Source organism: Eschrichtius robustus, chromosome 2 (genome assembly GCF_028021215.1).
Source record: "Eschrichtius robustus isolate mEscRob2 chromosome 2, mEscRob2.pri, whole genome shotgun sequence".
Classification (NCBI taxonomy): Eukaryota; Metazoa; Chordata; class Mammalia; order Artiodactyla; family Eschrichtiidae; genus Eschrichtius; species Eschrichtius robustus.
Window position 1 is genome coordinate 162,269,682 of NC_090825.1, and position 285,470 is coordinate 162,555,151.

General features: G+C 48.0%; 4 protein-coding genes and 1 pseudogene across 4 annotated transcripts; 2 read left to right on the forward strand and 3 right to left on the reverse strand.

Moving 5' to 3' along the window:
* Positions 1-24,916: 24,916 nt before the first annotated feature.
* Positions 24,917-25,946, reverse strand: LOC137758680 (ATP synthase subunit beta, mitochondrial pseudogene; annotated as a pseudogene).
* A 16,141-nt stretch (positions 25,947-42,087) lies between these two features.
* Positions 42,088-190,090, forward strand: OBSCN (obscurin, cytoskeletal calmodulin and titin-interacting RhoGEF). The gene is made up of 81 exons (XM_068534674.1): positions 42,088-43,072; positions 44,228-44,497; positions 44,746-45,006; positions 45,764-46,072; positions 46,542-46,808; positions 47,357-47,652; positions 48,288-48,564; positions 49,261-49,460; positions 63,329-63,404; positions 69,853-70,128; positions 73,763-74,038; positions 77,672-77,947; positions 81,581-81,856; positions 85,493-85,768; positions 89,358-89,633; positions 104,486-104,761; positions 108,316-108,591; positions 109,921-110,205; positions 110,364-110,630; positions 110,792-111,061; positions 112,011-112,277; positions 112,582-112,848; positions 113,054-113,166; positions 113,281-113,434; positions 113,878-113,982; positions 114,762-115,028; positions 115,268-115,537; positions 115,659-115,925; positions 116,016-116,282; positions 116,390-116,656; positions 117,733-118,005; positions 118,725-118,991; positions 119,200-119,466; positions 121,014-121,286; positions 121,722-121,988; positions 122,957-123,223; positions 123,337-123,600; positions 124,519-124,782; positions 128,873-129,136; positions 132,369-132,632; positions 134,354-134,617; positions 135,757-136,020; positions 136,342-136,605; positions 137,313-137,579; positions 137,793-138,059; positions 138,162-138,434; positions 139,062-139,334; positions 139,656-139,852; positions 140,026-140,101; positions 146,345-146,617; positions 147,502-147,777; positions 148,103-148,390; positions 148,523-148,798; positions 149,395-149,768; positions 150,297-151,155; positions 151,954-152,232; positions 166,351-166,429; positions 166,653-166,777; positions 166,933-167,130; positions 167,785-167,817; positions 167,964-168,062; positions 168,225-168,443; positions 168,850-168,922; positions 169,223-169,290; positions 170,621-170,737; positions 170,892-171,031; positions 171,414-171,614; positions 171,740-171,822; positions 172,101-172,274; positions 173,050-173,206; positions 173,545-173,661; positions 173,745-173,909; positions 174,015-174,173; positions 174,327-174,504; positions 175,090-175,203; positions 180,581-180,748; positions 181,232-181,334; positions 181,687-181,816; positions 182,545-182,653; positions 185,765-185,807; positions 188,965-190,090. The coding sequence occupies exons 1-81, from the start codon at positions 42,088-42,090 to the stop codon at positions 190,088-190,090; spliced, it is 19,833 nt and encodes a 6,610-aa protein (XP_068390775.1).
* An 87-nt stretch (positions 190,091-190,177) lies between these two features.
* Positions 190,178-205,869, forward strand: LOC137759003 (obscurin-like). Its single transcript, XM_068534933.1, has 29 exons — positions 190,178-190,195; positions 190,772-191,065; positions 191,945-191,996; positions 192,096-192,293; positions 193,099-193,195; positions 193,523-193,644; positions 194,186-194,298; positions 194,455-194,623; positions 194,795-194,861; positions 195,305-195,505; positions 196,247-196,307; positions 196,818-196,895; positions 197,258-197,430; positions 197,524-197,550; positions 198,256-198,408; positions 198,498-198,543; positions 198,678-198,755; positions 199,079-201,113; positions 201,728-201,808; positions 202,119-202,229; positions 202,404-202,571; positions 203,322-203,444; positions 203,619-203,789; positions 204,044-204,128; positions 204,384-204,623; positions 204,866-205,089; positions 205,230-205,305; positions 205,442-205,591; positions 205,692-205,869. The coding sequence occupies exons 1-29, from the start codon at positions 190,178-190,180 to the stop codon at positions 205,867-205,869; spliced, it is 5,589 nt and encodes a 1,862-aa protein (XP_068391034.1).
* A 26,341-nt stretch (positions 205,870-232,210) lies between these two features.
* Positions 232,211-235,628, reverse strand: LOC137759004 (olfactory receptor class A-like protein 1). Its single transcript, XM_068534934.1, is given in 4 exon segments — positions 232,211-232,285; positions 232,288-232,324; positions 232,601-232,802; positions 235,526-235,628. Coding segments are annotated over 4 exon segments (417 nt in total).
* Positions 235,629-268,568: 32,940 nt separating this feature from the next.
* RNF187 (ring finger protein 187) lies at positions 268,569-272,423 on the reverse strand. Its single transcript, XM_068534935.1, has 5 exons — positions 272,307-272,423; positions 271,379-272,092; positions 269,932-270,024; positions 269,500-269,721; positions 268,569-268,900 (listed from the first exon to the last, which is right to left on the reverse strand). The coding sequence occupies exons 1-5, from the start codon at positions 272,421-272,423 to the stop codon at positions 268,898-268,900; spliced, it is 1,149 nt and encodes a 382-aa protein (XP_068391036.1). The 3' UTR covers positions 268,569-268,897.
* Between the last annotated feature and the right edge of the window lie 13,047 nt (positions 272,424-285,470).

Consider the following 285,470-nt stretch of genomic DNA (forward strand, 5'->3'; position numbering starts at 1 on the left):
TTGTTTATGGTTTCCTTTGCTGTGCAAAAGCGTTTAAGTTTCATTAGGTCCCATTTGTTTATTTTTGTTTTTATTTCCCTTTCTCTAGGAGGTGGATCAAAAAGGATCTTGCTGTGATTTATCTCATGGAGTGTTTTGCCTATGTTTTCCTCTAAGAGTTTTATAGTGTCTGGCCTTCCATTTAGGTCTTTAATCCATTTTGAGTTTATTTTTGTGTATGGTGTTAGGGAGTGTTCTAATTTCACTCATTTACATGTAGCTGTCCAGTTTTCCCAGCACCACTTCCTGAAGAGGCTGTCTTTTCTCCATTGTATATTCTTGCCTGCTTTATCAACAATAAGGTGTGCATGGTTTATCTCTGGGCTTTCTATCCTGGTCCATTGATCTATATTTCTCTTTTTGTGCCAGTACCATACTGTCTTGATTACTTTGTAGTTTTGTAGTATAGTCTGAAGTCAGGGAGCCTGATTCCTCCAGCTCTGTTTTTCTTTCTCAAGATTGTTTTGGCTATTTGGAGTCTTTTGTGCTCCATACAAATTGTGAAAATTTTTGTTCTAGTTCTGTGAAAAATGCCATTGGTAGTTTGATAGGGATTGCATTGAATCTGTAGATTGCTTTGCGTAGTATAGTCATTTTCACAATGTTGATTCTTCCAATCCAAGAACATGGTATATCTCTCCATCTATTGGTATCATCTTTCATTTCTGTCAGCAGTGTCTTATAGTTTTCTGCATACAGGTCTTTTGTCTCCTTAGGTAGGTTTATTCCTAGGTATTTTATTCTTTTTGTTGCAATGGTAAATGGGACTGTTTCCTTAATTTCTCTTTCAGATCTTTCATCATTAGTATATATGAATGCAAGGGATTTCTGTGCATTAATTTTGTATCCTGCTACTTTACCAAAGTCATTGATTAGCTCTAGTAGTTTTCTGGTAGCATCTTTAGGATTCTCTATGTATTGTATCATGTCATCTGCAAACAGTGACAGCTTTACTTCTTCTTTTCCGATTTGGATTCCTTTTATTTCTCTTTCTTCTCTGATTGCTGTGGCTAAAACTTCCAAAACTATGTTGAATAATAGTGGTGAGAGTGGGAAACCTTGTCTTGTTCCTGATCTTAGTGGAAGTGGTTTCAGTTTTTCACCATTGAGAATGATGTTGGCTGTGGCTTTGTCATATATGGCCTTTATTACGTTGAGGTAAGTTCCCTTTATGCCTACTTTATGGAGGGCTTTTATCATAAATCGGTGTTGAATTTTGTCAAAAGCTTTTTCTGCATCTATTAATATGATCATATGGTTTTTATTCTTCAATTTGTTAATATGGTGTATCACATTGATTGATTTGCGTATGTTGAAGAATCCTTGCATTCCTGGGATAAACCCCACTTGCTCATGGTGTATGATCCTTTTAATTTGCTGTTGGATTCTGTTTGCTAGTATTTTGTTGAGGATTTTTGCATCTGTGTTCATCAGTGATATTGGCTTGTAATTTTCTCCCTTTGTGACATCTTTGTCTGGTTTTGGTATCAGGGTGATGGTGGCCTCATAGAATGAGTTTGGGAGTGTTCCTCCCTCTGCTATGTTTTGGAAGAGCTTGAGAAGGATAGGTGTTAGCTCATCTCTAAATGTTTGATAGAATTTGCCTGTGAAGCCATCTGGTCCTGAGCTTTTATTTGTTGGAAGATTTTTAATCACAGTCTCAATTTCAGTGCTTGTGATTGGTCTGTTCATATTTTCTATTTCTTCCTGGTTCAATCTCAGAAGGTTGTGCTTTTCTAAGAATTTATCCATTTCTTCCAGGTTGTCCATTTTATTGGCATATAGTTGCTTGTAGTAATCTCTCATGATCCTTTGTATTTCTGCAGTGTCAGTGGTTACTTCTCCTTTTTCATTTCTAATTCTATTGATCTGAGTCTTCTCCCTTTTTTTCTTGATGAGTCTGGCTAATGGTTTATCAATTTTGTTTATCTTCTCAAAGAACCAGCTTTTAGTTTTATTGATCTTTGCTATCGTTTCCTTCATTTCTTTTTCATTTATTTCTGATCTGATCTTTATGATTGCTTTCCTTCTGCTAACGTTGGGGTTTTTTTGTTCTCCTTTCTGTAATTGCTTTAGGTGTAAGGTTAGGTTGTTTATTTGAGATGTTTCTTGCTTCTTGAGGTAGGATTGTATTGCTATAAACTTCCCTCTTAGAACCGCTTTTGCTACATCCCATAGGTTTTGGGTCGTCATGTTTTTGTCATTTGTTTCTATGTATTTTTTGATTTCCTCTTTTATTTCTTCAGTGATCTCTTGGTTATTTAGTAGCATATTGTTTAGCCTCCATGTGTTTGTATTTTTTACAGTTTTTTTCCCCTGTAATTGATATCTAGTCTCATAGCGTTGTGGTTGGAAAAGATACTTGATACAATTTCCATTTTCTTAAATTTAACAAGGCTTGATTTGCGATGCAAGATATGATCTATCCTGGAGAATGTTCCATGAGCGCTTGAGAAGAAAGTGTATTCTGTTGTTTTTGGATGGAATGTCCTATAAGTATCAATTAAGTCCATCTTGTTTAATGTGTCATGTAAAACTTGTGGTTCCTTATTTATTTTCAGTTTGGATGATCTGTCCATTGGTGAAAGTGGGGTGTTAAAGTCCCATGATATGATTGTGTTACTGTTGATTTCCTCTTTTATGGCTATTAGCCTTTGCCTTATGTATTGAGGTGCTCCTATGTTGAGTGCATAAATATTTACAATTGTTATATCCTCTTCTTGGATTGATCCCTTGATCATTTTGTAGTGTCCTTCTTTGTGTCTTGCAATAGTCTTTATTTTAGAGTCTATTTTGTCTGATATGAGAATTGCTACTGCAACTTTCTTTTGATTTCCATTTGCATGGAATATCTTTTCCCATCCCCTCACTTTCAGTCTGTTTGTGTCTTTAGGTCTGAAGTGGGTCTCTTGTAGACAACATATATACAGGTCTTGTTTTTGTATCCATTCAGCCAACCTATGTCTTTTGGTTGGAGCATTGAATCCATTTACATTTAAGGTAATTATCGATTTTATGTATGTTCCTGTTACCATTTTCTTAATTGTTTTGAGTTTGTTTTTGTAGGTCTTTTCCTTCTCATGTATTTCCTGCCTAAAGAAGTTCCTTTAGCATTTGTTGTAAAGCTGGATTGGTGGTGCTGAATTCTTTTAACTTTTGCTTGTCTGTAAAGGTTTTAACTTCTCTATCAAATCTGAATGAGATCCTTGCTGTGTAGAGTAATCTTGGTTGTAGGTTTTTCCCTTTCATTACTTTAAATGTGTCCTGCCACTCCCTTCTGGCTTGCAGAGTTTCTGCTGAAAGATCAGCTGTTAACCTGATGGGGATTCTCTTGTATGTTATTTGTTGCTTTTCCCTTGCTGCTTTTAATGTTTTTTCTTTGTATTTAATTTTTGATAGTTTGATTAATATGTGTCTTGGCGTGTTTCTCCTTCAATTTATCCTGTATGGGACTCTCTGCACTTCCTGGACCTGATTAACTATTTCCTTTCCCATTTTAGGGAAGTTTTCAACTCTCATCTTTTCAAATATTTTCTCTAACCTTTTCTTTTTCTCTTTTTTTTCTGGGACCCCTACAATTCGAATGTTGGTACGTTTAATATTGTCTCAGAGGTCTTTGAGACTCTCCTCAATTCTTTTCATCCTTTTTTCTTTATTCTGCTCTGCGGTAGTTATTTCAAGTATTTTATCTTCAGGTCACTTATCCGTTGTTCTGCTTCAGTTATTCTGCTATTGATTCCTTCTAGAGAATTTTTAATTTCATTTTTGTTGTTGTTCATCATTGTTTGTTTGCTCTTTAGTTCTTGTAGCTCCTTCATCTGCTGTGTATTTCTCTGTCTTCTCATTTTGCTTAACTTGCTGTGTTCGGGGTCTCCGTTTCGCAGGCTGCAGGTTCGTAGTTCCCTTTGTTTTTGGTGTCTGCTCCCAGTGGGTAAGATTGTTTCAGTGGCTTGTGTAGGCTTCCTGGTGGAGGGGACTGGTGCCTGTGTTCCGGTTGGTGGGGCTGGATATTGTCTTTCTGTTGGGCAGGGCCGCATCCAGTGGTGTGTTTCGGGGTGTCTGTGAACTTAGTATGATTTTAGGCAGCCTCTCTGCTAATGGGTGGGGTTGTGACCCTGTCTTGCCAGTTGTTTGGCATGGGGCATCCAGCACTGGAGTTTGCTGGCCGTTGTGGGGAGCTGGGTCTTATCATTGAGACGGAGATCTCTGGGAGAGCTCTCGCTGATTGATATTATGTGGGGCCAGGAGGTCTCTGATGGTCCAAAGTCCTGAACTCAGCTCTCCCACCTCAGAGGCTCTGGCCTGACTCCCAGCTGGAGCACCAAGACCCTGTCAGCCACACGGCTCAGAGAAAAGGGAAAAAGAAAGAAAGAAAAATAAATAAATAAAATTATTAAAATAATAAAAAAAAGAGAGCAACCAAACCAGTAAACAAATCCACCAATGATAACAAGTGCTAAAAACTGAACTAAGATAAACATAAAAATCAGAAACAAATCAGTTGCAGACAGCAAACCCCAAGTCTACAGTTGCTCCCAAAATCCACCGCCTCAATTTTGGGATGATTTGTTGTCTATTCAGGTATTCCACAGATGCAGGGTACAGCAAGTTGATTGTGGGGATTTAATCTGCTGCTCCTCAGGCTGCATGGAGAAATTTCCCTTTCTCTTCTTTGTTCACACAGCTCCTGGGGTTCAACTTTGGTTTTGGCCCCACCTCTGCGTGTAGTTCTCCCTCAGGCATCTGTTCCCTGCCCAGACAGGAGGCGGTTAAAGCAGCCGCTGATTAGGGCGCTCTTGCATATTCAGGCCGGGAGGAGGGAGGGGTACAGTAGCTATAATCGGAATGTGGGGCGAGCCTGTGGTGGCAGAGGCCGGTGTGGCATTGCAACAGCCTGAGGCGTGCTGTGTGTTCTTCCGGGGAAGTTGACCCTGGCATTGGTGGCCTTCACAGGCTCCTGGTGTGTGTGTGTGTGTGTGTGTGTGTGTGTGGATAGTGACCTGTGCTTGCACACAGGATTCTTGGTGGCTGCAGCAGCAGCATTAACGTTTCATGCCTGTCTCCTGGGTCCAAGCAGCATTAGTGTTTCATGCCTGTCTCTGGGGTCCACAGCTCACACATGTCTCTGTGGTCCATGGCTCACACCCATCTCTGGAGCTCATTTAGGCAGTGCTCTGCCTTCTGTGGGCAGATGGGGAAGGAACCCCTTCTCCTTTCACACTCTGAAACAATGGTTTCTTGCCTCTTAGGCAGGTCCAGCCTTTATCCTGGACTCCCTTCTGTCTAGCTGTGGTGCACTAGCCTCCTTCAGGCTGTGTTCACACAGCCAACCCCAGTCCTCTCCCTGGGATCTGACCTCCGAAGCCCGAGCCTCAGCTCCCAGCCCCCACTCACCCCGGCAGGTGAGCAGACAAGTCTCTCAGGCTGGTGAGTGCTGGTCGGCACTGATCCTGTGGGAATCTCTCTGCCTTGCCTTCTGCACCCCTGTTGCTGCACTCTCCTCTGAGGCTCTGAAGCTTCCCCCGTGCCCACCCCCCGTCTCCGCCAGTGAAGGGGCGTCCTAGTGTGTGGAAACATTTCCTCCCTCATAGCTCCCTCCCAGAGGTGCATGTCCCATCCCTATTCTTTTGTCTCTGTTTTTTTGTTTTTCTTTTGCCCTACCCAGGTACATGGGGATTTTCATGCCTTTTGGGAAGTCTGAGGTTTTCTGACAGCGTTCAGTAGGTGTTCTGTAGGAGTTGTCCCACGTGTAGATGTATTTTTTTTTTAAACATCTTTATTGAAGTAAAATTGCCTTACAATGGTGTGTTAGCTTCTGCTTTATAACAAAGTGAATCAGTTATACATATACAATATGTTCCCATTTCTCTTCCCTCTTGCATCTCCCTCCCTCCCACCCTCCCCATCCCACCCCTCTAGGTGGTCACAAAGCACAGAGCTGATCTCCCTGTGCTATGCGGCTGCTTCCCACTAGTTATCTATTTTACATTTGGTAGTGTATATATGTCCATGACACTCTCTTACCCTGTCACAATGTAGATGTATTTTTGATATATTTGTGGGGAGGAAGGTGATCTCTACATCTTACTCTTCTTTTTTTTTTATTTTTATAATTTTTTAAATTAATTAATTAATTAATTTATGGCTGTGTTGGGTCTTCGTTTCTGTGCCAGGGCTTTCTCTAGTTGCGGCAAGTGGGGGCCACTCTTCATTGCGGTGCACGGGCCTCTCATCATCGTGGCCTCTCTTGTTGCGGAGCACAGGCTCCAGAAGCGCAGGCTCAGTAATTGTGGCTCACGGGCCTAGTTGCTCCGCGGCATGTGGGATCCTCCCAGACCAGGGCTCGAACCCGTGTCCCCTGCATTGTCAGGCAGACCCTCAACCACTGCGCCATCAGGGAAGCCCCACATCTTACTCTTCTGCCATCTTGAAGGTCCCTCCCTGTGTTTTCGTTTTCATTTGTCTCCAGGTATTTTTTTTATTTCATCTTTGATTTATTCAGTGATCCATTGGTTGTTTAGTAGCATATTGTTTAGCCTCCACATTTTTTTGTTTGTTTGTTTTGCAGTTTTTTTAATAGCTGATTTTTAGTCTCATGGCACTGTGGTCAGAAAAGATGTTTGATATGATTTTAGTGATCTTAAGTTTACTGAGACTTTTTTGTGGCCTAGCATGTGATCTATCCTGGAGAATGTTTCTTTTGCACTTGAAGAGAAGGTATATTCTGCTGCCTTTGGATGGAATGTTCTAGATATGTCTATTGAGTTCATCTGGTCTAAAGTGTCACTTAAGGCTAGTGTTTCCTTATTGATTTTCTGTCTGGATAATCTGTCCATTTATGTAAGTTGGGTGTTATAGTCCCTTAATATTTTTGTGTTACTGTCAATTTCTCCCTTTATGTTTGTTAATATTTGCTTTATGTCTAGTTGCTCCTATGTTGGGTGCATATATATTTATAATTATTATATTTTCTTGGATTGATCCCTTGATCATTCTGTAATGTCCTTCTTTGTCTCCTGTTACAGTCTTTGTTTTAAAGTCTATTTTGTCTGATATAAGTATTACTATCTTGGCTTTCTTTTGATTTTGATTTGCATGGAATACCTTTTTCCATTCCTTCACTTTCATTCTGTGTGTATCTTTAGCTGTGAAGTGAGTCTCTTATAAGCAGCATATATATGAGTCTTATTTTTCTATCCAATCAGCCACCCTGTGACTTTTGATTGAAGCATTTAGTCCATTTACATTTAAAGTAATTAGGTATGTACTTATTACCATTTTGTTAATTTTTTGGGAAGGTTGTTTTTGTAGTTCTTTTTGTTCCTTCCTTCTTTTGTTCTCTTCCCTTGGATTTGATAACTATCTTTAGTGTTATATTTGGATTCCTTTCTCTTTTGTGTGTGTATCGACCATGAGGTTTATATACAGCAATCTAAAGACCCTGCATTTTTACTGCCCTCTCCCACAATTACTGTTTTTGACATCATATTTTATACCTCTTTGTTTTGTGTGTCCCATAACTACTTATTGTGGGTATAGATGACTTTACTACTTTTGTCTTTTAACCTTCATACTAGTTTTATACATTTTTTTTTCCATGCTGCACAGCTTGTAGGATCTTAGTTCCCTGACCAGGGATTGAACCTGGGCCCTTGGCAGTGAGAGCACAGAGTCCTAACCACTGGACCACCAGGGAATTCCAATATATGTGGTTGATTTTGTTACTTTATATTTGCTTTTACCAATGAGTTTTTCCTTTCACAATTCTCATGTTTCTAGTTGTGGCCTTTTCTTTTTTATTTAGAGAAGTCCCTTTAGCATTTTTTGTAAAACTGGTTTGTTGATGCTGAACTCTTTTAGCTTTTGCTCATCTGTAAAACTTCTGATCTCTGTATCAAATGTGAATGAAAGCCTTGCCTGGTAGAGTATTCTTGGTTGTAGGTTTTCCCCTTTCATCACTTTAAATATATTGGGCTACTCCCTTCTGGCCTGCAGAGTTTCTGCTGAAAAGTCAACTAATAGCCTGGAGTTTCCTTATACATAACTTGTTGCTTTTTCCGTGCTGCTTTTAATAGTCTCTCTTTATCTTTAACTTTTGCCGTTTTAATTACAGTGTGTCTTGGTGTACTTCTCTTTGGGTTGATACTGTTTGGGACTGTTTGTGCTTCCTGGACCTGGATGTCTGTTTCCTTTTCCAGGTTAGGGAAGTTTTCAGCTATTGTCTTCAAATATGTTCTCTGCTCTTTTCTCTCTCTTCTTCTGTGACCCCTATAAGGCAAATGTTTAGTATGCTTGATGTTGTCTCAGAGGTCTCTCAAACTGTCCTCATTTCTTTTTATTGTTTTTTCTCTTCAGCTTTAGTGATTTCCACCACTCATCTTCCAGCTCTCTTGTCTGTTCCTCTGTATCATTTAATCTACTGTTGATTCCTTCTAGTATATTTTTCATTTCAGTTATTGTTTTCTTCATCTCTGTTTGGTCCTTTATATTTTGTAACTCTTTGTTAAAAACTTCTAACCTCTCACTCTTTTCATCCATTCTTCTCCCGAGTTCTTTGATCATTTTTGTGATCATTACCTTGAACTCTTTTTTGGGTAGATTGCCTATCTCCACTTCACTTAGTTCTTATTCTGGGATTTTATCTTGGTCCTTCATATGGAACATGTTCCTTTGTTGCCTCATTTTGCCTAATTTGCTGTTTTTATTTCGATGTATCTGGTAGGTTGGTTATGTTTCCTGACCTTGGATACATGGCCCTTTGTAGGAGACATCGTATGCAACCCAGCAGTGCACTCCCCTCTGGTCACCAGAGCTATATTCTCTAGGAGTGCCCCTTCATGGGTCCTTCCGTTGTGGCAGGCCCTTGTGTGTGGGTGGTCTGGTAAGTGTGGCTGGCCCCCAGTCTGGTTGGTTGCCAGGCTCTGCCTGTGAGGAGGCTGCTGGCTGCTGGTTGGCAGAGCCTGGTCTCCAGGCAGCTGGATGAGGAACCCCAGAGGGTTCTGAGGCTAGTGCTGGCTCACTGGTAGGTACAGCTGGGTTCTGGGGTGGGTGGTTTTGGGGTCAGGTTTCCTGGATCTAGTATTGGCCTGCCAGTGTGTGGGGCTGTTTCTTGACTTGGCTGGCTGCAGTCTCTGGAATGTCCTAAAGCTGGTGCTGACCTGTTGGTGCATGCAGTTGGATCCTGGGTGGCTGGCTTAGGAGTCCAGGGTATCTTAGAGCTGGTCTTTGCCTGCTGGTGGGTGGAGCTGGGGCTTGAGGGTTCCTGGGGTTGGTGCCTGCCCATTGGTGGACAAAGCTGGGTCCTGATGCTAGTGCCAACCCACTGGAGGGCAGAGCTGGGTCCTGGGGTCTCTGGCTGCGGGGAGCTGGTGGTTTTGGAGCTTGTGTTGTCCTGCTAGTGGGCTGGGCTGGTTCCTGACACAGCTGGCTATGGGGTCCATGGTGTCCTGAAGCTTAAGTCGGCCTGCTTGTGGGTGGAACCAAATCCTTGGGCAGCTTGCTGATGGATCCAGTGTGTACTAGAGCTGGTATTGGCCTGCTGGTGGGTGAGGGCAGAGCCCACGGGCTCCTGGGGCTAGTTACAGCCTGTTGGTGGGTAGGCTGGGTCCTGCCACGGCAGGCTGTGGGGCTGGTGTCTGCGCACTGGTGTGTGAGACTGGTCCTTGGGCTAGTGCCATCCCTCTGGTGGGTGAAGCTGGAGCCCAGGTGTTCTGGGACTAGTGCCAACTCACTGGTGGGTGGAGCTAGGTCCCAGGGTTTCTGGCTGCAGGGCCTTAGGGGTCCTGGAGTTAGTGGGCGGGACTTGGGCCCAAGGGGTCCTGGGGCTGGTGTCTACCCACTCGTCAGTGGAGCTGGGTCCTGTGGTCTCTGACTGGGGGGCCCTTGGAGTCCCGGGGCTATTGCCTTTGCAGTGGCGTGTGGGGTTGGGTAGTGGACCCTGTGGTGGGCAGGGTTGTGTCCCAGGGTAGCTGTGGGTTCAGGGGTCTTAAGACCACCTGCCTGCTAGTGGATGGTGCTATATTCCTGCCCAGCTAGTTGCTTGGCCTGAGGCATCCCAGCATTGGTGCTGACCCCCTGGTGGATGGGGCTGGATCCTGGTGCTAATGAGTTAGAGGGAGGACTCCAAGATGGCACTTGCCAGCACCAGTGTCCTTGTGGTAGAAGGAGCTCCCCAAAATGGGTGCCTCCATTATCTGTGTCCCCAGGTGAGCTCCAGTTGCCTTCTGCCTCTCCAGGAGACTTTCCAAGATCAGCAGGTGAGGTGACCCAGGCTCCTTTCAAATTACTGCTTCTGCCTTGGGTCCCGGAGCATTTGAGATTTTTTTTTGTTGTTTGTTGTTTGTTTTTGTTTTTTTGCTGCACCACACGGCTTGCAGGATCTTAGTTTCCAGACCAGGGATTGAACCTGTGCCCTTGGCAGTGAAAGTGTGGAGTCCTAACCCCTGGACCTCCAGGGGATTCTCTGTTTATTTTGTTTTGTTTTGTTTGTTTGTTTGTTTGTTTGTTTTTGGCTGTGTTGGATCGTCATTGTTGTATGCAGGCTTTCTCTAGTTGCAGAGAGCGGGGGCTACTCTTCATTGCGGTGCATGGGCTTCTCGTTGCAGTGGCTTCTCTTGTTGCGGAGCACGGGCTCTAGGTGCGTGGGCCTCAGTAGTTGTAGCATGCGGGCTCAGTAGTTGTGGCTTGCAGGCTCTAGAGCGCAGGCTCAGTAGTTGTGGCACATGGGCTTAGTTGCTCTGCGGCATGTGGGATCTTCCCAGACCAGGGCTCGAACCCATGTCCCCTGCATTGGCAGGCGGATTCTAAACCACTTGCCACCAGGGAAGTCCACATGTGAGATTTTATGTTCTTCCTTTAAGAGTGGAGTCTCTATTTCCCACAGCCCTCTGGGTCTCCTGAAAGTAAGCCCAGCTGGTTTTGCTTTTTTTTTTTTGGCTCCATTAGGTCTTCCTTGCTGCATGTGGACTTTCTCTAGTTGTGGTGAGTGGGGTCTACTCTTTGTTGCGGTGCACAGGCTTCTCATTGTGGTGGCTTCTCTTGTTGCAGAGCACGGGCTCCAGGCACGTGGGCCTCAGTAGTTGCAGCACATGGGCTCAGTAGTTGTGACTTGTGGGCTCTACAGCACGTGGGCTACAGTAGTTGCGGCACATGGGCTCAATAGTTGCGGCACGCGGGCTCTAGAGTGCAGGCTCAGTAGTTGTGGTGCCCAGGCTTAGTTGCTCTGGGGCATGTGAGATCTTCCTGGACCAGGGATTGAACCCATGTCCCCTGCACTGGCAGGCAGATTCTTAACCACTGTGCCACTAGGAAAGTCCCTATTTTTTTTAAATTTATTTTTTATTTTTTTGGCCACACCACGTGGCTTGCGGGATCTTAGTTCCCAGACCAAGGATTGAAACCGTGCCCCCTGCAGTGGAAGCATGGAGCCCTAACCACTGGACCACCAGGGAATTCCCAATACTTGTAGATTTTTAAAATGTAGGTAAGGGTACAAATACAGCAAGCATCAAACCTTGTAATTCATCCAGGCTCTGTCCAATGGCAGAGATCAAGTGATGCAAATTCAGATCTAGTGCCATCATTGAAATATAATCATTATGGGGAGAATCAAGTCAGATGCAAATGCCGAGTTCTGAGAGAGAGAGAGAGAGGGAGGGAGGGAGGGAGGGAGGGAGGGAGAGAGCGAAAGAACGCACAAGCATAGTTGAACTAAGCAGACTGCAGGTCACAGCATTCTGGAAAGGGAGTGTGTATGTGTGTGTGTGTGTGTGTGTGTGTGTGTGTGTGTGTGTGTGTTGTGGGAAGGGGCACAAAGCAGGGCTAAGATACTGGAGAATTCAGACAGCCAACAGATCAGCATCAGGCTGCATTTGTCTTCAGGGAACAAATCTGCAGATCTGCAGCTCTTCTGCAAACCGTTATAGTTTCTAGACTTAAGTTAGCTTTAGTTAATTTAAGATTTTGGCTGATCTCTATTTTGCTGGGGTTCTGATAGGAATTGCGTTAGACTTACAGAGCATTTTGGGGAGAACTAACCTGTTCTGTGAAGCAGGGTGATAGTCTTGGCCCCAAAAGTTCTGTGTGGCCATGGTTGGCCTGTCCACCCACCCCACGGTGGATCTTCTGTTCTCAGAGCTCCTGTCCTTAAAGTGCTAATAAAGTGCTTTAAAGGTCTCATCAGGGAATCTTTGCCAACAATGCCCTCTGGTCACAGTTTTACTGACTTTCAGTAAGAAGATGACACCACATGGGCCAGCCTGGCAGTAGCTGTGGCCAGGTGTGGTCCACAGTTCCTGGGATGTCCCTGCATCCTGATCACATGTCCCTGGTGAGGTCTTGCCCCCATGCCCCTGCTTGCCAAGTTGGTGTGGAACACATAGCTCCACTGTGCCCACCCTCATGGGCCCTGAGGGTGCTTGCTCGGGCAGTGGGTGGAGCTTTGGTCTGTTCTTGGTGCTTAGGCTGTCAGCTGCCCCTCTGTGGGTCCCCCCTGCCCTTGGGGCCTTTGGGGAGCAGCCCAAGTATGTGTACACCAGTTGTCATGGAACAGACTACCTGGGAGGAGGGTAGGGGCTCTGCTAGGAACGCACTGCCTGGGAGGGGGAGGCCCCATAGGCACCACCAGACTGGAGGTCACCAAAAAGTAACTGGTGGACATGGCCAAGGGGTCCAAGCAGCTTGGACCCCACTGTTCCCTATCCCCCTCCATATCAGAAGTCGTGTTTCTTCATCAGCTGCTTCTGGTGTTTACTTTGCCCTGATGCAACCTGGGTGTGGGGTAAGGGACCAGGAGAGAGTGAACTGCATTAATCCATGGGGATGAGAGTGGGGCCAGTGCAGGCGGGTACTTGGGAATGGAGGCTTGCCTGGGGAGCAGGGGGTGGGCCCTGGGGTGGCAGGGGTGGGATTTTGGAGGCAGGAGAGGACACTTAGGATAGGAGGGGATGGGCGGAGTGGGCGTTGGGGGGGGATGGGGGCAGGAGAGGAGGGGCAGGGGCAGGGGCAGGGGCAGGGTTCAGTGGTGTTTTCCAGTCCCTGGAACAGTCGGAGAGTGAACCCAGTTGTGAGTCAGCTCTCAAGTAGGTAGGATCCCTTCAGGAGACATCCTCGGCTGACCTGGCTGAGTGGGCGAAGGTGGGGATGGGGACGTGGTGGTAGGGGGACGACAGTGGGAGAGGGAGCCTGGAAAAGCAGGAAGAAGTTGTTCTAGGAATCAATGAAAAATGGCAATTCAGTTTTTTAAAAAAAACTTTTACGTAAAAATTGTGGTAAAAAATATATAACGTAACAATTAACATTTAAACCATTTTTAAGTGTAGATTCCAGTGTCAACCACATTTACATTGTTGTGTAAACTTCACCGCCATCCATCTGCAGAACTTTTTCATCTTCCCAAACTGAAACCTGTCCATGTTAAACAATAACTCTATTCCCCCCAGCCTGTGGTACCTACCCTTCTACTTTCTGTCTCCATGAATTTGACTCCTCTAAGTCACTCATGTAAGTGGAATCATTCAGTATTTGTCCTTTTGTAACTGGCTTATTTGACTTAGCATAATGTCTTCATGGTTCATCCATGCTGTAGCACGTGTCAGAATTTCCTTCCTTTTTAAGGCTCAATAACATTCCGTTGTATGGATGGACCACAATTTGTTTATCCATTCATCCATGGATGGACATGTGGGTTGCTTCCAACTTTTGGCTATTGTGAATAATGCTACTATGAACACAGGTGTGTAAATATGGGAATTCAGGTTTCAACACAATCCTAGACAGCATTCCATGTGACCTTCATCACCTCCACAGGAGAGGTGGAAATGATCAGCCTAGAGTGGGCCTGACCCCCCAGGTGGGGACACATAGCCAGGCTCTGGGTCTATGATCTTACCACTGTGGGGAGTTTAGGGAGAGTGCTTAGAAACTGTAATTAGAGAAAGACAATATATGTTTATTTTTTATTTTTTTATTTTTTATTTTGGCTGCGTTGGGTTGTAGTTGTGATATGCAGGGTCTTGGTATCTTTGGTTGCGGCACGTGGGCTCTTTGTTGCATTGCGCAGGCTTCTCTCTAGTTGTGGCGTGCAGGTTTCTTTTCTCTCTCTAGTTGTGGTGTGTGGGCTCCAGAGTGCGTGGGCTCTGTAGTTGCGGCATGTGGGCTCTCTAGTTGAGGTGCGCGAGCTCAGTAGTTGTGGAGCATGGGCTTAGTTGCCCCACGGCACGTGGGCTCTTAGTTCCCTGACCAGGGATCGAACCCGTGTTCCCCTGCATTGGAAGGCAGATTGTTTACCACTGGACCACCAGGGAGGTCCCGACAATATATGATTTTGTTCCTGCAGCCCATCACAAGTGCTGTGCTGGAGTGCATGCAGGAAATTTTGGGTCCATAGGGTAGGTTCATCCTACCACAAGGGAGTTCTGGGTTGGGGGCTGACGGATCAGAATCAGTGTTTCTTCAGTTTGATTTAATACTCCAATTGGAAATGGTATTGTGCATCCTCTGCTAGTCAACCACCATTGTTTCTTTTCTGTACAGTGTCTCAATCCTTTGTTCATTGTCTCTGGGGGCGTTTATCTTCTCCTAGTTTTTATAAGAGTTATGTGTGAATTTTGAATACTAGTTCATCATCAGTTGTATGCCTTGCAGATATTTTCTCTCAGTTTGGGACTCGTCTCTAACCTTTTTCTTTTTTCCCCTCTAATTTGTAACATGAACACATGAAAATGTAAAACACATTGGTGAAAGTACGTATATAGTCATATTTAGGGTACACTAATGCTGTAATGTGTTGTATTAACAACTCTAGAATAAAGGTTAAAGGACAGAAATGTTAAAAACAGATGTAGCTATAACAATTTGTTAATGGATACACAATATTAAAAAAAGTAAATTGTGACACCAAGAAAAAAAATGTGGTGTGGGGAGTAAAGGGTAGAGCTTTTGTATGTGGATGAAATTGTGTTGTTATCAGCTTAAAATAGACCGTTATATCTAAAAGATGTTTTATATAAGCTTCGTTGTAACCACAAAGCAAAACCTACAGTTGATTCACAAAAGATAAATAAAAAGGAGTCTAAGCATACTACTATAGAAAATCAATTCACAAAAGAAGATAGTAAGATGGGAAGAAAGGAACAAGGAAACTACAAACAGCCAGAAAACAATTAAGATGGCATCAGTAAGTCCTTACCTATCAATACAAACTTTAAATGTAAATAGATTAAATTCTCTAATCAAAAGGCATAGAGTGGCTGAATGAATATAAAAGAGACCCAACTATATGCTGCCTATAAGACACTCACTTTAGATGTAAAGACACACACACACACACAGACTGAAAGTGAAGGGGTCAGGAAAGATACTCCATGGAAACCAAATGAGAGCAGGTAGCTATACTTATATCAGATAATACAGACTTTAAACCAAAATGGTAATGAGACAAAGATGGTCATTTTATAATGATAATGTGGTCAATTCATCAAGAATATATACAATCATAAATATATACACACCCAACATCAGAGCACCTAAATATATTAAGCAAATCCTAACAGATCTGAAGGGAGAAATGGACAACATTACAATAATTGTATAATAATAATAATAATAATAATAATAATAATAATAACAACAACACTTTCAACAATGGATAGATCATTCAGACAGAAAATTAACAAGGAAACATTGGATTTGAACCTTAGGACAAATGAACCTAATAGACATATACAGAACATTCTCACTTTTTAAATGTCTTTTTAGGATAGAAGCTTTAAATTTTAACACAGTTAACTTTTCTCAATTTTTTTTTAGGGTGCATGCTTTTCGTACCTTGCTTTAAAAATTCCCACCACTCTGAGGTCATGAAGTTGCTGTCCTATACCAGATTCTAAAACTTCTGCTGTTGTACTTTTCACACTTAGGTTTTAATCTACCTGGCATTGATGTTGATGTGTGGTGTGAGGTGGAGGTTAACTTTAATATTTTCCTGTTTATGTAACCAGTGGTCCCAACCCTGCTCACCAAACAATCCATCTTTTCCCACTGACCCACAGTGTGCTTGGTAACCCCCACAGGTCTACCCATGTGGGTCTGTCTCTGGGTTTTTCATTCTGCTCCACATGTTCTAGTGTTCTATCTGTCCATCCCTGTGCTAGTACCATGTTGTCTTAATTACTGCATCTTGAGGTTAATTCTTAGAACTTATATGTCTCTATAGCAAGCCAAGACCTTGAGATAGCATCTTGGCTATTTTTTTTTTAATTAAGGTATAATTGACATACAACATTATATTAGTTTCGGGTGTACAATATAATGATTCAATATTTTTATATATTGTGAAATGATTACTACAACAATCTAGTTAACATCCATCACCATATATAGTTACAGATTTTTTCTTGTAATGAGAACTTTCAAGATCTACTTCCTTAGCAACTTTTTTTAAGCAGATAATTCTATTTATTTATTAAAATTTTTAAAAATTAATTAATTAATTAATTAATGTTTGGCTGCATTGGGTCTTCTTTGCTGTGTGCGGGCTTTCTCTAGTTGCAGTGAGCGGGGGCTACTCTTCGTTGCAGTGCGTGGGCTTCTCATTGTGGTGGCTTCTCTTGTTGCGGAGCACGGGCTCCAGGCATGTGGGCTCAGTAGTTGTGGCTTGTGAGCTCTAGAGCACAGGCTCAGTAGTTGTGGCTCATGGGCTTAGTTGTTCTGTGGCATGTGGGATCTTCCCGGACCAGGGCTCGAACCTGTGTCCCCTGCATTGGCAGGCAGATTCTTAACCACTGTGCCACCAGGGAAGCCCCTCCTTAGCAACTTTTAAATATGTAATACAGTATTATTAACTATAGTCACATGGTGTACATTATAGCCCCATGACTTACTTATTTTATAACTGGATGTTTGTACCCTTTGACTCCCTTCACCTATTTCACCCCCCCACCCCACCTCTGGCAACTCCCAATCTGTTCTCTGTATCTATGAGCTTGTTGTTTTTTTAAAAAATTAGATTCCACATATAAGTGAGATCATGCAGTATTTGTCTTTCTCTGCCTGACTTATCTCACTTAACATAATGCTCTCAGGGTCTATCCATGTTGTTGCAAACAGTAAAATTTCTTTCTTTTTTATGGCTGAATAATATTCCATTGTATATAAATACCACATTTTCTTTATCCATTCATCAGTTGATGGACACTTAGGTTGTTTGCATACCTTGGCTATTGTGAATAATGCTGCAGTGAACATGAGGGTGCATTATATATATTTGAGTTAGAGTTTTCATTTTCTTTAGATAAATACCCAGAAGTGGAATTGCTGGATCGTATATATAGTAGTTCTATTTTTAATTTTTTTGAGGAATCTCTATGCTGTTTTCCACAGCAGCTGCACAGATTTACATTCTCACCAACATCGCACAAGGATTCTGTTTTCACCACATCTTTGCCAATACTTGTTATTTCTTGTCTTTTTGATAATTGCCATTCTAACAGGTGAGAGGTGATATCTCACTGTAGTTTTGATTTGTATTTCCCTAATGATTAGTGATGTTGAGCATCTTTTCATGTGTTTTTTTGGTCATCTCTCTGTCTTCTTTGGAAAAATATCTATTTAGATCCTCTGCCCACCTTTAAATTGGATTGTTTGTTTTTGCCATTGAGTTGTATGAGTTCTTTATATATTTTGGATATTAACCCCTTATCAGATATATGATTTGAAAATATTTTCTCCCAATCAGTAGATTGCCTTTTCATTTTGTTGATGGTTTCCTTTGCTGTGCAGAAGCTTTTTAGTTCAATGTCGTCCCATTTGTCTATTCTTGCTTTTGTTGCCTTTGCTTTTGGTGTCAAATCCAAAAAATCATTGCTAAATCCAGTGTCAAGGAGCTTACTGCCTATGTCTTATTCTAAGAGTTTCAGGTCTTATATTTATGTCTTTAATCCATTTTGAGTTAATTTCTGTGTATGGTGTAAGACAGTGGTCCAGTTTTATTCTTTTGCATGTGGCTGTCCAGTTTTCCCAACACCATTTACTAAAGAGACTGTCCTTTCCGCATATATATTCTCAGCTCCTTTGTCATAAATTAATTATTCCTGGGCTCTCTACACAGCTCCATTGATCTATGTGTCTGTTTTTATGCCTTTATCCTACTGTGTTTTTTTTTTAAGTTTTTTTTTTCCCTTTCACCTGAATTCCTCTCCCCCTATTGATTTTTTTATTTTATTTTATAATTTTTTTTTTATGGCTGTGTTGGGTCTTCGTTTCCGTGCGAGGGCTTTCTCTAGTTGTGGCAAGCGGGGGCCACTCTTCATCGCGGTGCGCGGGCCTCTCACCATCGCGGCCCCTCTTGTTGCGGAGCACAGGCTCCAGACGCACAGGCTCAGTAATTGTGGCCCATGGGCCCAGTTGCTCCGCGGCATGTGGGATCCTCCCAGAGCAGGGCTCGAACCCGTGTCCCCTGCATCGGCAGGCAGACCCTCAACCACTGCGCCACCAGGGAAGCCCTATCCTACTGTTTTGATTGCTACAGCTTTTACTATAGTTTGAAATCAGGGAGTGTGATGCCTCCAGCTTTGATCTTCTTTCTCAAAGATTGCTTTGGCTATTTGGTGTCTTTCAGGTTCCATACGAATTTTAGGATTGTTTGTTCTGTTTCTGTGAAAAACTCCATTAGATTTTTTAAAAAATAGGGATTGCATTGAATCTATAGATTGCTTTGGGTATGGATATTTTAATAATATTATTTTTTCCAACCCGTGAGCATGGACTATCTTTCCATTTATTTGTGTCTTCTTCAACTTTTTTTTCATCAGTGTGTTATTGTTTTCAGTGTACAGGTCTTTCACTTTGTTGGTTAAATTTATTTCCAGGTATTTTTTTCTTTTTGGTTCAATTGTACATGGAATTGTGTTCTTAATTTCTCTTTCAGATAGTTTGTTATTAGTATATAGAAATGCAACAAATTTCTGTATGTTGATTTTGCATCCTGCAACTTTACTAGCATCTTGGCTATTCTTGGCGCTTAGATTATTCATGTGAATTTTAGAGTCAGATTGTTTACAATCTGTTCACACACACTTGTGCACACACACACACAATAGCAGTTTGCTCAACATTGCATTAAATTTGTAGGTCAAGTTGGGGAAACTGCCATCTTAGTGTTATTGAATTTTCAAATCCATGAACATCATGTATCTCTCCATTTGTTTAGGCCTACTTTGATGTCTTTTACAACAGTTGTATAATTTTCCTAAAGTTCTTATATATCTTTCGTTAAATTTATTCACGTGTTGTTAAAAATAATTTTGATACTGTTGCAAATGGTATCCTTGTGAAACTGCATTTATGTAAATTTTTGTTCACAGATGTATAGAAATAAATTTGCAAATGAGTCTTTTCTGTAAGTGATTTGGGGCTTTTTCTGTAGACAATCATATAATCTGAGGTGAACGAGAATTTTGTTTCTTTCTTGCAATCCCTACACCTCTACCTTTTTCCATGTCTTTCTATGATGGATTGAGTTGGGTAGAGATGTGGTACCACACCCCATTTTTGATCTTAAGAGAGATGCCATTGTGATTTTATCACTTGGTCTGATTGTTGCTGAGATTTTTTGGTAGATATCCCTTTTCAGGTTAAGATAGTTCTTATAACTGGAAGTCCTAGTTTGCTAAGTTTTTAAAAAAATCATGACTGGTTGTTAAAGTTTATTGATTTTTGGGGGGATATGAATTGAAATGATGATTGTGTTTTCTAGGAATTTATCCATAACATCTAAGTTTTCAAATTGTTGTAATAACATTGTTCATAATATTATACTGCTTTAAAAAATAATCTATAATAAAGTATAGTTGATATGTAATAAACTGCATCCATTTAAAATACACAGTCCAATGAGTTTTGGAAAATATCCTATTTTTTTTAAAAATCATGCTGTTCATTAAAAAAAATCTTATAACTGAACATTTGTACATTTTAACCAATATCTCCCCTTTTCCTCCATCCTCACAACACCTACCAACCATCATTCTATTCTCTGTTACTATGAGCTCAACTTAAAAAAAATTTTTTTTAAGATTCCACATATAAGTGATACCATACAGTATTTGTCTTTCTCTTTCTGACTTATTTCACATATCATGATGCCCTCCAGCTTCATTCATTTTGTCACAAATGGCGGGATTTCCTTCTTTCTTTTTGGCTGAATAGTATTTCACTGTATATGCATACCAAATTTATTTATCCATTCATCAGTCGGTAGACTCTTGGGTAATTTCCATGTCCTGACTATTGTGAATAATGCTGCAATGAACATGGAGGTGCAGATATCTCTTTGAGATGTCGATTTTGTTTTCTTTGGATAAATACCCAGTAGCGGAAGTGCTGGATCATATGGTAGTTCTATTTTTAATTTTTGAGGGTCCACCCTACTGTTTTCTACAGTGCTGCACCAATTTACATTCTGATCAACAGTGCACAAGGGTTCCCTTTTCTCCACATCCTCACCAACATTTGTTATCTCTTGTAGTTGGATGGTAGCCATTCTAACAGGTGTGAGGTGATATCTCGTGGTTTTGATTCATATTTTTGTGATGATTAGTGATGCTGAGCATCTTTTCATGTGTCTGTTGGCCATCTGTATGTCTTCTTTGGAAACATGCCTTCAGGTCCTTTGCCAGTTTTTAATCAGATTGTTTGTGGTTTTTTGCTATTGAGTTGTGAATTCATTATATATTTTGGATATTAACCCCTTATCAGATATATGGTTTATAAATATTTTCTCCCATTCTGTAGGTTGTCTTTTCAATTTATTGATTGTTTCCTTTGCTATACAGCAGTTTCTAGTTTGATATAGTCCCACTTGTTTGTTTTTGCTTTTGTTGTTTGTGCTTTAGGTGTCACTCAAAAAATCATTGCTAAGACCAAGGAGAAATTTTCCTATGCTTTCTTCTAGGAGTTTTATGGTTTCAGGTCTTATATTTATGCCTTTAATCCATTTTGAGGTAATTATTGTGTATGATGTAAGATAGTGGTTCATTTTCATTCTTTTGCATGTGGATGTCCAGTTTTCCCAACCACATTTATTGAAGAAACTGTCCTTTCTCTATTGTGTGTTCTTGATTTGATGCTCTTGTCAAAGATTGGTTGACTGCAGATGTGAGAGTTTACTTCTGGGCTCTTGATTCTGTTCCACTGGTCTTTTTTTAAAATGCCAGTACCATTGCTGTTTCAATTACTATAGCTTTGTAATACAGTTTGAATCTTCTTATCTTTTCAATCTGTGCAGTGTTTGTAATTCTGCCATCGTTTCATTCCTAATGTAGGCTATTTGTGCCATCTCCTTTTCTTGGTCAGTCTTGACAAAGGTTTGTCAAGGAAGCAACATGTAGTTTTATTTATCCTCTCTGGTTTCTCTTTACTCTTTATTCATTAATTTCTGTTCTTATCATTATTCTTTCATTCCTTATATGTTCTCTGTGTTGGTTTGATGATTCTTTTCCTAGCTTCTGAAATTAGATGATTAACTTTTAGATTTTGGCCTTTCTTTTCTTCTACTCTAAGCTGTTAAGGCTGTTTCTTTCTCAACAGTATCCCACTGGTTTGACAGGCCATGTTTTTGATACATTTTGGTTCTAAATATTTAAAAATTTCCATTGCAATTTTTTTAGCCCTTGAGTTATTTAGAGGTGATATCTAAATGAATGGAGCTTGTCTTTGTTTTGTTGTTGCTGAATTTTAACATTCTGGTCAGAGGACATCAACTATGTTATGCCTTTCCTTTGAAGTTTATGGCTGCCTGCTGAATTGAACCTTTTCAAATGACCTCTGAACTTCAGTTACTATTTTCCCACAAAGCCAATTTTGTTTGCTGGTAATATAGCTGCATCAGTTTTCTTTTGGGTAATATTTGCCTTTTCTGTATTTTTCTGTTCTTTTTCTTTGAACTTTTTAATATCCTTATGTTTTAGGTGTGTTTCTAATGAAAAGCATTATTTAGATTTTTCTTGTTGTTATTCATCCCCCAAATCTTTTCTGTTTGGCCAGAATACGTATATGCATGTGTGCATGTATACACACACATATGTACGTTAACTCTGGGTCTATTTCTACACTCGCACCCACAGCCATTAGTTTATGAACTGTGAGTCTTGAACTCTGTTGCTCAAAATCATTGTGCTCTTTCTTGTTTAGTGCTGTTGCTTTAGACTTATGTCCTGCACCAATCAGGGATTCCCTGGGAGCTTTTCAGCCTCAGAATTATTTTAACTCCTAAAAACTTTCCCACAGACCTCAAAGAGCTTTAGTTCCTGTGTGATAAATCTATTGATATCAAAACTGAGAAAATTTTAAATGTTTATTAATTCATTTAAAATAATAATAAGCCCATTATATGTTAATATAAATAACATATTTTTAATGGAAAACCCCTGTATTTTCTAAAACCAACAAAAAACAAAATGTAGAGACAAGAGTGGCATTTATTAGTGTGCAAATCTCTCTAATACCCAGCTTCATACAGGACAGCTGAATTCTCTGCTCTGGGGTCCTGCAGCCTTGGGACAATGTCACACTGGTGAGAGAGCGAGAGTGAAAGAGGCAACATGGAAACTGTCCGTACTGCTAGGTGTCTTGAAAGGGTTTCAGGGACCCACAGGTTGGTGGGACCACACTTTGAGAACCACGGCACTATAATATTTCTACTCTGATCAGCTTTTTATATTTGAGCTCTGATTAAGACTTCATTGAAAGAAACAACTCTGAAGGCAGGTTGAAAAGTGCAGGGTGAAGGGGAATGCCTGAACCCCAGGCCTGGCACTCACTACTGCAATGAGGCTACTTCTGCCATCAGCCCAGATGGACCAGCCTTGTGGCCTTCACCTTGGCCTTCCTGGTGACCCTCACCATAGCCATCAGTTGGCTTTCACCTTGATCTTCACCATAGCCCTTGCCTTGGCCCTCATTGTGGCCCTCACTATGGCCCTTACCTTGACCCTTACCATGACCCTCACTGTGGCCCTCACCTTGGCCTGGCCATGACTCTTACCCTAACCCTCACCCCAGCCCTGCTCAGGCTCGGCCTCCTGCACAGCACACTTGGGGGGCTGCTGCTTCTCCTGTTGTTACAGGTTTTCTTTGTTCTCATGAGCCAGGCTGCATGCTGTCCACACTGCTCAGAGTTGGGACACAGAACACCAATTTAGGCAGCTCTGGGTCTTCTCCCGGCTTTGGCCCTCTTAGCATCTCTTCCTGACTGAGTTCTCCAGGATTCTGCTGTTCAGGCCCCCTCTCCTTGTCACGCTTGGTTCCCTCTGCCCAGGGCTGCATCTCCTGGAAGATCTCCCTTGTGGAGTTCCATGAGCAAAGCCCATTGGCTTTGTTTTCCTCTTTTAAAACTTACCTTATTGTTATTTTTTAACTGCAAATGGGATGTGTGCCTGTTGAATACAATTTAATGGCACAGAAGCACATAGAGTGAAAAGCCTGTGTCCTCCCTTCCACCCTCCTGAAAGTCACCATAATCAGCCATCTGTGCTCACTTTCAGACAATTCTGTGCACTTACAGACATAGATTTATTTGTATGTTTGTGCCCACATACAGTGTTTTGTGTTGTACTTTTCCAAGCTTAAATGGAATTGTGTCCTCTATGTTCCGCAACTCACATTTCTGCACTGGGTACATGTGTTGTGAAGGCTAATTTCATGTGTCAACTTGAGTAGGCCACAGGGAGCCCAAACATTTGGCCCAACATGATTCTGGGAGTGTCTGTGAGGGTGTTTCTGGATGAGGTTAACCTTGAATTGGTGGACTGTATAAAGCAAATGGCCCTCCCCAGAGTGGGTGGGCCTCATCCAATCATTTGAAGGCCTGAATAGAACAAACAGGTGGAGGAAGAGGCAACTCTTCTTGTCTGACTATTTGAGCTGGACATCAGTCTTCTGTCCTTGGACTTGGACTGGAATATTGGCTCCCGTGGGTCTCCAGTTTGCCAACTCAGATGCATATATGTGTGCGTGTTGGTTTTGTCTCTCTAGAGAACCCTGATACTGGTGTCTTCCCATGTCAGTGGGTGAGGACCTCTTGCATTCTTTCTATGACTGCATCCTGCATTCGCCAGGTATGTCCTGCAATTTATTTGATTCTCCCCCCTGGCAATTGAGTTTGTTGACAATATTTTGCTGCCATGTACCACCTTGGACATCCTTGTATCTGTATTGTAGTGCACATGTGTAAGAATTCCTGCAAATCACATATGTGGCAGGCATCCTTTCTGAAGTTTGTTTTTGGTATCTTCTTTTGGGCAGCCATCATGAATTTTATTTTATTGTTATTATTTTGGCCACGCTGCACGGCTTGCAGGATCTTATAAGGTTCCCTGATCAGGGAATGAACCCAGGCCACTGCACTGAAAGTGTGGAGTCCTAACCACTAGACTGCCAGGGAATTCCCCATCATGAATTTGAATGTAGTCAAAACAATTATTTTCCTTTTAGGATGTCTGTTGTCTTATGTTTTGTTCAAGAAATTTTTGCATATATATGTTCTCAATTTTCTTCTAAAAATTTTGTGTTTTTTTTTTTTTGGCTGCACCACATGGCTTGCGGGATCTTAACACCCTGACCAGGGATCAAACCCAGGCCCCAGCAGTGAAAGCGCCAAGTCTTAACCACTGGACCGCCAAGGAATTCTCACGTGTTGGTTTTTTTTTTTTTTTTTGAAGGATGTACATTTTATTGTAAACCTTAAATACTCCTCAGACAGAACACAATGTCTTCAGTCTCGGCTCTCACGTGGCTTACAGAGGAAACTGTGATTTTTGGATTAGGGGCAAGGAGAGGGACAGCACGGAGGATGAGTACTTAGTTTGCCAAAAGGACCCCCTCACGAGTGCTCCTCAGCCAGCTTATCAGCTTTTGCCACAGCTCCTTCAATGGGTCCCACCATATAGAAGGCCTGTTCTGGGAGATGGTCATATTCACCTGCCAAAATCTTCTGGAATCCTTTGATGGCCTTCTTCAGGGGTACCAGCTTCCCCATATGACCGGTAAAGACCTCAGCCACCTGGAATGGCTGAGACAAGAAACGCTGTATTTTCCATGCACGGGACACAGTTAACTTGTCTTCCGCAGAAAGTTCATCCATACCCAGGATGGCAATGATGTCCTGGAGGGATTTGTAGTCCTGTAGGATCTTTTGCACCCCACAGGCAGCATCATAATGCTCATTGCCAACAATGTTAGGATCCATGATGTGAGAGGTGGAGTCCAGAGGATCCACAGCTAGATATCTGCCCAGTTCAGCAATAGCACGGGACAGCACAGTGGTAGTATCCAAATGGGCAAAGGTAGTGGCAGGGGCAGGGTCAGTCAAGTCATCAGCAGACACGTAGATAGCCCGTAGAGAGGGGATAGATCCCTTTTTGGTGGTGGTGATTCTTTCCTACATGGTACCCATGTCAGTGGCCAGGGTAGGCTGATAACCCACTGCAGAAGGGATTCTGCCTAATAAAGCAGACACCTCTGAGCCAGCCTGGGTGAAGCAAAAGATGTTATCAATAAACAGCAATACATCTTGACCTTCTTGGTCTCTGAAGTATTCAGCTACAGTCAGACCGGTCAGAGCTACCCGGGCCCGAGCACCAGGCGGTTCATTCATTTGACCATACACCAGCCCGACCTTGCAGGTAGCATCTTTTAAGTTGATAACACCAGACTCAGTCATTTCATGGTATAAATCATTGCCCTCATGGGTCCTCTTACCAACACCAGCAAATACAGAGTAACCACCATGGGCTTTTGCAACATTGTTGATTAACTCCATGATCAGTACTGTCTTGCCAACTCCAGCACCACCAAAGAGCCCAATTTTGCCACCCTGGGCATAGGGAGGCAGCAGATCCACAACCTTCATACCAGTAGCAAGAATTTCCTGCTCAGCACTCATCTCCATGAATTCAGGAGCCTCAGCATGAACAGCAGCAAATTGTTTGGTTTCAACGGGACCTCTCTCATCAATAGGTTCTCCAATGATGTTGGGCTTCCCTGGTGGCGCAGTGGTTGAGAATCTGCCTGCCAACGCAGGGGACAGGGGTTCGAGCCCTGGTCTGGGAAGATCCCACATGCCGCAGAGCAACTGGGCTCGTGAGCCACAATTACTGAGCCTGCGCGTCTGGAGCCTGTGCTCCGCAACAAGAGAGGCCGCGATAGTGAGGCCCGCGCACCGCGATGAAGAGTGGCCCCCGCTTGCCACAACTAGAGAAAGCACTCGCAGAGAAACGAAGACCCAACACAGCCATAAATAAATAAATTAAAAACAAAAACAAAAAACATTTTCATCACCTCAAAAGGAAACTCTATACCCATTAAGCAGTCACTCCCCATTGTCCTCCCTCAGACCCTGGTAACCACTAATCCACTTTCTGTCTCTGGATTTGCCTGTTCTGAACATTTCATATGAAGGAATCATATAGTATATGGCCTTTTGTGTCTGCCTTCTCTAACTGAGCATAATGTTTTCAAAATTAATCCACATTGTACATGTTTCAGTATTTTATTCCTTTTTATGACTGAATAGTATTCAATTGTAAGGATAGAGCACATTTTGTTTATCCATTCATCAGTTAATCAGTTAATGGACATTTGGGTTTTTTCCACTTTTTGGCTATTGTGAATAGTTGCTGTGAAAGTTTTTGTGTCGACATGCTTCAGTTTTCTTGAGTACATACCTAGGAATGGAATTAAAGGGTCATATGGTAATTCCATGTTTAATCCACTTGAATTTTGTGTATGACACTATATTAGTTTCCTAGGGCTGCTGTAATAAATTACCACAAATTGGGTGGCTTTAAAACATCAGAAATTTATTCTCCTAGAGAAGTACAAAATCAAAGTGTCAGTGGGTCAAGCTCCCTCCAGAGGCTCTAGGGAAGGATGCTTTCTGCCTCTTTCAGCTCCTGGTGCCCCAGGAGGTCTGGACTTGTGACTGTATCACTACAATCTCTGCCTTTGTCTTCACAAGGGCTTCTTCCTTTGTGTTCCTACATCATCTTCCCTCAGTGCATGTTTGCCTCTGTGTCTACATTTCCCCTTATAAGGATACTAGTTATTGGGTTGGGGCCCATCCTAATGACCTCTTGATTTGATTGCATCTGCAAAGACTCTACCTCTAAATAGCTCCCACGCACAGATTCTGGGGGTAAGGACTTTGACATATCTTTCTCTGGGGATACCATTCATCCCATGATAGGTGCAAAGTAGTGATCTCGCTTTCATTTTTTTCAGAGGAGAGCTGGTTGTCTAGAAAAATCTTCCCAGTCCTCTGTAGGGACATCTCAGTGTCTGAATGTGTGCAGGCCAGTTTCCAGGCTCTCTATTCTTCTCTTTTCTTCTATTCTATTCTTGAGCCACTGTCTTGTCTTGATTACTACAGCTTCCTAATTGAGCTCTCACATCCAAGAGTCAGTGGTTAGAAAAATAGGGTCTGTTTCTTGCTTGGACAGCTTTCTCTGTTCTTGTGACCCTTTTATATGTGTTAACCTTGGCTCTGGCCATTGAAGGTCCAACAGTGACCACATGGAGGCCCTGGAACAGCTTTGTGGTATGCCCTAGAAATGACTTTGTCCAGAGCATGTCCAGCACAGCCCTGGACCGAGATGACAAGGATGTTATATGAACTGATGCCCAGAATGTAATGCCCAGGAGAAAATAAGTTGGAGTCTTGAAGCTCTTTGGAAAGGCCAAAGATATGGGGGTTGAGCTGAAGAAACTGAGTGACTTTGTAGCAAAGCCATGGCTGTGAAAAGGTCCAGTTTCTAACCATGATAAAAGGGCAAGATTGCCAAGTTAAGTCACCCAGTTAATTGTGGCCCTTAATTTCTACTCTAGGAATTTGTGCAGCCCTAATATTAGCATTTGCAGGGAGGGAAGGCAGCTGTTGGGGGCAGGAGGCAGTTCCATGGTGACTCCCAAGCCCCATGGGCTCTAATTTTAAACCATGAGACAGGGAGGGAGGGCTCACAACTGTACTGCTGACACCAGTACAAGGGCACCCAGAAGTTCATTTTCCTTGGACACGTCAGAAAGATCTTCCACAAGCCTTTTCAAAGGTTTGGCAAATACTTTTGGGCCAAAAAAATGTTTTTCATATACATTCCCTGACATTTATTTTAGTGGATACAGGATATATTATTAAAATCCTTGTATCACTTTAAATTGTTTAAATTCTTTTTTTAATAAATAAATAAATTTATTTATTTATATTTATTTATTTATTGGCTGCGTTGGGTCTCTGTTGCTGCACATGGGCTTTCTGTAGTTGCAGCGAGCGGGGGCTACTCTTCATTGCAGTGCGCGGGCTTCTCATCGTGGTGGCTTCTCTTGTTGCGGAGCATGGGCTTTAGGCACGTGGGCTTCAGTAGTTGTGGCGCGCGGGCTCTAGAGCACAGGCTTAGTAGTTGTGGTGCATGGGCTTAGTTGCTCCTCAGCATGTGGGATCTTCCTGGACCAGGTCTTGAACCCCTGTCCCCTGCATTGGCAGGCGGGTTTAACCACTGCGCCACCAGGGAAGTCCCTAAATTTTTAAAATTCTTATATCAGTGTTGCTTCCTGAAACTCTCAAAGTACAGGATCATTTTTGGACTTTCACCCAAGTTAGTCATCACAACTGAATTCCTCTTGAACACTGTGAAAAAACTGCCTGGACTGATGAGAGAATTTCTAGAATTTAACCAATAGCATTACAATTCCCCCAGCAGGTGGCCTAAAGCGTTGCTCAGGATTTGAAATCAATTTTAATGGTAGTTACTAATTTGAATAATAGTAACATAATTTCAAGCATGTTGTATTTACTTTAATGTTCTGATTTGGCGTTTTTTAAGATCCTGTTTTGTTTGATACGCTGTTTTGGCGGCAGAGAATGATTTACCCAGGAAGTCCGCTCTTTGCTACCTATCTCCACTGCCTTGTAGCAGTCATGGTTTCCGATGAGAAATAAGCTGTAAATCATATTGGGCTTCTCTTGTATGTGGTGAGTTGTTTTTATTGTGCATATATTAGTGCACTTAATGGTGTCCCACATTTCTCTAAGATTGTCTATTTTTCTTCATTCTTTATTCTCCCTGTTTTTTGGATTGCATAATCTCGATCAGCCTCTATCTTCAAGTTCATGTATTCTTTCTTTTGCCATTGACATCTACCATTGGACCCCTCTAGTGTGTGTTTCATTTTATAATTTCTATCTTTTTACTGCTGTTCTCTATTTAATGAGACATCATCATGAAACCTTCCTTTACTTCTTTCAGCATGGCTTCCTTAAGTTCTTTGAACAGTTATGATAGCTGCTGTGAAACTTTGTTTGTTAAGTACAACATCTGGTCCCTCTCACAGTTTCTGTTGTCTGTTTTTCTTTTCCTGCGTATGGGTCACTTTGCTGTTCTTTGCATGTCTCATAATTTTTTCGTTGAAAGCCAGATGTTTTAGGTAATATATTTTGGTAACTCTGGATACTGATTCCCCTACTTTTTCTCTGGGCTTGTTTTTGCAGTTGTTTGCATATTTATTTGCTTAGTGATACAGCTAGCCTCTTTTAGTGAGTCTATTTCCCCGGCAGTGTGAAGCCTTTGGTGTCACTCCTCAGAGGGTGCAATTTAAGCATAAGCAAAGTCACCCTGGGATGCAGGGATTTTCAGAGGGCTCTCTGACTATCTCTTTCCTGATCCCTCCATTAAGCTGTTTCAGTTGATATCACACCCAGCTGTTGGGCTCCACTAATTGTTGGCTGACTGGTCTGCTGTTTTCAACAATGCCCATAAACTGCTGCACAGTCTTCTGGCTAGTGTTCAGTTTTAAGGCCAGTCTCTGAGGTTTGTTCTTACCCCAGGAGGTTCTTCTTAGCTGTCTCTTTCCATGGTTCTCTCTGGTGAACTGGCTTGGTTTAGCTTTTTGCTCTTAATTAAGAGGAGCTACTGTTTTCAAGAGCACCCTGAGGCTTGAGCATTCCTGCACTCTGTTTCAAATGAGGTCAGTTCCTTTGTGGAAAGCTTTGGAGCCCTCTGTGAACTGCCTTTCCCCTGGGAAGAATCTCTGAGCCAATGCTCTGGTCAGCGGCAGCCTCTGGTCTTCTTGATATGCTTCTCCTGGTGTGGAACCTCTGCTCTATGCGTGATCTGGGGTAGGGATAATCAGGACCCCCATATGTTCAGTCTACCATGCCTCCATTCAGTGAGTAGGCACTGCATAGAGGAAGGGTGCCCCCAAACTCTCAGCCACACTCACCAGGAATTTAGCTGCTTCAGCTTTGGAGCTGGAGGGAATGAGAAATGCTGGTGGCCTGCCCTCTTGGTAAGATACCATACCCCCTGATCAGGAGCTGAAGGGAGAGGGACCCCCATCTTCTTGGCCATACCCACCCCAGGTGGAGTTCTGTCAAGCAGAGCTGGGGGGCATTTGGGTAAATCACCTCAGACTCTTATCATTCTTACCAAGTTTTAGTAGATTTTCTTGAATCAACATCTCTTCTTTTGCTGTGTGTGCTGAGGACAATTTTCTGAGATTATAATTTTTTTTATTATTATTATTAGTGTTCACCAGTTATACGTGTTTTGCTGTGGAGTGGGTATGCAGAGCTCCTCATGCTGCTAGCCCAGAAGTGGACCCTCTCAACCTTGTTTCTGAACTAAGCCTGATGCCTGTGGTTTTCAACCCTGAAGGTGTTGGAAGAGGCTTAAAACCCCTGCCATCTGACGATTGGATTGTTTTGCATTGATGTGAATATCATGGGGTAAGAAATGGGAGATGACAAAGGAGCCTTCTCTCTATGAAGCCCCACAAGGCTTTGTAGACTTGTTTTGGAGAAATACCAGCCTCATTCCAACATTGGATGGACATTCAACATAGCTGTGGATGCCGATGCACCTCCCAGCATTATTTGCAAAAATATGTGATTGTTCTTTAGTCTTGGTTACAAAATCTTTTAAAGGGCACAAGAAGAATTCTTCCAGAGACATGAGGTCCCAGGGAGAGGTAGAGCCTTTTCGCACTAGGTAATTTCTGCAGGTGACTAATATTTTGCAAGCAAAATAGCTATTTATTTCAAATGCTCAACATTTACAATATTCCACTGTATGATAGCATTTTATCAGATGTTAACAGAATCAAAGCTTGAAATACTAACTTGAATTTTTAAATGGATATAAAGGATGGCTGTGGGTGTGCAAGTAACATGATCAATACGTGTAACTTTATGGTATTATTTTTTCACATGTGTTAAATAAGTGTATCCTCAGTAAAGTTTTCTTGTTACTGTTACAATGCCCCTTAAGATTTTAGAAGTAGATGGATCCAGGGGTGTTTTCCAACAACTACAACCCATTCTCCCATTCTCAGTGGATACGAGCTGGGTGTCCAACAATTTGACTCAATTCTGACACTAACTACCTGGAGATAGCATCAGACCCCACAGGTTAAGGGCTCAGTCCCACAAGGCCACCCCCATTTCAGATGCCAATCACAAGTCCAGAGCCACCCACACTTCTGACCTACTGGCTATACATCAGGGTTCCCATGACCCCCTTCTCAGGTTCAGTCATTTGCTAGAATGGTTCACAGAACTCAGGAAACACTATGTATTTTTACTGGTTTATTATATAATAAAGGAGATCAAAGGAGGTGTGATCAATTATTAACTCCATTTCCAGCCTCTCTTTCTTCTCTGGAGAATGGGGGTGGAGTGGGGTTGAAGATTTCAAGCTTCTAATCATGGCTTGATTTTTCTGGTGACCAGCCTCCATCCAGGAACCATCCAGGAGCCCACCAAGAGTCACCTCATTAGAACAAAAGACACTCCTATCACCTGGGAAATTCCAAGGGATATAGGAGCTCAGTGTCAGGACCTGGGGACAAAGACCAGATATATATTTCTCATTATGCCACAGACCCTGAACTGTTTTAGCTACCCAGCTGCCCAGTACCTGACCGTGAGCTCTCTGACGAGGCTTGGTGTTGTGCGGACTTGGTTCTCAGTAAGATTCAGCAATTGCCTCTGAGTCTACCAAATTAAAGTTGCTTAATCCATTAAGAATCTTTTTATGAAATTCTTTGTCATGAGGATGTGAAAACTACAATTTTGAGCATGCAGGTGTGGCCTTTCCAATAACTGCTTCTGTAGTTGGTGTCTTATTTCGGGTTGTTATAGCCAAATACCATAGACTGGGTGGCTTATAAACAACAGGCATATATTTCTCACAGTTCTGGAGGCTGGAAGTCTGAGATCAAAGTCCTGGCAGTTTTGGTGTCTCGTGAGAGCTTGCTTCCTGGTCTATAGGCGGCCAACCTCTTACTATGTCCTCCTGTGGTGGAAGGGGCAAGGGAGCTCTCTGGGGTCTCTTTCATAAGGACACTAATCGCATTCCTGAGGGCTCCACCCTCATGACCTAATCACCTCCCAAAAACCTCACCTCCTAATATCAACACACTGGGGGTTAGATTTCAGCATATGAATTTTGGGGGGACACAAACGTTTAGTCTGTGGCAGCTGGTTTAGCTCCCAGTGTCATGCTGTGCTGCCCCTAATTGATGGAACAACATTTAGTCTAAAACCAGCCCCCTCTGAGAGTCCATTAGGTCTGCACTGTGGGCTCAGAGCTCTCTCAGATTCCTTCTGGAATAAAGGGATCTCTAAATTTGTTCCTGCCTGGGTTGCCAATGAAGAAAGGCACCAAATTGCTTGTCCCAAACACACATCTGTTTGAATGGGAGTGGGCACAGCTGACTCCCCATATGGGAGGGCCAGCCTTCAGGGTGAGACTGAAGGTCAGGCCCCCCTGCAGGTGAAGGTCCATTTCTCCACTCATGAGGCCACCAGACTATCTTAGGAGGGAGGCTGAGGCTGTGACTTTGCTTTCTTTGGGTTTGGCTCAGGTAGGATTTTAAAATTAAGCCAACACTTTTCCTGCACACTTGTGATATGCTAGAGATAAACATATAAGACTGCATTCAGAAAATACGCGTGATTTTAAAAGGCCTTTGCCAATGCCTTCAGCTAAGACAGTATATAACTGGTGTTGAGAGATGTGTGTGCATTGCCTTGGTGGGGCAGAAGAGCTTATAGCCTGCACCTGAGAAGCAGATGCAAAATCAAGGTGCATTTCCTTAAGGAGGGTCTGTCCTGGGGCATTAGGGTTCCCAGCGTCTCTGCCTTCGAGTGTCTGTTCCACATCTGTCCCTGTCTTTCCTTTCATATAAAAGCTTTGCAGAATTCTGACCACAGAATAACCCCTGCATTATGTCATTTTTCTTCTAAACCTCGGCCAGAAGTACCCAGATGTAGACCGGATGTAAGCATTTGAATGATGTGGCCTCTGTTTTGCCTGATGGGCATGGAGCCTTCATTGTTACAAACACCTGCAATTCAATCTTATAGTGACAGAAGTGAGCTTGTATTTCATTTGGTAATTTTCCAAACAATTTACTTTGTTTGAGAAAGTAGCATTTCCTTTAGATTTCTCAATTCTGGCATTAAGCAGCCTAAGTTTGTAATGGATGATTTTTTTAAAAAAAAGTGGCGTCCAAAAATAAAAATGAGGAGGCTCCAAGCTTCGGTCTTGAAATGGAAACAAAAAGGATAACCCAGTTTTGAACTATGTTTAGGAGAATGAGAGGATTGGAATCAGAGATCTTTTCCACTGTAATAACATCTTATTGTTGTTGTATGAACGTTACAAAGTAGTAGTCTGATGTGTATTACTACAGAGAGGAGCAGACCAGGGCAACATACGGAAAAAGACAGAGATCTTCTTATCTTTATGGTGCAAATTAACACACATTAATAACATTGTGAATAAGGTTCTATTTTCAAAAACTGAATTAGGTTGTTTACATAAGGGAAATGATTTTAGTTTTTGAGGTATCTATTGTCGATACTTTACTATATATCTATCAAGACTTTACTATCAATCTATCATGTCTGGTGTCTATTGCCAATACTTTACTGGGGGCAGAATCAACTTTATTTGCTCCAAATAGATTTTATTTTGATCCTGAAATATTACTGGAGAAAGTTTACTTTGAAGTGGGATATCTGTGTTAAGGCTAGTTGAAATGAAAGCTGGTGTTTCCATTAAAACATTGCAGTGTCACTTTACAGAAAGCTTTATTTAGAATCTGCATTTCCCACCCCCTGGGACAGCTGGACTTGTCTCTTGCGTGGTCTTGGTGGAGTGTCCACTCTGCTCCACTCTTGAGTCACCTTTGTGGCGGGGCTGTCAGTAAGGGGAGGGTGAGGAGACCTGCACCCCAGGGAACTCCCACAGCCACTCAGTTTCCTGGAACTCATTTTTGTCTTTCACTTCTTTTTTTTTTTTTTTTTCTTTTTTTTTGCCACACTGCGCAGCATGTGGGGTCTTAGTTCCCCGACCAGGGATCGAACCCTGCCCCCTGATGTGGAAGTGCAGAGTCTTAACCACTAGACTGCCAGGGAAGTCCTGTCTTTCACTTCTTTTTCTTGCAAAGGAATACATGCTTGGTGTTCAAATTTTAAATAATATACAAGTACGTCAAGTTAAAACTCCCCCACTTCTAATGATAACCACAGTTATCAATTTACCAAGAGTTTTCTGGATGTTTTTCTCAGTTCTTTTGTGGTTTCTGACCTTGGAACATGGGTGATGGTGGGCTCCGTTCCTGCCCTGGGCACGTATTTACACTCTGGTGATTCTCGAGGCTTCTCCACTAAAAGCCAGTCTTACCTACACCGAGCATGATGTCAAGCACGATCCATTTTATTGTTTTCTCTGCTGTCAGTTCTCCTAACATCTTGGAAAGCTCTCAATCACTGAGACAACCTTTTGTGGCTGTTGCTGAGGAAATCAGGTGCTTCATCTTCCAAATAACTGTGGTCTCTTGTGTAGCATTTTCTTGAAACCAAGTTTGGGCCTCACCATTTCTTGCACTGCACACTGTGCAATTTTGCGATAACCTCCTTTCAGTAGCACTTGTCTTGTCTCTTGGGTTTTGTAGCCGCCTTGCCGTGAGCCTGGCCCCTGGGCAGTTGGGGTCCTTGGACTGGAGAAAGCAGTCCCCTATCTTGGGGCTCACTGCGGTCCTGGCAGGGACGCTAAGCTCAGGCCTGGAGGTGACTGGCACACATCCTGGAACGAGGTCCCCAGGTGGGGACCAGGACAATTCCAGCCTTGGCATGGGGTGTGCACTCAGATCCAAAAGGAGACAGTCCACCATGTGGATGGGAAGACAAATGGGGTGCTGATAAGCCCCTCACCCCTTTGGTCTCTCTCCTCTGGATGTGAGTGCCCCTGGAGCTCTGGCCTTGCCTCTCACAGTGCCAGCTCTCCTCGTCCCCGGGGGCCCGCAGACGCCTTCTCCCAGAGGCCTGTCCAGTCCAGTACGCCCAGAGCCAGCTCCCTCTTCTTGGTGCCCCCCACTTCCACCTGATGAGCGAGGCCATCACCTGTGCAGAGCCAGGCCCGGTCGCTAGCCTCTCCTGCTGCCGGTCTGCACAGCCGGTGGTCAGCAGTCAGCCCAGGATATCCCTTGGGTTCCTCTCTTCCTCCTGGCCCCTCAACCCCGGGCCCCTTTCTAGTCCTGCCATGGGGAGGACATCCTGGGGCTGTTTCCGGGGTCTGCACTTCTGAGCTCAGGGTCCCAAAGGTCCTGTGGGCAGACGAAGGCCCCGGGAGGTCTCTGCAGGTCCTGCGATCCTCACCTAGGCTGTCCTGCCTGGCAGGGTCTCCCTCCCTTGTGTTTCTGGCACATTCTTCTCCCCTGCTTAGCTCTGGCCTCAGCTCCTCTCTGACCCTCCACCTGCCCCTCCTCCCCCTCCCTCAGCTTCCAGCAGTAGGTTTAGCCTCTTGTGGCCAAGGGGAGGTGGTGGGCACACCAGGAACCAACAGAGGCTCAGGGAAATGCGAGCTCCTGACTTTGGATTGTTTTTTTCTTTTCATTTGATTACTTAATTTATTTACTGACATTATGTTTTTTAGAGTTAGCCCAGTGGATACAATTCCAGTTCATTTTTTAAACTGATGTGTAGCACACATTGCCCAATGACACAATCATTTCTTTATCCATTATAATATAGGTGGGCATTTAGGTTCTTTCCAAAGTTTCTCCACTAAAAGCAATAGTATGATTTAAAAACCCTTATCTACCTACATACGTGCAGAATTTTCACCTGGTCATCTCTCTTCAAACTTTTTGCTTTTGCATCCCCACCCCCAGCCCCCCGCCAAGGAATTTTTAACCATTTACACATTTTTTCAAAACCAAACTCCAGACTTTATTTGGATTTCATCAGCTTTCCCATTAATGTCCCCTTTTTGTTCCAGGATGTTATGCAGGCTGTGGTGATACACTGAGTTGTTACGTCTCTCTGGTCTTACAGGCTGTTTGTCATTTATTCTCAGGAGAAACTTGGTTAATAAGCACTGTCACTGTATAAACATAAGCAAATCATTCTAACTTCTCTGAGCCTCAGGTCTCTGCAGTAAAATTTTAAAACACCATTTTGGGGAAGATCCAATAAACTCTTGATATGAAACACTGCAAAGTGTTATTGTGTGTTTGTTTTCCATATGGGAGTTTGCATTTCCTTCATCTGTGTTATTCACAAGGTGGTCAAGCATTTAAAACATTCAGAAGGGAAATAAAACCCTCTTTCTCCCCAGAATATACAACTTCATCTTCACAGTTGCACTGGAACCACAGACTTCTGACATGATCACACAGGACTTGTACATGATAACATTTGAGACACCCTGGGGGACCCACTTGGTTTTGCATTTACTCTACTCATGGGAATGTTAGCACAAGGGTCTCAGGCCAGGTAGAGAAGATAGATAGGGCCCAGGACCCTTGAAGCCTGTGGTCCCCCAGATTGACAGGTGGGTGACTCATAGTCCAAGATGACCTGGTGGGTGATGTTATCCACTCTCCCTGCCAAGGATGATGAGGGTGGACGATGCAGTTTCCATGGGGTGCAGCAAGTATGTGGATTGTTGAAAAACACATCGGTTGGGCACTAGGCACCTTCTCTGCAGAGATGGAGAACACCCAGGAGAGCTGACATCTTTCAAGTGCACAGTGACGTGTGGGTCCATTGGCTGTAGCTGGTGACCTGGGATCTGTCTGCAAGCAGAGTGGAGTCGGGCTGGTCCTAAGAGCAGCTGAGGCATGGAGGTGGATTACAGGTCAGGGAGGGAGGACAGAAGAGGAGGGTGAGCTGTGGAGGACCACAGGCAGGGAGGGGGATGGAAGGGGATGATGAATGGGGTTAGATGAAGTTATGGGGTTGGCCCCCATGGTGGGATTATTGCCCTTATGAGAAGAGGAAGAGACATCAGAGCTCACTCTCTCTGCCAAGTTGGGACACAGAGAGAATGTGCCATCTGTTTACCTGAAAGAAATTCTGTTAGCCAACATGGAACCTGCCAATACCTTCATGTCGAACTTGCAGCCCCTAGAACTCTAAAATAAATGTCCGTGTTTAAGTCCCCCAGTCTGTGGTCTTTGTTTTGGTGGCCTGAGCTGACTGAGACTTTGGGTAGCTCAGGTACTGGTCTGTGCTCAGAGCCTGGGTTTTCCCACAGGATACAGGTCTGGGTGTAGAGGGCATAGATGGGGTGAGGACGTGGCTCAGCCCCCAGGCTGCGGGTACCGGGCTGGAACATAATGCCCTGGTGCTGGCTCAGGAGCGGGGGATGATGGTGGGCAGAGAGCAGCTCCCCCACCGCCTAACCCTGGTGGGTCAGCCTCTTCCCAAGGGACTCCAACCAGCCCCAGGACTCCAACCAGATGGCCTTCTCTGGCTCCCCATTAGGTCCCTGTTAAGCGAAGCCCACCTTCTCTCCTCGGTGGGCCCAGCATCCCATTCACCCTTGTCCCCACGCCGGAGTCATGGGGATGGGGGGCAGCCATCCTGGGGCATGAAGCATCATGTGCTACCCACAACACCTGCCCCTGTCCTGCCTGCCCACCCCTTGGGGCTGGGTCCCTAGTCCCTGGGAAGTGAAGGTCTCAGGATGGGGTGTCAGGGACCCTCACTCCCATGTAAAGATGCCATGGACACCCAGGCAGGCCAGGTGCTGCCAGGAGTGACCAGGGATAAAGAACCCACCCCAGTCGCGTGTTTGGTTAGGGTGGAGGGGCGCCGACCCTTGGGCACCTGTGCTGGGCTCCTAGCTGCTTGCCTCTACCACGAGGCTGCAGGACTCTCAGGTGACTGGTCATCTTGGGGTGGTTCTGTTCCCCTCTGGGGGATGGTCCTGGGTGCCCCTGGGGGTGGTAATGGATCCCCCATTCTCCTTCCCTCCCTGCACTCCAGGATGCTGGTCTGAGCAGGGGTCCTCACGAGTTGGGGCCCCTGCCCCACCCCCACCATTACTGGAACACACAGGCCTCCTCCCCCAGCCGCCCCAAGCCTCTGCCCTTTGCCTCCCTGGGGCCAGGGGTGAAACCAAATCTGGGGCAGTGACACCCAGGCTATTTTGGAGCTGGGCTGGGCGGGCTGGCAGTGGTGGGGGCGGGGTGGGGGCGGGCCCAGTCTCCTTCAGCTGATAGCACCCGCCTGTCCTTTTGTCCCTGTCCAGTTTGAGGACCGGCAGGAGTGAGGGCTGCTGGGCGGGAGCTTTGTCGGTCCTGGGCCCTCGGAGGGAGGTGAGACCCAGCAGCCCCTGCCCCAGCATCTGAGCGCCTCGCCTGGGTGCTGCCCAGTGCCCCTGGTAGAGACAGGTGAGGAGGCAGAGAGCAGACGGGGTGGGGGGCCATCCAGTGCCCCTGAGGACGGCTCTGCTGAAGGTCACGGCTCCGGGGGATGGAGGGACCTGGGGTAGGGTTTCAGCCAGGCGGTGCTGCCCCTGGGGTTGGGGCCATGGATTCCAGCCCCTGCCCCATTGGTGAGCTGAGCCAGACCCTCATGTGGGGAGGGAGCAGCTGGGGGAGGAGGGGGGCGTCAGAAGCACCCACTTCCTCCTTTGCCCAGTGTCCTGAGGGTCTGGCTGGCCCTGCCCCCAGCTCTGTTGAGATGGATGCCCGCTGACAGCTGGGGCTATTTTGGGCCTGTTGGCTCAGCGGAGGGGACAGCCAGAGGGCCAGTGACACCTGACTCCAGGAAAGAATTTCCCCTGGGGTTCAGGAAGCTGGAAGGCCCAGGGGTCTCAGGGGAAGGTACAGTCTGCGGGAGCTGCCCTTTGAAGTCTTTTCTGGAAGGGTGTGGGGGCCACAGGGTTGGGGGCAAGCTGGGGGGACAGGGCTTCTGGGAGGGGGCCGCCCAAGGTTCTGCTGTGAGGCTGTGAGCCACTTCTCACTCTGGACTCATCTGGAAAATGGCCCAAGACCCACAAGGACCCCAAATTCTGGAAAAGCAAGTGTGGAGGGGCTGTGGGTGTGGCATGGGTCAGCCACAAGGCTCCCTGGCAGGCTTGCAAGGGGGGAGGGTCCTGGCCTCAGAGTGAAGGTCCTGCCAGTGCCAAGGTGGGGACTCCAAGGGGCTAGGGAGCCCGAGCGGGGTCCACAGGGAACTGCCTTCCCAGGTGGGCATCTGTGAGAGGAAGGGGCTTCCTTGAGAAGCTGGGGTTGAGGTCCTGGCCCAGTCTCTCCTCCTGAAACTCCTGTTCTGCCCTTGTGGCTGCAGCTCCAGTAACCCCAGACCCCAACATGGCAGGGGGAGGAGGAGGACACTGCAGGTGACCCTGTGCCCAGAGGGGCCTTGGGTGGTCGCCGCCCCACACTCAGCTTGGATGAAGGCGGCTCCAGAGTCCTGGGGCATACCTTGGGGTGCCTTGGCCCTGCTGCCCAGTGGGGGTGCCTGCCTGGTATGGGTGTCAAGGGGTGTCTTGTCTGGGTGAGCCCCCTTAGACCTCCATGGGTCTGCCGCAATGAAGGTGGGGCATATAGGCCCTAGACAGGGAACGCATCCCCGGTGGCTTTAGAGGTTCTAGGGGTCTGTGCCCACCCTTCTGCACCTGCTGAGAGCTGGCCCCCCCTAAGCGTGTGCAGAGATGAGACCTCCCTCCCCATCCCTGTCCTCCTGGCCCCCAGAGGCTGCCAGCTGTGGAACTGGCTCCCTGCCCCCTGCACATACTCGCTTATGAGCTCAGAGCAGTTGTCTCCCACAGCTGCTCTGGGTGTGGCAGGGGGAGGATGCCATGTCCTTCCTTGGGGAACCCACAGAGCTACTGTGTAATTCAGGAGGCGGTGGTGTGCTGGGAAGAGCCCAGAACTCAGGGCCCTGGGGAACTGGTGTCAAAGTAATCTTTCCACAGAGGGACACTGAGGCCCAGGGGGGTGTCCATGGAGGCAGGTGGCCACCTGCCCAGGTCCTTCCCAGGCCAAGAGCCCAGCCAGACCATGGGGGAGCTGGGGGCGGGGCAGAGGTGCTGACTGCACAGTGAGTCAGCAGGATGGTCCCAGCTCACCTCCTTGAGGGGGATTAAGGAGATTAGGTCCTAAATCACAGGATGGGGAGCTGGGGGGCCTGGGGACATTGCCCCGTTTGTCCCATGGTGGGCAGCCCATGCTGATGGCCAGCCCATGCTGATGGCCCGGCTCCTGGGGTGAAGAGAGTCAAGTCACTTGGGGACAGCCCAGGGCCCAGTGGGGTCCATTTGTGCTGGTTCTCTTTACAGAAGCCCCTGTGTAGGCAAGGCCCAGTTTCACCTCACCCACCTGTGCTGGGGGCCAGCGGTGCCCAACCTGGAGTGGGCAGAGGCCAGAGTCAGCCTGGGGCCTTTGGCATTGATGGTGCCAGCCCCATACCTGCAAGGGGTCCAGTCGGCAGAGCCACAGCCAGTGGAGCCTCAGCTAAGATCTGCAGAGTGACTACGTTACCTGCAGGAACCCCATTTGGGCCTGGCTAGCCAGCCTGCCCATTCCCAGCCTGGAACTCCTTGGGTCTTCCTGGGGGATTCTCCGATTGTCCTCCACAGACACACCATTGACTGACTGCCCCTGACCCTCCCCATTCCAATTCCCGGGGGAAGGAGGCAGGCACTCAGGGCGAGGGGGCATGGGCAGCCCTGTGTGCTGGAGGGGCCCCCACCCCCCAAGCTGCAGGAGTTCCATTTTTTGCTCATTGATGAGCACACCCCCTCAGGGGTCCAGGGGAGGTGGGGGGGAGCCCAGGAGAGGTGAGATGTGACCCGGCCCAGGACAGCTTCAGGAGGGACAGGCCCTGTGTACAGGGCTCTCTGTTGTGGAATGCCCAGTGAGGAGGGCTAGGCAGTTGTGCACACAGCCTGCAGTGGAGCCCAAACGCTTGGGTGGGGGAAGTCACTGAGGTGGGAAGATGGGGAGCAAAGGGGGCATGCCAAGAAGAGGGCTCGGACGAGAGTCTGCTGGGGTGAAGAACCTGTGACCTCTGGTGTGCCTTAGAGAGAGGGGACAGGCTAGTAGTGGGCACTTACGGTGAGCTTCCACAGCCAGGCCCTGTCAGAGTGCAGAGAGTGGCCTCTCTGTGACTGGGGGAGACTAGGTAGGTTGGAGTTTCAGACTCTAGGAAGCAACAGTGTGTGTGGAGGGGACAGGACACCTGCTGGCAGTTGGAGTGGCCCAGGAGGGACAGGGAAGGAAGGTCTTTGTGATGAGGTACAGCGTGGCAGATGCCGCACAGGGAGGAGGGCAAGCTTGGTGCTGGTGTGGTGTTTTGGGACAGGTGCTCAGCTGGACCTTGAGTTGGGGCAGCAGGCCTGGCGCTGGGACGAGAGGGAGGAGACGCTCCTGCCAATGAAAAAGAGTCCATTTGGGGGGTGGGGGTGGGGCCAGACCCCAAATGCCCAGAAAGAGGCAAGTCGGCACTTCTGGACCACCATACCATCTGGTGATGCCACCTGCAGGGATGGGGTGTGTTGGGGGAGACGGCACCCGGATGGGGAAGAGGGGCCATGTGGAGGGCTTTACCCTGGATTAAGCTGGATTTTCCAGGACGGGTGAAGTGGCCACGTGGGGAAAAGGAGGGGGGCTCTGAGCACAGCAGGGTCTCATCCCCACTCTGCCCTTCCCCCTCACCCCACTCGCAGGTTCCCCCGCCTCCCCCCCACCCCCACCCCCATGGATCACTCCTCGTTCAGCGGTGCACCTCGCTTCCTAACCCGGCCCAAGGCCTTCGTGGTGTCGGTGGGCAAAGATGCCACGCTGAGCTGCCAGATCGTGGGCAACCCCACGCCGCAGGTCAGCTGGGAGAAGGACCTGCAGCAGGTGGAGGCAGGCACTCGCTTCCGCCTGGCCCAGGACGGCGACCTGTACCGCCTCACCATCTTGGACCTGGCGCTGGGCGACAGCGGGCAGTATGTATGCCGTGCGCGCAACGCCATCGGCGAAGCCTTCGCGGCGGTCGGCCTGCAGGTGGACGCCGAGGCAGCGTGCGCCGAGCAGGCACCCCATTTTCTGCTGCGGCCCACATCCATCCGCGTGCGCGAGGGAGCCGAGGCCACCTTCCGCTGCCGCGTGCGCGGTTCGCCGCCGATGTCTGTGAGCTGGGACAAGGATGGGCGGCGCCTGGGCGCGCTGCAAGCTCCCCGAGTGCGCGTGGAGGCGAGCGGCGAGGCGAGCGCGCTGCGCATCCTGGCCGCGCAGCCGTGCGACAGCGGCACGTACACGGTGCACGCGGAAAACCCGCTGGGCGCCGCTAGCGCCGCCGCCGGGCTTTTGGTGGACACGGAAGCAGACACAGCCGGCCAGCCCGGGGCCTCCACAGCCATGCTCCTGGCGCACCTGCAGCTGCGGCGCGAGGCCATGCGCACCGAGGGCGCCCTGGCCTCGCCGCCCAGCGCCAGCACGCGCACCTGCACGGTGACTGAGGGCAAGCACGCGCGCCTCAGCTGCTTCGTGATGGGTGTGCCCAAGCCTGAGATAGTGTGGAAGAAGGATGGGCAGCTGGTGGCCGAGGGCCGGCGACATGTGGTGTACGAGGACGCGCAGGAGAACTTCGTGCTCAAGATCCTCTTCTGCAAGCAGTCAGACTGTGGCCTCTATACTTGCACGGCGTCCAACCTCGTGGGCCAGACCTACAGCTCCGTGCTAGTCGTCGTGCGAGGTGAGCTCCTGGCGCCGGGCGCAAGGTCACTGTGCGCAGTGAGCACAGGCAGAGGCTCCTCCCCAGGCCTCCTGTCTTTTCCTTCCAACGGCGGCTGCTGCTGCCATCTCCCCACCCTGTGCCTGTCTGGTAGAGGAATCCGTGGTTGGAGGTCTTGGCAGCTCTCTCTGTTCTGTTCCATTGTCTTTGTGAGAGTAACACGAGTATACAACAAAGTGCTTTGTCACTAACACCCCCTCCCTCTGGGAGATGGTCAGGGTGCCCAGTGGCTGAGCCTGCTCTCTCCAGGCTGAGGGTGACCCAGGCTCTCCACCCCTCCTACAGGATGCTAAGGGGGTCTCCCTGGCAGAGCTGGAAGTAGGGCAGGAGCAAGGACAAACCTTGTGCTGTCAGAGGCCTCAGGCTGGGGCTGCACCAGGGTGCAGCTTGAAGGTGGTTCTGGGTCAGTTTGCAGGCTCATGTTCAGGTCTGGGGGCTCCCCCAGGGCACCGGGGCAGCTGTAGGCAACACCATCAGAATTTGCTGGAGGGCCGTTTACTCTTGTTTCCTAAGACCAGCCTCTTGAAGTGGTTGGAGTCCCACCTCCACTTTTTACCAGCTGTAGGATCTCCAGCAGGGCGCTCAACCTTCGTGTGCGTGCCTCAGTTTCCTCGTTTTTCGCACGGAAGTGCGCTCCTAGAGTTGAGCAATTTCGCAGGCCAGTACTTGTCCAGTGGCCTCACTGCTGTGTGAACCCAACCCATCCTGCCTGTCCAGGACCAGCTTAGAGGCCTGCTCAATGGGGCTGCTTGCTGTGGCTTCACCTGCCTCATTTCTCCTTTTCTCTTCCAGACTTCTCCTTATATTTTTTTGGGGGGGGCTCTTTCCTTTAAGTTCTGTTCCCTCTTCTTTGTCCTCCCTCCTTTTCTATACCCCTACCTCCCTCTGTCCCCTCCTTACAGCTCCTCTGCCCTCCCACCCACCACCCTCTGCCCCCAAAGCCCCTCCAACCCCTGTCCTGGCTCCCTGCCCCCACCCCAGCCTTACACCTCCCTTACCCTGCCCCCCTCCTTCCCCTCACCCTCCTCCTCGCCCCCTGACCGCCCCCTCCATCACCCCTCCTGTCTGCCCCTCTTCCCTCTCCTCGCCCCACTCACCTGAGCTCTTTTTCCGCAGAGCCCATGGTGCCCTTCAGAAAGCGGCTGCAGGACCTGGAGGTGCCAGAGAAAGCGTCGGCCACGTTCCAGTGTGAGGTGCCGCTGCCGCCCATGGAGTCTGCGTGGTATAAGGAGGAGACGCGGCTGTGGGCCAATGCCAAGTACCTCATCGAGGAGGCAGGCGCTGAGCGCCGACTGACTGTGCTCAATGTCACCTCCGATGACGATGCCGTGTACATCTGCGAGACGGCGGAGGGCAGTCGCACGGTGGCCGAGCTGGCGGTGCGAGGTGGGTGGGCAGGGGGCCCAGAGACTGGGCAAGGTCCGGGTCTCACAGGAGCTGGGCAAGTGGCGTAGGTAGTGGCCGGGTGGGGTGGGCAGGACCCTGGCACGAGGGGTGCGTCAGGGAGGGGTGGGGTGGGCACTTGGGGGACAGGGGCGGGAAGGAGGTAGGGGTGGGACAGGCCTACAGGGGTCTCTCTGACCAGCTGCAGCCCTTACCCCTCCCTTTCCCCACTGCTCCTCTGCCCACTCCAGGCAACCTCCTTCGAAAGCTCCCGAGGAAGACAGCTGGGCGAGTGGGAGACACGGCCATGTTCTGTGTGGAGCTGGCCAAGCCAGAGGGCCCCATCCACTGGCTGTGGAACCAGCAGGAGGTGGTGGCCGGGGGCCGAGTGGCCATTACTGCCGAAGGCACGTGCCACACACTGACCATCTCCCAGTGCAGCCTGGACGATGCGGGTGAGGTGGCCTTTGTGGCTGGGGACTGCCGGACGTCCACCCAGTTCTGCGTGTCAGGTAAGGGCCTAGGGAGTACCTGTCAGACAGAGGGTGCCTCTTCCCTGCCCACAGTCCACTGGGCCCTGCTCTGAGTTGTCGCCTGTTGCAGGGAGTGCCGTGCGGGGCAGGGGATGCCTAGGTTATAGCTCTGGTTCTCTGGGGCTCATGGCTTGTTTGACACCCGCCTCCACTATGGTCACACTAGGCGTCTGCAAAGTAGGAGTCCTGGTGGCCCTCGACCCTGTGAACCAGATTAGAAAGTGCAGGTTGTTCTAGAAGCACAGCGTGTAGGGGGTGACATTGCGGGTGTGTCCTCTTTCTGTGGCCTTTGGTGTTGAGATTGGCTCCCCCAGGGTCAGCCCTTTGCTGGGGACAGGGGCCCTGCACGTGGGTCTCAGCACCCTTGGAAGGGTCATTGTGCCTTGCCTCAACCATCATCCAGCCCAAGATCCCAATGCATAGATGGGGTCAAGGCTGAGGACTGGAAAGAGTTCCTTTCCAGGCCACGTGGACAGCTCAGGGTGGCCCCTGAGGCCCGGGCACTCTTTCCACTGCAAACAGAGAAATGGCCACAGAGCTGAGACTGGGGTTATGGGCTCACAGTGTCCTCTTGGGCTGGCAGTCCCCTTGGGCTGAGACCATTTCAGACCACCAGGGCAGTGCCCCTGGGAAGGGCTGGGAATTCTGTGACAACCCCTTTATCCTACTGTGACCTTGGATCCAGGGCTTGGGGAGGGGGCTCTCAGTTGGTGACATGGGCCCGTGCTCTGCTCAGCCCCCAGAAGGCCGCCCCTGCATGCTCCTGAGGCCCCTGTGGTGAAGGCCAGGACAGAGAGCTCCGTGACCCTTGGCTGGTCCCCACCACCCCATGGGGACCGTCCTGTTGCTATCGATGGCTACCTTGTGGAGAAGAAGAGAATGGGCACCCACCCCTGGAGCCGGTGCCATGAAGACAAGTGGGTGGCCACGCCTGAGCTGACTGTGGCTGGCGTGGCCGAGGAGGGGGAATTCCAGTTCAGGGTGTCAGCTGTGAACAGATTTGGCCAGAGCCCCTACCTCGAGTTCCCGGGAACTGTACACCTGGGTAAGTGTGGAAGGTTCTGTTCTCCCCGGCACCCTGGTGACAACCTGTGGGGCCATCTGCCCCTGAGTCACCCAAACCCAGAGTGTGGCCCAGCCTTGGAGAGGCCAGAGTGACTCATGGGTCCTCTTTACGGTAGGGGGGTGGGCCCAGGGTCCTGACGCTATTGAAGACTTTTTTGTAGGAAGGCCAGGGGACCCCAAGACAGGACTCGAGCCCTGCAGGAACCTATCTGTATCCACCAGCCCTGGGGCACTGGGCTACACAGCTGCCCCACCACACTGGGTTTGTGGGATCTGAAGGGGATCTCGGGTGGCTGTAACTTGTCCTCACTCCACCCTGCGTCTGACTTTCGCTCGTGGTCTCCATGTGCTTGTTCAGTGGACTTCCTAGAGCAGGGGTTATTTGGGCCCAGGCATTGGGGGAGAGGAGGGCAGGGGCCCAGCTCCTTCCTGAAGCCCCCATCCCACAGCCCCCCAGCTGGCTGTGAAAACACCTCTGAAGGCGGTAGAGGCAGTGGAAGGCGGCGAGGTGACCTTCTCTGTGGACCTCACTATGGCCTCAGCAGGGGAGTGGTTCCTGGACGGGCAGGCCCTGAAGGCCAGCAGCGTGTATGTGATACACTGTGACGGCACCCGGCACACTCTCACCATTCGCTTGGTGCCTGTCAGCCTGCACGGGGCCGAGCTCAAGTTTGTGGCCAATGGTATCGAGAGCAGCATCCGCATGGAGGTCCGAGGTAGGGGGACCCCGTCCCATGACCCTGGGGCCCCTCTGAGCCCCGTTTCCTCTGGGAGTGGGGGTGGGATGGGGTCCCTGGGGTCTCAGGGCTCGGGAGATCTGTCGTTGCTCCTAGGGCAGGCGGGCTGCTGGATGCAGTGGGGCCAGGCGGTGGGGTGTGCAGGGTCACCGGGTGTGAGTGGAAGAGGGGCTAAAGTGTCCCCGATGGCGCCAAGCTTCAATTCTCTGTGTGTCCCCCCTTCCCTTCCCCTTCTCCCCTCCTCCCTCTTTGTTGATTCCTTCTCCTACGCCACTTCTTGTCCTGTCTCTGCCTTTCTTGCCTCTCTGACTCCCTTCCACCATATCTGGCTCTTCCCCCTCTGTTGACTCTGCCTCGTTCCACTTCCCCCGTCCCCTTCCCCCTATCCACACTCTGCTGTCTACACCCCGCTCTGTCCACTCCTTCATCCCACTTCCCTCCCCCCACCCCCTTCCTCCGATCGCTCTCCCTCTGTCCACTTCCCCCTTCACCCACACCCACTTTGTCCACCTGTCTGTGACTTCCAGTGGCCCCAGGGCTGACGACCAAGTGTCCGGCAGCAGCAGTGGCAGCACGGGAGGTGCTGGCCCGGCTGCACGAGGAGGCCCAGCTCCTGGCCGAGTTATCGGACCAGGCTGCAGCTGTGACGTGGCTCAAGGACGGACACGCACTGTCTCCAGGCCCCAAGTATGAGGTGCAGGCGTCAGCCGGGCAGCGGGCACTGCTAGTGCGGGACGTGAAGCAAGAAGACGCAGGCCTGTATGAGTGTGTCAGCCACGGGGACCGCATCGCCTACCAACTATTGGTGCAAGGTGACACCAGTGTGTGTGTGTTCATGTCCTCCCTGGGCCGCCGCTGTAGCCAGGGCCGCGCATTCTGTCCTCCAGCTCTGGATAGGCTCTGGGGCACCTGGGTAGCAGGAGCTGCTGTTCTCTGTTCCCGTGGGGAGGGTGGGGGATCAGGGGCTCTGCCGACCCCCTGAGGAGGGTGGGGAGTCAGATAGGCTCAGGTGACCCTGTGGGGAGGGCAGGGGTGTGTGTGGGGTGCTCAGCCCACCCTATGGAGACAGTGAGGGGATGGGATGGAGTCAGGTGACCATGTGGGGAGGGCAGGAGTCTGGGCAGCTCTGCTGACCTTGTGAGGAGGGTAGGGGGTCAGGGCAGGCTCAGGTGACCCCTGAGGGTAGGGTGGGGAACCAGGGACCCTGCCAACCCCGTTGGGAGGGTGGGGGTCAGGGACTCTGCTCAGTAGGGGAGGAGCTTCCTATGAGTGGGTGGCACTTGGGTGGTTGAAAGTCAGCAGCTGAGGCTGGCCCTGTCTCTGAAGGGGCCTAGGTTTGGGCGAGGGCCAGTGTCTCCCATGATCCTGAAGCCCCGAGCACCTTCATCTGCTAGCTGCCTGGGCACGTGTGTGGTTAGGGCTCTGTCGGACCCCTGACCTGCCCATGTGCCCTTGTAGGCCTCACATCTTTTTTTGCACAAGGACACGGCTGGTGGCTGTGTGGATGCCGTGGCCTGGGGCTCAGCCCACTTTGAATACGAAACCTCAGAGGCCCACGTGTGTGTACACTGGTACAAGGATGGCGTGGAGCTCGGTCACTCCTGCCAGCGCTTCTCACAGGAGGACATGGGCACACGGCACCGGCTGGTGGCTACCTCAGTCACCGTGCAGGATGAGGACACCTACTTGTGCCAAGTGGGCAAGGACACTGTGGACTTCTGGTCGTGTGTCTGTGGTTAGTGCACTGCCTCCCAGGTTTGGTGTGTGGGGAGCAGGTCTGGCTGCATCCAGCTGTGCAGCACTTGCAAGGCCAAGCTGTCTCTCCCTTCATTTCTTCTGAGAATACTTGGGGGTAGGGGCAGTTACTTCTGAATTTGGGTGAAGAAACTACCCACGAAACTAATATATATATGGGTGAAGAATGCAGGCTTGGAAAATAAAAGATAAGAAGGAAATTTAAAGCCCTTGTCCTCTTTTTAAAGATGGGGAAATGAGGCAGAGCAGACCTAGAAAGTGCTGTAAGTGTCCTTGGAAGGTTAGATTTGGATCTTGGTGAATCTGAGGCCCTGGCTCTTTCTAGAAGCCATTGAGGTCTCTTGGCAGATTCTCCAAGTCCAGTTCTGCCCCATCTTGGCCCTCAGAAGGGTCTCTGCCATGCCGCCCAAGCCTCCTTCCATCTGAGCACAGGCACTGGGGCCGGGCTGCCCATCATGGAGCTCTGAGGCTGCTTCCCATCACACCCAGGAGGGGTTGGGGTACCTGGACCACCTGTGCCCATGGAGGGTTCCACGTACAGCACCTGATCACAAAGGATCCTCGTGGGAGGGATCCGAGGCTGCCTGGGGTCTAGAGCAAAGCTCTGTCATGGCTCCAGGACTTGGGAAACCTCACCTTGGCAGAGCCTCTGCTGTGTATCCCTCCCTGTCACCAGAGCCCTCAGAGATGTTTGCCAAGGAGCAGCCAGCACTCGGGGAGGTACAGACCGAGGTGGGGGCCCGTGCCACACTGAGCTGTGAGGTGGCCCAGGCCCAGATGGAGGTGACATGGTACAAGGATGGGAAGAAGCTGAGTGTGAGCTCAAAAGTGTGCATGGAGGCCAAGGGCTGCACCCGGCAGCTGGTGGTGCAGCAGGTGGGGAATAGGGACGCAGGGGAGCACAGCTGTGAGGCCAGGGGCAGAAGGTCTCCTTCCGCCTGGGTATCACAGGTCAGTTGATGAAGCAGACATTTGACCATTTCACAGGAACAGGCCTGTTTTCAGTGTGGGTGACGGCAGTGCTCAGCTGACTCATCAGGCCCGTATCAAATAACCCCAGAACTTAGTGACCCAATGGAACGATCTGTGGGCAGGAATTCAAGCAGTGCTCAGCATCGGTGGCTCATCTCTGCTCCACATGGTGTTGACTGGGACACTAGCATCCAGTCTGGCCTCATTTGTGTGTCTGATGTCCCAGTCAGGGGGCTGGCTGTGATGGCAGGCCTCTCTCTTCTAGTGATGTTGTCTGGGCTCATTCCTGTCTGGGACCATGCTGTTCTCTCCTCTGGGCCTATGCTCTCCATGTGACGTCTCATTCTCAAGGCCTCTTTCTCCATGTGGGTAGCCTGAGCTCCTTCATATTCTGGCTGGGTTCCCTTTAGGGATTAGGAGATGCTACAGGGTTTGTTAAGGTTTGTTTTCACCAGTCCCAGAATATTACATTCTGTGTGTTTTATTGCACAAAGCCAGACATAAGGCCAGCCTAGTTCCAAGGAGTTGGAGAAGTAGACCTCACTGTTGATGAGGAGTCCCCTGGTTAATTGGGGACAGTTTCTAACAATCTACCACAAGGACACAGGCTCTATCTGTCTAGATCTTTGCTTTCTTGAGCATAAGATAAAGATCTTTCTAATGCTTATTGCCTCATGGTCACAAGATGGCTTCCATAGTTCCAGCCATAATGTTCAAGGTGGGAAAAACATGTAAGGATTGTGTGTGTGTTCGTTTTTTTCCTTTTCACTGCTCTGCAGTAAATTATCACAAACTCAGTGGCTTAAAATAATGCCCATCTGTTAGTTCACAGTTCTATAGATTAGAATTCAAGATGTGGATTCTGGATTCTCTTATCAGGGTCTCAAGGGCTGGAATCCATGTGCCATCTGGCTGAGTTCTCTCAGGGCCCTTTTCCAAGCTCATCCAAGTTGTTGGCAGAATTCATTTCCTTGTGGTTCTGGGTCTAAGGCTATTTCCTGGCTGGCTGGCAGCCAGGGGCTGCTCTTAGGTCCTTTGCCACATGGCCCCTCATGTCCATTCACTCTTTTTTTTTTTTAAACATCTTTATTGGAGTATAATTGCTTTACAACGGTGTGTTAGTTTCTGCTTTACAGCAAAGTGAATCAGTTATACATATACATATGTTCCCATATCTCTTCCCTCTTGCGTCTCCCTCCCTCCCACCCTCCCTATCCCACCCCTCTAGGTGGTCACAAACCACCGAGCTGATCTCCCTGTGCTATGCGGCTGCTTCCCACTAGCTATCTATTTTACGTTTGGTAGTGTACATATGTCCATGCCACTCTCTCACCCTGTCACGTCTTACCCTTCCCCTTCCCCATATCCTCAAGTCCATTCTCTAGTAGGTCTGTGTCTTTATTCCCGTCTTGCCACTAGGTTCTTCATGACCTTTTTTTTTTTTTTCCCTTAGATTCCATATATATGTGTTAGCATACTGTATTTGTTTTTCTCTTTCTGACTTACTTCACTCTGTATGACAGACTCTAACTCCATCCACCTCATTACAAATAACTCAATTTCGTTCCTTTTTATGGCTGAGTAATATTCCATTGTATATATGTGCCACATCTTCTTTATCCATTCATCCGATGATGGACACTTAGGTTGCTTCCATGTCCTGGCTATTGTAAATAGAGCTGCAATGAACATTGTGGTACATGACTCTTTTTGAATTATGGTTTTCTCAGGGTATATGCCCAGTAGTGGGATTGCTGGGTCATATGGTAGTTCTATTTTTAGTTTTTTAAGGAACCTCCATACTGTTCTCCATAGTGGCTGTATCAATTGACATTCCCACCAACAGTGCAAGAGTGTTCCCTTTTCTCCACACCCTCTCCAGCATTTATTGTTTCTAGATTTTTTGATGATGGCCATTCTGACCGGTGTGAGATGATATCTCATTGTAGTTTCGATTTGCATTTCTCTAATGATTAGTGACGTTGAGCATTCTTTCATGTGTTTGTTGGCAATCTGTATATCTTCTTTGGAGAAATGTCTATGTAGGTCTTCTGCCCATTTTTGGATTGGGTTGTTTGTTTTTATGTTATTGAGCTGCATGAGCTGCTTGTAAATTTTGAAGATTAATCCTTTGTCATTTGCTTCATTTGCAAATATTTTCTCCCATTCTGAGGGCTGTCTTTTGGTCTTGTTTATGGTTTCCTTTGCTGTGCAAAAACTTTTAAGTTTCATTAGGTCCCATTTGTTTATTTGTGTTTTTATTTCCATTTCTCTAGGAGCTGGGTCAAAAAGGATCTTGCTGTGATGTATGTCATAGAGTGTTCTGCCTATGTTTTCCTCTAAGAGTTTGATAGTGTCTGGCCTTACATTTAGGTCTTTAATCCATTTTGAGTTTATTTTTGTGTATGGTGTTAGGGAGTGTTCTAATTTCATTCTTTTACATGTAGTTGTCCAGTTTTCCCAGCACCACTTATTGAAGAGGCTTTTCTCCACTGTATATGCTTGCCTCCTTTATCAAAGATAAGGTGACCATATGTGCGTGGGTTTATCTCTGGGCTTTCTATCCTGTTCCATTGATCTATGTTTCTGGTTTTGTGCCAGTACCAAACTGTCTTGATTACTGTAGCTTTGTAATATAGTCTGAAGTCAGGGAGCCTGATTCCTCCAGCTCCATTTTTCGTTCTCAAGATTGTTTTGGCTATTCGGGGTCTTTTGTGTTTCCAGACAAATTGTGAAATTTTTTGTTCTAGTTCTGTGAAAAATGCCAGTGGCAGTTTGATAGGGATTGCATTGAATCTGTAGATTGCTTTGGGTAATAGAGTCATTTTCACAATGCTGATTCTTCCAATCCAAGAACATGGTATATCTCTCCACCTATGTGTATCATCTTTAATTTCTTTCATCAGTGTCTTATAATTTTCTGCATACAGGTCTTTGTCTCCTTAGGTAGGTTTATTCCTAGATATTTTGTTCTTTTTGTTACAACGGTAAACGTGAGTGTTTTCTTAATTTCACTTTCAGATTTTTCATCATTAGTGTATAGGAATGCAAGAGATTTCTATGCATTAATTTTGTATCCTGCTACTTTACCAAAGTCATTGATCAGGTCTAGTAGTTTTCTGGTAGCATCTTTAGGATTCTCTATGTATAGTATCATGTCATCTGCAAACAGTGACAGCTTTACTTCTTCTTTTCCGATTTGGATTCCTTTTATTTCTTTGTCTTCTCTGATTGCTGTGGCTAACACTTCCAAAACTATGTTGAATAATAGTGGTGAGAGTGGGAAACCTTGTCTTGTTCCTGATCTTAGTGGAAATGGTTTCAGTTTTTCACCATTGAGGACAATGTTGGCTGTGGGTTTGTCATATATGGCCTTTATTATGTTGAGGAAAGTTCCCTCTATGCCTACTTTCTGCAGGGCTTTTATCATAAATGGGTGTTGAATTTTGCTGAAAGCTTTCTCTGCATCTATTGAGATGATCGTATGGTTTTTCTCCTTCAATTTGTTAATATGGTGTATTACGTTGATTGATTTGCATATATTGAAGAATCCTTGCATTCCTGGGATAAACCCCACTTGATCATGGTGTATGATCCTTTTAATGCACTGTTGGATTCTGTTTGCTAGTATTTTGTTGAGGATTTTTGCATCTATGTTCATCAGTGATATTGGCCTGTAGTTTTCTTTCTTTGTGACGTCTTTGTCTGGTTTTGGTATCAGGGTGATGGTGGCCTCGTAGAATGAGTTGTGGAGTCTTCCTCCCTCTGCAATATTTTGGAGGAGTTTGAGAAGGATAGGTGTTAGCTCTTCTCTAAATGTCTGATAGAATTCGCCTGTGAAGCCATCTGGTCCTGGGCTTTTGTTTGTTGGAAGATTTTTATCCACAGTTTCAATTTCAGTGCCTGTGATTCGTCTGTTTATATTTTCTATTTCTTCCTGGTTCAGTCTCGGCAGGTTGTGCATTTCTAAGAATTTGTCCATTTCTTCCAGGTTGTCCATTTTATTGGCATAGAGTTGCTTGTAGTAATCTCTCATGATCGTTTGTATTTCTGCATTGTCAGTGTTACTTCTCCTTTTTCATTTCTAATTCTATTGATTTGAGTCTTCTCCCTTTTTCTCTTGATGAGTCTGGCTAATGGTTTATCAATTTTCCATTCACTCTTATGCTTCAAATCTCTTTGGCCAGGAAGAACCCCCTCCCTTCTAAGGTCTCACCTGATTAGGTCAGGCCCAACCAGGATAATCTCCTTGTTAATGAACTCATAGTCAACTAATCTGGGACCTACATTCCTTCTGCAGAATCCCTTCACAGCAGTGCCTGGATTAGTGTTTGGTGGAATAGCTTGGAGAAGGTGCATGCATACTGTGGTGCAGGGATCTTGGGGCAGTCCTACCTAGCACAGGATGTCACCTGCTCTTTCTTCTATTCAGAGAACAGATGCTCTCTGAAGAGCCCACAGCCGATTTTCCCTATGCCTCCCAGTACTGTGTGGGTCCAATGGCCATGCCTTGCTCAGGCACCCGGGAAAGTGAGTGCCTAATCTTCCAGCTTCAGCAGTGGGACACTGAGGGTGGTAGAGGTGGGCGTGTGGTGGTGTGGCTGGCCTGGTTCTGCTGAGGGATCTGTCCTGTGGCACTGGCCCATGCCCACAGCAGGGTGGCTGTGCCCTGGTTTTGGACACTGACTTCGAGGCAGGCTGTGGAGGGATCAGAGTGGACAGGGTCAGACCTCACTCCTGCCTCTTAGGAGACAGGTGACCTTAGGCAAGTCGTCAGTGTCATGTCCCCCTGAAGTCTGTCTGGAAACTCAGAATGTGGCCTTAACTGGAAATGGGGTCCTTGCAGACAACATCAAGGAAAGGATCACAAAATGAGATTACCCTGGATTAAGGTGGGCCCTGACTCCAATGACAGGTGTCCTGTGAGAGAAAGAAGAGGGATATTCGTGATACAGATACACGGGGACATGGCCAATGACAATGGAGGCAGAGATTGGGGTGATGCAGTCACAAACCCAGGGATGCCTGGAACCACCAGATTATAGCCATCCTGGTGGATGTCAGGTAGTATCTTACTGTGGTTTTGATTTGTATTTCCCTGATGACTAATGATGTTGAGCATCTTTTCATATGTATTTGGCCATTTGTATATCTTCTTTGGAGAAATGTCTATTCAGATCCTTTGCTTGTTTTTTAATTATTTATCTTTTTATTACTCAGTTGAAAGAGTTCTTCATATATTCTGCATAGTATAGCCTTATACTATATATAATATAGTGTAGCCTTATCAGATATATGATTTGCAAATAGTTTCTTCCATTCACTTTCTTAATTGTGCCCTTTGATGCACAAAAGTTTTAAAATTGTGATGAAATCTAGTTTATCTTCTTTGGTTGCTTGTGTGTTAGGTGTCACATCTAAGAAATCGTTTCCCAATCCAAGGTCAAATAGATTGACACCTATGTTTTCTTCTAAGAGTTTTCCAGTTTTAGCCCTTGTATTTAGGTCTTTGATCCATTTTATGACAATTTTTGTGTATGGTGTGAGTTAGGGGTCCAACTTCATCCTTTCCATTGGATGTCCAGTTGTCCCAGCACCATTTGTTGAAAAGAATTTTTCCCCATTGAATTTTCTTGGCATCCTTGTTGAAAGTCAATTAACCATTAATTAAGTATTTACTTCTGGACTCTCAATTTTATTCCATTGATATATATGTCTACCACAGTCTTGATTATTGTAGCTTTGTGGTGTGTTTTGAAATTGGGAAGTGTGAATTCTTTAACTTTTTTTTCAACATTGATTTGGTTATTTGATGTCCCTTGCATTTCCACATGAATTTTAGGATCATCTTTTTAAGTTTTGCAAAAAAGACAGCTGGTATTTTGATTGGGATTGCATCAAAATGTATAGGTCAATTTGGGGAATATTGCCATCTTTTTATTTTATTTTAAAAATTTATTTATTTATTTATTTTTGGCTGCGTTGGGTTTTTGTTGCTGCACGTGGGCTTTCTCTAGTTGTGGCGAGCAGGGGCTACCCTTCGTTGGGGTGCGCGGGCTTCTCATTGCGGTGGCTTCTCTTGTTGCGGAGCACGGGCTCTAGGCATGCGGGCTTCAGTAGTTGTGGTGCATGGGCTTAGTTGCTCCGTGCATGTGGGATCTTCCCGGACCAGGGATTGAACCCATGTCCCCTGAATTGGCAGGCAGATTCTTAACCACTGCACCACCAGGGAAGTCCCCAAATGACTGGTATCAGATTTCTTTTTTAATTTTATTTTTTTGGCCACGCTGTGTGGCATGCGGGATCTTAGTTCCCTGACCAGGGATCGCACCTGAGCCCCTGTAGTGGAAGCGCAGAGTCTTAACCACTGGACCACCAGGGAAGTCCCCTTTGCCATCTTAACAGTGTTAGTCTCCTAATCCACAATATGAGATGACTTTCTATTTATTTTGGTCTTTTAAATTTCTTTCAGTTATGTTTTATAGTTTTTAGTGTGCAGGAATTGTGCTTATTTTGTTAAGTTTGCTGCTAAGTATTTTATTCTTTTTGATGCTACTGTAAATGGAATTGTTTTCTTAGTTTCATTTTTAAATTGTTCATTCCTAATGTATGGAAATAGAATTGATTTTTGTATATTGGTCTAGTATCTTGCAGCTTCTCTGAATTCATTTATTCACTCTATTAGTTCTTTTGTGGATGCCTTAGGATTTTCTATATACAAGTCATGTCATCTGCAGGTAGTTTTACTTCATTTCCAGTCTGGATGCCTCTCATTTTGTTTTTGATTACTGATTAAATCTCTTTACTTGTTATAGGTCTATTCAGATTTTTTCCCATTTATTCTTGTGTTAGTTTTGATAGTTTATGTGTTTCTAGGGATTTCTCCATTTCATCTAGGTTATCTAGTTGGTGTGCAGTTGTTCATAGTATTCTCTTATAATCCTTTTTATTTTTGTAAGGTCTTTATTGATGTCCCCAGTTTTTTATCCTGATTTTAATAATTTGAGTCTTCTATCTTTTTTTCTTAGTCAGTCTAGCTAATATTTTGTCAATTTTGTTGATCTTTTCAAAGAACCACCTTTTGGTTTCCTTGATTCTTTCTATTGCTTTTGTATTCTCCATTTCACGTATCTATGCTCTAATCTTTATTTTCTTCATTCTTCTAAGTTTGGGTTTAACTTAATCTTTTTCTTGTTTCTTAAGGTATGAAGTTGGGTTATTGATTTGTGATCTTCTTTTTAAGATAGGCCTATAGCTTATAGCTATGGATGGCAGGAAACTGAACACTGCTTTCACTGCACCTCATAAGTTTTGGTATGCTGTGTTTTCATCTTCATTTATCTCAAAATATTTTCTAATTTTCCTTGTAATTCTCCTTTGAGTGTGTTGTTTAATTTTGACATACTTGTGAATTTTCCAGTTTTCTTTCTAGTATTGCTGTCTAGTTTCATTCCATCATAGTCAAAAAGATTCTTTGTATGCTTTCAGTCTTTTTAGATTTATTGAGACTTGTTTTATGGCCTAACATGTGGTCTGTGTTAGAGGATGTTCCATATGTGCTTGAGTAAAATGTGTCTTCTGTTGCTGTTGGGTGGAGTGTCCTCTGTAAGTCAGTTAGGTCTAGTTTCTTGTATAGTGTTATTCATGTCCTATTTCCTTATTGATCTGTCTGGTTGTTCTATCCATTATTGAAAGTAGGGTACTGAAGTCTCTGACTATTCTTGGAGAACTGTCTATTTCTCCCTTTAATCTTTTAGTTTTTGTTTCATATATTTTGGAGCTCTCCTGTTAGTTGTGCTTATGTTTATAGTTGTGATATCTTCTTGATGAATTGACCCTTTTTATCAATATATAACATCCTTAATCTATATCTGTATATATTAAATATAATGTCTTATAATGTTTTTTTCCTTTTGTTTGACATTAGTATAGCCACCTCAGGTCTCTATTGATTGCTATTTGTATGGAGTATCTTTTCACTTTCAACCTATTTGTATCTTTGGATCTAAAGTGAATCTCCTGTAGACAGCATTTAAAAAATTCATTTTGTATTAAGTTAATTCTTATAAGGAAGTGTTTCCTTCTGCTATTTTACTCTTTGTTTCTTATATGTCATATCTTTTTGCCATTATTTTCTCCATTATTGTCATTTATGATTAATTTATTTTTTCTAGTGTACCATTTTTGTTACTTTCTCATTTCTTTATGTATATGTACATTCATTTTTTTCTTAGTGATTACCCTGGGGATTGTCATTAACATCTAACTTTGTAATAATCAAGTTTGAAATTATATCATCTTAGTTTCAATAGAAAAACTCTGCTTCTTTACAGGTTGTGCCCCAAGCTGAATGTTGTTAATGTCACAAGTTATGTCTTTATACATAGTGTGTCCGTTAACTTTACAGTTTTATAATTATTGTTTATGCATTTGTATTTTAAGTCATATAAGAAATAAAAGGAATTATCTAAGCACCAGAAGAATGATCCAATATAAATGAGAGTTGGAACTTACAAACAAGAGCAAGATTAGAAGATCAGAAGTTCCACCCAGAAACTTCAGATGATAGAAAAACAATCTGAAAGAGTATGTCAAATAAGTCTACTTAAAATGATTAAAGAGATGTATGGAAGACTAGAAAATGTAAGAAAAAGTGAAATACTAGGAAAAAGAACAGGCAGATTTAAAGAACCAAATGAAACTTCTTAATAAGAAACACAACTTTTGTAATAACAATTCAGTGGAGGGATAAACAGCAAATTAGACATAGCTGAAGATAGAATTATTGAATTGGAAGATAGATCTAAGAAAATTACTCAGGATGAATCACAAAGAGGTAAAAAATAAGACATAATGACAGACATAGAGAAGAGAAGTAGAAGGCCACACATATGTCTAAAAGGACTTCTAGGAGAGACTAGAGATAATGAGGAAGATGAAATAATGAAAGAAATAATGTGGAGAAATTTTAGAAATGGTAAAAGACATGAATCCTAAACTTCAAGATTCATAAGAAATAATGGGAATTGTAAAAAAAAAAAAGTCACAGCTAGTGAATTCCAGAAGGCCAAAAACCAAGAGGACATCTTAACCTCCAAAGGGAAAAAAGATTAATGGGATGATAGTTATTCTTCCTGTAGATTTTTCAACAGCAATGAAGAGCACAGAAAAGATGGTATAGTCTCCAAAGCACTGAGGGAAAATAACTGTTGATCTAGAATTCTGTATCCAGCTAAACTATCATTCAAAAGTTAAGGTGAAGTACAGACATTTTCAGAGAGTAAATGGAGAGAATTTATCATTCATAAAATCTCACTGAAAGAATTACCAATGAATATACTTTATAAAGAAGAAAATCAAGTCTAGAGTAGTAGAATGGATTCTAGAGCAGCGGTCCCCAACCTTTTTTGCACCAGGGACCAGTTCTGTGGAAGACAATTTTTCCATGGACCAGGGAGGGGGGATGGTTCAAGCGGTAATGCGAGCTATGGGGGGGATGGTTCAGGCGTTAATGCAAGCGATGGGGGGATGGTTCAGGTGGTAATGCAAGTGATGGGGAACAATGGGGAGCAGTGGGGAGCAGCAGATGATGCTTTGCTTGCTCACCCACTGCTCACCTCCTGCTGTGAGGCCCAGCTCCTAACGGGCTGTGGACTGGTACTGGTTTGTGACCCAGGGGTTGGGGACCCCTGTTCTAGAGGAATGTGATGTCAAGCAAACACAGTAAGTTAATAAAAAGCAGCATCTGATTCCCAAAGCCAAGGATTTGATTACACCAATGGTGATTGGCCTGCTAGAAGTTGTAGACTGCATTAACATATTAGTGTTCCTGTGACTCAGGGATATTGCCTGTTCTTGGTGACATGGTATAAGAAATTCTCCCTGAAAATACCAATGCTGTGATATGCCAGCCACAAATTATGCTTCTCTTTGTTAGGGTAATTATGAGATCACAGGTGCTAAGTAGATGCCAGAGCTTGAATTGTAACATATACCAACGTGAAAATTATTGAACTGAGAGCCTTCAGATTCTGAGAACTAACCTGTTCCCTGCTTTGTACATCTTCTGAAGTTCTCTGTGTTGAGAAAGCTAGGAATAGGACCGGCTTGTGGCCAAGGCATCATGGTTTTGAGATCCAGAAGGTGGGCCCTCATCCAGTTCTAGAAACTTGATTGTCTCTGTGTCTTCCTCCCTGTCCCCAGAGGCCACACTGATATTTGCCAAGGAGCATCCAGCATGCAGGGAAGTGCAGGCTGAGGTGGGGGCCAGCACCATGCTAAGCTGTGAGGTAGTCCAGTCCCAGACAGAGGTGATATGGTTCAAGGAGGGAAAGAAACTGAGTTCAAGCTCAAAAGTGTGTGTGGAGGCCAAGGAAGGGCTGCACCCCGAGGCTGGTGGCACAGCAGGTAGGCAAAGTAGATGCTGGAGGTGTACAGCTGAGAGGCCAGGGGCTGGAAGGTCTCCTTCCACCTCGACATCACAGGTGGGTTCCTTGAGGCCCTTCTTATGTTCCTCAGGTTAATTATTAGGGAGTGGGGGTGTGTGGTCATGCCCCCTAGAAGTGTGTTTGGTCACAAAACTTACCACGTAGCAGCTAGCGGGTATTAATTACATGCCAAGGGCCAGATTTTATGAAGTGCTTCTTGTCTTTTTACTTGTATAAACTTCACAACCACCTCGGGAAGAGGAATTCTGATTATTCCCATTTTAAGATAAGGCACAAGGAAATTCCATAACTTGCCAAAGTTCACATAGCCAGAGAATTACAGAGCCAGGATTTAGGCCCAATATTCTGAGGGCTGTTTCCTCTGGTTATCAAATTACAGTTTAACAATCCTGTGCCCATATTAAAAAATTTTTTTAAAGAGACTATTCTACTGTCTTCCAGATTCCATGTATTATTTTGGAATATCAACTGTCAGATATATTATGTTCCCTCAAAGGTCAAAAATTTTTTTCTTTTCCTGTTGTTTTTAAGGTATTGTTTTTGATTTTGATTTTCAGCAGTTTACATTGATGAACCTAGGTGTGATTTTCTTTGTATTCATCCTGGTTAGGGTTGCAGAGCATTTTGAGTCTGTGGATTTTTGTCTTTCCTCAACCATAGAGTGTGGTTTCTCACATGTCTCATATGTATCTCTCTTTCTCTCTACCTCTTAATTCTTTTTCTCTCTCTGCTTTAGTCTGGATATTTTCTTTAGATCTGTCTTCCAATCCACTAATTTTCTATTCTTCTATATCTAATCTGTTGTCAAACCCATTTATACTGTGTTTACTTTCAGTTATTGTATTTTCCAGTTTCATAATTTCCATTTGTTTAATTTCTTATAGATTCTAGACTCTGTAGTAAAATTTTTGTATTTGATATATTTTCTTTTCTTTCATACTAAAGAAATATTATCATGGTTATATCCTGGTCTGATCATCTGATATTGCTTTATTTTGGATTTCTATTCACTCTTGTCCTTGGCATGCCAGTGAATTTTCAGTTGACTGTCAGACATTGTTTGAGAAAACTTTTTGAATATGGATGATGTTATCTTACTTCAGACAGAGGATCAGTATTTCCTTTGCTAAGGAGGGAGAGAACAACTAAGAACTTTAGTCTATTCAAGGACTGCACTGACTCAAGGCTGCATTGCAGTTTTGATCAGGGTCATCTATCTCTGGTTTGCCCCCAGTCTTGGGAATAGTCCTCCAAGGATTTCTACAGAGACTTGGGGTATGGATGGGGGTCTCTTTTCAGGCAGACACTCAACTTTAATCTTTGTCTCTCTGGTAATGCAAGGTGCTAAAAAGTCTGCTATAGTTTTCAGAGGTTTTCTGCTTGGCTTCGTAGTCTCCTGGGCCATGCAGTTGTGGAGCTCATCAAACATCTTGAGGGGAATGTTGTTGAGTGTGGGGCTCAATTCTACAAGATCTCTTTTCCCTGGAGGCTTGGCTCCTCAATCTCTAACTTTATCTCTCTGCTCACACAAGGTGTACATAGCATGACCAGTTTTCCTGTTTCGTAGTAGCAGCCCTATGCCTTTTAGTGTCATGCTGTACTAAGGAGCAGCAGTGTCCAGAGGAGAAAATCAGTGTGGCCCAGTGTGGTTCCAAAAGTGCAGTTCCCTTTTACTTTCCTCACTCACTTCACATCTATCCTTCTAGGAGAGCCCTGGCCCTAGCTCTCATCTCTGTTAGAATGACTCCCCTCAGCTTTCATCAAAGCTGCCTCCCTTTTATCATTTAGCACTTCACCTAAGCATTACTCCTTAGCAAGATTTTCTCTGACCACCAAATCTAAGTCACCAGTCAGTCCCTTCTCTCTAGCATATCACTCTGTCTTATTTCATCACAGCATTCACCGTAGCATTACATCATTGTCATGTTTGTATGTTTGTTTGTTTTTCCTCAGTAGAAGGTAAGATCTGTAAGAACAGAGACTGTGTTACTCACGTTTCCAGCTATGGTGTAGCATTCCCAGCTACCACCATAGTGCCTGCAGATAATGGGCCCTCCATTGACATTAGTTGCATCAGTGATTGAATGAATGAATGACTGCATCTACAGCATGGACTCTCTGAGATCCTATATGTATTTATTTGAGTTTAATGGAACATATACAATTATTAAAATTGATGATATCAGCCATTGGTAAGGATGTGGAGAACTGGAACTCCAACACACTGCTGGTGCGAGTGTAAGTTGGTACAAAAATTTTGGAAAACTGGAAATATCTGCTAAAGCCAAAAACAGATGTTCCTATGTTCCAACAGTTCTGGTGCCCTAAAAGATATGTGAAAGAATGTTCATAGCAACTTTACACATCATATCTCCAAATTGAAAACAACCCAAATGAACCACAAGAGAAAAAGGAAAAATAAATTGTGGTGCTCACTCATACAACAGAATCCTGTATATCAGTATGAAAGAACTGACTGCTGCTACATGTATAATGTGGATAGATCTTACAGACATTATGTTGAGTGAAAGAAAAGAGACCCAAAGAACACATAATGTATAATTCCATTCATGTGAAATCAAAGAACAGACAAAAGTAACTGATGGAGGTCGAGGTCAGAATAGTGCTTACTTTTGGGGAGTTGTCAGTAGTGAAAGGGGGGCTGTAAATGTTCTGTTTGTTGATGTGTTTTGATCACATGGCGATAGGTACACCTAAATTTCATTGAGCTGTATGAATGAATTAGTGCACTTTACATGCGAGTTATACCTAGAAGAATGTAGAATAGTTTGTGGAGGACATACCATATGCTTGGGTCTGGGGATACAAGTGCACACAACCCAAGCTGCCTGCCAGAGGTGACTGTCACATGGGAAAGACAATGAACTAGCTGTGACAGATGCTAGAATAACTTTGGCCACTTTCCTCCAGCCTTAGGAATTGACCTTGAGTCAGAACAAAAATGTATACTTGAGGTATATGTTTGTAAACACAACTCTACACCTTCTTGGGCACATGGCATCACTGGCTCCAAGGAGAAAATTTACTGAACTCTCAAGTTTTGGTCTCACAGGCTGGTACCAGTTTTGTGTCTCTGACACTGTGTGTCCCTTTCTGTGCCCAGAGTCCTCTGCGGTGTTTATCAAGGGGCAGCCAGCACATAAAGAGGTGCAGGCTGTGGTGGGGGCCAGCACCACATTGAGCTGCGAGGTGGCCCAGGCTCAGACGGAGGTGACGTGGTACAAGAACAGGAAGAAGCTGAATTCGAGCTCAAAAGTGCGTGTGGAGGCCAAGGGCTGCACCCAGAGGCTGGTGATGCAGCAGGTGGACAAGGCAGACGCCGGGGAGTACAGCTGCGAGGCCAGGGGCCAGAAGGTCTCCTTCCACCTGGATGTCACAGGTCAGTCCTTGGAGGTAGTAACTTAGCCTTGTGTGGAGGTGATGGCACTGGCTTGCATCCCCTGACAGACCCGATGATCTTCCCACTAGACTTCATCTCTTTTAGCCTTCCATCTTCCCACCTCCCATTTTCATACCCATGGCTGGACCAAGGGAGGCTGGATGGGCAGGCTGTGAACAGAAGGGATAATGGTGTTCCTATAAACCTTGAGTGGTGTTTCCACACAGTAATGCACAGTCTTCAGTTCCCAGCATCTGCCCAGAACCTTCCGGGTATTCCTTGGCATCTGGGACTCTGGTTCTGTCTTGCACTTGGAGTCTGAGGTAGACTAGATGTCTTTTAACTGTGGGTATGTGAATTTGCTCCTCCTGGATGTCCTGACAGCTCCTAGATGCCATCACCTAGCAACGCATGTGGGTTCACACTAGGGAGAGATGTTTGAATTTCATTAAGCCAGGACAAGGGGAAATTTCTGCCACACAGTCATACTTGGATTTATCTCAAGACTGAACTATGGATTATCAAAGTTTTAGGTGTTCTGAACACTCTTTCTTCCTTGCACATGGATATAGAAGTTATCTGTGCATCTACATGTAACAAAATCTAGATCCATTTTTCTTGCAATATGTGTGCAAAGTAAACAGAGACCAGAGGGTTGGTCGATATGTGCCTGAGATATGCACAAGTGAGGTCTGGAATTCTCTTTTCAAAGCAAATACTGATTTCCTTTTGTTTTCTGTTAGAACATTCTATGTCATAATTCCCCATGGAGTCTGATTTATAGATTTAGACTTGGAGAGGAATAGTAGCTTCTCCTATACCAACATGTATGTATCTTTTAAGAACGGTATTTTAGAAGAATATGACAATATTTTTTCATGGCAATAAATGTGAAAGTTTTGACAAATTGATCAGATTCTTAGAAAATTATATAAAAAGTGACACAAGAAACATTCAACAATTCAAGTAGTTCTATAATCTTTTAAATAATTGGAACCATAATGATAAATCTTCTCATAGAGAAAGATCTAAACCCAGTAGTTCCACTGGTAAATTATATGAAATACTTTGGAAAGAAAATCCATGTTCATGGATATTCTTCTAGAGAATAGAAAAAGGAGATAAACAGTCTCTGATTTGTTTCATGTAGATAGCATAACATTGATACCAATATCTGACAAAAAAAATTGTAAGAATTAAAATTACAGACCAACCTATTATAGATATCAAGGCCAATATCTGAAACAAAATACTATCAAAATAAATTTAACAATATATTAAGAGGAAAAGTGGTAATACACTGTGATAAAAGTCATAGTCCAGAAATGCAAGGTTGTTCAAACACTAGAAACATTAGCAAAGCAATCTGTTCATGACATGCAGAATAAAGTATTTGGTAAGATTTGGCATTATAAATACAGAAGAAAAGTTTAATAAAGTTGGCATCAATTCATGACATAAAATTCTTAACGAATTATAAATAAAACAGTTCTTAATCTGATAAATGACGCTGCAGACAAACCAGCTAATTGCACACAAAAAAGTGAAAGTTTGAAAGTTTGTCTGTGAGATAGGGAACCAGACAAGGAAACCAACTGTTACTGCTTTTAACCAACATTGTACAGCAGAGATAGGAGGAAAAGAAAGTAAAAGACATAAACGTGTGAAGAAACAAAAGTTGAATTCATGGATAATATGATTAATCCAAAGGATAAATTATGAGACTTAATAAGATAGTTGAGAATGATTACCATGTAAAAAAATCAATATGAAGAAAACACGTCTACATCTACATTGTAGCAACAAACATCTGGAAAATGAAATTTTTAAAAGAGTTACAATAGCATCAAAAGAATCATTTTCTAATTCCAAGTCTAATAAAGGGTGTTGAGAGGCTCTGTGTGCGTGGGGGAATTATTAAAAATGTTTTGAGAGACAGTCAAGAAGTTCTAAATAGTTGGGTAGAAATCCAGGGAAGAATAAAAAATGTTCAATACCAATTAAAATCCAAACAAATGTTTGTTTAGTGGGGATTTTGAAAATTCAGAAGTAAATTGCTAAGATCATATACAGTCAACACACTCTTGAAGAAGAGCAAAAAGTGAGTTATTTGCTATACCAATATCAAGATTGTTATAAAGCTACAGTAATGAATACAATAGTGTCTCGTTGCAAGGAGAGATACACAGACCAAAGGACCAGAATAGTGATCTTCGACACAAATCTGAACATGAATGGATGCCCACATTCCCCTGCTCCTTTTTTTAAAAAAATGTGGAATCATGCAAGGAGTAGAGACAACATGGTTTTAATAAATGGTACTTAAACCATTTAACCATATAGAAAAACGATTAGGCCAGTAACCATATCCCACACGGTCAACTCATGTTGGTTTAAACACCACAGAATAGAAGGGAAAATCATAAAACTCTTAGATGATAACATAGATGGTTTTAATTACCTCAGATTAAAGAATGATTTCTTTCTTTTTTTTAATAAATAATTTAAAAAAATTTTATCATTAGTGTATAGGAATGCAAGAGATTTCTGTGCATTAATTTTGTATCCTGCTACTTTACCAAATTCATTGATTAGCTCTAGTAGTTTTCTGGTAGCATCTTTAGGATTCTCTATGTGTAGTATCATGTCATCTGCAAACAGTGACAGCTTTACTTCTTCTTTTCCGATTTGGATTCCTTTTATTTCTTTTTCTTCTCTGATTGCTGTGGCTAACACTTCCAAAACTATGTTGAATAATAGTGGTGAGAGTGGGAAACCTTGTCTTGTTCCTGATCTTAGTGGAAATGGTTTCAGTTTTTCACCATTGAGGATGATGTTGGCTGTGGGTTTGTCATATATGGCCTTTATTATGTTGAGGTAAGTTCCCTCTATGCCTACTTTCTGCAGGGCTTTTATCATAAATGGGTGTTGAATTTTGTCAAAAGCTTTCTCTGCATCTATTGAGATGATCATATGGTTTTTCTCCTTCAATTTGTTAATATGGTGTATCACGTTGATTGATTTGTGTATATTGAAGAATCCTTGGTATTGGCACAAAAACAGAAATATAGATCAATGGAACAGGATAGAAAGCCCAGAGATAAACCCACACGCATATGGTCACCTTATCTTTGATAAAGGAGGCAAGCATATACAGTGGAGAAAAGACAGCCTCTTCAATAAGTGGTGCTGGGAAAACTGGACAACTACATGTAAAAGAATGAAATTAGAACACTCCCTAACACCATACACAAAAATAAACTCAAAATGGATTAAAGACCTAAATGTAAGGCCAGACACTATCAAACTCTTAGAGGAAAACATAGGCAGAACACTCTATGACATAAATCAGAGCAAGATCCTTTTTGACCCAGCTCCTAGAGAAATGGAAATAAAAACAAAAATAAACAAATGGGACCTAATGAAACCTAAAAGCTTTTGCACAGCAAAGGGAACCATAAACAAGACCAAAAGACAACCCTCAGAATGGGAGAAAATATTTGCAAATGAAGCAAATGACAAAGGTTAATCTCCAAGATTTACAAGCAGCTCATGCAGCTCAATAGCAAAAAAACAAACAACCCAATCCAAAAATGGGCAGAAGACCTACATAGACATTTCTCCAAAGAAGATATACAGATTGCCAACAAACACATGAAAGAATGCTCAACATCACTAATTATTAGAGAAATGCAAATCAAAACTACATTGAGGTATCACCTCACACCGGTCAGAATGGCCATCATCAGAAAATCTGCAAACAATAAATGCTGGAGAGGGTGTGGAGAAAAGGGAACACTCTTGCACTGTTGGTGGGAATGTCAATTGATACAGCCACTATGGAGAACAGTATGGAGGTTCCTTAAAAAACTAAAAATAGAACTACCATACGACCCAGCAATCCCACTACTGGGCATATACCCTGAGAAAACCATAATTCAAAAAGAGTCATGTACCAAAATGTTCATTGCAGCTCTATTTATAACAGCCAGGACATGGAAGCAACCTAAGTGTCCATCATCGGATGAAAGGATAAAGAAGATGTAGCACATATATACAATGGAATATTACTCAGCCATAAAAAGAAACGAAATTGAGTTATTTGTAATGAGGTGGATGGAGTTAGAGTCTGTCATACAGAGTGAAGTAAGTCAGAAAGAGAAAAACAAATACAGTATGCTAACACATATATATGGAACCTAAGGGAAAAAAAAAAGGTCATGAAGAACCTAGTGGTAAGACGGGAATAAAGACACAGACCTACTAGAGAATGGACTTGAGGATATGGGGGGGGGGAAGGGTAAGCTGTGACAAAGTGAGATAGTAGCATGGACATATGTACACTACCAAACATAAAATAGATAGCTAATGGGAAGCAACCGCATAGCACAGGGAGATCAGCTCGGTGCTTTGTGACCACCTAGAGGGGTGGGATAGGGAGGGTGGGAGGGAGGGAGACGCAAGAGGGAAGAGATATGGGAACATATGTATATGTATAACTGATTCACTTTGTTATAAAGCAGAAACTAACCATTGTAAAGCAATTATACTCCAAGAAAGATGTTAAAAAATTTATTTATTTATTTTTTTTTGGGTTCGCTGCTCCACGCGGGCTCTCTCTAGTTGCGGTGAGCTGGGGCTACTCTTCACTGTGGTGTGCGGGCTTCTCACTGCGGTGGCTTCTCTTGTTGTTTAGCATGAGCTCTAGGTGCGTAGGCTCAGTAGTTATGGCTCACAGGCTCTAGAGAGCAGGCTCAGCAGTTGTGGCGCACGGGCTTAGTTACTCTGTGGCATGTGGCATCTTCCTGGACCAGGGCTCGAACCTGTGTCCCCTGCATTGGCAGGCAGATTCTTAACCACTACACCACCAGGGAAGTCCCAAAGAATGACTTCTTAAAATACAATTGCACTAATCGTAATGAAAAAAATTTGACTACCTTAACACTAAATATGTATTGATAGATTCATCAGAAGATAGCATAAAGTACTGAAAAGGCAAACCACACAGATGTGGAAGACATTTAGAACATACACACTTGTCAGTGCTTAGCATTCGTATGTATAAAAACGTCCTTAAAGTGAACATACAAATGGCAGACAATGCTATTGAAAATAGGGCAAAAACGTTGAACAGTGACACCACAGAAGAGCAAACACTGATGACCAAAAACATCAGAAATGGGTCTTTACTTTGAATCATCAGAAAAAATGCAAAAGACTGCGACAGGAGGTACATTTCACTCCCACCACACTGCCAACAGTGAGAGTAGGTGAGGGTAGAACTTCAGCAAAACTCATTCACTGCAGATGAGAACATGCCCTGCACATTCCTGTGGGAAAAGACTCTGGCCTCATCTAAGAAGTATGAGGAATGAACCCATAATGACCCCACAATTTCTGTCCTAGAAGAACTGTGCAAAGAGGAGGTTTATCAGAGTATCCCCATCAGATGCTGGCACCACTTAACAATACAAAAAAATTAAATTGTACTAGCAATTCCCACAACACAGAAAAGTGAACTCATGGTGGGGTAGAAACCCAGTGTAAAGGTAAAAACAAAAAAAACCCACCGATGATACTGTGGTTTCTTTAAAGACTGAGGTAAGGAAACATTTCTAAATAGAACACAAATGCTCTAAACTGAAAGGGCTGAAATGGACATCAGTGACAATATTGAAGGGAAAAACTTTGATTCATCAGAGGACTCGATCACACACTGAAAGTGCGAGTCCCACAGTTGGGAATAACATTGAAAGCTAGCAATCTGTCTTTCTCTAGTAGTTCAGTGCATAAAGAGTGCCTAGAATGAATAGAGAGAAGAGAGAGCCTACTATTGGTGAGTGGGCAAAAATTTGAATAGTGTCACCAGGAAGAACAAAAGAGCAATGGGGACCCCAGTCATAAGGGAAAAGGTGCTCAGCTTCTTTATTCCTGAGACAATGGAAAAGAAAGCCACGGGGAGGTGCCAGCACTCCCTCCAGCTTGTCACAAGTTGACCATACCAAGTGTAGGCCAGGGCACCGAGCCTCAGTGATTTGCCTGGACTGCAGGTGTAAAGCTCCCTGCTTAGGCGTATGGAGAAGACTGTGGCCCAATCTGGGAAGGTTTGGGAACACTAGGGTGTGACCCTGCAGATGCCATGAGCAGGGGAGAAGTCTTTTCCGAAAGCGCACCCTCCCCCCCCACTCCCCCACCCCCCGGACCAGCTCACACGGACCCGGGTGAGAATGCATCACTTGTATTACTTGTCGCTGAGAAAGGCAGGGGGACTTCTGCAGGACACACGGCTGGTGCAGAGCCTGGAGAAGCCTCCAGCTTGGCCCTCGCCCCACCTCCACACTCCTCGCACCCGCCTGGCCCACGGCTCCCCACTCAGGTCTCCTTTGCCCAGGGCTGCCTTCCTGACTGAGATGGTGTCCTTGACCCGTGTATCCCTCCCTGTCCCCAGAGCCCAAGGTGGTGTTTGCCAAGGAGCAGCCGGCACGCAGTGAAGTGCAGGCCGTGGCGGGGGCCAGTGCCACGCTGAGCTGCGAGGTGGCCCAGGCCCAGACGGAGGTGACGTGGTACAAGGACGGAAAGAAGCTGAGTTCGAGCTCGAAAGTGCGTGTGGAGGCCACGGGCCGAGGGCGGCGGCTGGTTGTGCAGCAGGCGGGCAAGGCAGATGCCGGGGAGTACAGCTGCGAGGCCGGGGGCCAGAGCGTCTCCTTCCACCTGGATGTCACAGGTCAGTCCTGGAGGAGGATACTAAGCTAGCCTATTTGGAGGTGACGAGGGGACTGTCTTGCGGCCTCCACAGACTGGTGTTCACTCTCCTGTAGCCTCCCAGTCTTCCACGTCCCACGTTTATAGCCATTTTTGCCTGTGGGATGTTGGATGGAGAGGGTGGGCGTGGAAGGAAGAGGGGCTATTTGTGTCCAGCTGTTTCCATGTGGTAAGGCTCAGTCACAGTGTCTTAGCACCTGCCCAGAGCCTTCCTGTTGTTCCTGGTATCGGGACCCTGGCTCTCCCTGAGGCGTGGGGTCTGACGTAGGCCTGGGGATATGTGACTTTCCTCCCATGGTACGTCTTTCCTGACATCTACCTCATGGCTCCTGCCAGGTCTCAGTTTGCCAGATGGGGTTTCAATTTCATTGATGGCAGATTAGTTGAGATATTGGCCACACAGTCCTGCTTGGAATTTTCTTAGGAGTGAACTTTGGATGGTCAGATTTGAGGTGTCTGGGATGCCGTTCCTTCAATTTCCTGGATAAGGAAGCTCCGGTTGCCTGTAGGTAGCAGAAGATAGGCCCAAGTTTTGTTGTCACCATCTTTCAAAGGGAGATGGAAAGGAGGATTGGAACAGAGTCACCTGTGCTATTTAGGGTGATCTTCTTAAAGGCAATAGGATTTTGCCTTTGTCTTCAAACAGTTTGGATGCTGCAGGTCACTATTCCCTGTGGCATCAAATTGATGAATTTAGGAACGGAAAGGAAAAAGTCACTTGTGCCCCGTCAGTCTGCTTTGCTAATGAGCAGTTAGTGTAGTAGCAGCAGACTCTTACTGGCAAAGCAGTCTTTATTTCGTTGCATTTTCCTAAAGCTTAGTGAGTGTTTCTGCCTCGTGGCTGGAACATAAGTCAGTCTAAGAAATCAGGTTACTCGTCTTCTGTGGAGAGAGCCTTAACGCTGAGTAGGGGTGGGCTCCCATTCCACATTGACTCCTAGGTGCCAACCCATGACTGTTTGAGACCGTGCGAGCATAGGATGATTCATGGGTGTGTATAGATACCCCAGATCCCACCAGATATTTCTGTAAAATGTGGCTTTCGGAGAATATTCGAGAGTGTTCTAAGATAAAAGCTTTGAAAAGTTGTGAAGTTTGACTAAATCCTGGGCAACTGTATGAAAACTGACAGAAGAAGATATAGAAAACTCAAAGAGTTGTATGACTTGTCAATCAGTAGGACCAGTAATGAAAAATCTTCACAGGAACTACCTTGTAGTTCTCTGGTACAGTCTACAAAATATGCTGGAAAACAGTTATTCTATGCTTGTGGAGATGGTCTTAGAGATAGAAAAAGGTGGTACACTCCATAAGTCTCTTTAAGTTCAGAACATAACATCGGTGCATACCAGAATCGCAGAAGAAAGGCAGGAATTATGAATGACATTCCAGACGTATGTATTGCGAATGTCACACCCAAAATCATGAATGAAATGTTAGCAACAGGAATTCAGCCGTGCCTCCACGGGGTGGAGACCAGTGATGAGAGTCGTAGTCCAGGACTGCACGTTGTGTTCAAGGTTGGCAAAGTCTATAGATATAAAGCTTGGCATTAAGAGATTGAATGCAAAAGGATGTGGCCCTCTGAAGGACTAGAGAATCAAATGGTAGATGCAACTTGATCGTCCGAAATGCAGGCAAAAAGTGTGATAAAACTGAGCACCAGTTCCTGCCACATAATTCTTATCATAGTGTACAAAAGTATTCTTTTAGTAACGTTATAATAAAATTCCTCCAACAACAACAACAGCAACAACAACAGCAGCATCCCACTGAATGTGTCCCTGGAAATCTTTGATGTGAGGGAGAATACTGTACAGCGGGCCACTATCACTAGTGAGTGGAGTGAGGAGGAGCATAAAATCCCTGGCAAAGGGTTTAGAAAAACTCAAGGTAGAATTTGCTGTTGATGTGATTATCAACTCAGACAATCCGATGGATAAATTATTAGGCTGTGTACGATTGTTGAGTAAGATTAGGGTGGAAGAGAATCAACATGCAGAAGACATTTCCACAGCTAAGTCCTGGCGAGAAACGCTTGGAAAGTGAACCTTTTGTGAAAGAGTTAAAATGGCACAATTGTATCATGTTTCTAATTCCAGGTCTGATAAAAGTTGCTATGAGACTATGTGGGGAAATTATTACACATTCTTGAGAGAGAGTCAGAGGTTTCAATCGATGGACAGTAATCTGAGGAGAAAAATCAAAGATGTTGATTAACAATGAAAATCGAACGAAATTTGTGTTTTGGGTGGTCGGATGGTAGAATAGCAGGCAGATTCCAAAGGCAAGGTACAGCCAATATGCTATTTGCTTGAAGAAGCACGGTGGGAGCACTTCCTGTGAGCCGTTGCCAAGAATTATCGTGAGGCTATATAGTTTTCAAGATAAGGGGATCCCAGTGCGGCTATATTTACCGCATCAGAGGAACGTAGTAGTGAGGTCAGAAATAGCTCCTTGCAGCAATGGTTTCCTGCACCACCACGGACAAATCCCCCCTCCTGCCCCCCTCCCAGCCCCCTCCCCTCCGCCACAATTTCATCTGTTACTGTGCTGTCTCTTCGAGAAGTCGAGGAGGGATGTTGTCTTCATAAATAGTGCTTGGACCACTTACCCATAGGGAAAAATTAGAGTGTACTGACAATTCACACCACACACAAAAGTACACTCGTGGTGGGTTAGAAACCTCAGTGTTAAAAGGTACAAACCAAAAAAGAGTCTGGCGATACCGTGGTTTCTTTAAAGACCGAAGGTAAAGGAAGATTTCTTAAATGGAACACAAATGCTCCAAACTGAAAGGGCTGAAATGTTCATTGGTGACACTCTTGAAGGTAAAAACTTTGATTCATCGGAGCACTCAATCACAAAGTGAAAGTGCGAGTCCCTCAGTTGGGAATAACCTTGAAAGCTAGCAATCTGTCCTTCTGTAGTATTTCAATGCCTAAAGAGTGCCTAGAGATGAATGGAGAGAAGAGAGAGCCTACTATTGGTGAGTGGGAAAAATTTGCATAGTGTCACTAGGAAGAACAAAAGAGCAATGGGGACCGCAGTCTAGGGGAAAAGGTGCTCAGCTTCTTTATTCCTCAGACAATGGTAAAGAAAGCCACGGGGAGGTGCCAGCACTCCCTCCAGCCTGTCACAAGTTGACCATACCAAGTGTAGGCCAGGGCACCGAGCCTCAGTGATTTGCCTGGACTGCAGGTGCAAAGTTCCCTGCTTAGGCGTATGGAGAAGACTGTGGCCCAATCTGGGAAGGTTTGGGAACACTAGGGTGTGACCCTGCAGATGCCATGAGCAGGGGAGAAGGCTCTTCCAAAAGCGCACCCTCCCCCAACCCCCCACTCCCCGGACCAGCTCACGCGGACCCGGGTGAGAATGCATCACTTGTGTTACTTGTCGCTGAGAAAGGCAGGGGGACGTCTGCAGGGCACACGCCTGGTGCAGAGCCTGGAGAAATTTCCAGCTTGGCCCCCACCTCACCTCCGCACCCTTCGCACCCACCTGGCCCTCGGCTCCCCACTCAAGTCTCCTTTGCCCGGGGCTGCCTTCCTGACTGAGATGGTGTCCTTGACCCGTGTATCCCTCCCTGTCCCCAGAGCCCAAGGTGGTGTTTGCCAAGGAGCAGCCGGCACGCAGTGAAGTGCAGGCCGTGGCGGGGGCCAGTGCCACGCTGAGCTGCGAGGTGGCCCAGGCCCAGACGGAGGTGACGTGGTACAAGGACGGAAAGAAGCTGAGTTCGAGCTCGAAAGTGCGTGTGGAGGCCACGGGCCGAGGGCGGCGGCTGGTTGTGCAGCAGGCGGGCAAGGCAGATGCCGGGGAGTACAGCTGCGAGGCCGGGGGCCAGAGCGTCTCCTTCCACCTGGATGTCACAGGTCAGTCCTGGAGGAGGATACTAAGCTAGCCTATTTGGAGGTGACGAGGGGACTGTCTTGCGGCCTCCACAGACTGGTGTTCACTCTCCTGTAGCCTCCCAGTCTTCCACGTCCCACGTTTATAGCCATTTTTGCCTGTGGGATGTTGGATGGAGAGGGTGGGCGTGGAAGGAAGAGGGGCTATTTGTGTCCAGCTGTTTCCATGTGGTAAGGCTCAGTCACAGTGTCTTAGCACCTGCCCAGAGCCTTCCTGTTGTTCCTGGTATCGGGACCCTGGCTCTCCCTGAGGCGTGGGGTCTGACGTAGGCCTGGGGATATGTGACTTTCCTCCCATGGTACGTCTTTCCTGACATCTACCTCATGGCTCCTGCCAGGTCTCAGTTTGCCAGATGGGGTTTCAATTTCATTGATGGCAGATTAGTTGAGATACTGGCCACACAGTCCTGCTTGGAATTTTCTTAGGAGTGAACTTTGGATGGTCAGATTTGAGGTGTCTGGGATGCCGTTCCTTCAATTTCCTGGATAAGGAAGCTCCGGTTGCCTGTAGGTAGCAGAAGATAGGCCCAAGTTTTGTTGTCACCATCTTTCAAAGGGAGATGGAAAGGAGGATTGGAACAGAGTCACCTGTGCTATTTAGGGTGATCTTCTTAAAGGCAATAGGATTTTGCCTTTGTCTTCAAACAGTTTAGATGCTGCAGGTCACTATTCCCTGTGGCATCAAATTGATGAATTTAGGAACAGAAAGGAAAAAGTCACTTGTGCCCCGTCAGTCTGCTTTGCTAATGAGCAGTTAGTGTAGTAGCAGCAGACTCTTACTGGCAAAGCAGTCTGTATTTCGTTGCATTTTCCTAAAGCTTAGTGAGTGTCTCTGCCTCGTGCCTGGAACATAAGGCAGTCTAAGAAATCAGGTTACTCGTCTTCTATGGAGAGAGCCTTAATGCTGAGTAGGGGTGGGCTCCCATTCCACATTGACTCCTAGGTGCCAACCCATGACTGTTTGAGACCATGCGAGCATAGGATGATTCATGGGTGCGTATAGATATCCCAGATCCCACCAGGCATTTCTGTAAAATGTGGCTTTCGGAGAATATTGGAGAGTGTTCTAAGATAAAAGCTTTGAAAAGTTGTGAAGTTTGACTAAATCCTGGCCAACTGTATGAAAACTGACAGAAGAAGATATAGAAAACTCAAAGAGTTGTATGACTTGTCAATCAGTAGGACTAATAATGAAAAATCTTTCCAGGAACTACCTTGTAGTTCCCTGGTACAGTCTACAAAATATACTGGAAAACTGTTATTCCATGTTGTGGAGATGGTCTTAGAGATAGAAAAAGGTGGTACACTCCATAAGTCTCTTTAAGTTAAGAACATAACATCGATGCATATCAGAATTGCAGAAGAAAGGCAGGATGGATGAATGACATTCCAGACGTATGTATTGCGAATGTCACAGCCAAAATCATGAATGAAATGTCAGCAACAGGATTTCAGCCGTGCCTCCACGGGGTGGAGACCAGTGATGAGAGTCGTAGTCCAGGACTGCACGTTGTGTTCAAGGTTGGCAAAGTCAATAGTTATAAAGCTTGGCATTAAGAGATTGAATGCAAAAGGATGTGGCCCTCTGAAGGAGTAGAGAATCAAATGGTAGATGCAACTTGATCGTCCGAAATGCAGGCAAAAAGTGTGATAAAACTGAGCACCAGTTCCTGCCACATAATTCTTATCATAGTGTACAAAAGTATTCTTTTAGTAACGTTATAATAAAATTCCTCCAACAACAACAACAGCAACAACAACAGCAGCATCCCACTGAATGTGTCCCTGGAAATCTTTGATGTGAGGGAGAATACTGTACAGCGGGCCACTATCACTAGTGAGTGGAGTGAGGAGGAGCATAAAATCCCTGGCAAAGGGTTTAGAAAAACTCAAGGTAGAATTTGCTGTTGATGTGATTATCAACTCAGACAATCCGATGGATAAATTATTAGGCTGTGTACGATTGTTGAGTAAGATTAGGGTGGAAGAGAATCAACATGCAGAAGACATTTCCACAGCTAAGTCCTGGCGAGAAACGCTTGGAAAGTGAACCTTTTGTGAAAGAGTTAAAATGGCACAATTGTATCATGTTTCTAATTCCAGGTCTGATAAAAGTTGCTATGAGACTATGTGGGGAAATTATTACACATTCTTGAGAGAGAGTCAGAGGTTTCAATCGATGGACAGTAATCTGAGGAGAAAAATCAAAGATGTTGATTAACAATGAAAATCGAACGAAATTTGTGTTTTGGGTGGTCGGATGGTAGAATAGCAGGCAGATTCCAAAGGCAAGGTACAGCCAATATGCTATTTGCTTGAAGAAGCACGGTGGGAGCACTTCCTGTGAGCCGTTGCCAAGAATTATCGTGAGGCTATATAGTTTTCAAGATAAGGGGATCCCAGTGCGGCTATATTTACCGCATCAGAGGAACGTAGTAGTGAGGTCAGAAATAGCTCCTTGCAGCAATGGTTTCCTGCACCACCACGGACAAATCCCCCCTCCTGCCCCCCTCCCAGCCCCCTCCCCTCCGCCACAATTTCATCTGTTACTGTGCTGTCTCTTCGAGAAGTCGAGGAGGGATGTTGTCTTCATAAATAGTGCTTGGACCACTTACCCATAGGGAAAAATTAGAGTGTACTGACAATTCACACCACACACAAAAGTACACTCGTGGTGGGTTAGAAACCTCAGTGTTAAAAGGTACAAACCAAAAAAGAGTCTGGCGATACCGTGGTTTCTTTAAAGACCGAAGGTAAAGGAAGATTTCTTAAATGGAACACAAATGCTCCAAACTGAAAGGGCTGAAATGTTCATTGGTGACACTCTTGAAGGTAAAAACTTTGATTCATCGGAGCACTCAATCACAAAGTGAAAGTGCGAGTCCCTCAGTTGGGAATAACCTTGAAAGCTAGCAATCTGTCCTTCTGTAGTATTTCAATGCCTAAAGAGTGCCTAGAGATGAATGGAGAGAAGAGAGAGCCTACTATTGGTGAGTGGGAAAAATTTGCATAGTGTCACTAGGAAGAACAAAAGAGCAATGGGGACCGCAGTCTAGGGGAAAAGGTGCTCAGCTTCTTTATTCCTCAGACAATGGTAAAGAAAGCCACGGGGAGGTGCCAGCACTCCCTCCAGCCTGTCACAAGTTGACCATACCAAGTGTAGGCCAGGGCACCGAGCCTCAGTGATTTGCCTGGACTGCAGGTGCAAAGTTCCCTGCTTAGGCGTATGGAGAAGACTGTGGCCCAATCTGGGAAGGTTTGGGAACACTAGGGTGTGACCCTGCAGATGCCATGAGCAGGGGAGAAGGCTCTTCCAAAAGCGCACCCTCCCCCAACCCCCCACTCCCCGGACCAGCTCACGCGGACCCGGGTGAGAATGCATCACTTGTGTTACTTGTCGCTGAGAAAGGCAGGGGGACGTCTGCAGGGCACACGCCTGGTGCAGAGCCTGGAGAAATTTCCAGCTTGGCCCCCGCCTCACCTCCGCACCCTTCGCACCCACCTGGCCCTCGGCTCCCCACTCAAGTCTCCTTTGCCCGGGGCTGCCTTCCTGACTGAGATGGTGTCCTTGACCCGTGTATCCCTCCCTGTCCCCAGAGCCCAAGGTGGTGTTTGCCAAGGAGCAGCCGGCACGCAGTGAAGTGCAGGCCGTGGCGGGGGCCAGTGCCACGCTGAGCTGCGAGGTGGCCCAGGCCCAGACGGAGGTGACGTGGTACAAGGACGGAAAGAAGCTGAGTTCGAGCTCGAAAGTGCACGTGGAGGCCACGGGCCGAGGGCGGCGGCTGGTGGTGCAGCAGGCGGGCAAGGCAGACGCCGGGGAGTACAGCTGCGAGGCCGGGGGCCAGAGCGTCTCCTTCCACCTGGATGTCACAGGTCAGTCCTGGAGGAGGATACTAAGCTAGCCTATTTGGAGGTGACGAGGGGACTGTCTTGCGGCCTCCACAGACTGGTGTTCACTCTCCTGTAGCCTCCCAGTCTTCCACGTCCCACGTTTATAGCCATTTTTGCCTGTGGGAGGTTGGATGGAGAGGGTGGGCGTGGAAGGAAGAGGGGCCATTTGTGTCCAGCTGTTTCCATGTGGTAAGGCTCAGTCACAGTGTCTTAGTACCTGCCCAGAGCCTTCCTGTTGTTCCTGGTATCGGGACCCTGGCTCTCCCTGATGCGTGGGGTCTGAGGTAGGCCTGGGGACATGTGACTTTCCTCCCATGGTACGTCTTTCCTGACATCTACCACATGGCTCCTGCCGGGTCTCAGTTTGCCAGATGGGGTTTCAATTTCATTGATGGCGGATTAGTTGAGATATTGGCCACACAGTCCTGCTTGGAATTTTCTTAGGAGTGAACCTTGGATGATCAGATTGGAGGTGTCTGGGATGCCGTTCCTTCAATTTCCTGGATAAGGAAGCTCCGGTTGCCTGTAGGTAGCAGAAGATAGGCCCAAGTTTTGTTGTCACCATCTTTCAAAGGGAGATGGAAAGGAGGATTGGAACAGAGTCACCTGTGCTATTTAGGGTGATCTTCTTAAAGGCAATAGGATTTTGCCTTTGTCTTCAAACAGTTTAGATGCTGCAGGTCACTATTCCCTGTGGCATCAAATTGATGAATTTAGGAACAGAAAGGAAAAAGTCACTTGTGCCCCGTCAGTCTGCTTTGCTAATGAGCAGTTAGTGTAGTAGCAGCAGACTCTTACTGGCAAAGCAGTCTGTATTTCGTTGCATTTTCCTAAAGCTTAGTGAGTGTCTCTGCCTCGTGCCTGGAACATAAGGCAGTCTAAGAAATCAGGTTACTCGTCTTCTATGGAGAGAGCCTTAATGCTGAGTAGGGGTGGGCTCCCATTCCACATTGACTCCTAGGTGCCAACCCATGACTGTTTGAGACCATGCGAGCATAGGATGATTCATGGGTGCGTATAGATATCCCAGATCCCACCAGGCATTTCTGTAAAATGTGGCTTTCGGAGAATATTGGAGAGTGTTCTAAGATAAAAGCTTTGAAAAGTTGTGAAGTTTGACTAAATCCTGGCCAACTGTATGAAAACTGACAGAAGAAGATATAGAAAACTCAAAGAGTTGTATGACTTGTCAATCAGTAGGACTAATAATGAAAAATCTTTCCAGGAACTACCTTGTAGTTCCCTGGTACAGTCTACAAAATATACTGGAAAACTGTTATTCCATGTTGTGGAGATGGTCTTAGAGATAGAAAAAGGTGGTACACTCCATAAGTCTCTTTAAGTTAAGAACATAACATCGATGCATATCAGAATTGCAGAAGAAAGGCAGGATGGATGAATGACATTCCAGACGTATGTATTGCGAATGTCACAGCCAAAATCATGAATGAAATGTCAGCAACAGGATTTCAGCCGTGCCTCCACGGGGTGGAGACCAGTGATGAGAGTCGTAGTCCAGGACTGCACGTTGTGTTCAAGGTTGGCAAAGTCAATAGTTATAAAGCTTGGCATTAAGAGATTGAATGCAAAAGGATGTGGCCCTCTGAAGGAGTAGAGAATCAAATGGTAGATGCAACTTGATCGTCCGAAATGCAGGCAAAAAGTGTGATAAAACTGAGCACCAGTTCCTGCCACATAATTCTTATCATAGTGTACAAAAGTATTCTTTTAGTAACGTTATAATAAAATTCCTCCAACAACAACAACAGCAACAACAACAGCAGCATCCCACTGAATGTGTCCCTGGAAATCTTTGATGTGAGGGAGAATACTGTACAGCGGGCCACTATCACTAGTGAGTGGAGTGAGGAGGAGCATAAAATCCCTGGCAAAGGGTTTAGAAAAACTCAAGGTAGAATTTGCTGTTGATGTGATTATCAACTCAGACAATCCGATGGATAAATTATTAGGCTGTGTACGATTGTTGAGTAAGATTAGGGTGGAAGAGAATCAACATGCAGAAGACATTTCCACAGCTAAGTCCTGGCGAGAAACGCTTGGAAAGTGAACCTTTTGTGAAAGAGTTAAAATGGCACAATTGTATCATGTTTCTAATTCCAGGTCTGATAAAAGTTGCTATGAGACTATGTGGGGAAATTATTACACATTCTTGAGAGAGAGTCAGAGGTTTCAATCGATGGACAGTAATCTGAGGAGAAAAATCAAAGATGTTGATTAACAATGAAAATCGAACGAAATTTGTGTTTTGGGTGGTCGGATGGTAGAATAGCAGGCAGATTCCAAAGGCAAGGTACAGCCAATATGCTATTTGCTTGAAGAAGCACGGTGGGAGCACTTCCTGTGAGCCGTTGCCAAGAATTATCGTGAGGCTATATAGTTTTCAAGATAAGGGGATCCCAGTGCGGCTATATTTACCGCATCAGAGGAACGTAGTAGTGAGGTCAGAAATAGCTCCTTGCAGCAATGGTTTCCTGCACCACCACGGACAAATCCCCCCTCCTGCCCCCCTCCCAGCCCCCTCCCCTCCGCCACAATTTCATCTGTTACTGTGCTGTCTCTTCGAGAAGTCGAGGAGGGATGTTGTCTTCATAAATAGTGCTTGGACCACTTACCCATAGGGAAAAATTAGAGTGTACTGACAATTCACACCACACACAAAAGTACACTCGTGGTGGGTTAGAAACCTCAGTGTTAAAAGGTACAAACCAAAAAAGAGTCTGGCGATACCGTGGTTTCTTTAAAGACCGAAGGTAAAGGAAGATTTCTTAAATGGAACACAAATGCTCCAAACTGAAAGGGCTGAAATGTTCATTGGTGACACTCTTGAAGGTAAAAACTTTGATTCATCGGAGCACTCAATCACAAAGTGAAAGTGCGAGTCCCTCAGTTGGGAATAACCTTGAAAGCTAGCAATCTGTCCTTCTGTAGTATTTCAATGCCTAAAGAGTGCCTAGAGATGAATGGAGAGAAGAGAGAGCCTACTATTGGTGAGTGGGAAAAATTTGCATAGTGTCACTAGGAAGAACAAAAGAGCAATGGGGACCGCAGTCTAGGGGAAAAGGTGCTCAGCTTCTTTATTCCTCAGACAATGGTAAAGAAAGCCACGGGGAGGTGCCAGCACTCCCTCCAGCCTGTCACAAGTTGACCATACCAAGTGTAGGCCAGGGCACCGAGCCTCAGTGATTTGCCTGGACTGCAGGTGCAAAGTTCCCTGCTTAGGCGTATGGAGAAGACTGTGGCCCAATCTGGGAAGGTTTGGGAACACTAGGGTGTGACCCTGCAGATGCCATGAGCAGGGGAGAAGGCTCTTCCAAAAGCGCACCCTCCCCCAACCCCCCACTCCCCGGACCAGCTCACGCGGACCCGGGTGAGAATGCATCACTTGTGTTACTTGTCGCTGAGAAAGGCAGGGGGACGTCTGCAGGGCACACGCCTGGTGCAGAGCCTGGAGAAATTTCCAGCTTGGCCCCCGCCTCACCTCCGCACCCTTCGCACCCACCTGGCCCTCGGCTCCCCACTCAAGTCTCCTTTGCCCGGGGCTGCCTTCCTGACTGAGATGGTGTCCTTGACCCGTGTATCCCTCCCTGTCCCCAGAGCCCAAGGTGGTGTTTGCCAAGGAGCAGCCGGCACGCAGTGAAGTGCAGGCCGTGGCGGGGGCCAGTGCCACGCTGAGCTGCGAGGTGGCCCAGGCCCAGACGGAGGTGACGTGGTACAAGGACGGAAAGAAGCTGAGTTCGAGCTCGAAAGTGCACGTGGAGGCCACGGGCCGAGGGCGGCGGCTGGTGGTGCAGCAGGCGGGCAAGGCAGACGCCGGGGAGTACAGCTGCGAGGCCGGGGGCCAGAGCGTCTCCTTCCACCTGGATGTCACAGGTCAGTCCTGGAGGAGGATACTAAGCTAGCCTATTTGGAGGTGACGAGGGGACTGTCTTGCGGCCTCCACAGACTGGTGTTCACTCTCCTGTAGCCTCCCAGTCTTCCACGTCCCACGTTTATAGCCATTTTTGCCTGTGGGAGGTTGGATGGAGAGGGTGGGCGTGGAAGGAAGAGGGGCCATTTGTGTCCAGCTGTTTCCATGTGGTAAGGCTCAGTCACAGTGTCTTAGTACCTGCCCAGAGCCTTCCTGTTGTTCCTGGTATCGGGACCCTGGCTCTCCCTGATGCGTGGGGTCTGAGGTAGGCCTGGGGACATGTGACTTTCCTCCCATGGTACGTCTTTCCTGACATCTACCACATGGCTCCTGCCGGGTCTCAGTTTGCCAGATGGGGTTTCAATTTCATTGATGGCGGATTAGTTGAGATATTGGCCACACAGTCCTGCTTGGAATTTTCTTAGGAGTGAACCTTGGATGATCAGATTGGAGGTGTCTGGGATGCCGTTCCTTCAATTTCCTGGATAAGGAAGCTCCGGTTGCCTGTAGGTAGCAGAAGATAGGCCCAAGTTTTGTTGTCACCATCTTTCAAAGGGAGATGGAAAGGAGGATTGGAACAGAGTCACCTGTGCTATTTAGGGTGATCTTCTTAAAGGCAATAGGATTTTGCCTTTGTCTTCAAACAGTTTGGATGCTGCAGGTCACTATTCCCTGTGGCATCAAATTGATGAATTTAGGAACGGAAAGGAAAAAGTCACTTGTGCCCCGTCAGTCTGCTTTGCTAATGAGCAGTTAGTGTAGTAGCAGCAGACTCTTACTGGCAAAGCAGTCTTTATTTCGTTGCATTTTCCTAAAGCTTAGTGAGTGTTTCTGCCTCGTGGCTGGAACATAAGTCAGTCTAAGAAATCAGGTTACTCGTCTTCTGTGGAGAGAGCCTTAACGCTGAGTAGGGGTGGGCTCCCATTCCACATTGACTCCTAGGTGCCAACCCATGACTGTTTGAGACCGTGCGAGCATAGGATGATTCATGGGTGTGTATAGATACCCCAGATCCCACCAGATATTTCTGTAAAATGTGGCTTTCGGAGAATATTCGAGAGTGTTCTAAGATAAAAGCTTTGAAAAGTTGTGAAGTTTGACTAAATCCTGGGCAACTGTATGAAAACTGACAGAAGAAGATATAGAAAACTCAAAGAGTTGTATGACTTGTCAATCAGTAGGACCAGTAATGAAAAATCTTCACAGGAACTACCTTGTAGTTCTCTGGTACAGTCTACAAAATATGCTGGAAAACAGTTATTCTATGCTTGTGGAGATGGTCTTAGAGATAGAAAAAGGTGGTACACTCCATAAGTCTCTTTAAGTTCAGAACATAACATCGGTGCATACCAGAATCGCAGAAGAAAGGCAGGATGGATGAATGACATTCCAGACGTATGTATTGCGAATGTCACAGCCAAAATCATGAATGAAATGTTAGCAACAGGAATTCAGCCGTGCCTCCACGGGGTGGAGACCAGTGATGAGAGTCGTAGTCCAGGACTGCACGTTGTGTTCAAGGTTGGCAAAGTCTATAGATATAAAGCTTGGCATTAAGAGATTGAATGCAAAAGGATGTGGCCCTCTGAAGGAGTAGAGAATCAAATGGTAGATGCAACTTGATCGTCCGAAATGCAGGCAAAAAGTGTGATAAAACTGAGCACCAGTTCCTGCCACATAATTCTTATCATAGTGTACAAAAGTATTCTTTTAGTAACGTTATAATAAAATTCCTCCAACAACAACAACAGCAACAACAACAGCAGCATCCCACTGAATGTGTCCCTGGAAATCTTTGATGTGAGGGAGAATACTGTACAGCGGGCCACTATCACTAGTGAGTGGAGTGAGGAGGAGCATAAAATCCCTGGCAAAGGGTTTAGAAAAACTCAAGGTAGAATTTGCTGTTGATGTGATTATCAACTCAGACAATCCGATGGATAAATTATTAGGCTGTGTACGATTGTTGAGTAAGATTAGGGTGGAAGAGAATCAACATGCAGAAGACATTTCCACAGCTAAGTCCTGGCGAGAAACGCTTGGAAAGTGAACCTTTTGTGAAAGAGTTAAAATGGCACAATTGTATCATGTTTCTAATTCCAGGTCTGATAAAAGTTGCTATGAGACTATGTGGGGAAATTATTACACATTCTTGAGAGAGAGTCAGAGGTTTCAATCGATGGACAGTAATCTGAGGAGAAAAATCAAAGATGTTGATTAACAATGAAAATCGAACGAAATTTGTGTTTTGGGTGGTCGGATGGTAGAATAGCAGGCAGATTCCAAAGGCAAGGTACAGCCAATATGCTATTTGCTTGAAGAAGCACGGTGGGAGCACTTCCTGTGAGCCGTTGCCAAGAATTATCGTGAGGCTATATAGTTTTCAAGATAAGGGGATCCCAGTGCGGCTATATTTACCGCATCAGAGGAACGTAGTAGTGAGGTCAGAAATAGCTCCTTGCAGCAATGGTTTCCTGCACCACCACGGACAAATCCCCCCTCCTGCCCCCCTCCCAGCCCCCTCCCCTCCGCCACAATTTCATCTGTTACTGTGCTGTCTCTTCGAGAAGTCGAGGAGGGATGTTGTGTTCATAAATAGTGCTTGGACCACTTACCCATAGGGAAAAATTAGAGTGTACTGACAATTCACACCACACACAAAAGTACACTCGTGGTGGGATAGAAACCTCAGTGTTAAAAGGTACAAACCAAAAAAGAGTCTGGCGATACCGTGGTTTCTTTAAAGACCGAAGGTAAAGGAAGATTTCTTAAATGGAACACAAATGCTCCAAACTGAAAGGGCTGAAATGGACATTGGTGACACTCTTGAAGGTAAAAACTTTGATTCATCGGAGCACTCAATCACAAAGTGAAAGTGCGAGTCCCTCAGTTGGGAATAACCTTGAAAGCTAGCAATCTGTCCTTCTGTAGTATTTCAATGCCTAAAGAGTGCCTAGAGATGAATGGAGAGAAGAGAGAGCCTACTATTGGTGAGTGGGAAAAATTTGCATAGTGTCACTAGGAAGAACAAAAGAATAATGGGGACCGCAGTCATAGGGGAAAAGGTGCTCAGCTTCTTTATTCCTCAGACAATGGAAACGAAAGCCACAGGGAGGTGCCAGCACTCCCTCCAGCTTGTCACAAGTTGACCATACCAAGTGTAGGCCAGGGCACCGAGCCTCAGTGATTTGCCTGGACTGCAGGTGCAAAGTTCCCTGCTTAGGCGTATGGAGAAGACTGTGGCCCCATCTGCGAAGGTTTGGGAACACTAGGGTGTGACCCTGCAGATGCCATGAGCAGGGGAGAAGTCTCTTCCAAAAGCGCACCCTCCCCCAACCCCCCCACCTCCCGGACTAGCTCACGTGGATCCGGGTGAGAATGCATCACTTGTGTTACTTGTCGCTGAGAAAGGCAGGGGGACTTCTGCAGGGCACACGCCTGGTGCAGAGTCTGGAGAAATTTCCAGCTTGGCCCCCGCCTCACCTCCGCACCCTTCGCACCCGCCTGGCCCTCGGCTCCCCACTCAAGTCTCCTTTGCCCGGGGCTGCCTTCTTGGCTGAGATGGTGTCCTTGACCCGTGTATCCCTCCCTGTCCCCAGAGCCCAAGGTGGTGTTTGCCAAGGAGCAGCCGGCACGCAGTGAAGTGCAGGCCGTGGCGGGGGCCAGTGCCACGCTGAGCTGCGAGGTGGCCCAGGCCCAGACGGAGGTGACGTGGTACAAGGACGGAAAGAAGCTGAGTTCGAGCTCGAAAGTGCGTGTGGAGGCCACGGGCCGAGGGCGGCGGCTGGTGGTGCAGCAGGCGGGCAAGGCAGACGCCGGGGAGTACAGCTGCGAGGCCGGGGGCCAGAGCGTCTCCTTCCACCTGGATGTCACAGGTCAGTCCTGGAGGAGGATACTAAGCTAGTCTATTTGGAGGTGACGAGGGGACTGTCTTGCGGCCTCCACAGACTGGTGTTCACTCTCCTGTAGCTTCCCAGTCTTCCACGTCCCACGTTTATAGCCGTTTTTGCCTGGGGGAGGTTGGATGGAGAGGGTGGACGTGGAAGGAAGAGGGGCCATTTGTGTCCAGCTATTTCCATGTGGTAAGGCTCAGTCACAGTGTCTTAGCAACTGCTCAGAGCCTTCCTGTTGTTCCTTGTATAGGGACCCTGGCTCTCCCTGATGCGTGGGGTCTGAGGTAGGCCTGGGGATATGTGACTTTCCTCCCATGGTATGTCTTTCCTGACATCTACCTCATGGCTCCTGCCGGGTCTCAGTTTGCCTGATGGGGTTTCAATTTCATTGATCGCGGATTAGTTGAGATATTGGCCACACAGGCTTGCTTGGAATTTTCTTAGGAGTGAACATTGCATGACCAGATTGGAGGTGTCTGGGATGCCGTTCCTTCAATTTCCTGGATAAGGAAGCTCCGGTTTCCTGTAGGTAGCAGAAGATAGGCCCACGTTTGGTTGTCACGATGTTGCAAAGGGAGAAGGAAAGGAGGATTGGAACAGAGTTACCTGTGCCATTTAGGGTGATCTTCTTAAAGGCAATAGGATGTTGCCTTTGTCTTCAAACAGTTTGGATGCTGCAGGTCACTATTCCCTGTGGCATCAAATTGATGAATATAGGAACCAAAAGGAAAAAGTCACTTCTGCCCCGTCAGTCTGCTTTGCTAATGAGCAGTTAGTGTAGTAGCAGCAGACTCTTACTGGCAAAGCAGTCTTTATTTCGTTGCATTTTCCTAAAGCTTAGTGAGTGTTTCTGCCTCGTGGCTGGAACATAACGCAGTCTAAGAAATCAGGTTACTCGTCTTCTGTGGAGAGAGCCTTAATGCTGAGTAGGGGTGGGCTCCCATTCCACATTGACTCCTAGGTGCCAACCCATGACTGTTTGAGACCGTGCGAGCATAGGATGATTCATGGGTGTGTACAGATATCCCAGATCCCACCAGGTATTTCTGTAAAATGTGGCTTTCGGAGAATGTTCGAGAGTGTTCTAAGATAAAAGCTTTGAAAAGTTGTGAAGTTTGACTAAATCCTGGGCAACTGTATGAAAACTGACAGAAGAAGATATAGAAAACTCAAAGAGTTGTATGACTTGTAAATCAGTAGGACCAGTAATGAAAAATCTTCCCAGGAACTACCTTGTAGTTTTCTGGTACAGTCTACAAAATATCCTGGAAAACTGTTATTCCATGCTTGTGGAGATGGTCTTAGAGATAGAAAAATGTGGTACACTCCATAAGTCTCTTTAAGTTCAGAACATAACATCGGTGCATATCAGAATCACAGAAGAAAGGCAGGAAGGATGAATGACATTCCAGACGTATGTATTGCAAATGTCACAGCCAAAATCATAAATGAAATGTCAGCAACAGGAATTCAGCCGTGCCTCCACGGGGTGGAGACCAGTGATGAGAGTCGTAGTCCAGGATTGCACGTTGTGTTCAAGGTTGGCAAAGTCAATAGATATAAAGCTTGGCATTAAGAGATTGAATGCAGAAGGATGTGGCCCTCTGAACGACTAGAGAATCAAATGGTAGATGCAACTTGATCGTCCGAAATGCAGGCAAAAAGTGTGATAAAACTGAGCACCAGTTCCTGCCACATAATTCTTATCATAGTGTACAAAAGTATTCTTTTAGTAACGTTATAATAAAATTCCTCCAACAACAACAACAGCAACAACAACAGCAGCATCCCACTGAATGTGTCCCTGGAAATCTTTGATGTGAGGGAGAATACTGTACAGCGGGCCACTATCACTAGTGAGTGGAGTGAGGAGGAGCATAAAATCCCTGGCAAAGGGTTTAGAAAAACTCAAGGTAGAATTTGCTGTTGATGTGATTATCAACTCAGACAATCCGATGGATAAATTATTAGGCTGTGTACGATTGTTGAGTAAGACTAGGGTGGAAGAGAATCAACATGCAGAAGACATTTCCACAGCTAAGTCCTGGCGAGAAACGCTTGGAAAGTGAACCTTTTGTGAAAGAGTTAAAATGGCACAATTGTATCATGTTTCTAATTCCAGGTCTGATAAAAGTTGCTATGAGACTATGTGGGGAAATTATTACACATTCTTGAGAGAGAGTCAGAGGTTTCAATCGATGGACAGTAATCTGAGGAGAAAAATCAAAGATGTTGATTAACAATGAAAATTGAACGAAATTTGTGTTTTGGGTGGTCGGATGGTAGAATAGCAGGCAGATTGCAAAGGCAAGGTACAGCTAATATGCTATTTGCTTGAAGAAGCACGGTGGGAGCACTTCTTGTGAGCCGTTGTCAAGTATTATCGTGAGCCTATATAGTTTTCAAGATAAGGGGATCCCAGTGCGGCTATATTTACCGCATCACAGGAATGTTGTAGTGAGGTCAGAAAGAGCTCCTTGCAGCAATGGTTTCCTGCACCACCTCGGAAAATCCCCCCTCCTGCCCCCCTCCCAGCCCCCTCCCCTCCACCACAATTTCATCTGTTACTGTGCTGTCTCTTCGAGAAGTCGAGAAGGGATGTTGTCTTCATAAATAGTGCTTGGACCACTTACCCATAGGGAAAAATTAAAGTGTACTGACAATTCACACCACACACAAAAGTATACTCGTGATGGGTTAGAAACCTCAGTGTTAAAAGGTACAAACCAAAAAAGAGTCCGGCGATACCGTGGTTTCTTTAAAGACCGAAGGTAAAGGAAGTTTTCTTAAATGGAACACAAATGCTCCAGACTCAGAGCGCTGAAATGGACATCGGTGACACTATTGACGGGAAAATCTTTGATTCATGGGATGCCTCGATCTCACAGTGAAAGTGCGAGTCCCACAGTTGGGAATAACCTTGAAAGCTAGCAATCTGTCCTTTAGTATTTTAATGCATAAAGATTGCCTAGAGCTGAATGGAGAGAAGAGAGCCTACTTTTGGTGAGTGGGCAAAAATGTGAATAGTGTCACCAGGAAGAACAAAAGAGCAATGGGGACCCCCGTCGTAAGGGAAAAGGTGCTCAGCTTCTTTATTCCTCAGACAATGGGAAAGAAAGCCACGGGGAAGTGCCAGCCCACCCCCCTGATTTGCACAAGTTGACCATACTAGGTGTAGTCCAGGGCACCGATCCTCAGTGATTTCCATGGACTGCAGGTGCAAAGTTCCCTGCTTAGGCATATGGAGAAGACTGTGGCCCCATCTGGGAAGGTTTGGGAACACTTGTGTGTGACCCCGCAGATGCCATGAGCAGGGGAGAAGTCTCTTCCAAAAGCGGACCCGGGGGAGAATGCATCACTTGTGTTACTTGTCACTGAGAAAAGCAGGGGGACTTCTGCAGGGCACATGGCTGGTTTAGAGCCTGGAGAAGTTTCCAGCTTGGCCCCCGCCTCGCCTCCGCACCCCTCACACCCGCCTGGCCCTCGGCTCCCCACTCAGGTCTCCTTTGCCCGGGGCTGCCTTCCTGACTGAGATGGTGTCCTTGACCCGTGTATCCCTCCCTGTCCCCAGAGCCCAAGGTGGTGTTTGCCAAGGAGCAGCCGGCACGCAGTGAAGTGCAGGCCGTGGCGGGGGCCAGTGCCACGCTGAGCTGCGAGGTGGCCCAGGCCCAGACGGAGGTGACGTGGTACAAGGATGGAAAGAAGCTGAGTTCGAGCTCGAAAGTGCGTGTGGAGGCCACGGGCCGAGGGCGGCGGCTGGTGGTGCAGCAGGCGGGCAAGGCAGATGCCGGGGAGTACAGCTGCGAGGCCGGGGGCCAGAGCGTCTCCTTCCACCTGGATGTCACAGGTCAGTCCTGGAGGAGGATACTAAGCTAGCCTATTTGGAGGTGATGAGAGGACTGTCTTGCGGCCTCCACAGACTGGTGTTCACTCTCCTGTAGCCTCCCAGTCTTCCACGTCCCACGTTTATAGCCATTTTTGCCCGGGGGAGGTTGGATGGCGAGGGTGGGCGTGGAAGGAAGAGGGGCCATTTGTGTCCAGCTGTTTCCATGTGGTTCGGCCTCGTCACCGTGTCTTAACACCTGCCCAGAGCCTTCCTGTTTTTCCTGGTGTTGGGACCCTGGCATCCCTGGTGCGTGGCGTCTCAGGTCGATCTGTGGATATATGACTTTCCTCCCATCGTATATCTTTCCTGACACCTACCACATGCCCTCATCTGTCAGCTCATGCCGGGTCTCGGTTTGTCAGATGAGGTGTCAACTTCCTTGTTCCCGGATTCGTGGAGATACTGGTCACACCGTCCCGCTTGGAATTATCTTAAGAATGAACCTTTGACGATCAGATTTCAGGTTCCTGGGATGCCCTTCCTTCCTTTTCCTGGATAGGGAAGCTCCGGTTGCCTTTAGGTAGCAAAAGATAAGCCCAAGTTTTGTTATCACTACCTTGCAAAGGGAGAAAGAAAGGAGGAATGGTATAGAGTCACCTGTGCTATCTAGGGTGATCTTCTTAAATGCAATAGGATTTTGTCTTTGTCTTCAAACTGTTTGGATGCTGCGGGTCAGTATTCTCCATTGCCTTATTTTGATGAATTTAGGAATGGAAAGGAAAAAGTTGCTTCTGCCCCGTGAAACTGCTTTGCTAATGAGGAGTTAGTGTACTAGCAGCAGCCTCTGCCGGGCAAAACAGTCTTTATTTTGTTGTATTTTCCTAAAGGTTAGTGAGTATCTTTGCCTCGTGTCTGGAAGAATGAGCAGTCTAAGAAATCAGGTTTCTCATCTTGTGTGAAGAGAGCCTTAATGCTGAGTTGGGATGGGCTGCTATCCCACATTGAGTACTAGGTGCCAACCCATTAGTGTTTGAGACCGTGCGAGCATAGGATGATTTATGGGTGTGTATAGATACTGTAGATCCCACTGGGCATTTCTGTAAAATGTGGCATTTGGAGAATATTAGAGAGTGTTCTAAAATAAAAGCTCTCAAAAGTTGTGAAGTTTGACTAAATCCTGGCCAGCTGTATGGAAACTGACAGAAGAAGATACAGAAAACTCAAAGAGTTGTATGACTTGTCAATCAGTAGGAAAAATAGTGAAAATTTTTCTCAAGAACTATCTCATAGTTCTCTGGTACACTCTACAAAATGTCCTGAAAAACTATTATTCCATGCTTGTGGAGATGGTCTTAGAGACAGAAGGAGGAGATGCACTCCATAACTTTTTTTATGCACAGAATATAACATAGATACCAGAACCACACAAGAAAGGCAGGAAGAATGAGTGAAATTCCAGATGTATCTATTGTGATTATCAAAACCCAAATCATAAATTAAATGTTAGTAAAAGGAATTCAGTCATGTATGTAGGGGGTAGAGATCAGTTATGAAAGTCATATTGCAGGATTGCACCTTGGGTTGAATGTTGGCAACGTTAATAGATACAAGGCTTGACATTAACAGACTGAATGCAAAAAATGTGATCATCTCAGTGAGCACAGAATCAAATGGTTGATTAAATTTAAACGTCCGATATTGAGGCAAAAATTTGGTAAAATGGACCATCAGTTCCTTCCATAATATTCTTAGCAAACTGTATAAAAGTGTTCTTTTTTTAATATTATAAAATACATATACAATAGCAGCAACAGCAACATCCCTGTTAATGGGTATCTGGAAACCCTGATGTGAGTGACAGTACACGTAGGCCACTCTAACCACTGAGTCAAGTATGAAGGATCATAAAATCACTGGCAAAAGTTTTCATGAATCTAAAGTTGGAATATGCTGATGATGTGATTATCAATTCAGAGAACCCCAGAAATAATTTTTAGACTGTGTACGATTCTTGAGTAGGATTAGTGTTTAAAGAAGTCAATATGCAGAAAACATTTCTACATCTAAGTTCATGGAAACATGGATTGTTGGGTGTATCCTGGAGGGAGAGAGGCAGTTCTTTTATATCACGGGTTGTTTTCCATGTAATAATCCTTAGTCACATTTTCCTAGCTTGTTCAGACTCCATTGGTGGTCTTTGGTGTCTGTTACTCTGGGTCTACCTGTTGCATAGGGCTGAGGTAGATGAGATATCTGTCCCCTGGGGTTTTTGTGGCAGGTCATCTATATCTTTAGCAAGAACACTTGAGGGTTCCTGTTAGTAAGAGATGTTTCAATTCATTGAAGCAGAATAAGGTAAAATGTTGGCCACACAATAATACTTGGAATTATTTCATGGCTGAATTTTGTGTTATAAAGTTTTAGGTGTCCTGGGACAGCAATTTCACATTGATAAGTAAGCTCTCTGAACACAGATGTAGCAAAATATAGATCCATATTTTTTTTTAAACATCTTTATTGAAGTATAATTGCCTGACAATGGTGTGTTAGCTTCTGCTTTATAACAAAGTGAATCAGTTATACACATACAATATGTTCCCATATCTCTTCCCTCTTGCATCTCCCTCCCTCCCACCCTCCCCATCCCATCCCTCTAGGTGGTCACAAAGCACCGAGCTGATCTCCCTGTGCTATGCGGCTGCTTCCCACTAGCTATCTATTTTACATTTGGTAGTGTATATATGTCCATGACACTCTCTCACCCTGTCACATCTCACCCCACCCCCTCCCCATATCCTCAAGTCCATTCTCTAGTAGGTCTGTGTCTTTATTCCCGTCTTGCCACTAGGTTCTTCATGGCCTTTTTTTTTTTTCCTTAGATTCCGTATATATGTGTTAGCATACTGTATTTGTTTTTCTCCTTCTGACTTACTTCACTCTGTATGACAGACTGTAACTCCATCCACCTCATTACAAATACCTCCATTTCATTTCTTTTTATGGCTGAGTAATATTCCATTGTATATATGTGCCACATCTTCTTTATCCATTCATCTGTCGATGGACATTTAGGTTGCTTCCATGTCCTGGCTATTGTAAATAGAGCTGCAATGAACATTTTGGTACATGACTCTTTTTGAACTATGGTTTTCTCAGGGTATATGCCCAGTAGTGGGATTGCTGGGTCGTATGGTAGTTCTATTTGTAGTTTTTTAAGGAACCTCCATACTGTTCTCCATAGTGGCTGTATCAATTGACATTCCCACCAACAGTGCAAGAGTGTTCCCTTTCCTCCACACCCTCTCCAGCATTTATTGTTTCTAGATTTTTTGATGATGGCCATTTTGACCGGTGTGAGATGATATCTCATTGTAGTTTTGATTTGCATTTCTCTAATGATTAATGATGTTGAGCATTCTTTCATGTGTCTGTTGGCAATCTGTATATCTTCTTTGGAGAAATGTCTATTTAGGTCTTCTGCCCATTTTTGGATTGGGTTGTTCGTTTTTTTGTTATTGAGCTGCATGAGCTGCTTGTAAATCTTGGAGATTAATCCTTTGTCAGTTGCTTCATTTGCAAATATTTTCTCCCATTCTGAGGGCTGTCTTTTGGTCTTGTTTATGGTTTCCTTTGCTGTGCAAAAGCTTTTAAGTTTCATTAGGTCCCATTTGTTTATTTGTGTTCTTATTTCCATTTCTCTGGGAGCTGGGTCAAAAAGAATCTTGCTGTGATGTATGTCATAGAGTGTTCTGCCTATGTTTTCCTCTAAGAGTTTGATAGTGTCTGGCCTTACACTTAGGTCTTTAATCCATTTTGAGTTTATTTTTGTGCATGGTGTCAGGGAGTGTTCTAATTTCATACTTTTACATGTATCTGTCCAATTTTCCCAGCACCACTTATTGAAGAGGCTGTCTTTTCTCCACTGTATATGCTTGCCTCCTTTATCAAAGATAAGGTGACCATATGTGCGTGGGTTTATCTCTGGGCTTTCTATCCTGTTCCATTGATCTGTATTTCTGTTTTTTTGCCAGTACCAAACTGTCTTGATTACTGTAGCTTTGTAATATAGTCTGAAGTCAGGGAGCTTGATTCCCCCAGCTCCATTTTTCGTTCTCAAGATTGCTTTGGCTATTCGGGGTCTTTTGTGTTTCCATACAAATTGTGAAATTTTTTGTTTTAGTTCTGTGAAAAATGCCAGTGGTAGTTTGATAGGGATTGCATTGAATCTGTAGATTGCTTTGGGTAGTAGAGTCATTTTCACAATGTTGATTCTTCCAATCCAGGAACATGGTATATCTCTCCATCTATTTGTATCATCTTTAATTTCTTTCATCAGTGTCTTATAATTTTCTGCATACAGGTCTTTTGTCTCCTTAGGTAGGTTTATTCCTAGATATTTTATTCTTTTTGTTGCAATGGTAAACGGGAGTGTTTTCTTAATTTCACTTTCAGATTTTTCGTCATTAGTGTATAGAAATGCAAGAGATTTCTGTGCATTAATTTTGTATCCTGCTACTTTACCAAATTCATTGATTAGCTCTAGGAGTTTTCTGGTAGCATCTTTAGGATTCTCTATGTATAGTATCATGTCATCTGCAAACAGTGACAGCTTTACTTCTTCTTTTCCGATTTGGATTCCTTTTATTTCTTTGTCTTCTCTGATTGCTGTGGCTAACACTTCCAAAACTATGTTAAATAATAGTGGTGAGAGTGGACAACCTTGTCTTGTTCCTGATCTTAGTGGAAATGGTTTCAGTTTTTCACCATTGAGGACAATGTTGGCCGTGGGTTTGTCATATATGGCCTTTATTATGTTGAGGAAAGTTCCCTCTATGCCTACTTTCTGCAGGGCTTTTATCATAAATGGGTGTTGAATTTTGTCGAAAGCTTTCTCTGCATCTATTGAGATGATCATATGGTTTTTCTCCTTCAATTTGTTAATATGGTGTATTACGTTGATTGATTTGCATATATTGAAGAATCCTTGCATTCCTGGGATAAACCCCACTTGATCATGGTGTATGATCCTTTTAATGTGCTGTTGGATACTGTTTGCTAGTATTTTGTTGAGGATTTTTGCATCTATGTTCATCAGTGATATTGGCCTGTAGTTTTCTTTCTTTGTGACATCTTTGTCTGGTTTTGGTATCAGGGTGATGGTGGCCTCGTAGAATGAGTTGGGGAGTGTTCCTCCCTCTGCAATATTTTGGAAGAGTTTGAGAAGGATAGGTGTTAGCTCTTCTCTAAATGTTTGATAGAATTCACCTGTGAAGCCATCTGGTCCTGGGCTTTTGTTTGTTGGAAGGTTTTTAATCACAGTTTCAATTTCAGTGCTTGTGATTGGTCTGTTCATATTTTCTATTTCTTCCTGGTTCAGTCTCGGCAGTTTGTGCATTTCTAAGAATCTGTCCATTTCTTCCAGGTTGTCCATTTTATTGGCGTAGAGTTGCTTGTAGTAATCTCTCATGATCTTTTTTATTTCTGCAGTGTCAGTTGTTACTTCTCCTTTTTCATTTCTAATTGTATTGATTTGAGTCTTCTCCCTTTTTCTCTTGATGAGTCTGGCTAATGGTTTATCAATTTTGTTTATCTTCTCAAAGAACCAGCTTTTAGTTTCATTGATTTTTGCTATTGTTTCCTTCATTTCTTTTTCATTTATTTCTGACCTGATCTTTATGATTTCTTTCCTTCTGCTAGCTTTGGGTTTTTTTTGTTCTTCTTTCTCTAATTGCTTTAGGTGCAAGGTTAGGTTGCTTATTCGAGATGTTTCTTGTTTCTTGAGGTAGGCTTGTATTGCCATAAACTTCCCTCTTAGCACTGCTTTTGCTGCGTCCCATAGGTTTTGGGTCGTCGTATCTCCATTGTCATTTGTTTCTAGGTATTTTTTGATTTCCCCTTTGATTTCTTCAGTGATCACTTCGTTATTAAGCAGTGTATTGTGTAGCCTCCATGTGTTTGTATTTTTTACGGATCTTTTCCTGTAATTGATATCTAGTCTCATAGCGTTGTGGTCGGAAAAGATACTTGATACGATTTCAATTTTCTTAAATTTACCAAGGCTTGATTTGTGACCCAAGATATGATCTATCCTGGAGAATGTTCCATGAGCACTTGAGAAAAATGTGTATTCTGTTGTCTTTGGGTGCAATGTCCTATAAATATCAATTAAGTCCATCTTGTTTAATGTATCATTTAAAGCTTGTGTTTCCTTATTTATTTTCATTTTGGATGATCTGTCCATTGGTGAAAGTGGGGTGTTAAAATCCCCTACTATGATTGTGTTGCTGTCGATTTCCCCTTTTATGGCTGTTAGTATTTGCCTTATGTATTGAGGTGCTCCTATGTTGGGTGCATAAATATTTACAATTGTTATACCTTCCTCTTGGATCGATCCCTTGATCATTATATAGTGTCCTTCTTTGTCTCTTATAATATTCTTTATTTTAAAGTCTATTTTGTCTGATATGAGAATTGCTACTCCAGCTTTCTTTTGATTTCCATTTGCATGGAATATCTTTTTCCATCCCCTCACTTTCAGTCTGTATGTGTCTCTAGGTCTGAAGTGGGTCTCTTGTAGACAGCATATATATGGGTCTTGTTTTTGTATCCATTCAGCCAGTCTGTGTCTTTTGGTGGGAGCATTTAATCTATTTACTTCAAGGTAATTATCGATATGTATGTTCCTATTCCCATTTTCTTAAATGTTTTGGGTTTGTTATTGTAGGTGTTTTCCTTCTCTTGTGTTTCTTGCCTAGAGAAGTTCCTTTAGCATTTGTTGTAAAGCTGGTTTGGTGGTGCTGAACTCTCTCAGCTTTTGCTTGTCTGTAAAGGTTTTAATTTCTCCATCACATCTGAATGAGATCCTTGCTGGATAGAGTAATCTTGGTTGTAGGTTTTTCTCCTTCATCACTTTAAGTATATCCTGCCACTCCCTTCTGGCTTGCAGAGTTTCTGCTGAAAGATCAGATGTTAACCTTAGGGGGATTCCCTTGTGTGTTATTTGTTGTTTTTCCCTTGCTGCTTTTAATATGTTTTCTTTATATTTAATTTTTGACAGTTTGATTAATATGTGTCTTGGCGTGTTTCTCCTTGGGTTATCCTGTATGGGACTCTCTGTGCTTCCTGGACTTGATTAACTATTTCCTTTCCCATATTAGGGAAGTTTTCAACTATAATCTCTTCAAATATTTTCTCAGTCCCTTTCTTTTTCTCTTCTTCTTCTGGGACCCCTATAATTCGAATGTTGGTGCATTTAATGTTGTCCCAGAGGTCTCTGAGACTGTCCTCAGTTCTTTTCATTCTTTTTTCTTTATCCTGCTCTGCAGTAGTTATTTCCACCATTTTATCTTCCAGGTCACTTATCCTTTCTTCTGCCTCAGTTATTCTGCTATTGATCCCATCTAGAGTATTTTTAATTTCATTTATTGTGTTTTTCATCGTCGCTTGGTTCCTCTTTAGTTCTTCTACATCCTTGTTAAATGTTTCTTGCATTTTGTCTATTCTATTTCCAAGATTTTGGATCATCCTTACTATTATTATTCTGAATTCTTTTTCAGGTAGACTACCTATTTCCTCTTCATTTGTTAGGTCTGGTGTGTTTTGACCCTGCTCCTTCATCTGCTGTGTGTTTTTCTGTCGTCTCATTTTGCTTATCTTACTGTGTTTGGCGTCTCCTTTTCACAGGCTGCAGGTTCGTAGTTCCCGTTGTTTTTGGTATCTGTCCCCGGTGGGTAAGGTTGGTTCAGTGGGTTGTGTAGGCTTCCTGGTGGAGGGGACTATTGCCTGTGTTCTGGTGGATGAGGTTGGATCTTGTCTTTCTGGTGGGCACGTCCACGTCTGGTGGTGTGTTTTGGGGTGTCTATGGCCTTATGATTTTAGGCAGCCTCTCTGCTAATGGATGGGGCTGTGTTCCTGTCTTGCTAGTTGTTTGGCATAGGGTGTCCAGCACTGTAGCTTGCTGGTCGTTGAATGAAGCTGGGTCTTGATGTTGAGATGGAGATCTCTGAGAGATTTTTGCCATTTGGTATTACGTGGAGCTGGTAGGTCTCTTGTGGACCAGTGTCCTGAAGTTGGCTCTCCCACCTCAGAGGCACAGCCCTGATGCCTGGCTGGAGCACCAAGAGCCTTTCATCCACACAGCTCAGAATATAGGGGAGAAAAAAATAGAAAAAAAGAAAGAAAGAGGATAAAATAAAATAAAATAAAGCTATTATAATAAAAAATAAGAAAAAAATTATTAAGAGTAAATGTATTCAGGAAAAAAATTTTTTTAATTTTTAAAAATAGATTTATTAATTTTTTATAGTAAAAAATAAGAAAAAAATTATTAAGAAAAAAATTTGTTAAGAAAAAAATTTTAATTTTTAAAATAAAAAATATGAAAAAACTTATTAAAAAATTTTTTAATTTCTAAAAATAGAAAATACGGAAAAAATTATTAAGAAAACATATATTAGGAAAAAAAATTTTTCTAAGTAAAAAAAAAAACGGACGGACCTAACCCTAGGACTAATGGTGAAAGCAAAGCTATACAGACAAAGTCTCACCCAGAAGCATACACATATACACTCACAAAAAAAGGAAAAGGGGAAAAATTAATATATCCTGCTCCTAAAGTCCACCTCTTGAATTTGGGATGATTCGTTGTCTATTCAGGTATTCAACAGATGCAGGCACATCAAGTTGTTTGTGGAGCTTTAATCCGCTGCTTCTGAGGCTGCTGGGAGAGATTTCCCTTTCTCTTCTTTGTTAGTACAGCTCCCAGGGTTCAGCTTTGGATTTGGACCCGCCTCTGCATGTACGTCGCCTGAGGGCATCCGTTCCCCACCCAGACAGAACGGGGTTAAAGTAGCAGCTGCTTCGGAGGCTCCGGCTCAGTCAGCCCGCGGGGAGGGAGCGGTATGGAGGAGGCGGGGCGAGTCTGCGGCGGCAGAGGCCGGCGTGATGTTGCGGCAGCCTGAGGCGCGCCGTGCATTCTCCCGGGGAAGTTGTCCCCGGATCACGGGAGCCTGGCAGTGGTGAGCTGCACCGGCTCCCGGGAGGGGCGGTGTGGAGAGTGACCTGTGCTCGCACACAGGCTTCTTGTTGGCAGTAACAGCAGCCTTAGCGTCTCCTACCAGTCTCTGGGGTCCGCGCTGTTAGCCGTGGCTCGCGCCCGCCTCTGGACTTCGTCTACTAGGCGCTCTGAATCCCCTCTCCTTGCGCGCCGCGAAACAAAGAGGCAAGAAAAAGTCTCTTGCCTCTTCGGCGGCTGCAGACCTCCTCTCGGGCTCCCTCCCAGCTAGCCGCGGCGCGCCAACCCCTTCAGGCTGTGTTCACGCCGCCAGCCCCAGTCCTCTCCCTGCGATCCGACCGAAGCCCGCGCCTCGGCTCCCAGCCCCCGCCCGCCCCAGCGGGTGAGCAGACAAGCCTCTCGGGCTGGTGAGCGCTGCTCGGCGCCGAGCCTCTGTGTGGGAATCTCTCCATTTTTCCCTCTGCGCCCCTGTTGCTGTGGGATCCGTGCTGATAGCCGCGGCTCGCGCCCGTCTCTGGAGCTCGTTTAGGCTGCGCTCTGAATCCCCTCTCCTTGCGCGCCGCGAAACAAAGAGGCAAGAAAAAGTCTCTTGCCTCTTCAGCAGCTGCAGACTTTTTCCCGGACTCCCTCCCAGCTAGCACCGAAGCCCGAGCCTCAGCTCCCAGCCCCCGCCCGCCCCGGCGGCTGAGCAGACAAGCCTCTCGGGCTGGTGAGTGCTGGTCGGCACCGATCCTCCGTGCGGGAGTCTCTCCGCTTTGCCCTCCGCACCCCTGTGGCTGCGCTCTCCTCCGTGGCTCCGAAGCTTCCCCCCTCTGCCACCCGCAGTCTCTGCCCGCGAAGGGGCTTCCTAGTGCCTGGAAACCTTTCCTCCTTCACGGCTCCCTCCCACTGGCGCAGGTCCCGTCCCTATTCTTTTGTCTCTGTTATTTCTTTTTTCTTTTACCCTACCCAAGTACGTGGGGAGTTTCTTGCCTTTTGGGAGGTCTGACGTCTTCTGCCAGCGTTCAGTGGGTGTTCTGTAGGAGCAGTTCCACGTGTGGATGTATTTCTACTGTATCTGTGGGAAGGAAGGTGATCTCCGCGTCTTACTCTTCTGCCATCTTGCCCCTACCTAGATCCATATTTTGTTGCAAGGTGTGTACAAAATTCACAAAGAACAGAGGATTACAAATTGATCAATTCCTAGAAAACTATGACAAAACTCACACAATGGAAAATAGACAAGTTGTACAGCTGATAATCTTTTTTTTTTTTAACATCTTTACTGGAGTATAATTGCTTTACAATGGTGTGTTAGTTTCTGATTCATAACAAAGTGAATCCACTATACATATACATATATCCCCATATCTCCTCCCTCTTGCGTCTCCCTCCCACCCTCCCTATCCCACCCCTCTAGGTGGTCACAGAGCACCGAGCTGATCTCCCTGTGCTATGCGGCTGCTTCCCACTATTTTACATCTGGTAAAGTATATATGACCATGCCACTCTCTCACTTCGTCCCAGCTTACCCTTCCCCCTCCCCATGTCCTCAAGTCCATTCTCTATGTCTGCGTCTTTATTCCTGTCCTGCCCCTAGATTCTTCAGAACCATTTTTTTCTTTTTTTAGATTCCATATATATGTGTTAGCATATGGTATTTGTTTTTCTCTTTCTGACTACTTCACTCTGTATGACAGACTCCAGGTCCATCCACCTCACTACAAATAACTCAATTTCGTTTCTTTTTATGGCTGAGGAATATTCCATTGTATATATGTGCCACATCTTCTTTATCCATTCATCTGTCAATGGACACTTAGGTTGTTTCCATGTCCTGGCTATTGTAAAGAGAGCTGCAATGAACATTGTAGTACATGACTCTTTTTGAATTATGGTTTTCTCAGAGTTTATACCCAGTAGTGGGATTGCTGGGTCATATGGTAGTTCTATTTTTAGTTTTTTAAGGGACCTCCATACTGTTCTCCATAGTGGCTGTATCAATTGACATTCCCACCAACAGTGCAAGAGGGTTCTCTTTTCTCCACACCCTCTCCAGCATTCATTGTTTGTAGATTTTTTGATGATGGCCATTCTGACTGGTTTGAGGTGATACCACATTGTAGTTTTGATTTGCATTTCTCTAATGATTAGTGATGTTGAGCATTCTTTCATGTGTTTGTTGGCAATCTGTATATCTTCTTTGGATAAATGTCCATTTAGGTCTTCTGCCCATGTTTGGATTGGGTTGTTTGTTTTTTTGACATTGAGCTGCATGAGCTGCTTGTAAATTTTGGAGATTAATCCTTTGTCAGTTGCTTCATTTGCAAATATTTTCTCCGAATCTGAGGGTTGTGTTTTCGTCTTGTTTATGGTTTCCTTTGCTCTGCAAAAGCTTCTAAGTTTCATTAGGTCCCATTTGTTTATTTTTGTTTTTATTTCCATTTCTCTAGGAGGTGGGTCGAAAAGGATCTTGTTGTGATTTATGTTATAGAGTGTTCTGCCTCTGTTTTCCTCTAAGAGTTTGATAGTGTCTGGCCTTACATTTAGGTCTTTAATCCACTTTGAGTTTATTTTTGTGTATGGTGTTAGGGAGTGTTCTAATTTCATTCTTTTACATGTAGTTGTCCAGTTTTCCCAACACCACTTATTGAAGAGGCTGTCTTTTCTCCATCATATATTCTTGCCTCCTTTATTAAAGATAAGGTGACCCTATGTGTGTGGGTTTATCTCTGTGCTTTCTATCCTGTTCCATTGATCTATATTTCTGTTTTTGTGTCAGTACCATACTGTCTTGATTACTGTAGCTTTGTTGTATAGTCTGAAGTCTGGGAGCCTGATTCCTCCAACTCCGTTTTTCTTTCTCAAGATTGTTTTGGCTATTCGGGGTCCTTTATGTTTCTATACAAATTGTGAAATTTTTTGTTCTACTTCTGTGAAAAATTCCATTGGTAGTTTGATAGGGATTGCATTGAATCTGTAGATTGCTTTGGGTAGTATAGTCATTTTCTCAATGTTGAATCTTCCAGTCCAAGAACATGGTCTATCTCTCCATCTGTTTGTATTACCTTTAATTTCTGTCATCAGTGTCTTATAGTTTTCTGCATAGAGGTCTTTTGTCTCCTTAGGTAGGTTTATTCCTAGATATTTTATTCTTTTTGTTGCAATGGTAAATGCGAGTCTTTCCTTAATTTCTCTTTCAGATTTTTCATCATTAGTGTATAGGAATGCAAGAGATTTCTGTGCATTAATTTTGTATCCTGCTACTTTACCAAAGTCATTGATCAGGTCTAGTAGTTTTCTGGTAGCATCTTTAGGATTCTCTATGTATAGTATCATGTCATCTGCAAACAGTGACAGCTTTACTTCTTCTTTTCTGATTTGGATTCCTTTTATTTCTTTGTCTTCTCTGATTGCTGTGGCTAACACTTCCAAAACTATGTTGAATAATAGTGGTGAGAGTGGGCAACCTTGTCTTGTCTCTGATCTTAGAGGAAATGGTTTCAGTTTTTAACCATTGAGAACGATGTTGGCTGTGGGTTTGTCATATATGGCCTTTATTATGTTGAGGTAAGTTCCCTCTATGCCTACTTTCTGGAGGGTTTTTTATTATAAATGGGTGTTGAATTTTGTCAAAAGCTTTATCTGCCAGCCGATAGTGTTTTAAATAAATGGAATCATAATAAATAATCTCACAGCAGAAATCTAAGCCCACTCACTCTACTGTTAAATTGTGCTGAGTATTCTGGAATGCAGTTATTCCATGTTCATACAGATTCTTCTGTAGTATTGAAATATGGAATACACTCTCTAATTCATTTTATGTGTAGAACATATCATTGATACCAAAATCTGACAAGGTAAATATGAAGAAGTAACACAGTTTAATCTATTGATGATATCAAGGCTAATATCTTCAACAAAATAGTAGCAAACTGAATTCAACAGGTTATCAAGAGGAAAATACACTCTGAGAACAGTCGTATTGCAGGAGTGCAAGGTTTATCTAACGCAAGGAACAGTAGAAAATTTATAGAAAGATTGACATCAAGAAAATAAAAGAAAAATGATACTACTTCCCCAATAAATGGAGATTAAAAATACTCAATGAAATATAACATCATATATCCAGGAGAAATACTTGATAAAATTTAGCATCAATTCCTGCCATAAAATTCTTACCAAAGTATAAATAAAATGTTCTCCTTTCATTTAATAATTGGTAGTATAGAGAAAACTAGCTAACATCACACATAAAGTGAAACCTTGAAAGCATTGCCTTTGAAGTAGGGAACAAGACAAGGAAACCAATTTTCACCACTGTAATGCTACATTTATAGCACAGTAAGGAGGGAAATTGGAACACACAGATGATATGATTATCAGTTTAGAGAATCTAGAAACATTAATTACTACACTTAGTAAGAGAGTTGGGAAACATTACCGCATACAAAAATAATATACAGAAAACAGTTCTATATCTATATACCAGAAACAAGAAACTAGAAAATGAAATTTTCAAAGAGTTACAATAACATTAGATGGGTCGTTTTACCAGTTCCAAGTCTAAGAAAGGATCTTGAGACACTTTGTGGGAGAAATGATTAGATATTATAGAGAGGCAGGCAAAAAGATACAAATAAATGGATATGAATCTATGGGAGACCTAGAAGTGTTCAATTCCCATTAAACCCCAAATAATAGTTCTTTTGGGTGTGAGAATATTGACAAGTTGATTGCAAAAGCCAGTCAAAGAACAGAATGAGGACATTTGCTCTCACCTAAATCAAGACTTTTATTTTACGTTACAGCAGTTTGGGCAAGTGGGTCTCAGTGCAGAGGTAGATAGATAGCCCAAGGGAATGGAATGGTGAGTTCGCGCTGAGGTGGAGAGAAAGGAGGGTCTTTTCATAAATGGTACTAAGACCATTAACTATATGGAAAAATAAAATAACACTGGAATCTACCTCCTAGCACATAAAGAACCAACTCCAGGCAGGTTAGAGACCTCAGTGTGAAAGGTAAAACAAGCTTTTATCAGATAATAGAGGTTATTTAATGACCTCAGGATAATGAAGGATTTTTAAACAGAACATAAATGCAGAAACCACAAAGGACAAATTGATATCAAATTGATATATTTGCCTGTAACAGACTTGATTAAATAACTTAATTTCACCAGAAACATCATAAAGGAATGACAAGGTAGAGCACAAAAATGAGGAGGATAGGTAAACACACATAAGCATCAACACTCTCTAACATTTATTTATATAAAGAGCTCCTAAATGAATATGGAAAAGACAGACAATGCTAATTTTGAAAATTGTGGAAAACTTGAACAGTGACACCACAGAAGAGTAAACCACAGAATGACCAAAAAATTCATAAAGATTCTTCACTTTGTGAATCATCAGGACCATGCAATAGACAGCCACAGATGGTGTAACTTCACTCCCACCAGGTTGCCAACAGTTGACAATACTGAGAGTAGGCCAGAGGGTGAAGCCTCAGGAACTCTCATTCACTGCAGATGAGAACATGCCCTGCACAATTGTATGGGAAAGACTCTGGCCTCATCTAGGAAGGCTGAGGAATGCATGACTCTACGGTTCCTCTCCTAGAGGATTTGTGCAGGGGAGAAGTCTTTCCCAGCTTCTCACTGGAACAGCCTACATAGATCAGGAGAATGTAGAAATAAATTGTGTCACTTGTTGCTGAGAAGGTGGTGGAGCTTCTCTGGGTCACACAGCTGGTGCAAAGCCTGGAGAAGTTTCCTGTCTTCCTGCCTTCCTGCCTTCGTCTTTAGTCGTTCTTTCCACAGTGCTGCATCTTGACTTAGATGGTATCTTTGACCCTATGCATCCCTCCCTTCCCCCAGAGCCCATGGTGGTGTTTGCCAAGGAGCAGCCAACACGCAGTGAAGTGCAGGCCATGGCGGGGGCCAGTGCCACGCTGAGTTGCGAGGTGGCCCAGGCCCAGACGGAGGTGATGTGGTACAAGGATGGGAAGAAGCTGAGTGCGAGCTCGAAAGTGCACATGGAGGCCAAGGGCTGCACCCGGCATCTGGTGGTGCAGCAGGCAGGGAAGGTGGATGCTGGAGAGTACAGCTGTGAAGCCAGGGGCCAGAGGGTTTCCTTCCACCTGGATGTCACAGGTCAGTTATTTGGTAGGGATGCTAAATTAGCCCTTTTTGGAGATGATGTGACTGGCTTATAGCCGTGACAGACCCAGTGGTCTTTCCATCACATTTAATCTCTTTACATCTCCCATCTCCCACCTCCCACTTTCATGCTTGTGCCTGATCCCAGGGACACTGGATGGGAAGGGTGGGTATGGAAGGAAGAGGGGCCCCTCTTGTGCACCATGAGTGGTGTTTTCATGTTGTAATGTTCCAGGTGATCTTTGGTGTCCAGGACCCTGGCTCCATCTCACCCTTGGGGTCTCAAGTAGACCAGATGTCTCTCACCTCAGGATATGTGAATGTACTTTTGGATGTTCTAGCAGCATCCAGATTCCCTCACCCAGCACCATATGAGGATTCACCCTAATCAGAGACATTTGTATTTCTTTGAATCTGATAAGGGGAAGTTTCAGGCACATAATCATACTTGGCATTACCTCAAGTCTGAATTTTGGATCAGCAAAGTTTTAGTTGTTTTGGGACACTCTTCCTTCCTTGCACATGGTTGTAGAAGTTATGTATGTACCCAAATGTTGGAAAATATAGGTTCCTATTCTGTTGCAATGTCTGTGCAAAGTAAACCAAGAGAAGAGGGTTGGTAGATATATGCCTTTGATATGCACCTCTGAGATATGGCACATTCATCTGAAAGCAAATTTTGGTTTCCTTTTGTCTTTCAATTAGTATATTCTGTGTCAGTATTTCCTTTGGAGTTTGATGTATAAATTTAGAAATGGAGAGTAGTAAGGAGCTTTTCTTACACCAGCATGCTTTGTTAAAGATGAGGTATGGTAGTAGCAGCCACTGACTGGTAAAGCGGTATTTATTTCATATCATTTCCTAATGACTCTTGTGTGTGTCTATACCTTCTGGGCTGCTTCACAGAGATGTCTGCAAACTAACTTTAGTTTCCTTTTGTTAAGAGAGGTTAACCTCAAATAGAGATGGGCTGTGGTCCGGCATTGACTCCTAAGTGCCACCACATAACAGTTTGATATCGTATTAGTATATAATGATTCATAGGTGTATATAGATACCAAGAAACCCACTATGAATCATTTGACATTATTATAATAAAACACGATATTATTTCACACAAGTAAATTTGAAAGTTTTGAAATAGTGGCCAATTCTTAGAAAACTATACCAAAACTTACACAAGAAGAAATTAACAACTTGAACAGTCTAATAACCTTTTAACTAAATGGAAACATAATAAAAGAATCTTCTCATAGAACAAGATTAAGCTCAGTGGCTCCACTGGCAATTTATATAAAATATTCTGGAAAGAAATTATTCCACATTCTTCAAGATTCTTTAAGAGAATGGAAAAGGGATATACATATATATATGTATATATGGAGATATACATATATATGGATATATATGGATATGTGTGTATATATATATATATGCTCTTTAACTCATTTTATGTAGCTAGCATATAGCATCGATACCAAAAGCTGACAAAGAAAGTATAAAGAATTGAAATTACAGGCCAATCTTTTATGGATGTCAATATCAAAATCCTATACAAAATATTGGCAAAGTGAGTGGAGCAATACATGAAGAGCACAATACACTCAGATCTTAATCCAGGAATGCAAGGGTGGTTCAACATCAGAACATCAGAAAAATCAATACAATCCATAACATTAAGAAGCTAAAAGAGAAAAAGCATGTTTTTACCTAAAAGAATGCAGAATAAAAGTGCTTGATAAATTTTTTACATCATATTCAGAATAAGAGTTTTATGAAATGTAGTAGCATATATTTGTATTAATAAACTAGTAATAAAAGGATAGTTTCTTAATTTGATACAGGGTGCTAAAGAAAACAACAGCAAACATCACACTTATAGGGAAACCTTGAAAGCTTTTCTTTTTAATTGGAGCATTTCAAGTGGCTCCACTATCACAACTTGTGTCCAACATTGTACAGCCTATAAGGAGGAATATAAAGCAATAAAATTTAGATAAAGCAAAAGTGGACTTCACAGATGATAAGATTATTAATGCAGAAGGTAGAAAAGGAAGAATTTTTAGAGTTAGTAAGAAAGTTAAGGAAGATTGCCACATACAAAATACACAGAAAACACTTCTATGTTGATGTACTAGCAACAAAGAGTCAGAAAAGGATATTTTAAGACAATTATAATAGCATCAAAAGTATCATGCTTCTAATTCCATGTCTAATAAAATATGTTTAAGGCTTCTGAGGAGGATATTATTAAATACTTTAGGGAGACAGTGCTAAATGAATGGTGGGATATGCATGGAAGGCACAAAGATGTCCATTCCTAATCAAAACCCAAAGAAAAGTTCTTTTGTGGGTGTGTCAAAATTGACTAGTTGATTCCAAGAGTCAAGTGGAACCGAAGCACTCATAAAGTGAGAGCATTTCATCTGCAAGATACCAAACTTATTATAAAGCTACGGTAGTGAAGACAACTGGGTTTCAATGCAGGGATAAATACACAGAACAAAGGAACAGAATAGTGAGCTCTGAAACAGCCCCGCACATAACCAGACTCCCCCATCCCTTTTCTGTTTTTTAACTCTGTAGTGCTAGTGTGTGGTATAGAGAAAGGATGGTCTTTTCATAAACTGTGCTAATACCATGTAACTGTATACATATATCTCTATTTTTATATCTATTCCTCTATAATAAAAATGGACGTCTCCCTCACAGCACACACAAACACCAACTCCAGGTGGGTTAGAGACTCCAATGTGAAAGATAAAGCAAGCTCTTAGCAGCTAATATAGATTATTTAATGAACTGAGGGTAATAAAAGGTTTCTTAAATAGGATATAAATGCATTAATCACAAGGGACAAATTGACATACTTGCCTGTATTAAAACTAAGAACTTTATATCAACAGAAGACACATAAAAGATGAAAAAACAAGTGACAAAGATGGAGAAGTTATTTACACACCCATAATTCTCAAAGTTCTAACATAAATGTATAAAGACCTCCTGAAAATGAATAAGGAAAAGACAGACAATCTACTGCTAACTGGGCAAAAGCCTTGCAATGACACTACAGAAGGGCAAACACCAAAAGCCAAAAAGATCAGAAATGGTGCTCCACTTTGTAAATCATCAGGACCATGCAAAAGAGAGCTCAGGAAGTACAACTACCAGATTGCCAACAGTTGACAACAGCATGGAGCCTCAGGAACTCTCCTGCGCTGTGGGTGGGAACGTTCTCTGCTCAATCATGTGGGAAAGACTCCGCATCCTCTAGGAAGGTTGAGGTGTGCATGCCTCCTGATCCCACAGTTCCTTTCCTAGAGGAATATGTGCATGGAAGAAATCTTTCACAAAGTCCCCACTTGGAACAACATGCACAGATCAGTGGTAGAATGTATAGATAAATTGTGGGTACTTGTTGCACAACTAGCACAGAGCCTGGAGAAGTTTCCAGTCCCCCTTCCCATCTGTCCAGGCCTTCTTTCCCTAGTGCTGCCTTCCTGACTGAGATGGTGTTTTTGCCTCTGTGCATCCCTCCCTGTCCCCAGAGCCTATGGTGGTGTTTGCCAAGGAGCGGCCGGCACACAGTGAAGTGCAGGCCGTGGCGGGGGCCAGTGCCACGCTGAGCTGCGAGGTGGCCCAGGCCCAGACGGAGGTGACGTGGTACAAGGACGGAAAGAAGCTGAGTTCGAGCTCAAAAGTGCGTGTGGAGGCCAAGGGCTGCACCCGGAGGCTGGTGGTGCAGCAGGCGGGCAAGGCAGACGCCGGGGAGTACAGCTGCGAGGCCGGGGGCCAGAAGGTCTCCTTCCACCTGGATGTCACAGGTGGGTGCCAGGGTTGGGTGTAGAGGCTGAGCACCTGACAAATTGGGGGAAATTAGCACATCTCCAGCAGGGTGGGGGGACATGTGTGTGTTGGGCCTGTGCTGGGTTCTCCTCTGATGCAGTCAGCCCCAGGGCTCTGTCCACTGGGAAGGTCCTTGAGTTGCGGGATGCTTGCCACAGCCCCTAGTCCAGGACACTTTTGGCATCTGCTTCCCCAGGTTCCTGCATCTCTCCATCACATCCCCACCTCTCCCAGCATGAAACCTGCCACAGGCTTTCTCAGTCGTCTGCAGGCTGCTAAGGCCTGTAGTCTGCTGAAATGGCCATTCTTTGTCTGTCGTTGGCAAGGGGCACTATTCCCATATTAATTCTTCCTGGGCAGCTGTGGAGCCCAGTCCTGCTCTGAGGAGCTTCTGGCCTTGGATGCCCCTGCCCCCATTGGGTCTGGAGTCCGTGTCTCTGGCCTTGGGGCCCTGACCGTCCAGCTGCATTGAGGTCAGCCCATTGTGTCGGCCTCTGCTCAGATGCCCATCCTGTCCTGGGCCTGAGCCAAGCTGGTTTGTTGCCTGCTCCCGTCCCTCCTGCCCCTCCTGGCTGCTGATGACATCACTGGGTTTCAGTGTTCTGAGGTGGGTGACACTGTCCCTGTCCCCAGCTGTGGCCCGTGCCCCCAATCCAGCAGCCAGTGTGGTCCTTCCAGGTGCTCCCCTGGGTCAGCCCTCACAGGGACGCTCTTGGGTCCCCTCCCAGGGCCTTCCCCTTCCCCCTTCTCTGCCTTGGCTTTGCCCCCATGCTTGGCTGCTGGAGGCTCTCAGGCTGTTTCATCCCTCTCAGTCTTTGCCTGGTCTCTCCACTCCGCATGAGGGTTCTTCTACGGAGACCGTCCTCCTCCGCCTCCCTTCCTGGCTCTGCTCCCCACTGCTTTTCTGGGATTTTGGCCCAGCCCCCAGGCTGTGTCAGGGTCACTGTGTGCCCTACTTTCCCTGCATTAGCTGCTCATGGGGCCCATCTTCCCTTGGGGATGGGGGCAGGGATCCTAGACTCTCAGCTCTTGGTGGGACAGAGCTTGTGGCCCCAGGTGGTCCCTCCTGGCTGCCCTGCACTGCCCCTGTGAGCCTGGATGGTGCCTGGCAGGCAGAGTGTGGCCCTGTTGCATTCACTGTCTGGCTTGCTCAGCAGAGAGGCAGCAGTGGAGAGCTGGACAGCCCGGGCAGTTTCATTCCAAGTCTTCTCCCACCATGTGGCCTGGAGGCGGGACGGGACCCAGGCCAGGGATGCGAGAGTCTCCCCTCTAATGCTTGTTGGTCACCCCCCGCCCCCGCCCTCCAGAGCCGGAACTTGAGCCCCCTACCCTGGAGAGACCCAGACGCAGGGAACCTCTGGTGGTCAGGGAACACGAGGACATCGTCCTGACAGCCACGCTGGCCACACCCACTGTGGCCGCGGTGACGTGGCTCAAGGACGGTGTGGAGATTCGCAGCAGCAAGCGGCACGAGATGGCCAGCCTGGGGGACACCCACACCCTGACTGTGCGTGGCGCGCAGACCCTGGACAGTGCCGTCTACAGCTGCCGCCTGGGCGCAGAGGAGCAGGACTTCCCGGTGCAGGTGGAAGGTGAGTGGGGTCACGGGGAGGTCCTCTGGGAACCCCTTGTTTGCAGCATCCTGGAGTGGAGACTGGGTGAGGCTCAGGGCGCACGACCAGGCAGCTCAGAGCTGGTCCTATGGCCCGAGCCCCACCAGGCTGACGTCCCCTCCCCTCCCCTCCCCCAGAGGTGGCTGCCAAGTTCTGCCGTCCCCTGGAGCCCGTGAGCGGGGAGCTGGGCGGCACAGTGAAGCTGGTCTGCGAGCTGAGCCCGGCGCAGGCCCAGGTGGTGTGGCGCCGCGGGAGCACGCAACTCCGGGCCGGCAAACGCTTCCAGATGGCGGCTGCGGGGCTTCAGCGCTCGCTCACTGTGTCGGGCCTGCGGGCAGAGGATGCGGGGGAGTACGTGTGCGAGAGCCGCGATGACCACACCAGCGCCATGCTCACCGTGAGCGGTATGCGGATGCCGGGCGCAGGGGCTGGGACGCCCAGGTGGGTGGGTGGCTTGGCGGAGCATTCCGGGGCTGCTTCCCGAAGAGGTGTCGTTCCGCGGCGTCTGCTAGGTGGGGGCCCCTGCCCCTCCTGCCCGCCTCTCAAGTGGAGCTCTTACCCGCAGTGCCCCGCGTGGTCAAGTTCACGTCTGGGCTGAGCGCGGTGGTCGCGGAGGAGGGCTGCGAGGCCACCTTCCAGTGCATGGTGACTCCCAGCGACGTGGTGGTGACGTGGTTCCGGGATGGCGTCAAGCTACAGTCCAGCGAGAAGTTTCTCATATCGCAGAAGGGTGCCAGCCACAGCCTGACTATCTTGGGCCTGGTCCTGGAGGATGCCGGCCAGATCACCGCGGAGGCTGAGGGCATCAAGACCGTGGCTGCCCTCCGGGTCCGAGGTGCGTGTGTGGGGCAGCAGGAAGGGTGCACCGGCTCCTCGCAGCAGGCGTCTCCTAATGGGCTGGTCCCAAGGTAGCATCCTGGTGCTGGCCTGTATCCAGCTCATCTGGCTGACTTCAGAGGACACAGGGTTTGTCAGCTGCAGAGAGAAGAGTAGGGTCGGACCGAGGGGCCAGGCACCTGCTCTAAAGGGGAGATGGTAAACTCCTGTAGTGCACACCTGGTCGGGGAGTGGGTGGAGGCTCAGACACTCCAGGGAGTCTTCCTAGAGGAGACGATCCTTGCTGAGCCCAAAGGATGGCAAGGTGGGAGAGACTGGAGTTGGCAGCCAGTGCAAGCAGATGCAGATGATGGGGGTGTGCTTTGCTCGCTGAAGCCAGATTGCATGGGGGAGGGCCAGAACGTTACCTGAGGGTAAGTGGGAGCCAGGCCATCTCAGGTTCTTGAGTAAGGGAGTAATGCGGGCAGATGCACTTCTGGGGAGATCATGGCACAGCCCGAGACTGGGAGATTCACTCTAGCATTTCTCTTCCTTAATGTGACGCATCCAGGGCCTAGTTAAAGCAGAGACTGTGGTGCAGCCGGTCTGGGAGCTCAGAGTCTGCCTGTCTCAATGGCTCCCTGTGTCCTGATGCTCCTGGTCACCGGCCACACTTAGGAGTTCCAGGTTCTGGTGGGGGATGGCAGGAGTTGTTCAGAGCAGGGGAGCAGGAGGTGGGAGGGGGACTGGGAAAGGAGAAGCCCCCCCTGAAGTGTGGTTTCCTTCCATAAAATTGTGCCTGTGCATGTGTGCAGCTGGGCCCTGAGTATGGCCAAGGCCTTGCCTAGCTTGGAGTCGGAATGTGGTGGAGGGCAGCTCTGCTGGCTGGGGGTTGGGGCAGGGTCCCTCTGCCTTGCTTTCCTGAGAGTGGCAGTGGCTGTAATGACCTCCCTCTCCTGTGACTCCAGAGGCCCCAGTGTTGTTCAAAAAAAAGCTGGAGCCACAGACTGTGGAGGAGCGGAGCTCGGTGACCATGGAGGTGGAGCTGACGCGGCCATGGCCGGAGGTCAAGTGGACACGCAACGCCGCAGCCCTGGTGACAGGCGAGAATGTGGAGATCCACGCCGAGGGCTCAAGTCACCGCTTGGTTCTCCGCAGTGTGGGTTTCGCTGACCGTGGTTTCTATGGCTGCGAGACAGCGGATGATAAGACGCAGGCCAAGCTGACTGTGGAAAGTGAGCAGCTTAGGGGGCTTGGCCTGGGGGTTGGGCATCGAGGAGTGGGGGAGGCTAGGGAATCTCCCCCTGGGGGCAGGGCCCTGGAAAAGGGGGAAAAGGGAAAGAGAGAGGAAGGGGCGGACCTCCACTTGCAGGGGCTGGGGAGGTGGGGAAGGGAGTAAAGGAGGGGGCAGGCATCCACCTGGAGGGGCAGACCTCCCCTTCCAGAGCACCTTGAGGCTCCCTGGGGAAGTGATGGGGGCTGGACCGAGGGCCAGGGTCTTGCTGCAGTGGCTCATCCTTCCCCTTGTTTGTCCCATAGTGCGCCAGGTCCGGCTTGTGCAGGGCCTGCAGACAGTGGAGGCGCAGGAGCAGGGCACAGCCACAATGGAAGTAGAGCTGTCCCATGCTGATGTGGAGGGCAGCTGGACTCGAGATGGCCTTCGGCTCCAGCCGGGACCCACGTGCCAGCTGGTGGTGCACGGCCCCACCCATACCCTTACGCTGTCTGGGCTGCAGAGGCAGGACAGTGGCCTGGTTTCCTTCAGGGCGGAGGGCGTGCACACATCTGCGCGGCTGGTGGTCACTGGTAGGTGGACATAGGTGGGGCGGGACTTACTCCAGAGCACCTGCCCCTGTCCCCAGGGTGGCCCAGGGAGGCAGCTTTGGGCAGGGATATGGAATCCTGGAGGAGGGAGGCTCATTCCTTTAACCAGCTGAGTGATTCCAACCAGCTCAGGCCCTGTCCCCGCCCAGAGGCCCTGCTTCTCACCACTCCCCTCCTGCCTTCCCAGAGCTGCCTGTGAAGTTCAGCCGCCCTCTGCAGGATGTGGTGGCCACGGAAAAGGACAAGGTGGTCCTGGACTGTGAGCTCTCACGCCCCAATGTGGATGTGCGCTGGTTGAAGGTGCCTGGGAACTTGGACTCCTCTGCCCCCTCTCACCTCTCACCATGGGTGGGCGGGAGTGGGACCACCCTGCTGGGCAGTTCCAGCACTTGACCCGGCCTCATTCCTCCACAGGATGGTGTGCAGCTGCAGGTGAGCAAGACAGTGGGCATGGTGGCCCAGGGGGCCTGCAGGAGTCTCATCATTTACCGATGTGAGCTCGGGGACCAGGGCGTGTATGTGTGTGACGCCCACGATGCTCAGAGCTCGGCCTCCCTGACGGTGCAAGGTGAGGGCTGGGCGGGTGGGTGCAGGAACCTCCTGGCCCCCCACTGCGTCACCCAGCAGGTGCTTGGCCCTCTGGCTCTGCTCTTGTCCCACCCATCCTGCACTCCCTCAGCAAGCTGGGGTCGGGGGTAGCGGTCAGATAGCTCTGCGTGTCAGGATGTAGCAGGGCCTGCTTCTTGCCCCAGGCCGAAATGTCCAGATCGTGAGGCCTCTGGAGGATGTGGAAGTGATGGAGAGAGAGGGTGCCACCTTCTCCTGCGAGGTGTCCCACGATGAGGTGCCTGCCCAGTGGTTCCGGGAGGGCAGCAAGCTTCGGCCCAGTGACAATGTGCGGATCCGCCAGGAAGGTGAGACGAGGACAGTGGGTGGGCTTCAGCAGGGCTCCTCCTCCTTCCCGCCCCCCGGCCACCCCTCCCTTTAGTGCTGAGTGGCCTTTGTTCCCAGGAAGGACATACACTCTCATCTATCGGAGGGTCCTGGTGGAAGATGCAGGGGAAATCAAATTTGTAGCACAATGTGCAGAATCACGAGCCCAGCTCCGAGTAAAAGGTAATGGCGGCTCAGGGCAGGGCATGGGCTGGACAGCGTGTGTGTGAACAAGCACGTGTACTGAGTCTTACAGGGCTGAAAGGCCAGCTCTCCCTGTCCTGGGGTCCCTCCTGGAATGAGGACAGCAGTGATCCAGGAGGAGGGAAAGTGGGTATTCCCTCCTTGGCAGGAAGAAAGTGGTCTAGGGGAGGCAGCCTTGGGGTCTCCTTCTTTGTTTAAAATGGAGGTACCAATGAATTCTCCTTCCTGGGACTGCAGCAAGTGCTGGAGAGAAAAGGTGTGAGGCCCTGGCAGGAAGTAAGCACACAAGGCTTTACCTGGTGGCCTTGATGGCAGTCAAAGTGGCTGCGGGGCATGAGGGAGAAAGGGTCTAGAAACAGGTAGGGGGCAGGGGTGTGGGGCGTTTGGATGCATAAGGTGAGGGCAGGGTGCAAGGGATTCGGGGGTGTGCCGGATGAGGGTGAGGCTGTGTGGCGAGAGGACGGGCGGGGTGGGGGAGCGGGGCAGGCATGCACATGATGAGGCCCACTGGATGATAGCAAGTGTGGGTGTGTGCCCACTGTCCTTGTGGTCAGATGTGAGCAGCAAGTCCCAGACTAGCCCGAGGGCAACACTCAGCCTAGCTATCTGCTGGCACTGGTGGGTGGGCCGGCATAGGCCGTTTAGCCTGAGCATGACGTCCCAGTCCGGCTGCTTGGGAGATGCACAGCCAGAGCACCCAGCCCTGGGTGTTCGGGATCACTGTGCACCTGCCCTGACCCTGCTGGGTGTACCCACAGAGCTGCCAGTATCCATCCTACGCCCGCTGCGGGACAAGATCGCGATGGAGAAGCACCGCGGTGTGCTCGAGTGCCAGATGTCGAGGGCCAGTGCCCAGGTGCGGTGGTTCAAGGGCAGCGTGGAACTGCAGCCCGGGGCCAAGTATGAGATGGTCAGTGACGGCCTCTACCGCCAGCTGGTCATCAACGCCGTCCAGCCTGAGGACGAGGACACTTATACCTGTGATGCTGGCGACGTTAAGACCAGTGCCCAATTCTTTGTGGAAGGTTCGGGCAGGGCTGGGTGGGCAGCTGTTCCTTTTTTCCCCCAGGGGAGGTGTTACAGCCTGTGGCACTTAGAGGTGGCCAGGTCTGAGAAGGACCTGACTGGGTGCATTGGGTCACCCCAGGGAGGAAGTGAGCATGCCTGAGAGGGTTTGTTCCCAGGAAGTAACACCAACCCCGCAGGAGGGGTGGCTGGTGACCCTCCCTTGGGACTGCCCCAGTGACTGGCCGCTCGCCCACAGAGCAATCCATCACTATCGTGCGGGGCCTGCAGGATGTGACGGTGATGGAGCCCGCCCCTGCCTGGTTCGAGTGTGAGACCTCCATCCCCTCGGTGCGGCCGCCTAAGTGGCTCCTGGGGGAGACGGTGCTGCAGGCAGGGGCTGACGTGGGCATGGAACAGGAGGGCACAGTGCACCGGCTGACGCTGCGGCGTACCTGCTCCACCATGACGGGGCCGGTGCACTTCACCATCGGCAAATCACGCTCCACCGCCTGCCTGGTCGTCTCAGGTGAAAGTGCGCTGCCTGGCGGGTTGGCGGAGGATGGAGAGGAGGCAGGGCAAGGGCAGGTGTTATGGCCTTGTGGTCTGGCCCACTTTACGCAGTGCTTCCCTCTTTCCTTCCTCCACAGACATTCCCATGGTGCTCACGCGGCCACTAGAGCCCAAGATGGGGCGTGAGCTGCAGTCGGTAGTCCTGTCCTGTGACTTCAAGCCACCCCCCAAGACCGTGCAGTGGTACAAGGAGGAGACACCCCTGGTGCCATCTGACAAGTTCAAGATGGGGCTGGAGGGCCACATGGCAGAGCTGCGCATCCTGCGGCTCACGCCCGCGGATGCTGGTGTCTACCGGTGCCAGGCCGGCAGTGCCCAGAGCAGCGCTGAGGTTACTGTGGAAGGTACAGAGCGAGGGGGCACGGGGCCACCAGAGGGTCTCAGGGGAGGCGGTGATGGCGGCCATGCTGAGCTGCCTGGTGTGCTCCTGGCAGTGCGGGAGGTGACGGTGACGCAGCCGCTGCAGGACTTGGAGGTCACGGAGGAGGGCTGTGCCTGCTTCTCCTGCGAGCTGTCCCACGAGGACGAGGAGGTGGAGTGGTCGCTCAATGGGACGCCACTGTGTAACGACAGCCTCCACAAGATTACCCATGAGGGCCGCCGCCACACGCTGGTGCTGAAGCAGGTCCAACGGACTGACACGGGCACTGTATGTGCCTCCTCGCCCAAGGTTATGGCCTCGGCCCGCCTGGAGGTCAAAGGTGAGGTGTCCTTGTGGGGTCTCTGGGGACCCCTGGGATGTGCACCTGGCACCCCGAGGGCCAGAGGTGGCAGCTCGTTCCCTCAGTCGCCCACACCTTCCCTGCAGGGAAGCCGGTGGTGTTCCTGAAGGCGTTGGACGACGTGTCCGTGGAGGAGTGGGGCACGCTGACCTTGCGGTGCGAGGTCTCTGACCACCAGGCTCGTGTGGTGTGGCGAAAGGACGGCATGGAGTTGGGCCCCAGCGACAAGTATGACTTCCTGTACACAGCGGGCACTCGGGGACTCGTGGTGCACAACCTGAGCAGGGACGATGCTGGCCTGTACACCTGCGACGTGGGCACTGATGAGACCCGTGCCCATGTCACCGTGCACGGTGCGTGCTGCAGCTGGCTCTAGATGGCGGGGCCAGGGCACGGGGGGCCGTGGCTCTGGGCATGGGGGTGCCTCCGCCTGGGGGGCCCACCCACCCTCCGAGACCAGGGGCTGCTCTGCTGAGCCTGGAGAGGTCAGGGCAGGCTCCTGAAGGAGCGGGCTTGACAGGGTCATAGGAGGCCCAGGTGCAGGCAGGCGGGCCAGGGATGATGGGCAACAGAGCAAAGCTTGGGAGACTAGACTGGCCCTGCTTGATAGAGTCCTGAGGTGTAAAGGATTCTACAGAGGCTGGAAACATTCACTCTGCACCAGGGGATGTATACGGGCAGGCACAGGGGCCACAGAGGAGCGGTCAGGAGAGCCTCCTGGAGTGGGCGAGTGGGAGAGCCCAAGATGTCAGGCAGGGGGTGCCCCAGTAGGGCTCCCAGGCCATGGCACAGCCTGGTGAAGGTGGCTGTGGGCAGGCCACATGCTTTTCACATGCTCCTCCCAATCTGGGCCTGGTTCCCCAACTATAGGGTGAATGCCTGACATCCTGTGTGCACCACTGTCCTGGCTCCACCCCCGTAGTCCTGCTGTCTCTTGTGTGCATGGCAGGCCTGCTGCCCTGTGATCCCGTGGCTGGTCCCTGATGGTCTGGCCAGTGTTTGATGAGACAGGAATGGGACAGGAAAGGGAGGGCGGTGTGGTGAGTTTGTCCTAGAGCTGGATTGCCTCTTCATTTTGGGTGCCTGTTCTTCTTCTGGAGCATATAAGCTGGTGACAGCTGTGTGTGGTGCTTATTCTCTCCACATTGTTCCATAGCAAATGTGAAGGCGGCCGCCCTGGTCATAACGCATAGCTATCAGCCATCCAAACACCAAGGTGTGGACAGCTGGAGGCCAAGAGGACATTTGCTGAGAGGGGCAGCAGGCCCTCTGGGAGTGGGGTTGGGGAGGGTGGGTATGCAGGTTCTCTGGCTGGTCTTGCCCCTCCTGGGGTGTGGACCGGGGCTGCTACAGGCTTGACGGTGCCTGTCTCAAGGGGCAGGCTTCCGTGGGCCTGGCTGGAATGACGGCTGTCTCCTCTGGCCCACAGACCTGCACGTGGGCATCACCAAGAGGCTGAAGACAGTGGAGGTGATGGAGGGCGAGAGCTGCAGCTTTGAGTGCGTCCTGTCCCATGAGAACACTGGCGATGTTGCTGTATGGATGGTTGGTGGGAAAACGGTGGGCAGCTCTGGCCGCTTCCGGGCCACACGCCAGGGCCGCAAGTATATGCTGGCTGTCCGAGATGCTCTGCCAAGTGACGCTGGGGACGTGGTCTTCTCTGTGCGGGACCTCACCTCCAAGGCCTCGCTCATCATCAGAGGTGGGTGATGGTGGCAGTGGGAACTGACTGGCTGGGACAGGTCGGGGGTCTGTCTCCAGGGGCTGGTTTGGGAGCTGCTGCGCCTGGGCCCTCCCGAGGCAGCCTGGAGCAGGGGCCTTGGGCTTGGAAGCTGGAAGGGGGTGCATCTGGGGACTGTCTCCCCAGCCCCTGGTTGGCACCTGGAGGCATCTGTCAGAGTACTGGGGGGTTCTGGTCATCCAGGGGGCTTACTTTCTAGAATGAGGTTCTGGAGCCTTTGGGCAGGAGCGGGGTTTCTGATCTTCAGTCCGTGATTCGACTGCTGTGGTAGCTCCCAGGGTGCATGACTCATGAAGCCAGTGAAATTGCCATTGGCATTTCTGAGCTCCTACTTCCAGCATGAGTACTTGGTGCCAGTGGGTGAAGCTCAGCCCATAGTCAGCGCTGGCCCATGGCCATGCTTTGAGTCACAGGACTCTGAACAGTGCTGAGAACATAAGATTCTGTGGTCTAATATTTCTCCCTCCCGGGGTCGTTCCCTGGTATTCCAGGGCTCTGAGGCCCCTGGGTCTGAGGTTCCAGAGTCGGAAGTTTTGGAGCTGTAGGTTCTGTGGTCTCAGCCTTCAGAACCTGAAGGTTCCTGAATGCCTGCCCTGCCCTCACCCCAGGCATGGCTAGGGCTGTGGCCGTGGGTAGAGCTGTGGCCATGCCTCTTGGGCCACCATCTCTGTTCTTTTCAGAGAGGCCAGTTGACATTGTGAAGCCACTGGAAGACCAGCGGGCCGTGCTGGGTGAGGATGTGGTGTTGAGGTGTGAGCTGTCACGGGAGGGGACCCCAGTGTGCTGGCTGAAGGACGGGAAAGCCATTCGCAAGAGTAAGAAGTATGAGCTTCTCGTCGAAGGCACTCGAGCCATGCTGGTCATCCACGCAGCCTCACTCAAAGATTCTGGCGAGTACACGTGTGAGACGGAGTCTTCCAAAAGCACAGCCAGCCTCCGAGTGGAAGGTAACCCCCATGAGAGACCCTGGGACAGCCCCTGTGGCTTCTCTTCCCAGGCAGGAACAGAGGGGCGCCCAGCAGGGAAGGGACTCGCTCAGGTCCCTGAGGTTCTGTGGGTGGGCCAGGAGAACCACCTGTGATGGGAGTGATTTCCTGTCCTGAGGGCCTACATGGGGTCTGCATAGGCCTCTCCCTCCCATCCATTCACCCCCAGAAAAGCCAAACCAGTTCACGGAGGAGCTGGCTGACCTGCAGGTGGAGGAGAAGGGCACAGCTGTGTTCGCCTGCAAGACGGAGCGCCTCGCGGCCTCAGTGACCTGGCGCAAGGGCCTCACAGAGCTGCAAGCCTCGGAGAAGCATGCTCCCAGCCAGGAGGGCCTGACCTTGCGGCTCACCATCAGCGCCCTGGAGAAGGCGGACAGTGACACTTACACCTGTGACATCGGCCAGGCCCAGTCCCAGGCTCGGCTCCTGGTGAAAGGTTAGGCCCAGTCACCGTGCTGTTGCTTTCATTTGCACACTGTATTTCAAGGCCCATGGTGTGCTCAGCTGTAAGCTTTGTTTAAAGTAGACTTGAAGATGGGCAGAGATCAGAGCTCTGCCTGGCCCTAGACAAACCCAGCCTTGGTTTCCCCCTCTCCAAGGGGAGTTGTCCTGGGTGGTCTTGTCGCTGGCCCTCCCAGCTGGGCCTTGTATAAATGACTCGGCAGCCCTCATTTATTTGTGCATTCATTTGCTGGATGAATGTTTCTGGAGCCCTTCCAGCGTGTGCCCCTGCATGAGCTCTGCACATACTTACATGCAGATGTACTGCCTCTGCTCCTGTGGAAGAAGACTCGCTCGGGGAAGTTTTCAGGTTTGAGCAGCAGTTTTCACCTGGCAGGCAGGGTGAGGGTTATCATTCTCCCACTTCACAGATGGGGAAACTGGGCCTTTACTCGGGGTTGTTGGCTGGTTCAGGGTTGTAGGACAAGTAGGCATCAGGGCAGGGTTGAGCCCAGCCCTCCAGATCCCAGGGCCGGTGTCCAGGGTGAAGTCAGCTGGAGGTCCTTCCTGGGGTCTCTCCACAGAAAAAAACCCAAAAGAATAACAAAGAAGCCTCACTCTTGACTTTTTTCTCTTTTTCAGTGAAATACAGTGAATCCACTGAGCTCAGTGGAAACATTTTGTTAGTGCAGTAGAAGCACCACTATCTAATAAAGTATTGGGTTGGCCAAAAAGTTCGTTCAGGTTTGTCCGTAAGATGCTATGAAAAACCCGAACGAACTTTTTGGCCAACCCAATAGATGTTCATACTTTAAAAAAGTCAGAGTGTCCCATAATAACAACATATGGTCTTTAAAAAAATTTAAAACACACAGACTTGTACCAGTCTAATAGTGTCAGCCAGAGCCTTTTCTTTGTGTATCAGTTCACGAATCAGAATTCCTTATCTCTTTTTGTGTACATTGCCCTCATGATGTGCCATCTATGCTTTCCGGTGTGCAATAGCTTCAAGACACCTGTGAATACAGAAGGAATCTGGAGGCCAATCTATCTCTATATTTATGACTTCTTCCTAAGCTTTCACCATACCTAAGACAACAGCAAAAAATTTTTTTCTAGCGATTCACGTTATCAGTCCTCCAATGCATTCGATTTAAATGTTATCATAGGCATGCGTCTTTTTTCACACTCGTTTCTTCTGGTAATACAAAATTTAATTGCGTTAAGTGATTTCTGTGACAGGCATAACTGGCCTAGACAGGTTAGGGAGCACAGCTTGATGGAGGGGCCTTGCTGTGGGTCACCTTGTGTGCTCTGCAGAAGGACCCCAGAGGTGGATTGGGGCTCACTGGTGGACCTAAAACAAATACTTTTGGACAGTTCAGCTCCGACCCACTTACTGTTTTATGTTTTGTCATTCGGAGCCCGTTAGAGTCATTTGCTCGATCCCTGCTGTGCGCCCACCCCAGGTCTTGGGGAGCACCCTGTTTCCCTTGGCAGCCGGCCAGAGGGTCCCTGACATGCCCGTTTGTGTCCCTGCAGGCCAGAAAGTGCTCATCACGGAGGACCTGGAGGACCTGGAGGTGCAGGAGGGCTCCTCGGCCACCTTCTGCTGCCGTATCTCCCCTGCCGACTACAAGCCCGTCCACTGGTTCTTGGACAAAACCCCGCTGTCTGCCAATGAACTCAATGAGATCGAGGTCCAGCCGGGTGGCTACCATGTGCTTACCCTGCGGCAGCTGGCCCTCAAGGACTCAGGCACCATCCATTTTGAGGCAGGCGACCAGCGGACCTCAGCTGCCTTGCAGGTCACAGGTAGGCTGCATGCCCAGTGCCCAGTGCCGTGGTGGGGGCCAGTCTGTGTGACTAAGCATGCAACCTCAAGACAGTGGCTTGGCCACACGCTGGGTGAGGCCCTGGGGCTTACAGAGAAGGCACCATGGACTTCCCATGGGCTGGGGCCTTGGATCCCAGGGAGCGGGGCTTGGGAGGCTGAGTGGCGCTATTTCAAGATGCGTTGTTGCACATGGTATGCAGAGGTGAACGCAAGGTCAGTGTAGGGGCTGGGCCCACCCCTCTGGTGTGTGGAGCCACACAGAGCCTGTCCTGTTCCCCCAGCAGCCCTGTCTGCAGCCCAGACTGAGGGGGGCAGGTGGGCACTGACCAGGAGTGTTGCCTGGTCTGCAGTGAGACCTGGGGCTTTTCCTGCAGGAGCCCCCAAGTGTCTTATGCATCCCTCTCTGTCTTCAGAGAAGCCAAGTGTTTTCTCCCAGGAGCTCACAGATGCCACAGTCATGGAGGGGGAAGATCTGACCCTGGTCTGTGAGACTGCTGCTTTAGACAGCCCTGTGTGCTGGACCAAGGATGGGAAGGCCCTGCGGCCGTCGGCTCGGTGCCGTCTGAGCTATGAGGGCCGCCGAGCCCAACTGGTCGTCACTGACACCACCCTTCAGGACGGTGGGCACTACAAGTGTGAGGCTGGGGGTGCCTGGAGCAGCTCCATTGTCAGGGTCCATGGTGAGCCCCTGGAGGGGGGTGCTGGGCAGCCTCCAGCCGCACTCTGGGCACCCCTGTTTCTTGTCTTGCTAGGGGCAAGGGGGACTCCGGGACTCTATCTGACCCTCTCTATCTCTGCCCTCTATGTGTGTGTGTGGGTGGGTGGGGGGGCTGTTCTGAGGCTCCGTCTGTCCACCTGTGTCTTTCCAGCAGTTCATCCATCTCGCTCTGCTCCCTACTGCCCATCTCTGGGTCTCTGATGCTCCTGATAGCATCCCTCACCCTCTCTTGGTCTTCTGACCAGCAATCTCTTTTTTACTTCATTCCTGACTTTGTTTTGTGTTCTGACGTCACCGTGTCTCCCTTCTCCTGGCTTGGCTCATCTCCATCTGTCTCAGTCAGCTCGGGTCCGGGTAACAAATACCACAGACTGAGTAGCATAAAAAAACATGTCTCCCGGTTTATTGTCTCCCAGTTCTGGAGACTAGAAGTCTGAGATCAAGGTGTTGGCAGGCCTGGCTTCTCCTGAGGCCTTTCTCCTTGGCGTGTAGATAGCTGTCTTCTCCCTGTGTCTTCACAGTCATCCCTCTGTGTGTGTCTGTGTCGTAATCTCCTTTTCTTGTAAGGACACCAATACTGTGGGATTAAGACCCACCCTAGTGACATAATTTTACCTCAGTCTTCTCTTTAAAGACCCCCATCTCCAAATACGGCCCCATTCTGGGTCCTGAGGGTTAGGGCTCCAACAGATGAATTTGGGGGACACAATGTAGCCCATAACACTCCACCCTTCTCTGTTTCCTGCTGTTTGGCTCACCGTCCTGGAGAGGCAGAGGTCTTGAGGTCACCGTCACTAGCCCCCAGTGTAGACAGTGAGGTGGGCCTGCCTGCACCCTGCAACTGCTGCTCTCAGCCATGCTTGACCGCAGGGGAGACCCCTGTAGGAGGCAGCAGGGTGAGGGCTGAGCTGAGCTCATGCCTGTCCACAGCTCAGCCAGTGCGGTTCCGAGAGGGGCTGAAGGACGTGGAGGTGCCGGAGGGTGGTGCTGCCACACTACACTGCATGCTGTCATCGGTGGCCCTGCCCGTGGAGTGGCGGCGTGGAGATGAGGTTGTGCAGCCTGGAGACAAGTACAGCCTGCGGCAGGAGGGTACCATGCTGGAACTGCTCATCCGGGACCTGCAGCCTCAGGACAGCGGGCAGTACTCCTGCTGCTTCGGGGACCAGATGACATCGGCCAGGCTCACCGTACAGGGTAAGTATACTTACCCACTCTGCCCATGCGACCCTACGCGGTTCCATACAGCCCCTTTCATCCTTTGTGGGGGGATGAAGATGATGTCTTGTGTCCATCGGACCTTGTTGCAGCCCTACCTGCTGAGTTCATAGGAAGACTGAGAAGCAAGGAGGCCACGGAAGGGACCACAGCCACGCTGCACTGTGAGCTGAGCAAGGCAGCCCCTGTGGAGTGGAGGAAGGGGCCTGAGACCCTCAGAGCTGGAGACAGAGTGAGCCTGAGGCAGGACGGAGCCGTGTGTGAGCTGGAGATCCGTGGCTTGACCGTGGAGGATGCTGGGGAGTACTCGTGTGTGTGCGGGCAGGAGAGGACATCAGCCACGCTCACCGTCAGGGGTAAAGACCACATGTGATCACGTGGACTGGCATTTGGTGGCTGCATCACCTCTCTGCTCTCAGTTTCCTTTTCTACTCTGCTGTCTCACTATCCTGTTCCTGTTCCTTCCATAATTCTTTTGTTGTCCCTGTCATGGTCCCTGTCTGCTGTGTGGCACATGTACAGGTTGGACCTTTAAATGTCACAGTCCACAGTGTGTATTGGGCACACCCAGCAGGTGGTCCGTGTCCAGTTAGGTTTTGTATCTTCTATGAACTATCCACGTCCTGTTTCTTCTGCGTGTTCAGAGAGTGTGATAGTGTTTGTGTGTTTCTGACCATCTCCAGGCCTGCCTGCCAAGTTCACAAAGGGTCTGAGGAAGGAAGAGGCCATGGAAGGGACCACGGCCACGCTGCGCTGTGAACTGAGCAAGGCAGCCCCTGTGGAGTGGAGGAAGGGGCCCGAGACCCTCAGAGCCGGGGACAGAGTGAGCCTGAGGCAGGACGGAGCCGTGTGTGAGCTGGAGATCCGTGGCCTGGTTGTGGCAGATGCCGGGGAGTACTCATGCGTGTGTGGGCAGGAGAAAACCTCAGCCGTGCTCACTGTCAGGGGTAAAGACCCATGTGGCCAAGCAGAGCTGTGTTTTGGTGTCTAATTATTGATTTCATGGCATCCCCCTGCACTCATCTCACCTACCCTCCTCATCTCAGTGCCACCCTCTTCCCATAACTCCATGGAGTTCCTTCCCCATTCTGGGCTGTTGTGTGAACCATGAGAAACGAGCATTTGAGCTATTTCCTACCCCTTGTGTCCTTGTGTCACTGCAGGTTCTGTCTTATTATCCTGTAGAAGTCTGTGTCCTTTCCTCTGTCCTGTCATGTCCTGCCTTTGAAGTTCTCCCGTGACTCTGATGTCTGTGTCTGTCTGATCATCCTTAGCTCTGCCTGCTGAGTTCATAAGAAGACTGAGAAGCAAGGAGGCCATGGAAGGGACCACGGCCACACTGCACTGCGAGCTGAGCAAGGCAGCCCCTGTGGAGTGGAGGAAGGGGCCTGAGACCCTCAGAGCTGGAGACAGAGTGAGCCTGAGACAGGATGGAGCCGTGTGTGAGCTGGAGATCCGTGGCCTGGTTGTGGCAGATGCTGGGGAGTACTCGTGTGTGTGCGGGCAGGAGAGGACATCAGCCACGCTCACTGTCAGAGGTAAAGACTGTGTGGCCACGTGGAGCAGTGGCTTCGTGTCTGAGGGCTTGATCACATCCTTGAGCTCTGCCCTGTCTGTGTACAGTCTTTCGCTTCTGTGTGCATCTCCTGCATTCCTGCAGCACGAGTCTCCCAGCACCTGCTTCTGTGAGGCCCATCTCAGATAAAGAGCAGAGAATATGGTCCTCCCTGCCCTCAGGGGCTCATGCCTGAGGGAGAGAAGGAGGGCACCCACACAGTACAAGAGTGGAAGTATGGTCCTCTTGAGGGGGCATGCCAAGAGAGAAGCTAGGAAGTAGATCAAAGCGTGGCCCTCGAGGGTGGGATGTCGAACGGGGTGTCAAGAGATGGAAGCTGGGACATGCATGCTGGGCCATGGGAGAGCCGTGATGGGAGGTCCTAGGTTCTGCTGTCCAGCGTCTGGTGGTTAGGAGAGGTGAGGCTGGGTGTAGGGATAAGGTGGAGGTGAGGTGGGTATGGAGGTGAGGTGGAGTTTGAAGTGGAGAGTGAGGTGGAGGTGAGGTGGATGTGGAGGGTAAGGTGGAGGTGAGGTGGGTATGGAGGTGAGGTGGAGTTTGAACTGGAGGGTGAGGTGGAGGTGAGGTGGGTGTGGAGGTGAGGTGGGTGTGGAGGTTAGGTGGAGGTGAGGTGGAGGTGAGGTGGATGTGGAGGGTGAGGTGGAGGTGAGGTGGATGTGGAGGGTGAGGTGGAGGTGAGGTGGGTGTGGAGGGTGAGGTGGAGGTAAGGTGGGTGTGGACAGTGCTTGACTGTGGAAGGAGAGGAAAGAGGGGCAGGAAGAGCTACATTGAGGAGCAGAGCCAGAGTCAGGAAGGGCAGGTGGACACCCATGCTGACGTTTGGGTCCCTGTCTGGCATCTGTGGCAGGTAAGCTGGCTTTAGGCAACTGCCACAGAAGGGGGTCCATCAGGCGTGGCGTGGCGACCTGTGGCTGGGACACGGGATGAGAGGCCACAGTTTGAGGGTGGGGCACAGTCAACTAGAGCAGGAGGGCTGGCCCATGGGTTTAGGGGCCAATAGGGCCACTTCCTTTGTGGGGTGGATGACGGCCAGCTGGGTGGGTATCCTTGAAGCGGGGTAGGGGGAGTCCCCTTGCATCAGAGCAGCCCACTGTGGGCATTTTGCCTGGTGTCCCCTCGGGGCCCCCCTTCCAGCCGGTGCTTGTGTGGCCAGCATGGTGTCTGTGGCCCATTCCTTGTCTGCAAGCTCCAGAGTCCATCAGTCTATGTATCCGTCTGACCTTCCCCAGCCCTGACCAGCCAATTCACAAAAGTTATGAAACGTGAGCAGGCCATGGGAGGGGCCGTGTCCACATTCATGCTGTGCTGTGAGCTGAGCAAGGCAGCCCCATGCAGTGGTGGAAGGGGCCTGAGACCCTCAGAGATGAGGACTCAGGACGGGGCTTGGCTGTGGTGTGGCTCATGGCCTGGCGATAGGTCAGCTCCCTGTGCCGGGGGTCCAGGTCCTCAGGGGCCTGCCCTAGTGAGGGCCTGCTCACTTCCTGCGGGGGTAGCAGATGGGACAGAGGATGAGGCCACCCACCATGTCCCGAGAGGGTCCTGTGAGCAGCATTGATGAAGGGGCACGGGGGCATCTCAGCGCAGAAGGAAGGACAGCTCTGCAGGTGCACAGGGGCCTCACATCCTGGGCCCTGTTGGGCCAGGCTCACAAGACAAGGTGGACAGTGAAGAGGATTCTGGAGGCTGGGCAGGGCCGTCATGTGCGCAGATACTCAGATCTCTGGGGAGAGGCCAGGCCACCATGCCACCTTGAACTTCATGAATGGAGTGCAGCGTCTCCAGCGCAGAGACACTGGGCACTCACACTGTTCAGACCCACCAGGAGACCACAGGGGATGTGGGCCTGGAGGCCTATCTCACAGTCTAGAGCAACTTGCGCTGCACGAGGCACCACCAGTGGCCGAGGAGCGGAGGACCCAAGTTGACCAGCTGCAAGCAGCCCAAGAGAGCTGCTTTTAAGAGTATGCAGGTCCCAAGGACACCTACTCCAGGACGACAGGCCAGGAGGAGGGTGACTTCGGCTTCCCTTCTAGCTGTGGTGTTCCTAGCTCTGTCAGTCCTGTTCATGCCCAGTCATGCCGGGGCTCTGGCCCCAGCAGCAGCAGGAGTTGACTAGGGGGGAGTGCTGGTGCAAACTCGTGGGAAAGTTTAGGTAGCTCTCTTTGTGTCTCCGTCCCCAGCTATATCCCTCAAGATCATAAAATTGCTAAGGAATGAGGCCTGGAGGGGGCCACAGCCATGGTGTGGTGTAAGCTGGGCAGCCTGGCATGTAGAGTGGGGGAAGGGATCTGGGCCCTTGAATCTGGCATCAGATACACTCTGAGGCAGGATGGGCCATGGAAGATGCTGAGAGGACATCCCTTCTGATTACTGTCCTTTTCCATCCATCCTGTGGGCACTGTGGCCATTTCTATGTGTCTGTCCATGTCATGAGGTCCTCACTGAGGATTCCATTTCCTTGCTGGTTTGTATCTAGATGGGCTCAGCCTAGTCTGTCCTCTGCCCCCACGCACTGCCACCTACCCATGTGTCTGTGGGTCCAAGCTTTTATTCCTTATTTGCTCCAAAGTGTGAGTGTTTTATTGTCAAGTGTCCACATCCGGATCCCCCCCAAATTCTCCAGAGAGTCTGATGTTTTCTGTGTCACTCTGACCCTGCCCAGCCCTGCCCACCAAGTTCACAAAGGGTCTGAGGAAGGAGGAGGTCACAGAAGGGACCACGGCCACACTGCGCTGCGAGCTGAGCAAGATGGCCCCCGTGGAGTGGAGGAAGGGGCCCGAGATCCTCAGAGCCGGGGACAGAGTGAGCCTGAGGCAGGACGGGGCCGTGTGTGAGCTGGAGATCCGTGGCCTGGCTGTGGCAGACACTGGGGAGTACTTCTGCATGTGTGGGCAGGAGAGGACCTCAGCCACGCTCACTGTCAGGGGTAAAGACCACGTGAGACCAAATAGACTTGTTTCCATGTCACCAACTACCCTGTTGGATCCTGTGGCTTTCTGTATCTTTTCAACTGGATTCCCCCAGCTGTCTCATGGCTCCTGTTTTCTTGTCCAGTAGATGTCATGTCCAGTGCTTTGTGTTCTCTGTTCCCTCTGGGGCATTTGCCTCCATCACCATCTGTGCATTTGTTCACTTGTTCATACTGTGCTCTCTTGCACTTTGTGTGGTTTTTGTGGTGTCCTGGACATAGAGTCCCCTGAGAGAGTCTGATGTCCTCAGTGACTTCTTAGCTTTCCTCAGCCCTGCCTGCCAAGTTCACAAAGGGTCTGAGGAATGAAGAGGCCACAGAAGAGACCATGGACATACTGTGCCGTGAGCTGAGCAAGATGGCCCCTGTGGATTGGAGGAAGGGACCCGAGACCCTCTGAGATGGAAATAGAGGGAGCCTGAGGCAGGGTGGGGCCGTGTGTGAGCTGGAGATCATGGCCTGGCTATGATGGATACTGGGGAGTACTCGTGTGTGTGTGGGCAGGAGAGGACCTTGGCCGTGCTCACTGTCAGGGGTAAAGATCACGTGTGATCAATCAGAGCCATGTTTTAGTGTCCAGTTATTGACTTCATTGCATCCATCTGCATTCATTCCACGTTCTCTCCCTGTCTCGGTGCCACCCTTTTTCCATAAAGCAGTGGAATCCCTTCCACCTTCCTGGGCTGTTGTATGAACCAGAAGAAACCAGCAATTAAGCCACTTCCCACCCCTCGTGTCACCACTGGTACTGTCCTGTTGTCCTGTTGTCCTGTTGTGCTGTTGGAGTCTTGTGTCTTTTCCTCCATCCTGTCACGTTCTGACCCCAAACTTCTGCAGAGAATCCGACGGTCTCCATGTCATTCTGACCCTTCTCAGCCCTGCCTCCTAGGTTAATACAAAGTATTAGGCCTGAGGAGTCCACAGAAGGGGCTGGGCTGAGGGAAGCCACCAACCGCAGTGTGTCCTCGGCACACCCAGCACATGGCCCATGTGTGCTTGGGTTTTGTGTTTCCTCTGTGTTGTTCGCATCCTGCCTTTTGTGTGTGCTCACAGAGTGTGACTGTGTGTGTGTCTTTCTGATCAGCCTTGCCTGCCAAGTTCACAAAGGGTCTGAAGAATGAAGAAGCCATGGAAGGGGCTACAGCCACCCTGAGGTGTGAGCTGAGCAAGGCGGCCCCTGTGGAGTGGAGGAAGGGGCCCGAGACCCTCAAACCTGGGGACAGAGTGAGCCTGAAGCAGGACGGGGCCAAGTGTGAGCTGCAGATACATGGCCTGGTTGTGGCGGACGCCGGGGAGTACTCGTGTGTGTGCGGACAGGAGAGGACTTCTGCCACACTGGGCATCAGGGGTAAAGACTGCATGTGGCCACCTGAATGACTTCTCTCTGCCACCCGTTCTGTGCTCTCCCAATGTCACTGTCATCTCAGGGTTACAGTCACCGTCTGTCTGATCCATCTCACAAAACGCACTGGCCAGCCCTGTCTAGACCCTGTGGGTACAGACCCAAGGGGCGGGTGGTGTGAGGACACCCCCAAGGAGGCATCGTGGTCCAGGAGAGCTGCTCTGGGCCACTGGCATGTGGCTGGGGCTGTGGGTACGCATGGGCTCTCGACCTCAGGTGTGGAGTGGGGTCATTCATGTTAGTGACGGATGTGCACAGGAAGACTGAGGTGCAGCATTGAGGGGCTCAGGGAGCAGGTGGCCAGACAGGCCAGGCCCTCCTGTGTGTGGTAACAGCATTTGATTGACCTTGGAGATTGTGTGGAGCCTCTGAAGAGCTCTGTCTCAAAGCTTGGGCTGTATAACAAATACCACATATAGGTGACTTACAACACACATTTATTGTTTCACAGTCCTGGAGGCTGGAAGTCCAAGATCAAGGTGTCTACAGGGTTGGTTTCTTTTGAGGCTTCTCTGCTTGGCTTGTAGACAGCTGTATTCTCCCTTTGTCCTCACCTGGGCATCCTCTGTGTGTTCCTGTGTTCCAATCTCCTCTTCTTGTAAGGACACTTATAAGTCAGATTGAATTAGTGACCGCCCCCGCCCGTGACCCCATTCTATCCTTAATTACCTCTATAAAGACCTTATTTCCAAATAAATTCACATTCTGAGTTCTTGGGGGTTAAGACTTCAACATATGAATTTGAGGGGAGACATGATTCAGTCCATAATACTCTGTCATCTTGTCCCCCAAAATGCATGTTCTTTTCACATGCAGAGTACATTTACCCCATCCCCCAAACCCAAAAGTTTTAACCCATTCCAGTGTCAAGCTAAGTCCAAAATCTAATCTAAATCTCATCTAAATCAAGTATGTGTGAGACTAGAGTTACGATTCATCCTGAGGCAAAATTCCTCTCCAGCTGTGAACCTGTGAAATCAGACAAGTTACACGTTTCCAAAATACTTCAGTGGAACAAGCGTGGGATAGATATTCCCATTGAAAAAGAGAGAAATAGGAAAGAAGAAAGAGGCCACTGGTTTCACAGAAACCCAGCATCTCGTAGGACAGATTCTGTTAGATTTTAAGGCTGGAGAATGATCCTCTGTCTCAATGCTCTGTCTTCTGGGCCCACCAGAGTGGTGACCTCACCCCCTTGGCCCTGGACAGAGGTGGCGTGGCCCTCTGGGACCATGGATGCAGTGGCATCCCTGCTGACCTCTGAATTGCCATTGGGGTTATTCTTCCCAACTTTGAAGGATAGCACATGTTCCCAGCTGGATAGCTGTATTGACCCATCCTATAGAAATCCCAGCTTCCATCATTTTGTCCCTTCTGTGTCTGATTAAGTCATGGCTGGCAGTGTTTCTGCTGATATAAAATTCTCAAAAGCCTTGTTGGTCTCCTTTACAATTCACAGGAGTCCAAGCTTTCAGACAAGAGCCTTCCACACAGCCTTCCTGGATAATTCCATCTCTAGTCCTGGCTTTGCTGAGGTGGCTGATTGGATCCAGGACTCACACTCATAATCTCTTTACTGAATGATTTTCCAGCCACACCCTTGGTATTCTCTCTAGAACAGGCATTCTCATTTTTTTGCAATTTCAGTGGGCTGAAAAATTTCTAAATCCTCAACTTTTGATTTCCCCTTGCTTAAATACTTCCTTCTTTGACATAACTCAGTTTTCTCTCACATTTTACCATAAGCAACAAGGAGCAATCAGTCTGTGTCTTCAGTGCTTGGCTTACAAGTCGCCTCAGCTAAATATCCAAGTTCACTTGTAAGTTCTACCTTCCACAAAACTCTGGGACATGTTTCAGCCAAATTCTTTGCTGCTTTATTAAAGGATTGCCTTTCTTCCAGTTTCCAATAACACATTTCTCATTTCCATCTGAGACCTCACCAGAAGCACCTTTAGCATCCATATTTCTACCCATAATCTCTTCAAGGCAACCTAGATTTATCTAACATGCACCTCAGAACTCTTCCAGTTGTGACCCATCACCCAGTTCCAAAGCCACTTCCATAATTTTAGGTATTTGTTACAGTAGCGACCCACTCCTGGTACCAAAATCTGAATGGCTTAACAACATAACAGTGGCTTTAAACATCAGAAAATTTTTTCCTCCCAGTCCTAGGAGTTGGAAGTCTGAGATCAAGGTGTGGGCAGGGCTGGTTTCCCTCGAGACCTCTCTCCTTGGCTTGTAGATGGCCATCTTCTCTCCATGTCCTCACATGGTCATCCCTCTGTGTATGTATCTGTGTCCTAATATCCTCTCCTTACAAGGACACCAGTCATGTTGGGTTAGGTTCCACCCCAGTGACTTCCTTTTTCCTTGGTCACCTCTTTAAAGACCACATCCCCCAATACATCTCCATTCTGTGGTCCTGGGGGTTAGGGCTCCAACATATGATTTCTGAGGGACATGATTCAGCCCACAGCAGGTTGTAACCAGGGTGGGCTCTGGTCAACTATAACTTGTGAAGCTCACACTCTTCCTGGAGTTGGGATGGAGGAGAAGACTGCAGGTTGGAGGGCTTGGGGCGTGGTTAGAAGGCCACAGCTAGAATCCATTAGGGTCTAGGAGATCTGAGCCAGGAGAGTGCAAGTCCAGTGGAGTAAGGAAAGGAGCGTGCGAGGTGGATGAGGTGGGGCCTGGTGTGGGCAGGGAAGGCATGCAGTGAGCCCAGATGTGGGCAGTGCTGAATCGACACTCTACCTGGGGTGGGGAGCACAACTGAGGGATGTCAGTGGGGCTCTTGATGTCATGACTGGAAGGTGCCTTCTGGAGGTTCTCCCAGGAGAGATGTACATTGCATTGTTGCATGTGTGAGTTGTGAGCTGGAGGAGCCTGGTTTGTACTCTGGGTGCAGACGAGGTCAGCGCTTAGACAGTATGAACGGGTATAGGTAGGACAGATGCGCGCTGAGAAGACAAGAGGCCTGGATGGGACCAGTCCCCTGCCACCCTGCACCTCACTGGGCAAGATGCAAGATGATCACACTGTCACATATGCGTTGGTCTGCCTCTTCACATGTCCTCCACCCTGGCTGCTTCTGTTATCATCCTGAATGTTCTGGTCATACGCCCAGTCCTTTTGAGGGGTTGATGATTTCTGTCCATCTAACCCTCTGCAGCCCTGCCTGCTCGGTTCATCCAAGATCTGAAGACCAAGGAGGCCACAGAAGGGGCCACAGCCACACTGCACTGTGAGCTGAGCAAGGAAGCCCCTGTGGAGTGGAGGAAGGGGCCCGAGACCCTCAGAGCCAGGGACAGAGTGAGGCTGAGGCAGGACGGAGCCATGTGTGAGCTGGAGATCCGTGGCCTGGTTGTGGCAGATGCCGGGGAGTACTCATGCGTGTGTGGGCAGGAGAAAACCTCAGCCGTGCTCACCGTCAAGGGTAAAGACCTATGTGGCCAAGCAGAGCTGTGTTTTGGTGTCCAATTATTGACTTCCTGGTTTCTGCCTGCACTCATCCCATCCACCCTCCTTGTCTCAGTGTCATCCTCTTCTTATAACTCCATGGAATTCCTTCCTCCTTCCTGGGCTGTTGTGTGAACCATGAGAAACCAGCTCTGAGCTACTCCCCACCCCTCATGTCACTGCAGGTTCTGTCCTGTTATCCTGTTGGAGTCTGTTTTTTCCTCTGTCCTGTCATGTCTCCAAAGTTCTCCTGAGACTCTGATGTTCTGTGTTCGTCTGACCCTGCCCAGCCCTACCTGCTGAGTTCATAGGAAGACTGAGAAGCAAGGAGGCCACAGAAGGCACCACGGCCACGCTGCACTGTGAGCTGAGCAAGGAAGCCCCTGTGGAGTGGAGGAAGGGGCCTGAGACCCTCAGAGCCGGGGACAGAGTGAGCCTGAGGCAGGACGGAGCCGTGTGTGAGCTGGAGATCCGTGGCCTGACCGTGGAGGATGCTGGGGAGTACTCGTGTGTGTGCGGACAGGAGAGGACATCAGCCACGCTCACCGTCAGGGGTAAAGACCACATGTAACCACGTGGACTGGCATTTGGTGGCTGCATCACCTCTCTGCTCTCAGTTTCCTTTTCTACTCTGCTGTCTCACTATCCTGTTCCTGTCCTTCCATAATTCTTTTGTTGTCCCTGTCATGGTCCCTGTCTGTTGTGTGGCACATGTACAGGTTGGACCTTTAAATGTCACAGTCCACAGTGTGTACTGGGCACACCCAGCAGGTGGTCGGTGTCCAGTTGGGTTTTGTGTCCTCTCTGTACTGTGCACGTCCTGATTCTTCTGTGTGTTCGGAGAGTGTGATAGTGTTTGTGTGTTTCTGACCATCTCCAGGCCTGCCTGCCAAGTTCACAAAGGGTCTGAGGAAGGAAGAGGCCATGGAAGGGACCACGGCCACGCTGCGCTGTGAACTGAGCAAGGCAGCCCCTGTGGAGTGGAGGAAGGGGCCCGAGGCCCTCAGAGCCGGGGACAGAGTGAGCCTGAGGCAGGATGGGGCCGTGTGTGAGCTGGAGATCCGTGACCTAGTTGTGGCAGATGCCGGGGAGTACTCTTGTGTGTGTGGTCTGGAGAAAACCTCATCCACACTCACTGTCACGGGTAAAGGCCCATGTGGCGAAGCAGAGCTGTGTTTTGGTGTCCAATTATTGACTTCATGGCATCCCCCTGCACTTATCCCCCCTACCCTCCTTGTTTCAGTGACACCCTCTTCCCATAACTCCACGGAATTCCTTCCTCCTTCTGCGCTATTGTGTGAACCATGAGCAACCAGCATCTGAGCTACTTTCCACCCCTCGTGTCACTGCACGTTCTGTCCTGTTTCCTGTTAGTGTCTGTGTCTTTTACTCCATCCAGGCATGTGCTGTCCCCCAATAATCTCCAGCGAATCTGATGTTCCCCACACCGTCCAACCCTCTCCAGCCTTGCCCAGCAGATTCGTACAAACGTGTGGCCTGAGGAGTCTGTGGAAGGTGTCACAGCACACATTGAATGGACTGGGCTGAGGGAAGCCTCAGTGCACAGCGTGTGCTTGGCACACCCAGCACATTGCCCGTGTCCAGTTGTGTTTTATGTCTTCTCTGTGATGTCCATGTCCTGTCTAATCTGTGCCTTTAGAGAGCGTTATAGTGTTTGTGTCTTTCTGACTTTCCCAGCCCTTCCCACCAAGTTCACAAAGGGTCTGAGGAAGGAGGAGGCCACAGAAGGGGCCACGGCCACGCTGCAGTGTGAGCTGAGCAAGGCAGCCCCTGTGGAGTGGAGGAAGGGGCCTGAGACCCTCAGAGCTGGAGACAGAGTGAGCCTGAGGCAGGACGGAGCCGTGTGTGAGCTGGAGATCCATGACCTGACTGGGGAGGATGCCGGGGAGTACTCGTGTGTGTGCGGGCAGGAGAGGACATCAGCCACGCTCACCGTCAGGGGTAAAGACCACATGTGACCACGTGGACTGGCATTTGGTGGCTGCATCACCTCTCTGCTCTCAGTTTCCTTTTCTACTCTGCTGTCTCACTATCCTTTTCCTTCCATAATTCTTTTGTTGTCCCTGTCATGTTCCCTGTCTGCTGTGTGGCACATGTACGGGTTGGACCTTTAAATGTCACAGTCCACAGTGTGTACTGGGCACACCCAGCAGGTGGTCGGTGTCCATTTGGGTTTTGTGTCCTCTCTGTACTGTGCACGTCCTGATTCTTCTGTGTGTTCGGAGAGTGTGATAGTGTTTGTGTGTTTCTGACCATCGCCAGGCCTGCCTGCCAAGTTCACAAAGGGTGTGAAGAAGGAAGAGGCCACGGAAGGGGCCACGGTCACGCTGTGCTGTGAGCTGAACAAGGCAGCCCCTGTGGAGTGGAGGAAGGGGCCCGAGACCCTCAGAGCCGGGGACAGAGTGAGCCTGAGGCAGGATGGGGCCGTGTGTGAGCTGGAGATCCGTGACCTAGTTGTGGCAGATGCCGGGGAGTACTCTTGTGTGTGTGGTCTGGAGAAAACCTCATCCACACTCACTGTCACGGGTAAAGACCCATGTGGCGAAGCAGAGCTGTGTTTTGGTGTCCAATTGTTGACTTCATGGCATCCCCCTGCACTTATCCCCCCTACCCTCCTCGTTTCAGTGACACCCTCTTCCCATAACTCCACGGAATTCCTTCCTCCTTCTGCGCTATTGTGTGAACCATGAGCAACCAGCATCTGAGCTACTTTCCACCCCTCGTGTCACTGCACGTTCTGTCCTGTTTCCTGTTAGTGTCTGTGTCTTTTACTCCATCCAGGCATGTGCTGTCCCCCAATAATCTCCAGCGAATCTGATGTTCCCCACACCGTCCAACCCTCTCCAGCCTTGCCCAGCAGATTCGTACAAACGTGCGGCCTGAGGAGTCTGTGGAAGGTGTCACAGCACACATTGAATGGACTGGGCTGAGGGAAGCCCCAGTGCACAGCGTGTGCTTGGCACACCCAGCACATTGCCCGTGTCCAGTTGTGTTTTGTGTCTTCTCTGTGATGTCCATGTCCTGTCTAATCTGTGCCTTTAGAGAGCGTTATAGTGTTTATGTCTTTCTGACTTTCCCAGCCCTTCCCACCAAGTTCACAAAGGGTCTGAGGAAGGAGGAGGCCATAGAAGGGACCACGGCCACACTGCACTGCGAGCTGAGCAAGGCAGCCCCTGTGGAGTGGAGGAAGGGGCCTGAGACCCTCAGAGCTGGAGACAGAGTGAGCCTGAGGCAGGACGGAGCCGTGTGTGAGCTGGAGATCCATGACCTGACTGGGGAGGATGCCGGGGAGTACTCGTGTGTGTGCGGGCAGGAGAGGACATCAGCCACGCTCACCGTCAGGGGTAAAGACCACATGTGACCACGTGGACTGGCATTTGGTGGCTGCATCACCTCTCTGCTCTCAGTTTCCTTTTCTACTCTGCTGTCTCACTATCCTTTTCCTTCCATAATTCTTTTGTTGTCCCTGTCATGTTCCCTGTCTGCTGTGTGGCACATGTACGGGTTGGACCTTTAAATGTCACAGTCCACAGTGTGTACTGGGCACACCCAGCAGGTGGTCGGTGTCCAGTTGGGTTTTGTGTCCTCTCTGTACTGTGCACATCCTGATTCTTCTGTGTGTTCGGAGAGTGTGATAGTGTTTGTGTGTTTCTGACCATCGCCAGGCCTGCCTGCCAAGTTCACAAAGGGTCTGAGGAAGGAGGAGGCCACAGAAGGGGCCACGGCCACGCTGCACTGCGTGCTGAGCAAGACAGCCCCTGTGGAGTGGAGGAAGGGGCCCGAGACCCTCAGAGCTGGAGACAGAGTGAGCCTGAGGCAGGACGGAGCCGTGTGTGAGCTGGAGATCCATGACCTGACTGAGGAGGATGCCGGGGAGTACTCGTGTGTGTGCGGGCAGGAGAGGACATCTGCCACGCTGACCATTAGGGGTAAAGATGGCCCTGTGGACTTACTTGGGAGCCTGTACTTGTGCCCTTGTTTCTTGTGCCCACACTGGCTCCCCATGAATGCTTGCCTCCTCTGTGCTGTGTGCAGTTTCTTTATGTCACCCTTGTGCTCCCCAGTTAGGGCTCTGTTCGGTGTCCTTGTGTCTGCGTACTGATCTCCAGCCAAATGACCTCACAAAACTTACCCTCACCGTAGGGATAGAACTCCCACCTTATTCCCTTCCCTCCACCCGTCATAATGCAGTCAACTTTCTCCTTATACTCCAAAGCCTCTAGTCAGGATCTGACGGTCATGGCCCCGCCCTAGGGGTCCAAGGAGATCCCCTGCCCCCACCTTGATGACCTGGAGGGATACAGGCCTGTCTGTCGGCTTTCTGGGTAGAGGTCAGCATGAGAATAGCCTGGGTCAGATCCAGAGCTCCTCTCATAGCCGCCAGTTCAGTCCCTCCTTCCCCTTAGAGTGGACCCAGGCCCATGACTCCACTTCTACCCCCAGCCTCCAGGAGCCCGTGGCATTGGGTCCTTTGCGCAGGTCAGGCAGCTGGGGTGAAGACATGGGCCACACCTGGCCTAGGCCCTGGGTGGGTCTCCCTGGGTTTTGGGGTGCCAGTCTGCTGGCTGGGTGTCTGGGCACCAGCCTTGGGGCTGACCTTCTCTCTCCCCTCCACCCCCTGACCCCCACCCCACAGCCCCACAGGTGGTGTTCAGGAAGCCACTGCAGAGCCTGCAGGCTGAGGAGGGCACCTCAGCCAGCTTGCGGTGTGAGCTGTCTGAGCCTAGCGCTGCTGTGGTCTGGAGTAAGGGTGGCCTGGAGCTGCAGGCTGACGAGCGCTGGGAGCCACAGCAGCAGGGCCACATGGCAGAGCTGGTGCTTCGGGACTTGCGCCGGGAGGACACTGGAGAATACACCTGCACCTGTGGCTCCCAGGCCACCAGCGCCACCCTCACCGTCACAGGTGGGCCCCGAGGCCAGCCCCACGTACTGTGGGGGATTGTCAGGGCCGCACCTCCACCCTGGAGGTGACATGGGCTCCTGTGTGCAACGCGGGGCAGACCTGGCCTGAAGCTCTTCACCCCGCTACCCCTCCACCTTAGTTGCACGCCTTTGGGCCCCCCTGCCCCCATAGCTGCTCCTGCACCTGCCCTCACATTCTCCCTCACCCCTGTAGTTGCACCCGTGAGGTTCCTTCGGGAGCTGCAGGCCCAGGAGGTAGACGAGGGCGCAACGGCACACCTGCGCTGTGAGCTGAGCCGGGCAGGCGCCAGCGTGGAGTGGCGCAAGGGCTCCCTGCAGCTCTTCCCCTGTGCCAAGTATCAGATGGTGCTGGAGGGCACAGCCGCTGAGCTGCTGGTGCACGGTGCTGAGCAGGAGGATGCCGGCCACTACACCTGCGACACAGGCCACGCACAGAGCACTGCCAGCCTCTCTGTCCGCGGTGAGCTTCCCGGGACCCCTGCCCTCCCCGGGCCCCTCAGCCCCCATGGAGCTGGCAGGCGCCTTGAGTAGCAGCCCTAAGAGCCCCTCCCTGACCCTCCAGCCCCTAGGCCCACATTTAAGACGGAGCTGCAGAGTGCAGAGCAGGAGGCGGGTGGTGTGGCCCAGCTGTGCTGCCAGCTGAATGACTCAGAGCCTGGGGCCCCCGTGCTGTGGCTCAAGGAGGGTGTGGAACTGCAAGGGAGTCCGAAGTATGAGATGCGATGCAAGGGGGCCACGTGTGAGCTACTGATCCACGGACTTGAGGCCAAGGACGCGGGCGAGTACGCCTGCATGGTGGGCAGCCAGAAAACCTTGGCCTCCCTCAAAGTCAAAGGTGAGCCCTCCCTGCCACACCCACTCCCCACATAGCTGCCCTGGGGGCACACCTGGCCCACCCCGGTACCCCCTCTCGCCGGGTGCTGTTCTGGGGTGGCTCTAAGACCCCTGGAGTTACAAGCGTTCTCTGCACCACTCTGGTGCTGGTGCCCCTAGAAAAGAGCGTCGACGGTGAGGAAACCGTAGCCCCTGAACACTGCCCTGCCTCCCGCCCCTGCCAGCAGGTGGGGCAGCCTGGTCTGGGCCACCCTCTGTGAGCTCCTGCCTGTCTGTTCTGAAGGTCTTGCCCCCCTGATGTCCCAGCCAGGGCAGGGCTGGCCACAGTGGCGGGGGGGGAAGGAACAAAAGCAGCCCACCATCCCACAATCCCTTGCCCGCTTCCTCCAAACAGAGGTGCCCCCAGCCCCAGCTCTGTCCCCAGTAGCTCAGTGTCATGGTAGGGAGCTGTGTTTGTGAGCAAACTGGGTGATGAATCTCACGGGGGGCAGATAGAGGCTGTGTGGCAGGAGAAGAGCATGAGAGTGCCTGGGAGGGCTTCCTGGAGGTGAGTTGGGGCGGGGGGCATGGGATCTTGGCCCAGGTTCTCTGACCTGGCTGGTAAAGGCCCCCTTTGCCCACACTCCAGAGCCTGAGGTGACCATCGTGCGGGGCCTGGTTGACACCGAGGTGCAAGCCGACGGGGAAGCAGAGTTCAGCTGTGAAGTGTCACGGGCTGAGGCCGTGGATGTGGAGTGGCGCCTCCAGGGCCTGCCACTGCAGAGCAATGAGGTGACCGAAGTGGCCGTGCGGGGTGGCCGCACCCATACACTGCGGCTGAAGAGCGTGACTCCCGAGGATGCGGGCATTGTCTCCTTCCACGTGGGCCTCCACACATCCTCTGCCCAACTCACCGTCACAGGTAGCAGGAACTGGGCCTCACTGCTCACTGCACTTGGGGCCAGGACATCCTGGTCCTCCTTGGGCCAGGCCCTGTCAAGGGACAGTGATAGATGACAAGGTTTCCTGCCTTTGAGGGTGGGGAACTGGTGGTGAACGAATGATTCTGGGGTGACCCAAGATGTTGGGGTAGAGTGGTGCCCAGTGTGCTTGTCTTCCGGGATTGGGGCAGGGGTGCTGGGGGCAGACCCTGGAGACTGGGAGGTGCTCCTGACGGTGGGGGAGGGGCATCCCAGATACAGAGGCTGATGCCATGCTTCTACCCCTCCCCCAACCCATGCAGCCCCTGAGGTGACCATCCTGGAGCCCCTGCAGGATGTGCAACTCAGCGAGGGCCAGGACGCCCACTTCCAGTGCCGACTGTCAAGGGCCTTGGGCCAGGAGGCCCGCTGGGCCCTGGGAGGGGTGCCCCTGCAGACCAACGAGATGAACGACATCACAGTGGAGCATGGCACACTCCACTTGCTCACCCTGCACAAGGTGGCGTTCCCCAGACCTGCCTGTACCCCGCAATGTGTCCAGGGGCCTTCCCACCCCCCAGGGGTGGGAGAGAGGGAAGGTTTCAACTCCAGTGGAATTGGGCTGGGGACTTGCAAAGTAGAGATGGTTGACATGGCACTGCCGGGCTGATGCCCCCATCTCTGCTTCCACAGGTGACCTCTGAAGATGCCGGAACCATCAGTTTCCAAGTGGGCTCATGTCGCTCAGAGGCCCAGCTGAAGGTCACAGGTGGGCAGCCCTCTCCTATACCCAGCCTTCCTGCTTGTAGGTGCCCATGTTTCCCTACTCAAGGAACTGTTGGCAGGTGGTAAGGCCAGAAACCTGAGCCTTCCAGCAGTGATCTTGCTGTGGGGTGGCAGTTTTCCACTCTTGACCACTAAAGCCACTGGAAGTGGGCTAGTGAAGATCAGCCTGAGAAATTCTGGTGTGTGTTGGGTCCTTGTGTGGGATCAGTGCTGTGTGTAGGAGGGAGATGGGGAGTCTGGCTGCTGGGGACTTGGGCCCTGAGATGGAAGCAGGGCCTTCTGGACTTGTACCCTCCATATAGCTACTCCTTGTGATGCAGGTTTGTGTGCTCTTGTCCACATTTACACACACCTGCATACCTGACAGGCTCCCAGATGTTGATACAATAGCACACCTGTGACACGTGAGTGGTTTGGGGCATAGTGTACCTGGGCCCAGACATGCAAGTAGGATTTAAGGACCTTCGACTTGTTATACCTTGTCCCCAGAGTTAGTCACCTCTGGATACCTGGCCATGAGAGACCCTCCCTTGCTGTCCTACTCCTGGTTCTCATACTGGTCCCATCCATCTACCATCCACTGGCCATCAACCAATCCACCATTTACCCATCCATCTATGCGTGCATGCATCCATCCACCCCTCTATTCCATCCATCCATCGATCCATCCGTCCACCCATTTATCCAGCATCCATCCATTCATCGTCTATCCATCCATCCACCCACCATTATCTACCATCAATACATATATCCATTCACCATCTATCCATCATTAATTCATCCATCTATCCATCCATCCATCCATCCATCTGTCCACCATCTACCCATTCATCCACATATCCATCCGTTTATCCATCTACCATCCAGCCATCCAGCCAGCCATCATTTATCCATTATCTGTCCATCCATCCACCATCCATTCACCCATCCATCCACTCATCCATCCACTATCTGTCCATCATATATTTACTATCTACCTCGAGAGGGGCCATTTGCAGCTCTGCCCTCAGGGAGTCCCCAATCTGCTGGGGGAGTTGTACATGGAGACAGTGTGTCCTGAGTCCCAGGTGTCCCCACCCCGAGTCTTCATGTGGTCTGTGGGGCTGGGAAAGTCTCCAGAGTGCAATGCCCTCAAGTTGAATGATGGGAAGGGGCAGTATCCTGTGTGTCCTGAGCAGAGTCAGGCCAGGAAGGGCCTCATGTATTCATCAGAGTGGGTGTCTGTGAGAGGCAGCATGGAGCTGGGTTGGGTCTTGCAGATCCCACTGAGGGAAGTGCCTTGGCCCCTCTCAACCCAGTGTCCCCAGTTGGGGCGAACTGGCTCATGTACAGACCGCAGCTGTGGCTTCAGGCAGAGAGCCACGAGCATGAGCTTGTGCAGATGGGTGGTTGGTGGGATACGGGCAAGCTTGGGAACTGTGCCGAAGATGGGAATGGGGAGCTGGTGGAGCAGGTTGAGGATACAGTTAGATGTGCACTCTTGGGAGGACATGGAGGGGCTGGTGTGGGCCTGGGACTGGAGAGTTGATGGTGCATGCCTAGGAGGGACGTGGAGGGCTTCTGAGGGAGAGCCTGGCTGGGGCAGGTGTGCAGACACAGAGCAGGCATCTGGGAAACCCCCTGGGCTCACGCCCTGCTGTGTGACAGGTCAGGGGGAAATTGCCATTTTGCATTAGGGCCCCAGAATCTTAGGGCCAAAAGGACCTTAGGGGACATCTGGACAAATGGCCCTCTGGGGATGGGAGAAGCATCTGCTTCCACACCCCCAGGAAGGAAGGCTCACTTCCTGAGCAGACCCCCTCCCTCTCAGAGAGGTGGACCCCATGACCTCTCTTCTCTATCCCACACCGAACCCCATAAAGATGGCAGCCATGGGACTTGGGGCTTGTTAATTCTGCCTTCTGAAAAGGGTGAGATGCAGGTCATTGGTCTCCTTTGATGAAACCGAACATGTTCTGAAGGGGGCTGTGAGGTGCAGGGGGGCTGAGCTGGCCCTCCACAGGCTCACTATGGGTGGTCTCCATGTCTCATTCTGTGAGCAGGGGGTGCCAGCTGGCCTGGATAAATTTCTAGACCCCAGCCCCAGGCTGCCTCCAGCATGGTGGACCTCAGGGTGGCCCCACAGACCCAGGGCACCCCCAGCTCCCCTCCTTTCATCCTCTTGCACAGAGGCAGCACCGTGCCTGGTACGTGGCTTACAGAACGTGGACGTCTTTGCGGGGGAGGTGGCCACGTTCTCCTGTGAGGTGTCCCGTGCGGGTGGGCCGGAGGCCCACTGGTGGCTGGATGGGACCCTGCTGCAGGACGGCCCCCAGAGTGCCATCTCCGTGCATGATGGGACCTTCCACTCCCTCACGCTCTCAGGCCTGGGGGTCGCTGACTCGGGCACCATCACCTTCCGGGCAGGGCCCCTGGTCTCCAGGGCCAAGTTGTTGGTCAAAGGTACCAGCCGATGGAACCCTGCCCTATGCTGGAGCTTCTGCCCCTGCTGCCCCTGCACGCTTCCTGCGGGCTCCCAGGGTGGGGGTTCAGGGACTGGCCCCCAACACACAGACTGGGCATCTCTCCGTGTGTACCATGAGTGGGCACTGTGGGCAGGCTGCAGTCCCACCTGGGGGATGAGAAAGAAGGCCGGACTCAGCAGTGAAACTGGAGTTTCATTCCCACCTGCTTATAGGGCCCTGGGCACAGTTGCCCACCTGGCCACCACTCTGCAGTTGCCCCTCCTTCAGTCACACGCCCAGAGAGCAGCCTGGAGGTGAAGGCAGCTTTCCCAGCCCCGGGTATGGCCTGCACTGTCCTTGCTTGTAGCTGCTTCCCGTGCTGTTGGCTTGGTCAGGGTCTTGCACCCTTCTGGGAAAGAGCTAGTCCTTGGGGAGGGTAGTGGGCTTCCACGGAACCCCCTCAGCCCACTCCCAGTGGGGGCATTGGGCACTTCTGGCACAGCAGCCCAGTGTGGCTTCGACTGGCATATTTGTCAACTGGCCTCCTCTGTGCTCTTGCAGAATAAATGTGGACATTTGCCCAGGTCAGAGGGGCAAACCGTTTGTTGATAAGATTTCAGCAGATGGAAATAGGATGGGAGCCCTGAGGGGGCGGGCGACAAGGCCCCTGGAGAAGGGATAAGTTGGGCTCGGGGTGCCAAGTGCCCATCGGAGCTGTGGAGCCCGAATGGGCCCAAGGGCTTTCAGGAGTGGTTGTTGTGTCCTACTGGGGCAACATGCGCCCTGGGCTAGAGGAAGTGAGGGCTCAGGGGAAACAGTGGCTAGGAGAGGCCCAGTGGACGGAGACTGAGCTAACAGTCTGCTGTGGGCGGGGGTGTATGGTGGCAAGGTTTGCCCCACGTGGAGGGCCCTGGGTCACCGGGGTGGGTCCCCCTTCTACCACAGCCCTGCTTTTGCTTGCCTCTGAGTCGCTGATGCTGACTGCAGAGGGTGGGTGGGCCTCAGTCACACTGCTCCAGCTGACGTGTGCCTGGCCTGTCGGCCGACAGATCCCACAGTGGAAGTGGTCAGTGCCATGCAAGACCTGGCAGTGGAGGAGGGTGGCCCGGCTGAACTCCTCTGCCAGTACTCACGGCCCGTGCAGGCCACGTGGAAGATGGACGAGCAGGAGGTGTGCGCTGATGGGCGCCGTGTCATCATAGAGCAGGACTGGACCGTGGCCAGGCTGTCCTTCAGGCCGGCCTTGCCCTGCGACAGCGGCATCTATACTTGTGAGGCCGCGGGTACCCGCGTGGTGGCCCTGCTGCAAGTGCAAGGTGAGGCTGTCTGGCGGGCAGCCCCAGGCCCAGCACAGCTATGGTGCTGCTCACGTAGAGCCATAATGGTGAAATGACAGGCAGTGACAGCGTGCTAGAAAGACGGGATCCCAGTAAGCAGATCCTAGGCTCTGAGCCTACCCACCCAGACCCCTTCTCCTCCCAAAGCAGCCTGTCAGGACAGCACAGATAGAAAACACAAGGGCAGAGGCTGCTTGAAGAATCTGTATCCAGAACACCCGGTCAGGGAGGGGTGGAGGTAGAGGCAGGCAGGGAGGCAGCCTGCATGCAAGCAGGTGTGTGGGCAGGCCTGGGGCCTGTGTGGCCATAGACGGGGCTGTGTCCTAGAGCAGAGGAGGGCCACTGGGCTGAGCTCCACGAATACTGAGTTCAGACCCCAGCTCTGCCCCTTCCCGGGCTGGTCACTCAGAGGACGCTCTGAGCCCCATTTCCCTATCTGCAGCACAGTCAGGATACCCTATGGGGGGCCAAGGAGGGGAGACAATGGGCTGCAGGTCTGCAGGGGCGGAGGTGCCATTTGGCTGAAGCTACTTTCTATTTGGGAAAACCTGAAATGTTCCCAGTGGTGAGTGAGCTGGCAGTTGTCAGGCAGTTGTCAGGAGGCCATCCAAGCTGGGAAGAGCAGGTGGGACCTGGTCTGGGCCACTGGCCGCCTGAGGTCGCTCACACCCCATTCACACACTAGTTCAATAACTTAAGTTTTTAAACGCTTTTTTTTTTTGGCCCCTGGGGGCACAGCAGTGAACAGACAAAACTCTCTCCCTTCAGGGGTGACATTCCTGTGGGAGCTGAAGGAAAATGTGAGAAGAGCTGTGGGGAGGGGCTGCAGTGTGAACCTGGGCCTGAAGGAGGCAGCGGGGGTGGGGGCTTGTGGACATCTGGGGCAGAGCCTTCAGGCCTCAGGCAGGGAGTAGAGAACAAAATGCAGAGAAGCAGGAGATGGCAGGAGGGAGACCTCAGGGGCTCACTGCTGCTTTAATATCTGGGATTTTATAGAAATAAAGCAGCCTTGATCCTTGCATAGGAGCTAAGGAGGGTGAACTCCAGCGCTGATTGCAGGCCCAGCCTTCTCCCTGCCCCCGACCCATCTCATTGCGGCCAAGAGCAGCTGCAGCCCTGATGGGGCTGGTCGCAGCCATCCAAGCACAGTGGAGATGTGGGATGCACTCCTAGGTCCCCGTTGGTTCTGTCAGTTCTGACCTGGGGAGGAAAGGAGCCAGGGTTATGGGGGGAGTCTGGTCTGTGATGTGAGCATACCAGGGCCAGGAGGGTGGCAAGGAGAAGGATGTGGATGGGCCCCGTGGGTCCTCTGCTCTGAGATGCCCTCCCCTCTTAACTCCTCGGGGACCCCTGTCCAGAGTGGACACCCCTGCCTGAGGGGTGTGTGGACTCTGTGGATGAGCTAGGAGGGAGCATCAGGGCTTTGTGTGGGTTCCATTCGGGGTGCATAGCCCAGACAGCAGTTGGGGCTGTGGGCCTGGAGCTTTGGCCAAGCTGCCACCCCCTCAGTGACCGCAGTGGCTCCTTGCTGTCGTGTGGGTCAAGGCCAGACCTCCCCAGCATCCTGTACAGCCTTGGGTGATGTGGTGCTCCTTTCCTGCCTGACTTCACCCCTGCCTATTGCCCCCCCACCTTGTTTTACGTCCTTCACCCCACTGGCCTGGCTCCCTGTTGCCCCCCGCACGAATCCCTCTTCAGTCCCATCATGGTGTCCCCTCTTACTTCTTCCCTTGCCTGGACACCTCCCCTACCCATCCTCAGAGGTCCACCTCATTCAGGAAGCCCCCGTGGACTTTGAAGCCCACTGGATCACCTTGGGTCCAGGTGGCCTGTCATGGGAATTGGCTCTTGGATGTGGCAAGCCTTTGGGGACCAGGCATTGAGCTGGATCTGGGGTCTGGCATGCCCAGTCCTGACGTCATGGCTTCCATGAAAAATGCATAGCTGCTTATTACTGACCCCTGGGCTGTATGTACAAGAGAATTAGGTCAGGCTGAAAATGAGGGCAGAGGTCTGTCTGGTCTGAGTGAGTGAGGGGAGCAGCCCAACAGGTCTGCCAGCCTGGCTGGGGGAGGAAAGGAATGGAACACTTTTCCAGAGCCCCATGCTGCAGCAAAGCTGAGAGGCGTAAACCTCCATCTGGGTTTGAGCCCAGCTGTGGCCGCCAGTGAATTTTCAGTCTGTGAACGAACATTCGTGAGGCTTCTTACATGTGACGTGGGGAGGACCCTCCTTCCCAGCCGCAGGTCTGGTGATGGCATGGGGATGGGCAGGGCCCATCCTCAGGAGGTCCCTGTGTGGCTCCTTCAGGTGGACACCCAGATGCCCTCCACCTGGCTGCATTCTCTTAGGCCCTTTGTCCTGAGGGGGGCTCTTCCACGTGACTCTTGGGGGTGCTGGGCAGGAGAAGCCCTGAGAACACCCTGAGCCACCTTCTTTCTGCAGCCAAGAACACTGTGGTGAGAGGCCTGGAAAACGTGGAGGCGCCTGAGGGCGGTGAGGCGCTGTTCGAGTGCCTCTTGTCGTGGCCGGAGGTGGCCGCCCACACCTGGCTGCTGGATGACGAGCCGGTGCGCACCTCTGAGAACGCCGAGGTGGTTTACTTTGAGGACGGCCTGCGGCACCTGCTGCTGCTCAGAAACCTGCGGCCTCAAGACAGCTGCCGGGTGACCTTCCTGGCGGGGGACATGGTGACATCTGCGTTCCTCACAGTCCGAGGTTAGAGTTGTGGGGTCAGGAGGGTGGGCTGGGTCCAAGGGGGGAGGGTGGTTCTCTGCGATCCCTCCCACCAGATACCACGACGCAGGGGTAGGGGGGCGGTTCTGGGGCCACGGGGAGGGGGGGCGTAGTCCTCTGTAACCCCTCCCACTGATAGCCCACTGCAAGAGTGTGGGAGGGTGGGGATGTAGGGGGGCGGTCAGTCGCTGAGACCCCTCCCACGGGATCACCCACTGCAGGGACGCTGGGGTGGAGCTGGGACCACAGGGTGTGTGTGAGTCTCTCAGACCCATCCTACCAAATACCACACGCTGCAGGGGGCGGGGGTGGGTGGGCTAGGGCCACTGTGTGGGAACTTGGGACTCTTCAACCTCTCCCACCAGATACCGGATACCTCACTGCTTGGGTGCAGGGGGAGGGGCTGAGGCCAGGGATGCAGGAGGCATGAGCCTCTTGGAACCCTCCCACGAGATATCACACTGTGGGGTGCGAGGGGGGTGGGGTCCTAGGAGGGGGCATAGGTTACCAAGACCCCTCTCACTGGATATTTGGCTATGGGTAGTAGACCAGGGCTGGGGCAGCAGTGGGGCGTGGGGCTCGGAGACCCCTCCCACTGGGTACCCAGCTGCTTGGTCAGGGGTGGAGTGCGGGGTCGGGGTGGGGGAAGCTGGGGCCTCTGGGAAGGGCATCGATTTCTGAGACTTGCCCACAGGAGCATGGGGTGGTAGCCTTGGGGACGTTGATCTCTGAGGCCGCTCCCACCTGAGGCTGGTGCCCTCCTCTTCTCAGGGGCTACGGGAGGGGGTGGCATGGGTGTCTCCGAGCTCCCCCCGCCCCAGGCCGCCCCTTGGCCCCTGAGCTCACACTCCCACCCCGCCCTGCAGGCTGGCGCTTGGAGGTCTTGGAGGCACCCCGGGACACGGCCGTGCTGGCCGGGGGGCGGGCCAGCTTCAGCTGCACGCTCAGCGAGACAGTGCCGGTGGGTGAGGCGACCTGGTACATAAATGGAGCCTCGGTGCAGCCTGACGACGCAGACTGGACAGTCACCGCTGAAGGCAGCCAGCACACCCTGCTGCTGCACCGGGCCCAGCTGCACCACGCCGGCGAGGTCACCTTCGCCGCCTGTGATGCAGTGGCCTCTGCGAGGCTCACTGTGCTGGGTGGGTGGCTTGGGTCTGCCTGCTGCAGCTCGGGTCCAGGGCTCTCGGGGAGACAGGTCGGGGGGCAGGAGGTTTCAGCTTCAGAGGCTGCTGGGGCTCTCCGTGGCCCCCCACGCTGGGTGGCCTCTAGGCACACAGTCTTCCTGTGACTCAAATGCACCGTCCTCGCCCCCGCAGAAAGGCTGGGCTGTGGGGCACAGCTGCTCACAGGACTCTGAGGGGTGGACCACACTATGCCCCACCAGCAGACCCCAGGGTGGGCAGGGCTGCAGGTGCCGACTGCCAGCCTCTGCACTGACCCTGTGCCTCCTGCCCGCCCCCACAGGCCTCCCCGACCCCCCAGAGGACGCCGAGGTGGTGGGGCGCACTGGCAGCTCCGTGACACTGTCTTGGGTGGCTCCCACGAGTGACGGCGGAGGCGGTCTCTGTGGCTATCGGGTAGAGATGAAGGCAGCGGCCACAGGAGAGTGGCAGCTGTGCCATGAGCTGGTGCCCGGGCCCAAGTGCCTGGTGGATGGCCTGGCCCCCGGGGAGACCTACCGCTTCCGTGTGGCGGCAGTGGGCGCGGCAGGCGCTGGGGAGCCTGTGTACCTGCCCCAGACAGTGAGGCTTGGTGAGTTGCTGCCTTAGTCCTGGTTTATGAGGGTAGGGGTCCAGCCTGGAGCCCTCAAGGCCTCTCTAAGCTGGGGGTCTCTGCCCGCGTCCTTACTGATGCGCCCCTCCTGTTCCTGATCACTCTTCCCAGCAGAGCCCCAGGAGCCCACGCCTGCACCCCCTGCCCCTGAGAGCCGGCAGGTGGCAGCTGGGGAGGACTTGTGTCTGGAGTGTGAGGTGGCCGAGGCTGGTGAGGTCATCTGGCTGAAGGGAACAGAGCGCATCCAGCCCAGTGGGCGCTTCCAGCTTCTCTGCCAGGGTCAGCGGCAGACGCTGTTGATTCGGGACTTCTCAGCGGAGGACCAGGGCGAGTATCGCTGCGCCCCTGCACGGGATCCGGTCTCTGTGGCAGCTGCTGCCTTCCAGGGTATGTCTCCCAGGGCCCAGCGTGCACGGGGGAGGGAGGAGCCCTGGGATATGGAGTGGGCCAGCCCTCTTGCTCACTGGTTCTCTCTCGGGGAACTGCAGGAGGTCATCTTGAGGACACTGCCTCACACCAGGAAAGACTGAGGCCCGGGGTGGGGAGATGCCCAGATCGGTATGGCTCAGCCTCCTGTCAGAACCCATATCATTGGCATCTGAGGTCACATCGCTCTCGGAGTGGGATCCTGGCCAATGCAGCCCTTGGTGCCCACTGCTGGTTCTTTAAACCCTTGGATCCCTGTTCTCTGAGCCGCCTGCACTCTGAGCTCCCCTGCACCTGCACTGACCCTGGCCTGGTGCTCCCTGTGGTCATCCCCTCCTGTGCAGGAGGAAGACTGAGGTCTGGCTTGATCAGGGGATGCTGAGGCCTAGAGAGGGCCATTCAGAGCCTCTAAAACCTTGTACACATTGTGCATCAGAACTCTTGGGGGCCCAGGCAGGCAGCAGAGGCCTATAAGGGGAACCGTGGTCAGTAGCTAAGGCCGGCCTGGGGTTATGGCTCTGTCCCTGCCTGACTGACCAGTTTCCTGCCCTCCTCAGTGGTGCTGACCCCAGAATCTGGGGATGAGGTCCCCACACAGCCCAGCCTGCCCCCTGAGGCGGCCCAGGAAGGCGACCTGCATCTCCTGTGGGAGGCCCTGGCCCAGAAGCGCCGCATGAGCCGAGAGCCTACGCTGGACTCCATCAGCGAGCTGCCCGAGGAGGATGGACGCCCGCAGCGCCTGCGGCAGGAGGTGGAGGAGGTGGCTCCTGACCTCTCTGAGGACTCTTCCACGGCTGACGAGCTGACACGCACTGGCGAGGCTGACCTCTCACACACCAGCTCTGACGATGAGTCCCGTGCGGGCACTCCTTCCCTGGTTACCTACCTCAAGAAGGCTGGGAGGGCCAGTGCCTCACCACTGGCCAGCAAGGTGAGTCTCCAGCTTGACCTACAAGGAGAGGCCTGGGTCTCTTAGATCTTTGCCACTCTGTCATTCATCCACACGTCATCTATCCACTGTTGTCCGTCGGTCCATCCACCATCTGTTTATCCATTCTTCCACCCACCCACCATCTGCCCATCTGTTGGTCATCCATCTACCTATCCATCAACCAGCCACCTACCCATCCATCCATCCATCCACCTGGCTGTTAAAACTTCTTTTCTGAAGAGCTGGAACCTATCTCTCCTTGGTATTTCTCACAACTCTGTCCTGCTCTGGGGAAAGCAGTTTTAGGGAGGGTGGGCTTGCTTTTTGGAAGCAACAGAAGCCATCAGGCATTCGGCCTCAGTGAAGGTAGTGCAGTTGACAGCAGGTAGCAGGCAGCAGGCATGCTGGAGCAAGACGTGCAGCTGGGGCAGGAGACCTGGGCTCTGCTTCCCCCTGCCCTGTGTGTGTCCCTACACAATCCTTTCCCTGTCCCGGGCCTCAGGTGCCCCACCTTATCTGTGCACACAGGTTGACGCCCCAGCAGCCCCTTCTGGGAAGCAGCAAAAGCAGCAGGAGAAGCCAGCCTCAGTACCCCCACCACCAGGAGACCTGAGCGTTGGGGACTTGGGTGACCTATCCATGGACAAGGCAGCAGTGAAGATCCAGGCTGCCTTCAAGGGTTATAAGGTCCGGAAGGAGATTCAGCAGCAGGAGGGGCCTGTGTTCTGCCGCACGTTTGGGGACACCGTGGCACAGGTGGGAGATGTCCTGCATCTGGAGTGTGTAGTGTCCAGCAAGACAGATGTGCGTGCCTGCTGGCTGAAGGACGGTGTGGAGCTGACTGATGGCCGGCACCACCACATTGACCAGCTTGGGGATGGCACCTGCTCTCTGCTGGTCACTAGCCTGGGCCGGGCCGACGCTGGCCACTATACCTGTCAGGTGAGCAACAGGTTTGGCCGTGTGGCCCACAGTGCCTGTGTGGCGGTCAGTGGGACGGAGAGTGAGACCGAGAGTTCCTCCGGGAGTGAGCTGGATGACACCCTCCGCCGGGCCGCCCAGCGGCTGTACCGCCTCTTCCGCACGAAGGGCCCGGCAGAGGTTTCAGATGAGGAGATCTTCAGTGCTGACAAGGGCAAGGCGGAGCCCGAGGAGCCTGGGGACAGGCAGACATACCGCGAAGATGAACAGTCCATCTGCATCCGCTTCGAGGCGCTTGCCGAGGCCCGCCGGGCAGCCACCTGCTTCCAGGACATGTTTGGCACGCTGGACAACAGAGTGGACATCAGCCTGTCAGAGCAGGGGCTGCATGGGGTGGAGATGCGCATTGGCAAGGTGGCCCCCACCCCTGCAGCGCCTCCGGAGCCAGTACTGGCCGCAGAGGCAGGTGAGTCTGCAAGCTGCCTGGGTCAAGGGTGAGGGGAGAGGAAGAGCGAAGGCAGCAGCGGTGACCAGGGTCAGCTGAAAACTCAAGGAGGTTTAGCTCAAGGGGCTTTAGCTTCTGGCTGTTCGCAGATGCAGCCCACTGAGCTGGGAGGAGCCCTGACTTTGGGGTTAGACAGAGCTCAATTTAAATCCCAGCTCTGCCTGCTACTGGTTAGCCTCTTGGAACCTCAGAGTTCTGTTCTGTGAAATGGATTCGGGAATACTGACATCCTAGAGTTTAGGGTTATTTTTTCCCCCATGAGGGTTTCAGATATAATCTGTATAAAAGGTGGGGTTCCACATAGTCCAGCCTGAACCCCATTTCCCACTCCAGCAACTAAAGTTAATTAAAAAGTCATTTCACTGTTTACTTGCATCTCCCTAGGAACAACAAAGGGAGTATCATTAATAACCCACAGCATCATTCCTCCTCTTTAATTCTGAGCTACTAGCTTGCTTCCAATCCCAGACAACCGACCTTGGTCTTCCCTTTACTTCCGCTTCCTCCCCATTTCCTGTCTGCTATCTCTCTGGCCTCATGGTAGCTTGGGAACCAGGCTAACAAAGAGAGGATTCTTCTAGAGCATGGGGAGGAGGGAAGAGCTCAGTTGGCAGAGACAGAGTTCTGTTTCGCCGCCCATTCTGTGAGCACTCATGTGAATGGGTGCCGTGCAGATCACGCACATTGAACCGCTGGCAGCTGGGGCAACCTGGGGGAGCCTGAGGGTAACGTGTCGTATGCCCTGCCCATTCCTCCCAGCCCCGGTGTTCCTGACTGAGCTGCAGAATCAGGAGGTGCTGGATGGGTACCCCGTGAGCTTTGACTGTGTGGTGACAGGCCAGCCCGTGCCCAGTGTGCGCTGGTTCAAGGACGGGAGGGTGCTGGAGGAGGATGACCACTACATGATCAGTGAGGACCAGCAGGGCGGCCACCAGCTCATCATCACAGCTGTGGTGCCAGCAGACATGGGTGTCTACCGCTGCCTGGCTGAGAACAGCGTGGGTGTGTCCTCTACCAAAGCGGAGCTCCGCGTGGACCGTGAGTGCTCGGTCAGATTTGATGGTTCAGGGTGGGATCCTGGCTGGGCGAGGCAGTGCTGGAGACCATTGGCCTCAGGCCAGGCAGGATCTGGGGCTGGAATGTCTTGTGGAGGATAGAGTGTTCTCTTGGAGCCCCCTTGAGAGGTGGCTGGGCTGGGGAGGTACCTGGAAAGGTTTGGAGGTACCCCATGGGCACAGTGGGTGGTTAACGGCACTGTGGCACAATAAGAAATATATATTTGGTCTTTGTCCCTGATTCCTGGCGGGCCCTAGACAGCTTCAGTACAAATATATCCATCTGATTTTTGACAAAAATGCAAAAGCAATTAAATGGAGTAAGGATAGAATTTCAGATTCAAGGATGGAATTTCAGATGATGCTGGAGTAATTTGAACACTCGTAGGCAAAAATATGAACTTTGACCTTATGTGAAAATTAGCTCAAAATGGATTAAATACTTAAATGTAAAATATGAAGCTGGAGCTGAAGCTGAAGCTTTTTTAGAAAAAAGTAGGAGGAGATCCTCAGGACCTAGGGCTAGGAAAAGACTGCTTAGACTTGACCCATAAAAGGAAAAATTGGTAAACTGGACCTCCTCAGAGTTAAAACCTTTTGCTCTGAGAAAGACCAGGTGTTGAGGATGAAAAGCTATGGGCTGGGAGAAAATACCTGCAAATCACATATCTTATAAAGGACTAAAAAATATGTAAAGGAAAGCTCAAAATTGAACGATAAAAATTTTTTAAAAATCCACTTAGAATAGGGGCAAAAGACCTTTCCATACATTTCAAGAGAGAGGACATACAGACGGCAAAGAAGCACCTGGAAGATGTGCCTGTTTTTATTTCCATTTCCCTCATGGGATCTCTCATGCATTGCTGGTGAGAGTGTAACGTGGTGCAGCCACTCTGAAAAACAGTTTGCAGTTGCTCACAAAACTATGTAGTTACTGTATGATCTAACAATTGCCTTTTTTGGTATTTATCCCAGAGAAATAAAAACTCAAATTCATAATAAAACCTGTGCCCAAATACTCATAGCAGCCTTATTCCCAATAGCCAAAAACTGGTAATGACCCAACTGTTAAACTGTGGTATGGCTATTCTATGGAATACTACTTGGCAAAGAAAAGGAACAAATTATTAACATGTGCAACAATTCTTATAAAATTTCATTTTATTGCATAAAGTTAAACAAACACACATATACTCAATGGAGTTCGTGTGAAACTTGTGAAATCTGAACAAGATCGAGGGATCATAGCAATGTCACCTTTTATAGCTATGAGACAAGTTAACATCGCTGGAAACTGGGTGAAGAGTAAATGGGATCTCTGTATTATCTCTTAGAACAGCATGAGAGTCTATAATTCTCTCAACAGAAAGGAAAATAAAACTATTAAATATAACAACAAGTCTATTATCTTAAATAAGATGATATTTTCTATATTTACCTAAGTATTTCCATTTCCAAGCTCTTTATTTTGCTATGTAGGTCTAGATTTCTATCTCGTAACACTTTCTTTCTGCCTGAAGGACATATTTTAGCAATTTTTGTAGTGTGGGTATATCTGAAAAATGTCTTTATTTTGCTTTTCTTTAGGATATTTTTTCTAGGACAGTTTTTTCTTTCCATACTTTAAAGATGTTGCGCCACCATCTATTAGCTTGCATTCTTTCCAATGAGAAATATGATGTCGTTCTTATCTTTGTTTCTCTGTACGTAACTTATCTTTTCTATTGGGATTTAAACGTTTTTAGATATTTGCACACCATAAAATTCACCATTTAAAAATGTATAATTCAGTGGTTTTTAATATATTCACAAGGTTATGCTACCATCTAATTCCAGAACATTTTCATCATCCCAGAAGGAAGCCCCGTACCTATTGACTGTCACTCCCCATTCCCCCTCCCCCAGCCCCTGGCAACCACTAATCTGTTTTCTGTCTGTGTGGGTTTGCCTATTCTGAACTTTCCATGTAAATGGAATTATACAGTATGTGGCTTTTTATGTCTGGTTTCTATTACTGAGCTTGTTTCCAAGGTCTATCCATGTAATAAATATCAGTGCTCCATTCCTTTTCATGGCTGAAAAATATTTCACTGTATATGGACGATTTATCCATTCATTGGATGACGTTTATCCATTGGTTTATGGCTACTATGAGTAATGCTGCTATGAACATTCATGTGCAAGTTTTTGTGTGGACATACGTTTTCATTTCTCTTGGATCTATACCTAGGAGTGGAATTGCTGGGTCAGATGGTAAACTCTATGTTTAACTTTTAGAAGAACCGACAAACTCTTTTACACAGCAGCTGCGCCATTTTACATTTCTGCCAGCAGTGTACAAAGGTTCCAATTTCCCTACATCTTTGCCATCACTTGTTTTTGTTCATCTTTTCAATTATAGTCGTCCTAATGGATGTGAAGTGGTATCTCATTGTGGTTTTGATTTGCGTTTCCCTACTGACTAATGATATTGAGCATCTTTTCATGTTCTTATTGGCCATTTGTGTATCTTTTTTTGGAGAAATCCTTTGTCCATTTTAAAATTAGATTATTTGTTTTTTAAATTTTGAGTTGTAAGAGGTTTTTGTATATTCTGAGTACGATTGATAGATCCTTATCAGGTATATGATTTTCTTTTTCTTTTCTTTTTTTTTTGTAACAGATCTTTATTGGAGTACAGTTGCTTCACAATACTGTGTTAGTTTATGTTTTACAACAAAGTGAATCAGCCATATGCATACATGTATCCCCATAACCCCTCCCTCTTGAGTCTCCCTCCCACCCTCCCTATTCCACCTCTCTAGGTCATTGCAAAGCACCGAGCTGATCTCCCTGTGCTATGCTGCTGCTTCCCACTAGCTAACTATTTTACATTCGGTAGTGTATATATGTCAATGCTACTCTCATTTTGCCCCAGCTTCCCCCTCCCCGCTCCGTGTCCTCAAGTCCATTCACTATGTCTATGTCTTTATTCCTGTCCTGCCACTAGGTTCATCAGTACCATTTTTTTCTTTTTTAGATTCCATATATGTGTTAGCACACGCTATTTGTTTTTCTCTCTCTCACTTACTTCACTCTGTAAGACAGACTCTAGGTCCATCCACCTCACTACAAATAATTCAATTTCATTTCTTTTTATGGCTGAGTAATATTCCATTGTATATATGTGCCACATCTTCTTTATCCATTCATCTGTCAATGGACATTTAGGTTGTTTCCATGTCCTGGCTATTGTAAATAGTGCTGCAGTGAACATTGTGGTACATGTCTCTTTTTGAATTATGGTTTTCTGAGGGTATATGCCCAGTAGTGGGATTGCTGGGTCATACAGTAGTTCTATTTTTAGTTTTATAAGGAACCTCCTTACTGTTCTCCATAGTGGTTGTATCAATTTACATTCCCGCCAACAGTGCAGGAGGGTTCCTTTTTCACCACACCCTTTCCAGCATTTATTGTTTCTAGACTTTTTGGTAATGGCCATTCTGACTGGTGTGAGGGGATACCTCATTGTATTTTTGATTTGCATTTCTCTAATAGTTAGTGATGTTGAGCATCTTTTCACGTGCCTCTTGGCTATCTGTGTGTCTTCTTTAGTGAAATGTCTATTTAGGTCTTCCGCCCATTTTTTAATTGAATTATTTGGTTTTTTGATATTGAGCTCCATGAGCTGTTTGTATATTTTGGGGATTAATCCTTTGTCCATTGTTTCATTTGCAAATATTTTCTCCCATTCTGAGGGTTGTCTTTTCATCTTGTTTATGGTTTCCTTTGCTGTGCAAAAGCTTTTAAGTTTAATTAGGTCCCATTTGTTTATTTTTGTTTTTATTTTCGTTACTCTAGGAGGTGGGTCGTAAAAGATCTTGCTGTGATTTATATCATAGAGTGTTCTGCCTATGTTTTCCTCTAACAGTTTTATAGTGTCTGGTCTTACATTTAGGTCTTTAATCCTTTTGGAGTTTATTTTTGTGTATGGTGTTAGGTAGTGTCTAATTTCATTCTTTTACATGTAGCTGTCCAGTTTTCCCAGCACCACTTATTGAAGAGGCTGTCTTTTCTCATTGTATGCTCTTGCCTCCTTTATCGTAAATTAGGTAACCATATGTGTGTGGGTTTATCTCTGGGCTTTCTCTCCTGTACCATTGATCTATATTTCGGTTTTTGTGCCAGTACCATACTGCGTTGATTACTGTAGCTTTGTAGTATAGTTTGAAGTCAGGGACCCTGATTCCTCCAGCTCTGTTTCTCTTTCTCAAGATTGCTTTGGCTATTCGGGATCTTTTGTGTTTCCATACGAATTGTAAAATTTTTTGTTCCAATTCTATGAAGAATGCTATTGGTAGGTAGTTTGATAGGGATTGCATTGAATCTGTAGATTGCTTTGGGTAGTATTTTGACAATATTGATTTTGACAATATTGACAAATTTTGACAATATTGATTCTTCCAATCCAAGAACATGGTATATTTCTCCATCTGTTTATGTCATCTTTGATTTCTTTCATCACTGTTTTACAGTTTTCTGAGTACAAGTCTTTTTCCTCCTTAGGTAGGTTTATTCCTAGGTATTTTATTCCTTTTGTTGCAGTGGTAAGTGGGATTGTTTCCTTAATTTCTCTTTCTGATTTTTTGTTGTTATTGTATAGGAATGCCAGAGATTTCTGTGCATTAATTTTGTATCCTGCTACTTTACCAAATTCATTGATTAGTTTTAGTAGTTTTCTGGTGGCAGCTTTAGGATTCTCTATGTATAGTATCATGCCATCTGCAGTGACAGTTTTACTTTTTCTTTTCCAATCTGTATTCCTTTTATTTCTTTTTCTTCTTTGATTGCTGTGGCTAAGACTTCCAAAACTATGTTGAATACGAGTGGCAAGAGTGGACATCCTTGTCTTGTTCCTGACCTTAGTGGAAATGCTTTCAGTTTTTCACCATTGAGTATGATGTTTGCTGTGGGTTTGTCATATATGGCCTTTATTATGTTGAGGTAGGTTCCCTCTATGACCCTTTTCTGGAGAGTTTTTATTACAAATGGGTGTGGGATTTTGTCAGAAGCTTTTTCTGCATCTATTGAGATGATCATATGGTATTTATTCCTTAATTTGTTAATATGGTGTATCACATTGATTTGCATATATTGAAGAACCCTTGCATCCCTGGGATATATCCCACTTGATAATGGTGTATGATCCTTTTAATATGTTGTTGGATGCTGTTTGCTAGTATTTTGTTCAGGATTTTTGCATCTATGTTCATCAGTGATGCTGGTCTATAATTTTCTTTTTTTGTGATATCTTTTTCTGGTTTTGGTATCAGGGTGATGGTGGCTTTGTAGAATGAATTTGAGAGTGTTCCTCCCTCTGCAATTTTTTGGAAGAGTTTGAGAAGGATCGGTGTTAGCTCCTCTCTAAATGTATGATAGAATTCGCCTGTGAAGCCATCTGGTCCTGGGCTTTTGTTTGTTGGAAGATTTTCAATCACAGTTTCAATTTCATTACTTGTGATAGGTCTGTTTATATTTTCTAATTTTTCCTGGTTCAGTCATGGAAAATTGTACTTTTCCAAGAATTTGTCCATTTCTTCATGGTTGTCCATTTTATTGGCATATAGTTGTTTGTAATAGTCTCCTATAATCCTTTGTATTTCTGTGGTGTCAGTTGTGATTTCTCCTTTTTCATTTCTAATTTTATTGATTTGTGTCCTCTCCCTTTTTTTCTTGATGAGTCTGGCTAAGGGTTTATCAATTTTGTTTATCTTCTCAAAGAACCAGCTTTTAGTTTTATTGATCTTTCCTATTGTTTTCTTCATTTCTATTTATTTCTGCTCTGATCTTTGTGATTTCTTTCCTTCTACTGACTTTGGGTTTTCTTTGTTCTTCCTTCTCTAGTTGCTTTAGGTTAGGGTTAGATTGTTTATTCGAGATTTTTCTTGTTTCTTGAGGTGAGATTGAATTGCCATAAACTTCCCTCTTAGAACTGCTTTTGCTGTGCCCCATAGGTTTTGGGTGGTTGTATTTTTGTTGCCATTTGTTTCTATGTATTTTTTTATTTCTTCTTTGATTTCTTCACTGATCTCTTGGTTATTTAGTAGTGCACTGTTTAGCCTCCATGTATTTGTGGTTTTTACAATTTTTTCCTGTAATTGATTTTCAATCTCATAGCGTTGTGGTCAGAAAAGATGCTTGATATGATTTCAATTTTCTTAAATTTTCCAAGGCTTGATTTGTGACCCAAGATGTGATCTACCCTGGAGAATGTTCCATGTGCCCTTGAGAAGAAAGTGTATTCTGCCACTTTTGGGTGGAATGTTCTATAAATATCAATTAAATCTATCTGGCCTGTTCTGTCATTTAAAGCTTGTGTTTCCTTATTTATTTTCTGTTTGGATGATCTGTCCATTGGTGTAAGTGGGGTGTTAAAGTCCCCTACTAAAATTGTGTTACTGTCGATTTCCCCTTTCATGGTTGTTAGTATTTGCCTTATGTATGGAGGTGCTCCTATGTTGGGTGCATAAACATTTACAATTGTTATATCATCTTCTTGGATTGATCCCTTGATCATTATGTAGTGTCCTTCCTTATCTCTTATAACAGTCTTTATTTGAAAGTCTGTTTTATCGGATATGAGTATTGCTACTCCAGCTTTCTTTTGATTTACATTTGCGTGGAATATCTTTTTTCATCCCTTCACTTTCAATCTGTATGTGTCCCTAGGTCTGAATTGGGTCTCTTGTAGACAGCATATATATGGGTCTTGTTTTTGTATCCATTCAGCCAGTCTGTGTCTTTTGGTTGGGGCATATAATCCATTTACATTCAAGGTTATTATCCATATGTATGTTCCTATTACCATTTTCTTAATTGTTTTGGGTTTGTTTTTGTGGGTCTTTTTCTTCTCTTGTGTTTCCTGCCTAGAGAAGTTTCTTTAGCTTTTGTTGTAAAGCTGATTTGGTGGTGCTGAATTCTTTTAGCTTTTGCTTGTCTGAAAAGCTTTTGATTTCTCTGTTGAATCTGAATGAGATCCTTGATGGGTAGAGTAATCTTGGTTGTAGGTTTTTCTCTTTCATCACTTTAAGTATATCCTGCCACTGCCTTCTGGCCTGTAGGGTTTCTGCTGAAAAATCAGCTGTTCACCTTATGGGGATTCCTTTTTATGTTATTTTTTGTTTTTCCCTTTTAATATTTTTTCTTTGAATTTAATTTTTGTTAGCTTGATTAATATGTGTCTTGGTGTGTTTCTCCTAGAGTTTATCCTGTATGGGACTCTCTGTGCTTCCTGGATTTGGGTGACTATTTCCTTTCCCATGTTAGGGAAGTTTTCCACTATAATCTCTTCAAATATTTTCTCAGACCCCTTCTTTTTCTCTTCTTCTTCTGGGACCCCTATATGCGAATGTTGGTGCGTTTAGTGTTGTCCTAGAAGTCTCTGAGATTGTCTTCAATTCTTTTCATTCTTTTTTCTTTATTCTGCTCCTCAGCAGTTATTTCCACCATTCTGTCATCGAGCTCACTTATTCGTTCTTCTGTCTCAGTTATTCTGTTATTGATTCCTTCTAGTGTATTTTTCATTTCAATTATTGTGTTGTTCATCTGTTTGTTTGTTCTTTAGTTCTTCTAGATCTTTGTTAAACATTTCTTGTATTTTCTCAATCCGTGGCTCCATTCTATTTCCGAGATTCTGGATCATCTTTACTATCATTACTCTGAATTCTTTTTCAGTTAGATTCCCTATTTCCTCTTCATTTATTTGGTCTTGCAGGTTTTTACCTTGCTCCTTCATCCATGATATATTTTTCTTGCCATCTCTTTTTTTTTTTTTTTAATGAGTGGGACTGTGTTCCTGTCTTACTGGTTTTTTTGGCCTCAGGCTTCCAATGCTGAAGTCTGTAGGCTGTTGGGTAGAGCTGGGTCTTGGCGCTGAGAGGAGGACCTCCAGGAGACCTCACTCTGATGCATATTCCCTGGGGTCTGAGTTCCTCTGTTAGTCCAGTGGTTCGGACTCAAACCTCCCACCACAGGAGTTTCAGCTCGTGAACCCAAGATCCTGCAAGCCGCACAGGACAGCAAAAAAAAAAAAAAAAGAAAGAACAATAACAAAGTAAAAAATAAAATTAGACTAGGAAACTAACAGATATGTTAGAAAATATATAAAAATAAAAATATAGATGAAACAATAACTGGAAGGTAAAACAGAATCACAGTAGTAAAAAAGAGGAGGAGAAAAAAAAAAAGGTGGAAAAGGCCTTGGCTATGGAAGGCAGGGCCTAAGCAGGGTTGAGGTTTAGGTGGTGGGTGGGGCCTATGCTTAGGACCCACAGGGCTGGAAAAGGCCCTGGGGGGTGTGGGGTGTGGGGCTTAGGCTCAACAGAACAGAAGGGGCCCAGGCGTGTCTCCTGCATCTGGTCTCAGGGGGTGGGGGACCCCACCTTGGAGCCCAGCAGGCTTCCTTGGTTCGAGTGGGCGGGGCAAATTCCCTCTGCTCCTTTCCTGCTCCTCTGGTCCCAGAGGGCCCCTCCCACCTTCCTCTCCTGATCTCCCAGGCCTCCCTCCTACATCCCCAGGACCAACCTGGCCTGGAGAGGACCTCTGAGGGCATAGGACCTGGCCCGAGAGCTGGGCAGACGTCCCCAGCCGATTGAGCAGGGGAAACGCTGGGCCCACTCCCCTCTGATCCATGCCCCCGCGGGTCCCCCCAGGCATGGGAACCCCTCCCCACCTCTCAGCCACACCTCAGGGGCGCTGGTCCTGTCCAACCTCCACTTCTCCTCCCCCTCAGTCCCCTCATGTCCTGCTGGTTTTCTTGCGGGTTCCTCCTGTCTCCTTGGGCGTTGGGGTCCCCCACCAGCATCCAGCACTTGCCCTAGTTGTCTCAGATATATGATTTTCAAATCTTTTCTCCCATTCTGTGGGTTGTCTTGTCACTTTCTTGAGTGTTCTTTGATGCACAAAAGTTTTAAATTTTGATGGAGTATAGTTTATCTACTTTGTCTTTGGTTTCTTGTGCTTTACTTGTCATGTCTAAGAAACCACTGTCTAATCCAAAGTTATAAAGATTTACACTTATGCTTTCTTCTCTCATATTTAGGTCTTTGGTACATTTTGAATTCATATTTGTATATGGTATGAGGTAAGGGCCCCAATTCATTTTTTTCCTGTGGAAATCCAGTTGTCCCAGCACTATTTGTTGAAAAGACTATTTTCCCTCATAAAATTGTCTTGGAACTCTTGTCAGAAACGAATTTCTATTAAATGTGTAGGTTTATTTCTGACTCGCAATTCTATTCCTTTCATCCAAATGTCTGTCATTATGCCATTACCACACTGTTTTGACTACTGTAACCGTGTATAATATTGTTTTGAAATTTTTAACTGTGAGTCTGCCAACTTGGTTCTTGTTCAAGATTTTATGACCATCCTGAGTCTCTTGCATTTTCTTATGAATTTTAGGATCAGCTTGTCAATTTCTGCAAACATGATCTCTGGATACTTTTTAAAACTTTTTTTTATCATTGGTTTTGAGTAATTTGATCATAGTCTTTGGTGCAATTGTCTTTATTTATATTCCTTGTGCAGTTAATTGAGCTTCTAGGAATTTTGGGTTAATAGTTTTCATTGTTTGAAATTTGGGGGAGGCATTATTTCTTCAATTATTTTTTCTTTCCCCCTTCATTTGGGAAGTTAAGTTACACATAATCGAGCCACTTGAAGTTGTACTACAGCTTACTAATAATCCTTTTCCATTTTTATTAATAAAATTCTTCTTTCTCTATACATTTCATTTTTCATAGTTTCTATTGCTATGCTTTTATTTTCACTATTTTTTTGTAGTATCTAATCTGCTATCAATCCCATCCATTGTATTGTTTATCTCTAGAAGTTCTACTTGAGTCTTTTTTATATGTTCTATATCTCATCTTAACTTTTCAAACACATGGAATACAGTTCTAATACTTGTGTTAATGTCCTTATCTCCCAGTTCTAACATCTGTGTCAAATCTGGCTTGGTTTTGACAATTGATTATTCTACACATTATAGGTTGTGTGTTTCCTGCCTCCTTGCATGTCGGACAGTCTTGGCTGAATGCCTGACAGTGTGAATTTAACCCTGTTGGGAGCTGGATATTTTGTGTTTCTGCAGGTCTTCTTGAGCAATACAGTGTGTTACTTGGAAGCAGCTTGATCCTTTTGGGTCTGGCTTGTGTGATTTGTTATGTGGGGCCAAGGCAGTGCTCAGTCCAAAGCTGATCATCTTCATCTGCTGAAGTGAGAGTGTTCCTGAGTACTCAACCTGATGCCCTGTGAATTATGAAAGTTTCTAATCTGACTGTAAACAGACATTATTCCAGCCCTCGTGCTCCTCTGGTACTACTTCCTCTAGTGCTTTCAGATGGCTCTTTCCTGTGTGCATGTGCCAATCAGTGTTCTGTGGCATCCTCGAGGGGGAGGGCCCTCTCTCTGTGCAGCTTTCTTTTCTCTGGTTTTCTGTTCCATGGGCACAGGCTTCCTTTGTCTCTCAAGACATCAGCTTCTCCTCAACTCAGGGTCTGCCTGGCTCTGCCTCAGTTTCCTTTTCCTGTAAACTTAAGTCAGGAAGCTGGGGCAATTATAGGGCTCACCGTTGTTTCCTATCTCTAATACGTCACTCTCCTTCATTCATCTTAACCATTCTGATGATTCTGTACCCAATTCCAATGTGTGGGTTTTTTTTTTTCCCATAGAAAGAAATTCTCTGAGACACCAGCCGAGTGCCCTACAGTTCAACTCAATTCTGACACCATCCACCTGGAAATAGCATCAGATCCCATAGGTTAAGGGCTCAGTCCCACAAGGCTGCCTCCCCCACCACTTCAGATATCAGCGGCAAGTCCAGGTTGTCACCTGTGCTTCTGGCCAACATACTATAAATTAGAGGTTCCAATGACCCCCTTCCTTGGGTTTTAATAATTTGCTAAAGTGGCTCACAGAACTCAGAGAAACATTTCACTTACTAGATCAGCACTTTATTATAAAAGGGTATAACTCAGGAGCAGCCAGATGGAAGAGACGTATAGGCAAGGCATGTGGGAAGGGGCAGGGCCAAGCATGCCACTCTCCCCCAGTGTCCATGTGTTTACCAGCCGGGAAGCTCTCTGAACCCTATCCTTTTGGGATTTTATGGAGACTTCATTACACAGGCACAACTGATTAAATCATTGACCATTGGTGATTTAAAAAAATGTTTTTATTGGAGTATAGTTGCTTTACAGTGTTGTGTTAGTTTCTACTGTACAGCAAAGTGAGTCAGCTATACATATACACATATCCCCTCTTTTTTGGGTTTCCTTCCCATTTAGGTCACCACAGAGCATTGAGTAGAGTTCCCTGTGCTGTGCAGTAGGTTCTCCTTAGTTATCTATTTTATATATAGTATCAATGGCGTGTATATGTCAATCCCAATCTCCCAATTCATCCCACCCTCCCTTTCCCCCTTGGTATCCATAGGTTTGTTCTCTATGTCTGTGTCTCTATTTCTGCTTTGTAAATAAGATCGTCTATACAGTTTTTTCAGATTCCACATATATGCGTTATATACGATATTTGTTTTTCTCTTTCTGGCTTACTTCACTCTTTATGACAGTCTCTAGGTCCATCCACATCTCTACAAATGACCCAATTTCGTTCCTGTTTATGGCTGAGTAATATTCCATTGTACATATGTACCACATCTTCTTTATCCACTCCTCTGTTGATGGACATTTAAGTTGTTTCCATGTCCTGGCTATTGTAAATAGTGCTGCAATGAACATTGGGGTGCATGTGTCTTTTTGAATTATGGTTTTCTCAGGGTATATGCCCAGTAGTGGGATTGCTGGGTCACATGGTAGTTCTATTTTTAGTTTTTTAAGGAACCTCCATACTGTTCTCCATAGTGGCTGTATCAATTTACATTCCCACCAAAAGTGTAGGAGGGTTCCCTTTTCTCCACACCCTCTCCAGCATTTATTGTTTATAGATTTTGTGATGCAGGCCATTCTGACAGGTATGAGGTGATACCTCATTGTAGTTTTGATTTGCATTTCTCTAATGACTAGTGATGTTGAGCATCTTTTCATGTGCCTCTTGGCCATCTGTATGTCTTCTTTGGTGAAATGTCTGTTTAGGTCTTCTGCACATTTTTTGATTGGGTTGTTTGTTTTTTTGATATTGAGCTGCATGAGCTGTTTGTATATTTGGGGGATTAATCCCTTGTCAGTTGCTTCGTTTGCAAATATTTTCTCCCATTCTGAGTGTTGTCTTTTCGTCTTGTTTATGGTTTCCTTTGTTGTGCAAAAGCTTTTAAGTTTAATTAGGTCCCATTTGTTTATTTTTGTTTTTATTTTCGTTGCTCTAGGAGGTGGGTTGAAAAAGATCTTGCTGTGATTTATATCATAGAGTGTTCTGCCTATGTTTTCCTCTGAGAGTTTGATAGTGTCTGACCTTACATTTAGGTCTTTAATCCATTTTGAGTTTATTTTTGTGTATGGTGTTATGGAGTGTTCTAATTTCACTCTTTTATGTGTAGCTGCCCAGTTTTCCCAGCACCATTTATTGAAGAGGCTGTCTTTTCTCCATTGTATATTCTGGACTCCTTTGTCATAGATTAGTTGACCATAGGTGCATGGGTTTATCTCTGGGCTTTCTCTCCTGTACCATTGATCTATATTTCTGTGTTTGCACTAGTACCATACTGTCTTGACTACCGTAGCCCTGTAGTATAGTCTGAAGTCAGGGAGCCCGATTCCTCCCGCTCCGTTTTTTTTTTTTTTTTCTCAAGATTGCTTTTGCTATTCAAGGTCTTTTATGTTTCCATACAAGTTGTAAAATTTTTTGTTCTACTGTGAAAAATGCCATTGATAATTTGACAGGGGTTGCATTGAATCTGTAGATTGCTTTGGGTAGTATAGTTATTTTGACAATATTGATTCTTCCAGTCCAAGAACATGGTATATCTCTCCATCTGTTTGTGTCATCTTTGATTTCTTTATCAGCATCTTATAGTTTTCGGTGTACAGGTCTTTTGCCTCCTTAGGTAGGTTTATTCCTAGGATTGAACTCAATCTCCAGCCCCTCTCCCCTCCCTGGACGTCAGGGGATCCCAGCCTTCTAGTCACATGGTTGGTTACCCTGGCAACCAGCCCCCATCCTTAGGGGCTTTTGGAAAATCACTTCATTAACATAAAAAACCCCACCTCTGTGCCTCTCCTCACTTAGGAAATTCCAAGGTTTTAGGACCTCTGAGTCAGGAACAGGAGGAAGACCAAACATATATTTCTTATTATAAATCACAACATCATAACCATTGTTTTGTGTATTGTGTTTGTTTTCCTTTGGTTGTTTCAGGGGGCCAGTGTCTTAGTTCAGGCTGTTATAACAAAGTACCATAGACTGTGCAGCTTAAATAACAGAAATTTATTGCTTAAAGTTGTGGAGACTGGAAGTCTGAAATCAGGGTGCCAGCATGGTTGGGTGCTGGTGAGAGCCCTCTTCTGAGTTGCAGATGGCCATCTTCTCACTGTGTTCTCACACGGGGGAAGGGGCAAGGGGTCTCTTCTTATAAGGGCACTAATCCCATTCATGAGGCTCCACCCTCATGACCTCATCTAAGCCTGATCACCTCAGAAAGATCCCATCTTCAAACACCGTCATGTTGGGGGTTAGGACTTCAGCATATGAATTTTGGGGGGACACAACATTCAGACCTTAGCAGATGATAAATCCAGCCCCTCTTCTCCATTGTGGCTAGAAGTTGAAGTCCCGGCTGTTGGTTTTGAGGCCTGTGTTATCCTTGTTCCTTAGTTGGCTGGAATTGGAAGATGCTGTTGTTGCCACTGTCTCCTATTTATGAAGCCCAGTATTTATAATTTGTTGGGTCTTGTAGTTAGTTATAGGCCTGGAAACATGGGCTGGTAACAGCCTGGGGATAAGGAGGAGCCACAGGATAGCTGTGTCCCCCATGCCTTCTGACTCAGAAGTGTGAGTGGCTCCCAGGAATGGCTGTGCAGTGAGAATCAGGTAGCCTCTGGGGTGGGACCCGTTCCCCGGGCAGATGGGGTGCAGGCCTCGCTTCAGCTCCACCCTTCATCCTCAGTGACCAGCACCGACTACGACACTGCTGCGGAGGCCACGGAAACCTCGTCCTATTTCAGCGCCCGAGGCTACCTGTCCAGGTAGAGGGCCATGCAGGGGTGGTCCTGGGCCCTTTGCGGGGGGTGGCAATGCTGGCTTGGACTGACAGAATCCAAATCCTGGAGCCTTCAACCAGGCCACAGCAGTCTCTGTCCAGGAAAGAGGAGACCTCAGAAGCCATCCACACTTGACCCTGGTCCCCTCCTGTCCTGGACCCCTCACTGGTCCATCTCGCATCTGCCCCTTCTTTGTTCTCCCTGCCAGCCGGGAGCAGGAGGGCACGGAGTCTACCTCAGAGGAGGGGCAGCTGCCGCAGGTCGTGGAGGACCTGAAAGATCTCCAGGTGGCCCCCGGCACACGTCTGGCCAAGTTCCAGCTCAAGGTGAAAGGTAAGGGGGAGAGGGATGAAGGGCAAGGAGCTGCCTCCCACCAGAGGGAGGGTTAGGGTTAGGGTTAGATCACCCAGGGGTCTCTGAGGGCCTGTGGAGGGCATGGTGCCCACTGGGCTGTGGCCCGGTGCTAACCACTCCCCCTGCGGCCCCAGGCTACCCCACGCCTCGACTGTACTGGTTCAAAGATGGGCAGCCCCTGACTGCATCTGCACACATCTGCATGACGGACAGGAAGACACTGCACACCCTGGAGATTGTCTCGGTCACCAGCGAGGATGCTGGCCAGTACTCGGCCTACATCAGCAACACCGTGGGTGCTGCTTACTCGTCTGCTTGGCTGCTGGTCCGAGGTGGGTGCTCAGGGATGCAGCAGAGCTTGGTGTCCACACCCAGGTTGATGTCCACCTATAAACCATGCTGTGGCAAGCCTGGGAGCTAGGGCCCAGTGGTCACTGCCCCTGTGTGCGGAAGTCACAGGTGGCCAGAAGCTGGCTCCCAGAGAACATGGGCCCTTAGAGGGCGTGGGGCCCATGAAAACTGACCAGCAAGCAGGATAGCTAGCTGGTGGAGTAGGCCCAGGCAAACATGGGGCCCTCCGTAGACTGCAGAGGAAGAGGCAGGTAGTAATTTGGGGAGTAGAGGTCTGAACTTCCTTATTTTCCAGAGTTCTGAGCACTGCAAGGTGATTCCAAGTCTTGCCCAAATCTGCCCTGGTCTAGGGACCCAACACTGCCTGCGGCATTGCTTCAGTGTGGTGTTTTGAGCTCAAGCATCCCCGAGTTGGTTTCAGAGCAACGCCCCAGACTCCTGGGCGGGCATGGGTAACATTCCATCTGGTCCGTGGGGACTGAGTGTGAATTCCATGTCTGCATGGCCAGGTTTAGGAAAGGTGCTGTGTGTAGGAGTGGGCGGGGCCACCCTTGGGACCCACACCCTGCTAGGCAGGCCCACTCAGGGGAGGGGGCACCTTGGTGCTGTAGATCTGACTTCTGTGCTTTCTTCAGGCCCCAATGAACCAGAAGAGAAGCCAGCATTCGGTGAGCCGACCCCAGAGGGAAGAGGGAGGGAGGGTGGGGTGGGCACTGGGAACAGGTTCAGTGAGGATGCGTGAGGGGGACGACCACGTGGAACTGGGGCTCTGCATTGGTGATTGTTTACCACCAGCCGCCCCATGTCTCTCCAGATGTACACCAACAGCTGGTGCCACCCCGATTCCTGGAGAAGTTCACCTCCAAGAAGGTGAAGAAGGGCTCCAGCATCACCTTCTCAGTGAAGGTTGAAGGTGAGATGTCCTGCCTCCCTGTCCAACTCAGGAGAGCCCCCAGGGAGGTCCCCTCCCTGCCCCCACTCAGGACCCTCCTAGGGAGGCTCAGAGGTGACCCCTGCCTCCCAGAGCCGCCCTCCTGGTGTGGGGAGACTGTCCACCATATACTCCTGCCTGCAGGAGACCCACCCCCAGCTGTGCATTGGCTGCGGGAGGAGGCTGAGCAGGGTGTGCTGTGGATCGGCCGCCACACGCCGGGCTACACAGTGGCCAGCTCTGCCCAGCAGCACAACCTGGTCCTTCTGGATGTGGACCGACAGCACCAGGGCACCTACACCTGCATCGCCACAAACACTGCTGGCCAGGCCCTCTGTTCCGCAAGCTTGCACGTCTCTGGCTGTGAGTGGGCATGGGTGACCCAGCCAGGAGTGGGAGAGGGGCAGTGTGGGTAGTGTGCAGCCTCAGAGCTCACGGGCCAGCTCCCACCCCCGACCCTGTGGGCTCCGCTCAGCTAGCTGAGACCCTCCTAGAAACACACTGCCGCCCTGAGTGGTTTCTTCCTGGGTCCCTCTCAGCTCTTCCCGGGGCGGGTGAGTCAAGTGCAGACCCCATTCCCGTCCCTACCAGTGGTGGGATGACCGTGGGCCAAGTTGGGACACTGGGCACAGTCTTCCTCGGGGCTCCAGATGACAGGGCCAAGGCCCCCTGGGGGGTGGTCCAGGCATCCCTGGCAGGGGTCCCGATCAGAATCAGAGCTCAAGGGTATGAGGTGTCATCCTGGTCGCTCACCCTGTTCTCCTGACAGTACCTAAGGAGACTGGGGCAGCGGAGGAGCAGGCCAGGGTGAAGGAGGCCCTCATCTCCACCTTCCTGCAGGGGTGAGTGAGGGGCTGCTCAAGAGCCAGAGGGGCCAGGAGTGAGGTCCCGGGAGTGCGGGTCCTGGGAGTGCAGGTCCTGGGAGAGTGGGGTCCTGGCCCTGGGGGGGGGGGGGGCGGCAGTGCTGCTGCCGGGGAGGGAGCCCCATCACAGATCCCAGCCCAGCTCTGCCCCTCTTGGGCCATGTGGCTTGGGTCCCCATTGTAAAGAGAGGACTTCCCCAGGGCCCTGTGGCATCCAGGCCCACTGCCCCCAGACCCTCTTTTCTGTCAGGCCCTTCAGGATACCTCCTCCCCCTTTAGGATCCAAGCTGTTTCCGAACAGATGTTGGAACCTTCAGGTTTCACTGACCTCGCTGGGCAGAGGAAAGGTACGGGCTGGGTGGGCACACATCTGTGCGGGGTGGGGGACAGGAGGTGTGGAGGAGGCTGCCCAGCTGGCAGGCCCCAGGACCGTGAGGCTCCTCCCGACCGTGTGGCCCTAGGAACACCTGCTTGCCTCTCCCTGGGCTGGGCCTCCCTGCCCTCTTATGGGCCTAATTCTGAGCTTTGGTTGGTCTCCGGGCCATTTCTGACCCTCGAGGATGTGGAAGCTCGCGGGGGCCCCTGGGCCGGGCCAGCCCTTGGCTTAGAGCTCATGTCCGGGGGGCTGTACGGATGCCTAGGAGCAGGCAGCTGCTGAGTCAGGGCTGGCCTGAGGGCAGCTCGGGGAAGCGGGTGCTGGATATGCTGCCGGCAGGGCCCCCACTTTGTCTGGGATTCTCCCCCTGCCCCCAAGCTGGGTCCCCCTACTCCCAGTCTCTAAGTGTGCCTGCCCCCTGACATGTCCAGCCACTTCCTGGCCACCTGCACAGGGCCCCAGCACCTTGGCATATTTAAAAAATTGTTTTATGGAGAATACTGAGTCTGCAGAGAAGTTGAGAGGAGGGAGCTGTGCACCCCATGTACCCATTGCCCACCTTTGGGATCACTTCTCCACTGACCTGCTTTGTTAATTTACCCATCCCTCCCTTCCCTGTGCTGCCCCCATCCCAAGCCGCCCTCATTCCCCCTTAACCCCAGCAACTCCTCCCAGCCCCTCACACCTGCAAAGGATCCCAATTCCATCAAGGTCAACCTGAAGCCATCAAACCACAGCTGCCAGGGGTCTGGCCCCCCAGCCCTCGGGCCACAATTTGGGGGTCCTGCCCCCTGCCTTCAGTGTCCAGAACCTGCCCTCATATTATACTTCCTGGCTGAGCTCCTTGTGATCTCCGTCCCTTCTGAGCCCCTTCCCAGACCAGCGGCCAAGTGGCCAATAGGAATGGAGGTGGCACAAACCCCACTGGGGACCCCACAGCTCCAAGCTCCAAGCCCAGCCTGACCATTTACCCAGCTTTGCCCTTAGCTGCCCCTGCCCACCGCCTTGCAACCATGCTGGCTACCTGCTCTCCCCTGACTGCCTGCTCTCCCCACAGCCACCTGCTGCCCCCACTGTCATCCCTGAGTTTGTGGTCCCCTAAGTCACACCTTGGCTCAGTTGCCCTTGAGCCAAAGAGACCCCTAGTCGTGGTCAGCCTTCCCTGCTTCTGGCAGCTCTGGCCCAAGTCTGTGCGTCCCTTGGCTCCTCTGACCCCCAAGCCCAGGATGGGCCTGGAGGCGGGTGTTTGGGCACATCTGTGGAGCACACGGCTGGCTGAGCTAGGGTCTGGCCCCCAGGAGAGCTCCCGGCAGCAGAGGCCTGTGGCCACCTGTCCTTGGCCGAGGTGGGCACGGAGGAGTTCCTGAAGAAGCTCACTTCGCAGATCACAGAGATGGTGTCAGCCAAGATCACACAGGGTAAGGGTAGCTGGTGATGGAGTGAGGTCCAGGGGTGGCCGTGACTGAGCCCCCAGGACTGGGGCCCCTCCTCACATGAATGCCCTGTAGACCCATGGGAGGGCGGCATGGGGGGCAGGCCCTTCGAAGGCATCATGTGCCCTGTGTCCCCCAGCCACACTGCAGGTGCCTGGAGGTGACAGCGATGAGGAGTCCAAGACGCCGTCCGCGTCCCCCCGGCATGGCCGGTCACGCCCCTCTTCCAGCGTCCAGGAGTCATCCTCAGAGTCCGAGGATGGAGACTCCCGGGGAGAGGTGCATGGGCAGGGGAGGGGTGGGGCAGGGTGGGCAAGGGGGTATGAGAGTGTCGGGGGCAGGGTGAAGGTGGAGTTGGTGTAGGGGGCCGGGGGAGCTGGGGCAGAGGAGGTGTGGGGCACACACCTGAGTGGCCAATATCACCACTGTGACCCAGGACACCCCCAGCACCCCAGAGGTTCCTCCTTGTCCCCTTGGGGTGGGCCACCTGGCACTCCTGGTAGGATTTCCATCAGTAGAGATGGGTTGGGCCTGTTCTAGAACTTCATGGAATCTCAGGATGGCTGCTTCTTTTCCACTTAATTCCAGAGGCCTTGTAGCCTGGGGCCTTGGGAGGCCCACTGGCCCCTCTCCGGGTCTGACTCAGTGACTTTCCCCCCAGATCTTTGACATCTATGTGGTCACGGCTGACTACCTGCCCCTGGGGGCTGAGCAGGATGCCATCTTGCTGCGGGAGGGCCAGTATGTGGAGGTGCTGGACTCGGCGCACCCGCTGCGCTGGCTTGTGCGCACCAAACCCACCAAGTCCAGCCTCTCTCGGCAAGGCTGGGTGTCTCCTGCCTACCTGGACAGGCGGCTCAAGGTACCTGGATGGCTGGAAGGGTGGTCCTGGGGTTGTACCCCGCTTCCCCACGAAGGTGGGAGCCTCGCCCTGGAAGGACAGGCTAGTGCTCAGGCTGTCTATGGCCCTCTCCTGTCTCTCAACAGCTGTCACCTGAGTGGGGGCCAGCTGAGGCCCCTGAGTTCCCCGGGGAGGCTGTATCGGAGGATGAGTACAAGACGAGGCTGAGGTGAGGGACCACCAGGCAGGAGCTGTGGGAAGTTGGGTTCCTGTGGGGGGACTCCAAGATGCTAATTACACGCAAATCCCCTGGGGCTGGCCTCTAGCCGGCGGGACCTTGCCTGGAAACTTCGTGTGGTGGGGCTGCCTGGTGTGTGAGGGTGCCCTCCCTCCACCAGCTTTCCAGGCCCATTCTGAAAGTGGGCAGCAGGATGCACGTGACTTGGAAGTGCCCGGTTCAGCAGCTAAGCTCCTGGGTCTTCCCCTCATGGCTGTCTCCCCACCCAGCTCCATCATCCGGGAGCTGCTGAGCTCGGAGCAGGCCTTTGTGGGCAAGCTGCAGTTCCTGCAGAACCACCACATTCAGTACCTGGACCGCTGCCCCCACGTGCCCACGGCCGTGGCCAGCCAGAAGGCAGTCATCTTCCGAAATGTGCAGGACATCAGCCACTTCCACAGCAGGTGGGCATGCAGGGTGAGCCTCAAGGCTATTCCCCGGTCTGTGTGTGCACGCATGTACACACGCACATGCTTAGACACACACTTGGACACACCGTTCACATGTGTAGACACATGTGTGCACATACAAGTCATACATGCACAAGACACATGCCTACACACACGTGGACACACACCACACATGTGGATACACACGTGGATGCTCACACTTGCACATGCATGTACCGACAGGGCTGTACTTCAGGAGAGTGGGCAGGAGTCGAGAAGAGACAGAACCTTTGAGGACTTGATTCACCCACTGGTGCACCACACACCTGTACAAGGACACACATGGCCCCAGGCACACAGGCACGTGCACCTGGCTTATCCCCGGAAGTGCCTGTGGCACACCTACCCACTGCAACCCAAGTACACAGACATACCCCAGAAATGTGCGCACACACGTGCATGGGCACACACAAGTACATGTGCATACCTGCACATGCACACACAGCCCTTCACATGTGGGCATACATGTACATGGCACACACACGAATACATGTACACCCACAGACACGTACTCCCTTACGTGCTTGCACACCTGCACATAAGTGCACGCCCTGAAATACCACATATGCGTGGCACTCACAGCCCAGAACACTCACTGTCATCCACAGGAACCCGGCCCTGGGCAGGAGCCTGTTTCTTCCCAAACCTGAGGGTTTGGGGCTGGGTTGTGGGTCGTGGGTGAGGGTCCTGATGTCAGCCCTCACCTGACCACTGTTCCCCTCCATGGCAGCTTCTCACAGGAGCTGCATAGCTGCGACACGGATGATGACGTGGCCATGTGCTTCATCAAGAACCGGGCAGCCTTTGAGAAGTATCTGGAGTTCCTGGTGGGCCGAGTGCAGGCTGAGTCGGTGATGGTCAGCATGGCCGTGCAGGAGTTCTACAAGGTGCCCCTCTGCCCGTCAGCCCTGCCTCCACTCACCAGGCTTGATGCTGGCTTCCAGCTCTTAGATCATCTTCCCTGACCCTGCTCAGGCCCCACTTCAGCCTGCCCAGGCCCCCTGGCCCCTAGCTTAGAAAAGCGGGCAGGGTCCCCCCCAACCCCAAGCTCTGCTCACCTGTTAGACAACGACACTGGCCATCACCTGGGGCAGCGGTGGGGCCCACCTGGGGAGGAGGGTCTGTGTGTGGGACCCCGATCCACCAGCTTTGGGGCTCTGGGGACATAAGCCATCTGGAGGCTGTGCCCCCCCCTGCCCTGAACCCAGCCCTGCGGTTTCCACAGAAATACACTGAGGAGGTGCTGTCAGCCGCAGATCCTTCGCAGCCACCCCCGCCGTCCCTGCAGCACTTCCTGGAGCAGCCGGTGGAGCGGGTCCAGCAGTACCAGGCCCTCCTCAAGGTAGGCAGGGCTGGCCAGGGGCTGCGGGGCCACCCCCGTGCCCAGCCACCCCAGGTCTCGCCCTGACCCGCAGTCTCCCCCAGGAGCTGATCCGCAACAAGGCGCGGAATGGACAGAACTGTGCACTGCTAGAGCAGGCCTACGCAGTGGTGTCGGCCCTGCCGCAGCGTGCCGAGAACCAGCTGCACGTGTCGCTCATGGAGAACTACCCGGGCACCCTGGAGGCTCTAGGCGAGCCCATCCGCCAGGTCTGGGGCTGCGGGTGCAGTGGAGGGCCTGGGCAGGTGGCCAGGGCTTGTGGAGGGCTGGTCTCCAGGCTGGGCCTGCTGACCACAGGCTCACCGCTCTCCCAGGGCCACTTCATTGTGTGGGAGGGGGCACCGGGTGCGCGGATGCCGTGGAAGGGCCACCACCGACATGTCTTCCTGTTCCGCCACCACCTGGTGGTCTGCAAGCCCAGGCGGGACTCGCGCACTGACACCTTCAGCTACGTCTTCCGGAACATGATGAAGGTTTGCAGGGTGCCAGCGGAGCCTGGGTGGGCAGAGGGAGGCCATGCAGGATGTGCGGGCAGGTGGAGGCTGGTGGCCGGTCCTGCAGCCCTGTCCTGGGTGACCATGGCTCAGCCTGAATCTGGGCAGTCAGCCTGCGTCCTCCCCCCACAGCTGAGCAACATCGACCTGAACGACAAGGTGGAGGGCGATGACCGTGCCTTCGAGGTTTGGCATGAGCGGGAGGACTCAGTACGCAAGTACCTGCTGCAGGCGCGGACGGTCATCACCAAGAACTCCTGGGTGAAGGAGATCTGTGGCATCCAGCAGCGCCTGGCCCTGCCCGTGTGGCGTGAGTGCCTGGGCTCATGAGGCGAGGCTGGATGGGAGGCTGAACCTTTCAGCCTGGCTGTCTGGCTTGGGGGCACCCAGGTTGGCAGGTCCTGAGCTCTGGCGCCCTGCCCCCACCTGGGCAGGCACAAGGGAAGGGGCTCGATTCTGGGGCAAGTGACTCACTCTACCCTTGGTTAGCCCAGCCTCTCGGGAGCCCTTAGTCAGAGTGTAGGGCTGGCCCTGACCAGAATTGAGGGAAGCCTCGAGGTTCACTCAGGGCTTTCCAGCACAAGGCAGGTGCCCAGACTGTGTTAGGGATGTGAAGGGCCCAGAAGTCTTGGTTTTGCTTCCTCGCTTAGAACAGGAGAGAGGATCCCATTTCAACATGCCCTCTTTTTCCACAGTCCCTACTACTCCCCAGTATACAGCCAACCTGTGTCACTCACCCTAATGCCCATCCAGGCCCTAGTGTGGCACTATGGACAAAGGCTCACAAGGGGTGGTATCTGTTGCAACCACACCCTTGGTCATGGGGCTCTGGCCCTGCCAGGTGTGCACCTGAGGGGACGGGTAAGTGCTCCAGGCCCTGCATATGTATCCCCAGGCCCCCCGGATTTTGAAGAGGAGCTGGCCGACTGCACGGCTGAGCTGGGCGAGACAGTCAAACTGGCCTGCCGTGTGACGGGCACACCCAAGCCCATTGTGAGCTGGTACAAAGGTAGGCCTTTGGGGGCCAGTGGATACTGATCTTGCAACAAGCAAGAGCTGCCCAGAGGGAATCAGGCTGGGCAGGGGGCCAGGGATCCAGGGTGGGGTCTGGACACAAGAGACAGGCCTCCTGTTCCAGTTGCCTGCTCCTGAATCAAAGACAGGCTGGCCAGTGTGCACAGGTGGATGAGGTGGGGCAGAGGCGGAGGCTGCTTAGCTATGCATCGTGTTTCTGACGCAGTGGCTCTGCCCACCACTGAATCTCACTCATGAGCTCTCTCATTTGACGTGTTTGTGCTGAGTGCCCAGGTACCATTCCAGGTGCAGGGAAGGTGCAGTGAACAGGCAGATCAACCTTGTCCAAGGAGGCTGACCTTCTAGGGGAGGAGACAGATGACAAGCACATAGACAAATGTGTAGTATTTGTGACCAGCCATAGAAATAAGGCAGAGTGAAGGGCAGAGAGTAGCCATCATGCAGACATGTTGGAGGAACTCCAAATAGGCAGTGAGGCTCCAGGAGGACAGGGGAGGGGGAGGCGCTGAGGCAGGTGTAGTGGGGAATGAGGCTGGGGAATGCTGGGCCTTGAAGGCTGTCGTGTGGGTCTCAGATCTGACTCTGTGTGTGATGGGAGCTGCAAAGTTTGGGGGTCCCCAGGAACACCGAGTTCAGGAGCCCAAGACCATTCTCACTGGACACCAACTGCAAGGTTGGGGGTCCCATAACCACCTTCAGGTTCAGTGATTCACTAGGACTCACAGAACTCAGCAGAGCCGTTCCACTCAGAGTTCTGGTTTACTGCAGTAAAAGGGAAGAGGCACGTGGGGTGGGGTCCAGTTGGGGATCCAGGTGTGGTCCAGATGTCCCCCCAGTGGAGTTGTGTGGACATGCCTGTTTCTGTCAGCACAGATGTGTGCCGTCACACGGAGTGTGGCCAACCAGGGACACTCACTTGTTGAGCCTTGTTGTCCAGGGTTTCTGTTGGGGCATTCACGTAGGCTGACTACCTGCATGGCTGACCTCAATCTCTGGCCCCTCCGAGGTCAAGCTGATGCAGTACGGCCTAAAGCGCCCACCCTAAATCACAGTGTGGCATAGACCATCTGGCGTGGTCCAGGTTCCCAGGTAAACCAAGATACTCTTAATTAGGCCTCACCTGGCTGGCAGGTAGTTCTCCTCCGGGCTGGCAGGTAAATCCTGAATCCCTAGTTCAGTCCCAGTAGCCAAGTCCAGTCCTGGTTTTGGAGGAGCTGTCCCAGGGAAGTCAGTCCTCCTGTCCTGCTTGTTCACAACCAGCTGGGGCATTTGTTCACCCACGAATGGCTAAGAATGGGGCTGGAGAAGACATGCAGGGGCATTTTGCTGGGACATGAAAGAGGGGCCCGTCCCAGTCCCACTGTCAGAGCTTCAGGCCAGAGTCAGTGGAGCAGCAACTGGTCCCCCGGAGCAGCCTGGGGATCATCCTTCTGGAATCTGTGGGGTCCTGGGATCTGTGGAGCTCCCTTCCCAGCTGCCTCACAGAACCCATATGTAGTGCAGCTCCATTTCCCTGCCACCCCTCCTCACACCCAAAACTTTCACCTGTGACGGTGGGTCCAGAGAGACCAAGCCATTCCATAAAAGTTATTTAGAAGTAAGAATGAGCCTCTCAGCTGCCACCTTTCAGCTGGGCTGCCCCCAGGAAAGTGTGCCCGCCGGGCTGCGTCTGAGGGGAACGAGGGGTGCACCATGCCCAGGAACAGTCAGAGTGGGATCCCAGGTTCCCAACTGTATCCAGACAATCCACTGTCCCTTTCATCTTGACCATTACCCTGTGAGCAGCTTGCAGGCTTTGACCCCTCTGAGGACAGCTGTGTCCAGTGAGTAGAGGAAGCAAGGGACAGTCAGACGGTCAATTCATGCTGGGCAGCTTCTGTGACAGACGACACAGGTTCTCAAACTGCAGGTGTTCCAGGCAGCATACACAGCCATGTGCTGTGGCCAGAGCTGGCGGTTCACCGACCTAAAGCAGCATCACAGTTGGAAACACCACAGATGGCCCTGAGAGGCACCCATCTGCCAGATGGGGGGGTCCACCCCAAGTGACGTGCACCCCCCTCACCTCAGAGCCTTTCTCTTGGCAGTCCCCTGTCTGGCATGCACTGGAGCTCAGTGCCACGTGCAGTGCAACGGCTCCACACAGGAACCCTGGTGGGACCCCTTTCAGTGGCCTCACTTTGCCTCCACGGTTCATGGACCCAAGGAAGGGTGTCTTCAACCCACCTGTCTATAGCCTGTTAAGTGTCAAACCACATAGCCAGGGAGTTCACAACATCTCAAGGTCAGTGAGCACATAACCTTTGCCAGGAAAAGTAACATCTGGCAGGAGAAATCGGACTCACCAGCCAGCAAAATGTCATTCATTTGGCGGAAGCTTGAGTGTCGGGGGAGAGGGCCAAGTCCTGATCCACCACGCCCCGCCTCCCCCCCACCCAGGGGCAGCCAGCAGGGAGCAGAGAGCACCAGCGATGTGTATGAGAGATCATGCCCATGCGAATGCAGGGACCTCTGGTCTTGGTCCTTGCATGCCAGCAGGAAGGAAAAGCAGGTGGCTGCAATGCCCAGGACTCCCACCAGGAGCTGTTAGCCTGCACAGCAGACCCTATTACAGCCACCCTGTCCAAGTCAGCTGGAGCCACAGGACCAGTGACTGGATTGGGCTGGTGACAATCTCCTGCCAGCCACCACTCTCTCTGGCTGTTGATTTTGGACTCGGCCTCTCTCGTTACCTTGGCTCCTTTCACATCACCCAGCAGGCCTGGAACTTCCTTTCTCCTCCTGGGGTTCTGTTGGCAATCTTGGGAAGTGATAGGTTGCTGGGCTGGAGCTGGTTACATGCTCTATAGCCACCTATCCAAGTGTAGGGTGTCCCCACCCTTGTGTGGAGCAGGGAATTCCAAACAGCAAACATCAGGGTCCAGAGGTAGAAGCCACAGTCGCAGCACCCTGACTTGACCCCAAGGTGACATTACTTTTCCTGCTCTCTGGGGACCTTGCTCACATCCCATCAGTGGAATCAGATACCTGTGTCCAGCAGAGCCATCAAAATCTAAGTTCTCCCCCTGCCTGAGGTGCCTGGCATATCAGATGGGCATGTAGGGCCTCTGGTCCCTCTGGGCACAGGGAGACGAAGGCCCACTTCTGATTATTTTTCTCTTAAACAGAGGTGAAGGTGGAGGAGGAGGAAGGGGCCAGGGATGGAACAAGACACACTTCCATAGCTCAGTAATATCCAGTGTTTTGGGCTCACTCAAAGCCCTAAACGGGACAGCAAGATTGGCACTACTGATCCCATCTGTTTTAGCTTCAGGGACCCCTTGATTTAAAAACCATATCACATTGTTCTGAGGGGCTCTGTGCCCCTTGCCTGGCTGGGGTTTAACTTGCATGGTGGTGACCTTTTGGATGGGGTCCACTTAGCAGGGGTTTCCACTGGCCCAGAGCCATGGTAACATCTCCCATCCTCTTTCTGGGTCTTCCCATAAGGGCTGAGTGAGTTTTCCAAGGAGGCAGGGCCACCTGTCAGGAAACATTTACATCTCTTTGGATCACCTTCTCCAGTGTGTCACCAGCATTCTAGACACCATCCAGGTGCCATGAGCCCATGTGCCAGCTATTGATGGTTCCCCGTAGAGGTTTGTCTATATCAGGGAGTTGTCCCGAGCCAGGGTTCACAGCAAACACTGAAATCCTTTACTGTTAACTCTAAAAGAATCCTGCACGTGTTTGGTGCCCATGCCTCTCATCCCTGAGTTCTAGCCCTGCTCCTGCCTGCATTCTGCCCATCAGGATTGGTGATGGCTCTCTCTTTGCACCCAGTGTAGGTGTGTGTTTCTGTGACTGGGGTAAGAAGGGAATGGAACCTTCCTGGGACTCAGCACGGGTTCTAATATTTGTTGGGAAGTGGGGCTGACCTGAGGCTGAACCAGCAATGTCCCCGCTGCAAGGAAAGAGTACCTCAACCAAGGCACTATCCAAGTGTCTGTCTTTGAACCTACTTCTCAGTGCTCAGATTGCAGCCACCTGCCCAGTTTCTCTCCATTCACAGCAAATAGCTGTTTCCTGCCCAGCTGACCATGAAGTGTGGTCAGTATGTTCACCACTGATTCCCATGGACCTCCCTCATGTTCTGTTAACTGGCCCACGGGCCACTTTCTTTCTCTTTTGGGATGCTGTGTCTCTGAGAGGTATCCCTTCCTTGCTGCCAAAATTGCAGATCAGAAACTGTGAAGGGTCTGAGATGTTTCTTGGCTTGCAAGCCAGCAAGCCAGCCTGCCAGCAAGATACAAACAAAAGACACAAGACCCCAGGTCAGAGACAAAGGCTGTTTCTCACAGCAAAAGAAGCATGGGCTGCCCATGCCTTGATCTCCACATCCAGGGACCAGATGTCAGCTTCATGCAGTGGGTTTTACCACAAGAGAGAACCCCCAAGTTTTAGGAGATGCCGAGCTTTTCTGGGGCTACTGGCACATCTTCCCATCCTTCCCTCCAGAGCGAGAAGTGACTTATGGCCCTGGAAGACAAGCAAATGTCTCATAGATAAGGAAGGTGAGGGCTTGTCTCTGCTGCCCTGGATGGCTCCTGGGGTGTCAGTGCTGGCAGTAGGTGTCTTTGCCCAGAGGATCTGACTGTGCAGGAATGCCAGCAGTCCATGGAGAATTGTCTTCTGACAGCAAGATGAAGACTGAGAATTGACCACAGATTGACAGTGTCACCGGTAGCCTGGCCAAGGGCTGTTTTGTGTGCGAGGTGAAAGCCAAGAGGTGTGGGTTTGGGAAAGGATGGAAAGGGAAGCACCTGGAGACAGAGAGTGAGAATAACTCTTTCCTGGAATTATCATACAGCGACACAGAAAAATGAGGTGGCAGCTGGAGGCTTTTGGGGGGATATATTTTTAAACTGTTTCTTGAGGTTCCCTGTGAATCAGAAGTCAAGATGCTGCTTATGAACTGTTATAACTTAAACAACCTTGTTCAGAAAGTACAGAGCTATTGGAAAGTGTTCATCTATGAAATTTTACATATTTATGGAGGAAAGAATTCTTTGTAGCGAAAGATGCACATCTCACCATCCCTCTCCCAGGAAAGAAATGTGTTACAGCTGGACATGTTAGATGGGCATTTGGATGAGGGTGACTGGGGAAGTAGATGGGGGGCGGTGCGCCACGTCTCCATCCAGGGCTCCAGGTCAGCTTGGCCTGCTAGGCCCCTGGCAGGGAACCCACACTGGCTCTTGCGTTATAGGGGCAGCCTCCTCCATCAAACCCTGCGACTGTGACCCCCAGGCGGGCCCAGTCTCTTGTCCCTGATGGGGTTCCCTCTGTGACGGCCCTCCTCTCCTTTCCAGATGGGAAGCCAGTGGAGGCGGAACCTCATCACATCCTCATTGAAGACCCTGATGGCTCGTGTGCCCTCATCCTGGACAACCTGACTGGTGTCGACTCTGGCCAGTACATGTGCTTTGCAGCCAGTGCTGCTGGTAATGCCAGCACCCTGGGCAAGATCTTGGTGCAAGGTGAGCCCTGGGGGGAAGGCCAGAGTGTGAGTGCCCAGACCCCACCCTCTGGGCATTGGAAGGGTATCAGCCCTCATGGGGGGGCACGGGCCTGTGGATGGAGCTGGCAGGGGGTGGGTGTGAACGTCTTACTGAGGTCGGGGTGCTCGCTGGTGGGGGTGGGGTCCTGCTCCGTCATGGTGTCTCTCTCTGTCTCTGTCTCTCTCTGTATCTCTATCTCTCTATCTGTCCATCTCTCTGCCTCCATCTCTTTTTTGTTTCTTTCTCTGTATTTCTGTATCCATTTCTGTGTCTCTCTCTTTCTATCTGTCTCTGTCTCTCTCTGTCTTTTTGTCTCCCTGTATCTCTGTTCCTCTGTCTCCATCTCTCTGTCTCTGTCTCTCTCTCTATCTGTCTATCTCTTTCTCTCTGTGTCTCTGTCTCTTTCTCCATCTCTCAATCTCTCTCTCCCTCCCCTCCCCCCACATTCCCTGGACCCTGCAGTCCCGCCTCGGTTTGTGAACAAGGTCCGGGCAGTGCCCTTTGTGGAAGGAGAAGATGCCCAGATCACCTGCACCATCGAAGGTGTCCCACACCCTCAGATCAGGTGGGCCAGGCAGCTTGGGGCTAGGGTGGAGGTGGGCAGGTGGGCCTGCCCTGGGGCCATCCTGCCTGCCTGAAAAATGAGGGTGGGCAGCCTGTTCGCTGGGTTGGGGTAGGCTGGACACAGAAACTCAGCCTTTCAGATGAGAAGTGGGCATGATGGGGCTGCAGCACGTTCTGAACACAGCTCTAGCTGCAGCGAGGAGGACAGAGGATGTTGGGTGGGTGGCATCCAAGAGGGATGTAAGGGATGTCCTCTGTAAGGACATCTGGATCCGAGGGGTGGGTGAGGGGAGGGTCCTGAGCATGGGGGACCTCGGGAGACCCCACCTGACCACCCCCGGGGTTGGCTTTAGATGGTACAAGGATGGGGCCCTGCTGACCCCTGGGGGCAAATACCAGACCCTGAGTGAGCCCCGCAGCGGCCTGCTGGTGCTGGAGATCCGGGCAGCTGGCAAGGAGGACCTGGGCCTCTATGAGTGTGAGGTGAGGAGGGTGGGCCCAGGGGGAGGGGGCTGAGGTGACCTGTCTTGGGGATCCTGCCTGGTTACCACCATTCCTGACCACAATGAGAGAGGGGAAACCAGACCATTGTCACCCACCATCCATGATGAGGGGACACCAGACCACTGTCACCCACTGTCCATGTTGAGAAGACAGGGACCGAGGAGGCGGGCCCTGGGTGGAGCCTCCTCAGTCCTCGTGGCCTGGGGGGACCGGCAATGGTCTGGGGGAGGTGTGTGCTGGCTGTGGTTCTTCCTGGCTGCTAGCTACTGCTGCTGCTGGCAGCCTTCAGGTGGGAAGTGTGGTGCCTGCTCCCCATGGCAACTCTCAGGGAAAAAATGGACCCGTGTCAGCTCTGGACCTGTGCTGTCCATTTCGGTCACTGTTGTCCACACACAGTGATTTAAATTTAAATCAGTTGAAGTTAACTCTAGGTGAAGATTCATTTCTATTTCAAGTACTCAGAGCCCACATGGCCACTACACTGGACAGAGCAGAGAGTGTCCCCACCATCACAGGAAGCTCCTGGTCAGTGCTGGGGACACAGTGGCTCGCCTGGTACCCTTTTCCCTGTGGTCAGGCTCTGCAGCTCTAGGAACAGCCATGGTGGGCCCCCCATGCTACAGCTGGCCTGTACAGCCTCAAAGAGACTGCCCAGGCCCCTTGGGGAGCCACGGGCTCTAAGTGGGCCTCTGCTGTCTGCCCTGCAGTTGGTGAACCGGCTGGGCTCCAAACGGGGCGGCGCGGAGCTGTTCATGCAGGGCCCGGCGCTGCAGGCCCGAGAACAGCAGCACGTGGGGCAGCTCACTGCCGTGGAAGGTGAGTGCTTCCGCTGCCAGTCGCGGCCTGGGCTGGACCCGCCATATGCCTGGGCAGCTCCAGGTGTCGTGAAACCATCAGCGCCTCTAATCAGAGCACACTTCCTGGATGAGGGGAAGCAAGGACGGAGGAGGGGATTCAGAGGTTGAGGGGCAAGCACTGGTTGCCAGTTCCTGACTGGAGCAGCATGTATGTGGGCTGGAGGAGGGTGGGCTGTGAACCCAGAGCCTGGGAAAGGCTGGAGGGGCAGTCCGAGGGGCTTGGGGGGGGTGGTGCCCGGGGGTGCCCCTAAGCCCTGCTCACCATCCCTGGGGGAATAACAAGTGCATATAAAGGCCAGACCTGAGTCCTGAGCAGCCTGCCAGGCAGTGGTCAGAGGGGTATTATAGGATGGGTGGCAGGGATGGTAGGAGGGACGGCTCCACAGAAGCAGGGTGCTGGATCCCAGTTTGGCTCCTGGGAGAGGGAACAGGTGTCAGGGGCCTGATCCTTCCACACTTGGTGGGGCTGGCTGAGGAAAAGGCAGAATGCCGTGGCTTGGCCTCCCTGGCCTGGCCTGGGCCAGGCTGCAAGGGGTCTGGGCTGCAGAATGCGCCTCATTAGGGAGCAGTGTGCTCCTGGGCAGGAGGTGAAGGGTGGCAAGATGCCTCACTCCTCCACTCACGCTTGGCTCCAGGATCCCAGCTGGGCCCAGCCCGGGGATGGCCCAGGGCAGGCAGAAGCCCCAGGGAGAGTTTCTCCCAGTCTGAACTGCCTCACCTGGAAGGGGCTGCCAGGACAGATGCTGAGCCTCCCATCCTCGGGGGCATGCAAGCAGAAGCTGCACCAAAAAAGCTGGTGGAGCTGCAGCTCTCACAGTAGGATGGGCTGGGATATGTGTCCTCCCAAGTCCTGAAAGTTGGCTTCTCTGATGCCTTGAGCCACCGGATCAATCCCTCCCAGGGCCCAACGTGCAGGGGCTGCTGTCTCTCTGGACCCTCACAGAGTCGGCCACCTGGCGCCAGGAACTCAGCCTTGGGGCCTTTGACGCCCTCTAGGGACTCTTCCTTCCCTTATAGGCAGGGGTCCTGTTCCTCAAGCCCCAAAGGGCACTGGTCAAGCCGGTTCCCATCGGAGGGCCCCATGGCATCTGCCGGCACCTCTATCCTGCCCTGTGGCATCTTACGTCGGGCAGAGCAGGGCTCAGCATGCACCTCAGCACACCCTCTCGACTGGTGACAAGCACATCCTACAGAGCTATTTACTTCATTGTCATGATGGGTCTCTGTCAAGGTCCCGTGGACGCAGGGTGTGGAGGAGGGGTGGCCCACCTGTGTCGGAAATGGCCTTCGTGCCTCATGAGGAGAGGCCAGTCTTCACAGACCCTGGAATTGGAGCCCGCTGCCTCCTGCTTCCTAACCCTATCCTGCCGCTTCATCATTAACCCGGTGGTTCTGCAGCCAGAACGGGCCCTGGCTGGCCCTGTGGGGTGGGGAGCTGCCCTTTCGCTTGTGAAACCGCACAGGGCCAGGAGCCGCACTTTGCACAGCCGCACCCCTTCCACAGCCAGTACTCACTGGAGCCCAGACCCCATCTGGTGGCAGGTTAGGTCAGGAACAAAGGTGCCAGGAATGTAGCAGCCCACAGGTGCCCTAGCCACCACCCCCAAAAGCAACAGAATGAGGCCCCTGTCAGGGAGGATGAGGCAAGGAGCCCTGGATCTCTCCTCTCACTGCTTGGCCTACAGGCCACAACAAGTTGGTGCTCTCTGGGCCCAACTAAGTCTAAACACACAGGATATTTTGGCTGGATCCCATTCTCTCTTCCAGTGGACTCGCCTCTCTCCAGGAGGCAGCTTGCACAAGCACATACAGGCACACACACGTGTGCATGCAGACACACACATTAGCATGGACACACATATGCACACACACAAACATGCACAGTAAATGTGGCTCCCAAGTGCCATACAGACACAGCTAGTACATTTAATTCACGTTCATCTAATTGGAGACAAGGTTAAAATACTCACAGTCATCTAAGGGGAGTTCTTTTTCTATGTGGCACTGCAACAGAGCAGAAAATCCCATCGACCAGGGACTAGGAGGCCGTGTGCCCTAGGCCATGCCACTTGACTTTTCTGAGCCTCCCCCTCAATTTTCCCCACAGGATGGCGAGAGGGACTGTTGAGATGTATGGGTGCTGGTAGCTGGTGGGCTGCCTGCTATGCAGCTGGGCAAGGCTGGGAGAGGCATGTCTGTGCCAAGCCTGACCCTGTCCAAAAGCTACAGAGGAAGAGGGCTCGAGATGGTGGGGAGTAGTTGCTGCCAGGTCCCCAGTGGGTCCCGCCCTGTCCCTGGGACGCGGGCCCCCTATGAGCAAAATGGGAACCACAGGCCGTATCCTGCTGGCTCCAGCGAGGAGGAAAGCTAGGAAAGTCAAGAGACAATTGAATTTGTGGGGTGCTCCTATGGGAAGACCTAGGTTTCCCTGCTCCCTCAGAGCTCAGGACCCTGCTCAGGCATCCTCAGGTCACTCCCAGAGGGACTTCTGTGGCCTCATGCCACAGAACTCAGATGTGCTACCTCTAGGACTCCGGAGTCATTCTGCCCTGGAGAGACGCCCTTTGGTCTTTAGATTTTTTTTGTGACATAGGCACCAGCCATCCCGGTCCCAGTTTGGCTATCAGCCACAGGCCATTCCTTTTCCCTCTCTAGGCCTCGGTTTCTATGAAAAGTGGAACTTCAGGCCTGACAAATTCACAGGGCTCTGGGCACATGGGCTGAAGGAAAAGCTTGGATTTCTGTGTGGGCAGCCTAGACAGAGCCCTTACTCTCCTTGAAGCTCCTGCCAGAACCCCTCAAGAGGGATTCTTCCCTCACGTGGGACACACTGTTATCACAACTCCTCATTCCCCAGCCACTCAAGGCAGGCATTGTCACCTCCATTTCAAAGATGAGCGACCTGGGACTCTAAGCTGAGACATTCCTACCAGGGGCACACAGTCAGGCAGGGTTTGGATCCAGTGCCCTAAGCTGAGCAGGTTACTACACTGCCATGCCACTCAGATAGCTCAGCCCCCAAACACCGGCTGATCTGTAACCCTCGCTATTCCAACTGTTTTCTTTGTAGTCACTGAGCAGGAGACTAAAGTCCCCAAGAAAACCGTCATCATGTAAGTGCAGGCATGTTCCTAACCTTCCTTCTGACTGCAGTGCTCCCTGCATGCCCACTAACCTCCCTGGAGCTTGCCTGTGTAGCTTGGCCCCTTGCTTGTCTGACTGCTTGCCCACATGGCCTTTGTTCACCACGTAGACTGCCAGCATCTTGCAGATACTCCCAGGGCATTCACCTCCCCCTGGGCCCTTGGCTACCTTCACACTTCAAAGCTGTCTCTTCCAGGGTCTAAGTACCCTTTTCATGGCCCCGTTGCCTCAGCAGGGTAGACTTACTCTGTGTACGTCACAGTGGCTCACCCAGGGCTTGGACCCAGAATCATGCCAGTTAGGGGGAAGCAGGGACTGAAAGCTGCTTCCCCCAGTGTACTAGAGGCAGAATGCTACCCTAGGATACTTTAGGGCATTGTCCAATGGAACTTTCTGTGATGATGGAAATAATCTATATTTACACAGCCCACTACAGCAGCTACTAGCCGCACGTGGCTATTTGTCGAGTGTGACTGAAGAACTAGATTTTTAAATGTATTCGATTTTCAACAATTTGAATTTAATTAAAATAGCATAACCATAGTGAACAGCACAGCTCTGGGGCCCTTAGAGGTCTCCAAACTCAGCCCTCACCCTAGGAAGACGGGCACATTGAGGTTCAGGGAAGAGAGGAGGCTTGCTGAGGGTGGTTCGCAATTGCAAGCCAGCCGAGAACTCATTTCCTCGGCGCCACACCCACTGTCCCATTCTCCATCCTCAGTGCCTTCAAGGCTGAGGAAAAGCCACGCATGTCGTTGATAATTAAATAATACAAGAGGTCCAGAGCTAGGTGAACCCACGGAAGGCAGGATTGGTTTTGACCTGGATAATCTGGAAGGACTTCCAGTAGGAGATGTGTGAAGTAGATGGGTGGAAGAGCTTATAAAATCCAGGAGGAAGAAAGACTATGATTTCCTAAAGCCAGGGGACTGGGAGGCTCCAGGATGGGGAACCTCTTAATTCCGCATAGGCGTAAGACCTCCTATAGGTGCCTGCAGGTGGTGATATTGCTGGAGAATCCCATCTTGATAAGCTCCTGGGTTAACCCTTCTGTGACTTTCTCCCTTCTCCCCCAAAGCAGATTGCCACCTCGCAATAGATGGGTCTGCCTGGGGCAGAAGTAAGTCCCATCCCTGGAGGTATGCAACCATGCCAGAGCTTTACACAGATCACCTCTACATTTCATGTACGAGGGGAACATTGTTATTTACATTTTACTGAAGACAAAATGAAGGAGCAGAGATGGGGCCAGGCAGCCCCACTGAGGAGGCATTCGGGTGTCCTCGTGCTTATGGGAGGCTGGACTAGGTAACTCCCAAGGCATCCTGAAGTCCAGTCTATTCCAGGCTTAGGGAGGTAGCAACCCTCACCCTGCAAGGAAGAGTGTACCCCTTCATCTTGAGGAATGGAGAGAGGCAACTGCCTGGAACAGCACCCCACCAAGGGCTCCACACATTGCGCCTGCGGCACAATGAGGGGCTCTGGGGAGCCAAGGGGTACCAGAAGGAAACGGGAGAGACACCCCTGCCACCTGGCAGCCTCAGGTGCTGTGCCAGTGGCCTCAGAGCAGGGTGCCTACATGCCCTCGTGGGGGCAGCAGTGAGCCGAGCATGGGGGTGCATTTAGGAGGAGTGATCCAGCTGTCCAGTTCCACTGGACTCACTGTCTTGGCTCAGCAAATCAGGCAGTGTGAGGCCAGCAGATGGGGCCTTGCCCAGGTTTGGGCAGTCTCTGACCCAGGGACAAGCCTAGTGCCACTGAGCCTTGTGTGAAGCAGGAAGGCAGGCCTGTGGCCCTGAGTAGGCCACGTCTCCACGCCTCAGCTTCCCCAACAGTTAAGGGGGCATGGCATTTCCCCTTTAGCAGGTGAGGGCCAGAGGAGGCAGGATCTGTACTTGCTATGTACCCCAAGGTGTGGCCACACATCTCTGGGCCCATGCCTGGGAGTAACTGCTCCTGGATGGAGCTGTGAGTTAGACAAAAGCAAAGCTGAACAAGAGACAGACAAAGTCCTAGTGATTGCAGGCAGCTGGTGACAGCACTGAGTTGTCACCATATGCATGCCGGGTCCCTCTGCCTGAGCCCGAGAGGAAACGCAGGTCCTGGGGCCCAGGAGCGCTGTGTGTTACTAAATGCGTTCCTGCTCCCTGCCTATTACTCATTTCACCTTCAGTACCTGGCAAGGTCAGGGGTACTGGTTGGCATAGGAAGGCCTGGGCTGACTGGTGGGCTACTGACTCTTGGCTCTGGGCAAGTTTCGAGCCCTTTTCAGCCTTGTCTGCACCTGTAAAAGGGGGTCAGACCCATCCCCCAGAATTGCTGCAAGGTCCCTGGCCAGCGCCCCATGCACACTCACATGCAAATGGACTTGAGTTCTATCTCCTCTTCCCCTTCCATCCCCTTCCTGTTTTGGGAAATGGAGCCCAGGAGGGAGGCGGACTTGTCTGAGGTCACACAGCCCATGACGGCCAAGCCATGCCTAGAGCCAGGTGTCCTTGCCGGGCCTCACATCCCCAGACCGAGAGGCCATGAGCACAGGCCACAGGTCAAGACTCTGACATTCCTCCTGCACCTGTGGCATCAGCTGCCCAGCCTGTCCCTAACCAAGGATCACTGAGGCACCTGCCCTCTGAGAGCCCCTCTAACCCCCACCACCCTCCTGCCATGTTACAAAGCACAAAGCACTGATGGGATCAACAAGGAGGGCTGTGTGGCTTGCACCCCTTCATTAACTCTGTAAGGAGGGCTGGTGTCTCCAAAATGAGACAGCCGTAAACAAGGAAGGGAGATTGACACGTGACGTTACAAACCAGTCTGGGGTTTGGAGGTACCTGCGTGATATAGCATGGGCCTCCCCTGATGCCTCAAGTCTCATTTTGAGATCTGTACACTAGAGCCTGAGGTTGGCCAGATGAGACTCTGTGCTTTGTTTCTTTGGTTCTCTGGATGGGGATCTGGAGATCCGGCTCAAGCGCACGTGTAGGAGTTAGTTTATGCAATTTCACCACTTGCTTGCTTGTACACTAACCTGGTCTCTCTCGCTGGCCCCCGAATGTGCTGATGGCAAGGGCGCTGGGTGAGGCTGTGGGTCTCTGTGCCTATCTCCTCTCGGTCCTCTCCCCACAGAGAGGAGACGATTACCACTGTGGTGAAGAGCCCCTGTGGCCGACGCCAGTCCCCCAGCAAGTCTCCTTCCCACTCCTATCACCCTGCCAGCCTGTCCAAGCCAGGCCTGTTGGCCCCTGAGCTGCTGCACTCGCCAGGGGCCAGCCAATCCTGCAGGCCCGAGGCAGAGCCAGGCTGGAGGCCCACTGTGCCCACTCTGTACGTGACGGAGCCCGAGGCCCACATGTCAGCCCTGCCTGGGGGCACTGGGCCCCAGCCCAAATGGGTGGAGGTCGAGGAGACCATTGAAGTTCGGGTGAAGAAGACTGGCTCAATGGGCGCGTCTCTGGCCAGAGAGACGCCTGGCAGCTCGGAGGGGCTTCTCTCCACACTGCCTGGCAGGATGCCTGGAGAAGACCCCAATACAAACAACTCCAACAACAAGCTGTTGACCCAGGAGCCCCCAGCAATGGTCAGTGTTGGCAAGCCCCTAGTCTTCCATGTGGAAACGGGGCCAGAGACCCCTGAGCTGTGCCCTCCCTGGGCTGCTGAAGAGGAGGCCCCCCTGGATGAGACGGAGGAAAGAGGTACCTACCAGACAGAAGAGCCCCTGAGTGCCGATGGTCTTCAGGGCCGGGACCCCAAGATCCTCACACACAACGGCCGTGCACTCACACTGGCTGACCTGGAGGATTATGTGCCCCAGGAAGGGGAGACCTTTGGCTGCAGCGGCCCCATGCCCGGTGCTTCTGGTGACCCGCCCTGCGAAATCTCAGTGCTTCAGAGAGAGATCAGCGAGCCCACCGTGGGGCAGCCCGTCCTGCTCAATGTGGGGCTCCCGCCAGGTTCCCAAACCTCCCCTGGCTTCTTCACCCGCGTGCCCAGCTCCCGGGAGGCGTTTCCATCAGGGCCGCAGGACCTTGGCCCCAGGGGCGTCTCCTTCTGCTTTCAGGAGGCCCGGGCTGGAGGTACCATGTCCCGGAAGCCGTCCTTCTGCACTCAGGTTCAGCACTCTGTGGACAGTGGCCAGAGCAGCTTCAAAACGGAGGTTTCCACCCAGACGGTCAGCTTTGGGACAGTGGGGGAGACTGTCACCCTGCACATTTGCCCGGATGGGGACATGGACCCTAGCCCCTCCCAGGGCTGAGGCCAAGACCCTCAGGAGCTGGGTGGCTAGGGTTGAGATGAGAGACTCTTGGGGCTGGGACACCCCTGACTAAGCTGCCGTGGTTGCATGGGGCAGCAGAAAGAGGCAAGTGGCTTTGGGGCCTAGGACCCTGCCTGGCACCAGCATCAACTCACCTCACAGCTGCCCTGGGTTTTCAACTCAGGAGAGAGTCCCAAAGCTGGCACCCCTCGGACACGTGTGCTCTGACCCTGCCCTGGCTCTCCAACACTCAGGACACCTCCCTCCGCTTCCTCCCTGGGTGCTTCCTACCTCACAGGACTTGGTCTTCAGCTGAGGACATTGCACGCATCTGTGATCTCAGAATGTACCGAAGCTGCTCTGAGAGCACTGGCCGGAGTGACTCGCAGACTGCAGCTCTGGGTTCGGGGGCTCCAGACACAGGGAAGGCACTTGGGCATCTTTCCTGCTCCGTTCATGAGGCAGTGGCTGCCACATGGGCCCTGTCTGCCCCAGCTTAGGCCCCCGTCCCAGTGGCCAGGCCTGGCACAGCCCTGCCTCTCACCCAGGCTGGGGGTTCCAGCCTCCCTCTCCATAGGGGGCTTCCCCCAAGCCACATCTTACGCGTGAACGTTTTTTCTTGGCCTCCAGGAGGCCTGTGTGGGGCCCAGCTCTACAGACCCTCCTAGGCCTTTTCTACAGGGTGGACCAGGGTCTCTGAGTGGGAAGCAGCCCCCGTCAGTCGACCCTGATGATGCTAATAAACTGGTTCCTTGCACTGCCTTTGCTCTGCTCTTTTTTGCTTCTCCACCTGGTGACTCCGATGACTCGGGAGGGGGTGGCCCTCCTGGCCTGGCCCTGGAGACCAACCAGTGGACAGCCCAGGCCCTTTCCATTGACAGCCCTGGGTGGACGCTCAGCATCGACCTGTGGGTCCTGGCTAGTCCTGGGGATCCTGGGTTGAGACGTGATAGTTCACCTGTCCAGCTTGCTTACGTGGGCTGAGGGGCTGGTGAGAGACAGGTGCACACAGTGTGGCTGGGGCAGCGCATAGTGGTTGCTCCTGCTGGGGGCCTCCTGTGCAGCTGGGTCCGTTGTCAGGACAGACATGGGGGTGTGATGTGTCAGGGGTCCTGATGACCCCCTTGGAGTGGGGAAGGACAGGATGGTTGCCCCAGCGCCATAGAGGGCAAGCAGATGGCAGCCTGCCCAGTCGCCTCTTCAGCCTGGTGGGCCCTAGGATACAGAAGATCAACAGGAGGGAGGCTCTGGGGCAGGGGAGAGCTCCATAAAGGGGGACCTTCTAGAAATGGAGTGGTGGGCATCTCTGAATGGCCACACAGGGGCTGGCAGCCAGGTGGAGGAGGGAGCTGCACTGAAGGCTGAGGGCAGGAAGCCGAGACACAGGAGGGTCTGAAGGTTCCTGGGGCAGGGACCAGGTGAGAGTGTAGTGGTCTGGGTCAGGCCAGGCTGCAGGTGGAAGGGAGAAAGCTGCTGGGTGGAGGACAGGGGCTGCCCTGGGAGGGCAGGAATGCAGCCTACCCTCTGAGGAGTTCATGGCTCCTAATTTGGCATCTGGCTGTCCCTAGCTTCCCTAGACTGTGGGGCTGGGTCCACTTGAGCCTGGGTGACCCAGTACCCTAGGATCCAGAGTGGGCTACAGGGCAAGGCCAGCCCCAGGATGAAGGGATGAGACGAGCTGAGGCTGAGGGGCCACCCAGAGTGGTGGGTAGGAGTCCAGGCCCAGCTGCCCCTATAGGAACTGACATTCTTGTGAGGGCATCTGTGTAACACCCTGCGGGTGGACCAGTCCTGAGCTTGCTGCCTAGAGTGCCATCTCCCCTGGCACAGTCTCTGGATCCCTTCTTCTCTCAGGGCCCTCCACCTTTGGCCCTTCCTGCACCCAATGGGTGGCTGGAGCAGGGAGGTGGGAAGGGTGGCCTGGGGTTGGCTCATCTGGGCAGTATCCCACTCCCCGGGCTCAGGCCAACCCTTACTCCTATGCGTGGACCTGCCTGTCTTACAGATGCTGCCATCCCACCCCCAGATGCCCTGGGGCAAGTGGACCAGGCGAGCACATCCATCCAGAGGACAGTGATGTGCCCTGAGGCTCCGGGACCCACCACAGGGGAACATACCAGCCCCGGCCCCAGACCTGGGGGGCCACCTGGACTCCAGGAGGCCGGCCAGAATCCCCCAGGAGTGGAGGCTGGGGATGCACCCGGTGAGGCCTGGCAGCAGGCTGAAGGCAAAGTACTACCTGCTCCCAGGACCAACCCCACCACCCCTAACCTCCCCTCCGTTCTGACACCAACCTTGGTTAATTTGGGTGCCCATCCCATGGGGGTGAACTAGCAGAGCCTAGGGACCCCCAACATTCTGATGGCTCCACATGTTGGGGACGCTGGACAAGGCCCACCCCTCACTCAGCCTGTGAAACTAGAGGGGGGGATGGGTTCTGGGAGGTCCTTCCCACCCTGAGCATGTCTGTCCCAGGAGCCAGAGGCCTCCTGTGGTCAGCCCTCAGGGGACGGCTTGGGTACTTGGTGCTCCTGGGAGGGTGAGGAGGAAGAGGAAGAGGAGGAGAGGGGACAGAGAGAGTGAGAGGGGGAGGGGAAGGTTGTGGGGAGAAGGAGAGTGAGGAGAAGGAGGAGGGGAAAGAGGGAGAGAAGGGGAGGGGGGAGAGGAGGGGAATGGGAGGGGGAGGAGGAGGAGGAGGAGGAAAAGGAAGAGGGTGAAGAAGGGGAGGAGGAGGGGAATAGGAAGGAACAGTAAGTGAGCAGTGCCCCAGGCAGACCAGACCCCTGGGAATGTGCTATGGGGCCCCTCCCCCCAGCCCAGGGGGCTGAAGTGCACTTGCACGGCTGGAGCTCTAGGTTTGCGGTCACGGACCCTGTGCTCTTGGAGCCCCTGCTCTGCCTGTCCTCCCCTCCTCTGGACCCTGGAGGTAGATGCAGAGGCAAGTCATGAGGGATTGTCTCCAGCCCTATCCCAGGCTCCGTCTCACTGGGCCCCTTGCCTCCCACCAGGCGAGCCCCGGAAGGTGCCGCAACCTCCCTCCCACGAGGGCCTGGAGCAGAACTCTCGGGCACACGCTGAGGCCCAGGAACGCATGGTGCCCATCCGGTAACTTCCCCAGCTGGCTGGGGGATGAGGGGACATCCTGGGGGCAGGGTCGGGCACGGGGACAGGAGAGTAAGGGGTGGAATCACAGCACCCCTGCACTCTCCATACCAGACCCACCCTAAGCCCAAGGGTGGGGCAGGGAGAAGAGGCCACCCCTGGGGCAAGGGAAGTTGGGGGAGCTCCCTTCTCACCCAGGGCTGGGGACCCTGCCTGTACATCCCCTCCCAAAGAGTCTGCTGCAGCCCCCATCTTATCTTGAAGCTCTGCCTCCCATACCCCAAAAGTGGAGGGGTGGGGCAGACAGCTAACTCCACTCCATGGCCCCAGGATGGAGGGCGCTGCCTGCCCCAGGGCAGGTGCAACAGAGCTCTGGGACATCCACAGCCACGTGTTCACAGAGACGAAGCACAGGACATTTGTGTACCAGGCCAGCGACATGTGTGCCACAAGTAGGTGGGGGCCCGGCAGTTTACACGTGTGCCCGCCATGCCCTGGGCAAGGGGAGACATATGCATGGAGGGGCCTGCAAAGCCACCTGGCATGTCCCAGCCTTACTGTGGCCAGGGCCCCTGCTGCCCCTCTCCCTGCATCCCCTCAGAAGGCATCACTGGGAGGGGAGATGCAGACAGCAGTGATTTTTTTCCCCACTCAGAGTTAGCATATTCTGTGCGGCCTGCCCTCAGAGAGCCGAGGTTGAAGCAGGAGAGACAGGGGTTAGACTGAAGGAAGCACTTCCAGACCATCAGGGGCGTGGGGGGAGTCAGGATGGGGTCACCTTCACTTGGGAGGCAGGTGGGCTCTTTCACCCTGGGGTATATCTCGGGGCCTCTCTGCCCACCTAGGGTACCAGGGCACACCTGGGGTTACTGCCAGCCCACCTGGGTCTAGGTCTCTGTGAATGTAGGCCGGGGATCAAAGATTTCAATACAGGACAGGCTGTGGTGGGACAGAGCCAGGCTCCTTCCCAACGGCTCCCTCCCCTACCCCCAGGGCCCCCATCCATGCAGGTCACCATTGAGGATGTGCAGGCCCAGAGGGGCGGCGTGGCGCAATTCCAGGCTGTCATTGAGGGCAACCCGCAGCCCACAGTGACCTGGTATAAGGTAGGGACAGGCGTGGGGTGGGGGCCTGCCTGCGAGAGGGGTAGTGTGTGAAACCCCACTGGACTGGACACAGCACTCTCTGAAGGTCATGCTGGGCCGTGGTGCTGGGGTCACCCATGGTGGGCTGATGGCCTCCCTGCCCTCCTGTGTCTCCAGGACGGTGCCCAGTTGGTGGATGGCCCCCGGCTCAGCCAGCAGCAGGAAGGGACCACATACTCCCTGGTACTAAGGGATGTGGCCCAGCGTGACGCTGGTGTCTACACATGCCTGGCTCACAACGCTGGTGGCCAGGTGCTATGCAAGGCAGAGCTGCTGGTCCATGGGGGTGAGTGGGGGACCCCTTCCCAGGCCTGTCCTGGCTCCGTGCAGGCATGTGGGGCTGTGGGGATGGGGGTCCTGTGAGCTCCCACAGGCTCGGGCACTATAAAGTTGGGGGACAGAGGGACGGGGTGGTCATCTTTGCTCTCACCTACAGCTTCCCCCTCCCTGGCTACAGGCGACAGTGAGCAAAGCTCTAGGAGGAAACTGCACTCCTTCTACGAGGTCAAGGAGGAAATTGGAAGGTATTCCCCGCCCCCCATCCCAGCCCCAGGAGCCTCACCCGCTGGACCCCCACCCCCTAAGACCCTCATCCTCAGCCTCCTGGAGTTCCTACCCCAGAGTTTCCGTCCAGGAGCTCCCAGCCCTCCCTGCCACTGCACCCCTACAATCCCCACTTCAGCACTAGCAGAAGCCCACCCTCCCCCCTGGAACCCCGCCTCCACCTAGTACCTGCCTCCTCCAGCCCTCACCTTCTGGAGCCCCTGCCTCCTGCGAACCCTACCTCTTTCCGGAGCCCCCGCCCGCAGAGTACCTGCTGCCCCACACCTGCCGGGAATTCCGCCCCCTCCAGTACCCAACTCCCCAGCCCCTGCTCTCCCGGAACTTCCCTTCTCAGGAGCTTTGCCCCCTTCCAAACCCCGTGCCCCAGGAACCCCACCCCCAACGCGCTGTCCCCTCCTCCCAGGGGTGTGTTCGGCTTCGTGAAGAGGGTGCAGCACAAGGGCAACCAGATGTCCTGCGCCGCCAAGTTCATTCCCCTGCGGAGCAGGACACGTGTCCAGGCTTATCGGGAGCGGGACATCCTAGCAGGGCTGAGCCACCCACTGGTCACTGCACTGCTGGACCAGTTTGAGACCCAAAAGACCCTGATCCTCATCCTGGAGCTGTATCCCGTCTCACCCCAAGGGTGCAAGGTGGCGGGGGGAGGGGGATGTGCCCCAGACACACAGGGGTCCGGAGGGCTGCGTGGGGCCTGTGGTTTTGGTGATCCCAGCCCGGCCTGCCTCATGGGGACAGCCCGTAATGCTGGCGTTTTGATGCTTTGTGACTAACCCCCTCCCCGCCCCTGAACACACTGCACAGACCTCATAGCTCCTAGGCCTTTGGGCCAGGAATTTGGGCAGGGCTGCGTCCAGAAGGTCCAAGACGTGCCCCTGTGGGCTCCTCCTGCTCTCCACGTTGCCTTTCCAGCAGGAAGTTTGGACTTCTTACCTGGCTTCTGCAGGCCCCAAGCGCTGACGCTGCTTTGGATGCCTGCCCATGCTCCAAGGAGGGGCACACACCCTACCGGATCCATCTGCCACTCGTGGCCCCGCTGAGGGTCTCTGAATGTCGTGTGTGCTCACCACACCCCGACCTCCCCAGTCAGCGTCCCCTGCAGGGGGAGGGGGGGGGGGACACGTGGGCTCTGTGCAGAGGGGAGAGGATACCTCCGCTCCCACTCTGCTGCTGCCCACTGGCCCCAGCCCCTCTACTTGGGGCATCTTGTCCCTCCCATCCTCCTCAACTGCAAGCACCAGACTCCCTAGAATAGCCAGCCCACCCCCGCCCCACAATAAGACTCCCCCCAGGTGGTGTGAGGCTATGAGGGTTCCAGACCCTAGAGCTTTCCTTGACAGAGTCCCAGGTGCTCGTCGGAGGAACTGCTGGACCGCCTGTTCAGGAAGAGTGTGGTGACAGAGGCCGAGGTGACTGTGCTACCTGGGCTGCCCACCCACCTTCAGGGCAGCGTGCGTGCCCGGCCAGGCCTCCTGCTTCCCCTCCCCTGTCCACCTGTCCCGCAGACCAGCTCCCCAGCATAGTACTCCCCACCTCAGAGACCTTCTAGGGTATTCCAGGGCCTCACAGGGTGTTGCAGCTCCTGTCGGGCTTTCAGAGCCCTCCCGTGCCCTGGGCTCGCTTCTTCCCCATCCCAGACTGCACTGAACTAGCTGACCAGGCCTCGCCTGCTCTCCCAGTCCCCTCTTGCTTTGCACAGGCTGCTCCACACATCCAAACCTGCCCCGCCTTGGGGCTCAGAGGAATCCCCCAGCTACAGGGGTCTGTGAGGCTTTGCATGTAACCTGCCCTGCGGGACCACCGTCCCAGGCTCAGGTCTGGAGGGAGCTGGAGGCAGTGTAGGTGGGAGCAGGCAGGGAAGTAAGTAGAGGGGGTTCTCGAGGCTGGCTGTCTCACCTGAGCACCAGCTTTTGCTGCAGGTCAAGGTCTACATCCAGCAGCTGGTGGAGGGGCTGCACTACCTGCACGGCCAAGGCATCCTCCACCTGGACATAAAGGTATGCGGCTCCCTGGTGCCCCCAGAGCCAAGTGAGGGGCAGGTGGGAGCCTGGAGCCTATAGGCTGAGAGGGTGCAGGCCCAACACGTCCAAATTCCCTGTCAGGATTTCCTCGCCTCTGGGGACGGGGAGCTCACTACGTTATGACAGCCCCTTCAGGTGGGGTGCAGGTCTGATGGAGCAGAAGCTGTCCCCAAATGGTACTGAAACCTGTCCCCGGGGCTGCCCACTACCCCATGCTGGCCTCACCATCATTGTGGGGCAGCCCCTCAAAGACCCTTGAGTGTCCTCCCCAGGCCCGGCAGCCCTGGGAGTCACTTCCTTAGGGTACGGCCTCACCCACTCCCGACTCTGCCTGACAGCCCCCCAACATCCTGATGGTGCATCCTGCGCGGGAAGACATTAAAATCTGCGATTTTGGCTTTGCCCAAAAAATCACCCCGGCAGAGCCGCAGTACAGCAAGTACGGCTCTCCTGAGTTTGTGGCCCCTGAGATCATCGAGCAGACCCCTGTGAGCGAGACCTCCGACATCTGGTGAGTAGGGGGGCACCCGCTCTCTGCCTCCTCCTCCTCCTCCATGCCAGGCCAGGTCTGGGGTGACTCACGGCTGTGGTTTTTTTCCTGCAGGGCCATGGGGGTCATCTCCTACCTCAGGTGAGCAGACCCCTGCTCCTGTCAGCTGTCTCCTCCAAAGCCAGCCCAGACCCCTCCTCAGCAGGCCCACGGGAAGCTGTTGAACTGCTGGCTGCTCCTCAGACCAGAGACCCGAGACCTAAGGGGCAACTATCTTGGGAACATGCAGTCAGCCAACTCTGATAAGGGGTTTCTGCCAAGAGCTTTTCACACACACCCTGTCACAGAGGAGCTCTGCTGGGTCACGGGGCAGAGCACTGAGCTGTTTCCCTAAAGGGTATGGGTAATTTGTCCAGAGCCCCCTTACAACAGTTATTGCTGCCCTGAGGATGCTGGTGGTATAGACTGAGCCTGGATTTCCCCTACAGGTGGAGCCCTGATCCTTCCACCCCTGGCTAAGGCCAGGTGCCCCCTCCAGACTGACCCTTGATCTCTGCCCCAGGCTGAGCCTAGATCCCTACCCCAGCCTGGGACCAGATACCCACTCCAGGCTTAGCCTGGATCCCAGCTCCAAGTTGAGCCTGGATCTCTGGGCAAATCTGAGACATATGCTGGGATTCTCAGGGCTGGATGACAGTGGTGTTAAGAGGCATCTCCAGTCAGGGCTGGGAGCCCCCAGCCACCACCATCCCCATGAGACCCAGCACTCCCTGTCCTGGCAACCTGCCTCCCATGGACCCAGAAATTCAGGTCACGACTGAAGGCTAGTCACGTCTCTGCTTTCAGCCTGACCTGCTCGTCCCCATTTGCTGGCGAGAGTGACCGAGCAACCCTTCTGAATGTCCTGGAAGGGCGGGTGTCCTGGAGTAGCCCCATGGCCACCCACCTCACTGAGGATGCCCAGGACTTCATCAAGGCTGCTCTGCAGAAGGCCATGGAGTGAGTACACACGCCCTTCCCTCTGCCTGAGGTCCTCATGCTTGCCCCAGTGACCACTCGGACTGATCCCGGCCTTCCTCTCCCCACAGGGCCCGGCCCAGTGCCGCCAAGTGCCTTGCCCACCCTTGGTTCCTGGTGAGTAGGCTGAACGCGGGCTGGCCTGGCTCATGGGGAGGGAAACTGAGGCCAAGAAGAATGGGGGCCTGCCTGGGCCACAGGGTGCACCAGGGTCTCCCCACAACGTGCCTCTCTCGCCTGGGCTCCCCCAGAAGTCTGTGCCTGCGGAGGAGGCCCACTTCATCAACACCAAGCAGCTGAAGTTCCTCCTGGCCCGCAGCCGCTGGCAGGTGAGCTGTGCTGCCCTGTGGAGGGGGTGAGGGGGTGGGGTGCGGAGGGGGTGGGAGGCCAGAGAGGGGAATGAGGCTGTGCGTGCCCCTTCTGGGTCTGGGAGAGCAGGGAAGTGGGGCTGGGCATCCTTCATTTCAGGTCTTTGCTACCGGGGTGAGGTGGGGCAACATGCAACATCCCTGCCAAGATGGGGACAAACTGGCAGAGCCCTGGGCCCACGTCTTGAAATGCCCACCATTTCCTGAGCACCCCTCTGGGCCCACCGAGAGCTGGGAAGGCAGCGGGCAGCCAGCTGACGACCCCCTGTCCTCCACACCCCCAGCGCTCCCTGATGAGCTACAAGTCCATCCTGGTGATGCGTTCCATCCCGGAGCTGCTCCAGGGCCCGCCCGACAGCCCATCCCTCGGGGTGGCCCGGCACCTGCGTGGTGATGCCAGTGCCTCCTCCAGCAGCTCTTCCTCCTCCGACAACGAGCTGGCACCGTTTGCCCGGGCCAAGTCGCTGCCCCCCTCCCCGGTGACCCACTCCCCGCTGCTGCACCCCCGGGGCTTCCTGCGGCCTTCCGCCAGCCTGCCTGAGGAGGCCGAGGCCTGCCCACCCGCCGCAGCCTCGCCTCTGCCTGCGTCGCCCCAGGGTGCACAGCCCCCAGCTGCCCTGGGCTGTGTGCCCCGGCAGAGTGTCATCCGAAGCCTGTTCTACCAGCAGGTGGGCGAGGGCCCAGAGCTGGGGGGCGTGTCCACGGGCAGCAGACGGCACCCCGCCCGGCGGCGGCACCTTCTCAAGGGTGGCTACTTCTCGGGCGTCCTGCCCGGCCTTCGAGAGCCACTGCTGGAGCACCGTGCGCTGGAGGAGCAGGCTGCCAGGGAGGAGCAGGCCACCCTGATGGCCGAAGCACCCTCCCTAGAGGCCGCCCTGCAGATGCCCAGTGCAGGCGCCCATGAGGCCTCTGGCTTCAGCCGCTCCCTGGACCTTGACTGGCTGAACACGGCCAGCCCCTCTGCCAAGGCCTGCAGCGAGGGGCAGTGTTCCGCTCCGGGCCCCTTGAGCCCTCAGGGGGCCCACGGAGAGAGCATGCCTGGAGGGGATGCACGTGCCAGGGAGGAGGGGCACCCAGAGGGGTCCCTGCAGGGGCTGAGACTACTTCCGTCCACCGGTGGTGATGGGTGCTCCCCTCAGCAAGAGGGGTCATTCCAGGACAGCTGTGGAGGGCAGGCTGCCCCTTTCTTTCAACCCCAGAGGAGTCCTGCCCCGCAGGACTGTGGCACCCCTGCTGCTTTGGCACCACAACCTCCTGGCTCCTTCCCGCCAGGGCACTGCACAGAGCCCCTCTTGACATCCCCGAGCCCTTTCTTCTCAGGAAAGCCACAGGCCTCCCTCTCCCCAGCCCAAGCAAGCCCCCAGCCAGACTCTGAGAGAGGGCTGAAGGACATCCCTCTTGCCGGGAGGCCTGATCCACCCAAACCCCCAGAGCCAGCCTCCCATATGGGCGTGGAGCCCAGCCCCTCCTTGGACACTGAAGGCCTGTCGCAGGAGACAGAGGGCCTGTCCCAGTCTTCGCCCAGCCCACAGCGGCCTCAGGAGCTGGCAACCACACGGAAGTTCTCCCTGGGATGCCATGGGGGCTACGCGGGGCTGGTGGGCTACGGCACCTTTGCCTTTGGTGGGGATGCCGGTGGCATGCTGGGTCAGGGCCCCCTGTGGGCCAGAATGTCCTGGGCCGCCTCTCAGTCCTCGGAGGAGGAGGAGGAGGAGGCAGGGGCCGAGAGCCCACCACCCCAGGCCAGCACAGTGCCTCTACCTGAGGGTGGCAGGGCCCTCCCGAGGGCCTCCCAGGAGGTGAGCTCATGGGAAGACTTAAGTGGGGGCTCTCAGGTGTCGCTCGTACAGATCCGGGACCTGTCCAGGGACCTGGAAGCGGCTGACACTGTGTCTCTGGACATCTCGGAGGTGGATCCTGCCTACCTCAATTTGTCTGACCTGTACGACATCAAATACCTCCCATTTGAGTTCATGACCTTCAAGAAGGTCCCCAAGCCTGTGGAGCCAGAGCTGCCACCCTCCCCCGAGTCTGAGGCTGGGGAGGAGCTGGCTGAGCTCCCAGAGGCCACATGGCCCTGGCCGGGTATTCTGGGCCCACCAGAAAGCCTGGAGATCACAGAGGAGCCAGAGGACATGGAGGCCCTGCTCGGGGAGGCTGCTGGTGGCAGCAAGCGCAAGTGGTCACCCCCTTCCAGCAGTCTCTTCCACTTCCCCGGGAGGCAGTCACTGCTGGAGGAGCCCACAGAGCTGGGGCTACGCCGGAGAGTGAGGGCCTCGGTGGCCCATATCTCCCGCCTCCTGAGGGGCAGGCCTGCAGGTTACTACCCCCACCCTGCCCTAGGACAGGGCACATCCATGTTCCCCACTCTGCACCTTGGGGCTCCTTGTCCAAAAGGACAGCTCAGGAGCTCACCTGAGTGATGCAGGAAGCCCTCCATCTTATGCTCCCCTCCCCCACCCCTGTCCCGGTGCTGCCCACACCTCCCGGGACACAGTGGCTTGTTTTCGAGGTCACCTTTGCAGCTTCGATCCCTCCCCATGTGCATGTGAGGCCCAGTTGTAATTCAACTGCAGTTATACCCCTGCGGAAGTAGGAACCAGACCAGCCCTCCCTGATCCCTGACCCCTGGGCCCTCCCTGACCCCAGAGCCCTCAGCCAGGCCTCCCCAGGCACCTGTGGCCCCTTGAGCTGCTGCCCTTACCTGCCCGTGGTGGCCCTGCCTAGGATGGGCTGATGCTGATGGGGTAGGGAGGGTGGTGCCCTCTGCAGCAGATGTAGCTCGTTTTCAATAAGACCCCCTGGGATCTGGGCTTTTCTGCCACATGGGAATCCCACAGTTGGCCACAAGTGGCCCCAGAGCCTTCCTCCCATGCTCCCAGAGGAGCCAGGCCCCTAACGTGTGACCTCTCATGGCCACTTCCTTACTGCAGGTCTGGAGAAGGAAGGCCCCCCCAGGAAGAAGGCAGGCCTAGCTTCCTTCCGCCTATCAGGCCTGAAGAGCAGAGACCAAGGTGGGTACACTGCCCAGGGGCTGGGCCCCCACTGCAGCCCAAGGGACCTTACTGTGGGGAAAGGGAACCCTGCCAAGACCGTGCAGGGCGGAGGGAAGCTCACATCCATGGGGGCTTGAGTACACAGCGGGGGACTCTGGCGCCCCAGCAGTCACGGCCCTGCAGTCCTGGAAGCCTTCCTGGAGTAGGCGCTGGTGTTGGAGATGAGCCGGTTGGGGGTGGGGCTCATCTGTATCCCCACGGCGGGGTCCAGGCCTTGCTCTCAGGCTTAGGGTCACCTCTGAAAGCTCACCTCACCTCCCTTCCCCAGCACCATCGTTCCTAAGGGAGCTCTCGGATGAGATGGTGGTCCTGGGCCAATCTGTGACTCTGGCCTGCCAGGTGTCGGCCCAGCCAGTTGCACAGGCCACCTGGAGTAAAGGTAAAGAGCTCTCCTGAGGCTGAGGGTCAGGGAGGCAGCGGGTGCTCCTTTAGGGCATTACTCTCATTGTACAGAGGGAAACTGAGGCTCAGACAGGGTGTGGGCCCCGGGTGTGACCACGAGGCAGGGCACCTGTTGGGAGCTTCTCTCGAGGTCCACTCTATCCTGCTGCAGATGGGGCTCTTCTTGAGAGCAGCAGCCGCCTCCTCATCTCCTCCACGCTCAAGAACTTCCAGCTTCTGACCATCCTGGTGGTGACTGCCGAGGACCTGGGCGTGTACACGTGCAGTGTGCGCAACGCGCTGGGGACGGCGGCCACCACAGCCATTCTCCGGAAGGCAGGTGCGTAGGCCGAGCAGGGCGCAAGGAATGTGATGCTCGCCACCCAGGCATCCACATCCTGGCACTACCGGGGCCTGGAGGGGTCACAGAAGGCGGTAACCGGCTCTGCAGACCGGGACTCCCGGGAGGGACGCAGGAGGCAGGGTGACAGAGCTGGCCAGGCCCTCTCCCTGACACCTCTTTGGGTGCTCCTCTCCTTGCATTTCCCACGGTACCTCCCTCCCTGTCTCTCCAGCAAATGCAGGAAGAGGCGGCTTCCCATTTTGTTTCTCTATTATAGTCAAACCATGCTCTCAAAACACAGCGCTGGGGTGTGTTTCTGGGGGAGCCAAGATAGAGGCTGCAGGCCTAGCTCTCAGACCTCTGACCTGGTCCCCAGAGGAGGCGAACCCCCACATGCCCTGCACCACAGCCCAGCAAAGTAGAGGCCCCTCTGACTAGAGCCTGGGATTGGTGGCGGGCTGTGAGCAAGGGCCATTCCATGGGGTTCCTGGGTGGGCACCAGTGGGAGGGGAGGCTGGCGGGGTTGGGTAGAGCAGACACCTCCTGAGGCCCCTCAGAGGAGAGGCGCTGAGCCCCTCCTACTAGTCAGCATTGGAAAGGACCTCTGAATGAACTGGACCAAGTGAGGGTGGGCTCAGGGGCCTGGCAGCAGGGTGCAGGAGGATGAGGCGGGGCTGGCTGGGGCTCAGAGCTTCATTAGAGAGCTCCTGGGAGCCCGCCTCAGATTGCTGACTGTGGGCCCTGCAGAGCGCCCCTCTTCCTCCCCACGCCCCGACATCGGGGAGGTGTATGCGGACGGGGTGCTGCTGGTCTGGAAGCCTGTGGAGTCGTATGGCCCTGTGACCTATATCGTGCAGTGCAGCCTGGAAGGTATGGGGCCACTCCTGAATCCTCACATCCTGGGGGACCCCAGGGTCGCTGTGGGGGGATCGTGGGGAAGTGCCTGGCTGCTCTGCGCCCCTGGGTGGCCTGCGCAGGCCTCTCCACCCTGACACGGAGTGGGGAGGCCTTGGGCTGCCTCTCACCCGCTCCTGTGTGGCCCAGGTGGCAGCTGGAGCACGCTGGCCTCGGACATCTTTGACTGCTGCTACCTCACTGGCAAGCTTTCTCGGGGCGGGGTGTACACCTTCCGGACGGCCTGTGTCAGCAAGGCGGGCATGGGCCCCTACAGCAGCCCCTCGGAGCAGGTCCTCCTGGGAGGGCCCAGCCACCTGGGTGAGCCACTCTGCAGGGCTCTACGGAATGCGCCGTGCCACTTCAGTGAGTCACACGCTCACTTGGCATGGTTGGTTCTGCCTGCTAGGCCCCCCCACCCACAAATGGCCTGAGGAATGAGAGGTCAGAGTGTTCGGGGGTTCAAAGAGGGCCCCCCTGTCAGGTTGCCTGGGAAGGGGTGATGGGAGAAAAGGCTGGGGGAGATGGGGCTGCGGGGGTGCCCTCCGCCAGTCATCGGCTTCCCCTTCCCACAGCCTCTGAAGAGGAGAGCGGTGCCTCCGGGCCAGCCCAGCCCCTCCCCAGCATGCAGACCTTCGCCTTCCAGACACAGATCCGAAGGTGCGGGCCCTCTGGGGAGGGCGTGTGGCAGCGTCATGGCCTCCTCCTCCCCACTAGCTCTTCAGGCTTCCACCCCAGCCCCATCCTCTCTCCCCTCTGATCACTTGCACCTGCATTTGCCTCAGCGCATCTGCCACCCCGTCCTGGACCTCTCCCCTGGGCTTGCTTCTCTGAGATTGGGAAGGAGAGTGGGGTCCGGCCTGGGCCACCAGGCGGGCTGGCTCCTCACCAGCCTGGCCCGTGCTTCCTCCCTAGGGGCCGCTTCAGCGTGGTGCGGCAGTGCCTGGAGAAGGCCAGTGGACGCGTGCTGGCTGCCAAGATCGTGCCCTGCCACCCTGAGGACAGGACTGCCGTGCTGCAGGAATACGAGACCCTCAAGGGCTTGCACCACCCCCACCTGGCACAGCTGCAGGCTGCCTACCTCAGCCCCCGACACCTGGTCCTCATCCTGGAGCTGTGCTCTGGGCCTGAGCTGCTCCCTTGTCTGGCCGAGAGGTGAGAGGGCAGGGCCTGGCCTGGATTCCGGGCTCAGGACCTGGCCGCCAGCACTGTGGTCCACCTCCGGCCCACCTCCTGGCCCCGCCTGCACCGGCCAGCCAACCAGAGTGGCTCAGCAGAGCTGGGCCTTCCCTCCTAAGCCCAGCAGGGAAGTCTGGTGCTTGCCCGTGGCCCCTCGGCTGTGGACAAAGCCTGGGTGCCCCTCCCCACGTGCCCCTTAACTGGCCCTCTGCCCCCAGGTCCTCCTACTCGGAATCAGAGGTGAAGGACTATCTGTGGCAGATGCTAAGTGCTGCCCAGTACCTGCACGCCCAGGGTATCCTGCATCTAGACCTCAGGTCTGAGAACATGATTGTCACAGAGTACAACCTGCTCAAGGTCATCGACTTTGGAAACGCCCAGAGCTCCGCCCAGGAGAGGGTCCTGCCCTCGGAGAGTTTCAAGGACTACGTGGAGACCATGGGTGCGCAGGGCGCAGACACCAAGCCTGATCTGGGGGAGGGGTGCGCCAGGAGCAAGCCCTTCCCCCAGCCCTGTCTCCCTGCCTGCTCCACTGCAAACACCCAGCCCCTCACCTGTGACCCCCACCCATGCCGTCCCCAGCTCCGGAGCTCCTAGAGGGCCAGGGTGCCATCGCGCAGACCGACATCTGGGCCATAGGTGTCACGGCCTTCATTATGTAAGTCTCCACGTGCCCTGTGGGCTGGGAGGGCTGGCTGGAAGGGCAGGCCTGGGGTCCACCGAGGGTGACCCAAGGCCCCTGTGACTCCCATCCATTGAGGGTGACCTCAGTCACTTGACCCCCACCCACTCAGGTTGAGCGCTGAGTACCCGGTGAGCAGCGAGGGAACGCGAGACCTGCAGAAAGGCCTGCGCAAGGGGCTCATCCAGCTGAGCCGCTGCTACGCGGGGCTGTCCGGGGGCGCTGTGGCCTTCCTCCGAAGCACGCTGTGCGCGCAGCCCTGGTAGGCACCCCCACCTACCCTGCCTGGCCCATCCCCCTATGACCTGACCTGCCCGCCGTGGGCGGGAGCACGGCTAACGCCACCCTCCCGCGCGCTCCAGGGGCCGCCCAAGCGCGTCCAGGTGCCTGCAGTGCCCGTGGCTGACCGAGGAGGGCCCCGCCAGCTCCCAGCCTGCGGCCGTGACCTTCCCCACCGCAAGTCTGCGCGCCTTCGTGAGAGAGCGCGAGAAGAGGCGGGCGCTGCTGTACAAAAAACACAACCTGGCCCAGGTGCGCTGAACGCCTGGCCCTGCGGGACCGCACCTCTCAGTCTTTCAGGACTCCCTTCATATGCACACACACATCAATAAAAAGCAGAACTGGATGAGGCGCTCTCTGTTTCATTATTTTGTTTGAGGGAGGGGGTGAGGGCCCTGCCACCTTCCTGGTGTTTGGTGGAGGGTAGAACTGCCCTTCTCTGTCCCGGCTGTGTGCCCGCAAAGACTTCATTAGGACTAGAGCCCTCTGAACCAGTTCAATGTGGAGCCAGCTGCATACTCTTGCGGGCGTGTGCGTTTCTACTAACCGTGTCAGTGCTGCATCAGACATGGACACAAGCCCAGGTAGTTTGCTGGGAAAACCTGATTGTGGGCACGTATCAAGGATTCCGACTTGTTCCACCACAGCACCATTCCTGGGGTGGGGGAGGAGCTCAAGCTGGAGCGCGTGGACAGCAGACACTACCCTCTTAGTTCTCAGCGAGTCTCACAGACGTGGTGACGGAGACACGCCGGTGAATCCAGCCCTCCTCGCTTTCCCTGCCTCCAGACAACGGTGTCCGCACACTGGACATCCACCCCTTAGATCTTACTTGAACACAAAACACTTCATCTAAAAACCGAACATCTCCAAAAGTGAACTGCCACCCTGCCCCGCTCCCACATACACACACACTAACCTTCTGCAGACTCAGTAAACGTGGCCACTCAACTAATCCTTAAGCCCAACCGCCTGGGTCCTGGGCACTGCGACCTTACATTGCCACGTCAGCAGCTGACCCCACTCCACCCCCTCACTGGCTCACCTGGCAAGGCAGGAATGGAGGTGGGAAGGGAGCCAAGGTGGGCGCAGGCTCTGTGCTCTCTTGGGCTGGTAGGGTTCTGCTGTTAGCAGTGAGGCTTCTCCCTTAGCTCTTCCCATCCGCATTCCTCCCCCGCCCCCCGCCCCCCAACGTGGCTCCACCCCTGGCCCGTCATCAGCTCCACACCACTCTCCTATCCTCTGTGCTCTACCTATTCATCCCTCCCTCTTTCTTAACCCCTGGCAACCGCTGAAAGGATTTTTGTTTTTCTTTTTCTTTTTAACTATCTCCATAGTTTTGCCTCTTCCAGAATGTCATATGGTTGGAATCATACGGTATATAGACTTTTCAGATTGGCTTCTTTCACTTAGTAATAATTTAAGGCTCCTCCAGTTGTTTCATGGCTTGATAGATAATTTTTTTCTTCAATTTTATTTTTGTAGTAATAAATTTATCATCTTAAGTGTTTTAAGAGTACAGTTCGGTAGTTATATATTCATAATGATTGCAACCATCACCACCATTCAGCCCCAGAACTCTTTTCATCTCATAAAACTGAAATTTTATATCCATTAAACACTAATTCGCCATTCTCCCCTCTCCTCTGCCCCTGGCACCCACCATTCTACTTCCTGTCTCTATGAATTTGACTACTCTAGGTATCTCGTGTAAGTGGAATCATACAGTATTTGTCCTTTTGTGACTGGCTTATTCGCTTAGCATAAGGTCCTCAAGATCCATCCATGTTATAGCATATGGCAGAATTTCCTTGCTTTTGAAGGCTGAATAATATTCCATTGTATGTATATACCACATTTCACTTATTCATCGATGTACACTTGGGTTGCTTCCATGTTTTAGCTAGTGTGAATGTTGCTGCTATGAACATAGCGTACATTTATCTCTTCTAGACCCTGCTTTCAATCCTTTTGATTATATACCCAGAAGTGGAATTGCTGGGTCATATAGTAATTACATTTTTAATTTTTTGAGGGAACTCCCTAGGGTTTTCCACATTGGTTGTATCATTTTACTTTCCCTCCAACAGCACAGAAGGTTTTCAGCTTCTCTACATTCTCATCAACATCTGTTGTTTTCTGTTGGTTTTTTTTTTTTTTTTTGGATAGTAGGCTATTCTAATAGGTGTGAGGTAGTATCTCATCGTAGTTTTGATTTGCATTTCCCTAGTGATCAGTGATACAGAGCACCTTTTCATGAATTTATTGGCCATTTGTATATCTTCTTTGGAGAAATAATCTATTCAACTCCTTTGCCCATATTTGAATCATGTGGTTTGTGTTGTTGTTGAGTTTTAGGAATTTTTTATATATTTTGGATATTAATTCTTTAGATGTATGATTTGCAAATATTCTCTTCCATTCTGTGGATTGCCAATTTACTTTGTTGATATTATCATGTGATGCACAAATTTTTAAAGATTTACCTAAAGTCCAATTTGTCTATGTTGTCTTTTGTTGCTTACAACTTTTGTACCATAGTCAATAAATAATTACCAAGTTCAATGACAAGAAGATTTCACCCTACATGTTTTCTCCTAAGAGTTTTATAGTTTTAGGTCTTACACTTAGGTCTTAGGTCCATTTTGAATTAATTTTTGTATATGGTGTTCAGTAAGGGTCCAACTTCATTCTTTTGCACGAGGATATCCAGTTTTCCCAGTATCATTTGTTGGAAAGACTGTCCTTTCCCCTTTGAATGGTCTTGGCACCCTTGTCAAAAATCATTTGACTATATATGCAAGAGTCTATTTCTGGGCTCTCTATTTTAATCCATTGGTGTATGTGTCTGTCTTTATGCCAGTACCACACTGTTCTGATTACTGTAGATTTTCAGTAAGTTTTGAAACCAGGATGTGTGAATCCTCTAGCTTTGTTCTTTTTCAAGATTGCTTTACCTATTGGGGTCCCTTAACTGCCATTGGATTTTAGGATAGGTTTTCTTATTTTCTGCAAAAAAAATGTCATTGGGATACTGATAGGGGTTGAATCGAATCTGTCGATTGCTTTGGGCATTACTGACATTTTAAAAATATAAGATCTTTCAATCGATGAACATTGGATATGTTTCCAGTTATTTATGTCTTCTTTATTTCAACAAGGTTTTTTTAGTTTTCATTGTACAGTCTTTCACCTCCTTGATAAAGTTTATTCCTAAGTGTTTTATTCTTTTTGATGCCACCGTAAACTGAATGTTTCCATAATTTTCTTTTCAGATTGTTCATTGTTACTGTATAGAAATGCAACAGATTGTTGTGTGTTGACTTTGTATCCTGCTACTTTGCTGAATTCATGTATTAGCTCTAACAGATCTTTTTGTGGAATCTTTAGGGTTCCTTACATATAAGATCTTATCATTTGCAAACAGAGGTAATTGTATTTCTTTCTTTCCAATTTGGATTAATTTTATTTATTTTGCTTACCTAATTGCTCTGGCTAGAACTTCTAGTACCATGTTGAATAGAAGTGGTGAAAGTGGGAATCCTTGTCTTGTTCCTGATCTTAGAGGGAAAAACTTTCAGTCTTTCATCATTGAGTATGATGTTCACTGTGGGTTTTTCATATATCACTGTTATTATGTTGAGGTAGTTTCCTTCTATTCCTACTTTGTTGTTGTTGGCCTTTTTTTTTTTATCATGAAAAGGTGTTGAATTTTGTCAAATGGTTTTTCTGCATTAAGATGATCACATGTTTTTCCTCCCTACATTATATTAATTTAGGGATGGATCAGTTTGTGAATGTTAAACCATCCTTTCATTCCAAGAATGAGTCCCACTTGGTCTAGTGTATAATCCTTTTAATGTACTGTTGAATTCAGTTTGCTAGTATCTTGCTGAGGATTATTGCATCAGTATTCATCAGGGATATTGGTCTGTAGCTCTCCTGTGGTGCTTTTGTCTGCCTTTTATATCAAATTAATGCTGGCCTCATAGAATGAGTTTGAGAGTGTTCTCTCCTCTTCATTTTTTTTGGAAGTTAATGGAGAATTTGTTTTAATCCTTCTTTAAATGTTTGCTAGTATTCACCAGTGAAGCCATGCGGTTCTGTTTTTGTTTTTTTTCTTCCTTCAGAGGTTTTTGATTACTGATTCAATCTCCTTACTAGTTACAGGTCTGATCAGATTTTCTAGTTCTTCATGACTCAGTAGGTTGTGTGTTTCTAGGAATTTATCTATTTTTCTAGATCATCCAGTTTGTTTTGTACAATTGTTCATAGTATTATCTTATAATCCTTTTAATTTCCTTGGTATCATTTGTAATGTCCCCTCTTCATTTCTGATTTTTTGTCTTCACTCTTTATTTTCTTAGTCTATCTTAGGGTTTGTCAATTTTATCTTTTTTTTAAAAAAAAAGTCTTTATTTCATTTTTTTCTATTGTTTTTATATTCTCTATCTCATTTATTTTTGCTCTTATTTCCTCCCTTCTTCTAGCTTGAGGTTTAGTTTGATCTTCATTTTCTAGTACTTTAAGGAGAAAATATAGGTTGTTGATTTGAGAGCTTCATTCTTTTTTAGTGTAAGTGTTTACACCTATAAACCTCCCCCTTGGCACTGCTTTTGCTGCATTCCATATGTTTTGGTATGTTGCAACATTTGGTATGTTGCATTGTTGTCTCAATATATTTTCTCATTTCACTTTTGATTCCTTTTTTGACCCATTGGTTGTTTAAGAATGTTTTGTTCAATTTCCATATATTTGTGAATTTTCCAGTTTTTCTCTTTCTTCTACTATCGATTTCTAATTTTATTCCTTTGTGATTGGAAAAGATACTTTGCATGATTTCAATCTTTAAAAAATTTTAAGATTGGTTTCATAGCCTAACATGTGATCTATCCTGGAGAATTTTCCATGTGCACATGAGAAATAAGTATATTCTACTCCTGTTGTGTGGAGTATTCTATATATGTCTGTTATGTGCAGTTGGTCTACAGTATCATTCATGCTTACTATTTCCTTATTGAGCTTTTGTCTGGCTATCCATTATTGAAACTGTGGTATTAAAGTTTTCTACTACTGTTGTAGATTTGCCTATTTCTCCCTTCAATTATGTCAGTGTTTGCTTCATATACTTAGAATTTCTGCTGTTTGATGTATGTACATTTACAATTCTTACATCTTGGTGAATTAACTTTTTCTTCATTATATGATGTTCTTCTTTGTCTCTTGTGAAGGTTTTTGAATTAAATTCTATTTTGTCTGTTATTAGTATAGCCACCCCTGCTCTTTTTTTGTTAGTACTTGATGGACCATCCTTTTCAATCCTTTAGCTTTTAACTTCTGTACGTTCGTAGATCTAAAGTGAGTCTCCTGTTGACAGCAAGAGTCAAATCCAGTTGTTGTATCCATTCAGTTGATCTATGTCTTTTTATTGAGAAGTGTAATCCATTTTCATTTAAAGTAATTAATGATAGAGAGGACTTATTATTGACATTTTGCTATTTGTTTTCTGGTATTGTATTGTAGTATTTCTGGTATTGTATTGTAATATTTCTGTTATTTGTATTGTAGTTTTTTGTCCCTCATTTCCTCTCTTTCTCCCTTTCTTTGTTTCATTAATTTTTATAGAGAAAAAAATTCACTATAAAAATTGTTGTGAAAAAATGAGAAGTGATTCCCTTCTCATTTCTTTTTTGTATATTCTAAGAATATTTTATTTATACTTGTCATCGGGATTACATAAAACAGTTTAAAGTTATAACATCTATTTTAAGCTGATAACAACTTAATTTAAATAACATACAAGAACTCTACACCTTTACAGTTCCACCCCCATTTTATGATATTGATTTCACAAATTATATCTCTATATATTGTACCCATTAAGATAAATTTATAATTATTTTTATATTTATCTTTTAGAGCCTATAAAAGAATTTAAAGTGGAGTTATGAACTAGAATTATGATAATACAGATTTTAATATTTGTCCATATTATCTTTACCACATAACTCATTACTTTTGTATGGCTTCAAGTTACTGTATAGTGTCCTTTAATTTTAACTTAAAGGACTTCCTTTAACATTCTTATAGGGCAGGTCTAGTGGTAATAAATGCCATCAGCCTTTGTTTATCTGGAAATGTCAAAATTTCTCCATTTTTGACTGACAGTTTTTCTGGACACTGTATTTTGTGTTTCAACACTTTGAATATATCATACCACTGCTTTTTGGACTGCAAAGTTTCTGCTGAGAAATCTGCCTATAATCTTATAAAGACTCCCTTTACATGATGGGTAGCTTTTCTTTTACTGCTATCAAGACTCTCTTTTTCTCTTTGACATTTGAAAGTTTGATTATAACCTGTCTTGGTGTGAGTTTCTGTGGATTTATCTTAGATTGGATTTGTTGAACTTTTTGAATTTGTATGTCTATTTCTTTCCTCAAATTTTGGCTGTTTTCAGTTGCTATTTCTTCAAATAATGTCTGCTCATTTCTCTCTCTCTTCTTTTTTGGAACTCCAGTAGTGTGAATGTTAGTCCGTCCACCTGATGGTGTCCTACAAGTTCCTTAGTCTCTGTTCATGTTCTTTGTTCTTTTTTCCTCCCTTTTTGCTCCTGATTAGATGATTTTAAATGATCTGTCTTTAACTTTACTGATTCTTATTTGCCTGTTCAAGTATGCAATTGAACCCCTCTAGTAAATTTTTTCAAATCATTTATTGTGTTCTTTACCTCCAGAATTTCTGTTACATTCTTTTTTATAATTTCTGTCTCTTTGTTGGTATTCTCATTTTGTTCATGCATCATTTTCCTGACTTTGTTTAGTCAACTATCTGTGTTCTCTTTTAACTCATTGAACATCTTTAAGACAGTTGGTTTAAATTCTTTATCCAATAACTCAGAGACCTATGTTTCTTTAGAGTCAGTTTCTGGAGATTAATTTTGTTTCCTTGAATGGGCTATGTTTCCCTTTTCTTTGTGTGCTTTGTGATCTTTTATTGAGATTTGGGCATGTAAAAATAGTCACCTCTCCAAGTCTTTATGGACAAGCTTCATAAAAGGATAGACCTTTACTTATCAGCTTGGCATAGAGGCCAGGTGCTTTTAAACCGTTTCTGGGGTTGCTGTTTGCTTTTGTTCCAGTTCCTGGTAAATACAGTTGCTTTTAAATGCCTTTGATTACCTACTATTTTCTCCCCTGTGTCTTCTCAGAATCCTAGCAGTTCTCTTGTGTTCCTCTGCCCATACCCTCTTGCCCCAAGGCACACATGTAACTATAGACTTCTTGCAGCTCTAAGGTACCACCGTGCCAACTGCTTCTTTCAACAGCCTCCAACCAGGTATCCAAACTATGCCACCGTTGCCATCAGTACTTCAAGTCAGAAGACAGAAACCACTCCCTCAGGCAGCTCCCAGACAAGCGAGAATGTTGCAAGCCATTTCCAGTGTTTTCTTTTTAATCCAAAGGGAGGAGCTGGGAATAGAGCAGGTTCCACTTGATTGAGCTGTCCTGTGTCAGAAAGTGGAAGAGGCAATGGTAAGAAAATGCCACAAAATTTCCTTTTTGTGGATTTCTTCACATTGTCTACATAGACAATCAAGTCATTTTCGATGAGGACAAGTTTCATTTTTTCTCATCTGTACACCTTTTTTTCTTTAACGTATTTATTGGAGTATAATTACTTTATATTGTTGTGTTAGTTTCTGCTGTATAACAAAATAAATCAGCTATATGTATACATATATCCCTATATATCCTCCCTCTTGCATCTCCCTCCCACCCTCCCTATCCCACCCCTCTAGGTGGTCACAATGCACCGAACTGATCTCCCTGTGCTATGCGGCTGCTTCCCACTAGCTATCTATTTTACATTTGGTAGTGTATATATGTCAATGTCACTCTCTCACTTCGTCCCAGCTTACTCTTCCCCCTCCTTGTGACCTCAAGTCCATTCTCTACATCTGCATCTTTATTCCTATCCTGCCCCTAGGTTCATCAGACCATTTCTTTTTTTTTTTTAGAGTCCATATATATGTGTTAGCATATGGTATTTGCTTTTCTCTTTCTGACTTACTTCTCTCTGTATGACACATTCTAGGTCCATCCACCTCACTACAAATAACTCAGTTTTGTTTCTTTTTATGACTGAGTAATATTCCATTGTATATATGTGCCACAGCTTCTTTATCAATTCATCTGTTGATGGACACTTAGGTTGCTTCCATGTCCTGGCTATTGTAAATAGTACTGCAATGAACATTTTTGTATATTTCTCTTTTTGAATTATGGTTTTTCTCAGGGTACATGCCCAGTAGTGGGATTGCTGGGTCGTATGTTAGCTCTATTTTTAGTTTATTAAGGAACCTCATACTGTTCTCCATAGTGGCTGTACCAATTTACAGTCCCACCAACAGTGCAAGAGGGTTCCCTATTCTCCACACGCTCTCCAACATTTATTGTTTGTAGATTTTTTGATGATGGCCATTCTGAACGGTGTGAGGTGATACCCCACTGTAGTTTTGATTTGCATTTCTGTAACAATTAGCTATGTTGAGCATCCTCTCATGTGTTTCTTGGCCATCTGTATATCTTCTTTGGAGAAATGTCCATTTAGGTCTTCTGCCCATGTTTGGATTGGGTTGTTTGTTTTTTGCATATTGAGCTGCATGAGCTGCTTGTATATTTCGGAGATTAATCCTTTCTCAGTTGCTTCATTTGCAAATATTTTCTCCCATTCTGAGGGTTGTGTTTTCGTCTTGTTTATGGTTTCCTTTGCTCTGCAAAAGCTTCTAAGTTTCATTAGGTCCCATTTGTTTATTTTTGTTTTTATTTCCATTTCTCTAAGAGGTGGGTCGAAAAGGATCTTGCTGTGATTTATGTCATAGAGTGTTCTGCCTATGTTTTCCTCTAAGAGTTTTATAGTCTCTGCCCTAACATTCAGGTCTTTAATCCATTTTGAGTTTATTTTTGTGTATGGTGTGAGGGAGTGTTTTATTTTCATTCTTTTACATGAGGCTGTCCAGTTTTCTGAGCACCATTATTGAAGAAGCTGTCTTTTCTCCATTGTATATTCTTGCCTCTTTTATCAAAAATAAGGTGACCATATGAGTGTGGGTTTATCTCTGGGCTTTCTATCCTGTTCCATTGATCTATATTTCTATTTTTGTGCCAGTACCATACTGTCTTGATTACTGTAGCTTTGTTGTACAGTCTGAAGTCCAGGAGCCTGATTCGTCCAGCTCCGTTTTTCTTTCTCAAGATTGCTTTGGCTATTCAGGGTCTTTTGTGTTTCCGTACAAAATTTTTTGTGAAAATTTTGTTCTAGTTCTGTGAAAAACGCCATTGGTAGTTTGATAGGGATTGCATTGAATCTGTAGATTGCTTTGGGTAGTATAGTCATTTTTACAATGTTGATTCTTCCAATCCAAGAACATGGTATATCTCTCCATCTGTTTGTATTGTCTTTAATTTCTTTCATCAATGTCTTATAGTTTTCTGCATACAGGTCTTTTGTCTCCTTAGGTAGGTTTGTTCCTAGGTATTTCATTCTTTTTCTTGCAATGGTAAATGGGAGGGTTTCCTTAATTTCTCTTCAGATTTTTCATCACTAGTGTATAGGAATGCAAGAGATTTCTGTGCATTAATTTTCTATCTTACTACTTTACCAAATTCATTGATTAGCTCTAGTAGTTTTCTGGTAGCATCTTTAAGATTCTCTATGTATAGTATCATGTCATCTGCAAACAGTGACAGTTTTACTTCTTTTCCGATTTGGATTCATTTTATTTCTTTTTCTTCTGTGACTGCTGTGGCTAAAACTTCCAAAACTATGTTGAATAATAGTGGTGAGAGTGGGCAACCTTGTCTTGTCCCTGATCTTAGACGAAACGGTTTCAGTTTTTCACCATTGAGAACAATGTTGGCTGTTGGTTTTTCATATATGGCCTTTATTACATTGAGGTAGGTTCCCTCTATGCCTACTTTCTGCAGGGTTTTTATCATAAATGGGTGTTGAATATTGTCAAAAGTTTTTTTCATCATTGAGATGATCATATGGTTTCTCTCCTTCAACTTGCTAGTATGGTTTATCACATTCATTGATTTGCATATATTGAAGAATCCTTGCATTCCTGGGATAAACCCCACTTCATCAGTGTGTATGATCCTTTTAATGTGCTGTTGGATTCTGTTTGCTAGTATTTTGTTCAGGATTTTGGCATCTATGTTCATCAGTGATATTGGTCTGTAGTTTTTTGTGTGTGTGACATCTTTGTCTGGTTTTGGTATCAGGGTGATAGTGGCCTTGTAGAGTGAGTTTGAGAGTGTTCCTCCCTCTGTTATATTTTGGAAGAGTTTGAGAAGGATAGGTGTTAGCTCTTCTCTAAATGTTTGATAGTTTTTGCCTGTGAAGCCATCTGGTCCTGGGCCTTTGTTTGTTGGAAGATTTTTTATCACAGTTTCAATTTTGGTGCTTGTGATTGGTCTGTTTATATTTTCTATTTCTTCCTGGTTCAGTCTCAGAAGGTTGTGCTTTTCTAAGAATTTGTCCATTTCTTCCAGGTTGTCCATTTTATTGGCTTATAGTTGCTTGTAGTAATCTCTCATGATACTTTGTATTTCTGCAGTGTCAGTTGTTACTTCTTTTTCATTTTTAATTCCATTGATTTGAGTCTTTTCCCTTTTTATCTTGATGAGTCTGGCTAATGGTTTATCTATTTTGTCTATCTTCTCAAAGAACCAGCTTTTAGTTTTATTCATCTTTGCAACTGTTGCCTTCATTTCTTTTTCATTTATTTCTGACCTGATCTTTATGATTTCCTTCCTTCTGCTAACTCTGGGGGATTTTGTCCTTCTTTCTCTAATTGCTTAAGTGTAAGTTTAGGTTGTTTATTTGAGATGCTTCTTGTTTCTTGAGGTAGGATTGTATTGCTATAAACTTCCCTCTCAGAACTGCTTTTGTTGCATCCCATAGGTTTTGGGTCATCATGTTTTGATTGTCATTTGTTTCTATGTATTTATTGATTTCCTCTTTGATTTCTTCAGTGATCTCTTGGTTATTTAGTAGCGTATTGTTTAGCCTTGATGTGTTTGTATTTTTTACGGCTTTTTTTTTTCTGTAATTGATATCTAGTCTTATAGCGTTGTGGTCAGAATAGATACTTGATACAATTTCAATTTTCTTACATTTACTAAGGCTTCATTTATGACCCAAGATATGATCTATCCTGGAGAATGTTCCATGAGCACTTGAGAAGAAAGTGTATTCTGTTGTTTTTGGATGGAATGTCTTATAAATATCAATTAAGTCCATCTTGTTTAATGTGTCATTTAAAGCTTGTGTTTCCTTATTTATTTTCATTTTGGATGATCTGTCCATTGGTGAAAGTGGGGTGTTAAAGTCCCATACTATGATTGTGTTACTGTCGATTTCCCCTTTTATGGCTGTTAGCATTTGCCTTATGTATTGAGGTGCTCCTATGTTGCGTTCATAAATATTTACAATTTTATATCTTCTTCTTGGATTGATCCCTTGATCATTATGTAGTGTCCTTCTTTGTATCTTGTAGTAGTCTTTATTTTAAAGTCTATTTTTTCTGATATGAGAATTGCTACTCCAGCTTTCTTTTGATTTCCATTTGCATGGAATATCTTTTTCCATCCCCTCCCTTTCAGTCTGTATGTCTCCCTAGGTCTGAATTGGGTCTTTTGTAGACAGCACGTAAACAGGTCTTGTTTTTGTATCCATTCAGCCAGTCTATGTCTTTTGGTTGGAGCATTGAATCCATTTACATTTAAGGTAATTATCGATATGTATGTTCCTATTACCATTTTCTTAATTGTTTTAGGTTTGTTACTGTAGGTCTTTTCCTTCTCTTGTGTTCCCTGCCTAGAGAATTTCCATTAGCATTTGTTGTAAAGCTGGTTTGGTGGTGCTGAATTCTCTTACCTTTTGCTTGTCTGTAAAGGTTTTAATTTCTCCATCGAATCTGAATGAGATCCTTGCTGGGTAGAGTAATCTTTGTTGTAGGTTTTTCCCTTTCATCACTTTAAATATGTCCTGCCACTCCCTTCTGGCTTGCAGAGTTTCTGCTGAAAAATCAGCTGCTAACCTTATGGAGATTCTGTTGTATGTTATGTGTTGCTTTTCCCTTGCTGCTTTTAATATTTTTTCTGTGTATTTAATCCTTGATAGTTTGATGAATAAGTGTGTTGGTGTGTTTCTCCTTGGATTTATCCTGTATGGGACTCTGCACTTCCTGGACTTGAATAACTATTTCCTTTCCCATGTTAGGGAAATTTTCAACTATAATCTCTTCAAATATTTTCTCAGACCCTTTCCGTTTCTCTTCTTCTGGGACCCCTATAATCCGAATGTTGTTGCATTTAATGTTGTCCCAGAGGTCTCTGAGACTGTACTCAATTCTTTTCATTCTTTTTTCTTTATTCTGCTCTGTGGTCGTTATTTCCACTATTTTATCCTCCAGGTCACTTATCTGTTCTTTTGCCTCAGTTATTCTGCTATTGATTCCTTCTAGAGAATTTTAAATTTCTTTTATTGTGTTGTTCATCATTGTTTGTTTACTCTTTAGCTCTTCCAGGTCCTTGTTGAACATTTCTTGTATTTTCTCCATTCTATTTCCAAGATTTTGGATCATCTTTACTATAATTACCCTGAATTCTTTTTCGGGTAGACTGCCTATTTCCTCTTCATTTGCTTGGTCTGGTGGGTTTTTACCTTGCTCCTTCATCTGCTGCGTATTTCTCTGTCTTCTCATTTTGTTTCACTTACTGTGTTTGGGGTCTCCTTTTAGCAGACTGCAGGATCGTAGTTCCCATTGTTTTCAGTGTCTGCCCCCAGTGGGTGAGATTGGTTCAGTGGCTTGTGTTGGCTTCCAGGTGGAGGGAACTGGTGACTGTGTTCTTGTTGGTGGGCTGTATCTTGTCTTTCTGTTGGGCAGGACCGTAACTGGTGGTGTGTTTTGGGGTGTCTGTGAACTTAGTATGATTTTAGGCAGCCTCTCTGCTAATGGGTGGGGTTGTGTTCCTGTCTTGCTAGTTGTTTTGCATGGGGCATCCAGTGCTGGTGTCTGCTGGCTGTTGGGTGGAGCTGGGCCTTAACATTTAGATGGAAATCTTTGGGAGAGCTCTCTCTGATTGATATTATGTGGGGCTGGTAGGTCTCTGGTGGTCCAATGTTCTGAACTTGGCTCTCCCACCTCAGAGGCTCAGGCCTGACACCAGGCCAGAGCACCAAGACCCTGTCAGTCACACGGCTCAGAAGTTAAGGGAGAAAAAAAGAAAGAAAAATAAAGTGAAAATAATAATAATACATTTTAAAAATTTATTAAAATAAAAAAAAAATTTTTAATTAAAGAAAAAAAGAGGAGAGCAACCCAACCAACAAACAAATCCACCAATATTAACAGGCATGCTAAAAGCTATACTAAGATAAACATAAAAATCAGAAACAAATGAGTCGCAGACAGCAAACCCCAAGTCTACAGTTGCTCCCAAAGTCCACCACCTCAGTTTTGGGATGATTCATTTTCATTCAGGTATTCCACAGATGCAGGGTACATCAGGCTGATTGTGAGTATTTAATCCTCTGCTCCTGAGGCTGCATGGAGAAATTTCCCTTTCCCTTCTTTGTTCACACAGCTCCTGGGCTTCAGCTTTGCCTTTGGCCCCACCTCTGCATGTAGGTCACCCTCAGGCATCTGTTCCCGCCCAGACAGGACAGGGTTAAAGCAGCGGCTGACTGGGGGCTCTGGCTCATTCAGGCCAGGGGAGGGAGGGGTACATAGGTAGTTATAATTGGAATGCAGGGTGAGCTTGTGGTGGCAGAGGATGGCCTGACGTTGCAACAGCCAGAGGTGCACAGTGTGTTCTCCAGGGGAAGTTGTCCCTGGATTACAGGACCCTGGCAGTGGCAGGCTGCACAGGCTCCCAGTGGGAGGGGGTGTGTGGATAGTGACCTGCGCTTGCACACAGGATTCTTGGTGGCTGCAGCAGCAGTGTTAGCGTTTCATGCCCATCTCTGGGGTCCGAGGTGATAGCCGCAGCTCGCTCCCATCTCTGGAGCTCATTTAGGTGGTGCTCTGCCTTCTGTGGGCAGACAGGGAAGGAATCCCCTCTCCTTTTGCACACCAAAACAATGGTCTCTTGCCTCTTATGCAGGTCCAGACTTTTTCCTGGACTCCCTCCTGGCTAGCTGTGGCGCAATAGCCCCCTTCAGGCTGTGTTCACGCAGCCAACCCCAGTCCTCTCTCTGGGATCTGACCTCTGAAGCCCACGCCTCAGCTCCCAGCCCCCACCCACCCCGGCAGGTGAGCAGACAAGTCTCTCAGGCTGGAGAGTGCTGGTTGGCACTGATCCTCTGTGCGGGAATCTGTCCGCTTTGCCATCCGCACCCCTGTTGCTGCGCTCTCCTCCATGGCTCCAAAGCTTCCCCCTGGCCCACCCCCCATCTCTGCCAGTGAAGTGTCTTCCTAGTGTGTGGAAACTTTTCCTCCTTCACAGCTCCCTCCCAGAGAGGCAGGACCCGTCCCTATTCTTTTGTCTCTGTTTTTTTCTTTTTTCTTTTGCCCTACCCAGGTACATGGGGATTTTCTTGCCTTTTGGGAAGTCTGAGGTCTTCTGCCAGCGTTCAGTAGGTGCTCTGTAGGAGTTGGTCCACATGGAGATGTATTTTTGATGTATTTATTGGGAGGATGGTGATCTCCATGTCTTACTCCTCCGCCATATGGAAGGTGCCCCCCTGTACACATTTTATTTCCTTTCTTGCATTATTGCACTGTCTAGAAATTCAGTACTATGTTGAATAAAGGTGATGAAAATGGAAAACTTTGTTTTGCTTTCCCAATCTTAGGAGAAAATCATTCAGTCTTTCACCATTAAGTATAATATTAGCTGTAGGGTTTTTGTAGATTCTCTATATCATGTTGAGTAAATTCCCCTTTATTGCTAGTTTTCTGAGAGTTTTTGCCATGAATGAGTGTTGAATTTTGTCAAATGCTCTTTCTGCATCAAATGATATAACCTTGTGACTTTTCTTCCTGTTAACATGGTGGATTATATTAATTAATTTTTTAATATTGAGCCAGCATTGTATCTCTGGAATAAACCACACTTGCTCATGCTGTAAAATTCTTTTTATATATTACTGAATTCCATTTACTTGTATTTCATTAAGGATTTGTATCTATATTCATGAAAGATATTTGTTGTACTTTTTTTTTCTCTCATGATGTCTTTGTCTGGGTTTTGGTGTCAGGGTAATATTAGCTTCATAAAATGAACTGGAAATTGTTCCTTCCTCCTCTGTTTTCTGGAAGAGATTGTGTAGAAGTAGAGTCAATTCTTTAAATGTTTGGTAGAATTCTCCAATGAAACCATCTGAGCCTGGTGGATTTCTTTTTGGGGAGTTTTTAAATACAAATTTAATTTCCTTATTTTCCATAATTTCATAATGCACATGTTATGGTAGTTTGTGTTTCTTTGATGAAGTAGGCCCTTTCATCTAAGTTGTCAAATTTCTGTGTGTAGTGATGTTCTTAATATTCTATTATGTTTTGATGACTGCAGAATCTGTAGAGATATCTTTTATCATATCTGATGTTGGTAAGTTGTTATTTATTTATTTATTTATTTTGTTCACCCTTGTTAGATATTTGTCATTTATTGATCTTTTCGTCTCTTTTTTCATAGATTTTCTATATTGTTTTTCTGTTTTCAACTTCATTGATTTCTGCTTTTATCTTATATTTCATTTTTGTCTGCCTGCTATTGGGTTTATTTTCTCTTCTTTTTCTAGATTCTTGAGGAGGGAGCTTAAATTATTGATTTGAGGATTTCCCCTCTTTTCTAATGTTTACCTTTTAGTGCCATAAATTTCCATCTCAGCATGGCTTTAGCTGTGTCCCCCAAATTTTGATAGACTGTATTTTAATTTTTATTCAGTTCTATGTATTTTAAAAATTTCCTTAAGTCTTCCTCTTTGACCCATTGATAGCTAAGCAAGTGTGTTGTTTAGTTTTGAAGTGTTTGGAGATTTTAAAATCTTTTTTTCATTGATTTCTAGTTTGATTCCCTTGTGGTCAGAGAACACACTCTGTTTGATTTCAATTCTTTTAAATGTGTTAAGGTTTTTTATTATGACCCAGGATGTGGTCTTTTGGTATAAGTCCCATGGGTATTTAAAAAGAATGTTCATTCTGCTGTTGTTGGGTGGAGTGGAATGTTCTATAAATGTCAATTAGATCCTGTTGGTTGTTGGCATTGTTAAGTTCCTCTATAGCCTTACTGATTTTGTGGTAGTTGTTCTATAAATTGTTGATAGAGGAGCACTAAAGTTTCCTACTATAATTTTGGATTTATGTATTTTTTCTTTCAATTCTATCAGTTTTTGCTTTATATGTTTTGCAGCCCTGTTCTTCCATGCATATACATTTAGAATTGCTATGTCTTCTTGGTAACTTGACCATTTCGTAGTTATATAATGTCTTCTTCTGTCTCTGGTAATGTTTTTAAATTTTTGTTTGTTTGCTCTGAGGTATGCTTTATTTGACATTAATCTAGCCACTCCTGGTTTCCTTTGATTAATCTTTGCATGATACATCTTTTCCTATCCTTTTACTTTCAATCTGCCTTAATTATTATATTCAAAGTGAGTTGCTTATAGGCAGCATATAGTTGGGTCATATTTTTTGTATCCAATCTGCCAATTTTTGTCTTTTTATTGTTGTATTTAGATTATTTACATTTAATGCAATTATAGATATGTTAGAGCTTAAGTCTGCCATTTTATTTATTTTTTGTTCTTTTTGTTCTTTGTTTCTCTTAATTTTCTGCATTCCTGTAGGTTACTAGAACACTTTTAGAATTTAGTTTTGATTTATAGTGTTTTTGAATGTATGTCTTTGTATAGCTTTCTAGGGGTTCCTCTAGGCTATACATTATATACACATAACATCACAGTGTATTGGTATTGTCATTTTACCAGTTCAAGTAAAGTATAGAAAATTTACCTCCCTTTAGCTCCTTCTACCTCCCCTGTTTATAATACAGTTGTCTCAAATATTTTCTCTACATACATTTAACTATATCAGACAGTGTTATAACTTCTGCACCCGTCCTCAAAGATAATTTAGAAAATTCAAGAGGAGTAGGAAAGTTTATTGTATTTACCCATATTTTTGCTCCCTGTATTCTTTTTTCCTTCCTGATCTTCCAAGTCTCTTCCTTAAATCATTTCTTTTCTGTGTAGAGAATTTCCTTAGCCATTTTTTTAAAGTGGATATGCTAGTGACTGAGTTGTTGCAGTTTTCCTTTATCTGAGAAAAATTTCCCCCTTTGTTCCTGAAGAATATTTCCTCTGAGTATAGGATTCTGGTCTTTATTTTCAACATGTGAAAATATTTTTCCATTTCCTTCTGGCTTCCATGGTTTGTGATGAGAAACTAACTGTCATTTGAATTGGTTTTTCTGTACAGGTCAGGTATCATTTTTTCTCCTGGATTGCAAAGGTTTTTCTTTTTCTTAATTTTCAGAAATTTGATTATATCTCTTGCTGTGAGTTCCTTGGGTTTATCCTGTTTTGGGTTTGCTCAGCATCTTGAATTTGCAGGTTTATGTCTCTTGCAAAATTGCAAAGTTTTCAGTCATTATTTCTTTAAGTATGTTTCAGCCCTATTGTTTTTCTCCTCTCCCTCTATGACTCTGACACTAAATGCTAGATCTTTTGTAATAGTCCCATAGGTCCCTGAGGCTCTGTTCATATTTTTTCCCACTATTTTCTATATGTTTTTTACATATTTTAAAATTTATATTGTTCTATCTTCAGGTTCACTGATTTTTTTCCTCTGTCCCCTCCATTCTACTATTGAGTCTATTTTCTGGGCTTTTTATTTGGGTTATTGTACTGTTAAGTTCTAAAATTTCCATTTGATTTTTCTTTATATCTCTATTCCTTTGCTGAGACTTTCAATTTCTTTGCTGAAGCATTCTAGTTATTTGTTTCAAGTGTGTTTGTAATTTTTGGAAGCATTTAATCAAGCTGCTTTGAAACCTTTGTCAGATAATTCCAACATCTTTGTCATCTCAGTGTTGGTGTCTACTGCTTTTTTTTTTTTTCATTCAGTTTGAGATGTTCCTGGGTTCTTGGTTATGACAAATGATTTTTTGTGGAAAAGTGGACATTTTCCTATCATTTTATGAGACTCTGGTTCTTATTTAAAGTTTCTGTTTTAGCTGGCTATGGTATAATAAAAAATATATTTGGTCTTTGTCTCAGGTTTCTGGTACAGAGCTCCTAAAACTCTTGGAATTTCCTTAGTGATAGTACTGTCTTTTGTTAATCTTAACTAGCTCCTTTAGATCACACCTGAATTTATGCTAATGAGGTGACTTAAGATGGGACCTCTAGGTGACCTCAGGATGAGACTGCTCACCAGAAACACCAAGTGATAAGAAGGTTGGAACTTTCAGCCCTATACCTGACCTCCAGGGAGGGGAAGGAGGCTGGAGATTAAGTATAAAAACAAACAATGAGATTCAGAGAGCTTCCTGGGTTGGTGAACACATCAACTTGCTGGGAGGGTGGTGTGCCTAGAAAGAGTGTAAAAGCTCCATCCCCCGCATCCCATACCTTGCCCTATGCATCTCTTCCACCTGGCTGTTTCTGAGTTGTATCTTTTATAATAAACCAGTAAACATAAATAAAGTGTTTCTTGAGTTCTATGCGCCATTCTAGCAAATTATCAAACCTGAGGAGGGGGTCATGGGAACCCCTGATTTATAGTTGGTTGGTCAGAAGTACAGGTGGCCTAGGACTTGAAACTGGCATCTAAAGTGGAGACAATCTTGTGAGGCTGAGTCCTTAACTTGTGGAATCTGATGCTAACTCCAGGTAGTTAGTGTCAAAATCAAATTGAATTGTTGGACACAACACCCAGCTAGTGTCAGAGAATTGGACAATTTTTTGTTGAAAACAGAAAACACTCTAGACTGGCTTTCTCCACCATTACTCTGGCAGAGGAAGGGTTGGTGGCACCTTGTTACTGCCAGGTGGAGGTAGAAGTTCAGGTACCCGACTTGACCTCCACTGAGGCCTCCACTGGGGCAGGAGTGTGGAGGTTCTTGTTACTGCTGAGCAGAGGTGGGAGTTCCAGCTGCCCTCTGGTCTCCTCTGACACACAGGAATTGGGTAGCAGGGCTGAAATACCAGGCCCCTACTTGGTCTTCTCAGACATCACCCCACTAGGGGTGGGTTTGGGGCACCTCATTACCACCTGGAGAAGGCCATAGTCTAGGATATACAGGTTTTCTCTTCTGCTAGGCTGCCCTTATACTGGTATCATGACTAGAGAGAGCAGGTTTTCGTTGGGCATTTTTTGCCTGTGCCCATTGGTGTTTCTGAGTTGCTGGCTTCTGCTCCAAGTTTGGAATATATGAAGGATAAAGAAAACTCAAGGAGCTCACCATTGTGTTGTTTCTAGGGTCATGATTTCCCTGTCTGCTGTACCTTCCTGTATCCACCTTTCAAGATTGGTGCAAGCTGAATTGTGTCCCTCCAAATTCATGTTTTCAAATCCTAACTGCCAGGACATCAGAATGTGACTATATTTTGAGATGGGACCTTCAAAGAGTTACGTTAAGAGGTCATTAAGGTGGTTTGTCTTTATAGGAGGAAATTAGGACACAAACACGCACAGAGGGGGGACCATGTCAGGACAGAGGAGACAGTGGCCATCTACAAGCCAAGGAGAGAGGCCTCAGGAGAAACCAGCACTGCTGACACCTTGATCTTGGACTTCCAACTCCAGGACTGGGAGAGAATAAATGTCTGTTGTTTAAGTCCCTAGTGTGTGGTATTTGTAACGTGGCCCAAGCTGACTAATACAAGGGTCTTCTTATGTTCATTTTACATATAATATCTGGGGTTTTTAATTGTGCTTAGCACGAGGAAAAATTTATATACTCCATTTTTTTTTTCAAAAGTGAAAGTCCCCCAGTCACCATTTTGAACTCACTATCTCACTTTCTCTACTTTATTCTTTTGGATATACAATTCAACACAGTGCACAGCACCACAGTTGAATCTCAGTATCTTTTAGGAGCTCCCTTATTTATTTGTAAATCTCTGTCTGTATTGTATTCTTGGTGTATTTCTTCCATATATGCCAATTCAGTAAACCTTTCTTTGATTGCACCAACTAGGATTTTATCTTTTGAATTGAATTTTGTATTTAGTAACACTTGACAGATAGGTTCTAGGATTTCTCCTGTTTTCCTTTCCACTAGTCCTTGATTCTTGTCTATTTTTTTCATACTCCCTAACTTACATGTTTGCTATCATCTCAGTTATCTGAAAAAAAAAAATCACCCTGTTCATCTTAAAATCATTTTGTGATTGCTCCTGTTTTCCTATTTTTTTTTTTTTCTGGGTAGAGGTCTTAGTCATCTCTGGCTGCATAACAAAATACCACAGATTGGGTGGCTTAAACCGTGGAAATAATTTTCCCACAGTTCTGGAGGCTGGAAGTCTGAGGTCAGGGTGTTAGCATGGTTGGGTTCTGGTGGGGGCTCTCTTTCTGGTTCTCAGTAGGTCTCCCTCTTCCTGTGTCCTCACATGGTAGAGAGAGAAGGCCCTGTTCTCTCTTCCTCTTCTTAGAAGGATGTTTATCTCATCATGGAGATCCCACCCTCATGACCTCATGTAAACCTAATCACCTCCCAAAGGCCCCACATCCTGATACTATCTCACTGGGGGTTGGGGCTTCAACATACGTGGTTTTTTTGGAGGCGGGGGAAGCACAAACATTCATTCCATAACAATAAAAGTCTTCTGATCATTCATCATGTTGCCTGTGTTGGTTTCATTGTGTGTCTTGAAAATCTGGCTGCATTCCCACACAGCTGCATGGGGTGCTTGAAAACCCAAGTGCCAACAATCTGTCTCAGCCTGGATCTGAGGAAAAGCCATCATGAAACTACAGTCTTAATGATTATTCTTTTTTTTCTGATTGGTTCTTTCCACAGGGAATAATTTATCTCTTTTTTTCTTATACCTATATTGTTATTATTCTCCTCTTATTTATATTCTTTACTTTTCTAGGCCATGATTTGAGAGGCATTTTTTCATTCCCTGGACCTCACTTGTACCTGAATCCTAGATGGACAGACCTCTAGATATTCATTTTTATTCAGTCAACAAAGGTACATGTATATTTGTTGAATGAATTTAAAATATATGTTTAATTATATCTATATATAAATCTATATATTTATGTATCTGTATCAATCTATATCTATATCTATCTAGCTATCATCTATCTCTATATCAATCTATATCTATACCTATATCTATATAATCACATGCTTGGTCTTTATGGTGACCAGTCCACATCCTGAATCTATCTAGGACCCACCATGGGTCACCTCATAAGCATAACATGGATTATACATATTTACACACACATATGAAATAAATATGTATAGCCTACAATGCTAAGGACTGTTCAAGGCAATAGAGATATAGTGACAAGAAAATCTACCCCAAATCCTAACTTCATAGTGGTTGCATTTCCTTTTTATTTTAAATTTGGTTTTGTTTTCTGTCATCAAAAGATACAGAGATTGAACAGGACCAGGCTGAGACTCAGTGAAACTGATGTGGTTTATCCTTGACCTGAATAAGAATGCTGGGCATTTCTCACAAGAGGGAGGTGGGTATGGTTGGCTACAAATAAGTAGTCACCCTGGTGAGTAAGTGAGATTTGAAGTCAAAAGGAAGAGGACTTGAGGTAAAAGACCAAGGCTGCTGGGCAGGTGGATTTGGAGATGCGGAAAATGGGTTTCCAAGAATAGCTGCCACTGGGCGCTTATCTCTCACCAGTGAGCATAACTCACAAATGTAGGAAGAATTGGGGAAGGGAGGAAATGCTCAGAATCTGCACAGCAGTGAGGGCTCTGTACCTGCCTGGGACTTCATGTCTGTGGTAACATATATGGTTTTTGTCCTCAGTTTCTGGCACAGAGTTTCAAAATTCTTGAAATTTCCTGACTGATAGAAGCATCTTGTGTTGCTAATGAGGTGACCTATTGTGGTCCCTAGATAGCTCAGGATAGGGGTTGGTCTCCAGAAAGACCAGGAATATGACTAGAGGGTTGGAACTTTGATCCCCCAACCCCAACATTTTGGGAGGGGAGGAGGCTGGAAACAGTTTAACCATGATGCCAGTGATTTAGTCATTTAGGCCTATTTAATGAAACCCCAATAAAAATTCTAGACCCCAAGGCTAGAAGAAGCTCCCTGGTGACACATTGATATGCTGGGATGCTGGGAGAGGGCTGTGCCTGATTCCGTGTGAGGGCATGGAAGCTCTGCATCTCCCTACATGCTGGCCACCTGCACCTGGTCTTATCCACCTCTTCTATTTGGCTGTTATTGAGTTGTATCCTTTTTGATATGTATCATAAGTATAGCACTTTCCTGAGTTCTGTGAGTCATTTTAGCAAATTTTTGAACTTGAGGGTGTCATGAGAACCCCTGAATTTAGAGCCAGTTGGTCATAAGTGCAGGTGGCCCCCAAGATTTGCGACTGATGTTGCAATGCAATTGGTCTTGTGGGACTGATCCCCTTAGCTGTGGGGTCTGTGCTAACTCCAGGTAGTGAGGGTCAGACTTGTCCAGTTGATGTGGAAGATAACTCCCATTAGCAGTCCACAGCTTTGGAACTTCAGAAAGCTGAGCCCCCCAGCACTGGCTCCCGAAATTTCCTGATTGCCATTGGCATCACTCACCCTAACTATCCCAATAATCTTAGAAACATACATTTTCCAGTACTGGATGTGTTTATGCTTGAAAACTAGAGAGTGGTTGGTTATTTGGTTGAATCCTGAATGGTACTGTCTCTTCACAGATCTTCCTGTAGTTTGAGGTGAGGGATGACAGAGCCACAACTGGGTCTCCACTGATGCCCGCAAGGGCCCTGCAGCCTCTTTCTGGCAAAGCCTTAATGTCTCTCACATCCTCCTCCATCCACAGTGGGAGGCTCCTAGCCCTGCATTTGGTCCTTAGTGATACCCTCAGTATTAGTTGTTTCACTTGACTACTGGAGTGGAAGGAAATGACATGCCCAAACCAGAGCAGAGATCATAGGAATAAGAGTGGGCTGCTACAGGAATTACTGTTGCAATACATGAGATCTGAACTTGAGGGCTCTCAGTGGCCATAGCGTTTGATACATGGAGAGAATGAACTAGGTCTGGACTCCTGTCCCTAGTAACTTTTTAGTGAGAATCAATATAACTTGGTCTGGGCACCAGTGGACCAAAATGATGATGAACGATAGCAAATAACATTAAAGATGGTGATTTACACCTTTACAGCCTCTCATATGGTTTAGGTATTATTGCAAGCAAATTGCTCATAGAAACATGATACATCATAACAATATAAAGGAAGTAGAAAATTATGGAAATCAAAGGCAAAATTGATGCATTCGTAATCATAGTAGAAGATTTTAATACACTATGTTTAAAAACCAATAGATCAGATATGTAAAACTACATAAATTTGTGGAAGTATTGCTATCACAACTGGAAACATTTGAGCTAGACAGAAAGATAGGCAGATAGGTGGTATTTTGTATCCATAAAATGGAGGAGCCGCATTATTTTCAGATACCCAGATGTCATCCACTAAAATGAGAAGCCATTTGGTAACAAACTCCTCAAAGCAGAAATGATACAGGTCATATTTTCTGACCACTGTAAAATGACATTTGTGACTATCAGTGAAAGGATAAACAAGTCATAGATAGCCACTTGCAAGTTTTAGAAACCATCCTAAATAATTTCTGCATTAAATGGAAAGGTGAAATGATGATTAACTTTAAAGAGGCATCCTAAGGAGAAGGCATGAAGGTTAGCAGGAAAGGATGTTCCTTTGTTCCCCCAACTCTAGAAATTCTCAGGTGAACACTGGGCAAAATGATTTATTCTGGTCATATTCAGGTTCTCTTCACTAAAATAGGGGTGGGATTACTGCAGAATATAGAATATTGCATGAAAATTTAAATTTTCATTTGATCACACTATACAAACTGTTGTTACCACATGGTAACTAGGAAAAAAATAGCAGTCGGCATACAGACCCTTTGGGGTTTCTTCTGAGACCTTGCTTTCTGCAGCCAGTGGTCAATGTGCCTTCAATACAAGTTTTCCCATGCTCCCGTGCATCTTAGGCTGCTGGCCCCTTGGGCAACTAGACTAACAGATATGATAGCTAAGTAACTAGATGATAGATAGATAGGTAGGTAGACAGATAATATAGATCTATTGGTACATTAGATAGATCAAAAGGTAGATGGAATAAATAGATTAGATAGATCAATTGGTATATTAGATAAGTAGATATGATAGATAGATGACATGATAGAGAGATAATTTAGATAGATATATGGATTAGATAGATGGATGGAGTGAATAGATATATCAATAGATAGATTAGATAGATCTATCAGTAGATAGATTAGATTGATTGATGGATTGGTAGATTAGGTAGATAGGTAGATATAATACATAGATGATAGTGAGGGAGATTATAGATAGAAAAATAAAGCTGTAGATAGACGGATACATAGATAGATACATAGATTAGATAGACGGAGGGATAGATGAATGGGTGGATAGATGAATGAGATGATGTTAGGGATATATAGATAGATGAAAGATTAGAAAGATAGGTAGATATGATAGATGATAGAAAGATTATAGATAGATTAGATCTATTGATCAATAGATAGATTAGAATGACAGATTGATCAGTCAATAGATATTCTGAAAACTCCTTCTGATTCAGAAAACTGAAATCCTGAAGCAAATTATAGCAGGTACACTCTATCAGTAGAGTTCCCAAGGAAGTCAGGGGATTCCCAGGGCAGAAGCAAAGACAGAGGAGACCAGGGCTGAACAGAGAATCTGGACATTCGTGTTTCAACAGTAGTCATGAATTGGGGCAGGGCAAGTGAGTGAGTAGACAGAGATCTCCTACTGAAATGGGGACACGCAGTTTTGCCCTATCTGCAGAGGGCTGGGCAGCCAAGAACCAAGATCAGGCAAACAGGAGCATGGAATCTGAAATTACGAGGCAAAAAGGAAGGCAGCCCCTGGGTGAAGGACAGAAACCACAAATCAATGGACTCCTGAGGTTGGAGTTACAAGTGTGTCAATACATAAAAAGTGGAACAAAAGATAAAATCAAAATCACGTGCAAAGAGGAAGACGCCATAAAGCTGACTAGGCAATTTTGGAAGTAACCAATAAGCAATTCTAAACTAGAAAACTATAATAGCCGAAATTAAAACCCAAGATGTGATATGGATTAAACATTAAATTAGACTTGGCTAAAAAAAGAATTAGTGAACTAGAAAATTAAGGTGCACAAACCTAGCCAAACTATAGCAAAGAAACAACAGAATAGAAAATACAAGTACAATTATATACAAGTGATGACTAAAAGAAGGGGGAAAAAAGGCAGATTTAACTGGATTTCCAAGAATAGAAAAGAGATTTTTTTAAAAAAAGCAATCATGAATAAAATAATGAATTATAAATTTTCTAGAAGTGAAAATAATTCTCAGATTCAGAAAACCCAAAAAGAGATCAAACCAGCTACAAATGTAAACCTAGTGAAATATCATTAGTGAATAAGGACAAAGTAAAAATACTTTCAGAAGCACAAAAACTGAGAACTTTTATGAACATCAGGAACTCTGGAGGACATACGGTTAAAGGAATGAAAAGAATCATAGTTCTAAGAGAACTTAGTGATCCCTGAAGGACTGAGTAGCCAACAGGAATAGTAAACAACTGGCAAGCACGAAAAAGCCGATACAACACAGACATTGGGAAAAATGACCCACAAATGTACTGTCTTAAGGCAGTTGGCAATGCCCTGCTAGATGAATAATTTATCTGAACTGGAAGACTTTTTTTTTCATTTTTTTAATATGATTCCATTTTTTTCTACTTTCTTAGCATATCAGTTATAATTTTTTTTTAATTTAAATTAAATTAATTAATTTATTTATTTTTGGCTGCGTTGGGTTTTTGTTGCTGCCCACAGGCTTTCTCTAGTTGCGTCGAGTGGGGGCCACTGTTCTTTGTGGTGCGTGGGCTTCTCATTGCAGTGGCTTCTCTTGTTGTGGATCATGGGCTCTAGGTGTGCAGCCTTCAGTAGTTGTGGCACATGGGCTGAGTAGTTGTTGCTCAAGGGCTTAGTTGCTCCGTGGCACGTGGGGTCTTCCCAGACCAGAGATCGAACTCGTGTCCCCTGCATTGGCAGGCAGATTCTTAACCACTGTGCCATCAGGGACGTCCAAAGACTCTTTCTAAAACAAATTCTATCACTAATTTGTTTAGAATGGATGGTTCTTCCCCAATATGTTTTGCAAAACCTTAGTTCTCTTTTTGTCAGCTCTGATAAGCACCAAAGGACTGGCAGTGGCTTAGCCATTGACCACAAGCCTCTGGTCACCCAGGATGACTGGGTTGTTCATCCATAATATGGTTGAGAAGGATGAGATGAGGAATTCTACCTAGTACATGACCACAAAGAAACTAACCAGCAGGATGGCCTGTGTGGCCCTTTTCTCTGAGGAGACTCTTGGAGAGAGGCTGGTGCTGTGAAGTTCCTGGGATTGCCTCTGATGCTTGAACAAGAGAATCACAATGTATGCCTTTGAGAGCAGCATGATTCCTACAAAGGAGATATCCCCGAACAGTGACAGCAAGAAGAACAGGTCCTTGTTGATGTAGCTCATGGGGAAAAAAGAACAGTATTCACTGATAAACATGGATCAGTGAGGACACATTGGATGAAGGCACAGTGTAAATGACCAGGTTGCTACAGAAGGGCACATTTAGGAACTATAAGGAAGAAGAAATGGAAGATGTAACTTGTGGAGGGGAATTTGAACCTGGCCAACCAGGTGATGACTTGGAGCATGCTCAGGAGGCAGGTGGTACCGATGGAGAGGCCCCTCATCACCCTGTACAGGTAGACCAAGGCTTTGCATGAGAAGTCAGTTTGGAAATTCTGTATCCCAAACATGTCCGTCAACATTAAGAGTGCCACAGTGAGGAAAATCACTATGTGGATGAGGACCAAGTGGCAGAGAGCTTGGTGGCCTGCGATCCAGAAGGAGTATGATAATGTGGAAAAGGAGGAAGGTGTTGGCAGAGAGTCCAATGCCAGCTTGAGAAATGAGGTGTTTTTTGATGGTAACATAGTTAGAAAATTTGCTCATCTTAAAACATAATGTGTATATCTGGAGAAAAGAGAGAGAGAGAGCTAGCAGAGACCACCAATGTTATGTCCATCATTGCCATAACAGTCTCCACCATCACCAATCTCCATCATTATTAGTTTACCAAAATGCTTTCATTAATCCTGCTTTGCTCTTAGATATTCATAAAGATTCTTCAAAAACATCTCTCTCCCAATCAAATGGTCCTTACAGGACAACCCTCATGTATAATGAGATCTCCTGGGATTCCTTCATCTTGGTTTATTCCCATCTAACCAGTAGCTTTGGAGAGAGAATGAGTCTCTGTTAAGATTTCCCAGGAATGGTACCTTGTCAGGAAGAAGAGAGAAATAACTCCCTGAATGTCAGTATCTTTTAACAGTACTGATACCTGGCAATCTTTGAGTGCTTTTTATCTGGCTGCCCACAAGATGGCTCCAGTTGACACATGTTTTCACCCCCATCACAGAGAACCCCAATATGAGCACCTGACAACCCTGGAGAGGGTTACCAGAACCTAGTTCTCAACAATCAGCATGAAACTGTGCCCCATAGTGTTAAATAACCCATCCTGAAACTGTGCCCCATAGCGTTAACAGAAACTGGTGACTAACAGAAATTCTTGAGCTCATCTTATAGCTTACTAAAAACCCCTCCACTTGTAGCCTGCCTTCACTGAGCAAGATCACCTTAATTATTCTTTTGCAAATTGCATACTCTCCAAGCTTCACATAGCCTAAACAATAAGACGTTTGCCCTAGTTGTTTTCCAGGAACATGGAATCAGCTGTGTCTAGTTTGAGCTGAGCCAGCTAAGACTAGTTGGGACCACTGACCCTAAAACTGGGCCTGCACAGGTGTCTGATGAAAGACTTTTTGATGTCAGAGGGCCAAAACTCCACCCTCAGATCATGCTATGCACCTCCACTTTTGAACATGCTTCCCATGAAGTAGCATATAAGTTAGATACGCCTTTGCAGAACACCAATTACCTCACCTCTTCCCTACCTTCAGTCACCTTTTCCCATGCCTAAGACCACCCTGCTTCTCTATTCCATAAATATGCCAACCCATTTGCTTTTGGTGAGGTAGAGCTGATATTTGTTTTCCTATATCCTTACTTGGCTTGTGAATTAACCCCTTCTTTGCTGCAAACCTCGGTATCTCAGGGTTTTGGCTTGCTGCGCGTTGGGCAAAATGAACCTGTTTTCATTCAGAAACAATGCCCCACATTTCTCTACTCAGTGACATCCATGGAGCTCACACCATGACAGCCTGACTGTTCACCTCAATGCTTTCTTTAAGACAAAAGCAGCCTAAGAGTATCTTGTCATGCCTGGAAAGTTCTTTGCTCCACAATTGTAAGGATATATTAGAATCAAAAGCAAACAGAGACCCGCCTTGAAAATTCCCTGAGCAGACAAAACCGACTTAATCATACAAGCAAAGCTTTAGCTTACTTTGCAAGACTAACTTGACCTGGGTCATTTCTTGCTTATGCCTCTGGAAATCATAAGCAAAACTTAAACTGTTTCCCAAGGTTGATATGAAGGAACTGCTAACCAATTCCCTATCATTTAAGAAAATTCTAATATATTATAACCAATCACTGCATTCTCACGATATAAACTATTTTATAAAAACATACCCCTGAGCCTCACTCCCTGTTTTTGTTTGAGTGCTCCCAGTTTGCGAACTGTCTTTTTGATATGTGCACAGTAAACTTCTACTAATTACTACTTCGGTGATTTGTTGCTTTTACTTCAGCTATTTCTGAACTTTTGACAGATGCTTTACCTTTCAAGTACCTTCTCAGATTCTGACACCAATTCTGATGCAATTTGTTCCACACCATCAAGCAATTAATTCTGATACCATCTACCTGGAGATAGGGCCAGATCCCACAGGTTAAGGGCTCAGTCCCACAAGACTTCCCAACCCCATCCACTTCAGATGCCAATTGCAAGTCCAGGCTGTCACCTATGTTTCTGACCAACCAGCTATAGATCAGAGGTTCCAACAACCCCCAACTTGGGTTTGATTAATTTGCTAGAGTGGCTCACAGAACTCAGAGAAACATTTTAGTTACTGGATTACTGGTTTATTACAAAAGGGTATAACTCAGGAACAGCCAGATGGAAGAGATGCATAGAGCAAGGTATGGGAGAAGAGGCTCAGAGCTTCCATGCTCTCACTGAGCACACCACCCTCCCACCGTCTCCATGTGGAAGCTCTCTGAACCCTGTCCTTTTGGGTTTTTATGGAGGTTTCATCATATAGGCATGGTTGATTAAATCATTGGCCATTAGTAGTTGATTCAACCTCTAGCCCCTCTCCCCTCCCTGGAGGTCAGGAGGTGAGACTCAAAGTTCCAAACTTCTAATCATATGGTTGGTTCTCCTGGCAACCAGCTCCCATCTTTAGGGGCTTTCCATAAGTCCTTCATTAACATAAACTCTGGTGTGGTTGAAAGGGGATTGTGTTAAATATCATGGTACCTCTATCACTCTTATCACTTAGGAAATTCCAAAGTTTTTAGGAACTCTGTGCAGGAATGGGACAAAGACCAAAGATATATTTCTTATTATAAACCACAACATCACACCTTCAAAATATTTCCAGTACTTCATTAGACTCATGGAATTCTTTGTAAAAGCCACCCTGGAGAGCAGGCAAGTGTTCACGCACTTGCCCTGGGCAGCAGGCATGCTTGTTGAGTGTGCTTGATAAAATCCAGGACTTTACAGCAATTGAGTACATCGCCCCGAAAAACTGGCCAACAGGGAAGATTCCTCAGTAACAAAATGAAGAGTATCAGATAACACCATGTCCAGGGGCCTGTACAGCACTGTAAATCTATCAATATTAATTTCTAAGGAACTCTCTTCATGTGAGTTTACAAGTATGGTGTAATACCCAGTGTTCATGGCCTAGAGAAATCACTGGTCTAAAACCAATTGAAATGTTCTGAGGAAAAAAAAATTAACTGCTTGCTTCTTTTTATCCATGAGGAGGAAAATAGAAAACACCACAACAATGTGGAATTCACATATAAAGAGGCAAAAATATAAATCAGAAGTTGATGTTTTACCAACACATTAAAGACCATAAGAACAGACACACATGTCAGCCCTCACCATGAGAAGTGAGGACTAGGCATTCCTGGGGTTGAGAGGGGGCCCTGACAACACTCAGAACAGAGATGCTATAGGTCAAGACCACCCTCGTGTGTGTCAAAAGCACCTGCTTTTCACCATCAACCTTCTCAATGTATCTAAGCCGTAAGCACAGATGTAGCCCTGGCTGAACATGTCAAAATAATCGCAGTAACTAGACCAGGAAGAAAATACTGATTATAAATCCTATGGGCTTAGACCACATATCAACATAAAGGTCAGAGAAAAGGGAAAAATAAAAGAAAGGTAAATGAAGAGCCCTTTACCAGACTCCATTACAGGTTTTGAGAAGTTGAATATTTGGGGGAAAAGACGTTTGGTAACATCTACTTTCTTATCTATAAGATGAGCATAACAATCAGTTGTTTTATATAATGAATGATTTAATTTCTGTAAAGCTCCATGCAATCTTCCTGGATAAAATTAAATATAATATACTGAAGGAAATGTCACCCCCAAATATACCTCTTTGAAATAAAAATTATTTTGAACTGAAGGCAACTAGGAATCAGTAAATGCAGAAAAAGTACCCCCTTTTCTGCCTAAAGGCAGGAAATAAATACTCCTTTTACTGGAGACAGACTCTTATCAGCCCAGGATGGCACTAGAGGAATCTGCAAACAAATCTTATTAAGCTAACCTTTATCTTTCTCGTTACTTCTGTACCATTTACTACCCTGAATCTAAACCATTTATCTTGTCACTTCTTTGCATATTTATTATTTGTCTAAAAGCTCTAAAACTTCCTGCTCTAGTCACTTATTTAGATCTTTCATTCTCCTGTGAAGGCTCCCACGTACATGTGAAATTTTTTCAAAAAATTGTATGATTTTCTCTTCTTAATTTTAAAGTTAAACTTACAAAAGTTTAGTTTTCAGACCCAACCATGGACCTTAAGAGGGTCAAGGAAAACTTTGCTCCCCTATAATGCTATGAAGAACGTCCTGTGAATTGCTATTTTGATATTGACCAACGTCATTGTTGCCATCGATCTTGTCCACTTTTATAAATAGTCTTGTAAAATTACGAAGCATGAAGTGACACTGAAGCCTGAAAGTGATCTGTTTAAGATGAGGTGCAGAGGAGTCTGTGAGGACAGAGGCAACACCATTTCTTTTCGCAAGATTCTAGCCAAAGATCACAGAGAGTTACAGAGAAAAAGAACTGGGGCTTCCAGACAAGTGACATTCTTTTTTTTTTTTTAACATCTTTATTGGAGTATAATTGCTTTACAATGGTGTGTTAGTTTCTGCTTTATAACAAAGTGATTCAGCTATACATATACATATTTCCCCATATCTCCTCCCTCTTGCATCTACCTCCCACCCTCCCTATCCCACCCCTCTAGGTGGTCACAAAGCACCGAGCTGATCTCCCTGTGCTATGTGGCTGTTTCCCACCAGCTATCTATTTTACACTTGGTAGTATATATAAGTCCATGCCACTCTCTCACTTCATCCCAGCTTACCCTTCCCGATTCCTGTGTCCTCAAGTTCATTCTCTACGTCGTCTGCATCTTTATTCCTGTCCTGCCCCTAGGTTCTTCAGAACATTTTTTAGATTCCATATATACATGTTAGCATACGGTATTTATTTTTCTCTTTCTGACTTACTTCACTCTGTATGACAGTCTCTAGGTCCATCCACCTCACTACAGATAACTCAATTTTGTTTCTTTTTATGGCTGAGTAATATTCCATTGTATATATGTACCACATCTTCTTTTTTTTTTTTTTAACATCTTTATTGAAGTATAATTGCCTTACAATGGTGTGTTAGCTTCTGCTTTATAACAAAGTGAATCAGTTATACACATACAATATGTTCCCATATCTCTTCCCTCTTGCATCTCCCTCCCTCCCACCTTCCCCATCCCACCCCTCTAGGTGGTCACAAAGCACCGAGCTGATCTCCCTGTGCTATGTGGCTGCTTCCCACTAGTTATCTATTTTACATTTGGTAGTGTATATATGTCCATGACACTCTCTTACCCTGTCACATCTCACCCCACCCCCTCCCCATATCCTCAAGTCCATTCTCTAGTAGGTCTGTGTCTTTATTCCCGTCTTGCCACTAGGTTCTTCATGGCCTTTTTTTTTTTCTCCTTAGATTCCATATATATGTGTTAGCATACTGTATTTGTTTTTCTCTTTCTGACTTACTTCACTCTGTATGACAGACTCTAACTCCATCCACCTCATTACAAATACCTCCATTTCATTTCTTTTTATGGCTGAGTAATATTCCATTGTATATATGTGCCACATCTTCTTTATCCATTCATCTGTCGATGGACATTTAGGTTGCTTCCATGTCCTGGCTATTGTAAATAGAGCTGCAATGAACGTTGTGGTACATGACTCTTTTTGAATTATGGTTTTCTCAGGGTATATGCCCAGTAGTGGGATTGCTGGGTCATATGGTAGTTCTATTTGTAGTTTTTTAAGGAACCTCCATACTGTTCTCCATAGTGGCTGTATCAATTTACATTCCCACCAACAGTGCAAGAGGGTTCCCTATTCTCCACACGCTCTCCAGCATTTATTGTTTGTAGATTTCTTGATGATGGCCATTCTGACCAGTGTGAGGTGATACCTCATTGTGGTTTTGATTTGCATTTCTCTAATGATTAGTGATGTTGAGCATCCTTTCATGTGTTTGTTGGCAGTCCATATATCTTCTTTGGAGAAATGTCTATGTAGGTCTTCTGCTCATTTTTGGATTGGGTTGTTTGTTTTTTTGATATTGAGCTGCATGAGCTGCTTGTACATTTTGGAGATTAATCCTCTGTCAGTTGCTTTATTTGAAAATATTTTCTCCCATTCTGAGGGTTGTCTTTTCGTACTGTTCATGTTTTCCTTTGCTGTGCAAAAGCTTTTAAGTTTCATTAGGTTCCATTTGTTTATTTTTGTTTTTATTTCCATTTCTCTAGGAGCTGGGTCAAAAAGGATCTTGCTGTGATTTATGTCATAGAGTGTTCTGCCTATGTTGTCCTCTAAGAGGTTTATAGTGTCTGGCTTTACATTTAGGTCTTTAATCCATTTTGAGTTTATTTTTGTGTATGGTGTTAAGGAGTGTTCTAACTTAATTCTTTTACATGTAGCTGTCCAGTTTTCCCAGCACCACTTATTGAAGAGGCTATCTTTTCTCCATTGTATATTCTTGCCTCCTTTATCAAAAATAAGGTGACCATAAGAGTGTGGGTTTATCTCTGGGCTTTCTATCCTGTTCCACTGATCTATATTTCTGTTTTTGTGCCAGTACCATACTGTCTTGATTACTGTAGCTTTGTAAATATAGTCTGAAGTCCTGGAGCCTGATTCGTCCAGCTCCTTTTTTCTTTCTCAAGATTGCTTTGGCTATTCAGAGTCTTTTGTGTTTCCATATATATTGTGAATTTTTTTGTTCTACTTCTTTGAAAAATGCCATTGGTAGTTTGATAGGGATTGCATTGAATCTGTAGATTGCTTTGGGAAGTATAGTCATTTTCACAATGTTGATTCTTCCAATCCAAGAACATGGTATATCTCTCCATCTGTTGGTATCATCTTTAATTACTTTCATCAGTGTCTTACAGTTTTCTGCATACAGGTCTTTTGTCTCCTTAGGTAGGTTTATTCCTAAGTATTTTATTCTTTTTGTTGCAATGGTAAATGGGAGTGTTTCCTTAATTTCTCTTTCAGATTTTTCATCATTGGTATATAGGAATGCAAGAGATTTCTGTGCATTCATTTTCTATCCTGCTACTTTACTAAATTCATTCATTAGCTCTAGTAGTTTTCTGGTAGCATCTTTAGGATTCGCTATGTATAGTATCATGTCATCTGCAAACAGTGACAGCTTTACTTCTTTTTTTCTGATTTGGATTCGTTTTATTTCTTTTTCTTCTGTGACTGCTGTGGCTAAAATTTCCAAAACTATGTTGAATAATAGTGGTGAGAGTGGACAACCTTGTCTTGTTCTTGATCTTAAAGGAAATGGTTTCAATTTTTCACCATTGAGAACAATGTTGGCTGTGGGTTTGTCATATAAGACCTTTATTATGTTGAGGTTATTTCCCTCTATGACTACTTTCTGGAGGGTTTTTATGCTAAACGGTGTTGAATTTTGTCGAAAGCTTTTTCTGCATCTATTGAGATGATCATATGATTTTTCTCCTTCAATTTATTAATATGGTTTATCACATAGATTGATTTGCGTATATTGAAAAATCTTTGCGTTCCTGGGATAAACCCCATTTGATCATGGTGTGTGATCCTTTTAATGTGCTGTTGAATTCTGTTTGCTAGCATTTTGTTGAGGATTTTTGTATCTATGTTCATCAGTGATATTGGCCTGTAGTTTTCTTTCTTTGTGACATCTTTGTCTGGTTTTGGTGTCAGGGTGATGGTGGCCTCGCAGAATGAGTTTAGGAGTGTTCCTCCCTCTGTTATATTTTGGAAGAGTTTGAGAAGGATAGGTGTTAGCACTTCTCTAAATGTTTGACAGAATTCGTCTGTGAAGCCATCTGGTCCTGGGCTTTTGTTTGTTGGAAGATTTTTTATCACAGTCTCAATTTCAGTGCTTGTGATTGGTCTGTTTATATTTTCTATTTCTTCCTGGTTCAGTCTCGGAAGGTTGTGCTTTTCTAAGAATTTGTCCATTTCTTCCAGGTTGTCCATTTTATTGGCTTATAGTTGCTTGTAGTAATCTCTCATGATACTTTGTATTTCTGCAGTGTCAGTTGTTACTTCTCCTTTTTCATTTCTAATTCTGTTGATTTGAGTCTTTTCCCTTTTTATCTTGATGAGTCTGGCTAATGGTTTATCAATTTTGTTTACTTCTCAAAGAACCAGCTTTTAATTTTATTGATCTTTCCTACCATTTCATTCATTTCCTTTTCATTTATTTCTGAATTGATCATTATGATTTCTTTCCTTCTGCTAACTCTGGGGGTTTTTTTGTTCTTCTTTCTCTAATTGCTTTAGGTGTAAGTTTACATTGTTTATTTGAAATGTTTCTTGTTTCTTGAGGTAGGATTGTATTGCTATAAACTTCCCTCTCAGAACTGCTTTTGTTGCATCCCATAGGTTTTGGGTCATCGTGTTTTCATTGTCATTTGTTTCTATATATTTATTGATTTCCTCTTTGATTTCTTCAGTGATCTCTTGGTTATTTAGTAAGATATTGTTTAGCTTCCATGTGTTTGTATTTTTTACAGATTTATTTCCTGTAATTGATATCTAGTCTCATAGCATTGTGGTCAGAAAAGATACTTGATATGATTTCAATTTTCTTAAATTTACCAAGGCTTGATTTGTGACCCAAGATATGATCTATCCTGGAGAATGTTCCATGAGCACTTGAGAAGAAAGTGTATTCTGTTGTTTTTGGATGGAATGTCCTATAAATATCAAGTAAGTCCATCTTGTTTAATGTATCATTTAAAGCTTGTGTTTCCTTATTTATTTTCATTTTGGATGATCTGTCCATTGGTGAAAGTGGGGTGTTAAAGTCCCATACTATGATTGTGTTACTGTCGATTTCCCCTTTTATGGCTGTTAGCATTTGCCTTATGTACTGAGATGCTCCTATGTTGGGTTCATAAATATTTACAATTTTATATCTTCTTCTTGGATTGATCCCTTGATCATTATGTAGTGTCCTTCTTTGTATCTTGTAGTAGTCTTTATTTTAAAGTCTATTTTTTCTGATACGAGAATTGCTACTCCAGCTTTCTTTTGATTTCCATTTGCATGGAATATCTTTTTCCATCCCCTCCCTTTCAGTCTGTATGTCTCCCTAGGTCTGAATTGGGTCTTTTGTAGACAGCACGTAAACAGGTCTTGTTTTTGTATCCATTCAGCCAGTCTATGTCTTTTGGTTGGAGCATTGAATCCATTTACATTTAAGGTAATTATCGATATGTATGTTCCTATTACCATTTTCTTAATTGTTTTAGGTTTGTTACTGTAGGCTTTTTCCTTCTCTTGTGTTCCCTGCCTAGAGAATTTCCATTGGCATTTGTTGTAAAGCTGGTTTTGTGGTGGTGAATTCTCTTAACTTTTGCTTGTCTGTAAAGGTTTTAATTTCTCCATCGAATCTGAATGAGATCCTTGCTGGGTAGAGTAATCTTTGTTGTAGGTTTTTCCCTTTCATCACTTTAAACATGTCCTGCCACTTCCTTCTGGCTTGCAGAGTTTCTGCTGAAAAATCAGCTGTTAACCTTAGGGGGATTCCCTTGTATGTTATTTGTTGTTTTTCCCTTGCTGCTTTTAATATTTTTTGTTTGTATTTAATTTTTGATAGTTTGATTAATATGTGTTTGGCCTGTTTCTCCTTGTATATTTCCTGTATGGGACTCTCTGTGCTTTGTGGACTTGATTAACTATTTCCTTTCCCATATTAGGGAAGTTTTCAACTATAATCTCTTCAAATATTTTCTCAGTCCCTTTCTTTTTCTCTTCTTCTTCTGGGACCCCTATAATTCGAGTGTTAGTGTGTTTAATGTTGTCTCAGAGGTCTCTAAGACTCTCCTCAATTCTTTTCATTCTTTTTTGTTTTTTCTGCTCTATGGTAGTTATTTCCACTATTTTATCTTCCAGGTCACTTATCCGTTCTTCTGCCTCAGTTATTCTGCTATTGATTCCTTCCAGAGAATTTTATATTTCACTTATTGTGTTGTTCATCATTGTTGTTTGCTCTTTAGTTCTTCTAGGTCCTTGTTAAATGTTTCTTGTATTTTCTCCATTCTATTTCCAAGCTTTTGGATCATCTTTACTATCATTACTCTAGATTCCTTTTCAGGTAGACTGCCTATTTCCTCTTCATTTGTTTGGTCGTGTGGGTTTTTACCTTGCTCCTTCATCTGCTGTGTTTCTCTGTCTTCTCATTTTGCCTAACTTACTGTGTTTGGGGTCTCCTTTTCGCAGGCTGCAGGTTTGTAGTTCCTGTTGTTTTTGGTGTCTGCCCCCAGTGGCTAAGGTCTGTTCCATGGGTTGTATAGGCTTCCTGGTGGAGGAGACTAGTGCCTGTGTTCTGGTGGATGAGGCTGGATCTTGTCTTTCTGGTGGGCAGGACTGCGTCTGGTGGTGTGTTTTGGGGTGTCTGTGACTGTATTATTATTTTAGGCAGCCTCTCTGCTAATGGGTGGGGTTGTGTTCCTGTCTTGCTAGTTGTTTGACATAGGGTGTCCAGCAATGTAGCTTGCTGGTTGTTGAGTGGAGTTGGGTCTTAGTGTAGAGATGGAGATCTCTGGGAGAGCTTTCGCTGTTTGATGTTATGTGTTGCTGAGAGGTCTCTGGTGAGCCAATGTCCTGAACTTGTCTCTCCCACCTCAGAGGCACAGGCCTGACACCCGGCCAGAGCACCAAGACCCTGTCAGCCACACGGCTCAGAAGAAAAGGGAGAAAAAAGGAAAGAAAGAAAGAAAATAAAATACAAAGAAATAAAGTTATTAAAATAGAAAATTTTAAAAATTATTGAAACAAAAAAATTAAAAATAATTTAAAAAAAGAAAGAAAGAAAGAAAGAAGAGAGCAACCAAACCAAAAATCAAATCCACCAGTGATCAGAAGCGCTAAAAATTATATTAAAAAACAAAAACAAAAACAAAAATGGACAGACAGAACCCTCGGACAAATGGTAAAAGCAAAACTATACAGACAAAATCACACAAAGAAGCATACACATACACTCTTACAAAAAGAGAAAAAGGAACAAATATATATATTTATATATATAAAAAAAGGAAGAGAGCAACCAAATCAATAGACAAATCTACCAATGATAATAAACTCTAAATACTAAACTAAGATAAACCTAAAAACTAGAAACCAGTCAGTCGCATACAGCAAACCCCAAGTCTACAGTTGCTCCCAAAGTCCACTGCCTCAATTTTGGGATGATTCATTGTCTATTCAGGTATTCCGCAGATGCAGGGTTCATCAAGTTGATTGTGGAGATTTAATCTGCTGTTCCTGAGGCTGCTGGGAGAAATTTCCCTTTCTCTTCTTTGTTCACACAGTTCCTGTGGCTCAGCTTTGGATTGGCCCGGCCTCTGTGTGTAGGTCGCCTGAGGGCGTCTGTTCCCGCCCAGACAGTATGGGGTTAAAGTAGCAGCTGATTAGGAGGCTCTGGCTCACTCAGGCGTGGGGGGATGGGGGGGTGGGGGGGTGGAGGGGGAGGGGTACGGAATACGGGGCGAGCCTGGGGTGGCAGAGGCCAGCGTGACGTTTCAACACACTGAGGTGCACCGTGTGTTCTCCTGGGGAAGTTGTCCCTGGATCACGGGACCCTGGCAGTGGCGGGCTGCACAGGCTTCCGGGAGGGGAGGTGTGGATAGTGACCTGTGCTTGCACACAGGCTTCTTGGTGGTTGCAGCAGCAGCCTTAGCGTTTCATGCCCATCTCGGTGTCCGCGCTGATAGCCGCGGCTCGTGCCTGTCTCTGGAGCTCGTTTAGGCGGTGCTCTGAATCCCCTCTTCTCACGCACCCTGAAACAATGGTCTCTTGCCTCTTAGGCAGTTCCAAGCTTTTTCCTGGACTCCCTCCTGGCTAGCTGTGGCGCACTAACCCCCTTCAGGCTGTGTTCACGCAGCCAACCCCAGTCCTCTCCCTTGGGATCTGACCTCTGAAGCCCGAGCCTCAGCTCCCAGCCCTCACCCGTCCCCACGAGTGAGCAGACAAGCCTCTCAGGCTGGTGAGTACTGGTTGGCACTGATCCTCTGTGCGGGAATCTCTCCGCTTTGCCCTCTGCACCCCTGTTGCTGTGCTCTCCTCCGTGGCTACAAAGCTTCCCCTCCACCACCCCCCATCTCTGCCAGTGAAGGGGCTTCCTAGTGTGTGGAAACTTTTCCTCCTTCACAGCTCCCTCCCAGAGGTGCAGGTCCGGACCCTATTCTTTTGTCTCTGTTTTTTCTTTTTTCTTTTGCCCTACCCAGGTACGTGGGGAGTTTCTTGCCTTTTGGGAAGTCTGAGGTCTTCTGCCAGCATTCCGTAGGTGTTCTGTAGGAGTTGTTCCACATGAAGATGTATTTGTGGGGAGGAAGGTGATCTGCACGTCTTACTCCTCTGCCATCTTGAAGGTCTCCCCCAGCCAAGTGACATTCTTGGCCAACTAGACCTCAGGTCCTGCAAAAGAGCCTCTGTGAAATATTCAAGTTCCATGGGGAGTAAAAATGAGAAATAGGAGAGATTTGGGACAAATGCAGAGACTGGGTTGAGCAGAAGGTACAGCAGGAAGCAAGATGCTTTCTCACCAGGATATTTATAATCTCAAGATATTGATTTATCTAGGTCTCTTGAAGGGAAACAGACAAAACTCTTATGCAGACAACACAGTTCTTGGTGACCATCCATGGCCACAATCATTGGGAACCCTAAAAATGCTTGCTTTAGGGCAATTTCTCCCTGACCACTAATAAAGGAGATGATAGAGCATAGATGACTTTCTTTGCATACCAGCTGTTTAAGTACTCAGTTTGCAGGCAAATAGAGTATGTGTAACTTATGATTATGTTTTGTCTCCTGCATTCTCCTTCCTAACAGCCTTGGAGCACGGGGCTGGCCAGGGATAAGTTTTAAAGAAAAACATGAGCTCTCTCCTTTATGAAGCCATTAGAAGGTGTCAGACTGCTCAAGCTCCTCAGATAACAGTGTTCTTAGAGCCAGGAGCTCTAAGACCCTCATGGTGAACACTTTCTGCTCTTGTTTACCTCCTTATTAGCCATGAGATTTGTGATGGTTTGAACAAACAAATTAAATTTTGGGATATTGTGGAAAGAGCAGTTAAACAGTCTTTAGAGGATTATTGATAACGAAGGAGTATGTTTTGCTCCAAAGTATTGCAAATGGTTGTTTTCTAATCATTCAAGAAAATTTTACCCAAAATAATAGAAGGAATATTGTTATAAGTTCCTATTTACTTAGAACATTTAAAATATGAAACTGAATTTTAAAATAGAATCTCAAATTTATTCCCATCTCCCATGAATATGAGTTAGTAATTAACTCTACAAAGATGTGACTGTTGGAAGAAACTGTGATACCTCAGTTATCAAAGATATCCAGAAAAAAAGAGTTCTGATGTAGTAAGAACTGTAATGATATTAAATAAAAAGGCAATCATGATTATCTGTTAACTTTCATTACTACATTTTATTATAGAAGAGGGAAATAATTTTTCCTCTACCCTTCTTAGTTCTTGGCTGAGACCGCCCTGTAATAAAAGACAGATTAACAGAAGAAAATAAAAACTAATTACATATGTATGTATGTATGGGAGCCCCACAAAAATATGAGATTTAAAAGGCAGCCAGGATTTGAGGCTATATACCATCCTGAGCTAAAGAAAGGGACAGGGTCTGGGGCTTCTAGGTGGGAAGGCAATTGATGAGAAGGTGAGAAGAGCAAACAAAGTTGCCTTGCCATGCAGATAAGACTCTCAGGTGTAAAGTTGTCTCTGGTAGTAGCTCTTTTTCTGGTACAGGCACTCTTTCTAATGTAAATGTCCCTCACAAAAGGGTAACTTCTATCTTGTTTTCAGAACATCTATGTAAGCTGTTTCACAAAGTTATCAGTTCAGCATAATCCTTCTGCCAAAGAGGCATATTTTGGGTGGCCCATTCTGCTCCCCTTTATTTCCACTGTCGACTGAAAACAATGCACAACGTGAGAGTTGTGAGTTAAGTTTTATTTGGGGCATAATGAAGATTATAGCCTTGGAGACAGCATTTCTGATAGCTCTGAGAAACTGCTCTGAAGAGGTAGTGGGGGAAAGTCAGTATATATGTGATTTTGGTGAAGGGAGAGTACATGTAATCAAGCACACATTTTTTGCAGAAGGTTGCTATTAGTCATAAGGAGCAGATGTCACCATGAAGGATTTTAGTGTTTTCTAGATATGAGGAGATGCAAGATTTGGGCTCATAAAATCTTCTCCTGAAAATATCTATCTGAAGACCTGTTCTGCCAGTTTTTCCTAGAGCACAGAGTGCCTCATTCCTGGCCTCCACCCAGAATTCCTTTCAGGGGGTGTTGAAGGTCAGCAGCGACAGCAGCTCATGATTTAATCCTTGTAGAGGTAGATGGCAAGTGCCAATGGCAAGTGCCAACTTGTAGTTGACACCACCTTTGAAACCTCCCCAAAGAAGTTTCGCTGTCCAGAGCCGAGTTGTTAGGTTGTTTCACCTCAATGAACTGGTTTCTTAGTCCTGGGAATAGATCAGTTCAGTTAAACAGTGTGTCTCATTTCAGGAGGGGGTATTGCTGGTGAGCTCCCAAAGCTATGCCTCTAGTGCAAGCAATCAAGTATTTAATAAGAGGCATTTCTATTGAAACAAAACAAAACCCCCCACGAAATTAATGGTTGGAGCAAATTATAAATCCAGTTTCTGAGTCCTGAGGGCAGCCAATTGAGAAGATTTCTAGATGTTGGACTCAAAGCATGTTTTGCAGTTTGAATGTATCTGATGATGTCATTGGGTGTTCCAGTGAACATTCTGAGTGTCCCACACAGCAACAGGCAAGGTTGTCTACATGTGTTCTGTCATGGAGCTTTCGCTGAAGTTTACATCAAGTCATCCAGCTTCAGTTTGCAGGGCTTCAGGAAAAGGGCAGTTTTTAAAGTGATTCCAAGTCAAAATGGTGGAAGAAAATTGGAAATGTAAGTTTGGGAAGTTGTAGTCAAATATTGGAGAGAACTAGAAATCAGGATCCAGTCCAGTTTATAGGTAGATAGGTAGTTAACAAAACCTCAAAGGCAATGAATAAGACTAGAATCAGATAACAATGGCAGTGTGTTATAGTTTTCTACTGAAACATGATTTTCTTCTCTACAATCACCCCATTTCTACCATAGATTACCAAAGTAAGAAAAATTTGTTTGTAAATTTGTTTGCAAAGTTTCTAACATGGCCGGATTATTTACGTAAGTGCAGCAAGAATAGTGATGACCATACGGGCTCTTTTAAAGTCTGCTTTGCTGGACCTTTTCATAAGCAATCTCAGATTGGACTCTTAAAAGTCTCTTGAGGCTAAGAAGCCAAGCCAAGACTCACCATCAGACTTCTCTTGCAATACCTACAAATTTGGGTGAATTCTTCTCTCCTTGAGACCCCCCAAATATCCTGAGGTTCCTAGGGCTGCCAGGACACGGCCTTCTTTATTCACCTGGTAAGGCTTCCAGGAACCCTGTAAGCAAGGCCCCAGGGAGTTTCCAAGGGGCTTTATTGGCTCTATAAAGTCAACCTTAGTTTCTTAAAGCTGTTGGATCATATCTGAGTTTATGCACATTCTCAAATATGACATTCCAATCAATGCCTTGGTAATATAACCAGTGTTTTCCATTGTGTCCTGTTACAGGAGGACAGATTCTTATTGAACTTATGCAAATAACTTCATTGCCATGAAAATAAGAATACTCAATACAAGTTTCTGAATTCTAGGGGGGTCAGGTAGGGAAAAAAATAAATGTTTCAATTCCATTTACAATGGTATAATTTACAAAATTACTGTAAGTTTAAAAATTGCTTAAAAGAAAAAGTTTCCATAAATCTGGAAAAACAAAAAATTAAAGAACCAGTGATGTTTTCAAGAAAAAGACAGAAAAATTATAATCATTCTCATTAGTTCATTCAGTCACATTTAATTAATTCTCATTGATCTTGATCCTCTGTTACCAGTTTTATAAATCCATCAGTGTCTCCATTAGAGTTCCATAAATTCTTACCCAGTTCAGTAATATCTGAAAGTTATCAAAACTTGTCAAAGTTCTTTCCAAGAATCTCTTTGAAGACAAGCACTTTTGCAAGAATATGAATAAAACAATAACTGTCAATAAATGACAAAAGAACTTTAAAAAGGCCATGGTTAAGAATCTGATGAAAGTTCATTACAATGCAATTGATAAGGAAATGTGGTTATTTCTGTGACATACATTTTAGGATAATAACCACAATTATGACATATAACACTATACCAGGACACATCAGATTTCTAGGAATTCATACAATTTCTGGAATGCATATTAATAACATACATCCATACAAATATAACCTAAAGAAGTTTTAGCATCACTTATTTGACAATGCTTCCCATATAATTTAACATATCAAATAGACCTAATTAGTTTAATCTCTCCTTTTTATAAGGAGAGAGAACAAGTCTTTTGAGTTATTTCAGGGTCCCTCTGGGAAAATCTCAAAGTTAGTCCAAGGTCAAAAGACTTCATTAAGAATTTGATTTTGGGGTGGTTGTTAAAAATATAAAAAGGCCATTCTGACAGGTGTGAGGTGATACCTCACTGTAGTTTTGATTTGCATTTCTCTAATAATTAGTGATGTTGAGCGTCTTTTCATGTGTCTTTTGGCCATCTGTATGTCTTCTTTGGAGAAATGTCTATTTAGGTCTTCTGCCCGATTTTTGATTGGGTTGTTTGGTTTTTGATATTGAGCTGCATGAGCTATTTGTATATTTTGGAGATTAATCCCTTGCTGGTCACATCATTTGCAAATATTTTCTCTCATTCTGTGGGTTGTCTTTTCATTTTGTTTATGGTATCCTTTGCTGTGCAAAAGCTTTTAAGTTTAATTGGGTCCAATTTGTTTATTTTTGTTTTTATTTCCATTACTCTGGGAGATGGATCAAAAAAGATCTTACTGCGATTTATGTCAAAGAGTGTTCTGCCTATGTTTTCCTATAAGAGTTTTATAGTATCCAGCCTTACATTTAAGTCTTTAATCCATTTTGAGTTTATTTTTGTGTATGGTGTTAGGTAGTGTTCTAATTTCATTCTTTTACGTGTAGCTGTCCAGTTTTCCCAGCACCATTATTGAAGAGACTGTCTTTTCTCCATTGTATATTCTTGCTTCCTTTGGCATAGATTAATTGACCATAGGTGTGTGGATTTATTTCTGGGCTTTCTATCCTTTTCCATTGATCTATATTTCTGTTTTTGTGTCAGTACCATACTGTTTTGATGACTGTAGCATTGTAGTATAGTCTGAAGTCAGGGAGCCTGTTCCTCCATTTCCATTTTTCTTTCTCAAGATTTCTTTGGCTATCTGGAGCCTTTTTTGTCTCCATAAAAATTGTGAAATGTTTTTCTACTTCTGTGAAAAATGTCATTGGTAATTTGATAGGGATTGCATTGACTCTTTAGATTGCTTTGTGTAGTTTAGTCATGTTGACAATATTGATTCCTCCAGTCCAAGAACGTGGTATATCTCTCCATCTGTTTGTGTCCTCTTTGATTTCTTTCATCAGCATCTTATAGCTTTTTGAGTATAGGTCTTTTGCCTCCTTAAGTAGGTTTACTCTTATTGTTTTTGTTGTGATGGTAAATGGGATTGTTTCCTTAATTTCCTTTCTGATCTTTCATTTTTAGTGTATAGGAATGCTAATGATTTCTGTGTATTAATTCTGTATCCTGCAACTTTACCAAATTCATTGAAGAGCTCTAGTAGTTTTCTGGTCGTGTCTTTAGGATTTTCTATGTGTGGTATAATTTCCTCTGCAAACAGTGGTTTTACTTCATCTTTTCCAATTTGGATTCCTTTTATTTTTTTCTTCTTCTCTGATTGCCATGGTTAGGACTTCCAAAACTCTGTTGAATAAAAGTGGTGAGAGTGGACATTCTTGTCTTGTTCCTGATCTTGGAGGAAATGCTTTCAGTTTTTCACCATTGAGAATGATGTTAGCTGTGGGGTTTTCATATATGACCTTTATTATGTTGAGGTAAGTTCCCTCTATGCCCACTTTCTGGAGAGTTTTTATTATAAATGGGTGTTGAATTTTGTCAAAACTTTTTCTGCATCTATTGAGATAATCATATGGTTTTTATTCTTCAGTTTGTTAATGTGGTGTATCACATTGATTGCTCTGCATGTATTGAAAAATCCTTGCATCCCTGTGATAAATCCCACTTGACCATGGTGTATGATCCTTTTAATGTGTTGTTGTATTTGGTTCACTAGTATTTTGTTGAGGATTTTTGCATCTATGTTCATCAGTGATAACTGGCCTGTAATTTTCTTAGTTTGTGGCATCTTTGTCTGGTTTTAGTATCAGGCTGATGGTGGCCTTGTAGAATAAGCTTGGGAGTGTTTCTTCCACTGCAATTTTTTGGAAGAGTTTTAGAAGGATATGTGTTAACTCTTCTCTAAATGTTTGAGAGAATTCACCTGTGAACAAACAACTTTTGTTTGTTGGGAGTTTTTAAATCACAGTTTCAATTTCAGTACTTGTGATTGGTCTGTTCATATTTTCTATTTCTTCCTGGTTCAGTCTTGGGAGACTGAACCTTTCTAAGAATTTGTCTATTTCTTCCAGGTTGTCTATTTTATTGGCATATAGTTGCTTGTAGTAGTCTCTTAGATCCTCTGTATTTCTCTGTTGTCTGTTGTAACTTCTCTTTTATGAATAATTTTATTGATTTGAGCCCTCTCCTTTTCTTTTTCTTGATGAGTCTGGCTAAGTTTGGTCAATTTTGTTTATCTTTTCAAAGAACCAGCTTTTAGTTTCATTGATCATTGTTATTGTTTTCTTCATTTCTACTCTGATCTTTATGATTTCTTTCCTTTAGCTAACTTCAGGTTTTATTTGTTCTTCTTTCTCTAGTTGCTTTAGGTGTAAGGTTCAGTTGTTTATTTGTGATTTTTCTTGTTTCCTGAGGTAAGATTGTATTGCTGTAAACTTCCCTCTTAGAACTGCTTATGCTGCATCTCCTAGGTTTTGGATTGTTGTGTTTTCATTGTCATTTGTCTCTAGGTATTTTTTGATTTCTTCTTTGATTTCTTCAGTGATCCATTGGTTGTTTAGTAGCATATTGTTTAGCCTCCACATGTTTGTGTTTATTACGGGGTTTTTTCCCCTGTACTTGATTTGTAATCTCATAGCGTTGTGGTTGGAAAAGATGCTTGATATGATTTCAATTTTCTTAAATTTACTGAGGCTTGATTTTTGGCCAAAGATGTGATCTATCATGGACAATGTTCCATGTAGACTTGAGAAGAATGTGTATTCTGCTCCTTTTGGATGCAAAGTCCTATAGATATCAAGTAAGTCCATCTGGTCTAATGTATCATTTAAGGCTTGTGTTTCCTTATTGATTTTCTGTCTGGATGATCTGCCCATTGGTGTAAGTGGAGTGTTAAAGTCCCTCTCTATTACCGTGTTACTGTCAATTTCCCCTTTTATGGCTGTTAGCATTTTCCTTATATATTGAGGAGCTCCTATGTTGGGTGCATGTATATTTACAATTGTTATATCCTCTTCTTGGATTGATCTCTTGATAATTATGTAGTGTCATTCCTTGTCTCTTGTATCAGTCTCTACTTTAAAGTCTATTTTGTCTGATATGAGTATTGCTACTCCAGCTTTCTTTTGATTTCCATTTGCATGGAATATTTTTTTCTATCTCCTCACTTTCAGTCTGTATGTGTCCCTAGGTCTGAAGTGGGTCTCTTGTAGATGGCATATATATGGATCTTGTTTTGGTATCCATTCAGCCAGTCTGTGTCTTTTGGTTGGAGCATTTAACCCATTTACATTTAAGGTAATTATCAATATGTATGTTCTTATCGCCATTTTGTTAATTGTTTTGGATTTGTTTTTGTAGGTCTTTTTTCTTCCTTTCCTCTTTTGTTCTCTTCTTTTGTGAATTGTTGACTAACTTTAGTATTGTGTTTGCTTCCTTTTTCTTTTGTGTGTGTGTATCTATTGTAGATTTTCAGTTTGTGTTTACCATGAGGTTTTGATATAGCAGTATATATATAAACAAGATTGTTTTAAGTTGCTGTTCTTTTAATTTCAAATGCATTTTCAATATCCTGCACTGTGCTCTCCTCTTCTCACAGTTGCCAGGTTTGATATATTTCTGTGCAGATGATTTCCTACTTTCACTGTATGGTTGCTTTTACCGGTGAACTTTACCCTTTGTAATTTTCCCGTTTCTAGTTGTGGCCTTTTCTTTACTGCCTAGAAAAGTTCCTTTAGCATTTGTTGCAAAGCTGGTCTGTTGGTGCTGAATTCTGTTAGATTTTGCTTGTCTGTAAAGCTTTTGATTTCTCCATCAAATCTGAATGAGAGCCTTGCTGCATAGAGCATTCTTGGTTTTAGGTTCTTCCCTTTCATCACTTTAAATATATCGTGCCACTCTCTTCTGGCCTGCAGCGTTTCTGTTGAGAAATCAGCTGATAACCTTATGGGAGTTTCCTTGTATGTTGTTTGTTGCTTTTCCCTTGCTGCTTTTAATATTTTTTCTTTGTCTTTAATTTTTGTCCATTTTATTACTATGTGTCTTGGCATGTTCCTCCTTGATTTTATCCTACTTGGGACTCTCTGTGCTTCCTGGACTTGGGTGACTGTTTCCCTTCCCATTTTAGGGAGATTTTCAGCTATTATCTCTCATATATTTTCTCAGGCCCTTTCTCTCTCTCTCCTCCTTCTGGGGCCCCTATAATGTGAATGTTGGTGCATTTAATGTTGTCTCAGAGGTCTCTTAGTCTGTCTTCATTTCTTTTCATTCTTTATTCTGTTCTACAGCAGTGATTCCACCATTCTGTCTTCCAGGTCACTTATCTATTTTTCTGCCTCAGTTATTCTGCTATTGATTCTTACTAGTGTATTTTTCCTTTCAATTATTGTATTGTTCGTCTCTGCTTATTTGTTCTTTAGTTCCTCTAGGTCTTTGTTAGACATTTCTTGCATCTTCTCAGCCCTTGCCTCCATTCTTTTTCCAAGATTTTGGATCATCTTCACTATCATTATTCTGAATTTTTTTCTGATAAGTTGCTTATTTACACTTCACTTAGTTGTTCTTCTGGGGTTTTATCTTGTTCCTTCATCTGGGACATATTCCCCTGCCATTTCTTTTTTTCTAACTTTCTGTGATTGTGGTTTCTGTTCCACAGGCTTTAGGATTGTAGTTCTTCTTGCTTCTGCTGTCTGCACTCTGGTGGTTGAGGCTGTCTAAGAGGCCTGAGCCAGCTTAGTGATGGGAGGGGCTGGTTCCTGCCTACTGGTGGGTGGAGCTGGGTCTTGTCTCTCTGGTGGACAGGACTGTGTTTGGAAAAACTTTTAGCAGCCTGTCTGCTGATGGGTTGGGCTGTGTTCCCACCATGTTGGTTGCTTGGCCTAAGGCATTCCAGCACTGGAGAATACAGGCTGCTGGGTGGGGCTAATGGTGGCCTCTGGGAGGACTTACACCAATGAGTACTCCCAGAACTGCTCCTGCCAGTTTCTTTGGACCTGCTGTGAGCCACAGCTGCCCCCTGCCTCGCAGGATACCCTCCACTACTAGCAGGTACGTCTGCCCCAGTCTCTTATCAGGTTACTGCTTTGTTCCCCTAGGTCCTGGTGCACATGCAGCTTTGCGTGCACCCTCCAGGAGTGGAGTTTCTGCTTCCCCCAGCCATATGGAATTCCTTTGATCAAACCCCACTGGCCTGCAAAGCCAGATTCTCTGGGGGTTCCTCCTCCCATTGCCAGACCCCCAGTCTGGGAAGCCTGACATGGGGCTCAGGACTTTCGCTCCTGTGACAGAACTTCTGTGCATAATTGTTTTCCATTTTGTGGGTCACCCATCTGGAGGGTGTGGGATTTGATTTTATCATGATTGCACGCCTCCTACCATCTTGTTGTGGCTTCTTCTTTGTCTTTGGATGTAGGGTATCTTTTTTTGTAGGTTCGTGTTTTTTTATCGATAGTTGTTCAGCAGTTAATTGTGATTTTGGTGTTTTTTTAGGAAGGGGTGAGTGCATGTCCTTCTACTCCACCATCCTGAGCTAATTCCCTTTTGTGCATAGGTTTTGTGTGGAGATAAGTTTTCATTTCTCTGAGATAATATACAGGAGTTCAATTGCTGACTTTTGTAATAGTGTGTGTTTGGTTTTATAAGAAACTGCCCAAGTGTGTTCCAGAGTGGCTGCACTGGTTTACATTCTGACCAGCAGTGCATGTGGTCCAGTTTCTCTTTGTCCTCACCACATTTGGTGTTATTTTTGTAAAAATTAATAAAAAGAAACTTCAATTAAAATAGAGTTGGGAGGCTAGAATGGGGGAGTTCTCATGCCCTATGATGATAGCAGAGCCCAACAGAAGAAGAAAGATTTGTTCTTCTTGACTGGCAAGAGTTCCGCCAATGAGATACTGTCACAACTCAGCTAATGAAAAGCCACTGTACTTTGAACTCCCGATTCCTCCCATGGACTCTTTGTTTGCTATAGCCCTCCCAATATACTTTTCTCCCCTAAAAAGAGTTCTCCCTTTCTTGTTGCAAGGGGCTTGCACGTGGTTTGTGGTGGTTGTAGGCCTCAAATTGCAATTCTTTGCTGACCCCAAATAAGCCCATTTTTACTGAAGAAGTAACTGGCGGTTTATTTGTTTAACATTTTGGTGGTCCATATGGGGACCCAGAGAAGAACCCAGATGACTCCAAAGCTGGTGAGCAAACAGGTACATTACCTCATTGTTGCTCATTGCTTTTCTTGCCAACCCTGGAGTTTGAGGGTCTTTCTCCTGTATCTCAACTTCCACACTTATTGCATTTTTGAAATCACACAACTTGTCTCAGGACTTAATGAAGCTCATATTCTTTATGTCTCAGTGCAGAAGGAATGCAGCAGGAGGCAAAGTGATAGGTAAGAAGTAGATTTATTAATATAAGATGCTTGTGAAGGATACAAGCAGGCAGACAAGAGAGCTCTATCCTGAGAACTAAGTGGGCTACATTTTTATAATCAAAGGAAAAGTGGGGAGGGAGAGAAGACCACTTTGCTCCTCTTCCTTTGTAAAGATGTTGCAGGAAAATGGGGCACAAGAGGATGGTTATGTCCCAGGTCTCAGTCAAGTTCCTGGAACAGACTGCCAAGTGAGGGTCCTTGGCTTTATGCAGGAAAGAATTCAAGAGTGAGCCATAGTAAAGTGAAAGCAGGTTTATTGAGAGAGATACACATTCCATAGGCAGAATGCGGTCTGTCTCAGAAGGTGAGAGCGGCTCTGAAATATGGGGTGGTTAGTTTTGATGGACTGGGTAATTTCATAGACTAAGGAGTGGGAGGATTATTTCAACTATTTTGGAGAAGGGGTGGAGATTTCCAGGAATTGGGCTACTGCCCACTTTTTGGCTTTTATGGTCAGGCTTGGAACTGTCATGGTGCCTGTAGGTGTGTCATTTGCATGCTAATGTATTACAATGAGTGTATAACGGGGCTCAAGGTCTACTGGAAGTCAAATCTTCTGCCATTCTGGGCCTAATCAGTTCTATCCTCTTTTTCTCAATGGCTGTGTCATTCTTTAAGGGTTGTGCCCTGCCCTCTTCCCTCCTGTCTCATTTTGAAGTTCTCCAGATTTTTTTCAGGATCTATTTTGAGGCTTTGTGCTTTCTGGCTAAGGTCTTGTTCTGTCTGTGAGTACTTGAGTACTTGTTTGTCATTTCAGCCTGACTTTTTTGAAATCACTCTGTTCTAACTGGAACTGCACTAGCCTTTGGCTGGATTCCTTTTGGAACAGGGTCTGTTCCTAGTGGAACTGTGCTATTAAGCATTTGACCTGACTCCTTTGGAATTAGGCTGTTCCACTAGAGCTGTGCTGAGCAGCTTTTGGGACTGAATACTCAGGGCTAGGTAGTTCCCTTAGAATTGGCTGGAATTAGGCCTATAGGGTATTTAAGCTATTTGAATTGCTGAAGCTTCTTGAGCTGTGTAGGGTGTTTAAAATTTATTATTTTACTCTAGAGAAAAATCTCTGAGAAATGACATCCAGTTATCAATCAAAATATTTTGTGGATGCTCTTCCTACAAGGGAGGGCTGATTTTATGCTTAAAAACTGCAGTCCTTCCTCATGCACAACTCTAACTAAATGGACCGACCTAACCAAAGGCAATTTAGAGCATCAACGGCCAATATGGGGAACTTTTGAAATCCCCAAATTTCCTTTGTTAAAAACTGAATTGGACAACGATAGCTCTAAAACTTCCCAAACTGAATTGAATGCTTATTTCGACTGGTGTTTTGAGGCTTCCAAATATTATCAGGAGCCTAAAATTGCCTCTCTGCAAAATAAGATTTTAAAATTAACTGAGGTAAACAAATGATTAAAGAAAAATAAAATGGCTTCCAAAGCCTCATGTTCCTCTTCCCCCAGCTTCTTTGTCTTAGGCTCCACCTCTGGTGCTATCTTTTTCTTCCCTTGGCTTCTCATGGTCAGGGCCTGCCTCTGACAGGTCCCTCCTTCCTCCTTCCCTTCTATACCACTTGCACCTCCTCTTTACCCTCAGTTCCCTCATACTAATTATTTCACTGAACTTCTCTTTTTCCCTGAAACTTTCCCCACCTCCTTTCCTTTAAGCTATCAGAACCTATCTTATTAAAATTAAGCCTTCTGAGCATCCAGAGTCTAAATTCTTAATTCCTTATATACCCTGGACTAAAGCTGAACTGTGAGCCATAGTCAAAGATTTTCCCAAAGTAGCCAAATATTCTTGTAGATTTGCTGTGGAATTTAATATAGTCATTCAAACTTATCAGCCTGGTTTCTCTGACTTATATCAGCTAATTCCCATGCTTGTTGGTGAAGGCCAGGCCCAGTATCGGTTGAAAACCACTAATTGGGAAAATCCTGAAAGGTCTCCAGGATTGCAACTGGGAGACCAGCACTCTAACTTACTATATAATCAGGCTGGAGCAATTTCATGAAGCAATTCCTAAGGCTCTTTCCAAAACCTGTTGATTGAAACAAAATTCAAGGTTCCACACAAAAATCTGACAAACCTATTTATGACTATTATAATCAACTTCAGATTATTTTTAAAGAAAATTCTGGTTTTCCTTCAGATGTTGATTCCACCTCGGTAGGTTTTAACTGTTTATTAATGGGCTGAACAGGAATCTTTCCCTTCCGGTAAAAAGGATTAGAATGGAATGGGAAACGATGTCCACTCCAGATTTCGTTAATCTGGCAAACAAGCCCTCTCACACTCTAGATGAGTTACCTATAATAAAGACACTAAAATTCTTAATCTTCAACTCTGGCAAATGAAGGCCACTAAATGAAACCAAAATCCTCCTAGTTTCTGCTATCATTCCAAAGATCCAGGACACTGGAAAAGAGACTGTTACAAATTTAAGTGCTTCAGGTACCTTCAGGCCTTTAACTAGCCTTTCCAACGTCCTCCTAATTCTCAATCCTGAGGCTCTGAGGAACTACAGAGGCTCTTCCCAATCTTCCCTCTTAATCAGAGAAACATTTGTCCAGATTGGGGATCAATCTCTTCCCAGTCCTAACTGACACCACAATGCAATTTTAGAATATTTCCACCACCCCAGAAAGAAACTCCTGCCCAGTGCAGCCAATCCCTGTTTCCACTCCAACTCCAGGCAAACACTAAGCTACTATGTGTCTCTACAGATTTTATGGCTGGTTTAAAAAAATAATCTTCATGATTTTCCTTTGCTCACAACTGCATCTCAATAAATACAGTAAAACAACATTTAAGAAAAATGACGCAGCCCCTGCCTCAGAGTACTGAACAGTTCAAATAGTGGAAGTCTCTAATGAACCTCAAAATGTTCCTGTCTATGAACCTACCCACTTGTTTAGGCCCTTTAAGAGATAATACACCATTTTTTCATTAGTTCCTCTGCTTCTACACATTTATTAGGCTGAGCCTTTAGAGAAATATGCCAAAACTTCTTTCTTACAAAAGGGGGAAATAATTCTAGAATTTGACAGTAGATCATAAAAGCAGCCAACCAGGTGAATTAAATTTCCCTCTGACATCTTTTATTTGCTCCATCTCTGAGTGTACTAGGGTCGATTCTGGAAACACTGATCATTTGTTCCAAAATCTTCAACTGATATTGGCAAAATTCACAGCACACCTCTCATCAAGATTCAAATAGATCTCTCAAATTGAATTAATCAATAGCCTACAGTAAAGAAGCCCTTCAAGGTATAAAGCCCATAATAGAATATTACAAGGCTCAAGGCCTTGTTATCCATTGTACGAGTACCTGTAATAGTCCTATTTTACCTGTGAGAAAACCTAAGGGTAGAAGGGGAGGTTCGTCCAGGACCTTCAAGCAACAAGCAACACTATTATCTCTTGAAACCCTGTAGTTTCTAACCCTCATACACTACTAACATCCATTTCCATTGTAAGCAAATTCTTTACTGTAATGGTGCCAAGCATCACATGGTAATGGAGAACAACCTGGGAAGAAAATAACATACAATTCTAACAATAACACTGATCTTCAGGAAAGTCCAGAATGGCTCAAAAAAGAAATTACAAGATGGAAGCAGAGAATGCAGGAAACGACAGAGGAGAAAAGAAGACTGGAGCTCTCAAATGTATGGATGCAACAAGCTGTTATAGATCAAGTGAGCCAATTAAAGACACTGGCCAGACCATGCTGAAGATGATCCGTTTTCTTAACCTTATTAGCGGTCACCCAGATGATGGAAACTCAGAAGTAGAGGGAAAGAGAGCAAAAAATGGTGTTTGCCCTGTTCCTCCATCAGAAGTCAATCAGAAAGGTATCATTGATGACAGTCACACACATGGCCCTTTAGGTAGTCCCAAAACAGATAAAGAACTATCCAGAGAATTGTGGGAAGAAAACCAAGGGATTGAAGAGCTTATAAGACAAGTAGCAAGTCTCCAAACTGAGAGAGCAACTTTGCAGCTTGAAAATTCACAGCTTGAAACTGAGATTCAGAAGCTCCAGCTGAAGCTTCAAAATCAGCCTGAATTACAAGAAGATGTCACACAAATTGAGAGAAAGTCAAATGAGGAGGGAGCACACTCTGTAGAAACTGAGAAGAAACTTCCTAAAGTGTGCAGGAGCCTGAACTCCACATGTCAGATCAGCAACTCTACAAGAAGTTGACTAAAGACGTGAGCGCAGAATTTGAGAGAACCACTTCCTCCTATCAAAAGAAGAAACTCTTGTATGAGAAAAGAGTTCAGGAAAGCAGGATGGTAGTTCTGTTGATGGAGAGAAAGCTCCACAAGCTGAGGAAAGAGAATGATCAGCCAGGGAAACGCTGGCTAAATTCAAGTCCAAGTTCCCAAGTGGGCCTTATGCTCCTCCTGCTCCACCTACAGCCCACAGAGGCCCAGAAAGAACAGGGGGTCCCCTGGGTCCCCAGGAGAGAGAAGGGTCATGCTGAGAGCACTCTGGGACCCAGGGCCACCTGCAGGTTTGGCTCAACTTCACAGCAGCCAGGCCCTGGACACCCTCAACTACAGCAGAACACCTGCCTGTGCTTTCTTCCCTAAAGTCATTTTGATTCCTCTCTTTAGTTTACCTTCTATTATTTAATTGATGCTGCAAAAGTTCTTATTGAAGTTTGATATAGTACTATAATTGTAAGATAGTATTTTTAAAATAAAAAAACTGTTTAATATAATTCATATGAGTACATAGTTCCAGGTCATGAGACCCTCTAGAAATACATAGGTCTTTATTAAATTTTAATAAAGAATTGCTATTTGCTACAATCATCAGTGAAATTTGACATGGTAGAGATGTTTAAATAATAAAAACCAATTTGTATGCTAAAAGCTGTTACTATAAATGTATATATAAATTTACCTGAATAAAATTATTTTTTGGCCACGCCACACAGCTTGTGAGATCTTAGTTCCCCAACCAGGGATGGAAATCGGGCCCCCAGCAGTGGAAGCACAGAGTCCTAACCACTTGACCACCAGGGAATTCCTAAATAAAATTTGATAGGTTTTTAAAAAACAAGGCAAAAAAAGAAATGCAAACAACAACAGCATTCAAACTTCATAATGTTTTTATTAGTTTAACCCTTACATTCACAGATTAATTTAGGGCAGTTGACATTTTGCTATCATATGTTTTTTCTTGTATTTTTATATTTTGTTATTTTGTTTAAATAATATTTGCTGTTTAACTATTTCTAAATTTTTTTTCCAGTCAAAATAAAGATTTCCCTTAATGACACACACACACACAAGGACAATGCAGATACAAGGCACTATAGTTACGTAACTATATGAAGAAATTGTAAATTAAAGCAGCCATAAGTATTTTTTATACTTTATTGTTTTGTTTAACATAGTGTTCTTTAAAATTTTCTAAATTTTATGCAGTCAAAAAAAAAAATTTCCCCTGATGACAGACACATGCACACACATACACACACGAAAGCACATACAGCTACAAAACTCTTTTACTAACAGGTAAAACTAAAGTGAGCCATACATTTTGAAAAATAAATTATAAATAAAAGGAGAAAGAAAAAATTACACCCACACTATTTTAATATACCTAAAAGTTTCCTAAATTATACACATTCAAAGAGAGTTTCCTGATGAATCAGACAGGATTCCAACAAGAAGCACTTCATCCCAATGGAGTAGGTGAAGAGGCTGTAATGGAAGTGCATGTTCCTAATCTTTAGATGGATAAGGGACTGGACAAGGGACACTGAGGTCCCCAGACACTAGCAATGGGAGAGCGGTCCCCACCCCTGGGCCTGGAAGGAGGGGGTAAAAGAAGCATCATCTGATTCCAGTGAGGAGCTGTCCAGGGACTCAGGAAAGCTGCCCCACCATCTCTCTTTCTTAGCTAATTCCCCACACTAGCAAACAGGCACCTACAAACTTCTCAGGCTCTGTCGAAATGCAGAATCAGCCAACACACATCCCAAGTGAGGGGAAGATTCTGGAAGAGCTCAGACACTTGTGTGACCAGGGACTGGAAATCAGCAGAACAGAGGAAGGTTGCCTGGACGGCAGCTTCTGCATCCTAGTAGAAACAACTGTGGCCCTTCTGCACAAAAGACCATCTTGTTAGCTCACCCATTTTCTGGCCTTACCTTTCTCCCCCCTTGCTTTGCCTCCCTCATCCCAACAGGGCACATGGACGCCACAGGCAGTACTGGGCCAAGACTCCAGGAGACTGGATTAGGTCTCACCTCTGGGGTCATTTGTGCCATACTTCCTTCAGGCCATGGCCACTTTGAAGGACCAGCTCTACCTAGTTAGGGTTCTTTGTTGTATAATTTACAACGTAATGGGGAAAAGAAGGCAAGTGAGTGAAAGAGGAGGGAAAGGTTTTCCTTAGACCTGAGTATTTTATGCTGAGTTTGATGAAGAGTAGATAGCTGTGGGTAAAGATGACAGGTAAGGAAGATGAGGTAAGTGTAGTGAACTGCAGGAAACTTAGCAAGGCCTGTTTGTTCAGATCCTTGTCAGAGTCCCTTTGTCTTTGGAGATTAGGATGCTCCTTTCCTCTGGGTATTGGGAGGGCATGTCTCAAGTGTGGATTTATGGTCTATGGGAGAAGGGTGAGGTGGGGGGAGGTCAGAGTGACCTTCCTTCTTCTGCCATTTTCTCAAACTCCTCAGCTTAAGATATTCAATATGCCAAGGTGCCATGTTCAGCTGTAGTGTGTCCTGAACCCTATCACAAGCTAACAGAAAGTTTTATGTCCTAGATGGGGTCATTAAAAGAAGCACTGGCGGTAAAGGTCTGTGTGAAACAGTAGGAGGGTGGAGCCCACACTGAGCCAAGCTCTTTCCCAGGGATGACTTCTGCCCAGGTGCTCGGTGCCTGCTGCAGACCAGAGGGCTCTGGGCCACAGAAGGTATCCCTCAGACGGGGCCCCCGGGAAACCTGTTCCATACCCCTGATACAACATATCCATGTGTGCCTCCGACCCCACACAGCATTCTCGCAGAGGACTAAGGCACAAAACGTGCTTCCATGGCCCAGGTCCAAGGTGCCTGCTGTGGCCAACGATGATAGGCACCTTTCCTACTTAAGGGCCAGGGCCATTGCCAGCTTGTGCACTAACCTTGACTCTCAGACTTCAGTTGCACAGAGGCAAGAAAGGATAAGGGCAGAGGAAAGAGGAAATGATATATCATAGCTCTTTTCCTGGCTACGTGAGTGCCTCTGAAAAGAGCCTTTGGTGTTGCAGCAGGACGGCCTAGATACTGGGCAGGACGCCATCCTGCTCGATGGGCTCGTGCCCTAGCAGCTTGTTGAGCTCCTGGCCGCTGCGGATGGCCAACAGCAGGTGGCGCGCACCTCCCCGCTTTGACAACCAGACTTCTCTGAGTGAAGCGCCGGCCGGTAGCTTTTATACTCGGGGAGCACGCTGCCGCATGCTGCGACCACCAATAGGATAAAGGCGCTCTGCAGCTTCGTAGCCCCACTGGCTCCTCCGCTACCAGCCCTGTGGCTTGTCCAATCAGACGAGCCCTGAAAAGTCGCTTCATTTGCATGCGGCCCGGGAGTCAGGGCGCAGAACGCAGTGCTGTGCTTTGTGCGCTCGTGTACGCGCTTCCCTGCTGAGTGTCCTGTCTACGGGGGCCGAGGGCTGCCCGGTTGCCTCTGCCGGCTGGAAGGCAGGGGAGTGGGCGTTTTGGCTAGGCCACACTCCTGAGATCCCCATTCACTCTCCGGTTTCCTCCGATGCTGGTGGCCCCTACGGGACAGGGGGAGCGCGAGATGCCCCGTCGGGCTGCTGCCGCGAGTGGCCTTACAGGAGCCGCAGAAACACCGAACCCACGACAGGCTGGCCTTGCCCAAGAATGTCGCCTTACTGGTGGGCGCCAGACCCCTGGAGGTGGCGGAACGCGTGGATGGCCAGATCTCTGCAGAGGCGCGGTCAGCCCTGAGCTCAGCCTAGCCCCGGGTCAAGGTGCCGGGGAAGCCCCCTGCAGACCTGCTCGCTCTCCAGAGGCAGACGAGTGGTGTCCGGCAGCCTAAGCGTGAGGATGAAATCTTCACGGTTAACGAAGAAAGGAGTCTGTGGCAAAAGCAACCAGGAGAGGTTGCTCGTGCGGAGGAAGAGACACCATTCTCGGTCACTGAACGAAATCAGTGGTTGATCCAAGATGTGGGATTGAGAAATTTTACAAAAGGAGAGTCTTGTACGGACAAATAGGGGACGTGAGGAGTCTTTGTATCTATGACCAATGTGTTCGGTTTTCTGTTGACTTCTTTTCAAATCTGCCTACTTTTTTGTTTTTCACAAAACAACCCGAGCAACCGCTTGTGGCTGCCTTTCCCGCAGACTCCTTTCTTCCTTAATTGTTACCGTGGCCTGTGAAAGTTTAATTCTGACTGATTGACTTACTCGATCATTTGTTGTATTGATGACAATGTTTAATGCACATTTTTTCATTTCTAAATAGTTTTACAAATACTTGAAGACTTGTTTGTCTAGTAGAAGTGGCTCATTAGCACACCCTTCTTCAGGAACGAAGGTTTAATAAACCCCTAGAATCCAACAGGTTATCTTTAAAAAAAAAAAAAAAAAGCCTTAAGGATTTTTGTCTCATTTAAATTATCCATCTCCAAATTGACTAAGATTCAGTTAGGAAATGAAGCACCTCAACTTTGTACCACCTGACTTGAAGAGGAGTCGGGTGGCCTCTGGGGCACCCACAGAGTGCTTCCCTCTGCCCAGCATGATACCTGTGGGAATCTCACTTTCTGAGTAAGTTCAGCTGTTACCTAGTTTGTGGCATTTCATCCCCTCCCAGGCACCAGCCTTCCCTTGAGAAAACACTAGGTGTGCACTGAGGCCATTTTTGAACACGATGTGAGAACAGTTGACTCCACTCCTCCCACACCCGAGGGAGAATGAAGCACAGAGGTCCAGGGCAGAGGGCTTCAAAGCTGCCATCACTGGAGCTCGATAAACAAGTAAAAAGAAATGAAGACACTCCAAGGTGGGAGGGCACAGCCTCCGGAAGTCTCAAAATGAGAATCTGGAGGAAGGTCCCCTGAAATTTGAATGAGGTGGATGGCCAGACACCCACTGAATCTGTAAGATAGAACCAGCGTGCTTGCACATTAAAATAAGAAAAGTATTCTTTTCATATATAGGGGCCTCCAGCTTTTTCCAACATGCATACCACCTTAATGTTCCCAAACTTCTAAGGCTCCTTTCACACACACCCAGACACCCAGATTTGATAGGGAGCTAGTTACAGAACTAGCTAGCTACTATAGAAACCCCAAAGTGACTTGAAGTACCCTGGAATCTAACTTCCTTCCCTAACGTCAAGTCCTGAGTTAGGGTGGTCTCAGGATGACCAAAGAATCTCCCCTTCCCATTTTCCACCCCACAGTGCTGTGTGTCACCTTGGTTCTTTACCTTTTGTTTGTTGCTATTCCCCACTCCAATAGGATTTCCCACTCCAGTAGGAAACTACCCTAATGGGTTCCATTTATCACTTTGAAGCATTCTTCCATGAAGTGTTCTATGTGCACACATTAAGTTTAGGTAAACAGTGCTGTTTTATACTTCACTTTGCAGCATGGTGCCACAGCTCTGTGCCCTAAGCTCCACTATGTCTCTATGTGACAAGCTCCTCTGTGTCTCTGGGCTTCAGCATACTCTATAGCCTCCACCCCCCGTTTGACCTTCCACCTCCCCCGTTGAGGGGCACTGGCGCTCGTCTTCCCCACCCCCAAGACAACGGTACTGAGGATGCCCGAGTGTGCATCCCCCTGTGGGCCTGGAGAGGACTAAGGAACACCTGTGAGTGGGTCACTGGGTCCAGGGTCAACATGCCCTAAATCTGATGACACCTGGCAGCAGAACCCAGCAGCAGTGCACGGGACAAATGGTGGCAGCTTTCCCATCTCCATCAGCCCAACAGTGTGAGTCATTACTTTTATGGACATGTGATTGCTCCGAAAACTAAGGAGTTTGAACATCTCCTCCTGGGTTTCTGAGCCCTCTGGTTCCTCTTACGCACTTGCTTGTCCACACCTCTGCTGTGTTATTTTACTCCAGTCACTTTTGGCTCTTCACAATTTGCAGGAGCTCCTTGCAGTTTCGGTACGAACCACGTTGGTCTGGGCGCTGCAGACATCTTCTACTGCTCCGCCTGTCTGTGCTGACTCTGGCCATGGGACACTTGGTTGAGTAGAGGAGGCATTTTTATAAGCCCAACCATCTCACCTGAGAAAACCATTCCCAACACCAGACAGTCCTCAGCCTGTCAGCTGGTGGCAGAAAAGCAATGGCAGCATTCTCATCAAACCGCTGTGGGTGTAGTTCTTGTGTTCCTTGAACCCCCCCTCCCCCATGGCAGGGCAGCGCTAGGGGGACATCCTACCAACAACGGCAAGGGAATGGGCATCAATCCATAGGTCTGCACAGAGCTCAGCCTCAGGACTGGCCATAGCCGTGAGGTCTGCCCCACCCTCCCCAGCAGGTCATACCCTGGGAAAAAGCTACATCTGCATCAAGGACGTAGTCAGCAGACCAGCTTCCCTGGAGTTCTCCGCACCTCTTGGACATGAAAATCAGGTTGGGGCATCCCTGTGCCCATGTCATGATGGCAGAAACAGTTCTACTGCACTGCTCCCCATGCTGGTATCCCCCATATCCACCTTTCTGCTACCTCAGTAACAGGGACCTGGGTCACCTCCAGGTTCTCGATGCTGCAAACAAGATTCAGTAGCCGTCCTGTGCACATTACCTCATGGAACCATGCTGGCATCCCTTTGGCTCGCCAACCCAGGGCTGGAGTTGCCACGTCACATGGTAGCACACAGTGTACTGTCTAGTCAACTACTGGAAGTGACCTCTGAGCCCTCCCTGATAGAAGTATCTGTGTGCCTGGGGCCATGGGATACATTGGTGTCTGGAAGAGGAACATTATTCCACAGAGAACAAGGGCCCACAATAGAGAGGCCACTGTGACCAGTCAGCAGGGAGCAGAGGGTGGGAGCTGACTTCAGTGAGGAAATGGCAGGGATTGCTTGTACAGCCCAGCAGGCAACACAGAACTTTCACCACTGGACAGTCAGAGGAGCTGCTAAGCGAGAAGCCAAATCTTACTGGAATCAAAGGCCATCCATGCCGGAGACATTCCTGGCCTGCAGGACACAGGCCGGCAGCTCCCTCCTGTGTCCCCACTGCATCTCAAACTGGAGTCAGGGAGGGGGCCAGAGGCACCCCTGATCTGAGGAGTCAGGATTACTTATTAGCGTTACTCGGCCAAGGTCCTACAGCTTGCCAAGAGGATGAACCCATCACTCTCCCATATATAACCAGGCAGCTTTTCCCACCCTCTGCTTGCCATTCTGATGTAGAGAGTATGTGAGAGAAAGGGAGAGACAGCTCATGCGCTGAGAATTCTATCCACATACCATCAGAAAGCAAGCAACTCCATGCTGGTATCAGAACCTCCCATCTCTCCCCAGCACTGGGCACCCAGGGGGGGTACCACCTTTCTGGCCTGCACCCCAGCCCTGTCTAGCACATCCGTCTCCAGGCAGCCAACTGAGCGCAGAATGGACAGGCCTCCCAGCAGATCTCTGCAGAGGAGGAAAGCGGGTAGCTGGATCTCCAGCTGTGGGAAACTGGGGCAGCTCCCCAGTTTCACTCAGCAGAAGCAGGAGGTGGAGGGCTCATCAGGGAGAAGTCCAACCCACAGACCCCCAACATGGGGCAGTGCAGACACAGTGCCTCCTCAGAGACCAGCCAGGGCATGGAGAGAAGACAGATGGGAGGAGGGATGCCAAGCAAACTGGTTGAAGCGAGCCCTCTTTAGTGGGCTCTGTAAGCGCCGGCTACCAGCCAGGCGGGCCGCCCCCAAGCTCACAGAAACACAAGAGGCCAGCAGCACCGAAGCCCAGTGACTTCCAAGTCTGAAAGGCTTCATCCAGAAACAGGCCATCGATCATAAAGCTGCACTTTGGGGAACAACTCACAGCCCCAACCACCATCCTTAACGCCTGTCTGTGTCAATTCTTGGACCCCTTGACCTTGTCACTTTGCGCTGCAGTTTTGTCTTTTGGAGGAATCTACACAATGACACTACTACTAAGAGGTTTTGCTAAATTCGTCCAGCAGAGGAAATATGAAGGGAAGCCAGAGGTACAGGGAAATGAAACACCAAGGTGAGGCCTGGAGATGGCCTGAGCCTGAGATTGCTCCTCCCGCCCCAGGAAAAACTCCTGGGTCAGTGAGGGACAGGCAGGCGGACAGGGCAGATAGAGGGTGATGCTAAGGCAGGTTCCTGGGAAACCAGTGGCATCCAAGGGATGGAAGATGGAGAAGAGAAATGAGAGCCGGCAGAGTAGACACCCTCGGAGGCAGAGCAGGGACAGAGCCTGGAGGATATGGCCAGCAAGGGTCTGCACTGCCCCTGACACACAGACTCCATGAAGACCTCAAGGTTCTCACGTTTCTGCGGATAGACCTCAAGCTGTAGATGTAGATTTATGCAACAGGTCTGATCTGCCTGCCCTCCTCACCCAGGCACCCTGAACATTCCTTTCCCTTGACACTCACCCCAAATTCAACCTTAACTGCTATGCCCAATGCATGGGTGGGGGACTGTGGGCCTGGGTGTGCATGTCCGGTGGAGCAGCCCCGTTACAGGCTGCATTTAAATGGGGCAGGTGTCAGGTCTGGACAGCCCAGGCCTCCTGGAGATGACGACCGCAGCTCATGGAGACCCCGGCAAATCTGACGAGACTTGGGGCAGCGCAAAGAACTTTATGGAGTTGGGATACACTTAGGTTAACTTACCCCCAATACAGATCTCTATAATGAAATGTTTATAGCCTAGAAACATGAACACCTAGAGGAAAAGGGAACACAAACACTCTTCTGAGGAGCACTGTCTTCAGCAACTCAAGGTGGGCACTTAGAGTTCGCAGCCCACATCTACACCTAGGAGAAGACACTCAGGGTTGGGGTGTCTTGAAGGATGACAGGGGGGTCCAGAAGGAGGCAGATGGAGGAGCTGCTTCAGGCCAGGGATGGAACGAGCTTCCTCTGCCCGGTGCCTGGGCAAGCAGCACATCACTGCATGGGAAGAGAGGGAAGGAGTGAGTTAGGTTCTATCCTGGAAGCCAGGTGACTGGAGAACCCAGCCCCACCAGACCCACACGTCTCCTCACCCACAATCACCACCCACTTGGAGCTGATGAACCAGTATTGCCAGAAGTGAAATGACACCTCTCAGCTCAGAGGAGGGAAGACAGAGGCTGCTGGCTCCTGGCTCCTGGCTCAGACTCAGGGTTGCAAAGAGCCCAGAATCTCCAGGTTTAGGCAAAGCCTCAGGGCACAGTGTAAAGGAGGACATTCAGGATGAGGGCATGGCAACCACCATCCTCGCCAGGATCCCTGCCTCTCCTGACCTCACAGCCAGCTCCTACCTGCAGAGCCCCAGGACAGGGCAGGGGCCCAGTGCTTCAATATTGGGATGCAAGTCCCCCCTCTCTGCATATGTTCCTTCCCACATGGAAGCTGGAGAGTCTCCTGGATTACTCATTCCTGAAATTCAGCCCCAAATGGAAGCAAGGCAGCGGTCTTAAGGCTTCTCTCTTGGTAAGCTACCACCTTGCTAATTCTTGAATCTGTGCCCCTCTGCACTCCCCTGGCCACCAGGACAGGGTGCCCACCTGGAGCAGCATACTGAGGCCCAGGTTGCGGTGCCTCCTCTCCAGCTCCGACACAGCCTGCAGCAGGGACCTGAACCTCTCCGCTGGGTCCTCATCCTCGTCGTCCAGGGACCCTTCCTCTTTCTCTGCTTCCTGCAGGAAGCGCCCCTCCTCCTCGGCAAAGAAGGCCCGAAGCTTCTTGTAGTCCGTCAGGGCCTTCTTCCTCCGGTCCATCACATGTCCCTACAGGATGGGTGGGTGGCAGGGAGGGATACCCGTGTCCTCGGGCTACCCCGAGAGCCCCTGCCCCACCACCGACCACCTCAGGGGAGGAGAGTCCCCTGACCGTCTGACTGTACAGTGCTCAGCTGTGGTCCAAGGCCCTGCCAAATAGGGTCAGGGTACACAGCCACGTTTCCTTGTTCACATGGACTCCAACCCCACCCCACTTGCCTTCCACACAGCAGCAGCGGACTCAGCCTGGCCATGCAGGTCCCGAGCATCGTTCAGATCTTTCCTCATGATCTCCACAGATCCCTTGTTCTCCTGGAAAGAGATGTTGGTTATGGGGTGTGTGGCCACTTCTGAAGGTCTGGGGCCCACCTAAGCCCAGTCCAGAGGGACACTGCACCACCAGAATCCCCTGTCCGACGGTCCAGAGGCCTCAGTTCATGGTCTTGGCCCACCAGACACCTCAAAACCCTGCAGGCGCCAGAGAGGGGGGTCTTAGTGACCCACTATGCTCTCTCCAGTCTGAGAGAAATATTTGTGCTAAGAATCCAACAGGGTAACTGTACACAAGACCATCCATTGGGGTCCCTAGTGTTACTCTCCCCAGCGCAGGGATGGAGGGTGGTCTCTTTGGGGTGAGGATGGCCACACCCAGGGCCTGCCCAGCTCCATGCACTGACTGGATAGGTGGGGTCCTTCACCAGGAGGAGAGACCAACTCCAGTCCCCTGGCCACATGCTCTAGCCCCAAGCAAGCTCCTGGATGCTACACTCCACTGTTTACCCAGGAGACCCCAGGACCCAACCCCTGACACATGTACCCTCAAACGTGCTACTCTCTCCCCTCTGGTGGGCAGGGACCACACTGTTTCCACTCCCGGGGCCTGGCTGTCTTTATTCTCTAAGAAATAAAATTGAGCCCCACACACACATCCCGAGACACCAGCTGTGACCAGACTCTCCGATGGCGGGTTCCGACCCAGAATCAAGTGCCACATGTAACGGCTGAAAGCACAGTGGAAAAGGTTCCAGAACAAAGTAGGTTAAGGGACTCGGGAGAAGACGGAATGGGAGCGGGGTGCACAGGACCCGAGGGGCCGATAGCCTCAGGTCCCGACCCCTATGAGGGGACTTTGCTCGTTGGGGCAGGGCTACCATAGCGTGACGTCATGCCACCAGGTGCAGGGCAGTAACACAAAAGGGGCAAGGCATGGGGGCGGGGCCCCCAGCAGGACTGTCTGCCCATGGGGGGTGGGGCAGGGCAGTACAACACTGAGAAGGCGGCAGGGGCATCCTGGGGGGAAGCGGGGGACGACGGGGAGAAAGGGCACTGTCCAGGGCTGGGGAAAGGGGGACTGGATACCTTCCGAAGGTAGGGGAGTGGAGAGGGAGCAACCTCTGGGGGTAGGGAATGGGGGAACAAGGCACCGTCCAGGGATGGGAGAAAGGGTACTGGGCACCGTACAGAGAAAGCAAAAGGGACAGGGCAACAACTGGGGTATGGTGGGGCGGGGGGGGCGGCGGTCAGAGCACCGTCCAAAAGATGGAGACTGGGGACTAGGGCGCCAACCGGATAATACGAAGGGGGAACAGGGCGCAGTCTGGGGATGGGAAGGGGGTCAGGGCACCCTCCGGGGAAGGGCAGCGCATGGGACGCCGCCCGCGCGCACCTTGCCGCGCAGCGCCTTCCTCCAGCGGGGCTCCCACTCGGGCGGCTCGGGCCCCGCGGCCATGCGGCAAGCGGCGCACAGCGGGCCCCCGTCGGCTCGGCACAGCAGCTGCAGCGCCGCCTCAGAGGCCGGGCCGTCGCGCGCGGGCGCCGCGGCAGCCTCCTCGAGCGCCAGCAGGCGGCGGCTGAGCGGCGGGCGGCCGGGCTCCACAGCGCGCTGCCAGCAGTCGTCGGCGCACTCGGGGCACGGGAAGGGCCCGTCCTCCTCCGCCCAGAATCGCACCACGCACGCCCGGCAGAAGCGATGGCCGCAGTCGGCGCGCACCGGCTCGCGGGGCGCGCGCTGGCACAGGGCGCAGGCGGCCTCGGCTGGGCCCGCGGGAAGCGCCAGGGCGGCGGCGGCGGGGCCCTCGAGGAGGGCGCAGACAGGGACGCAGACCGGGGAGCACAGGTGGCTGGGCTGGCGAGGCCGGAGACACGGGGGAATGCCGGGGACCGGGACGCAGGAAAAGCGCGGCCGGAGAGCCGAGGACGGTGATGCGCGGACAAGGATGGAGAGCAGGGACGAAGGACAAGAATGGCGACTGGGATGGCTGAACGCCCGGCGCAGGGTCCTGACAGGCGTGTGCTCCACCACGCAGGGTCCTGGCAGCGCTGTGCTCCACGCAAGGTCCTGGCAGCGGTCTACTCCAGCCTCCCGGGTCCTGACAGGCCGCTACACTCCGCCTGGGTCCTGGCAGCGGTGTACACTCCACTCCCTCCCAGCTAACAGTGGCGCGCTTCAGTCTCCCCCCGCGGGCCGACCCATGTCCTTGCACGCTGAAATCTTACAGGGATTGTCACTTCTCCCATAAATGACTCGTGTGAGAAAGGGAAACAGTTTTATTTGAAAAGTCCATTTTAAACATCTTTTTGTAAGCTGCTAGGACCTGAGCTTCAAGCACCTCCTCCGGGGCGCAACGCCCACGCGGGGTGGGGACTGGGCTGGAATACGGCCTGCGTGGGACCCCCTCGTGTGCACCATCCCACGTGAAATCGTTCTGCATGCACCGAACCGCGTGGGCCTTCCCCGCGTGCGTAGGTCCGGCGTGGACTCTCAGAGGAACACGTCCTGTGAGGGCCACCCCACGTGGGTGGCCAACGTCCGACCTGGAGCCCAGGCTTTAGGTCCCCAGTTCGCCCCTGAGCCTCAGGCACGGGGAATCCAGCGGCGAGGAAACTCGTTGATTTAGAGTGAAGACTTGTGATAAGACCCAGGGCTACCAGTCACCAGGCCCATACCAGGAAATTCGTTAGCATTTCTTTAGAAAAGACAAACAAAAAAGGTTTAGGGAAGGAGCGGTCTGGTGGTTTGTTTTTGTTTTTGTTTTTGTTGTTTTAAACAACCAAGCACGTGGTTTAAAAAAAAATGCAATTTTTAATTTTTTAAAAGTGAATCTGTTATTCCGCATAAGTGCAAAATCTTCCTAGGTATTGCTCTTTGGTTTTGTGGGGGTTTTTTTGTTTTTTTTAAAATCTGTTGTTGATTTAACAAAAAACACGTAAAAGTTAAGTTTTATTCAGGGACCTTACTGAGGCCTGTAGCCAGGAAATAGCTGTTGACTGAAGAAAATGCACAACCTAAACGTTGAGAGTTACATTTTATTTGGCAGACTTGCTAAGGACCTAAGCCAGGAAGAGAGCCTCTCAGGAGCCAGGTATATAGGAGTTTTGGCAACAAAAACCAGGTTTGGAACAACAAAAGGTTACTGTTAAAGAAAACCAGACATCTTAATGAATTTAGTGCTTTTTTTAATGTATGGGAAGATGCAATAGTCTGGGCTTATTGGAATCATTCCTTTGATAGGGACCTTAACTATCTAGGGCCAGTACCCTGTTTTTCTCCTTTCTGAATCCCCTCAGGGTGCACAGTTGGGGTGGCTGTGGTGCCACAACATCCTTTGTTTACTGATAAGGCAAGCTGGTTGTCTTTATCCACACAGCCTCTCCTTACCTCTGAAGGGACTGGTCCAAAGAGGTAGTGGAGGAGCCAGTATATATAAGAATTGTTTTGGCCGGGAAATACTTGTAGTCAAGCATACATAAAAGATTACTGCTAATCACAAAGAACAGATATCTCAAGTTACTGATTTTAGTGTTTTTCTATCTATGGGAAGATGCACGAATATGGGGTCATTGAAATTATTCCTTAGATAGGCATTTTAACTGTCTGGGGGCCTGGTAAATCCAAAGTGCAGAGTGTTTCATCATTTTTTCCCCCATCTTGAATTCCCCTCAGGGCACACTGTCAGTGGGCAACTGTAGTGGGTTGCAACTTACCTCTTTCTATAACAGGGTGATGAGTGACACTCTTTATTCTCTCTGTTTACATTGGCATAGACTTGAAAATGCACTAAATGGGCAGTCGGAAGTGTGACTGGCAAACTGAGGTTAGTTCTGTGGAGCAATGGTTAGAAGGAGAAAAGCACTTCAGGCCGAGCCTCGCTGATTTGTTGGGTAGACTAGGAACACAGTGGAGAGAAAAGTGGGGGGAAAAAAAAAATCAATGAGCAAAGGCCATGATAGTCCAGTGAGTGTGAAAAATAAGCAGGCACAACCATTAAAGGCAAATAACCAAACTAGGAAAATGTCAGCCACAAATATACAAAGAATTCATAAAATTTGGAACAGAAAAGTACAACGGAAAAATACCCCCTGCCCCCATGGAATTTGTCAGCTCACAGAGAAAACGCAAATGCTGAATAGACATGAGAAAAAATATACAATCTAACCAGTTACCAAGAAATAGAAACATAAAGTGAGACTTTTTTTTTTCACTATTAAATTGGCAGACCCTGTTACTAAACCAAACTTGGGTCCACTCATCCATGTCGCAGCAAAGCCAATCAGTCTACTGACACTGAGTTGTAGTGAAGGAAAGTATGCAGGGTGCCAAGCAAGGAGAATGGGCAGCTCATGCTCAAAAAGCCCAAACTCCCCAATGGATTTTAGGGAAAGGTTTTTAAAGGCAGCATTTGGGGTAAGCAGCTGGTGGACTTTCTTCTGGCTGGCTGGTGATGAGATAACAAGGTGATGTTTCAGGAATCCTAAACATCTGGTTCCAACACTGGTTGCAACCAGTCTTGGGTCTACCTGCTTGTCAGCATGTAGTCACCATCCTCCACCTGAGTGGGGGTCTTAGTTTCTGCAGAACAACTCAAGGATTTGCATCAGATTATTATTATGTCCCTTGAGGAGGAAATAGGACTCTGTTTTATTGCTGAACTATTTTTCAAGCTCTCTTGCTTAATGCTTTTTCTTTGTTTCTGCATTCCATCACTTCCCTAATTAGAGCCTGAGTCTGCTCCTCCAAACTCAGGGAAGGCCTAGGGCACTAATGCCTTTTTCCACAAACAAGAAATGGGGGATATGGAGGGGCTTTTGTACCTGGGAGGTCCTGTGTAGTTTTTGGGTTTCAACCAAAAAAACCCTGATTTTGCAGATATTGCTTCTGGGAGACAATGTAGCAGTATGTGTTAAGGATCTTCAGATGTTTCATAACCTTTGGAATTCCTTTTCTCAAAATATGTTCTATAAAAATAACCCAAAGTGGAAATAAATCATCATTTGGTTTGGTTTGGAGAAATGTTTGTCATATCACTATCTGGGAGGGAGGGAAGCTTAAAGTCCAATAATAGGGGAATGACTCAGCAAATTATAGTAGCCATCAATTTGAAGATGTGTGCATGAAAGATTTTTGGAAACGAGGAATGGCAAATACTGTTAGAACCCATCCATGACCTGCTCCCAACTCCAATGTGTGGATTTTTCCCCACACCAGGCAATTCTCTGTGTTTACAATTTAACTTAATTTTGACACTCCTGGAGATAGCATCAAACCCCACAGGTTAAGGGCTCAGTGCTACAAGACTGCCCCCCTGCAACTTCAGTTGCCAATCACAAATCCAAGCATCACCTGTGACACTATAGTATCACAAATGTCTATAGACCAGAGGGTCTCATCACGGTATCACACTATCCTTCATTAAGACCAGCAGAATCAAAATTGTGTTGTGCAGAATTCCCATTCTCCAAGACAGACTCAAACTGGCATTTTCCCTCCAGCTTCCTTTGTACCCTACAGATAAGAGACAAGGAATGGGAGAAGAGAGGGCAAAGAAGAGATGTACATTCTCTCCCTCATCTGCTTCTTGAACCATCCAGAGAACTGAAGACTCCCACTTTCAGGTCGGAGGCAGAATAAGAGTGGGTGATGGTCTGAATTATTGCTCAGAATAACATTTCATAAATACCACTGATACAGTAGGACACTTGGCAGTCTCTGAGCATCTTGATGCTGACATCAAAGACATCAAAGAACTAAATAAGGGACTTCCCTGGTGGCGCAGTGGTTAAGAATCCCCCTGCCAATGCAGCGGACATGGGTTCAATCCCTGGTCCGGGAAGATCCCACATGCCACGGAGCAACTAAGCCTGTGCGCCACAACTACTGGGCCTGTGCTCTAGAGCCCACGAGCCACAACTACCGAGCCCCTGTGCCACAACTACTGAAGCCCACGTGCCTAGAGCCCATGCTCTGCAATGAAGAATAGCCCCCGCTTGCTGCAATTAGAGAAAGCCTGCGTGCAGCAACGAAGACCCAACGCAGCCGAAAATAAATAAATTAATAAACAAATTAATTAATTTAAAAAACAAAAAACCCCAAAGCTTTATTTAAAAAAAAAAAACAAAAACAAAACTAAATAAGAGAATGCCTCACCATGAAAGGGCAGAATTCCCAGTTTTGCTGATTCTGAACCATATTCCATATTTCTCAATATTGTATTTTAAATAGATTAGTATAAAGTTTTGAGATTAAATTAGTAACAATGAAAAAATCTGAATATTTTCTACAAGTGTGACAAAGTAGTTTTTTTTTTTTAAGGTAACAAAAAAATAGACCACTAGAAGAGAATTAAAGGATCCTAAGGGTAGCAGAATATACCACCCCAAAATGTGTCACTTTGGCATAAAGATTATTTTGAGCTGGAGGCAAATGAGGATCAACAGTTGCAGAAAGATGCCTTCCCAGAGTTTCCTTAACTGACTAAAAGCAGAAACTTCTGAAAAATGAAAACTGCCATAAATGCCCTCTCTGGGGAAGACTTCTGGCTCTGAAGATGATGGAAAGTCAGGGCCAAGATGGACCTGCACTAATGACACTTGTCTTCCATTGGTTTCCCCCCAAATATTTACCTTCCCATAGCTTGACACCCCTGGAAGCCTAAAACACTTTTCCTTTCTCTTGTCACTTCTCTACAGATTTATTTGTTAAGATGTTATATAAGCCCAAGTTCTAACCATCCCTTTGAGTTACTCATCACTGAGATTTCTCCCGTGTGACGTGCACCACATGCATTAATAAACTATTTTTCTCTTGTTGATCTGATGAGTTTTTTTTTTTGTCAGTCTAATTTATGGGGCCTCAGCCAATGAAACTAAGATGAGAAGAGAGAAAAGTTTTTCTCTTAAGTTTTCATTACAGGAAGTTGTAATCGCACATCAACCTAATGATTTGATGTGTGTTTTATTGCATTTCGAGTTGCCCTATTTTAAGTTCTGTTTTCACAAACCAAACAAAAGGGGATGGTAAAGAGATCTTCAACTACGTGTGTAGGAGAAATGATTGAAGAGCTGAGGGTGTTGAGATTAAGAAGATAGAACTCTGTGGAAATTTCATGTCCGGCATGTGGAAAAGGAATAGAAAGCAATTTTTATTTCTCAGAAAAGACAGAAATAGGACTAAGAAATACAACTTACTAGGAGGCAAATTTGAAGTCGTTATGTTTATGATATTGTGATGTATAATAAGAAATATATATTTGGCCTTCCTCCCTATTCCTAGCACAGAGCTCCTAAAACCCTGGGAATTTCCTAAGTGATGAGAATCATAAAGTTGTCTTGATTTTCTAAACGAACCTCTGTCAGTGACATCAGGGTTTGTGTTAATGAGGTAACTTTTGGAAAGTTCTTGAGGATGGGAGCAGGTTGCCAGGGGAACCAATCTAGTAAGAGAGGGTTGGAAGTTTTAGTCCCACCTTCCATAAAAACCCAGAAGGATGGGGTTTGGAGAGCTTCCAGGTCAATGAACACCTGGAGATTTGGAGAGAGTGGCATGCCCAGAGAGGGCATGGAAGCTCTGTGCCCTTTCCCCATACCTTACCCTGTGCAAGTCTTCTACCTGGCTGTTCCCAAGTTATATCCTTTTATGATAAACTGGTGATTTGTAAGTAACATGTTTCTCAGAGTTCTGTGAACTGCTCTAGCAAAGTAATCAAACCCAAGGAGGAAGTCAAGGAAACCTCTGATCCATAGTGGGGTCAGCCAGAAGCACAGGTGACAACCTGAACTTTCTATTGGAGTCTGAATTGGGGACAGGCTTGTAGAACTGAACCCTTAACCTGTGAGACTTGATGCTATCTCCAGGTAGGTAGTGACAGAATTGAGTTAACTGCCTGTGAGAAAAACACAAACATCAGAATTGGTGTCAGATTTGGAATGATATTCCTCCAAATTTTCCATGTTCTAATGAAAAAAAAAAAAAAAAAAAAAAGAATCACGGAGTGTTAAAGCTGAGATTGGTGTTCAGGATGGTTCAGTCCATCCCATGTCTGACTTAAAGAGGCTGAAAGCCACACACGTCAAGATGGTACCTCCACAAAACTACCAGACTGCCTTAAATAAGAACTCTTTCATATTTTCGTTTGTATTTTTCTGCTTCAAAGAAAATTATTGTCTCATTTTAGAACTGAAGAGGGAAAAAAATCAGGGTGGGGTATTTGTTGGTTTCCAACAAATTATACGTATTGAAAGAAAAAAGGTGAGTGGCAAATATAAATTGCAATTATGGTATTATCTGTGAGAATAATTTTCCAGACTTTTCTAGGTTTTCATAATAATATGCTTGAAAACTTGTTTCTAAACCTGTATTTATTCCTGATACATTTAAAGCTGTATCCACTCTTAAGTACAGCTAAGCTCTATCACATATATTCTTTTAGGTGGTATCTCTTTTTATTAGGATCTGAATATTTTTAATTCCCCATATGATCTCTTTTTTAACCCAAATATTATCTAGCTATACATTATTTAGTTTCCAAATATACAGAATTTGTAACTACAATTTGGTTAATAATTTATACTTTACTACACTACAGATGTAGAACACGACAGTTTGGAATTTAATGAGCTCTCCTCTTATGACTGAATGGATGGGTTATTTTTGCAAATGGTGCCTGTGTGCTCAAAAGGAAAGTGGGTCCTCTGCTTGCTGGTTATAGTTCCAAAATCTTGACGTTATTAATTGTATTATTGAGCTCTTCAATATCACTGCTCAGTGGGCTTCCCTGATGGTGCAGTGGTTAAAAATCCACCTGCCAATGCAGGGGACACGGGTTCGAGCCCTGGTCTAGGAAGATCCCACATACTGCAGAGCAACTAGACCCATACGCCACAACTACTGAGCCGGCGCTCTAGAGCCTGTGAGCCACAACTACTGAGCCCGCGTGCCTAGAGCCCATGCTCTGCAACAAGAGAAGCCACCGCAATGAGAAGCCCATGCATCGCAACGAAGATCAGGCCCCGCCTGCCGCAACTACAGAAAGCCCGCATGCAGCAAAGAATACCCAACACAGCCAAAAAATAAATAAATTAATTAATTAAAAAAAATATATCACTGCTTAGTTTGTATTTGATTTCTCAGCGTCTGTGTGTGATAGGTGTTAAAAATCTGTGACAATGGTGATCTACCCATTTCCACAAGGATTGCAATTAGCTGGTATTTTGAAGTGATATGAAGTGCATTTATGCTTAAGATGATTATGTTGACTTGATCTAGTGTTCACTGTATCAGAATGTAATGTCCATCTTTGTCATTTATGATCATTTTTACCTCAAATTATACTTTTTTTAGATCCTAAGATATAAACATGATAGAAAATGAGAAATATCAGAAATACCTAGAAATCATTTATATTGAAATTACTACATCGAAATGCGTGGGACCCAAATAAGCCATACTTAAAGGAAATGTTTCTTTAAACTCATTTATGGGGATGGAGGCTGGGGAGAGGAACTAACCATTTGTTATGGATTGAATTGAGTCCAGCAAAAATATGAAAAGAAGTGTTGAAGTCTGTTAACCTGAAACAAATAGACTGTTAGTGTTTCTCCAGCAAAGATGAGTTTATTGAGGATCAGCAGAGAATTGCAACTTGGGGTCTGCAACCATGGTGAGCCTCATGCAAATCCCCACATGGCAAGGGAAGGAGAACACTTTTATAGAGAGGAAAAGAAAGTTGGGAGGGCCACAGTAAACAAAGAGTCCTTGTCTTCATTGGCTGAGTCCTTGCCAGAAAAGAGGAGCATTCTTTCTTCTTCCTGTTGGGCTCTGCTGTCATTGCAGCACATGAGAGCTCCCTCTTCTGGTCTCCAAACTCTATTTAGGAAACCCAGCAGGACTCTGCGGGGCCTTCCCAGAGAGAGACACCAGCTGACCCCTGAGTCCCCTGCCTCTTGTTTGTAAAAAAGCTTTAGCCTCCTAGGCCTCCCCCGAGTTTCAAAGAACAAATTTAATCAGAGAAATGAGAAAATGCAGAAACAGAGGGAAACAGTTAAGCAAGACAAAATAATTGTTTAGCCATAAAACAAAGTCAAGAACCTTTAGTTCCTCCCCAAGTCTAGGTTGTCACCTATGCTTCCGAGCCACCGACTATAGATCAGAGGTTTCCATACCCTCCTCCTTGGGTTCCATTAATTTGCTAGAGTGGCTCACAGAATACAGAGAAACATTTTACCTACTACATTACTGGTTTATCATAAAAGCATATAACTTGGGAACAGCCAGGTGGAAGAGATGAATAGGGCAAGATATGGGGAAAGGGTGCAGAGCTTTCATGCCCTCTCTGGGCACACCACTCTCTCTAAATCTCCAGGTGTTCACTGACCTGGAAGCTCTCCAAACCCCATCCTTTTGAGTTTTTATGGAGGCTTCATTACATAGTCATGATTGATTAAATCATTGGCCATTGATAATGGATTCAACCTCTAGCCCCTCTCCCCTCCTGGGAGGTCAGGGTGGGACTGAAACTTCCAACCCCATCTCACTAGGTTGGCTCCCCTGGCAACCTGCCGCATCCTCAAGGACTTTCCAAAAGTCACCTCATTAACACAAAGTCTGGTGTCGTCGACAGAGGTTCATTTTGAATATCAAGATACCTTTATGATTCTCATCACTTAGGAAGTTCCAGGGGTTTTAGGAGCTCTGTGCTACGAATCGGGAGAAAGACCAAATATATATTTCTTATTATACATCACAATACCACACCTTCAAAATATTTCCAGTACTTCATTAGACTTGTAAAAAGTGCACTGGAAAGCAGGCAAGCAAGGAAAATGGGCATAACAGGGAAGATATTTGGGAATATATGTAAATAAACAAGAGATGATCGTTACACAGACCAATGATGGCAATGAGCCTTGAGCTGTGAAGTATGATTAGTAACTCAATCATTGAACAAATAGCAAAATATAAATAATAATTGAATATTGTACTATACACTTAAAATCTTCTGAGAGGGTAATTCCATGTGTTTTTTACCAAAATAAAATAAATAAATAAAATTTGAAATTTCTTCCTGGATTTTAAAAAATCTCAATTGCATTGTTCAAGCCTGTTCTTGCTTAACTAAAATAAGTCAAATGAATGACTACTGCCTTATCTCACGGCGTTCTCAAATCTAGGATGAAAAAAAATGGGCCTGTTTGCATCAGCTCAAGTAAATACCAGTGTAATACTTTAATCAAATGGCACAAGTAAATTTTCTAGGAAGTGAAATCCATTTCATCTTGATGCATCAGGACCAAAAGTGACAGAAACTAATTTGAACCATAGAACTGAAAATGGAGGAGGTACATTCCTTGGCTCCTCATCTCGGTCCACTCGGGTTGCTATCATACTATAGACTGGGTGGATTAAAAGCAACAGACATTTATTTCTCATAATTCTGGAGGCTGGGAGTTCAGTGTCAAGGTGCTGGCAAATTTGGGTTCTGGAGAGAGCCCACTTCCTGATTCATTGATGGATGACTTCTCACTGTGTCCTCAGATGACAGAAGGGGCAAGGGAGCTCTCTTTTATAAGGGCACTAATCCCATTCCTGAGGGCACCACCCTCACGACCTAATTACCTCCCAAAGGCCCCACCTCCGAACACCATCACCCTGGGATTTCAACATGAATTTTGGTGGGGAGTGCTATTCACACCACAGCACTCCTGAAAGGGTGTTGTGCCATCCAGCTCTCATCCAGCAGAGCTCTAATGGCCGAACGTCTTCAGGATATATGTCACGTCTTCTCTCCAAGCTCTTCCTTCTGGTGGAGTCCCCAGGCAGGTGTCTCCTATTGGCAGCCTTCAGCTTCTACTAAAAGCAATCTGAGCCTAGAAAACTGTGCTCTTGTGCTCTATAATAAGAAATACATATTTGGTCTTCCTCCTTCTCCTGGTACAGAGCTCCTGAAACCACTGGAATTTCCTATAATAAAAGCAATAAAGGTGTCATTTGCTCTGTTAATGAGGTGACTTTTGGAAAGGCCCTAAGGATGGGAGCTGGTTGCCAAGGGAACCAATCATGTAATCAAGGGGTTGGAACTTTCAGTACCACCCCCTGACCTCCAGGGAGTGAAGAGGGGCTAGAGATTGAATCAGCTGCCAATGTCCAATAATTTAATCAATTATGCCTATGTAATGGAGGCTCCAAAACACCCAGAATGACTGGTTCCAGGGAGCTTCTGGGTTGGTAGAAATTTGGGGAGAGTGGCACAAACAGAGAGGGCATGGAAGCTGGAGCCCTTTCCCCGGGCCTTGCCCTGTGCATCTCTTCCACCTGGCTGTTCCTGAGTTACGTCCTCTAATAATAAACCAGTAATCTAGGAAGTGAAATGCTTCCCTGCGTTCTGTGAGCTGCTCTAGCAAATTAATCAAACCCAAGGAGGGGGTCATGGGAAACTCTGATTTGGTGGGACAGAAGCACAGAAGACAACTGGACTTGTCACTGGCATCTGAAGTGTGTGTGGTGGGGGGCAGTCTTGCAGGACTGAGCCCTTAACCTGTGGGATCTGATGCTATCTCCAGGTAGACGGTGTCAGAATTGAGTTGAATTGTAAGACACCCAGCTGGTGTTGCAGAATTGCTTGGTGGTATGGAGAACCAATCCCACCCCACATTGGAATTGGAGTCAGAATCCTTTTGTAAACAAGAGTCCCTCTCTTCCAAATGCCTCAACCAACGCTTAGAGGTGGTGTCATGCTGGTCACTGAGATTGTCGCCATGACCAGGGAAAGGGCCTGAGCGATCAAACCTCCTGTTCGGGGCTGGGACCAGCACCAGCCAGAGAAAGGCAGTAAATTCTGGGCAAGCCCTGACCACATGGAGCCACATATTAGCCAGGAGGCCAAGGGAAGAAAGAGAGGAGATGAGTAAGAGAACAGTAGAAGGCCTACGAAGTCACCTGCTAGGCTGGGGAGTTGACAGGCTTGGAGATGACCTCACAACTCCAGGAGATAACCCAGGTGAGGAGAGACCACTATCCATACCCAGGAGCCAGGGCCAGAGCCCATATCACTGCCAGGATGCTCCTGGAGAACGTGCTCGCTGCAACCTCCACCCTCCAGGAGAAGGGAATAACTTTTGTAAAATTAATGATTAAACTTACAGATAGAAAATGTTAACTTTCTTTTAATGCTCCAGTATTAAAAACAAACTTTGGACAATGTTTTAACTTTTTCAACTCAAAAATCATGTCAAAACTAATGACTCAATTTAATGTTTTAATTGCAAATATAGTGCTAACTTTTTTAGATATTTTAGTCAAAACTTTTAAATAATTCAATATCCTAAAAAATCCAAATATCCCAATGGTATTTCTAAGCTTAAAGCAATATTAAGAATATTTCTAGGGGCTTGAGTCACTATGTACAACTCATATAAAGTTATTCCATCATCCCAACCCAAGCAAATAGGAGTTTCTTTCCCAGGGCTCTGAAGGGAAGAATGATAGGGCACTGAAGGGAATGTTTCCTAGAGATCAGAAACAATTCACCAAGGAGCACCACGCCTTTCATATGTGAGCTCACCAATCCATAGCCCACACCCTAAGCATCTCCTCTCACATTCATGGGCAGGCCACTGTCCACCTGCCCTCATCACCCCAGGGCAGGTACCACACAACTAGGGACAGGCCCTATGCCCCAGAGCCAGCTGAAATTACTCAAACCAGGCAATCCTGAGTCCGCTTGCCCCACCTTATCTTGTCTTTCCTGTAGAAACAACAAGGGTCTTGCTCAAGTTTTCCCCTCGCTCCCCCGGCTTCCTAGCAGACCCTGGTGTTTCTCAGTGTGGCCCTGTGAGGTGTGTTGTGCCCCTCCTCTTGGGAACTGTGAGTATAACAGCTATCTTTTCAATGGCAGTCATGTCTTGATCTGTTGGCCTCACCACACCTGAATAACAACAGTAATAATTTTTTTAATTGGCTGTATTTTAAAAGTGAGACAAAGCCAAGAGCAAGAGGCAGCAGTGGGTATGGCTGGGAGACAAGTTCCTAATTATGGGTGGACATCAGCGGCTGTGTGCAGAGCCAGGGCTTACACAGAAGGGGGATGTGACCAGGTTCCGTAATATCCCAATGCTCGGATGCCGGCTTGTAAGGGAGGCTAAGAGTAAGTTTATCTGCCATTTTTCCAGGAGCAACAGTACCCAGCCCCTTTCTAGAATCTGAGGAAGTTGCAAAAAGCATTAAAACTGCTTACTTCTAAGGCAAAACCAATTCTTGGTTGTGGAGAAACAAAACCACGTAAATAAAGTGAATATCAATCTACAGGGGAAAAGTTGAGTTCAATAGAATGCATGCTGGGCAGCCAGGAGTTATGCAGTCATGGAAAAGATTTAGAGCTTTCCCAGAAAATCTGAAGGGAGGCCTGAAGAAAGACTAGGTAAACCTATGCATATCAGAATCACATATTGTGAAACAATTACACAAGTACAATACCTGTATAACTAATAGGGAAGAATTCATGGAAAGCTGTTACTCTACATGGGGAAGAGAAGTGGAATGAGAAGCAGGAGGACAGGCAGGTAGTAGCATATGCCCTTTGATAAACCCATGCAGGTGTGGGTACCTGGAACAGGAGTTTAAAATAGCCAACCAAAGGCACCACCCAACACAGCCACTGGACACTGTACTCCCAGCCTGCCTGGAAAACCATTTTTCGAGCCCATTCCACATTGGAAAATATTACAGGAGGTTATTGCTTCTCTAGAAAAGAGAGTTTGCGCTTAGGTATGAGGACTTATTTGGTGTTCCAGCATAGGACTCTGGGAAGGATGCTGGACACAGAATCTAAGGCTGCAGACAACACCAAAGGAAGATGAGCCTGGGGTCTCGGGTCCTGACTCGAAGGATTCTCTAAGGGAGACCTGGTGGTGAGCTCATTACCATATCCAGGCCTGTGATTGAAGAGTTCCAAACTCGAAGCCATCATCCCAGCTCCGCTCCCCACCCCCCAGCTCTTCGCCTCCTAAAGTGTGGGAAAAGCTCCGTCCCTCCCAAAATTCTGGACCGCCCCCCTCCCCGCCAAGACAACGAAAGAAGAGCCAAGGGAACTCGGAAAACCCCCACAAGTCACTTGACACCGCGCGCGGGCGGCCTCAGAACAGCCAGTCGCGTTGCTAGCGGCTCCATTTCACGCCCAAGGACCCGGATGCGGCGCGCGCGATGTGGGTTCTTGGGCATGACCCGGACGCGACGGGCGGCGATGGTGCACAGGAGGGTGACCGCAGAGCCCCCACCCACCCAGGCCGTCCTGGCGCTGGGATCCTGCGCGACGCGGCTTCCCGGACACAGAAAGAGTAGCGCGCGGGAGGGCGCTGGGGCTCAGGGGCTGCAGCAGTGCAAGGGTGCGGGATACATGGACGCGCGGACACAGGATTTCAAGGGTGCTAGATAGAGGAGCTCAAGGGCGTAGGAGTGCCGCACTGCCAGGACGCAAAGGGATGGCAAG

What these genes read in the sequence shown, in the direction of transcription:
- LOC137759003 (XM_068534933.1), top strand. An exon ending in AGAGCTGCTGGTCCATGGGG is followed by an intron (nt 194,624 to 194,794) that starts GTGAGTGGGGGA and finishes CCCTGGCTACAG; the next exon opens with GCGACAGTGAGCAAAGCTCT. An exon ending in GGTGTCACGGCCTTCATTAT is followed by an intron (nt 205,306 to 205,441) that starts GTAAGTCTCCAC and finishes CCACCCACTCAG; the next exon opens with GTTGAGCGCTGAGTACCCGG.
- OBSCN (XM_068534674.1), top strand. Translation starts at nt 42,088, where the DNA reads ATGGATCACTCCTCGTTCAGCGGTGCACCTCGCTTCCTAACCCGGCCC. An exon ending in CTTCCACCTGGATGTCACAG is followed by an intron (nt 89,634 to 104,485) that starts GTCAGTCCTGGA and finishes CCCTTCCCCCAG; the next exon opens with AGCCCATGGTGGTGTTTGCC. An exon ending in CGCCATGCTCACCGTGAGCG is followed by an intron (nt 110,631 to 110,791) that starts GTATGCGGATGC and finishes TCTTACCCGCAG; the next exon opens with TGCCCCGCGTGGTCAAGTTC.
- RNF187 (XM_068534935.1), bottom strand. Translation starts at nt 272,423, where the DNA reads ATGCAGAACGATTTCACGTGGGATGGTGCACACGAGGGGGTCCCACGC. An exon ending in AGGAGGTGCTTGAAGCTCAG is followed by an intron (nt 272,093 to 272,306) that starts GTCCTAGCAGCT and finishes GGCGGAGTGTAG; the next exon opens with CGGCCTGTCAGGACCCGGGA. An exon ending in GGAAGGCGCTGCGCGGCAAG is followed by an intron (nt 270,025 to 271,378) that starts GTGCGCGCGGGC and finishes ATCTCTTTCCAG; the next exon opens with GAGAACAAGGGATCTGTGGA.